The sequence below is a fragment of the Opisthocomus hoazin genome, chromosome 2 (genome assembly GCF_030867145.1).
Source record: "Opisthocomus hoazin isolate bOpiHoa1 chromosome 2, bOpiHoa1.hap1, whole genome shotgun sequence".
NCBI lineage: Eukaryota > Metazoa > Chordata > Aves > Opisthocomiformes > Opisthocomidae > Opisthocomus > Opisthocomus hoazin.
Window position 1 is genome coordinate 24,573,535 of NC_134415.1, and position 288,358 is coordinate 24,861,892.

Sequence of the window (288,358 nt, forward strand, 5' to 3'; positions counted from 1 at the left end):
TGTTTAGGTTTAGCAGTACATTTCAGTATTCTAACTCGCTATACACTCAAAGACTAGTAGGTCAAGTACCATCTTGATTTTTATGCCAAATTCTTACACTTTAATTTTATTATCCTGAGTTCTCAGGCCTTACTCTGAATTAAGATTACATTTCACTTTTCTCAACAATGACAAGGGCTAAAGTACTGTTTTGTCCCACCCCTTTGATTTCTTTAAGCAGTTAATTTCTGCTGGAATTCAGAATAACACTACCTGTTTTGAGATCTGACAGAAATAAGTATACTATAAAGTCTTTTTGAAAACCTCTCGATACTTAAGTTTTTCTATGGTAAAGTACTGAACTTGCACTATCACATCATTTTACCTTACTGTCTTCTTCAGGGATGACTGGCTGTCCCACTTTTTTCTGTGCGTTTGTTCAGCTATACTTTATATATTTTTTTCCCAGAATTAATAAACCATATAAACATAAGAATCAGAACATATGCGTCTAGAGTTCTCCCCTTCTCACATCACACTATATCAAAACAGTTCCATGGTATAATCTTGGCTGCTGAATCCACTTAGATAAATATGGGTTTGTTTCACCACAATTCAAATTTGCAACTTCCAGATATTATGTGATTTTGAAAAACCTCCACTGAGCTTCCTGAAAGTATCTTCTTTCCAATTCTTGTTAGATCTCATTAACTATTCTAAAGAATATTTAAATAGAAGCAAAGAAAACGATCCAGGTGTTTTATACTTTTAACAGATATCTTTGACTTCCCTCTCATTTGACCAGAAACAGTCCACCCTGTTTGATCTTTGGGTATTACTGATGCTATGTACGATATATGGAAATCTCTGTTTTTCCTAAAGAATCTTTTTATATCTTATTAGGCTTCTCATTACCCAGCATAGAACAGGGTACCAAAACAGTAATTTTTCTACCAAAATACATATAGTGTATAAGTCTACAACTGCTTAAATGGGTTAACAACAACTAACACTGGGTGGAGCCAATATAATTTCCTTCTAGAAACAAGGCAAAGAAAGGAGAAATATTAACTGTCATATTTTGACCCCACCAAGGCCCTGGTCACTGGTTCAAAATGGAGAGAACCAAATCAAGAAAGTATTGTCTAGGTGAAAATACTCTCAGCTGAACTTCAAGCGATATTTCAAAGTAGTTGAATACTGCAGAGAATTGTTAGCCAGTGACTGGCAAAATGGTCTTGCATTCAATGCTGTATGTCACAATAATCTGAATGATGCAATAGACAGCATATGGATTTAAAGCACATACGATCCAAACCAGGTAGAATTCTAGCATCCTAGAGGTCAGGCTTAGAATTCAAAACTTTCTTGATACATTTATAGAAAGTTCTAAAACCCATAGAGTAAAATTAAGTGGGAACAACTGAGCAACAATGAACGCACATAAGCACAAACAAATCAACTGCACGAAAACATGGGCAAAAACTTGCTATGTGAATGTTCTACTGGAAAACATTTGGAGGTTATTGTGGATCACAAGATGAAAATGGATCATCATCAGGGCATTAGAAAGGAGAGAACAGACTGTACTGAGATGCACAAACAAACTCCTGAAGGAATTCCTTCCAGTCTATGGGGGACTCACAAGGCTGCCGGTAAAGTCTTGCTTCCAGTTGTGAGTACCACATCTTGGGAGGGAGGTAGGCCATACATAGTTACACCCCACCCGCCAAACAACCTCCCTGCAAAAAAGTCAGTCTAGGTTTTTTGATTAATATGCAACACCTGAATACTTTCTCCACTAAGATGGAAGAGATACTTCTTCATGAGTCTTCGTATAAAGTTTATGTGTTAGACTTCTCAAAGCAAAGCACATTCCAAAGACGCCCACAATATCTTATCCTTTTTTTAAAACCCAGAATTTTATTTTTACAGTTTAAAAACTTGTCTATATCAGTTTTCAGGGAAAAAAAAATTAAGTGGACATGGGTTAATTCTCCACGTGAATATTGATTTTAAATAATAAAATCTCAGTAAAAGTTTTCTACTTCTGGCACTGCAGTTCAAGAGGAGCTAGTTACTGTTTCATTCCCCAGAGAGCAATTGAGCTTTCTTTTTCAAGGAATTCTAAAACCTTGTGAGCTCCAGACAAGTCTCTTTACATTTGGCCACTGCTCTGCAAATATTAAGGGTGCCTTGATTTTAAAATATTTTTAGGCATGATGATTTGACATACAATAAGATGTAAATTATCTAATTTTGGCCTCATTATTAGGCCCAACTTTTTGTTAAAGTAAATCTGAAGTAATGCCAACTAATGTTGGGGGAATTTGTATTGATTTCAACAGTAGGAAGATGTATCAGAATACATTTCCTAAACAAAGGACACATTTACAAAGGTTTTGTTGTATCTGGTACAATGTCTATTATCTCAGATGCAACCAGTTGCCTTCTGCAAAAATTTGAGAGTTTACCCCTTAACAGTCAATATTGCTACTTTCAGATACTAAAAATCCTAATCACAAAGCTGATTTAAAAATCATATTTTGTAAAAATAAAAAAGTATTTAAGATTTCTATTTTTACCCATCAAGGTTTAACCCATCTCATTTACAAATTTTACGGTGTTATCTCAAGATCTAGAAACATCTAGGAAGCAGGATATATGCTGGAATTTATCCCTTTTTCCCTCACTGTCTTGCTGCCAAGTATTATCTGACCGAAGAAGAGCTGGCAATCCTGGTTATCAGAATTAAAATGACAATTTGGGTGTCTAGAGTTCAAGACCAGAATCCAGCCAAGCTGTTGCGCCTTCCTTTCCTTGTATTTATAACAGCATCTGCTCCCTCAGTCTTCATAGTGAGTAGCAATGTTGAAGACATGAGACAACTTTCCCTTTTTTCACTCATCTGCGTGGCCTCTTGCCTGACTACCTGCCTGCCACTCAGTACATGTAGCATGTGAATCACATTTTGACAAGACATGAGATGCTACTTTGTTATTTTTGATGAGAAGAAGAGAAGGAATTTTCAAATTTCAGTGAGGGGGGGATGATTACAGCAGGTGCTCTTTGTAACTGCAGCCAGCTTTGCAGAACTTGGCTTAGCAAAAAAAGACAAATGCATGAAACATGTTTTATCACTGAGCTCTCCTGCTTTCTCCTTTTTCCTTATCAGTAATTAGCGTGAGTAGCAGAATGTGTGCACTTCCTCAATGGAAGTAATTACTGTGTAGAGGGCCAGCAGTTTTCAAACCAAAGCTTAAAAGACATCAGAATGACATAGGCCTTCTGCAGGATTTCTAGAGGGACAATTTTTTCCTCTCTCATTCAAAAAAATTCATAACCATATAATATTGCTATTGTTACCACAGTCTCTATTGTTAAAAGACAGTATAATAGTGATGAGGCATCCTTCAAGGCTGTACCAAAATTCCTGTACTGTCATGATGAACTGTCACAGAAACAACAGATGTCCAGCACTGCTGTCCAGATCTTAAAGCATTTTTGCTGTCGAATGGTGAATTAGGCTTTCCAACTTTACTCCTGTCTTTCACAAATTAGCTTTTCTAAAGCAGGAAAAGCCTGTAGTCTCTGGAAGGAAAAAAATAAGAAATTTGTAACCAGGCAAGAAATTGAAAACAACTCTAAGTTTAGGTTAAAGGCAAAACTCTTCTCCCCACTCCTTGCCTCCCACTTAAATACAGTAACTCTGCCTTCTCTCAACAGACCTGCTTCTTCAAGTCACACAAACTCTCTTCAGTCAAAGGCAGAAGAGTAGAAGAGATCACTAAGGTCAATGTGAGACAGGTCTTGCCTTTCACGGGACTACTGAAGACACTGAAGTACACTTAACAGGCCTGTGTTCATGCTTGTCATTCATTTGTGAAAGGTAACCAGAAACATTTTCAGTGGGAACAGTTCACGACACTCAAGGTTGAACAGAAGAAAAAGAATAAACACAGACTGAACACAATGTGTGAAGAAGGGAATAAAAAAAGGTAGCAGTCGTGAAGAAGCAGGGACAAAAAAAACTCCACTGAAAAGAATTACATCCCCATAAGAGTGGCTCTCAGAAGAGGCCTTTCTACTGGTTCCTACAGGGTTGAAAGGCGTAAGGCTGAAAAGAGTAATTATTATTGGTAAATATGGAAGAATATCATACTGCCATAACTATGAATAGATGTTCTCTTTCCAGTAACTTGAAAAGTGCAGCTAAATGTTTAAGAGAGATACAAGTTTCCAAGCCTTAGTCATTAGCGTGGGATGCCCTGGTGGCATCCTAGCAGGTAAGTAACAGCATTATTTTGAAAGCCACATTCAGCATGTACCCAGATTAACAGCATCATAGAGAACACATTTCCTCTACAGTGTTCTAGGGAAGTTTCAGAAACCGAGATGAAAACATGATACCAAAACGCAGCGAAATATATCTGCTGTTTTAAAATAGTCTAAGACTAAAGAGTCTCCTTAAAGACACAGAAACAATAGTTCAACACCCTTGTGCCATAGAAACTTGTTAATAAATCCAGCATTTCATCTGTGGCTCAGGATCACAGATTTGAGTGATGAAGGACTTTGGTTTCGCTAATGTGTTTTGTGTTCAGCAAGGAACAGTAAGGCAAGAGAACTCATGGTTCAGCCTGGAGGAGACTGGGTTGGGTGTGCTTTGCCCACAGAGTGTGTGCACTACACACTGAAAGAGAGCTTCAGATACGAGGTCTATCAATATTCGCATTGGGCACGACACACTGATTTCATCTTGGTGGTGGTCTCCATCATCATAACAAAACAAAACATTTTTTGAAAAGGGCCAAAAAAAGCTAGGTACTTCATTCCCATGGACGTCTGTGGGGAAAGAATCTCTGTATCATTAAGCAAAGATCAGGTTAAAACAGATAAAGGATTTTCCCGTATTTGTAAGTGGGAACAGTTTTTAGGGTAAGCTATTGTTGAATGGTCATGGCAGATAATTGAGTTTGTGGGGCAGGGTCTCTGGCTTCATAGTGCAATTAATTTATAAATAACATCTGAGACGTGGACCATTTGCAAAATTACTTATCTGCCTCCTTATGGATGACAAGGCAAGTTTGGTTTTTTTTGCACTCTGTGTAATTAAATCGGTTAACTGGAAACTAAGTGATTCATAGTTTATACAGAAAACTTTAGCACATAGTTTACCACTAATTTTTTTCCTTCCTATAGGGAAGGAATAGATCAGATCTCCTGTTCAATAATTCAGAACTTTCTATTGGTATTTCCCAGGTAATATCAACAGCTTTCTGCAACCCAGCACATTCCACAATCTCTGGAAAGGTCTCCTTAACTCCACTGGTTTTCTGGAACGGGCTTGTTCCATTAATCACACAGACAGATGGGCTCACATCTTGTACTATTGTCCTACCTGACACTGCTTTCTTTGGCTTTTATAGCAAGACATTAATTATTACTGATGTCCAGGGAATAGCGGGTATGCCAGGACTTCTGTAGTGTCCAAGTGTCTCCTTGAAAAATAGCATGATCCTGAAAGAATCCCTGTCTGCTCTACAAGTTCCTTTCTTGAGATCCTTCCAGCCTTTTTCTTCCTGCTGATGTCTGAAAAGAGATTAAATTAATGTTCTGGATAACTGGCCACATCACTTCTGAAAGTGCTCCTTCCTGAAAGCACTGTATTTTTGCAGCAGTCATTAGAGTGTGCCTGCATAAATGTGTGTGTGTATAGTCCCTACCTTATATCTTCATCACTGTATCTGACTCAAATTTTGCCATGTCAGAAGGTGATAGTTAACTCCTGTTGGAGAATCTGGGGACTCCAAGTCCATAATAACGCAGGTACAGAGAACCAATCTATATCCTGTTTCAGAAAAAAATGAAGGAGATAAGGAAAAAAAATCATTTAAATATTCATAAAGCAAGCTATCCATCTCTGGGAGAGATGAACCCCTTAAGTTGCTTGCTAACTGCCATGTTTCTAAGGAATCAAACAGTAAATAACATAACATCATGGAGAGTCTCTTGGTAGAGCCTATAGAAATGGCACACCCAGTATTAGCTTCGCTCAGAAGTGGGGTGTTGGAAAGAAACACAGACTGTTAGCTTTTAGTTGAAAGGAATATTCTTTAAGCAAAGGTAGCTTCTTAGTCAGACCTCTCAATCTTAAGTATTAATAATTTTACCATCACACTGCTTCTCCCCTCCCCCTCCCCCCAGCATCATAGACTATAAATTGTCTCAGTGTGTGGAGCTTAGTTTGTAGGTATTGAAAGTCACTGTTCTGGATTCCAAGCACACAGTAGCTGTTCCTTCAGCAAGAATTACTACCAATGGACTTTAACTTGCCATACAACATGGTACAGTGTATTTCCTATACTGTCCTGTAAAGACATTCTGTACTCCCTGAGTAAGCAAAAAGAGTTTCATCCTAAGTAAGAAAATACAGCTGAGAGGAGATAAGAGTACACCACAGGTAAGACTGCCAAACTTGCAAAAGAATGACTGCTTAAACAGCCAGATTTTGGAAAAACACAGGGACCTTGAAAATAGGACTCTAAAAATAAACCTTCGGACATACCTACAATACATGACAGTTCTACCATACCCCATAAAAGATGTCTTTCCTCTCAATGAGAAATAAAGTCTATAGGAAGAAAGCATATCTTTTATTAGAGCAACACAGATAAACTCTGCTTACTCTTCAAAGTCTCCCACTCAAGGCAGTGATTTCCCATCCTCAGACGAAATGTAGGGTCTTTCTCTCGGTTCTTTCTGTCCACACTCTTCTCCCTCCTATATCTGACTAGTGGTGTTCATAAACTACCAGGTCTGCCAGGCACACCTCTTGCCTAGGGCACTTGTCATATCCCTGTAGCCCTAGAACACCATGCTATTGGAGACAACAGTGGAGGCCATGCTGGCACATCATTACTTCTAAGAGTACATCAGGGGCAGAGCACACCATACCATAACCCCGTGCAAGATGTCATTGCAAAAAGAGATGACGATGGGTATATCTACGCTGTCATATAACACAGCTTCCTGACCTGGTTCCTGGTTTCCTGATTATACAAACTTGTGGATATGTTAGTTCACTCTCCAACTTTCTTCTGGAGGGAACTAATTAGTTCCCTTGAGCTCCATCTACATTTGCAATTCAGCACACAGGATTGGAACAGTAGATCAAAATGGGTGGTGCTGAGGAGCCTCATCTCTTTCTTATTCGTGTGCTACCAGAGTTGTGAAAGATGTAATGGGCTGCTGCCCTCCTCTGATCAGCTACCTGGGATGCTTGCTCACAAGCAAGTTTGCCTATCTCTCAATATCCACTGGTACTGTAAGGAAACAGTTGCTGGTAACACCAAGGTAACCCTGTTTGTTCAAAGAACAGATGAGGTACTACATTCTATCTCTTTCTTTCTTACATACCCCTGTTACATCAACAAAAAAGACATAAAAATTTAGTCAGATCTCCAGTTACTATGGATGGGATACAAAGACACAAGGGATATTGCAGCAAAAGAGGAGTGAGGCATTACAGGTGTGGTATTTCTTAGGGAAAAATGTTAAAAGTAACCCGTTTGACTTGGATCCTTCCATGAGAATAACATTTTAAAAATGTCAATTTTATGTTCTTAATATTGTAAATTGCAAACAAAATCCCAGTAAAAATTGTGGGTGAACCCGAGCATGGTGGGAGCTGAAGAATGAGGAACCAGTAAGAAAGTTACAGGAGTCCCCACTGTGTTGCAACTGGAAGTCTGGTGAGCAAGGCTGTCAAGAAGAAATCATTAATCTCATATGCAATTCACATTGTTTTATTTAATCTGACAATATACCAGTGTATAACCAGAACAGTTTTGTTCCTTATGTATTTTTGTTGCTTGTCCACCTGGTATACAGGTCCAAGAAGAGATATCATCTTCCCTGCAAGCTTTGTTTCTCCTGGATCTTCAGATAATCTTGTTTACAACAGCAATGCAACTATCTCTTTCTTACAACTGCTGTTACAATCAACAAGTTGTTTTCTCAGTGTTACGAAAGTTTCATTTACTACACACAGAGAAAGCTAATCTCTGGAGAGCTAACACCACTAATTTGTTCCTTGCTACTGCTAATTTATTCCTTGCTACCACTAATTTGTTCCTTACCTCTCGACAGTCTAGAGCCCATAAGAGCACATATAATGTAGAAAAACAATGTATCTCTTCTCCCCAAGTCTCATTTTATTTGGTTTACTGTCTAATAAATGTCATTATTACATTATTCTTCAAGTTGATACATTTACCACACATTCACATTTTTAAAATACTTAGCTTTTTAGAAAGAGAAGCATATAATCCACAAGCTGTAAAAGCTCGATGTATACTGAATATAAAGACTCTTGGGAGATAAACTATAATAATTCATAGCCCTCACTATAAATGCAGAGAACCCCACTAGTATGAACTGTAAATGGTATTGAAGTATGAACTGAAGTAATCATGTATAATTATTGTATATATGATAGGCAGAGACAGTCATGTCATGCATTCTTAGAAAAGAGTGATGATTTCTACTTGTTCTCAGGCCAAAGATGGAACTGGCTTCTGAATTTGAGGCTGTCCCAAGGCTAAGTAACGAAAGTCTTTTTTAGATTTAGTCCTACTTATAGATGAAACCTAATCACACAAACACAAAGGCACAAAAATAAGCTTACTGTGAGGGAAGTTAACTAAACAATTCGATAACTGGAAGCCTCTCTTTGATAGTTATATCAATGTATTTGATCATCTTGAACTGAAGTGTTTCATAAAACCTCAGAGAAGAGGTGAAGGACTCAGATTTTGTCTCCACAAAAAGTTAGGCATTCTTGTGAAATATTTACACCACATTTTCAACAAAACTAGTGGGAGTTAAAGACTCCCACCAGCTCCCAGAAAAGCTCAGCATCTTGCAGTAAACCATAAATGAGCAAGAGGATAAAATATCTTCCTTATACTGTATTTCAATGCTTTTAGATCAGAGTTAAATATAGGCATATTGGCTAGATAGAATAAGAAACGCACGTTACCTCTACCAGTGGTATGAAGACTGTCGGTTTGGCAGCTTCCAAGAGTATAATTTTGTACATGAACTTTTATCAAGAAAGTTTCCTATTCTAGATCAACAGTAGAAACAGTACACAGAAATACATGTAGTCACCAGCACCTCTGTACTTTCTTATCTGTGTGACTCATCTCTCAAAATAGAAGATATTTTATGCCTGTGATATCCTCGGACTTTCTGCTCTGAATTTTCAGCTGGGATGCCAAATACAATTAGTGTCAAACATATGATGGCTATGTCTAAGACCATGAAAGTCCGGTCAACTGATCGCTAACTTTTAGCCAATTATTTTCACTGAAGTTGTTGGGCCTTTTACTTCTTTGCTGAGCAGACAAAGCTATTATCAGTTTGCATAACACAGGAGTAGTCAGGACCCTCAGTAAGGTAGCACAATTTATAGGGTGCTTGTGTAGAAATAGATGAGAAGGCATGATCCTAGCCACCAACTGTTCCCAAATGTAATTCTACTCTCTCTGTTTGCATGAGTCATAGCTCATCCTACTCTGGAGTCGACGGTTTATTTATTTATGTAAGGTACTACATACAACACATATAAGTATATGGAAATGACAATTTGCGTAGGAAAAGAAGGGGAACAAGAAAATGCACAGATTTTCCATCCATTTCCTTACATATTTTAATTATCAGAAAGAATATTAACTGTCAGCCTTCCCCATCTGCCTCTCCACTGATTATTATCTGTCTTCAGCTCCTCAGACAAATCAGGGTTGGGGGAGGTTGGTTTTTAAGCGGTCAACGTCTTTGGGTGTTTTTGCAGAGGCGATTACCCTCAAATTAAAATTCCACTGAAAGAAGCCTACAAATATTGAGGGTTTTATTTTCCATTTCTGTTGCTTAAAGTATAAGCCCATTTTTTACTCTGCCTCTTTCATACTCTTAATAAACTCATGCCCTGTGGTACTGGTGACTTTTACAAATCAACTTCTCAACTACCCATCAATCTTTACCCATAGCATTAATGTTTTATTGTTCATGTTGTGGTAGCAATGATTTTTCACTTCCTCTGCTGATTTTTTTAATCAAAAGTAATTTACAGCACTCTTCACCAAGATGAGCCTTCGTCAATTCTAAATACATCATATGTGTTTTCTTTGCCACTTGGTCAAATCAGAAATTTGAATTACATGCTTTGCTGGCTTTAAATCAAGCCATATTAGGTAATAAATAATAAGGTTCTATAGGAATTTCCTTAACCATTTATATATAAAGAAAAAATGTCATTTAAGTCACTTAAAATTCTGCTTTTTCTGTACAGTGATATTCCAGATAATTTTATTATGCATAACTGCACAAAAGAACCTTATAAAGTAACTTACCTTACAATGCTTTTATCTGCAGTCTCATTAAAAAACCCCAGGTTTCTTAACACATCCAGATGATTTGTCACTAGTTATGAAACAATCACTTTGGAAGTAATTAAGTTGATTATGAATAACTTAAAAGATGTTCAGAATCAATATGAAGCAAGGCAAACACCTACCTGGCTTTTCATGTATGATCTATTCTATGAGAAGCAGTTCTGAAGTTCTCCAAGACCTCACTTAACAGGTGATCAGCTTTGCCAAAAATTTTCTTTACAACGTCGGCATAAACTTCACTTTCAATTATCTGCTGTGCAATAGAGATAAGACTATTTCCTTTCTAACACACTTTTTTGTGTGCTTTTAAGCTCAGAAGATCCTTGGATAGTGACAGCCTTTTACTATAGGCATTGTATAGTATTTCTTGTTACTTCCAGTAGGAATGATAGTAAACTTATAAACATAATACCTACTAGATCTTGTCAGAATTTATAACCATTTGCTAAATGCTCAGTGAATAATTTCTAAGTCTTTTTTTACATTGCTGCAACCAAAAAGTCAGGTGGTTATACCCATCTGTAAATTTTCCATCAATGTGCTTTATAACATTTTTAATGCTTAAACATCCAGTCAATATTTGTTAACTTTTCTAAACTTAATATTTAGAGTTGTGTATAGTTGATTTTTTTTGTATCTTGAAAGGTTTTGAGCTGAAAGCAAGAAATTATCTCGTCCCTTGGCAGGGACATTGCAAAAATGCCTTTTTCTGTCCATCTCTCCACTGTTTAAGAAATAGGCTGATGAGATCACAGACAGTAAGTGCTTCTTCCTTCAGACTCTGTTGCCAAAAAGCTTCAGCCTACAGAAGAGAGAGTTTCTTCTGGCAGTGTGTAATCCTTGAATTTTGAACAAGCTTGACATTTATATTATATAATTAGGAGTAGCAGTTATGTTGCTATGCTGCTTTTCCCATATGGCACAAAAATCCAACATCAGACACTGAAAGTTCATGACACCATTATACATTCAATAGCCCATTTCCACCAAAATATATTTTTCCCTTCTCATTTGTGTTAGTTATCAAATTTTATTACAGGAAATATTGCCAGATGGAGCAATGGAGGAACAGGAGTGCAAGGTGTGTGGAAGGGGAAAAGGTGCAGGAGTGAGTTATCAGCTCACAAGATGCAACATGAGGCCACAGATTAGGCACGCAACCGAAAGCTGCATTTGAAAAAGAAAAAACAAATTAATTAAACAAAAAAAAGATGAGCCTACACTATAGTTCTCTTTTGGCTGCACACTGTTTTTCTGAACCACAGGCCCCTTAAAGTGCTTGATTCAACAGAAACAGAAAGCAAAGCTGCAGCTAGGGTTGTAAGACCTACAAATCTATATGCTCAAGCAGCAGCTGAAACTGTACCATAAATCATATATTATAAGAAAAGAAAATACAGGCCCCATATCATTATAAATCATCATAAAGAAACATTTGGAAGAATCTGTATGAAACTATGAAGACTTCCCACCAGACTTCTCTACCTGCCTACTCTGTGGTACGTTAGAGTATAGACTTTCAAAACTCTGCACAGATTTGCCATCAGGATGTTATATGTAATACTAATATTCTAAAGTCTAGTATTGTATTGAACATCCAAACATGCTAAATCATATCACAGATTCCAGTGTCCCTTGGAAAGAAGGTTCTTATGAGCAAGAATATGATGTTTAGAGAGACTGGGAGAGCCCACTTCCTTTCCTGTCTTCAGTACAGACATCTTGTGACGAGCTAAACATTGCTCAGTCTTGCAGCTGCTCAAGAGCACCAGTCTCACACTATCAAGACAATGTTGAGTATCTATTAAGCAAGAGCTCCGTGAGGCATAAATCCTGGGAGAAGAGATAGGAATGCAAATTAGCTTGTTCAAAAAGAGTCAAGAGCCAAAGTTCTCAATTATTTATTAAAAAAGAATAAATTAAGTCCATGGTCAGATCTGTTAAAAATCCTGCTGTTGTCAAAGTATTACACCAAGGTCACGATTCAGGCAATCTCAGCTTTTAAATTCTCCCCAAATGTGGAAAAGGTAGTTCAGGCATAACCTTGATGTGCAGGAAATGTATTTCTAATGAGCTCTTCTGGCTGCATACAGGCCACTAAGTAAAGCCATGACCAAAAAAAAAAGATTTTATCAGAAAATAGGGAGTTTGGAGTATATTTGTAAAATTCAGATTATTTCACTCACTGCTACTCCTATAATATTCTTTTTTATAGCACTGAAGAAGCTCAGCTCCTTTAGAGTGGAATTAACTGGAATTTTGTTTGGAGGACCAAAGCTTTTTCACATATTCAGGAATTAAAGGGAAAAAAGTAATTTCAAAAGCTAAGATAGAAGGATTTTATTAACATCAGCTGGGCTTTTTCACGGCACACAAGGAAAGACAGTAGGACTATTTTTAAGATAAAATAGTTAATCTAGCTTCCTTTAATGTTCTCAAAACACTAGCAGGATCTTCAGTGATATTAAATGTTAGGGGAAATATATATTTTAGGGCTTGCCTGTGCATAGAAAAATTGCTTTATTCACATCTATTTGTATTGATGCAATCACAGCACTATTGGAGACTAATAACAATATGAGAAGCAAATTAAATTATACCAGTGCAATTTCATTTAAATAATGCTTCACCAGGAACAACTGAGTTGGAAGAGAAGATTAAAAAAAGTCATACCTGCGAAAAAACATTTGTGCCAGGAAAAAAACTATGCGTAGACCAAACCTTCAGTATATGATACTTACAAAGACTCATCAGTAGTTATTTAAATTTTTTTTAGAAAAATAAATTGAAGTAAATGCATCTGCATGAAGATCTTGGTCCTAAAAGTCACCCTCATCTTTGAGAAACCCATCTGCAGGTCTCAGTGATAAGTGAAGATACTGTTACAGGAAGATAATGATTTTCAGTAAGTGGTTATATACTGTCAAGTATCAGAAGGGACTGTTACAAGATCATGCTTTAATATTTTCCTGCTTACCATCTATCAGTATTTGGCAGCTTAAATGCTGGAGCACGTGATTTGGAGTCTGCTGGTATCTCGAGAGACAACATAGCCCAGCTAAATACATAAATACTTAGGGAAACTGAAGTAGTACCACTCAGCTTTCTGAAACTGATGTAGGGGTAAATAAAAACTAATCACCTAATAATTAATGGAAAAACAAACTCAGGGGCACCCAATAGTTTGCTACAATATATAGGGCCGAGAAGCTCACAGACAGATTCAGACCAGCTGAAGGCCTTGGAAAAATCAAGGTGAACTTCCAGAAATTCTCTGAGAGTTTCTGTGCAGAGAAACAAACACAGGAGTGCACGAGCCACAGCCCTGAGATGTGCACAGGGCTCAGTAGGGTGAAAACCCTTGGAGCTGAATGCTGGCAAGGATCTTGTGCCTTAGGGACCACTCTGTGGTCTGCGAATTCCAGGTACTTGCCCATGCCTCACTCTTGTTTCTCCCTCCCCCCAAAAAAGGGGGAAAAAATGGGAATATGGCATTCTGTCTAACTGCTTTTGTGTGATGCTCTGGTAGGAAGGAGCACTTAAAAGAAATAAGAACCTGTCAAGTCTCTCATACTAAATAGTGCTCAGAGTCTCATAGGGCAGAATAAAAGAGGCTTAAGACGTCTGTATTAGCCAAAGTCTAATTTAGAAAGGGGAGCTAGAAGAATCAATGGAATTACAAGTAGAATGAATAGCAGAAAGCAGAAAACAGACTATAACAAGCAATCAGTGAACCAGCAGTTAGAAAAGCACATTATACTACTCTCACCACAACGATCTGAGCAGGGACTCACTGAAAAAGTACTGGAATGATCAGAAGGGTGTACAATCCCTCCACAAACAAAGTCAATGAGGAAGAAAACACACAATTATTTCTCTCTTGAGCACGTATCGAAAACAAAGCAAAACAAAACTGCAGGGAACAGATAAAAACGACGCAAAATTGCCTGTGAAAGCAGTGATGACCTCAGACTGTGACTAGCCTTAGAGAACACCTGCTGTGTGAATTGCTTGGGCTTTTATTAAAAATTCAATTAACGTAAACGGTTGTAATAATGGAACAAAAACTAAACAGTGGTTATGTACAGCCAAGCCACAGTCCAATAATCCTGTTTCCTTTTGCAAGCAAAAGCCTAATATAAACAACGAAGTACTCAGAGCGTCTGCTTGGACAGGAAGGGTTCCAGGTGTAGCAGAGCGAGACAGGACATGCAAGTGCTTGGGCACTGCATTTAGAGAGCATGGGCTCCAAACCCGCAGTCCAAAGACACACATATGAACAAAAAGCCACCTTTCACTCTGAGGCAATTGTGACTGAAATGCAGTTGAACACACTTGTGTGTCCTATACTGTCACAACATCTAGCTGCCACAAGTATTAAGTGCATTTTGACAGCAGGGACGTACAGATGTCTTAGACTGCAGCAAGGACCCAAACTCTTCTGGTAGCCCCTAAAGAGGAGAGGCAGGCATTGCCTCTCTACATTCATTCACACTCCTGAATTTCTCTTCTGCTCTAGAGATGTTCAGCTGAGACAGACCTTCTTGTGACGACCTCTTCTTTTGTGGTCTCTTGCAGATAGAACTCTGAAATTGGATGTCAGGGGAGGCACAAACATCCCAGAGGAAACTGTGTCACAAGATTAAAGAACTGGGGACAAAAAAAACGCTCAGTCCCTGAAGGTCCCAGGAAAAGATGAGCTCGTCTTTGCCCTCTCTTGACAAGATACACACAAAGAAATCAACTGAAACCTAACCCAGATTTACTCTGGGCATTAGCACAGAAGGAGGAATGTATCAGACACAACCCAGCTAACCAACTCGTGATCTGTCACATTGCATGGCCTAGCAGTTAAAGGCAATCAGAACAGTGGAAGAGGTTTCTAGAAGTAAAATCTGTGAAGATTTCAAGCTATCCATAATTTTTTTTTAATTATAAATATTAGCTATTTGTTGCAAAGCATAGTTGTCTAAAAAAAAAGATGCCTTTCTCTTTCCAATTCATTGTCTAAACAAACGAATTCACGGTGGAGAAGCAATTAAAATGAAAAAATAAAACAGAGACAATCTTCTTTGTTTGTATTCACAGCCCTCAATGTGGTTTTGGAGTTAAGTTTACACAGGATTATGTTGGTATGGTTGAGGAAAAAAAGCAATCATGCCATTAAAAGAATATCAAAACGTAAAACTCACACAACTGGGAACAGCATTGCTTAATTTCTGTGCTGCCCCAAATAATGTATTCAACAGAAAATAAAGCAAGAGATCTGCCATGCCATAAAAGTGCAAGACATGAGTACTACTTTTACTTCTCATTATGGCTTCCACCCCTGTTCACTAGCTCCTTTAACTCAAAAAACTGTTACAGTATCTCCGATAGGATTAATAACTACATCAATCAAATTGGAGCTTAAACTCATTTTGCTAATTTAGAGGCCAAACAAGCTCTTGAGGCAAAGTCTCCCCTGTACCCCCACCAGAAGTTCTGCAGGCAGAATGTCCAGAACATCAGGATGAATTTCATACTGCTTAGCATTGGTGCCCTGTTCAGAGCCCCACGACATCTTATTTAGGGCTTGTGGAAGGCAGCCTTCCTGCAGCCCACAAATAGTGCTTACTGCTTCAGACAGTTCCCAGGCCAGGAAAGAAAAGATTGTCTCTCTGCCCTCCCCCACAATCAGGCACACACTAAGCAGAAGAAGAAAAAAGAGCCTAAGAAAGAGCCCAAACCCACTGAATTATCATGTGCTTTCTATGATATTTATAATTTTATAACTTAATTTCCTTTTGCATTGCAACTATGCAGCACATGTGGTGAAACTTAAATGAACAGAAGTCACTTGGGTCACTGTCACCCAATTTCTCTCTCACAGCCAAACACATTTCAATTAAGAAGACAATTTGACATTCAACAGCTTTCATTGGGATTTATGTGCACAATATTAATCTTATTGATTGGTGCCATGCAGGCCCTTCTGTAACTTCCTGTGTTAATTAGGGTCACCCTTTTACTGCCAATACTGGAAGAAGGGGAACAGAAATATGAGAAAATTAGCTGGTTTTTACACATCTTAACACTTGCTCTTCCTAACACTCCAGGGTAGTATATTTCTTCACAACTACTTCTAAGTCAGCAATATTGGGAGAAGAAAAAAGAATATTAGGAATATAGTAGGGCACCAATGTTACAGAATGTTAAGGGTGCCATCCCATAGATTTTTTTATATATTCTATAAACACAAATGTGCATGCTTCTGCAGTGACTGACCAAAACCAATCAGAATGGCATTTTGAGCCTAAACTTTTCCCAAGATTAATTTTAAATGGTTGAGCAGTAAATATAGATACATACTTAGCCTAGTTCTGAAGTTATTGTTGCATTTTCACAGCCAGGATCTTGGCTTGCCAATCACACATTTTGGTTGAATTGTAAATGTGCTTCATTTGGCCTGATGTTATCCACAGATAGCTGTGAGTAAAAGGAAAAAAATGGGGTTTTTTACATGTTTGAGAAATCTAGTGAAAGCTGTAACTTTCTTGCATGTGTGGAAGCTGCATAAAGAATTACCGTAGCACTTTTTATCTAAAATATAATGACGCAACAACAGCTCAAAGAAAGTCAAAACTGCTGCAGATGAAACAATCCTGTTAAGCTTGACAAACCTTTGCAGATTGATGCAAAATTTTCTATTAGCAAACAACTTCTGTAACAGTTCTGAAATGCGCCATGAAACACAAATGCTGCTGTACATTTTTGGCATGGGTTATGCTAAGAAACCATTATGTCTAATCTTTCTGTTGCTTTTATGTCAAATGTACTACTTGTCACGGTTTAAACCCAGTTGGCAACTAAGCACCAGACACCCGGTCAGCCTGGTGGGATGGGGGAGATAATCAGAAGGGTAAAAGTGAGAAAACTCATGGGTTGAGACAATGACATTTTAATAGGCGAAGTAAAATAGGAATTCATTCACTACTTCCCATCAGCAGGGAGGTGTTCAGCCATCTCCAGGAAAGCAGGGCTCCATCACGTGTAACGGTTCCTGGGGAAGACAAACACCGTCACTCCAAATTCCCCTCCAATTCCTTCATCTTACACCTGCTTTATGTGCTGAGCATGACATCATACGGCATGGAATATCCCTTTGGTCAGCTGAGTCAGCTGTCCTGGCTGTGTCCCTTCCCAGCTTCTTGTGCACTCCCCGTCTTCTTGTTGGTAGGCTAGCATAACAAGTTGAAAAGTCCTTGATTACTTAGCAACAACTAAAAACGTCAGTATGTTATCAACATTATTTTCATCCCAAATCCAAAACACAGCACTGCACCAGCTACCAGAAAGACAATTAACTCTCTCCCAGCCAAAACCAGGAAACTACTATTAGCTCAAATTTACTCAGCAATTTCCTTTTGCTGAATCTCAAAAATGTTTCAAGAATTAAATCCTACAGAAGCACTGAGCTCCAACTACCTTAGGGGTACAGCATGGACCCTGCATGCAGGACACTTGCATAACAAAAATAACAGAGAGAAAATTCCCACCTTCAAAGCATAGGCGAGACACTGGAAAAAGACTATAACTTACAAAGGTTCTAATGAAGGTTCCTCACAAAACCGTGCCACAATCCTTAATTAGTTGACTAGTGAAAGATGCAAAATGAAATGGACCAGAGCACAAATGAAAATGTAGCTCTAGGAAGAAAGGGCAGGCAAATTGTTGTCACCTAAATGCTGCTTTCCCACATGAAGTTTGGTCTGGAGGTGAAGAGCCAAGTGGCATGGGTGTAGCACTGTTTACATCTGGCCAATAGCCTGAATGTCACTTGCTCATCGAGTGCGCAGCTTCATGTTCTTCGCCAGCACCGGCCCTCTGGACTCCCAGAATGGGCAGCAGGGAGGGTAAAGCGTGGGGTACTTCCCATGATGAAGAAGCCTAAGAACCTCTGTCCCTGGCTTTTCACAGCTGTTAAGCTACCTAACTAACAGGCTGTGGGGGTTCCAAACATCCTAGAGAACTGTAGAAATGTTTTGTAAAGGTGAGAACATAATTTTCTTATTCTTGTCTTCAAAACTGTGGTTTTAATTCACATTATGTGACAAAAATTAACATATCAAATTTTTTTCTATTTCAAAATTATTTGTTTCTACCTAAGATTTTTTTTCTGATTTTGACAGCTGTGATAGAATCATAAAAACCATAATTCTTCACAGATGAAATGAATAAGAAGTACTATAAGTGCTTTGAAAATAAAGAATCCTTTTCTTGTTTATTTCCTCTGACAACTCAAGAACAAGGGGATATTCCAGAAGACAACATACCTAAAATTAATGCTTAAGTAAACATTATTTTACAAGGTACAGACATGCCTGTAAAACTTCTCTCTACTACAAAGCTTCAGCTATGTCTAGACTTCCTATAAACCTTAAGTCCATGCCCCAGTTCACACTTAAATTGAACTGTTTGGAGATAAAGCCATATCCAGGCAAATGGTGTCTGGTATCTAATAGGACAAAAATAATAAAGTGGATGACTTAGAAAGCTTCCCTGGGAATCTAATATTTTAATAGACAAAAGGAAAAAAAAAGGTTTAATTAGTGACAATTTAAAATTTAAAAGATGTCACAACATTAAACATTTTGTTTCAGGGAATGGTCTGGTACATCTGATGAGGGAGTGCGAGGAGTCTTCTTAGCTACAGAGTTCCTTCCTTGTGGTATAGCTGTTGATGGCACTTGTAGAAAAAAAGTTCTGAATAGACACATACAAAGACTAATGGACATTAATGTACTTCAAAAGGAAGTCAGATGCCTAAACTCTTTGACAAATTTGACTCTGATGATTATGCTGTACTTGTTCACTAATGAACACTGATCGACAGATTTATATCCCAAATAAAGGAAGCCATGTATTGGGTTGGACGAGTTACCACTGAATAAGACTGAACGAAAGCACGAACAAAACTAACAAAACTAAAAAACCTAAATCTACATGTGGTTTTGCTGGAGCCCTAAAACCAGTACAGCCAGGTTTTGCACGCTATGGCAATGCTTTACCTGAACAAGTACTTCACTAGTCAGCTCTCTCAACACTTTGAAAGAGTCCATCATACTCACTATGACTCATAATTTGCATGTAAATACACCACATCTTGAAAATTCACTCTACTTCCTCTGCAGCTCACTTCACAGACTCTTGGCTAGAAAACAGCTCAATTTACCAACAGACTGAGCGCAGTAGGCTTTGAGCAACAACAACAACGATGATGATGAAGCCAGGAAAAGCTCCAGAACTGCAGCAATGACTAAAATGACAAGTGGATGTTGTACAGTTTTGGTAATTGACCCTGTGCTTGGCAGTGGAATTGCTCTGAGCATCTTTTGAGATTTTATAGGAATAGCTGGAGACCAAGCACCATATATCTATTCAGCATAGTTATTGCTGGTTTCTTACTGATGATTAGTCTGTCATTTCATATGCCGTACTACCTGAAAAGAGAATATTGAATTTCCAGAGAACTTCTCTGCAGTTTTAATCTATTCATGTTGCCACTTAACAGGACAGGGAGTATTGTATTTCTTGCTGTCATCACATTAGATTGGTTATTTAAAGTGATTCATCTGCACCACAAGTTGAATAAAATATCAATAGTTTCTGCTATAAAAATAGCAGTTACAATTCGGATTACTGCTGTACTGCTGAACCTCTATGTCGTTGCAATAAAAGATCTCCATTATGAGAAATCTTGTAAAAATTACATACCTGACCAGTAAGATACAAGCAGCAGTTGTATGGCATAACACTTCAATTTGTTCTTGATTTCTCTTCTTCTTTTTAGGCATTTTCTTCAATATTTTCTGCATTATCTTCCAACTAAAACAGCTGGCTGAAAGGAACACAATCCAAAGAGCTATGAAGTGCTAATAGGCATTGCTCTTTGTTCTTTGTTATGTATATCGCCTGCTTCTTTACCGGTCTTCTGTTTGTTCTGATTGGCACTGTGGAAAGCATTACAAAAACTTGTAGTCACCTTATTCCTTCTTCAATTGCCTTTACATACCCAAACTATGTGCCTGAACGGGTATGTATTGCTTCTAAACTCCAGGGTTCATAAATAGATGCAAAAAAGAAAAAAAACCTACACCTATTTAGAGAGACACCTGTGGCAGATGAAAATGAGAGTTCAGCAAGAAATATAGAACAAAGACCACAGTCTCTCAAAGCATTAATGTTATGGCAGTAGAACTACTTCAGAATTGTGTTTGTATCCCTCTGTTACTTGTGATTTTTATTTACTAAATTAAAAGAGTGCTTTGGGGTTTTGGATACGATACAGCATCATGGATACATGGCCGAACATTTCGAGAAAGAGGAGCATGAGGGAATCTTTGGTTAACATTTATAGTCTTTTTCCAGCAGGTAAAACTTTTGGCAAGTCAAGTGGCCTCAGAGTTTTGAACTGCCTTCACTTAATTTTTTATGTATTCAGCTAATGCTTTGTTTGATTTTCTGAGACATTAAGGATTCAGATGAAATCCGAGTTCCCCAGACTTGGACTCTAGTCAGCACAAACACCACTGTAGTCACTAGAGAGGGACAGCAGCATATCCAGAGGGTGATACATATTGTAGAGAAGTAGACCTGTCTGCTTAGACTGCATCTCTCCACCTACTGATCACAGAGGAAATATAGCATGACTCAGTTCCTGATACGAAGACCTTAGCTAAATTGTTGATAGTAGGTAGGGTGAATAAGGGTGCAAATGTTATTACCTCTGAAGTCCCAATCTCAGAAGGACTCGGTGTTCATTTAAAAGGAGTGGAAAAATATTTTTAGAAGAGCTAAGCACTCTAAAAAAATTAAAAATCTGGCCAGTGTACCGCTGTATGAACCAGAAATCTATCCAATTGTCTCTGCCCCAAATACTTATCAATCTTTCTTTGACAAATCCAGATGCAGAAAATTAAATTTGTCTCTCAGGAAACCAATGGGAGTTTTGCAATTATCTTCAATGAAGTCAGAATTTCGTTTATGGAATAGAAGTATGAGACGAAAACCAAGGTATAAAAAATAGGTTTTGAGAAGCACTTTCAATAATATACTTTACATGCTTGACATGCAAAATGAAAGGCTGATCCAAGCACAGGACATATCTCGAAAGAGGCACTGAGGTATGAAGCAGAAGACAGAATAATAAAGTGAGACCAGAGGTGAACTGGTGGAGACTGGCAGAAAGAAGAGAAGCAGAGCTTTGAAGTCATGGGATCACTCCAGACCAACACTCAAATACTAAGGTCAGAAACTGGCTTCCCATAGTGTAAATTCTGCCTTGGTTACGAAAAAATAAAACCAATTTTCCATGACTTGGTTATCACAATCTAGAATCAAGCCAAATTTCTTAATCCAAATTTACTTCTCTTTGTAGCCAGTGCAGAATGAAAAATGCATGAACAATGTAATGAATAGCAGATTGTGAGAAGTCAGATCCAAGTCCGTTATTTACATTATTACCTAATCTCTAGAAAAGAGCTAAGTAGCAAGACCAGGTTCTCTTAGGAAGCATACATCATGGTATGAGTTATCTTCTTTGAATCATGCAGAAAACAACCCATGATGATGTTTTTATTGGTATCACTAGCTGATCCAGCTATGGTTTCACAGTATTTTCCTAAAGCAGCAGTTCAGTTCTGTTAGCACTGATTAACCTGGTATTAACTCAGTATTAACCTGGTATTAAATCAGAATTCTCATACATCTCTTTTAAAGACCACAGTGTTTAAATTTTTTATATGGCTGAACTCTTCTCGCCTTCATAGACATTAGAAATCACGTGTCATCTCCTCCTTTAGTGACAGTTGACATTGCAAAGTCAATGGAGCAATGTCAAATTATGTCAGTTATGAAGCTGGCCAAAGTTCAAAGTTAATTTAAAATTTCTAAGCTTCACAGAGACCGCAATAGTTGTGTGGCTGAAAGCATTACCAGAAAAAACACCAGCAGTAGGAGAAACACAGTTAATTTCACCTGCTTATTCCAGATCTAAATAAGTGAACTTAATGGCTAGGGATGGTAATAAGAACTTCAAACTTCTAGGTGTTCTTCTTCAAACGATCATGGAAAAACAATTTAACTCTGCTAATTTGTATTTATTTATTTGAAACGAGCATTGATACCTTAAGGGTTTGTTGTAAAATTAGTTCCTTGATAGGCTGCTAGATGGACAGCAGGAGCAGATCACCAGTAATTCTTATCAGAGAAGCTTACTGTGGATATATTCAGAATTACCATCCAGGTTCAATTTTCATTTTAAAATTCCAGGAGACAAGGCTATGCCATATTGCTACAAAAGGCTGAGCTGATCTTCTTCCAACTGAATGAAATGTACCTTATGCTGATATCACGAGATTAGAGTCAGCCCCAGTGCTTTAAAGAGAAAAGCTGTTTAAAAATCCTGATTAAAGCACATCGAGGTTTTATGGTTAATTTCATACCCCGCCCATGTTCAGAGCCACAGCTAAGTTCCTTAAGCCCTTCCTTTATGTATGGAATTAGCCCCTTCCTTTTGGGCTAAAGCAATAGTGCTGTAATATTAAATTTCATCTCATAATATTTTGGTAGCTAGACACTGAGCAGAAAGAACCAAGCACTGTTTTCATTTGCTATTATATTGTATGCTACACAGCGGCATGAAGTTAACCAAAGTACAGCTGATGGTATGGAATCTACTGATATAAATTTCAAGAAGTATTTTAAACTGTTAAGAACTCCTCCAGTATGCCATCCCTGTATTTTTGGCTGTTGGCTGGTGCAGATGAAGATGCAGTGGGTATTGTTCCAAAAAGTTTGGTAACCACTGATCGGGTTTACGGCAATTCTTGTATGCTATGAGAGTCCTCTGCCAAACACCTGCCCAGATACGTTTTCCTCACTGCATGAGTTATTATTCTTAGTGTGTTGTTTCTTCTCTGTAGTTGGGCATAATTGTGCAAAATTAAAACTCACTCTACCTATTTGGCACAAAGTAGTTTTCCTGTGCATACAAATTACTACCGTACATTCTGAGTCAGGCTATCACAACAGTCAATGACAGCTGCTTCTGTTGTACTTAAGGATATGCCTAGACTTTCTGCACTTTTTTCCCTGCAAAGGGACAAACCAGCTACGTTCATTAGTCCTGGTCAAGAAATGAGGAAATTTGCAGACATATGTTTTTGCAACATTTATTAATCTAAAACAATAATGGAAAATATTTCTGTCTAGTTGTCAGTCTGTTTTGGAAGTGTCTTACACTTGCTTTGCCTTCTTTTGAGCTAATGCTATGAATACAAGACTTAAAAGCCAGAAAGAATAAAGACTTTTATCTGCAACACAACCCTCAGAGTTATGAATTAATTATAAGCTTTTTACTTAACTGAGAAAGGAAGAAAGATTTCTGGGATGCAAGTTCAACTTCTGTGTAAATTACATCTTTTCAAGCAGTCTGCTTCTACAGCCAGGGGATGCAGATGTGTTCTCGTGTTGCATGCAAAAGCAGTTTTCCGCTAATCCACATCTGCTCATCTGCGAGCACCCTGCACCAGCCTACCCATGTTTTACAGCAGCCAAAAAGCTGCACTGGGAGCCACTGATCCGCAGAGTAAGGATGGGGAACAGGACCACTACTTGCAGCAAAGGCAAGCGTCCACAGAGAAACAGTCTCAGCATCTGAGATGCTAGATTTAGGGCCAAATAGCACTTTCCAGCTCCTGAGCCTGACTGCTTGTGAGCCAGCGACATCTGGACTCCTTCTCATCCTGGGATTGATTCAGATGTATACCGGTGTCACAGCGAAAAGGAACACCAGGCAGCGTGACACTGCTAAGCTCAACTTATTAAGAGGACCAACACATGGATAAGCTTTGCCTGTAAAAACTTTACTCTCACAAACACACACACCCCCCAAGACCCACCCCAGTTACCACTTGTGCAGGTTGGCCCAGTCATGCCTGGAGGAAGCGCAGCACCCACTGAGACCAGACCCAGTGTCAGGCTCTGTTCAGTGGCTCAGAATCAACAAGGAACAGTTTCACTTTGGGTCCTCCTTCTTTTACACGGTGTTGAAGTCTGCATAGCAACGTTTCACTTGATCTCAGTTGCTGGAGGGTTTATACCCAGGATTTGGCACAGGCTGCCAATCAAATCAGTACACAGCGATATCACTGTTTATCTTTCCAGCAGTTTCAAATAATGCACTTGTGTAACATGTTGATCCATTGCCCATGCCAAGGCTCAATACACTCAGCTCTTGTCTGCAATTTCTTGTCAGCTATTGTTCATCATACTCAACTGTGGATCAAAGCATGGTCATAAAGGTACAGCGACAACCAACCTGGCCCCTTTTTCTTCTTGATCTTCCTCTGACAGTCCCACCTTCTCACGGAGGAAGCATTCACAGAAGCAAACTTGAAAATCTGAACAAAGATGCTGCTGCAACATGCTCTGGACAGAGCTCTATTCCTCTTGTCTAGACACCTTAAACATCCAGACTCTACTCGGAGTGCCTGTGCAAACAATCAATAGCAGATGATTCACCTATTCCAAAAACAAGCTCCTGTGTGAACCTAACTGGACGATGCCCTGAGAAAGTTCTTCTAATTTGGCCCTGCTTTGAGTGGGGATTGGACCAGATGCCCTTCAGAGGTCCTTTCCAATCTACAAGGTCCTTTCCAAACTGTTTTTCTATGATCTTCTGACACGATGTCCCTTCAACACAAGCTGTTTGCTGTTGACTTTACCACTTATATCCTTTCAATAAGAAAACCGTAAGGCAACTTGCATGTACCAAGAAGAGAGACAAATCCTCAGCTGTAACAGGCATCAGGGGAGCTTTTCAACATCTCTCTCAAAGTACATGGTGGAAGCCAGCTTTTGGAGAATATGTTTTCAGGGCACCTATTCATTGTAATAATTGAAGGTGTCGTAGATAAGAAAAATGTTCGTTCTTGCTACTGGCTTAACAATCCTTTTTCTCTTCAGGGTTGCATTCAGGAACTGTAACATGTTGATTCAATGCTGCATTTTGGAAAAAAAGCTGTGTTGATGTAATGTAAAAACAATCCATTGATCATCCTGACACCCAACAAATAACTTTTCCTCTTTAATCTAAAAATGATGGCTGTTGCATGTGTTACTAAATCATGCTATTGCTATTCTACAGACAGTCTTTGTTGCTCGGCCTTAGGTTTTGGTTTTTTTTCTTTTCCACTGGCACATATTTCCAGCTTTCTCCTTACAGGTGCCATTATGACATTTCCTTTACAGGGGAATGTGGGTAGAGCCAGACGAGCTACTTAGAGTGTATAGTTCAAACATTTGTTATTATCTACAGCTCACATGATACCAGAAAGTAAGAAAAAGTCCTTTCCCCAAAGTCTAGCCAGGTTAAGAACAGCATGACCTAAAGAAACTACCAATTCAGAGCTGGGCATCCTGCTGGGATAAGAAACAAGTACTTACAGATTTCAGTTCGGTAGACTACCTTTCAGCTGACCGTGCTGGGCTTCCTCATCAAACACCAGTGAGACGTTACATTGATTGAAGTACTTATTAACAATTTTCCCTTCTTGCAAATGATCTGTGTGCATATTTTCTATTAATTAGTAATTTGTTGCTTTTTTGAGATATTAAAAAAATTACTTCCAGGAATATAAATCAGACCATAGATCCCTTGAGAAATACTTGCCATATGATTTTACTACATACTCACCATTCATGCTTATTACAGCTATACAGCTGCCATGTTATCTAATTTATACATCTTATTTGGCAAAACTCAAATATTTTCCATGGGACATTGAGCTCAGTGGCCTGACCTACAGCTCCTTTCCGTCTCTCATTACCAAGTTTCCTTCCCACAGGGAAGAAAGCACCAAGGCAAAAGTCCAGCGTGTGCATCTGAACTTGGAGTTCATGTTCACAACTCCAATTTAGACAGAGTCGTATCCTTTTTACCAGTACTAAACAGAACTTCCAAGCCAGTCGCTGCAACAACCACAGACTAGTCACCGTTTTAAAAATAAATATTTGCCAAGAGTTGCCAGTGCAACTGTGTGAGTAGCACTAACATCACTAAAGACATTTAGCTGGCTTCTAATTAGAAATGTGATTTAATGTTTTTACCACCCTTTTTTGTTTCCTTTTTAAAACATCCATATGTTTGACATTTTGTTCGTAGAAATATTCACAGAAATGAATTCTGGGTTCATGGCTGAGATACCTAAGGAGATTAAATTTTTTGTTTCAAGTGTAAGGCACTTTCACAGGTTCATTTGTTGAGTTAAAGAACTAAAACAGTAATGTACATTCATAATATAACATTTCACACAGCTTCATGAATAATCATAAATACTAAGTACCCAACTAAATGAGGTGGTAGAAAAAAGGACTTTTCTCAGAAAAATACTAAAAAAAAATGAAAAACAATGAAAAAGAGCTATGAGCATTTTTATAAGGAACTATTTCTGTGCCTCACCACCATACCCACTCCCCCCAAAGCAAACCTAACAGCAAAAATTATTTCAGAAGAAAACAAAATATTTCACTTCAGAAACATTGCCAGCTGGGAGATCCAGAGGAGATCCTGTAGTTCTGATATCTCATACTACTAGTCTCCCTCACAGATTTATCTTCTAGATTGCACTACATTTGCAATGGTGCAGCATAGTCTTTCGCATCATGACAGAAGCCAGGTATATCATGGAAGTTTGTGGTCAGAGCACTTCAAGAACAATTTAACAGATCTTGAGAGCCCAGTCTTACACACCCAGAAAAGACAACCCTGATTCCCATGAAGAACTCTAGCAGAATTTTTGAATGAAATGTCTTATTATCAGCCATGTATTGACATATCCAATCACTTGTACTTTTGAAGGAAAATAATAGACCCAAGTCAGATACTTGTGAAATCTTTTTTAGTCAAAAACCTCATTTTCTACAAAATAGCAATATTGACTATTTAGAGCAAATGGATGTAAATACAAATAGCTACATTGGTTAGGGAAATTATTTACCTATTTAACTTTGCATCCGGGGTGCTATAGTATTTCTATTCCTGTTGGCAAGGCTGGATTTCATGGAGCAGTATATTGCCCCAGCAGCACAGTGGCAGAGAAACCAGCTATACCACAGCTTCTGCTGACACTGTGCATGCAGAGCCAGTGACACACAGACCAACAGTTTCAGTAAATATTATTTAGAAGCCTTTGAAATGTAGAAGCAAGGTAAACATAAGCAGGGAATTTTATTAAATGGAACAGTTACCTACTTGAAAAGGATCTTTTTCTCTCACACTCCCACATACAATTTCATTGATTTCTATGAGATTAATTGCATGCATCTGGCTTGCAAGAGCCTCTGGCAGACAACCTCTGAGCAAACAAAATGGCTGCCTAAACGCCGGTTTTGCATTCAAAGCCAGTTATGTCTCTGCTTGCCATCTACCATGATTATTATTGTTTCTTCTCAATGTTTCCTGCATTTAAAATTTCTTTGAACAACATTGTTCTTACTAGTTCTAAAATGGTTCTTATAATGGTTACCAGATTAATGCAAAGTTTTGTCATAAGTCAGCCACAGAAAAGAACACATTCCCTAATTCTGCATTTTGCAGAGGCTTAGTAAAAAACAAAAAAAGGTAACTAGAAAGAAGGCTTTGCATTGCTTCCTTTACCTTACTTATCCACCTCTTTTGTCTTAACTATATTTATTTTCCATAGCTGATTGAAAATTACAAAACTACAATGCAGGAAAAAAATAATGATCAGACTGTCAATTCTCATATCTTCATTACTACAATGAGTAAATTGTTGATGCCCAGAGTTCAGGGATTATATGAAAAATTTAACAAACTTTTTGAAGTGAATGGAGAGAGTGGAGAGGCTTGAGAATATGGCTCATGTATTTCCTTGTGTTTCAGAGAGCCGAATGCTTTTTGGAAAAAAGTAATGATTTTTACTGAGCCTGGAGGGTTTTCTTTTGGAAGTGTAAGTCCATTCTGACTATTTTTTTCTTACAGGAGTTTCATCAGCTCTTCTTCATGGAAAAGAAGTCATCTATTTAATATGCTACAGGGTGGGTCTCTAATGCGGTAAAGAGCCCAGCTCTCATGGTGTTACACACTGGAAAGGCCACTTTTTCCATTCCAGACAGAGGAATGAAATTGTCTGCGTTACAGAACATTTTGCTGAAGCAAGAGCCCCTTCTTTACTGTTTCGTAATGGACTTTGGAGAGTGATTCAGTGTGGGCCAGGACATAAGGCAGGCATAAAGTGCTGCCCACTTCCATTAGCAGCCCGCAGGGTCTATGAGGAATACCTTGCTGCAGGAACAGCCACGCCAAAACTCTTCAAGTGACTGAAAGTGCATCAGATTTTTAAAAGCTTTGTCCTGGAGCAGGGGGCCAGGGCAGGGAGCGCTACCAGTGTTACTGAAAACCCCGTTATAAATCATGTATACCTGTAGCACACCCAGAAAATGTCTGTCACCAGCTCTCAAGGTGTTGCCACAGCGGTGATTTCTGTGCTTCTCCTCGAGCGCAGTGTTATAAACAGTGGCCAACAAGGCCCAGACCAGACATCCTGAGTGACCCATCTGAGGCACGCGCAGCCACTGGCCTCCACAGCAGCTCACCTGGAGGGCGGCCATGTCAGGGTGGCCATGGCTAGGCAGCCATGTCAGGACTCCCTTCCACCAGAGCTGTTCCCAGCTGCAAGCCGTGGGCTGACAGGGTGGTGACAGGTCCTGTTTCATGCTGCCTTCCCTTTCCATTTTGATGTACTGATGTGCCCCACAATACGTGCTGCACGGCGTGGTGGCCTGCAGCCAGGTAATCAGCTCGGAGTGCTCCTAGATGCCTCATCAGATGAAGACTCCAGCTACGCGCAGCTCTCACAGAGCCCCTGTTTCTTACAGCAACAGAATGATCTCGGTTTTTCCATGAGATTCCACACCTGTAACTGTAACTATCGTCTGGTTATTTCAGGATACAGGAGCCTATTTGCATAGAAGCCTGCAAATACAGCATATAAATTTGAAACCACCAGCATTTCAGCAATAAGGCAGCTATAACTATTTCTCAAAATAAAGTAAGCTTTGAGTGGAAGAGGCCACTTGATACTTCATTTTGCTTTTAATTAACGGTGACTTTAAATGCTTTAAAATTAAAAGATATCATGCGATAATTCAGGTTGGAAGCTGCCTCAGACAAAAATATAATGAACTGGCTGAGGATTTGAATTTTTGTTTGAAGCTGCAATTAATATTAAAGGAAAAGCTTTATTTTTCCTAGTTCATGTCTTTAAAATTCTCATTTCCTTTCAATAAGATAGGAGACAGATATATGAAAGCTTACAAAAAATAATGCAAAATTTTGGGAGCGTAGCCTGCATGGGCAACTCAGCGTTTTGCTAGGACAAACGATTCCTTGCTTGCCAGACAAAGTCTGCTGAACAAAAGCTGTCTTTAAATAAGGCTCCTGTAATTTAGTGAAGAGATAATGCCATGTTATTCAATAATAAACAGTCTCCGTCACACTGCCAACAAACACGGCAAAAACAAGACATTCATTTTCAAAGGGGGAAATACTCCTACTGCGACAGAACCATTACCACGCCTTTACTGTCAAGTGAAATAATTGACGTGGACATAATACTAACATGTGGTGTGGGGAGAGAAGATCTCCAGCACAAAAGAGAAAGAGTCTTTGCCTTAGAATAACAGCAGTTATTCATGCTTCTACCTTTCTGGTAGAAGACTGTGCCCAGTGGTTGAAACAGAAACATTTATTGATACTTACCAATAGTAAACATCATCAGTTTGGCTTCAAATACTTTACCTCCAAAGTATTTATTGAGTATTGACTTTCAGAGATATAAACTGTCTCTTAAAAATGCTTAACCATTTTAATGTAGCCAGTAATAAAGGAAATAAGGAGTTCATTATACTAATACAAAGATATTCACAAAGATTGATTATTACTTAATAAAAATTCTGCAACCTAATGTGTGGATTTGCTCTTCTTATGCATTTAATACTACCATGGGTCTTCACATTTGCCAATGCCTTTGCCCCAAGGACCTTATAGTCTTGATCAACCAACTTAATGATATTTCTTGTATATCTAAAAATGGAGATAAGATATTCAAATATCAGAATCAAACCATATGAAATTAAGTTCTTCCATCCACTTACAGGCCTCTGGTAGTTCCATGGACTAAGTTTAGGACCACAAAAGATCTCCGGATTAAAAACTTTTAGAAAATTTGATGGGATTGTTTCATTTAATATTTTTATGTTATTAGCTTTTTGTCTATTTTTATCTTTTGAGGGGGATTAGTAATAAGAGATGATGACATCCTGCATATTGTGACAACTGTATTTCTAACGACATGCTTGAGCTCAAGCTTGTAAAGTCCTGGCTAATACCATGTCCTGGAAAAACAATTTTCTATAACATAAAACTATCTAAAGTTATAATTTTACGAACAGAATCTTAGTGCTGAGTGCAAGTTACTCATATTAAATGCATTTTTTTCTTTGAATTTCAAAAAAATATTTTTACCATTTTCCTAAGTTTCAAGCAACCCCTAAATTAAATTCCTGTCTTTTTTTCCCCTACAATTTAGTTTGGTTTTGGAAGCCCATTGTTTCATATTTGTGATAACTAAGTCTTTGGATATCAAGAAGTAAATGGGGTTGGTTTCACATAGCTAGGAAAATGGCTGAATACCTCTAGGAGAACTTAGCCCGATCCCTACCCTTTCCCTCCAATTTTTCCATGCAAAGCGTAGGAAGTGGAATAGAGGAGGAGATGCCATGCAGCTTGGCAATCACTGTGTGTCTCATCCTCGAAGTCACATTGTTTGCTCTTACACATCTATGAACAAAGGACACTCTCTTGCCAAGAGTGATTTCTAGAGTACCTATTAATTAATTCCTTTCTGTACTATCTCAGATGATGACAAGGAGAGATTTTTTTTTTCCCTGATGTGGGTTGTACATAGCCTATGTGCATCTTTGTTGCTTTCTTCTTGGATTTTTGTTGTAGTATTTTCTAAAAAATAAAATAAACTCCAAATTTAATTAAAATATAGCAATCCAAATGAATTGCACTAAATTCAATGGCAGTGTCAAATGTAGCATGCAGTCTTGAGTTAAGTTATCCAACTACGCATATGTACCGTAATGTTTTTTTTGGCTACTGAATGTCATTGAAAAATGTCCCTCTAGACATCTCATTTAATATATTATATAATGGATTAATTACTGTTCTATATTTTATATGATTTATAGCCTCAAGTTTTAAACAACCGTAGAGTAAGAATACACTGAAAAAACTAGATATCAATTTGTCCAATGGCTTTTACTACACAATTTTTTAATTAGTTTGCGATCCATGTGACCTAAAAGTTAGTTCCTGGAAAATACTGAAAGAACTTTGTGAAAGTCTTTCATTTTAATTCATTGTATGCAACGGTACTTACACATCAGGATCATTATACCTGCATGGAATAGTCTGCACTATACACAACTGAACATCCTCATTTAAAAACCCATTTGAAAGCAAGTGGGAAGCAGATGCTGTTCTCCCTTATGTGACACCAGCACAGTTCCACTGGAACTCAGAATACTCTGGTGTAAAGGCACAGTCGAATTTCATGCAGAACTCCTGTGCAGCTGCCAAAGTCAGCTTTAACTGGAAGGCACAGCAGCTCTTTCCCAGAGGCAGCTCTCTCTGACTGCACAGATGTGTCACCAGCACATGGGCTATGGGATGAGCAGCTACTCCATATGCCATGAATGGGCAGTATGAAATTTCCTGACTGGACTTGCCTCTGATAGCTGAGGCAGAAGAGTTGCTCTCTACAACATATACCAGAATTGGCAGGAGTGTGGCTCCTCTCTTTTCTAGTCCTGTGAAGGTTCAAGAAAGTACAGGGACTCCAGCTGCTAGGAACTGATTGATTATTCTGAGCTAACAAGCACCACAGGTTAAACGCACAAAACACATCACTACTCCAGCCCTACTGGTCCTGAAAAATAAGACGACCTCTGTAAAAAATGAGAAATGTATTTAAATTTCCCACATACTCAAGTGCTAAAATATGATATTCTATAACCAATCTTCGGCGATTACCACATCAGGCTTCTCTGTCCGTAGCATGTCTCTGTTATGCTCTTAGTAATAGAGTAGGCGAAACAGCATGATCTGTTCTCAGTCTCTCTTTGTCTTGGTAAAATCCCTAATCATTTTTGTCATTACACAAAAAAGCCATTTCAGGTGACTGCTTTCCATTTGCTAAGAAATGCCACAAGAGCTTGCCCCATACTCTACCTGCACTGTCATTTTAAATTTGCTGTATTAACAACTATGGACCTCTTCTAGAACTCATCCAGGGGCTGTGGGTACTTTGTCCACAGATACCAACATCAGTCAGCTAGCACTGGCAGTCAGTGCAGGTTCCAGCAGAGCAAAGTACTGTGGCACATCCCACAGCAAGGAAGCCCATAGCCAAAATCTAGTATTTCATCTAATCATGATACCTTTTTTTTAATATATTGCTCTGCAAAGCAAAGAGGAGTGTGTTGCAGAAATCAGAACCCAAAGATGAAATGCCATCATTATCATGATGACGTGCAGCATTAGAGCAAATACTGCAATTACAGCAAATCCAAGACCTGGAAAAAGATTTTTCATTCTTCAGTCAGTAGATCACAGCTACGGACTGAGCATCCAGAAACTGTCTAAGACCTAATAAGGTTCCTAAAATTTGAAGCAGAATAAACAGCTGCATTGGGACTGCTTAGCCTAGAGAAGAGCAGGCTCAGGGCAGATCTTATCAGTGTACAATACCTGAAGAGAGGGTGTAAAGAAGACGTAGCCAGGCTCTTTTCAATGGTACCCAGTTGTGGGACAAGAGGCAACAGGCAAAAATTGAAACACAGGAGGTTTCCTATGAACATTAGGAAATACTTATTTACTGTGAGGGTGACTAAGCACTGGCACGAGTTGCCCAGAGAGGTTGTGGAGTCTCCCTCCTTGGAGATATTCAAAAGCAGTCTGGCCATGGTCCTGGGCAACTGGCTCTAGGTGGTCCTGCTTGAGCAGAGGGTTGGTCAAGATGACCTCCAGAGGTCCCTTCCAACCTCAACCCTTCCATGATCCTATGATAAATGCTAACATAAAATGCTAATATAAAGTGCTAATACAAACCATAGCTATTTTACTCATTGGGATACTACAACTTAATGTCAGTTCAACTTCTGTTTGCTTGTCCTAATTGACATTTCTGTCTTGTTCAGATATTAGATTACTCACGCAGTCTGGGCAGATACTACAAGATGTTTTCAGTACAGTAGAGTTATTGCCCTCTCTTCCCTAATACAGGTAATCCTGATGAACTCTTCCCTCTAGGGAAAGGAGCAGTTCATCCAAGCTGTCCCTTGGAATTACACCAGTGCATCCCATCTACTTTCTGGTTAGAAACTCCAACCACAGGCAATCTGTTAACAATGGACATGGAAGCACTTCCCAGCTCTGAAAATTCATTTATTCCCTTACCACTCTCCTGTGCCCTATCCAAGCATCAAAAAGAGGAAAAACAGAATCAATTGCAACAGGCAAGAGATGCCTTTACAGCAGCTGGCACCCCTTTCCCACAAATACAGACATAAAGCCCAAAGCTATATTTTCATGCAAGATGTATCCAACCACTGCCATTTATTCCCCGTCTTATCCAGGAAGGTCACTGGTTTCACAGAAACAAAAACCTCATTCATATTTTAGCCTCATCAAAATTGTAATTTTGAAACTTAGCAAGACCCCAGTGAGAACAAGGTTCTATTCCATCCATTGCAAATTATCCACAAACTGTCACGAGACTGTGCTACAATGGGTTCTCATATCCAGCTATTTTTCAGTCCTTGAGTACGTTTCTGCCATGCAGTCTATGCTGTGATGATGGAATTTTTAACAGCATGCTTGTGCATTCTTCAGGACTAGCATTGCTAAAGCCCAGTTTCTATCTGTACATCCAAGGAGATATATAATTTCAGGAAGCATGACTTTCACAACAGTAAATCAACTTACTTCATTTTAAATTGAAATGGATTGCTGAAAAGAATTACTTTCAAGGACCTGGAGGCCCAGTCCCCTTCCTGTTCGATGAAACCAGGGTTCCCTTGTTTTTTCATTCCATGAGCATGACAGTCAACCCATGACACTGCACGTCATACCGCACAGTGAGCACTGCATTCTGACTCAGATACTGCCAGTGGCTACTTCCCCTCTGTTACACTTTTGGGCAGGAGTTTCTCCTAAAGATAAAACAATAGAAAGCATACAGAGAGATCCTAAGGTTCCCTTCCTGATAACGTTTGCACAGCATCACAACTGTTCATGGTGGAATAGACCCTGGGAAGATGTTATACCCATCTTTCCCAAAAACTTCTCCTACCCTCTACCAGATCATTCCTATGTGTCTGTAGGAGTACCTATAATACAGTTTGGAAGGGAGCAGAGATCGCTACCTGCAGCTACGCTAGTTATTTTAAGGAACACTTGCCACTTTTTAGTGGTGAGAATATGTCTTGAATAAGCACTTGGGAAGGGAAGACAAAGCCCTTTCTAGCTGGCATCCCCACCTCTGACAGCTCTGAACAGAAGAAAGCTGTCTGAAAAACTCTGATTTCTGGATGAGGTGAGCCTCTTCAGAAGAGCTGTCTCTTCATAAGGAGGACTACAGGCACAACCACTAAAAGGGAAGAGCGCAAAGAGAACGTTCACCCTTAGTAACACATTTATAATGGTAGCTGCATAAGCAAACACTGAGATAGTGCTTTTGTAATACAAAATATATAAAAATACAAATTTGAATATGATTCAAATACAAGAAAAAAGTGTATTTGATTCATAATCTTTAGATTTTTAAAAAACTTTGTTAGGAACATAAGTTCCCGAGAAAAGACACCTGGCTCCAGATTTTCTCTACAGGAAGTGATAAACCAGAGAGTTTGAAGTTAATACATTGAAATTGTTTGCTTTTATGGAAATATTAGGACACGCTCCAGATTTTTAGCTACACCTGTGAAAAGAAACCAAAGACACAAAGTTGCACAGCTTCATGCACCAGTTTTGCATCACTGTCTGCTACAGTTTGGAAACATTGGCTGAAAAAAATCAAAATAGTCTACCTAGTCATCGACAAGTTCCTTATGGATACAAGGAAGCACAGGTCCCTGATACCCACTAATCACTGGGAGTTTTGCCTTGATCAAGGCCTACACCTTTCATACCAGCTGTGTTGGCTGGGGACAGTTTGGGGGAGACTCTTATACACACATTAGATGACCATTCAAATGCCAAATACAAGCAGACAAAAGCAGATGTCTGTTTAGGCTGCCTTACACATCTTTCTCTGGTAGCCGATTCTTTCCAACATCTCTCTCCTGTTTTGCACATCCAGACCAGAAATCACCTTTAACACTTGTAGCACAGTATTTTAGGGGTTGCACTGAGTTAATAGAAAAAATGATGACATGAGGAAAATGAGACCTTGCATAAGGACAATTTCCAGCTACCCTGCTGCCAATATTGTAACGTAAAGTTCAAGCAAAACAGTCCACCACTCCATCACCTCTGCTGCAGGGTGGCTCCTGCTGCAGGAGCAACTCAACTGTTAATGCAGCAGATAATGAATCACAGCTATTAGTCCAAAATATTTAGAAGAGCAAGCACTAAGGTCAGATTACTTTCATGTGCTGGGTTTTAAATTGTGATGTTTCAGCAGCAAGTATTCAGAACAGCAAATGCATTCTCTAAAAGGAACAACTTGGGCCATCTCAGGCTACACTTGTGTCCGCTAATGAAGAATAATCTTAAAGCATGCACTGAACATCTCTAGATGAGAATGTATCAGTCCGAAATCCCTGCTAGGTTTGCAGGCAGGGATAATACCTGAAAGGAGGTTGTAATGAGGCAGGTGTTCGTCTCTTCTCCCAGGTAACTAGCAATACGACAAGAAGCAATGGCCTCAAGTTGCATCAGGGGAGGTTTAGATGAGTTATTAGGAACAATTTCTTTACTGCAAGAGTGGCCAGACATTGGAATATGCTGCCGAGGGAGGTGGTTGAGTCACCATCCATGGAGGTGTTTAAAAAACATGTAGATGTGGCACTTCAGGATATGATATAGTAGGCATGGTGGTGTCGGGGTAATGGTTGCACTTGATGATCTTAGAGGTCTTTTCCAACCTATGATTCTATGATTCTATGATTCTATGCTATAAGGCAACAGTTCCACTATTGTGTTACAGGTCTGCTGATGGTAAAGACTCTAAACAGAACAATAAGCAACACATATATCTGAACAAGTTTTGTTTTCTATTTCTGTTTTCTGTTATCTCGCTGATAGCTAAGGTGATTACCTTCAGGAATAATGCATACAGACTGAAAACACATATTGGTCACAAGAATGGCCAGACATAATCAGGGAAGGGATTAACAAAATCGAATCCAATTACTCCTAAAAGCACAATATGCAATATACCTATATGAAAAATAGCAGTTAGAATTTTCCATAAAGGATGCTCTTCAATATAACCACAGCCAAATGTTAATCTGCTTCTTATTTGGTCTTAACTTCTCTGTTCATAGTAATTATATAAACCCTGCCTGTTAAACTAACCAATTCTCCTAAGACTGGCAGTTTCATTTTTATAAGATCAACAAGATTTTAAGTATTCTTGGGAGCTGCTCTCAGGAGTTAATTATAGAGTGAGGAAATGGGAACATGCAGGCATATGGCCTTCAGACTCTGCACAAACAAGTATTCACTTATGATTAAAAAAAAAACAATTGGAGATTTGATGCCCCTGGACTTTAAAAAAAAATAAATATATATATGAAAACTAGAAATGCAGATAACCCATTTGTTCAGTCAGGCAGCCTGTCTTCTTTCATGAGATATCAACAAATAATGAACATCTATTAAGATGGGAGTTCAGTGAGCTCAGCCTATTGCTTAACTTCACAGGTGATATACCGAGTAGCACACAGACAGATGACTAGGTCAGGGACTAGGACTGGTTGCTACTTTTTCCCACAGAATGAAATGACACAGAAATGACACCATTTTGACAGAATTATACTGTGCCTCTCAGGATACCACTCTCAAAGCTATTTCAGTTGTTCTGGTAAGAAGCTTGGCATCCTGGTTTTCAGACTTCCCCATTCACTGCCGTCAGACTGGCAGCTCTCCTCCTCATTCACTACCCTTAAGAATTTAATTGTTTCCATTTTAACATTTTGTATGGGACTGTCACAAGCAGAAACCCTTGCCCCGGCACCGAAAGGGGCTACATAGACTGTGAGCTCTATCTTGTTAACTCTGCTGGCTTCAGATCTCAATTTGTGCTGGAATGTCAGATGTCCCCTCCTCATCCTATGTGATACAATGGCCCAAGCTGCTTCACTCATCCATTAGATTTTGTCTTTTAAAGAAACTCTTGGAGGGGGTGAGGACCAATGAATGTTTGCAGCAGATTTAACAGTCCTCAAGTATTACAAAACTACTGTAGGAGAAGAAAGGAGTTAGGCCAAATCTAAGTGCTTTTAAAACCACACCCTTGAAAGAAAAGAATACATATCTCTGCTTGCAAAATAGAAATTCCATTTAACAACTCCATCAAAAATTACAACTTTGATTATTCCAGGAAGAAAAGACAGAATGGCAAATCTCTCAAACTATATTCCAAATTATAAAGCCAAATCCTCTGTGAGATACTGAAATCCTGTATTGCCAGTGAAGCACTAATGGGAAGCGGTTCTTTTCCATGCAGATAACTTTAATAGCAGCTGACTGTGAAAGGCCTATTAAAACCTAGGAATTAAATGCTGAACTTTTAGAAGTTACACAAAGAAATGGAGAACCAGTGAAGCAGAGCTTTCTGAGAGACTGCACCACCAAATTCTCTTAGCTCTGTGTGCTTCAGGTAAGCAAAACAATTCCAGTAGTGCTAGAAGCAACACGCTTAACCCTTAGGTGAGTGGCATTTTCTATGCTGCCTACCAGAAAGCAACAACTCTGCCTGAAATTTGGTAAGACTGGAATTGATATCATAACTTAGTGATGTAGAGGCCTGCAAGTATTTTGAGATGTGTGTGTTGTGGTGGTGAGTAAGGTTGAAGACTGATCATTTTACAGCCCTTATAAATCACTTCATCATTGCGCTCTTTAACATATTTCCACTTAAGGGAAAATATGCAGTTCCTGTCTGCTTTTGAGCCTCTGGTAAAGTACACATTTGTGTATGCTTTTGTAATCAATTTACCCATGAAAGTTCAGATCAGACACAATATCTGGTTTGCAGCAAGGTTTTCCTTTCCAAAAGAAAAACTAAATTAGTCTTATTATGAATCATTCAACAGTATTGATATTACAATCTGAGCTAAAACAAACATCATAAAACTACCAGACAGTAAACACAACACTAATAAGAGTAGGGGTCTAACTTTAACAATTAAAAAAAATATATTTTCATGAATGTTCAGCATTCTCAATTTTTCTGCCATCTCAGCTGAATTTACACTGAGACATCCCTTTCTTTCTAGCCCAGTGTATTTTCCATTTGGTCTCTCATTCCTAAACCATATCAAATGGCTAGAAAGGGATAACTTCCTCTGCCTAAAGCGGTGACCTCACACTGCATAGTCTTTACTTAGTGTAGTCCAAAGAAAGAGGAAATTGTTTTGGATGGAGAAGGTAATTCCCACCAGAGGATCCCCATGAAACAAGTGTTTACTAAATCTGTCCCCTGGATCATACGGTGTACAACTCTCACAAATGTGAGGTGATGAACAGTTTTCAAACCCCGGTGGGCAATGGGGTCATTCACCATAATGTAGTTTTTATCACTTATTATCTGGCCAGCATATTATGAAAATTCATTTGATCATGGCTTTGGTGAAAAGTTTGCAGTTTGTGCTGCACTGGAGACTAGATGTTTGGGTAGCAAGTCAGCAAATGATAGGTCAAGTTCAAAAGCTTCATCCAAATACATCTACTAAGCATTAAAAATTGCAGTTATTGATCTGAATTAGTTCAGATAAGAGCTAGGTCACACAGAAACACAGTATCAGAGCGAGGAACCCTTACTGCCAGAGCACATGGGCCTGTTGAGACCAGTGACGTCCACTCCCAGAACCCTCCTACCTTGCTTGAACTGAGAAAGAGAAATGCCCCCATTAAGCTTTTTTCTTTCCTTAGTCCTATAAAAAGTTGATTCTCTGGCTGTAGTTTTACCAGCTGTGGCTTTCGTTCCAGGCCGTAAAATAATACTGTCTTGTCTGCATAGGCAGCCTCAGTTTCATAAAATAATGGCAGGAAAAAATTAATAGACTCTCAAGCCCAAAATTTAAAAAAAATCTTGGTAACGTCCCTTTCTTTTGCCTTCCACTTCCCAAAATAATCATTTGCTTGAAGAACAAAACATAAGCTTTGTTTAAAAATCAAATGGTAGGTTTTGATCTCCTCTGATTTTACTCAGAAGCTAGCAGAGGGGAGCAGGAGATCTTTCCCTCATCTCAGGAACTCTTGCAGCAAAGGTAGAACCATGACTGGCGATGGATGCATTAAAAAAATGAGTAACACTCCCCAACAGCAGCTCTAAATCTTCTTATACTGAGGAATGTAAGGGGACTAGAAAGAGGGCAGAAGTCACTGCCAGAGGGACTTTGCAACAGAAGTACAAACAAAATGTATTGCAAACAGCAGTATGAAGTTATTAGCAGTGGTAATAATGGATGGGCCTCTCCCATAGCATGCCATGGAGCCCATGCTGCACGAAGCAATGCTAACAGCACACTGAGCTTCTCATAAATGCACTCCACTCTGATCCAGGCACACAGCAAAGAAATTCATCTCTGACTGTATTCCAAGTCTGGGCGAGATCTAGAGAACATCCGCCAAGATACATTTAGCTGAAAGCTAGGGGTTTGGTGGAGCAGACAGCAGCAACTTCCAGCAATGTGCAGGACTTTTGAACATTTGCGTGAATGTACAAATGTGTACTTGCATTTGGAGAAAAAACAGCTGCTGATTTTTTAGTTTTGTATTTTTAACCTCCTTATAAATAGATACACTTAGGTTTTGTGCATTTCATTTCTTGCATTTATGTTAAGGGCAAGCATTTAAATGAGGCACAAATTAAAAGAGGTAGGGTGCTCAAAAGAACATATGTCACTCGAAGCTTGTTTTACTGAAAGTTGGCAGAACTTAAGCTCTGATGTGCTTGTTTCCTTTTGACGTAGAAAACATGCCAGCACTTCCACTGCTCGGTGCCATAATGAACTGACCTTCTATTTATTTTTTAAATTATTTTTATCATGCACACTAGATGGTGCTCAAGTTAAAAAATGCGTAGCAACTGCGATAAACTTTTCATGAGATGAGCAAAATACATGTTCTTCCTTTGCAGTACTTACAACAAGAAATCAGGAAAATCTGCCTATTTACCTGAGTCTTTTCTTGACTGCTGATCATCACGCATTTTACTAAAATTATATTTCACTGGCTTTTTTCATAATCACTACTGATTTTTAGCTGCATATTTATGAAATTTTTGCAGTCACTTATAGCATCCTGCATTATTGAGAGCTGAATGAATTACGTGAGTATACGTACACAGCTACAAACAACACAGAAATACATTTCACCAGCCATCAGAAATTTAGTATCCGTGTTCATGACAGTACTGGCTTGTGAAAACGTTTGAAAATAGAATTATTCCTTCCTCAGTGATCATATTGGATTAACTTATTAGTTTATGGAAAAGTTATCATGTTACTTGACATTTCGAACAGATAAACTGTACCAAGTATGTCACTGACCTTTACCTTAGCTGGAGTCTGAGTTTTGAGCAAATCAGGCTCTTTTCAAGCAGCACAGAGAGAAAGGAATAAGCAATTCAGAGTCCGACACTGTTTAATAGGTGTCCAGTCCTCGCTGAAGACTGGTAGACCCTCCTGAATTGGCAGAGATTGAACACAAGCGGTCACAATCAGATGAGAACAAAAGATTGCTGAGGAGCAGACATTGACAGCAATGCTGGTCACAGGCAGAGATACACACAGACATCAAATTAGTCAGAAATATATATAGATACTTGAATCTGGCTGATGACATTGTGTTGATTAATTTGAATATTTTATACTTTTTCAACACCTTAATAGCTCTGCATGGAAAGTTATTTATTTCTGCAAGATTAATAATTCCTTAGGTAAACCCAGAGGCTAACGCTGTGGACAGATGTCGTCTTCCAGATCTAGCTGTGCAGCTGAAGATGCTACTGACCTGAGCTATTTATCTTCCGTGGCCATCCGACGTTCTTCTCTGCTCCCCTCCCTCCTTGTTAGTGAATTCACATGAATTCTCTTTCTTTCATTTCAGAAAATATCACACAGTTAAGCCTATTTTTCAGGCTAACTTGGCAGCAGAAAACAGCAGAGTCCATGCTATTCTTTCTGCTGAGGGAGGGCAGAACCCCCCATCAGAGGATTAGTAGTGAGTAGCTGTTCCAGGGTGACCTCTTCAGTCAGCGTGGCTGTTTGCAAAGTGAACACCAACCCCACATCCTTAGCCCAGTCCAGCTACCAGCTCCAGTTTTGGAAAAATTATGACAAATTATTCCAGAATTGCAAAGCAATGATCTAGGGAAAAGGAGGTAGGAAGCAAATCTAATTGAATTTTACAGTACTTCACAAATCCCCCTAAATATTTGCACAAAACCTGAAAGTGCTCTTGATTTTTTTTATCCAACACCTGCTGCTCTGTCACAGTTCAGCATTAAAAAACAAATGGCTCCAATCTGCCAGCAATAACAAAAGGCAAAAGAGTGTCAAGTGCTGTTTGCACAAAGAGAACCGTGCAATAAAGTTCATAAAATCATGAGCAAAGTTCACCTTTATCCTCTACAAATAATATTTCAACTTCCCTGTGTGTGTATAATGAAAAAAATGCAATGTTTCATCACATACAACCATCTTGTACCTCTCAGTGTATTATCCTATCTTTTTTGCCATGAAGTGAAAAGCATTTAAAAAGCTGTGAACGGAAATCACCATGGATTTAAACGTGGGGAGACCATTAGGAGCTAGTAACCTGCACTCACCCCTTGATTCAGAGAAGAAGAATACATCTTTTTTGTTCCTCACATCAGAAAACAGCACACCTGTTCTGTAGAAACTAGTGACATCCTCTCCTGTATCCATATACCGTGTACATATGACCCTATACCTACTACCAGCTCTTGAATCTCTTCGTTTTTTAATATCCCAGATACTGCCACAAAGCTATAAATCAAAAACACATTTTTTAATAATTACAGGAGCCCAAACTTAAAGACCATACAGCTTAGCCTACAATCCTACTTCAGGGTTCTTTGTTGCCTTCAAGAGGATTCGCACAGATGCAGGAGTTTGACCACAAGGCCATTTATAAAAGCATCATGTGACTTTACAGAGATTAATTCTACAGTTCTTCTGGTGAGCATTGGATTCATTCAGAACATCCCCAGGCAGGATAAACTGATCTGCTCAGGAAACAGTTTCTCTCTCTATGCAACTCCACGGTCTGACATACTGCCACCAGATTTGAACATCCAGAGAACTGAATGGTTAAATGGGAGGTTTTCGGACAGACTGTTTGATTCTCTCCCAGGCACAGGAGAGAATTAATTGCAGAGTAAAGCCCCCTCTTTCACTGAGGATTTTACCCATAAGAAAACAGAGGGTCGGAGTACACTGTTGCAGACAGCACTTTGCTGGGCTGTCAGGCTGAGTCTTTGACTTTGGTGATAAGCACCAATGAGTTTACACGCTGGTTTTAGAACAGTATATGTAGGCTGGCCCAGATGGGCAGAAGGCTGAAATCAAATCAGCAAAATGAAAAGAGCTAGTGAATCAGATTTTCTCAAATTAACCGCTATTTAAAAATAATAAGCAACTGCAATTGATTCTCATTAGTGCATCAAGGGAAGATGGAGAAAATCCAGGGCAAGGCAGCTACTTCATTTATATTCTACTGAAATCTTTCAAATTTAATCCACACAAGCAGTAAACAGAAAAAAGCTACTCAGCATTCAAGTAGCAGGTCTAATTACAGGCTGGCAAGGCATATGCAATAGGTACAGTCAAGCCAAACCCTAGGGTAGAACTCCTCTAAGCCTTAAGGAAGGGTGAAAAAGCCAAACATGTTGAGATTGCAAGTCTGCAGCAAGCCCCAGCCTTTGGAAGGGACAGTACAAAACCACTGGCTCCAAAGACCTGAGAAAGTGGGCAGGTTTAAAATATTAATCTAGACTTGAATTCTGACAATTTGGCCAACAAGTTATGTACTCTTATTGAGCTATAAACCCACGTCAAATGTTCACTGCCCTCACCCCAGTAGGTACAACTTTGCGATTTTGAAGACTATGTTACATTTCAAGTAAGATCTGAGCATATTAGATGAATCTTTATCAGTAAAGACCAATGGAAAGGAAGGTGAAAAGAAAAGAGTAATGGAATAAAAATGGCCTTAAATCAGAAAATGAAGTAGGGGTGAGGGAGCAAAAACTTCTAGAACCTTATAGGATCTTAACTATATCTTCCTTGACATTCTGAAAAGCAAGTTAAAATTCACAGACATCAGGGTTCAGGGAAGCAAAGTAAACATAAAATGGCAGGATTAAGGTGCCTGAGCATTGGTGAAGCAAGTTAGAAGGGAACTGGATCCAAATATGCCATTAAATGAGAGGTCTGGCAGTGGATTCCAGTTATGAGCAGTGGAATGGGAGCATCTCCAGAGGGCTCAGCCACCCTGAACCGTTTATTGCACTGCGAACTGCAGCAGGGCCACAGAGCCCGCTTCAGCCACAGAACAAGACACTGTTGTGCTATGGGGGACAGCAGCACCAGACAGACTGGCTGCCCTGTATAAGAAGTATCAGACTGATTTATAGTGTCCAGTACACAGTCTGCACAAAGGCACAGTCAGCAGTCATCCAACCGTTCCTTCTCCCAGGCATTCAGCAGCAACTGAGCCAAACCCATGCACACTGGGAAGGGGAGCACCAACAAGCTCTCCTCTCTTCGGAACACATACAAGAAGCAGGAGAGCAAGCAGAGACCATAAAAAAGGAGAAAATACTTAACCACGCCTTAACTGTGCATGTACAAATTGCAGGATGGAGTCTAGTCCACTTGAAGAGACCAGTCAATACTGCACTTACTGTTACTAATAGGGAAAATAAACAATGGGGCAGGATTAACAAACAGCTAGCATAGAGTCAGGCTCCCGCAAGCAGACTGTGCAACACAACTACCTTATGGATTATGGATTAAATGCATATCCTAAGGATCAAAGGCATTCAGTGTAACTTTTCCTAGGTTCACCGTCTGAAAATAGACTAAAATTCTGATGGAAATCTAGACTGAAGAAAAGAAAACTAATACAGAGCCATTCATCAACATTATAGTCTCTAAATTTCCATTGCATCTGCCCCAAGAACTTATCTTATTGAAAAATTAATATATGAGCAGTTCCTTTTTCCAATATGTAACTACTGGGCAGAGCAAACAGCACAAATGGAGGAGTTTGATGAATACAGCAAAAGCAAGTGCAGTGTCCAGGGAGCTGGAATGGAAAGGACTGCTTGAAAGAATTATCCTTCAGTCATGGACACTTGTACCCATGTAACAAAAGAAAATCATGTTCAGTGTCCTGTTCTGCTATATCCTGATAGTTTAAGGTTGTACACTCTACTTACTTCTCAGCTTCACCGAAATCCTTGTGAAATTCCTTTTTTTTTTTTGCTGTTATTATATAGAATGTTCTTTTATGTGCCTAAGCAGAAGAAACTAGGGAAAGAACCATTTTTAGCCTAAAGGTGATATGAACTGCTTCCTCCACATTAATGAAACTATTGATTCAGATTACTGGGGAGAAAATCTCCAAAGTAATAACATATCTAGCAAGCAGGGGAAAAAAAACCCTACAACGAAATTAGTGAGTCACCATACTCCTCCACGCTCATTGGGGCTTAGCTTTGGGGAGGAAATTCTGCAGCCATGAATTGCTAACTTGGTAGGAAGAGAATCACTATCAAAATCTGGCTCTAATCCTTTTCCTCCCATTCTATTGCCCAAAGCAGTACACACTAATATTTATTTCATGCAGAAAAATTTGTTCTTTACAAGACTTTATTAAACCACTTAAAAACAAATGTCCTCATCACTATATCAGTGACAATTCTAGTGCTCAAGGAACATCCCAGCTACACAAAGCGGACTTTGATTTGAGTGTGTATCTCAAAAAATTATTGGCCACAGACAGTAGTCTGGCCTGGCATCTAGGTTTTCCCATCATTTAAGTGAGCAATAAAGAGTTTTAACTTCCATAAAGATCCCTCTACTTACCTTATAAAGGAACACAGATTTAACGTATACACAAATAACAGATACTTGAAGAACCTATGGGTCTTGCCACAGTGGTAACAATTGGCCGTAATATAACAGGGTCCTAAAGCCCACGTAGGGCTTTCACATTATGTTGAAATGGTAACAGTCACTCATCTGCTTGTTTCCTACTGTATAAAAAAGCCACAGTGCATCTGACTTCATGGAAAATGTCATGGTGTGAAACCAGTCTCACAGAAAATATATTCTGTGTTTACAGAGTTTTATGAAAGTTCTGCATAGACAAGGACTGAAACAGAACTCAGCTCCTCGTAAAATGCCCTCGCCAATCATTTCTGCTTTGAAGTAGAGAGCACAGCCTTTTTTTTTTTTTTAATCTTTTTCTTTTTTTCTGACTGCTAGTGCAAGGGAAAGAAACATACTTTAAGTATATGTCCTTTCACTGCTGAGGCTTTGTATGTGTGATCAGTATCTTTACAGTGAACTACAGAATTAAGAGACTAAAGTGGTCCCTCAAGCACGTGTTTCAGCTACACATAGGAAAGGCTTTATAGTCATACTTCGGAAGTGAGGAATATCTTGGACCTCATTGTTTTTGGCTGAGAATCTTTGTGAGTCTGGGTAAAGAGGTGGCCATTTCCTCCGTTTCCCCAGCAAAGGACTGCTTCCAGAGATTATCCCCTCCTTGATACCAATGCAAATCACCCAGAAGGACAAATAAATGTAACTCATCTTGCCCAAAAAAAGCCAAACACCAGAGAAGAACTTGAGTTTGGCTACTTGAAATCTGCACAGGTCTCTTTAGGGAAAGGGGAAAAAAAAGAAAAAAATAATGCATTTAACACACACACTTGAAACAGCAGTTAGTGTGTGGACCAACAAGCATGGATCCACATAAATCCTGCCCTCCCCAAGACAGGTGGGGGAATTAGGAATTAGAAAGGGTTGCCTTGAAAAAATCCATGAAGTAGCAGCCATTACTTCTGTTCAGAAGCCATTTATACAATTCTCCTTCTCTGCAATAAACATCCAAATTATTTGGGGAAATTACTTCAGATGTTAGCAAGGAAGAGGATTCAGATTTATGTGCCATGTTCACATAGAAGCCACAAATTCTAGGTGCTACTAAATCAAAATGTGAAGTTTTTGACACCAATACCAACCTGCAAGGTTTAGATGGGCCAATGCACTGGAGGCTGCAATGCACTGTAACTTGCAGTATTTTTTTGTGGACTATGAGTCCTTTTGCCTAGATTTCAGTTCAATCCTAAGTTTTCTAGTGTTCCAATGCAATGACCAATACCTCATGTCTCTGTCTCCCTGACTTTTGCATGTTCTTTCTTCCTCCCTATTTCACCTACTTATGTCTAACTCTAGTGCAATTTCAACAGCTCATTAATTTTCAGTCTCTTGATTATTTAATAGCTTACTTTAAAATAGGAGGACAGTGTCATTGCAGAAATTTAGTTTCCTGCAAAAAGGAAGAGTCACAAAGTTTTTTCACAAAGACACTTTAATGCAAATCAAAGAGTACTATGTTTCATTCTAAGGTGCTCCATATCCTCAAACACTCAACATTGAGCTTCCCAGTTTTAACATTCCCTTGAGAAATTCACTTTTAGTCTAAACAACAGAATTTTAAAAAGACAGCTCTTTAATGCTTCTATTTTTTTAATTAATCAATACTGTATTTCAATACCAACTGTCAAATCTTTATGAGCAGCAGAAGGATATTCTGCAAATTTGTTGATCACTGTATAGTACAACCTCAAAACTCTTATCCAAAATCCATGTATTCCAAAATTAGGTTTCCTCCCTCAACATGCAACATTTGAATAAAAAAGTCCTGACTTACTCCAAAAAATTTCACTGTTCAGTTATATAAACTCAGATCTCTTGACACCCACTCTGGCTTATGAAGACACAGGTTTATATAAAGGACCTTCAAGAGAAAATGAAAAATGAATATTATTTTGCTGAAATTTCCAGAGGATTATAACACTTCCATTACCATAAGAGTACACATATATGAAGACATCATGTCCACTATATCATACCTTGCAATATAATATTTCTGGAGGACTATAAGTGTTCTCTGTGCAAGGCTGTGGCATGTTATGCTGGGACTATATCAGAAACTACTAGGCAGACATTCCATTTTATTTAAGCCTTCATAATTATGAAAGTACCTGTGTGAAAATTATATTTATTAAAAACAAAAAAATATCCTTAGATTAAAAAAAATGCACAATCTCTAAGTGCAGATTCTATTTGACCGTTGCTACTGCTTGCTTGTTCTTCCATTTCAGTTTCAATACCCAGTTTTTCATAACACGCTGCAAGGTTTGGACTGCAGAAATGAAGGCTACATTTGCCCTTAATCAAAACACTGGTTTAAAACATTGTTTTCTTATCACCAACACATTTCAAGCAGTCTCAAGTATTTCAAAACCTCATTTTTCCATCCTACAGAACAAAACCTTTCATTATTAAATAGTGGCCTTTAAAAATAGTCTGAAAACAACATACAAAATATTTCAAGAGAGCAGAATAGCTATATAGTTGAAATCAGCAACACACAATTTAAACGTTAAAATAATCTTTCCACTTTTTATAGGAGACCTCTGGACACAAAAAGATCGTGCATTTTGCATTTGTAAGAGGAGAGGCAGCTATTCAGATAGTTTTCTTATTTAGCTAACAGGAAAATAAATCATATTGCAAATGCAGTGCTAATGCTGCCTAGATTCTCTTGCGCACATCCATGGTAAGTACCAAACTTCTTGTCCTTGCTTCTAAGGTTTATGTTTATACTCAGTGTCATTGTTGATGACTGATATATGTTAGCTAGTTTTAAAATAACTGTCTTGGGAAGCTTGATAAAAACAGTACTGAGCTCTGATTTGCTGTGGATATACTGTTACAGTTTACACAAGAATGTGTCATCTTTGCTCACAGCCAGTGGAAAAAACTGAACAGAAAGCATGGAATTGCATGACATTGTGGTAAGGAGTGTCACGATTTCTACAAAAATTTAAATCTTTATGCCCAAACCCAGCAGGAACATGTCTTCAGCTAATCTTTCATCAACGCTTTCAGTTGAAGTTCACAGGTAAATCCCGCATCCATCTCTGGAGAACATCTTGCAGAAAAGGTACGATGGAGAGAAAGCAGGTAAAGGCAAAGGTGCGAAACATGGCGTGCAGTTTCTCTGTGTACTGTGTGCATTTTAAGGGAGGGAAAATCTGTGCAGCTGCATGCGCAACAGTTTAAAGACGGAGCAGAAGTTATTCCAGCAATTGGTCTCCGTGCCTTACCCATCCCAAGGGTCGGCTATTGCCACCAGTGAAATGACTCTGCCAGGCAGGGGCACGGCGTTATTTCCAGTGTATCCAGATGAAGCACCTCAGCTTGAAGCTGCAAAGGATTCTCCCTTACCTTGGCTATTTGATGCATAAGCTAATGGTATCAGGCAGCTGGCTGCGTAACAGATGTTACCAATCTCTCTCTCCTCAGAGGGAAAGAAGAAAAAAATGACTTCACATCAGACTATTACAGATACTAATACCTTTGTCAAAAGCAGAAACACACAGAGATTTTACAAAATACTGGCTAGACATCATAGCACACTGACTAAAAGAAATAACTTGAATACGAGCTTAATAAGGCAGGGTAAAAAAATCCACCACCTTACTGCTAATGACACTTTGAAAATGAGTCTGCTGTGTGTGATTTCACTGATGCCTGAGGGAGACAAAGCTCTTTCTGTTCATGTTTTTCATATTTTCAGTCAAACAGATTGCTGAATAATCATGTTTTCTTTATTTTAATGGGTGATGAAGCTATTACACAGAAGGTGTTTCCGTATGTCATAGTTAATAAAGGCAATTCTTACTAATAAGAATAGGTTGTTTCCGCACAGTTATCTGATGAAAAGCCCTCCTGTTGTGAGGAAAAAGCAGATCATGTGGCTAGAAGAGGCTCCTAGGGCTGCACACTTCAGTGGCTACTGGAAAGAACTGTAAGCAGATGAATCCCAGGTCTTCTCCAATTGCATCCAAATCAGTGACATTCACTAGGGTGCTCAGGGTACTAGGAGCACTTCATGTCACAATCTCTCCCTCATATTCACCCTTTTCTTGCTGGTGAAGGACAGAGGACAAGACCTGGATCCATCCCTCCAGAAAGTTATCAGCAAGTCCCTTCAGGAAGGCAAGGTGCTTTCTTTTTTGAAGAAGCATCTGGGTGACTATCTCAACAGCTCAAAATCCTACACAGAGGCTAGTTACAGGCTGAGATCACAGATGCTCTTTCAGGCTGAAACCATAAATCGCACAGTGGGGGGAAATAATATTTGGGGAATCACTCAGAGATGTGAGGCACCTCTTACATCTTTGTCTTTCTAACCACAGAGCTGAGTGCACATCCACAACTGGATGAAAACCTCACATCTATACTATACTATTAGAGCTACCTAGTAAAGTGATAGAAAAAAAAGTCTCGAAGCTACTCTCAGCTTACTATGACGTGTTCAGTGTCCGACTACCTCTTCAAAAGTCATACGGAGACCAAGCCTGTTGAAGGACACAACACGCCTTAGATAATCAACATATCCCAACCAGGTTTACACAGCAGTGCTACACACTGCTTGTCTCTTGATCTCAAAGTAGGGCAGAGAGTGTTCACCTGTAAGTACCTGAGTAGAAAAAGGACCTGCCTCTGTTGCCATTCCCACTTTCAGGGGGACTGACAGTTTCCTACAAGTAGTTTCAAAAGGCACATCATCTCTCCGTGGTAAGTATCCACCTGCAGCCTCACAATTATGAACTTCAAAGCATTCTGCAAGACATCATTTTATCCAGGTGTATCAAAATGTAGAAGTTATTTTGTGGAGAGACATATCTAACAGGAAATACTCTATTTCTTCATGTTTTCCTGGGAATGGCATTCTGCTGGTTTTCACTATTCAGAATAGGCTTCAAGAAATGCAAAAAATACCCAAAGAAATAGGTGGATGCTTGCAAATATATACACAATGGGACCAGTTCCTACACACGCAACTAGTCCAGCTGGATGTTCGCTGCCATGCATAATACTTTCCAGGATTTTAACCAAAGTTAATATGGCCAGCATTTTGAAAACTGGCCACTAATTATGGGCACTTCCTAATTTGGTCTAAGTTTCAGAACTGCTAAACAACTCCTCACCTCATTTCAGGGTCTGGATGACCAGCAGTTCAGAAAACCAAATGCAAAGTGACTCAAGCCAATACTGAAAAATATGAACACCCAAAGTTGGCAGCTGTTTTTGAAAATGCAAGCCCCTCAAGACTAAATCCCACTTAAAGACACTGCAATAGTTTTGAAAGCTGCATATTTTTGTATTAAACCACTAGAAGGCATAGACAAATGTGGTGGGTGGACTCTGCATCCATACTCCTTCAGTGTGGTCAGTGCAAACAGTCCCTCCCTGACCAGCCAACGCTGGTGACTGGGAACAGAGGGAACAGCAGGACAATCCGGGCTAGGCCTACACAGTGAACCAGAAGCAGCCCTTGCAGAGACGAGGGAAAACAAGGGCTGCTGTTGGATTCTGCCCAGAACACAGAACCCAGCCACAATCTGTCCATACAGTGTTTCTGTCTCGAAGACGTGGAAAGTCCTGTCGTATCTGCATTCACAATGAAACATGATTCTGACATGATTATGGTGCTGATCCTGTTATATCTTCAGTGCACGATGGTTCCTGGCTCTGTTCGTGCCTGCCTATTGTTCATGAAAGACTTTGTCCTTGCAATGATTGGAGAGCAAGGTGTTCTGGAAGCTCTTTTCAGCTGTGATCTGGTGAACTTCTTACGGATTTTTCTGTAAGGAGGGAAGGAGAAAAGGAGGGAAAGAAAAGAGAGACGACAGAACAGATAAATCTCAGTCTTTAACAGAAGACTGCTCAAGAGCCAATAACAAACATAACAAATACTCTTACCAGAGCAGGAAGCCTAGGTTCATGGAAAAGAGACTTGCAGTCAAAGAGAGTGAGCCCTGTCCATCAACTGATGATTCACAGTTGTCTCCAACTAGTAACTGATAATTGCTCAGTGAAAAGTGAGTTGGTGTTAGACAATATTTGGACAGTAACATTTAATTATATGAAATGTTGGGCCAGAATGCTCACATGGTGAATCCTCACATGTAATATCAATACAGGAACGAGGGACCACAGAAGAAAGAACCTCATTAGCACCCACGTGGTGTTACCTCTGTAAAAGTGATGGACTGCGAGCAATCAGTATTTGCACTGTATCAATTCTGCAGATGAAGGATATCCCAAATGTCTGGGCTTTCTGTAGTAGTGCCTTTCAGGTGAAGTAAATTCACTCTAATTTTAGACTTTCAGATGATAAATAAAACATATTAACTACAGGCGGCCATGTTGTTTGTATAGTAAGCTTATGCATCTTTTGATGTATTTGTTTGCAAAACTTTGTATTTCTTAACAGAACAAATGTGGTCATTAATCACTTGAGAAGCCCACGGTTTACAAAAATGTTAAATAATGGTTTGCCCTTTTGAATTTTTCATATGGCAACTTCATAAACTGCTAAGAAGTTCCTACTAATGAAACCAATTTGCAGCTGACACTAAGTGTATGGATAGTAAAGTATTTGTGATTACAATTTGTGATTATTGTATAAAGACAGTAAAGTCAAAAGAAGTAGTTATTCTCATTAAACACTGTTTCAAAACCAGTATGAAAAAAGGCAAAACGAAACAGGAGGAGTCATCAGCATTATATCAAGTAAACCACAAAAAGTCAACTCTTCACTCAGTATAAATGAACGTAGCTCTAGAGAGGCTGTCAGAAGAACTAATCTGGTATGCACTCTAAAAAGACAAACCAGCACTTCTATTTAAACAGGACTGTGAAACTGCTTCCAGAAATTAGCTTTCTGGGATATAGCCTTTCAGAAATAAAATTGGAAGTATGGAAATTTCCACTGATGTGATTAAACGTAATATTTAAACCACCATTTCACTGAAAGCCAAAACTGTTCTTTCTACTGCAAAAAATATAGAGTGTGGAGGGAACTGATTCTTTACACTGAAGAATTTAGCATCTAAATACAGTCAAGCTTTTTGAGAGGCACTGATCAGGTTTTATAATGCTTCAGAGGTTTTTTTTAACACTTAAAAATGCAGCTTATAACAGCAGCTGATGAAAGGCAGGAAATTCAAAGATAAGGTTGTCGGTCGCCCTTTCACTAGAAGGACTTCAACACACTCCTCCTTCCCTCAACAATACAGTGAATTAAAGGCAGAGTCACCTTTAACGTTCAATTTCCTGTCCCTTTTTCAGTTAATACCAGCCATATGTTTTAATTTCATAAAGCTTTTATTTGGTGATGGCAAGTAAACGGCTTTAATATCTGTAGCATTGATAACATCCCTTGCAGTTGTTACGAAAGAGTAATTGCCATTTTCCCCTGCTTATTCCTTTGACTTTTGTACTACTGCTTGAAGTATGATGCGTTACAGACTTCATTTGAAATGCGAATTAAAAAGTATTTAAAGTCTTTGCACTGTATTTCTAGTCCTCCTGAGACCAAAGTTATGAGAATGAATCAAATTTTTAATAGGTGATTGGTATATAAAGCCCACTGTGCTCATTTTTATGTCAAATGTGATGCAATGCTGCTAATGTAGGAATAAGACAAATTCTTTATGTCTGCATGATACATCAATTAGTAACTGCAGATAAAGGTGCGTACGACCCATGGCACCTATTCAGGAAATATGGAAATGTACATGAGCACCACACACTAATAACACCTATCTTCTCTTTGCAAGTTTCATACACAGACTGGAACCTATTGGGTAGAAATAATAGTTAGGCAGTACAAGGCATTTATGCCACGCTTAAATTTAATCAGGCAAACCATTTCAATGAACCGTCCCTTTCTCAGGATCTAAGTGAATTCCATCAACTAACCATCTGGTGAAGTTAAGCACAATCCTACATAATCTGTTATGTCCAGATTTCTCAGATTTAGGATAGCTGGTAAAAAAAATTCTTATTTTTAAAAGCCAACTCAAAGATTCCTGCTCTAATTACACCACACATTAAAACAACAGCAGTTTTTTAACTTGAATAAAATAAAAAAAGGTGACCTTCAGTTGACGTTAGCCAAGAATGTGTTTTTCAGGCCTTTCCTAATAGGAGTTCAAGGCATTATTTGCTTTTGCAAATTTGCTGTTGATACTGGGCATATCTCTCTGTTACTGCTTCTATTTATAAACTGTTGTACATCAGTCTTGCCTCCTCTGCATTAGACTCAGAGTTGTGATGCCTAGAGTGACTGTGGTCTATTCGGCTATACCAAGAGTACTTCAGAAGTAATACTAAATAAATTCAAGTTATGGCAGAAGTTTTTACTGTGAGAGAAATTACTTGCATGTAAAGACCCACTGTCATTTTAGCAGATGACAAACCTTGTTTCAAAAGCGAATGGAAAGAAAGAACTTTTTTCCTATGTAGGGGAATTGCCCCCAACAGACACACACTTTTGAGATGTCTATAACCCTTCTTAAATACCAAGGTCCAGAAGTGCTTTTGTGCCCTGTTTCACTAAAAATATATTAAGGACCTAATACAAACCTGGCTACAGAGTTTTAAGCTGAAGGGCACAGTATTATGTTTCATGCTCTACCTAAATTAATTTGATATTTTTGCCGGAGTCTTTCTTAGACTGATGCCTTTTGAGCAACATCCTTATGTAAAAAGACCTCGTGCTGTAGAAAATCATTATTACTCAGTTGTTGCTGGAGGCACAAGGAATATGCAAAGGTCAGCAGCAGTCATGAGAGAACTGATTCCTGGACAATCATAGCTGAAATTCCACCTAATCTCTAGATTGGGGTGAAGTATTCTGTTATGACTTGCCAATTGTAAACAGCAAGGTGGCAGGTGCACAAAACACAGCCAAACCCTGGGAGAAGGTGGCATGATAGACATTAACTACAGCAAGGCAGGATTTTGCATTCTGGCACAAGCTTTATGTGAAACTTGCGATCAGTCTAACCATCGAGATATGCAGAGAGAAAAACTAAAAAAAAAAAAAAAAAAAGTCTTCTAGGCAAAGATTCATGAAGTTGCAGCTGCTCCAGGGCAATGTAAATTTTGTGCAATGTAAATTTTCAGTGCAAGCTCAAGGCCAGTTAGCAAAAACAACTATTTAAAAAATAGCTGTCATTCCTTGGGGGTTATTAGACCTAATTATCACTCATTTCTCTGAGCGCTTCTTGTATCCAGAAGTACACTATAACTATTCAGTGGATTAAATGACAAGAGGGGGCACTATCTTCGGAGGCTGATAGGCTTTCTACTAATTTCAACAGGCTTTTAAATAAAGTGAAAGGGCAAAATGTGTGCAACGCTGAGTCTGCTTCAAGAGAATTTAACTGGGATGAAGCTGTAGGCACAGATCCTTAGAAACCTGACAGGTTAGAGAGAGTCTGAATGACTCAGCACTTCCTACATTTCCACCTGTGTGGAAATGAGAAGTGTTTTATTTAACTATTTGGCTTGCTGGTTTAGACATCTTTTATTTTTTTTCCTCCTCCTCAGCACTTTGAGGCTAAAGCTTACCCATGTTCCATTAAAGTTTTAATCTATCCTCAAAATGACAGAAACTAGGAGGAATATATTTGGAATGCAGAAGTGGATTGACACTGATATGCCTTTTAAAAATAAGCTCCTTTGTGAAATGTTCATTTATACAACAAATCGGAATTGTTTTAATAAGCATCGGGCTACCATAAAGCAGTTGCCATGAGCCACTTAGCTGCATTATAAAACTCACACAGATGGCAGATAGTGTGGTACAACCTTTATAAGATTAAAGACATGCCAACATCATTTAAATGTTTTAAGAGCTCGTCTTATTTTTCTCCTCCTAGCAAGGAAATGTTTTCCTTTGCTGGTGTTTATCTTCCAATTTGTCATCAATATTTACAGAGCAAAACTGTTCTCTATGAACAATAATTTATAGACACACCAGTTACAAATTACAGTGTCAGATCTTCCTAAGCAGCTTAATATAGTATATTCAAGTATTGCACCACCTTGAGGGCTTCTCTGATGTTTTGTGTTTCAGTGCAACAGCTTATAGCTACAAGGTATAGATATAAAGCAATAAATAACTTTTTTGAGCATTTTCATTACTGGGAGGAAAAAAATCTGTGTCAAGTGTTTAAAGCACAGACATCTATGACTGTGTCATGCCTGACCCGTTGCATGGCACAAGCCACCTCTCTGTCTCTTTTTACCTGCTGCTGATTTAAAAATCCACTTCGATCTAAATCTCCTTGGAGCAGAAACCATCTCTGTGTGTGCATTTTTAGAGTGCCTAGAACAACAGGAACCTTATTCATTATTGAAATGATTTGCAGCTTTGCAGTTTTACTGCAAATAACTGGTACGGCTTTTGGAAAAATCACCTTGTTCAGCAGATTTTTCCATGCTTTCATTTCCCCTGAAAATGTCATATTTTGTTAACATTTTAAAGTGGTTTAGGATGCTAGGAGAGAAGGAATTAAAGAAGTGCAAAGTCTTATTCTCAGCATTACTATTAATTTTTCAGCTGAATGCTGGAACTGAGAAAAACTATTAACCCATAAAAAATGGTATAAATAGATGCTGTCATACAGCAGTCATCACATGATGACTAAATCTTAACAATCAGCAATGAAATTATCCTCACAGTTCATCAGTAAGCCTGGTACTTACCACCAAGAGACTAAACTTACCTACTACTGCAGATGGCTAGGACAAAAACAATTGCACATCAGTCTTGGTGCAACGCTGACTTCTTGCAGAAGCCAGCAGCACGGAGGCCCTACCAGACTGATTTGTGATAGGCACAGTTTAAAAAAAAACCTCGATCTAGTTGGTAGGAATGATGGACACCTCAGAGGTCAACATGGATTAAGTAGCTCAGGACTTGCCCTGCATCCTGAGTGGAGCTTTGTTAATTCAGCAGCAACATTATCTCACTGTACATACCACACAGCACTGACGATGGCAGAGGCATGCTCAGAGCCATGTTTCTCGGGCAGGTTTTTTCCCTTGGAGCAGGGAGAAAGGCCTGTCTTTGGATTCACGGCGCTTCACCGCAGTCTCCAGCTTCGTAGAGGGGCTTAGAACCGATAAGATCTAGCAAAGGTAGCTCAATGGAATGGGTAAAAAGTAAATTATTTATACGCCTTATAACAAAACAACAGCTCAGGCTTCAACAGAGTTGTAACCCAAGCTAGGAGACAGCTGCCCTGCGCCTTATCTGAAATTCATTAGCCTTTCCTTAGTTACCACTGACTTCAGAGCTTGTAAGGCATGAAGCCTGCTCTATTCAAGGAAGAGTTGCTTAACCTCTCCTCCCCATGAATGCACACACCAAGATCACTGCAAATTTATCAATACATAGGCAGCCTGGGAATCCAAGGAGCCAGAAAGCCTTCTACAGCTCACAGGCACAAATGCCAGGAGATCTCAAAGCAACTCCCTTATTCTTCCTAACTAGATCAGCAGGGTGTGGGTGAATTCCTACACAACATAACTTTATACTCTACCGATAGGAATTTTCTTTTCCATCCAGTTATTCTGTAGAAGAATGGCCACTTTGTATATTGATTAAACATCACTCGCTATTAGATGAAAATATTACCCACATGGCAGAGTGTATTTTATTCTGAGACGGGCAAGAAATCGCAAAGGAGATGCATCAGAGTGGAGCAATGTTGCTTTCAGCTACTCCTCAAACAGTTTGCGTATTAATTCACAATTCCAATAGTATCCCAGACTTTAAGATGACAAAAAAGTTCAGAATATACTTCTGTTTCTCGCCTTGGGCTACAAGCATTAAGTGCCATTTCCCCAGCAACATTAAATGCTGTGTTAAAAATTTTCAAAGATACTGTAACTAAACATGCTTATCTAAGTCCAAGATAACAGAAAAAGTTCTACTTTTGTTGCTGTTTCCAACTTCAACACACTTCAAACACTCAATCTTAACTACTTTAGTATTTAATTTACTAGGAGAACTGGTTCAACAAAAAACTTTTTGTATGGCTTTTTATTAGTATTTTTGTTTGCTTCTTTCTTTCTTTCTTCCTTTCTTTCCTTATCTTGTTTGATTACTTCAGGTTAGGTTTCATCTGAGGTTTTTGGCCTGGACACTATGCTTACAGTATTACAGCTTATAATATTACCTGAGGCTCAGAAAAATTGACAATATTTTTCTCTTTATCAATTATGCATATACTTTTCCTGGAATAATATATGTACCAATAGAGTATATTTGGATAGGCTTCTTGGCATTCTGGGTATTTGCTTTTAAGCAAGGGCTGAACGTCAGAATTAATCATTCTTACTAGAAACAGCTGGAGTGCAAAAGTTCCCTCACATCCCCTAGGGCTCTGCCCCACACCATCAGTCTCTTGCAGAATCAGCACTTACTCTACACACAGAAGCTCCGATGCAGAATATGGATTAGAAATCTGTACTGTGGCATCAACAGAGGAAAGCTTTGCCACAGAATGATCTGATACTAATTTCTAAGGTTCAACTTCATTTTAAAGATTGGCTTTTTTTTTTTTTTTATGTTCACATTACCAAAGGTCTATTTCAATTTCACTTTCTGCCACTCATCCTGCTCTCCATTCTTACAGCCAGCACTTTTCATGTCAGTATCTCATACTACTTGCTGGACTGCTTAATTAAAAGCTGCACAGCATCCTTAAGAATAGGTATACATCAATATTCTGCAAGTCTACAGACAAAAAGGTGGAGTTACTCAGAGGTTAAAAGACTTGTCTGGTGTCTCACATCAAGCAACAGAGGCAACTTAGGAACTGTAAAGTGCGGATGTGTGCTTTTTCCACTAGAACAACACTTCTGTTGTATTTTGTCAGGTAAATATTTTAGCCTCTATCCGTACCACAGTCTGCCACAACTCCTTCGAAGTTTGACAAGAACTGATAGTTATCTCTGTGACTGGCTTTCAGAGTCATTGTATTCTCTTCAGTATTCTACATTTAAAATGCCTATGTAGCTACTTAGCCAAGCTTTTTCACAGAGACCAACTAGCATTTGTTTTTCCACAGCCTTACTTACATTAGCACCAGAGGGTCATGTATTTGAAAGATTTAAAAAAAACTACCAGAGGAAAATAATAAGAATAAATTATTAAGTACATACACTGAAATATAGACTAGCTCAGAATTAAGTCCTGTATCTGTAATTTTAAATGAAGAATCCAATACAGGACAATCTACAAATGAAAGTTAGAGGGCAGTTCTGTGTGAATTCTAAGACTGTGAGGATCATGGACATTGTATTTTCGAACATATTGACCACAGTACGGTGTTTGCATCTGCTTTGGTATTTAACTTCAACAGCATTGTGTTCACCCCAGGACTTACCTAGTTTCTGTATCTGCATTCAGATTATTGCTGTGTACTTCTCTGCCTTCAGATGAAATAATTCTTAACCTTGTGTCCAGCTTCTACTAATTACTATTGCTCACATAACATAGAAATTGTAAAGAGGGCAGAAGATCTCTTAAGAGTGATATTATGCAGTGTTTGAGGATTACAATCATCAATAGCTAAAATTTAATGCAATACACCTCTGTAGTTTAGGAATGGAGAGAGTAGACTAATTTTAGCCCTAACCTAGTGTTAATCTAGCCTTGCTGCTATATCATTAATCTTGTCTTTATCTTTTCTTTGATTCTTAAACTTGTGGATGACTATGCTGCTCTGACAAGTTAGCATTTTTATTGTTACTTTGTATGTTTCCCAAGGCTTCAAAAGAGAAATCTGCTTCCCATACAAAGATGCTTCTTTATAGAAAAATTGCTTCTTGTTCAAAACCAAATTGGTTTTAACTCCCACAATAGCAGACGACCAAATATGACAAGATGACACATTCCCACTGGGGATGTGGATTTAGGGAAAGGCTGAGCAGCAAGCTAACAAAAAGCTAAGCCCTCAGACCTTCAGGTAAAACATCCTGGAAAGAGGATTGGGTTCACAGCTACATCAAATCCTCTGGACAAACACACAAGACAGTTTCTGAAGGAACACCTTTTTGAAATGTCCAAACATACTGCAGGAAATTCAAAATTTGTCGAGAACTGTAAAAAGACAGGTTAAAAGGATTGCATGACCCCCCAGTTTAACATCTGACATATAAGGTGTATTACTGACTAGGTGATGTACTCTAGCTGACAGACTGCACTCAGTGGGAGTCAGGCATACATTTAAGGGTTTTCCTGAACTGGGTGTGGAAGGTTTAACAAAGTGAATGAGGTTTATGGAAAAGTTAAGTACTTATACAGGACCTTCTCCATGCAAAAAATCTGCATTTAAGAAAATCCTTAATGCTCTTCCTATCATCCCCACGTTTCATTTCAGTTCATTTTTTTTCCCCAAGTTTCCCCACACAATAAAATTGTGCAAAAAGTCTAATTTCAGACACTGTATTTCCCTTTCCAAATATAAAATGCTTTGGCTACTTCTACAGCTACTGTCTGAATGTGAAATCACTTCTGTCAAAGAGAGGGGAGAAGATTGCAAGTGGTTGAGCAACACTTCTAAATGTGTCACTGCTCTTTAGCTGAGTCATGTGAATTAATCACCTTCAAGCTCCTACCTAAGATACAATGCAAACTATACTTTGGTATCTAAGCCACCACAGAGAGGCAGCATATTTGAATTTCTGATCACAACAGGGTAGGATCAGACAAGATCATTTTACAAGCCCCAGTGATGTGACTCTTCAGGCAGCAGTAACTAGGTCATTTACAACCATCTGTTCTCAGCCTCAGCTTCCCTGAGGTCATCACTGAAGCTGTGCACTAATTAATTTTCACCTGCTAATCAGTGGAGACATCTCTGAAACTAACAAATCACCTAGTTTCAGTCAACAGCTTCTGAACTCCTGTGGGTGGTATTTCCGTGAGATTTTATTACCCATAAAGGTAAAAAGTTTTCCCTGAAAGCAGATCCCCTGCAAGGCTTCTGACCTGCTCTGTTTACAACAGCCCTGTGAGAGAATAAAGTAATCTTCAACTGATTCTTCCAGCAAAGAACAGAGGGCACATTGACAATTGCCTCCAAATCTTCAACAAAGTATTTCTGTACCTTGTTAATTTTGATATGAGGAGTTAGGCATCTAAATGCTTGGAGAATCAAGACTTGCTTGAGGTCTCACGGGCAGACTGTGAGGGAGCAAGGAACGGAATCACATTGTCCCAAGTCCTAGGTAAGTACTCCAACCACTGCAACATCTTCCCCTTACCATGTAAGCTTTAAACAGGGCATGTAGCTTACTATAAAGCCACTGAAACATCATCTTAAACTGTGAGATTAACACATAGCCCAAACCAGAATGATTGTTATTTCATTTGTTCTGAAAACTGATAAAGCAAAATTCTTAATACCATATGCTCTTCAAACCTAGCATCTCTAACTAATGGCACAACTCATTCTGAATTTTGGGTTTTGTTACGTACATGTTTTCTATGTATACATCTATTATTCCTTATATAAGTTAAAAAAAAGAATCACATTCTTCAAATGAGTTGATTTTAGCTTCATGGAATGATACTGCTTTTAAAAAGAAACTTCTGAGTTATCACAGTAGTATTACTTTGACTTAGTAGGTACTGTAAAAGCAGCCAGAGGAAAAACTCATGTATATAAATAGGGAAAGAAAATATCTGTAGACCCATGAAAGCTGCTCAATGAGAAACAAATGGCAAGAGATTATGATCTAATTTCTGTACTGCTGGTTGCGAGTCTGTATCACAGTACCTCACCTAGAGCTCAGAGAAGTATGATTTATAATGTGTGAACAGTACGCAGCATTCATGAATAGTCCACACTAAATAAGGTCAAAATAAAAGCTCACAGAAACTATTATTCACTCTCATGAGTATGCAACAACTTTGAGCAGTAGGTAGCCAAGTAGGACTGCTCCTGAGTTGTAGCAAGGCCAGTTCCTCCCCAGATTCTCCACACACAGGACTGCCACAGTGACTGGATACGGCTGTCATCTCACCTGCGCTCAGCAGCAGCCAATCAATAAGGTATCTGCAATCCCATCAGCGAGGATTAGACATAATTCTAAGGGATATATTCTGTAATCTCTGCTTTTGACAACTATGTAATACAGCAGAAGTAAAGGAACCAGAAAATTACATCCTTAGAGGCTGATTTTTTGGTTAGAGGGTAGTAGCCGGTGCATCACATTACCAGGCTTGCAGCTGATGCTCCAAGGGTGCAGCTACGTGCCTGCATGCAGTCGGTTATAGGGTCGGGGTCTAACGGCCAGTGCCATGCAGGTAAGAAATGTAAATGCACTACGCCCTGGATCCAAGTATGGTGAAGTTCAAAACCAGGATCCCAATTCAAATCAAATTGCCTGGTCTTTATGAAAAGCAGAGGTCATCCCTGAGTGTATATTAAAAATACTTTTTTTAGTGTCCAGATATTTTTGCATGCCTGGGGACAACTGAAAAAGAAAAAATAAACACACCTATGAATGTTTCTGTGATACGAATTGCACGTGAAGAGGAAGAACGAGCAGAGCGGTTAGCGCTGGAACTCTGACTTTGATCTAGACCTCCAGCTACGCACTGTGTATCATCAGACCCCGGGCACTGGAGCCTTACTCCTCCAGTTTTTCCTTTTCTCCCAGCAACATGCTATGAGTGGGAACTCCAACACTGTGCCTGACCTTGTCTGAGGACTGATTAAAACACACATGGGAGGGAGAAGGGTCAATGGCAGGTCATTCAAAACTCTTAATACTGGGTTCAGTTCACCCAAGTTTTCAGTTTGCTTTTGAAGGTACAGGTTAGGGTTTGCAGTGATAAAGTTCCAATGCAGAGAGTGCTGGCAGCATATACAGGAGCCCCGGGGGCTGTGAGCACTAGCACGACTTTCCCCCCCCTTCTACAAGTGAACCAGACCACTGACGGCAAGGCAAGACTCAACATTGTGCTGAAGCTGGTTGTCAGCCTCGCATTCACTTCTTTCTCAACATGCAGCTTTTGTTTTTAAGCTCTTTGTGTGTGCTATGAGACATGCATAAATAAAAATGAGTGGTGTCCGGTAATTATCACAGCAACTGTGACATCCTTAAATAGTATGTCAACAAATCAAGGGAAGCTTTTCCTTTTGGAGACAGAATATGAAGAATATGAAAATTGCCTATATAATGCTGCCACAGGGATGCCTCTCAAATCATTTTATCAGCAAAAAGGAAGCAATGTCTGCTGGTAACAGCTAAAGATCACGTTCTAATTTTAGCAGTTGCAGTTAACTCATTCCCAATGGAGTTGCACTTACCGTGAGAAGGTTTCTAACTGCTTCAGCACTGAAAGGAAACAAGCATCGAGTCATTCAACTGCAGTTCTATATGCAAATATGCTTTTTGGCCCATGAAGGGAAAGCATATGGAATCTGCTGCTATAAGCTATTCAGCCAAACATTTCCACACATTTCTTATAATGCAAATGCTGAAAAAAAATTTTCATTTTCCACACAGTGTTTTAGCTGTCCCTATACAAGTCTGATCATTAGCATGCATGTGCGTTCCATTACAGACAGAGCATGTGTATAAGAACTGTATGCACACTGCATACCTAGCATTAGTAAGAAAAGTTTTAATCAAGAGATACATTTCCCTTGATATCCAACAGCTATATTACTGATTTTATTCATAGATTATGGTTATGTCTTCTACAACTCAACAGATATTAAGCTGATATATTACATTTTTATTGAATTTCTGGAGACCATAATATGAACTCTCCCATGTTTTCAATTATTATTTATCTCCCAGAATGGTGATTCAGTATAAAGAATTTAGTTTCACACAATATAGTAATTTTCTGCATTAACCTCTAACAGAGCCTACAATAGAATCTACATGACAGCTAGTCAACAAAAGGGGAATAAAACCCAAAAAGCTTCCTTACAGTGAAGGTGATTTAGTACAATGTCCTGAATAAAATTCTTTTATAGTTATGAGACTTTTGGTTAATACTAAAGCATGCACTTAGTGCTAGGAGAATCCTAGCAGCTAATATCTAAGTATATTAAAAAGAAATAAGGAGATTCCCTTGGTGAGCAGTGATAAATGTGAGGCTCTTAAAAGAGTGATTTTTCAACAAATTGTGTAAACAGATTTGCACTTTGGAATAAAATCTTGAGCAAGTTATTTCACAGCAGGGAATGAGAATTCCTTTTTCATTCAAAGAGGGTAAGAATAAAGAAAAATATAAAAATGTTAAATCCAGCAAAGGTCAACATAAAATGATCATGTAATGTCAAGGTAAATGTTCTCGAACTGTCACCTGATTTTCTGCCCAGCTTAATCCCTGCTGTGAGCCTGTGACTGAACAGAGACGTGGAAATCCTAAGTGAGCCGGACTCACACGGGCACCAGGAAGGTTTTTGAACAGAGTGCAGCTTGTCACTAGATGAAAAAGCAAAACTGGGGACTTCTATACCTATTGGCAAAATTCACTGATCATGCCGATAGGTATTCAGGAAGGGGATCTACATATATATATAGAGAGAGATAGATCAATCAAGAAATTGGCACGGATGATTCACACATGGCCCATACATGTCGGCAGATGCAAACTCACTCTGTCCTTTCCCCACACTGGCCAGGGGCTGTAAGGACTGGGGCTCAGCACCAGGCTAATGTGCAGCCCAGCTTTGCAGAGGTCTCTGGGCTTGGAGAGATGGGAATACAAACGGGAATTATGCTGGCATTCTTCCCCAGATGAGCAGATACTGATACACAACAGGTAAGGAAACTGCATTCAAATAGCTACAACTTCAAAAAAAAGCTGAACTATTTGAGGATGCACATTACAACTGCTATAAAGTATGTTTCTGTTCTACTCTGAAGAGCAGATCAGCACCTAAAATATGCTAAATTCAGATGTTAAAACTCCAGTCTTTTTGTTTCAATGATACATATGCTCACACTAAATTTTTAGCATACCTGCAGGCACTGTGGAACTGTGGCCTGAGTGACGAGTGAAGAGCACTGCCCTGAAATCTAGGGTAACTCCAAGGGTTAGATGATATATAGTTTCCACAATTATTTTCACTGCTCTGTATATTTAGCTCCCTACTCATCTATTGCTACAAGTATCTCAAATCTGTGAGCAATACAATAGTTAACTGTACAGAAATACAGACTGCTGCTTAAATTCAGAGGGAAGAAGGATGATAAGAATGTCTTTAAAAATATCTTCTAAAATAGAGCTATAGTCATAAATACATATATTCACCTTACCTATTGATAGTAAAATTCAGAATGCTCATGTGCATCTTTGGCTTGGCTAGCATGAAATAGACTGGCACCTCATTTAGTTTAGCAGCAATAATAGTACATTTTTTTATTAGATAATATCAACCAACTATTGTATTACAAATTTTTAGCTAAATTTCTGAGAAAAATTACCTTCTAGACTTCCTACTTGATGTTTTATAGAAATATACATCTTGACCTTTAATTCACTGCACAAACAAAAATGTTTTAGGATGGAGAAATGAAAACTGTTATGGACCATTGCAAACAAAATATTATTCTGAAAAATATTATTCCTTTTGCTGCAATTAGCATGTGTCTGTCTTACACGTATTTTTAATGAACAAATACACATGATAAAACAGATCGGATCCTGATGCAGCAAGAAACAAGTGCCCTAAAGAACGAGTTGTTACTTTGATGCAAAAGGGGCGATTATTTCTGAGCTAAGTGTTCAGAACATAAACACCTAATGGCTGCAAATGGGGAACTGATTTTTCTTCTCCATTCTATGGCAGGACTGGAAAAATTGTGTGCTGCTTTTTCACAAGCATCTCCTCCCTAGATACCTCTTCCCATTGCAATTATATTGCATTCAGCCCTGTCATGGCCATGCTCAGCTACGTGAACTCCTGGCTGGCAGGGACTAGTGTCTGTTCCCTCTTCCTCCTTCTTCCCCCAAAGAGAAGAGCATTTAATTGCCGTCTTGGGCATCGGTGCATTCCTAGCAGCAGAACCAGGCAGTGCTTTCCACTTCATGCTGTAAAAGCCGGGGGCAAGTGAGAGCCAAGAGGAGAACAAGCTACACCGCCTCTTCTAAATAATTTTGGAGTAAAGGTGGAGGGAATCAAAGGATCAAAGGAAAAAGTTAGAAAGGAGAAAGCATGCCTGAGGCAGGGAAGGAATCAATGGGAATGGGATGGGGACAGGGGAAAAAAAAGAAAAAAAAAGAAAAAAAAAGAAAAAAAAGGAAAAGCCCTGTGAGAGAGAAGTAACAGATCTCATGTGAAATGGAGTTTCAAAGGATAAAAATTTTCTGTCTCCCATTAGTTATAGTTTTGGAGACTGATGTGAGTGAGGCACTAATACTCCCTTCTGTGACAACAGCACACAAGAAGATGCACGCATATGTACTGGCACCAAACCCATGGGGTTAGCTCATCAGACTGGGAACGGCTGCACTGGGGGGCTCAACCCACGCCAGTCCTCCGGCATTCCCAGCTGTGCTTCTCCAGCAGTGGCCAGAGGGACACAGCATGACAGCTTCAGGCACCTCCTTGTCTAAGGGACTGTCAGTGAGGTCTAACTGCTCTGTGTTCCCCATACCAGAAGATTTCAAATTTTACTCTTTAAACTTTTAATGATCTGGAGAAGAGCAGCAGACACAGAGTCCTGAGGAGTAAGCCCCTTCTTACCCATCACCGTGGGTGTGGAGGGGGAGACAGTGCAAGCTCTGCCTTGCTCCCTGGCCTGGGTATGGTGTTCGCAGCCATGGGAGTGGGGAGAGGGATCTCCTGGGAAAGGTACAGGCAGGGCTATCACGGATGATTGATTTGCCAAGGCAGGAGTCATCTCACCATACTTCAATCACCCAGAATTCAAATGCCTAATCTACGCCAGTTGTCTGGGCTACCTCTGAGATCAGTGGGCAGAGACAAACACTGTCAGTGTAGGACTCGTCTCATCCTCTGACAGGCACCTCTCTATAATAATTGAAGGAAAATATTGAAAATTCTGAAACTTCAAAAGTTTACTAGTCTCACTTTGAGGGTAAAATCACTAGGGATTAGTCTGATACTACTAAGCTCTTTTCATCAAACAACTCTCAAAACAGTGAATGCTATCAATCTGGGCTAGATAGCGGAAGCCCAAGAGCTCATCCTCCTCCTACCACTCACTCTGCATTCTCGCATTCCTCATACAAAAGAGAAATGAAGTGCCACTTTTAATTGATCTTGAAATAACTTCCAAATTGTTGACGACCCTAGCTGAATCTACCATAAACAGGACTAAATACGCACATTTTCCTTGGTTAGCTCTATATTTACATACATTCCTTCTCTTCCCTCATTTTGTTACTTACATTTTTTTGTTCAACTACCAGCTTTTCCAGGCTTGTGAAATCATCACAGAAGTGAGGAGCAGTCTGATGTTACTTGCCATAATATTCCCCTTGCTTAAGCAAGATTTTAAAGGTTTTTAAATAACAGGCCCAGCAACCACAGCTTACAAAAATAGACTGTAACTTCTTGTCTTAGTCTGAATTAAATCAGGGAATGGCCAGATCTTAAGAGGGGAAGAAAACAAAAAAGGAGCCTCCAGAAACTACCGACTCTTCTGTGATATCAAGCTCTACTGGGAAAAGCAAAAGCTCATTAAATATTTTACCAATTAGTCTGTAAATGAATGACTGAAAAAGATTATCATCTTAGTTACCTTTAAATGAAATCAATTTCTAGCCTGGAAAAAGATGCTGTCTCCTATATATTTCTCTATTGTGTGCTATATATTTTTCAAGTTCTGAAAATTTTAGAGTATAACCTACATTGTGGATGAATTTACATATTGCTGAATGATCAGAGGTGCCTTAAACATCATTACATATGAACTACAATTAGTAACAATTCAAAAGCTGTAATCTTTGCCACAGAGAAGTAGCCCTGACTAAGTCTTCTTAGTGAAATGCTGGTAATATTAGCATGCAAGAGATGAAAGGTTGGGCATCTGCTTTGGTGTAACATTGCTCTTCACTGTAACACAACCTCAAATGATAACATCAAAACCTGTTATTCAAATAGTGGATCAATAACATGTATGCAGTGAAGCCTCGTTTCCTGCTTAGATTTAATTTCTCTTACCTGGTCTCTTCTGTAGCTATAAAGAAACCATCATCTGAAGCATCAAGCCAATTTTGCCTCTGTCTCTTGATCACTGGAATGGTGCTTGTCTTAATGGCACTTCCACTGGCCTGCAAGGCCTTACCATTAGTCATATGAACATGGGGAGCAGCATGCTGAAATCATAACAAAAAAAAGGCGAAAGATGTTTGCCTGAGAATACGATAATTCTGTTAACTAATTCTCCTGTCAAGGGCAGCCTACACACAACACCTTTCTCAAAAAACAGCTAGTTTTCCTCAAACAGTACCAGGGGGTCAGATAACCTTACGTGCATTGACATGTTTTATCCACAGGTCTTAAAGCTCTTTAAAAACTACATTAACTATTGCTACTGCCGTTTCATACAAAGAGAAATTGAGGCATGAGTCAATACCATGACCTAAGCAGCTCCACAACAGAAATCAACTGATTTTAGGAGAGAATACACATTTTCTGAGCAAAAACCCAACATCCCAAACAATGAGACAAGAGTCTTGTTTTTTCATCAAAGTATGGCATTAATCTAATTTGAAATAATACTTACTTCTCACTCCATAGGTCTATACTCTGTCTGTCTGTCTTTTTAAGTAAAAGTCAGTGAACAAGACAAGTGGTTTGATCCCGCTGCTAATCTAAACGTAAGCAGGGTAACAAAGGTTTGTATCACGTTGCTGGTGCCGTGGTTCTTAGGTTTACTCACTGGTCATTACAGATTAGAGCTGACTGCAAGAAGTCTGTGTTCATTTTAACACAGATAACATTAAACATAAAACAATGTCTTAATATTTCACTAAACCTTTACCTGTAATAACTGTGCAGCAAGAGAGCAAGTACTCAGATCTAATGAGAGAAGCTGCCTTCTAATATATGAAAAGGAGAAAGTGAAAATAATGTTTTCTATATTGGCTATAGCTAACATTTTGGAATAATATCCCACAACAAATATACTAATTTTGGAAATTTGAATCTTGTTTCCCACATAATTGATTATCAGCAGGACTAACTAATAACACTATTTGATTAAAACAGATATGATAGAAGACATTACACAAAGGTGAAAGTTTACTTACTTTCTCTCACGTGGATTCAACATAATGTTTTCTTTGGAAGAAATACTATTTTTGTGGTGAAACAATACGAGTATTCCACATTACTGAAAGCATTTTTGTAATGTTCCTAAAATGCGCACAATGCTGCACATTCATGGGAGTACCCTCTAATTAGGGGACCAATTCCACAGTCACTGAGTAAGGAAGGGGCTGGTAGTATCCACAAGGACTAGCAGAACGGAACAGAAAGCTGATCGCTTAAATCTTGTAATAAAAACCTAACAGCCAAAAATAAGGCCTCATTTCTCTGCACAAGTCTTACACTCGTATTCAATGCATTATATTCACATTCTGCCACACCCCGATCCACACCATTGGCTCCCTCTAGCAGGACAAATTTTACACATTCAACAAAGAAATTCAGTGTTCATTGTTCAATTATTTGCACTAAAATAATCTCCTCTATGATTCCTTAGATCTGATGTAACAAAACCAAACGACATCAAATCTGATTCACAAATGACTATTTCTTAGAGCTAAGCTATTTTCCTGTCTCTTAGAAAGAAATAAGGCTTATGGTGAAATTAGCTGCTGTTGCACATACTTAGGGCTGTAAATCTATCTTTGTAGTCCCTCTAAATATTTACCTAAATTTTTCCTTTTTTTTTTTTTTTTTATTCAGTGTCTAGACTGCAGTTTAGTTTTCACTTTTTTTTTGTGTTGGCTTTGATGGGGAGGACAAGTACAGGACATGCTGCTGGAAGTAATTCAGCTGTTATTTAGAATAAATTCAGGATAAAATACATAGTTTGGATGAAATTAGAAATTCATGAAAATATTTGACTGATGATGTCTTAGCGTTCATAGTGGAAAGTGCTCAAAAAGTGAGTAGGAAATTCATATATCGAAAATGCTGCCATACATCAAATTTTATAGCACATCCAAACTAATTATTTTTATCTGGCGATAAGCAGTGCCATACATTACAGCAGAACGTTCAAGGGTTCAAAGGGCAATTTTGTGCTGTGCTTCCCCAGTCACAAATGGGTTTAAGTTATCAAATATAATAGTTTATATCTTTTCACAGGCTCCTTTCTATACACCATTGAATGTTGCCTTTATTCAGGACAGCGTGCACAGGCAAAAAATGTTCAGGAAATGTACAAGGTACAAAAAGTGCATTTCCTATGGCAAAAACTCTGAAGAACAGCTAAGCCTCATGGAAAAAGTATGTGGTTTTTCATAATGCTTTTTCCCCTGGCAGAGACAGATGTCGTTACTAGTTCTGAAATCCTTTTTCGTCCACTTTTATTAGACCCTAACTCTTGTTCCAGGCAAGAGATAACATTCCAGAAAATAGTGCAAGGGTTACAACTTAATCTGATTTCTGTTGCATCATATTGGTTAGAATTTTCTCTTTTATTTCCCTTCCCCCCAGTCCTTTCAAGCTATTTGAAGAAATTAATTACATTTCACTTAAGGACAAAAGAAAGTAAGATCATTGTTCTCCAGTCTGTATGCTAGGGACCACAGTGTCTTTAATTTCTAGTTAATCAAAACAATTGAAGTTCTCAAACAATTTAGGAGTAGAAAATCTGTTCATTAGTTCTTCTCAAAAAACATATTTACCGCTGTGTATAAAAATGAGCATTCAGTGCCACTGTCATACTAATATCAATGCCAAGAGCAAAATAAACTTTCATACAAAGTATTTGTTAAATGTTTTTTAATTTATTTTGATTTTTCCTCTCTAGCACACAGTTACGCTAGGAAGGTTGTGAAAGCCTCAAGCGTACCACCTGTACCACCACAGAAGCCCTATTCATTCAAAAACCTTGCATGCAAAAAGCTCCAATAATTTGGCCATAACACTGCGGTGTTCAATTAGCAGCTGGTCTTTTGATGTTGACTGTGTACATCACTGCTGTGCTGTGATTTTGCAACAAAACCACTGGTATTAAGAGTCTGCAAACCAGTGGCAGATCAGAGGCCAATGGAGCTCTGGTTCAGGCAATATTACTTACCTCCAACAAAGGGCACAAATATTTAAGTTAGCACAGAGCTATCTGGGAAGAGTGTCACCTGCTGAACAGGAGGTCTCTGTGCTGGAGACTGAACACCTCCTCAGAGACCCCAGAGACCAAAGGCAATCTTCTCCAGGTCTTCAACAAGGAGGAGTTTATGGGAAGACCATTTGTTAACATGTCTTCACAGCTTCACCTGCCCCCTGCTAAAATGTTTCTCTGTGGGTACCATTCTCAGACATTTCACTCACTCACAGGTTCGATTTTTGAGAGCTACAGGGGCATAAATTGTCCATTTGCATACACAAATGTTCATTTCCCAGTAAGCGACTGAGACATCTCCAACATTCAATGAAGGCAACACTCTCTTTCATGAAGAAGCTATGTAAGAATGTGTTTCTCTCTGCTACATCTTCTGGAAGCAGCAGCACTCCTTCAATCAGTTACTAATTCAATCAGTTGCTTAACTGTAAATACAGGTCTTTCAATACAAGGTGCACCAGGCATAAGGCTTTGCTGTGTCTGAGAAGCAGGAATTAGCTGTATAGCATCACTATACACATGACAGGAGTAGGGGCAGCTACCAGTCCAACAAAGCTTGGACACTATTCCAAAGATGCCTACAAAGATACTCCTCAAACACCTTACATTAAAGTGGCAATTTAAGGTTAACTGGATTATCGTAAATTCCTAAGTGGACTTCAATTTATGATTTCTTACGTTCTTCCCCATCTTTTCAGAAAGGAAAAAATTCCCACTGCCTTAAACTAGTATTTTTTAAATTTTTGTCTGGTCTTTAAACAAAAAAATCAAACCAAATCAAAGAGAGCAAGAGCAGCTTACTACATGGAGAAAAAAATAATCACTAGAAGAAATCAGGCATGCTCAGATGAATGGTAATAATCCATATTAATTGGCTCAAGATATTTTGCATTGACCTGATTACACAGGATATAGTGTAAAACAAGAGTAGAACTATGTTAAGTTTAAATCAGGTACCAATTCTGTTATGCCATACCTGGCGTGTTCTTACTTGCAAAGGCATTAGCATTATACCTCTAATAAGCATCAAGATTTGGGGCTGGTCTGGTTTACTTGGACATAGAGATTTGAGATGAATGCAAAAATTACAAAACACAGTCTCCACACAGCATGGAGCCACAAACATTGATACTAGCATGCAGGCACACATTCATTTTGGTTACAGAATTTCATCTAAGAAACCCAAAGGCTACTAAAAAAAAACATTTTCAAACAACAGATCATATACAAGAAATGAACCAAATAGTAAACACAAGTATTACTTTTGAACCTTCAGATTTGCTATCAAACCTTTCACAAAACACCTAGAATAGACATAATGCTGAAAATCCAAGTCAACGACTTTTCTGTGCAAGCGGGAAAATAGAAAGGGGAAAAAAAAGACGACAGTTGACTTTCGAAAGCACCTGGGCTATAACACTACAACGTTTATCATCTCTGTATTTCATGTAAGTTATACAAAAGGTGAATAAACCATGTCTTTAAAAAGCAGCATTTATAAGTAAATATTTATTCATAGAAATCAGTAAATCAGTGATGAAAAACTAACTCAGATGTCTAACCACAGAATAAGAGGAAATTAGTTTTATAGTTAAAACACAGAAGATCCCCTTCCCCCCTTCCCAAACCCTTAAAAATTTTCAAGGATTTTTTTTTTTTACGAACAAGAATCTGAAACAAAAAATAGGAGGCCATCACTGTATTTACATACAGATGAAGAATTCTTGTAATATTCTCAGAAAAACTGCTTTTTTTTTTCCATAGCAAAGTATGCTCTATTCCTCATTGGCTTTGATTTTAACATAAATCTGAATCTTCAGAGACAAGATGAGGTTTAATGACTTACGTAATTTCACCACCTATAAATGCAACTTAAAAGGACTGCAAGTACTTTGCCTTGCAAAGACAAAAGCTTTTTTATCTCAAAGCATCCAAGGCAGTACACAGATTTGCTGCTATACCTCTCACATTCTGATTGACTAAACATATGCTTTAAGTTTTTGTCTGTTACAATATTAACCATAATCAGTCAGAAAAGGGGGACTTTATTTCAGAGTAATTATTTATTGCAGTAGTCATTCAAAAATGGAACTGAGGAGTATTGCTTTACTGTGTCTGCACTGAATAGATAATCTCATACTGTTTCTAACACAAGGAACAGTATATTTTCCAGCTTTACTGACATATTCTACCCACTCATTGGAGAGTAAGAAATTTTCCATTACAGATTTAGTTATCCTTTAGTTGCAGAGAAGAGTGGACATACTGTTATAACCTTTTCACGCTAAAAAGAGTATTTATATTTAATTGTACTTTTATTTCAGTGCAATGGACAATTACTGCACACTGACTGCAGAACATTAGTCTGAGTGGTCGAAGTTGTCAGCAGAGAGGTCTGGAGAGGTTCACAACACAGGAACCTCGAGAACACAAGTTATTTAAAAACCTTTCTCTTATCCCTTTAAAGTTTGGCCTTGTTTTGATGTGAGGACATATAGGCAAAAACCACATTTTTTGGGGGTGAGATTTTAGAGCAGTTTTGATACATTAATGGAAAAAGGCTGACAAAATGTGTTCTCTTCAGAGTAAAATTAATAGGGAAAAAATAAGGGTAAATAAAGAATGAAGTTTTTACCTGCTTCAGCATTAACCTCTAGCTCTTTTCCTGACACCAATGTAGAATTGGAAAGAAATATTGAAAAAAAATTTTAATCCCATCCAAAGTTTTACAGCAGAGGAATACAGTTAAATAACTCTAAGCATCTTACTTTGAAATAGATCTATTTAAACCAAATTCATGACAAACAAGGATTATATCACCTGCAGCAGAAAACATCACTTTTTCCAGACACCTCTACTATTTTGAAATTATGTGATCTGCAGTCCTTACCTATTTATTATCCATTTGCACTGGATTATTAATGACTACTAATGATAAAGGCAATTAACTAAATTTACCCTTTGTGCCCTGTTGAATCAAGTTTCTGTGTGGGAATTTACATGTCCCACAAATGCTGTATGTACAGAAGAGGTAATAAACTTGAAGGTACATCCTGAAAACTGTAGGAATGAGAAAAAAACAGCTCACATCATGTTTTGTTGGGTTTTCTTCTAAAATTTCAAAATTCACCTCAAAAATTGGTCTTTTTCCACAAGCGGAAAACCCTTCCCCAAATATCTACAAGATAGGAGGAACCATTCCCAGTCAGAGAAAGATTTTATTTATGTGAATTATTGCTCAGTCCTTATCTAACGTTTATTAGGAGTTCGCAACAGAAGAGACTGATAAAATTTCTCACCCTATAAAAATCCAAGACAGACACTAAATCCACGACAATGTTCCGCATAAAAGTTTTTAAATCTCATTTTTGAAGATGTATCTGTCCGTTTAAACACTTCTCTGTTTCTGGAACCCAAAGTATCAAACTCAAGGTCAAGTCAGAAACCAGCCTCAGGAATATGATGCAAGAAATTACTCAGCTGACGTTTTGAATTTCAAATGTGCGCTGACACATGGGATGCACACAAAATGCAACAGATTTTATCAACATTAATTTCACATAATCAAAAAATCACTTACACATATAACACACAGAATTGTAACTGGATTTTTCACCTATTCAAACTGACAGCACTGCTACTTCTTAAGCTATTCAACCTCACATTTTTTCCAAGACTTCCCATGAAATACGATGGCAGACTTATTTTATCTCTAGAGTTATACTGGACTTTACAAGAAAGCATGCTTAGGATCCTACTGTACCAACTTTGTTTTCAAATGAATAATCATATCTGTAGATAGATTGATACCTATAAACTTGTTTATACTTACCAGTATTGTTCTTGTCATATGGCTGGATGATTCTGGAAAATGAAAGAACGACAGAGCATTAGAGTACTGTCTTTATCCAGAAAAGCTCTATTTTCTGATGTTCACCCTGAAGACTAAGATACTACTGTTCAGCTACAACAACAAACATATCAAAAAAGCAGAGACTGGAAACTTTTCTCATGAAACGATCATGACAATCATCACTGGTCCTGAAAATATACAGCCCACTACAGTATGCTGTTAACTGCACTCATTCTCTTTGCTTAGTTGCCCTCTTCTGCAAGAAAATATAAAAATGGAACTAACTCATGTTTCAAGAAGTGGTTTTTTTCATTTTGCTTTTAATATATGGCATCATTTAACACGGAGGATAAGCTCTGCAGAAAAAAATACAAATAGCATTAGCAGAATTCAATTACTATACCCATTTGCAAAAGCTTTATAAAACTAGACAATTCTCTTTCTGAAAATTTTGAGATGGATTCCAAGTTTGAAATTTACAAAGTGTATTGAGAAGTGTAACATCCAGAAATCTTAATTATTCTCTCCTATGTCATAAATCAGGAGTCAGTCATAGAATCATAAAATCATTAAGGTTGGAAAAGACCTGTAAGATCGTCAAATCCAACCACCCACCCAACACCACCATGCCTACTAAACCATATCCCAAAGTGCCACATCTACATGTTTTCTGAATACCTCCAGGGATGGTGACTCCACCACCTCCCTGGGCAGCATGTTCCAATGCCCGACCAATCTTGCAGTAAAGAAATTTTTTCTAATACCCAATCTAAACCTCCCCTGACGCAACTTGAGGCCATTGCCTCTCGTCCTGACGCTAGTTACCTGGGAGAAGAGACCAGCACCTGCCTCACTACAAACTCCTCTCAGGTAGTTATAAAGAGTGATAAGGTCTCCCCTCAGCCTCCTCTTCTCCAGACTAAACAACCCCAGCTCCCTCAGCCGCTCCTCACAACACTTGTTCTCTAGACCCCTCAACAGCCTCGTTGCCCTTCTCTGGACACACTCCAGCAACTCCATGTCCTTCTTGTAGTGAGGGGCCCAAAACTGAACACAGGACTCCAGGTGTGGCCTCACCAGTGCCGAGTACAGGGGGATGATCACCTCCCTGCTCCTGCTGGCCACGCTATTCCTGATAAAAGCCAGGACGCTGTTGGCCTTCTCGGCCACCTGGGCACACTGCTGGCTCATGTTCAGCCGGCTGTCGACCAACACCCCAAGGTCCTTTTCCATCAGGCAGCTCTCCAGCCACTCCTCCCCAAGCCTGCAGCGTTGCATGGGGTTGTTGTGACTGAAGTGCAGGACCCAGCATTTGGCCTTGTTGAACCTCATACAGTTGTCCTCAGCCCATCGATCCAGTCTGTCCAGACCCCTCTTCAGAGCCTTCCCACTCTCGAGCAGATCAACATTCCCACCCAACTTGGAGTCATCTGCAGACTTACTGAGGGAACACTCAATCCCCTCATCCAGATCATTTATAAAGATGTTAAATAAGACCAGACCCAAAACTGAGCCCTGGGGAACACCACTCATGACTGGCCACCAGCTGGATTTAACTCCATTCACCACCACTCTCTGTGCTTGGCCATTCAGCCAGTCCTTTATCCAATGAAGAGTATATACATGATATTTTAGTTGTGAGTTCCTCTCCCAGTCCCCTTTTCATCTCTTTTTTTTTTCTTCACCAAAAATTATCGTATATAAAAATATATTTAGGTCACCAGTCCTCCAGGCAAATTTTAAACTGAGAGTATAAAAATTAAATACTATGACAGTCTACTGTTTCCTGATACCTGAATATATTTGGCACTGTTAAAGTAAGAGAAGATCATAGTAGAGTGAAGCACTCCACAATCTGTTCCAATCTTTATCTTCACAGTAAAGTTATTTTTGTTATTACAAGTTTATTTATTATTTTGACATTGCAGTGAACATTCCAGGACCTGGATGTTCCTGCAAAAACCCAGAGACTGCATTCATGCAGGTATAACTACCCGAATAACTCTTGAGACAACGACTTCTGTTTACACGCCCAACTACCCAGAAATAAAACAAAAACAAACAACAACCCTACAATCTATTTCCAAGAGCACAACTGCATTTCCTGAGGAATCCTCAACTTAAGCAGAGTTATCAGATTAAACAAAAAGGATGGGGCGGCTTCTCTCCTGAAATATAGAGAAGATACATTACACAGCACTTTCAGTCACCTTCAAAAAGAGCAAAAAAACCAAACAAAAATCCACACTTGCGCTCAGACACTACAGTAATAAAATCTTCACTCTTAGTCAGAGGTGCTATGCTTTTGGCACAGATTTATATGCCAAATCTATAAAAATTATGCTTAGCCATGATTGTCCCAAAATACTCAGTCCCCCTCTCCCCACTCAATTCTGCAGACAACTGAGTGAAAGAGAGAATTAACTCCTGATAGAGAGCTGAGGAACAGCTGAATGTACCTGGAGGCTGTTGAACAGTGTATTTTTTGAAGAATACTTCACAGACACTCTTAATGCAATGCCAACAGCTGTTAACTCCAGGATATTACCATATCAATAACCTATTAATAAAACCAAGCAAAGAAGTGAAGAAAGGTCTGTTATATTTGTCAAGTAATATCCTCATGTTATATTATATAATAAAAACACTAATTTTTTTTTGCATACCTTTTTCTGAGCTTTTATTGCTGTAGATACTGAAATATCATCTAAGTTGCCAAACATCTTTTAGAAAAACCTGAGTATATCCATAAATAAAAAGCTAGGGAAAGAACTGTTTAACAGGTAGACATAGTCAAAAGATTCTAGGATCTAGCAAACACTACTAATTAAAGTGCCGTTGTTACAGTTTATGCTCTTACATACTCTGATACCCAAATATTCAGATTTTATCACTCCAAATATTCATATTTTAGCACCGAGGAGACTGGTTTCTTCTAGAAAATAACTACACCCTGATTTGGCAGGATTCTGACCAACGTTTATGCATGAGCACACACCAGCCAATAATCTGGAAAACTTTGCTTTCAAGTAAGGCAACTAAGGAAGAAAGCCGTTGCTTCCACTTACAAAGGCAGTCATGCAGCATTCAAAAAGGCATGTTTTACAAATGTCTGCACACCCATGCAACCTCCAGTGCGGCTTGAGGGCAACAGAGCTTATTTAAAAACCACAAATGTCTTGGTGTTCAACAGAACAGAAACCAAAACTTTGGATTTTCACTTTTATCTGCCACGTTTTAGAATGTCTTCAGGAATTTATTTAATTAGGTTGGAATTTCAGTGAAACTGGCACCAGTGGACACTTGGTTTATAAATGAGTTCTTATAGCAAATGGTTTTGTGCAAGGCAATAATCCGTACTTGCACTTCAGTAGAAAGGAAACTCCAGGACACAGAATGATTCTCCCCTTATGGCCAATGAAGTGCTCGTAGAGTACTCCACGTTAAACAGACACGGTCAGACAACATCACCAACAATGCGTTTTGGTGATCTGATGTGAGTAAATTACAGTAAATGTGACTTCAGTACTGACAGGATGTTGAGAAGTTGATCATTGTGGAGAAATTGATGCATCGATGGCAGAAACCACCTAAGACACTCATATGCTCTCTCTACAACATATTTATTCAAACTCACATAGAAATGAGTTAGTTGTAAAAAGATATTTCCTAACATTAAAAGTTGTTTTACCAACCACACTGATGAATCAAGTGTTCCTCCCTGTTTACAGGCACCAGGAGACTATAAAATTTCCCACTGTAAACCCGTTTAAGGCTAAATCAGGAAAAGTCCACTGCTAAGGGATGGTGCCAGCTACAGAACTATTTCAAGTTTATAGATTATTCCCCAGCAACATTTTTTTTTCCCCCTTAAGGGTTCTTCCAACCAGGACAGAAGCTACATCCTTTATAACACTCCAGTCCTTTTCCAGTTGTTCGTGTGCTATATGTGCTATTCTTTAGTTCTCCTGATAGGAAACTTGCTTATCTGATACTCATCTTTCTCTTTTATTTTAACAGGGTCATGAGGAATACCAGTGGGGGAAAGGTGTCCTTTTCTAAACCTTCCAGAATAAACACGCTTCAAGATAATGTCATCTAGACATGTCGAAAATAAAGGCACACATGCAGTAGCAGAGGTGCTTAATCCTAGTAACACAGCTTATAGCGCTGCATGAGACTTCAAAGAACCTTTTCACTCACAATGGACCACGTTCTGAAATAAGCTGAGGGAGGAAGACTGTTTCGTTATTTCTTCTTAACTCAGGTTATGCATATTTTAAGTATCCAAAATAATTGTTTTATTCCTACCAGTTTGTGGCAGTGGAACAAGTGACATTAAGTGTTACTTCAGAAGTATTATTAAAAAAAATATGTATATCTCTCTCTCTCTATCTTACAATCAAACTAAGAATGAGTTTGACTTAATTTGAGGAAGACCCTTAGTCTCCCAAGACAGAAATTTGAAACACCGGAGAAACAATATACAGACGAGAAAAGCAAAAAGCACAAAAAAATACAAAATCATCACAAAGCATTTTCCCCAGATGCAGGATCTTTCCAGTTACACTGTCTAAGCACTTTCTGAAGGTGCCTTCCCTATTGCATTATATATGAAAATTGTTAAGAACTATTGCTCTGCAATCATAGCTCACAAAAAATAATCAACCTGCTTGACAGTAATCATACATAGAAGCACTTGAAGTACGAACTCCAGATCCCGAATCCAGAATACGTAATTCATGCGGTAATACGCTGCTAATCCGGTTATCCAACAGACAGGATTGTCCTTCTGCAACTTTAATTCTTTAAAATAATACTAGGCGAAAGTAGCGATGCCAGGAATGAAGTTCTGGTTATCTGCGTTGCGTTTTAAATGCTAACTTAATTATAGTGGTGTTCTTACTGTTTGCTGCTTTAAGAGCTGCTTTATTCTGCCACTTAGAAAAGCCAGTGTTACTGCAATTTCATGCCTACACATTACCTGCATATAAAAAGAGAAACACTGATTCAGCAGCAAAAATGGGCCAGTTCACCGTTAAGTGCGCTTTCCTCCATCTGCAATCCCACGTAGCTTGCTCTTTCTAACCCCTGCTGTTATCAGAGTTATCAGAAGCATGCGTTACAGTGGCAAAAACAGAGATACAATGCTATAATCTTTTCATAAGCATTCGTTTCCTTAGTAGAACAAAATGTAAGTGATGTCTGGCACACTCAAAACGGTGCATCAAAGCATGAATGTGGTTCTAGTTTTGTGCTTTTTGTGAATCACACGTAGGCAAAGCAGCCTTACAAATCCAAAGACATATTTTTGACAGACAGGAAATAAAAGCAAAGAAAAAAAAAATCCCCTATTCAATTTCTAGTATACCTGTACCCTTGGAAATAACTCACATTTCACAAGATTCAGTAAGCCTGAGAACTACGGTTGAATGGAAATTGTGTTTTGACTTTGGCAAAACAAAAGCAATCACTGTCTATATCTAAAAAACCCACAACATGGTGCTATGCTATGGCAACACTTCATAAAAGTTCTTTCTCAGAGGAAATTCAAGGAAACATGGGTTTGCAGAAATGATTTTGCTCCTCCCAAGGCCTCCTGTGACCAAATTCATCATAGAGAAATCACACTGCTTACTTTTACCCACTGAAAAAATATTCTGCAGTTTGAGAGTTTGAGCAGTCTTCAGACACATAATGGAAGACTCTTCTTTTAGGGGTAATCAAGAACCTCGAATATTTGGGAAACAATTGAAATGTGAATTAAACGTAGGCAAGTGATGACTGCACATTTATCATTGCACAATAAATTGTTTTCTGAAATTTAAGATATTCTGGGGGGGGAAAGAAGATATTTGTCTTCTACTTTTTGGACAAAAATATTTTCCTCCTAGTTGATTATTTTTTGTGTTAAGTCACAATGTCATTTGCATCACTGGGGTTGGAGGAATGAAGACCAAAGTGAGGAGGGAGGAACCATCCACTCCACTGTTCCTTCAGCTGAAGGAAAAACATTGTTTTATAATACAAAAATTCAAACAGAAAAAAAAAGTGGCTGGAGACATGCAAACATGAGATGCAGTAGCTTAGTTCTGCCAATGATTGACAACATCAGCAGTAACACCCTGAGATAATCAAGGCCTGTGTCATTTTCCAGGTAGATAATTTGGACTCCGAAAGTTGTCACTAGTTCATCATCTCCACTATCATAATTTGTACCTCTGCAAAAAAAGTGAATATACTGACCATAGAAATGCAAGCTTTAGAGCATTCAAGTTTTCTAGTGAATATTTAAAAAGATTGCTTCCAATTGGACAGTGAAAATAGACAGAAATTGGCTACTCTTGTGCAAGCTGCAAAAATCAAAGGTAAAAAGGTTCTTAGGTTAATCTCTTGAGGGTCAGAGATGGCTTTAATGACTTTGTATAGAACTATGCATAACAAGGCTCTTACCATAAAGCATTGCATACCATGACATAAATAAATGCTGTGAGCAATCTATGTTGGGAAGTAACCAAGAGTCATAAACACCTTTTTAACAGCCCTCTGCTTCTCCAGGAAATGACAGTAACACAGCGTCGGTTTTTCCAGAGAGATCTACTTTCCACGCTCACATTTCCTTCATTATCAGTGCACACATTTCAGTAAGAGATCTGTAGCCAAGTATTTCAAAACATTTGCTGGCTATACCAAGGACCAAAGCTAGAATACACGCCCAAAGCAAATTTCAGAGGAAAAACTGACTGTGGAACAATATATAACTTTCATTTCTCACTTTTGGGAAAAGTGGGTATGTACAATTCAACATTAATCCCACTTTGTGTTTCAGCATGGAAGAAATGGCAAAAGTGCATTCATATAGCAGCTTGTTTATCACATCTCATTTCTGCCCTTTCAGTTGGAAGTCATTGGTAACGGCAAAATGAGGTTTATAACAATTTAGGTAGGTTTATAGTTTATTAACATGTAAGAGAAAATTTAAAGTTTTATTTTTTAAAGTAACAGATCACCAGATTTTATTTTTTTTTATATACATTCCATGCTGGTAGCCAGCCACTGCAGTAGAACATCTCCATCTCCACCAAAAAATAGTGTAACGATTGGACACCTTTGAGAAAAAACAACTCCCTCTGCTGCTAAATTCCATCCTACAGTGAAAACTTCTTCCTTCTAATATACTTTCACATAGGGTTATGTGAAGTTAATTATGATGAAGCACATAGTAGAATTGTTTTCTCTGTTTCAAGAAAATTTGGGGCAGGAAAGTCTCAAGTTTCCCTGCCTGTCAGTTAGGCTGCTTATATTTTCATGTGTTTGTCAAAGAGAGTCTCAAATTCCCCATGGAAGAATAGGAGTGAAATATGAGCCTTTCTTCCTTGCTTATGTCCTCAATAGCCAATACTATTAGTCATAAGCAGAGAGATAAGGATTGACCAAAATAGCATCTAAGAGAAAAGGTACATTTTTTTTGAGGTCTTTCTCCCTTTGCCAATTGCTCATGTCACTGTCTCATCTTGCTGTGGCAGAGACGTGCAGGTTCCTAGGAAAACGGACCCAAAATTTACTGTCTCATTCTTCAATACGGCTGCATACTTCAGTACACTCAGGAACAGAAATTTGACTGTTGAAAGAATCCTCTTGAAGGCACCAGGACATCTCAGCCTGAAACACAGCATTAAAGATCTGGCAAGAGGAAGAGAGAAGGAGGATCGGGGCTGTTGATTAAAGTCTCTTCAGCTATCAACAACTGGTTCTCTTATTTCTGCCCACAAGTCATGAAAACAGTATCAACATGCACTGACTGATTTCTGCATCTCATTAGTGACGTTAGTATCTGGGGCACCCTTTGGCTATTCTGGTTCTGATGCACGTAAAAGTAAGGAAATGCCTGCCAGTTGACAGAGATTATACTTCTGTAAAATATCTTTACCTGATCTTTCCAAATATTATATGGAAAATTACCGTTACTCACCCTGCCAAAACAATAGCCTGACGTGAAACTTGACTGCTTGGATGTACTGTTGCTCACAGTTAAGTAGCTTGTGGGTGAAAGTAATTGCATGGAATAATTTCAGACGCTGTAATTTAAAGATCAGATTCAAAATATCTACAAAGCACTTTACAGTCACACCTAAATCTTCCCATCGTCAACTCCAGTCATAAGCCTGCATACTCCTGATATTCTGCAACATCATGATCTTCTGAAGACAGAGTTTTCCCATTTGAAAGAGACTGTCTTCATTGCTAAGAACCATTTAAGTATCTTGTGTCGACTTTCTTTTCAGCAGCAATGGAAATTCTGCATCTCAGAATAGTTTAAAGCACCAGCATGCATATTACACAAAACCTCCCCAAAGCACGGTGCTTATTTTTCTAGAATGGAAAAAAGCTTTCTGGCATTTCCCACTCCATCCTACAGAATGCAAGATTTGCTGCTGTTTGAAAATAAAAGGAAAAACACTTTTCTAAGACCATTCAGAAAAAGTCTTTCTGCTACAAGCAAGGACACAGCTACAAGACCTCCTATCTAGTTAAAATTATGCAATGCTTAAGCAGTGCAGTTCCATTTAGGTCTATGCCTTATACATGGATTCATGCATACAACTACATCTCTCAACCACCAGTGACTGACACTCAGATCAGTTAACAGCAAGATATCAGGGCACAAAGCCCACCATTTATGAAGAGATAAATGTACTCCTCCATCATTCTCGATAAAGACTGAGCAATAGTAGTCAGAAATTACAGGCTCCCTCATCCCTATCAGTTGCACCAAACTCCTGTTGGAGGTGGATCTGCAGAAAAATGAAAGGAAACCCATGCCACACTGGCCAAAATCAAGACTGCAGCCAACGTCAGACTTCCCTAAGAAATGCTAATCATGTTCTTATTTATTACTCTTAAAAGCATTAAACCAGATACTAATGTTGTTTCTCATCATCTCCCCCAGCTCCCAACACAGGCATAAAGAAGTGCCATTTCCATATTACATTGCTTTATTTCTGAGACAATACTTAATATTTTGTTAATAACAAATTCTGTCAAAAGACAGAACTCAACTCACCTAGGCAGTAAGACCTACTTTAGATATGCCCATCTATATTTACACAAGCTTCATGACATTTATTTGAATGCTGTAAATTATTGTGTATCTTCAGTAAACGTATTCATATGGATTCTTTACAACAAATTTCTAATGCTGTTGGAAAAAAGCAAACCTGAACATGCAGCCACTTCTGTGTCACTAACATCAAGATTACGAAAACAGCAGGAGATAAGATATAAGCCCACTGTGCTCATTTTTGTTTGCTCATTTCATCAAAGCATGCACCAAAAGACAGAATATATCATCATCTCCAAAGCTGGCTTTCTCAATACTGTTAATTGATACAATGCAATAAACCCAGCAACAAGCGATAGTATTTTGGAACCAAAAAAGCTTTTTAGTATATTTATAGCAAAGCAAAAACTCTGGAGGCTGGAGAAACCTCTCACTGCACAGACAGTACACCGTTGTCAGTGCAATTCCACAGAAACCATCATTTCCCAAGCTGATCTAGTCACGAGTTTTTGCTGTGTACTGAAGAGAAGTTGGGTACATTACAGCCCCCAAAACATATCTGATATTTACCAATAACCAGAGAAGGGGTTAAATGGTAAATATTAAAGGTAATTGTTTTTAAGTCAAAAGGAAGAGGACCTGTGCTGTTGAGAATCATTACTACTGGTTTAACTGCTTTAGAGAGTTTTGTTTTCCTTTGCATTTTATTTACACTTTGCAGGCTTTTAATTAAAGAGAGGCTAGGATAAGAACCAAATCAGCCATTTTTACATTAACAAAATACAGTTTTCAGTTATTTAGGATATATGCTTTCCAGTTCAGTTATGTTTTCACAGAAAATAGATAAGCATAAATAACAATCTCCTAAACCAATGACTTACAGTTCTCAATACTAATTTTTCAAATTTGCTGTTATTTTGTGCAAATTGCCTTAACACAGTTAGCTGACTTTTTGATACAAACCAATCAGTGTGGCTAATGACTGGTTTTACAAACTCTTAACTTTGAAGAGAACGTCCATACAAAGTAGAAGAAAAATTTTAAAGACTTCAAAGTATGCCTCCTTATAGGGACATCATCATAGTAATATTTACCTTGAACTTTTTGCTACAGCCTTCTCTGCAGTAGAAGTGTAACATCATCTTTATTTCCAGGTGAAAGTCATTCATCACTCAAAGCTCATATGGAGAGTCCAGTCTAACGGCCAGCATGGGCAGGGGGCAAGCAGCCTTTGTTCAGAGTCCCATGCAGTAACTACCAGACCATCCCTGCAGACTCAAAAGTCGCAGCGGAAATCCAGCATTTACGGCTATGCCGATCAATGGCATCATCTTTTCTTCCAAGTACAAGACACACAGTTGGCATCTTGGTCCACTGAATAGCTTGTGTTGCCATGCTTGTTATTTGCCTACGGTGTAATGGCTGTTTGCACCCTGAGCAACATGATTCTCACTTCTCTGTATACTAAATATCCACTTTTTGTCAAAGTATGTATTGATTTCTATCTAGGTATTATTACATGTACAGTAGATATTATCACTTCAAGATACAAGTAGTGTTGGCAATGACAGAAAAGCAAAGCATGATCATTATGGGAAGATGATGGATAACGGATCAAGTTTTTCTTCCTGTATTTGGAATACTATTTCTATTAGGTTGCCTAAAAAGAGAGTCCCTTTTATTTCTATCTCGACCTATTCGGTGAAGCATGAAAACAGACAAGTCACCTCTTTTGTGCAGATCATGTTCTGAACCGTCTATTTCATAGCCTGACTTCTTCTCAGATTTCTAATCTCAACAACCTTATTCAATTAGAAAAAAAATAAGCTAATATCTTACAGTAGTTATGTCTCACAAAAAGAGAGTTCAGAAAACACATGCATTTCTTTTCAGTGCAAACAAATTATATCCTGCAGGATTCTCCTCTTATTTGGACATGAGGTAAAACTGCTCACAGTTCCAGTTGAACATCTTTCTTTTTGGTAATAATTGAAAAAAAAAAAAAAAAATCAGTAATACACAGTCACTTTTCAGAATAAAAAACAATTATTTGAGAAAAGTTAGCCTTACCCACAAATTTCCATCAGTTTTTTGCACAGCATCATATCTGATCACCATTTGCATTGTCCCGTAATGAAGTGGGGCTGGATAGACTGGGCTGAAAGATCACCTCTGATGCTGCACAGCGTACTGGAAAAGCCTCTCCCTGTGCCCCTGTGACACCCCTCTCCTTCCTCCTCTGAAAGTGCCATAAATGCAGGGACAAGTCTCTTTCTAAGCAGCACCTACCAGTCCTTCTTGCCAGGACCACTTCATTTTTATTTTAACTGACTCTGTAACATGGTCTTGGGACGCAAGATACCAAAAGCTATCTTGTCTCTATTACCAGTCACATTGTTGACAATCCAGATGAAGCTGTGTTTAGAATTCACATACTAGCAAAGAGATTGGTTGTAAACTAGCAGGTCCAGTATTTAACAATTAAGCTGTATATCAAGCAATTTAGCACAGAGTAATTCAAAATGTCTTGCAAAATATTTCTTCAAATAAAAATGCAATGCCGTGAACTGAAATAAAACATTAGTTGCATTTCTCCACCAAATATGTTTCTTTCTCATCCTTTTATATAGCAGTGAAGGGCTAGTAAGAAAAATGATAAAAATAGTTTCTTTAAAAGATGGCATTAATATACGCATGTTCAATTAATAAGCACCAGCATTCATCGCATGACGAATCAATGCTGTGAATACACTATCCATATCTTACATTTTTGTTGGTCTGTACCCCCTCATTTAATGTAATTTCTTAAAACTGTATTCTCTACAGAAAGGTCACAAAACTTAGTTATTTCAGGTCCACAGGAAGTTTTGCCATTCAGAAACTTAATATTTTTTATATTCCTTCACATACCATCAAGACCATTATGATGGCTGTAGTTTCTTTTTCCCAAAATACTCAGTGAAGAGTGATTGGAGGGTGCAAGCAGTCGTTTTGCACTTGGGCTTTGAAGGCTTGGTGTTGACCTGATTACATTGGGTTTCACTGCAGGATGAATCTCTGTTTGAGACAAGAGAGAGAGAGAGAGAGAGAGAGATCATACATACTTGATTTAAAAAAGAAATAAATAAAAATAGTCTATTCAACATGAAATTTACATTTAAATTTCCGGTGAAAGGAAGCTATTTTTTTCAGCATGACTGTGCTTACAAGACCTTGAATGACAATTCAAACACGAGTCTTCCTACCTACAGTTCTTCCAAATAAGAAAAATCTATTCTGCTTTAGATTGCCTGAGTTCAGAACTATAGTGTAGATGTGTAAGGATTTCAAAGCTTGAAGAAATAATACAAATCAATCTGAAACGGGTCTGTGTTTACATTTTCCTACCATTTTGAGGTTTGTATTGGAGGTGTACACCCACAGGTTTTTAAGTAAGCAAACAAAAGCATTTTACTACAGTGAAATCACCTCAGTACCTCAAGCTATTCAACATTTTCTGTTGCAAGATTCAAGGGATCCTCCCAAACACAAGTCCCCAGGTGCCAGAAGTCAGGGAGCCAGCCACAGCAGGCCTTTGAAGCCAGACCTATCCCAAAACTGCAGCAGACACACAAATATCACTATGACTGCACTGGGTTCCCCAGGTACTGTCAACTCCCCTACAGAGTCATTGCTGGGGAGTTTCGAACATCCTAGAGTATCTAATATGGCTCACGGAGTAGGATTATCTTGGAGAAGGAGGAAGAAAGGTGGGTAAGAGGCAGTGAAACGCATCTGGCCAGCACACTTCAGGGTGGCAGCTGCTGTGTTTTCCAAAAGCTGATACAGCTGCATGGAAATTTCTCAGTTATCTGCCAGATAAAAGCAGCAAAACGAAGCCTCAGCAGAGCCTGCTTGTTCTTCACCAGGAATATGCTGAAACAATTAACTTATTCCCATCACACTTTTGGGTTCAAAAAGCCACCACTGTGTATGTCCTCAGACAGACCCACTCTGCAAGGGAAGCCAGAGAACCCGATGGCAGGTCCCTGTCCCTCCGACATAGCCACGGGCACTGGCTGTGCCCCACACTGCCCCACGGCCAGCTGGTCACCCACTGCCCCATAGAATCACAGAATCATAGGTTGGAAAAGACTTCTAAGATCATTGAGTCCAATCATCCACCCAACACCACCATGCCTACTAAACCATATCCCAAAGTGCCACATCTACACGTTTTTTAAACACCTCCAGGGATGGTGACTCAACCACCTCCCTGGGCAGCATGTTCCAATGCCCGACCACTCTTGCAGTAAAGAAATTTTTCCTAATATCTAATCTAAACCTCCCCTGACACAACTTCAGGTCATTGTCTCTTGTCCCGTAACTAGTTACCTGGGAGAAGAGACCAACACCTGCCTCACTGCAGCCTCCTCTCAGGTAGCTGCAGAGAGCAGTAAGGTCCCCCCTCAGCCTCCTCTTCTCCAGACTAAACAGCCCCAGCTCCCTCAGCTGCTCCTCGCAAGACTTGTTCTCCAGACCCCTCACCAGCCTCATTGCCCTTCTCTGGACACACTCCAGCACCTCAGTGCCCTTCTTGTAGTGAGGGGCCCAAAACTGAACACAGTACTCACCATGCGGCCTCACCAGCACCGAGTACAGGGGCACGATCACCTCCCTACTCCTGCTGGCCACACTATTCCTGATACAAGCCTGCAAGCCATTGGCCTTCTTGGCCACCTGGGCACACTGCTGGCTCATGTTCAGCTGGCTGTCAACCAACACCCCCAGGTCCTTTTCCTCCATGCAGCTTTCTAGCCACTCCTCCCCAGGCCTGTAGTGTTGCGTGGGGTTGTTGTGACCATGGAGCAGACGAGACCTCTGGGCTGAGAATGTGAGGGTGGAGGGGCTGGGAGAGGGAGCAGGAGGATCAGCTGTCCAACAGGAGTAAGAAAAGGTGAAAAACCCCTCATTTTGCACCCCCTGAACCCCTGAAGAGAAAGTGCTCCTTTCTGCTTTTGTTTTTTTCCTAAATAAAATAAAGGGTAGAAGCTGGGAATACGCAGAATCTAAAGGGAGGCCAGGTATCCAAGAAGGCGGCCATCCAGCCTCTGCTATTCACAGCTATCACGCAGGAGAAACAGAAAGCACTGCACACAAAGTCCAACTGCGACAGCAGATTTTTCCGCTTTCACAAATGCCAAGGAGATCTGACCTCCCAGCGCCCGCCTGCCCAGCCTCCCGCCCTCGCTCCCACAGCAAGCCTTCGCCGCAGCCGGCCCACCCACCGTACCTCGCAACCACACTCTTCAACACCCTCACCCAAGATGCTTCACAAGGGTCAGATTAGCAAGAGTAGAGGAGGGTAAATGCACGGGGCAGGCATCAGAACAGCACAGAGCTTGGGCACAGGCAATTGCTTCAGGGCAGTCCTGCTGATTTGGGGGTGTGGGGGGGTGCGAAGGCCAATTCGATGTCACCAATCTTCTCACCGCTTACTTAGATGAGAGCTTTTCACTGCCATTCACTGCAATACTCATCTGCTTTTTGTGCAAGAGTTTAGGAACACCAAGCTCCCAGCAGATTTCACAGCACGGCCCCATTCTTCCTGTAGGGAAGAGGCGCCTATTTGCATTTTTACTGCAATGGGAACAGGGGTGTGCTTAATGTTATGAACACTACTGACTGCTAAAGCAAAACTTTCACCTGAAACAGAAAGGTTTGCACTGTTTGCTGAAGATGATTGGAATTTGGATTCTGAAGTGCTCATTTGGCAATCTTTTCCAATTTTCTGAAGGAAATTATATAATAACCATTTGGTCTGATTCAGATTACATCATCATTTCTGAAATAAAAATAAAAGAGGAATAAGAAACAATACTTGAACAACCTATTAGGAACCTTTATTATAAGACCAGGTTGCCGCCTCAAAAAAGTAATTAGCAATAACAACCCTAAAAACGTCTATTTCCACTAATGTCATTAGAGTAAAAAAAAATAAAAAATAATAAAACAAAACAAAAATCCAAACAAAAAAACTCCAAAGCAAACAAAAAAAAGTGGAAGTGTCCTACTGAGTCGCCCAAACAGGCATCCTGGATTCCAGAGGTGCTTAAGGAGCTGCACCTCATTCTCATCTCCCCTCCTCAACACGCATCCCAGCTGGAGACATTAGCCTGGTCTCCTCCTAACTAGGAGGTAATACAGGACATTTAATTAGCCAGGGGTTCCCCTTTGGGCGCTTGTTTAGTAAGCGCAGTGACGACTGAAGAGCTTCAGGGATTAGCCCCAACTCTCCAGAGGACAAGGCCTGCTTTTAATGCTCAGCCCACCTCACCTGAGGAACAGGCAGCCAAGAAGTAGAACAGGGATGAAGGGAAGCGATGACCCAGGATGTGCAGGGCACTGAAATCTGCTCTGCCTTACCTGTAGGGCTGGAAACAGTAGTGCCCCAAGAGACACACCTCACTGTATTCCCATAAATGTGGGAATGGCATGGAAGAAATTTCAAAAACAAAATAAAAACCTCCTGTATAAGCTATGACATGATAGTTAATGTTAAATGTTATGAGAAAAATAATGCTGGCATTACTTATTCACTGAAACATCCAAACAAACATCCCAAATAAACAAAAAACCATCACAAACTAAACTAAAAACACCTCACCAAGCTAAATGGTAAACAAAAAGCTATTTTCTAGCCCTCTTTCTACAGCTAATTCAGATGTATGTCCATAACTACACCGGGTACGTTTCATATCCCTGCAACACCTATTATTTACCTTTGACTATAGTGAGATACCTTCACTTCCCACACCATCAAATGCTAAGCAGACTCTTCAGATACCTGGTATATTTTAGCACTGTTTATCTTCTACAATACCTTCAGCTAAGTACACGTAACACTGTCTGACACTGTTCATCCATTTACTCCCATTAAAGCTACAGACTTATGCTCTCAGAGGTACCAAGACAACCCCTCACCGACCAAATAATGTGGCACTAAAAACATGCAGTAACTTCTAATATTACACATGCTGCCGTTTCTTCTTTTGACTGCCCAGACGGGATCAGCCGGATAACCATCCATCTCATCCTCAACTGCACCCCCTCGCAACCACAGCTCCACCAACTCGACCAGAACAGCCCTTTCCTCATCCACTCGAATGACAACACACGTAATGCACACAGCCGGGATGCCTGTAGGAAATCAATACAATTTTTTTTTTTCTTAAACTCCGCAGCAGGAAGAATCAAAATTCAGTGAGAGTGGGCATTAATTCTTCATTACCCAGTTTTCTGAAGTTTGGATTTTGTTAGCTTCGATGTTCTGGAAGAACAGTTATAACTACTTTAACAGTGGATTTCTATTTCAGTAAGTCAAGAGACTTATTGTTTATTCTAGTACCAAAAAACCTCCCGTTAATTGAAATTTTGAGAAAAACATTTAGACTGAGTTCTACCCTCAGCTTTACGTCTGTAGAATTGGACTAACACACTGCAGAATTATCCACTGCTGCTCTGATCAATGGATTGATTTCTATATTCAGTTGAGGATTAATATAAAGCCTGTCGGGTATCCCATTTCTCATACAATTATATAAATATTTAATAGTCAGTGGTGGTTCCTTGCAAAGAGGATTACTTTCATTTTTTAAATAAGGAACCACAACTACTAGAATTTGCCTCTCCCTGTTATCTCATGTGAGTACCTTGACCTCCTGGCTATGATCTCAGTACAGATTTCACTGCATCTTTTTATGATATCAAATTAAGAGATTGGTATCTCATCGCAGTTGAAGTCTGCTCCTTTCAAGTACATGGGAGTATTACAAGTGGATTCAAGGGACACAGTAGAGTAGCACTGGGCATACCGAGTATCTCATCTCCCCTTTGAGTGCTTCTTCATTTAGACTATCAGAATATTTTTCACATTCTACATTACATCAGGTTTCACTCTGCCATTTTAAATCAGTATCAGAAGGCCTCTGCCTACATCCTGCCAGTTCAATCATCTGGTTTTGCAACTGATAGCAGTCCAGAATTTTTATTAATTTATTAACTTTATAATTTTCTTTTTAGTACAAGCATATATCTCTCTATGCATACAGGATTTTTAAGTATCAGTAAACACTGAATGTTCATTCAACTCATTTTTCGCTCTGGAGGCAGATACCCACCTAAATACCCAATGATACATGACAGTGGTTTTCTGGTGCTTTTTATCTTCAGAGGATTTCCAGCAACTTCACAATGTCGATCTGCATCTGAGAATGTTAAAGAATGAAACTCAGTTTAAATATTCCACCATCACAAGTACAATTAGGATGCATCAACCAGTTTCTGACTTACATTTTTACCACAATTTTTTTTTTCTTTTTGGCACATATTCTTCTTTTTTTCATCAATGCTAATAATGACAGATATTTAAAGGCAAGCCATGTCCTTATTCATGCAAGTGATGTTATGATTTTAAATTTTTTTTTAAAGTTAATGTAAGTGCTAACACAAATCTGACTGCATTTTTTGCCTACAAAGTCTTTTTGGAGACAGCCAGCCAGGCAAATGAAGCACAGATGAAAACATGAGTACTAGAATTAAAGCAGCTCTGGCTATTAAAAAGAATTTGCATGGAATTCTTTGTTGTTTTCTACAAGCATGTCTGGCCCTAAACAGAGTAATACAGAGGTAAGAAGGATTTAAGGTTGTGACTACTGTTTTTGGTCACGTATTACTTGCATGGTATGGTGATTCATATCATTCTTAATATTTAAAACAGAACATGGGGGTTATCATGGCAAGACGGAAGTTTAAAAAAAAAACCCAAGACCCAAAAAACCTTTTACTGTAAACTTTTCAACAAAGTGGTCAGTAGCAACCAAGTATTACAGAGCTCAAAGATCTCAAAGATAGGAACTTCCTGCAAAGTAAATGAGAATCAGCAGTTCAGTAACTACCTTAATTTGATGCTAAAACTACGAACTCATGACTTTGAAGGCTCTGTGAATACACAAGCAGAGAATCTGTCTAAATGCCCCGAACAGAGAAGTGTTACTATGAAGAGGTTCACGTTTAGACAGCAGAGTCAATCAACCTAGGGCAAAAATTCTTCAGACATGAGGTTTCAGTAAACAGTTTCAAGACTACTGGAACTATACTGTCTTTTTATTAAACTACTCAGAATGATCGGGTCATCCATCTTCCAAAAGCCCATAAGCAATCCCCCGATAGGGCTCCCAGCGTCCCTAGAACACAGGTATTCTGTCTTGTACACAACTGCGTTCAGAAGTTGATTGTGTAGATCTAGAATTCCCTCAAATGGAATTACTTGCCACACATACATACATACGTAACGCGTGCACCTTTCTTCGTACAGGTTTCACATGTGCACATGCAGATCTGCATTTTCTAACACACTTTGCAAGAGCTAGATATTATAGATTGTAACAACTGTATATAAATAACTGTGCATAAAAACTGTATCTGTTTTACCAAAATGTTCCTGTTTGCTTCATTCCAGCACAAGATATGGAGTACAGAGGCACCCAAAGAGGACAGGCCACTATACAGAACAATATACATTTGAGAAAAACCTAAACTTACAATCTCTTTATGTATTCTGTCCAGCTACGTGCAAAAAAACTTGCAGGTCAGGAAACCACAGCAATGGCCGAAGTAAGTATGTAAGTATGGTATGCTTTTAATAAGCAGACAATGCACAGCTCAGTTCAATATACTAAGGAAACTACTTGAAATTCTTAGGTGTGCTAAGCAGAAATGATAGCTGGTATCTGGGAAGCCCAAAGGTTCCAGAGCCCTAATGCCAAGTACGTGAAGTACTTTATTATTTTACTCTAATTACTGTTCTTAGCGAAAAAAATGCACTGAACCTAGTTCCTGGAATATTTTTAATATTCCACAACACTTGAAATATTTTAAGTGACAGAGTAGAACGATGTGTCTCCACTGTCTCGCTTAGTAAAATAAGCACAGACTATACGGTGAGTATTTTATAGCTACTTCGGGAACAGCAAAGCATTGCCTAAGAAGTAATTAGCAAGAAAATTTTCCATCTACATGTCTTCACTGTAAAAAAAGACACTGAATCATGGTGAGATATTCATATGCTGAGTGCGAATACAGACTGCAAAGAGAGCACAATTTCCATGCCTGAGGCAAAGCATGTTCAGCAAAGGTACCAGGTGGGTATTCCAAAGCACACCGGTCTATTAAAACAGTTAAGTATGTTTAACAGCAGCAAACTTCAATCCACAATACAGTATTCCCATAATAAAGTTTATGATCTTTATGCATTACATACAGAAAACCACAAAAGTTAGGTTGTAAATCAAGTGTAAAACCATAGAATAAAATTTAGGTAGGAAGTTGTCAAAAACAAAATTTAAAAGAAGTCCTAAAATCCAGTATGGTCTTCCACATGAACACTAAAACTTCTTGTAAGATGACTGAAATAGTACACGCACTGAGAAATAAAAACGTACTTAAAAAAGAATTGGAGTATTACACCTGACAGCGTATTTTTTCAAACACGTCAAAAGCAGAAAGTGTATTAGTGCCTGTAGCAATAGGAGATGATCAAAGTGTGAGGAAAATACAGAAGAAAAGATAAAGGCATGGCAGAAAAGCTGAATGAATTCTTTGTAGCCATGTTCACTGCAGAATAACTTAAACAAGCTCACTACCAAACTCGTTTCATGAGGAAAGTGTGAGAACTGTGTCACATCAAAGTGTCCATAGGCAGTATTTCAAAACAAAATGGTTAATGAATAAAAAACAAGTTACTAGGACCAGATGGAATTAATCCAAACAAACTGCTGAGCACATAGACTGCTGGTGTATAACTAATGCTTAAACTCGTCTTGGTTCAAGAGAACAAAAACACGGCAAATGTGATAACATTCTTCAGTAAGCAGGTCTGCAGACCGGCAAAAGGGTTGAACTATTAATAGAGGCATACAGTTAAATACAGAAACATCAAGGGAGCCAACAAAGACCTTGTGAAGGGAAAACATGTTTAATGTGTTCACATTATTCGGCGGAGTGTCCTTGGAACAAGGACAACCGCACAGCGGGCTTTACCAGCCCAAGCGCAGCCAGTGGACGAGGGCGGTAACCCTTCCCCTCTACTCGGCCCTTCTGAAGCCACCTCCAGACCCTGTGACGAGTTCTGGCATCCCACTATACATGAGATACGGACATCCTGGAGAAAGCTGAGCTATGGAGAGCCTGGTTTGGCGTTGGAGGATAGGATGTACATGGAGAGTCTGAGGGAACTGGGTCTGGTCAGCCTTCAGATGAGAACGCCAAGTGGAGACCTCATTGCAAGCTGTAACTACCTAGTGGCAGAGCACAGCGAAGATCAAGCCAGTCCCATCTCAAAGGTATATAGGGGTAGGACAACATACTATTACTGTCTGCGGCAACAGACACAAGCTGCGAGATAGGAAATTCTCATTATAAGTGAGGCAAAAGATTATTTACTGTGAGGTTGATCAAACATTGGAACAAGTGTCCGGAGAAGCCATGGAGTCTCCATCCTTGGAGATACACAAATCTCATCTGGACAAAAGGCTCTGAGCACTTGAGCTTTGTGCAGGGGTGGGATTAGAGACTTCCAGAGGTCCCTTCCTACCTACATGCCCTGTAAAACAGTGATTTCAAGTGTCCCAGGTCTGCCAGGATCCTCCTGACGGAATCATGACGTACACTTGCAGCTGATCTGGCACCTAGCGTGGCACTTCAGTTAGCTTTTAACAAACTGTGTCACCAAAGACCGCTTGCTGTCCAGCTGTTACAGGGTGAAGAAGTTTTCTTCAGGGATTAGCACCCGATTAAAATTACTTGTCTATTTAATCCCCAAAGGATCTGTGCTGTTCGACACAAAAAAGATCACGAAAATCTGAGATGATTAGAGAGTTGAAGTTTCCTGATAATAAATTACTGAGCATAATCAAAGCTAAAACTGATTGCAAACCATATCAGCAGCATTGAGCAATAAATGTAAACTAATTCTTAAGGAGTAAAATGACTGTAACATACAGATATAACGATGAGTTCTACACCACCACTATGCAGAAGAGAATTCATGAAGTCAGTGTCAACAGCTTTCTAAAAATATCTAGACACTAGTAAAGAGCAGTCACTTAAAAAGAAATTAAAATCTTATTAGAAATTACGATAATAGGAAAATAGAAAACATGTGACACCCTAAAATCATGGGAAACCTGTATCTTGAAGGGCATGTAATTTGGGGCACCATAACCCTAAAGCGGATACAGTACAAACTCCAGGGAATAACATTATGGGCCACAGTGTGAAATGGATTCTTTACGAGATTTTTAAACCGACCAAGTACTTAACCTAAAGAAGTTAAGACTGTTGTGGGTATTACAGAGGTCAACGAAATCAGGAATGTTGTGGAGATTACATTGAATGAGGCTTGTTCTTTTAGATTTGAAAGGGGTTTTTAATTATTTCCTTTTTTAAACTAAATTTGTAGGTCTCTTCAGCATAGAGACACTCTCACTGGGGAGTTATTTCTCTTTGACAATCCATCATATCTCTGCCAAAATTCACATTACCTAATCAATGTACTGTGCTCTATGTATTTCCTAAATTGTGTTCTTCCTAGAAACTCTGACAAAAAAAGACCATGTTCTTTTAATTATTTTACTGGCTACTAAAATCCAGCACAAATTGTATTTAAAGATGACAGCAGAGAAATATTTTCGTCCTAGATGCAGACAAAAGATCTTCCGTAGCTATAAAATCAAGGATGTAAAACATTGTTTGTGAACCAATACCGATAGATGTTACTCACTTCAGATGAATGGGTAGTTTTATGTCAGTGAAACACAGGCTGTATGCTTACAAAGAAAAATCAGTAACATTTTGCATAATTTTTACTTGTCTTTTTTTTTATCAAACCAGATCATAATAAGCCAGTAGTGTACCAAACTTGTTATTAAATCTGCAGATTTAAAGCTATGTTAAGTTTTGATCATAAACAATCTACCCCTTTTCCAGATAACTATATATATACTATACAGATAATACATTACCATCCACTGAAAACATTTTGACAACCACGTCTACATAGACGGCGTGTAGTTACCCAAATCTAAATTACTATAATTAATACATACAGTTATATTGATAAAACTATATCTGAGCAGGAAAAAAAAGATCCCTCAGAAATCTTCCTGTGCTGCAGTAAAAAGGTTCACAGTGAGCCATACATATATCAACACGCGCGTAAGCTGGAAACAGATCCAGTCTTGTCAGTGACTGTCTGGAGAAGTATGCCCACTTTGCTTTCCTCTAATTAAGAGGCCTTCCATAGACAGGGTAGTTTTACTCAAATTTTCTAAAAAACATGCAATATATTCAAGCTGAAAAGAAGGTATTTTCCCTAATTTAGAGCATGGCAATCTCCTCTAACCAAAACAGTTCACCAGTTCGAATTGATCCTGAAAATCCATCAGACAAGTTTACAGTCAACAACTACACTGAGTCCGTTATCCTCAGCAGAAAAAAGTTTGAGATTCCCATGACAGGTCATGCTCCTAGAAGGAGATGCCGTGACTTCTCAGCCTCCTGGTGACCAACCCTAGATTGAACTGGGACGTAAATGCATCACCTCCACTACCTCCTGCTGGCACCTGAGTGGGGGTCAGGCTACAGGGTTCATTAATCTAGTTCTCCGCATTAACTGCAGGAATAAAGTACATAGAATAAAACCTTGTTTTCTGCCAGTGGATGTAACGGACTGAGGGAGATGATGTGGATGGAATTATAATAACAAAAAATGCTCTATCTGAAATGTGGTTTCACGTAAAAGATGGCTGGGCCTGAGGTTAGCATTCCCAGAGGCTTCCATGCTCCTAAGACAAAAGAACTATCTGCAGATGAGTTCAGGTGGAATGCAAAAAATCAATTTATTTTATGAGCAAGCTCTGACTGACTTCTTCAGACTGACTTTCTCAGAACTGGGAATTAGTTTCATTTACAACCTGGCACTTCAGCAAATTGCCTAAGACTAAGAAGACATAAAACCTGGTACGCTGCGCGGTAAGTGCCTTACCATCCTTCTGTCTCTAGATTTTATAGCTTCTAAGTGTTGGTATGGCGCCTACTGCAATACAGTTGTGAAATGCAGTTACATTTTCAAGCACTGGTTTGGCACACACAGAATCAGGTGAGTCTGACAAAGCACCATCTAAGCAGTCATTAGATTCAAGTTTCAGCACACCAACATGGAAAACAAATTCCAAATCAGTTCTTGGATGTCCTAACCATCTCATGTCACATCCCATCATGGGTGACCTGCTACTCTGGCCAGGTTATTATCTAAGCAAGATATAACTTTTGTACCACCAACACAGGCATTCATTCAATCCTGCAATTACTCAGTGGTATTCAACATATGAAATCATTACTGTTAATCAAATAACTCATTTAAAAATTTAAAAAAAACTAAAAATTACTTGCATCGAGCTATCCTTCGAAAAGGATTCAAGGTATTCTCAGGAAGAGATAGCCTATTCAGATATAACATTAACATCTATAGAGTGCACTGAAGGCAGGTCACAAGTTACAAGTACATGAACAAAACCAGAAAACAATTTTTGTTTTATTTACCTCCTTACTAGGCTTTATGAGAGTAAGATATATGACAATGACAACGCAGGTAAGAGCACTGTAAGATTCCACAGAGAGAGATATTACCAGAAATAAAATATGTGTGTGCGCATATAGGTGTGTGCGTACAGACGGAGAAACATGAGTTAAATTAATTGAAATATAATCTCATTTCCACTATTATAAAATAATTTGAATGTTGTGTTCATATAGCATTGACCACTGTGACTTTTTTGTATTTTCTCCATCTATGTTAGGTCTAATCAGGAAGCATCAGCATAAGGTCCAAATTTTGTTTAAAGCAAAAATAATTACGAAAGATAGCGATCACAGGAAAAAAAAAATCTGCTCTTGATGTTAATCTGTTGTGGTACTTTTTCAGTTAAAGGAACAAAGAGGAAGCACTCACAGCACTGCCACTCTGATACAAGAATGACTATTTCCTGCTGAAAAGCTCATCTTTTCACTCCTTTGTTTTAAAGTTGAACTGTGTATATAACAGTTGTTCTAGTGTGATTAACAGTTGAAGGAACCTTTTTTTTTCTTGTATTTTTTCTCTTCCTTAAACAAATGCTTCTTCTTCTTTCAAACTGAGTTACTGCAGTGAGTGAGAAGAAACAGGAATATGGATAAAAAGATTCAAGGTTCAAGTGAACTTCTAAATTTTCCTCCGTGATTCAGCAGAAATCAGTGCCAATGAAATAAACCAAAAGGTACAAAGCTTTCCTCTCAGAAAATAACTCTTATTTTGTATTAAGGATTAAAAATATAATCCTAGTCCAGCCTTAGATGCACTTCCTCCATAAAGTACAACTCATTTTATTCACACAGTGGAAATGCGGGTTCCCCAAATCTGAAAGCTGCTCCTGACTTGCATAGCTTTGAAATAAGAAAGAAAATGGCCAACAGGACAACTAAATAAACAAGACAAGGACAACAAACAGAAATATTCACCAAATTCTGAATGGCTGCAGAAGTAGGTGAAGAGCTTGCATGTGAAGAATGGCTTGTGTTAAAATACGTAAGGGGAAAATAATTACTCAAAACCAGATTTTCGGCCTCCATGGAGTAAATTTCTTATAATCAACACTGACATCGCCAGCATCCCAGTTAAATATGCTAGGAAAACATTTAGTGTTAATCTAGTAAACATGGTTATAAACCCAACATCTAATATTCTAAGAAGGTCTCTTCTATTCTAATACAACTGACAGTACGATGAGCCAGCACAGCTCATCTTGGAACATCAAGTGTCTGCTCCAAGAACTGCATCTATGGAAGACTGGCAAACACAGCCAGACATGGTGCACAGTAAAACAACGCACTCAGCACAGATACAAAACCTGCTGAAATATTCGGTGACTTCACAGCAGAACTTACACACTTGTGCACATAAAGAGACAGCCTGTTGCTATCTACAACAACTCATTACCTTCTGTCACGCTACTAGTGAATTTATCAATTCTGTACATTTTGCCTATAAAAAGAACAGGCATAATATAGAATGTTACTTAAAACTAAAATTTAAAACTGGAACAGACAAAAAAAAAAAAAGATGCAACTATGATGTAGTACTAAACATGGCTATCCCCACCATCTGACCACCACAGCAACAAAGGGCTGTATGACAGGCCAGACAAATTCTTACGCATCCTCAGCTCCTTATTTCTTCACCAGCACCACTGAGAAAAAGTAAAACGTGTACAGATCTATACTTTCTGCTCAATGAAAGAAGAAATGAGCAATACATAGGCAAACTTCTTTCACACTGCCTAGCAGGAAGCATGTGTTTTATCTCATGGCACCAATTTTCCCTGCCTACCCTCCATTTTTTTTTAATGACAGTTTTGGTAAGTGAATGAGGTAATAGTTATCCCCTTTTAAATTCATTTGAAATGTTTCCCCAGCCTGAAATCTGTTCAAGGCAGCCAATGTGTTGGTGATATGCTGGACAAATGAAAAAATGAAAAGCAAAAGTGTATAGACAAGAAATGTTTATTGAAAAAGAAAATAAAATTAAAAGACAAAAAATGGGTGGGAAGCACAGCACACAGAACTAAGAATTAAAAAAACATCTTACATTCTGCCTTAATGGCAGCACAGTTAATAGGGACAAAGGGACGTCTTGCTGCCTGCCGCAGCCGGAGGGTATTTTTGCAGACCTGACGGGCCAGTTTTGTCCAACATGTTGTGTGAAGAAAGAAAGCTTGTCGCGTTTTCACCGCCGACTTTGGACTTCCAGTGTTACGAACTGGAGTTCCCTGTGTGGCCTGCCGGGACATGTGAGTTCTAACATGGGATTCCTACAAAAAACAAACAACAACATCATAACACATACATCTGAATTACAGCATTAGAAAAAGCCACAATTTGGATAAATTCACAAGGCTCATCAAATGATATGTACAAGCACTATACAAAAAAACTGGGGCTGTAAAACACAGAGCAGAGAACTGCACTGTGAGTGGATATATAATGCCATTCTAGATGAGATACTGTACAGTCATATTAACATTCTATAGATAACACCATTTGATTGATGACATTTGTCCACCAAAAATGCGTGAAGTGGATGTTTGTTTATCTAAAACTTAGTCAAACAAAGACATGGCAGAACCTACACACTGTTCAGTTCTACTTAAGATAGGAAAAGGGTTAATAAATTGAGTTTTGTAATGCCAAAGTTGAACACACACATAAAATATCGTTCCATTAAATATTCAAATCACAGCAGTCTTGTGAAAGCACCACATTTTGTTTCAGGAAAGTTTATCTACATAATCCTACCTCTGTAGGCTGGCTAGAAGACAGTTTATCTTCATCTGTCTGTGTGGGCATTTTCAGGCCACCATATTTCTTCCAATAAATCCAGCAAGATGCACACAATCTACACTGCATATTAGGAGGACCCCAAGAATACCATTGGTGAGACTGTGGAGCTAAGGAGAAGAAAACACAGGTAAACTGGTGCATGCTACATTCAATACAGTAAATCCAAATGCTCTAATAGATGGCTTTATATGGCCATAATATATGGCATTATAAGAGCATTATATGGATAAATATTTAATATATTTGACAAATGTAAAAAAAAGAACTTGAATTTTTAGTTGATTTATTTTTTACAAAAGCACGCCAGAAGTCAACTCCAAATAGACATTTCAAAAATACTTCCCTATTTAATTTCAAACCAGGGACTTTGTACTGGCATGAAGAGACTGTCTTGCAGGGGACTACCAAAAAAAACCCCAAACCTAGGCCTATAAATCCTCCACTATTTCTAACCTTACCCTGGAAGACAGGCTTATTAAGTCGCTTGTTATTTATCAGAATTACTTAAGATCTGATTTTTTTGCTCAAATCATGCAAAGTGAGTATTTATAAATCAAGATCCATAGAGGAAAAGGACAAACACATCTCTTATTGACGTTAAGATGCATATGCACCTTTATCTTGTGTGTATGGAGACTCAGCAGGAAACACTAATTTAACCTTTTTTCTTTTCTTTTTGCAATCTTTCACAAGAGAACTATTCTTTAAAAATGTGACGTGAGAAACAAAGTATATAACTGGAACTTTCTATATATAAAATACAGTTTAAATTTAACTGGTGTTTAAGAGACAGCCAGCCATAGCAATAGTAAGTGAAGAACTCTCACTTCTTTCCATTTCTGGATTTTATTAGCTCTACTCTCTTACAGCCTATGTTGAAGGCTGCTATTTCAAGAAGTCCAACAAGGACCATCAGAAACACACAGAAGACTAGAGAAAAACTCAAACCCTCCCCGCCCTCCAACCAACAACAGAGACGGGAAAAACCCCAAGAAACAAAAAAAAAATAACCCTCAAAACCCCTGTAGCCTTACAGGAGAACCAAAAATAAATTTGAATCTAGTCTTCTCAAAGTAAAGGTGTAACATCTCAGTGCCATCATATTATATTACTTTATCTTTCTGTACTTTCTGAATTGTTAAAGTAATCATGAAGTGGATTTGAATATTGACATTGACTCAATATAGTGCAGGCAGCTCTAACCTCAAAGTTATTTCTGCCGCACAAGTAATTGAAAATTATCCTCTATCATATGCAAACAAAAGTACATAGGTTTGTTTTTAAACAAAGTGCCTATTAAGATTAGCCCAAACTCTTGAATTTAAAAAAAAAAAGTATACTTACTATAGCAGCTTTCACAAGCTCGACCTATTAGCGAGGCCTGTGCCTGATAAGAGGCTCCCATTGCTCCATTGACTGCAGCGGGTTTCCCATTGTTGCTGGATATTTGATTGGGATTTGGTTTATTGCTTTAAACAAAAACAAAACAAAACCAAAAGTGATTTTACTAACTGGTTAATCAACATGAAAGCAAACAATCTAATTCCAGAATTGTGACGTGTGGTGACATCATCTGTAAAATCTGCTCTAAACAGCAAGACTAATTTTTATACTCCTCTGGTATTTTCAGCACTGTAAGAGCCTTTCTATGTAAAGAGCTGCTTTGATACTCCAATCTACAGATTTTTGTAAAATGCTTTAAACTACTTGGCAAGCTAGTAGAAGACCAAGTCTCAGGGTCAAGCACTAACAAAAGCCTGACAGGGCAGAACTTAAGAAGGGGGGTTCCAGTCAACAGATGAGGCTTTACAAGCTGAGGCTACACCAGCTGCAGTAAATGTGAATGTCCTATAGCCCTGGCAAAGCTGGCCCATACAATATCAGGCTGTTCTGTCTAGGTTCTGTCCTAAACTACATTCTCTGTGAGAAGGCTGAAGAACTGGTTTTGGATGTCTTTATTATTATTATTGTGATTATTTTACCTACAAATACTTCAGTGAAGTAGGACTTTACAGGTCAAGTACAGTATTTCCAAAGCTCCAACTCTGTAGGTGTTAATTACCCCTTTGACAAGCTATACTCCCAATAGAATGCAAGGCTCGATACATCGATACCTAAGATGATTATTTGTTACTTTAGGCAGCATAAAACATATTCAAGCTTAGTTAAAAAGACTAATTGAAGAAACCTTTGCTGCATCAAGTCTCTACTCCAAATGCCAGCAAGTCTGCCTCTTGCTTTCTCCTCTTCCACTATATGCAGTGAGAGACACTTTTACATTTTCAGATAATCTTTATCAAGCACTTGGGTGTCAAGGTATAAGAGAAGGGATCGAGAGACAATTAAGTCTCCCACGTTATGATCTGTTGCTTAGTTACCCTTCCAGAGAAGCCATGAGTTGAAAGGTACTCTCTAGTGTTGAGGAAAGAACCCTGCTTTTACAGGAAATACCTTATGAACAAGTTCAAAAAGGTATTCAGCTCTGAGAATCAATTCTACTCAGATTTCAAATACAATAAACCAGTTTCGAAACAGAGCGTTAGCAATCCATTTGCCCACAAGTGCCCCAGATTGTACAGTTATCAAATACTTGAGAAGTCCTACCACCCTCTTACCATTGACTATGGATTTTGTCTTGTGTAAACACAATGGCAAAAGTCCTGAATTGTCCACATGAACAAAGGAAATTAAATTGAAAAAGCATTATGTAGACTGAGCATCTTACAGGTTTCCTAAAGCAGCCACTTCCTTGAGAAGGTTAGGGAATACTCACACTAGAGTTTTCAGCTTTTTTTAAAAGGCGTCTAATTTATTAGAGACTTGAGTTTCAAAACTCAAATTTCAGAGATGAGACTAAAAGACTGAATTTAACAGTCTGCTGTTTGTATTACTAAATCTGTTCAAGACAGAAAAGTCTGCATGAAATATGGAAATGAAGCTCTATTGTATGCCATTTATACAAGTCATCAAAAAGACAACAGTGGATTTCCAAAGTATTTCATTTGGTATTCTAGCTTTCCATTATACAAACACTCATAAAATGGGAAATTCACATATATGTAAGCTGAATATACCCACAGAAAGCTTAAAAGAATGTCATCTGTAGTCCTTTCTCTCCTCCTAATCTTGAGGAAATTACAAATATGAAAGAGACAGATTGTATCTTGTTTCTGTAAACCGCATGTTAACAAAGCAGATATAGCATCGAGTTTAAATGTAAAAAAACAGATTAAAAACCCCCCAAGAAGAAAACGGATTTCATTAATAAGACTTGTTCAAAGACAGAAGACTTGGGGCTGTGTGCTACCTTTAATTTACAGCCAGAACATCTCTTGTCTCTAGCTGAACAACAGACTGCATCAGCAAAATAAAAAATGTGATGGGAAAGTATCTGATTTTATTTTATGTAACTACTTTAACAACTGCTTCTATACTGAAATATTCCATTTACACAAATAAGAAGTGTTGTGCTACAGGGATTCGGAAGCGATTATTCTCGAAAACCAGCTTTTTAAATGATAAGGCCCTTCTTGCATGTGCACTCCACGTAGCACTTGATCACCTTTTGTAAAATTTCACACTGTTTCAGAACAGGCAGTTTGCAGTCAAAGACAACAGGCTCAGTTAAGTACGAAGGTTTCACTTATGACAAGAGTTTGTGACATCTTCTGATTATATCTCTGTATATTCTGCATGTATATAACAAATACTTAGTAGGTAACTATTAAAAAGATGACTAAGAAAATATCACTTCCGTTACTGCATGTAACTGCATATTACTGTTGCAATTTTACCTGTACGTTATTCAAAAAAATTATTTTGTTCTTATACTCACTAGGTGGGGATGTACACTTGTTTCAATTTACTTTCTGCTTCAGCCGCTTTCAGACGTTTCTAGTTGAAAAATTAACACATTAAGACATTTTATTATATTCAAGCACAGATTTCATAAAACTGCACACAATCCATCTTTAAATTATTTCTATTTTGTGATTCCACACGAGCCTCCAAAACAAGTGTAGAAATCTACAAGATCAAAAGCATGAAAAACAAGTTCTCTATTTTTATTATCAGTTTAAAATTACAGTATACTGTCCTGCCTAGTAAAACTCACAGGCCTCACATCTGACAACAGAACTGTAAAAATGACAATTACAATCTACATAAATCACATCCACATAAACACATACAATATTGTGGCTAACCCTCACTGCAGAGCAAGCAGAAAATAAATGAATGAAATTGCGTATGAGGAGCTCCTCATCAGTCACACAACTCAATACTTGCTGTGTGCTCTGTCAAGCCCGAGGCTGGTATTTTATAAGCACTATAAGGAAGGGGAATAGTAAAGTCCACTGACTGTCAGAAATAACTGCACACCTACTTCTGTTAAGTGCTGTTAAAACTGTAGCTCAGGAACACTGCACCAGCAGGACAGCTACACTACTGTCAAAACGGTCTGTGAATTTACTAAATTATTACTTTCTTCATACTTGCAACAAACTCAAAACACGCTGCACTCAAGGTAGTAATACTAACTTCTAAAATGTTGAGAAGTTTTAGTCATTGCCATATACTGTACAAGTAACTAAGACAATAATTTTTTCAGCAATGGCACAACAAATACAGAGTTCAGATGGCTACTGATTATCTGAAACGTTTGTCTCTAGGTAAAAGATGGAGGAAAAAACATGATTTCCCTTCTCTTCCTGTACTCTAGACATTACTTGTGTTCACTTGGGGGGTGAGAGTGGAAATGGAGAAAAGGAGTTGAAACAAGGTCAATTTTACCACAGAGGAGGAAAAAAAAAAAGGGGGGGACACTGATATCCAGCAATAATAAACTAACACTACCTCCCTGCCTCTCAAAAGTCCCCCTTTATCAGGTGTTTAAAATTCAGTCATCCCTTTCCCTTACAGCCAATTCTCTTCTCTACTACACTTCCATTTTCTGATATCCAGTCTCTGCGAGGTTCACAACCCAGAAAGGTACTTCCCACCTTGAGAAAAGTATCATCAAAAGACTGCTCTGAGAGTCTCCTGCCTGAGCCACGAGGTGAGTTTCAGGGTTAATCAGCTTTACTGGTCGAGTAGCCCAGGTAAGCCTCCTCACACAAGCCACTGCTTTTCTCACACACACAGAATCACACACAGAATAGTAGGGGTTGGAAGGGACCTCTGTGGGTCATCTAGTCCAAACCCCCCGCCGAAGCAGGGTCACCTACAGCAGGCTGCACAGGACCTTGTCCAGGCGGGTCTTGAATATCTCCAGAGAAGGAGACTCCACAACCTCCCTGGGCAGCCTGTTCCAGTGCTCCGTCACCCTCAGAGGGAAGAAGTTCCTCCTCATGTTCAGACGGAACTTCCTGTGCCTCAGTTTGTGCCCATTACCCCTTGTCCTGTCACTGGGCACCACTGAAAAGAGCTTGGCCCCATCCTCCTGACACCCACCCTTCAGATATTTGTAGGCATTTATAAGGTCCCCTTGCAGCCTTCTCTTCTTCAGGCTGAACAAGCCCAGTTCCCTCAACCTCTCCTCGTAGGGGAGATGCTCCAGTCCCCTCACCATCCTTGTAGCCCTCCGCTGGACTCTCTCCAGTAGCTCTTCATCCTTCTTGAACTGGGGAGCCCAGAACTGGACACAGTACTCCAGATGAGGCCTCACCAGGGCAGTGTAGAGGGGAAGGAGAACCTCCCTTGTCCTGCTGGCCACACTCTTCTTGATGCACCCCAGGATCCCATTGGCTTTCTTGGCAGCCAGGGCACACTGCTGGCTCATAGTTAACCTGTCGTCCACCAGGACACCCAGGTCCCTTTCCGCAGAGCTGCTCTCCAGCAGGTCCACCCCAAGCCTGTACTGGTGCATGAGGTTGTTCCTCCCCAGGTGCAGGACCCTGCACTTGCCCTTGTTGAACCTCATCAGGTTCCTCTCTGCCCAGCTCTCCAGCCTATCCAGGTCACGCTGAATGGCAGCACAGCCTTCTGGTGTATCTACCACACCTCCCAGTTTGGTGTCGTCAGCAAACTTGCTGAGGGTACATTCTAACTCTTCATCCAGGTCGTTGATGAAGAAGTTAAACAAGACTGGGCCCAGTACTGACCCCTGAGGGACACCACTTGTCACCAGCCTCCAACTAGACTCAGCGCCGCTGATGACAACCCTCTGAGTTCTGCCATTCAGCCAGTTCTCTATCCACTTCACCGACCACTCATCCAGCCCACACTTCCTCAGCTTCCCCAGGAGGATATCATGGGAGACTGTGTCGAAAGCCTTGCTGAAGTCAAGGTAGATAACATCCACGGCTCTCCCTTCGTCTACCCAGCCAGTCATGTCATCGTAGAAAGCTATCAGATTGGTCAGGCATGATTTCCCCTTGGTGAATCCATGCTGACTACTCCTGATAACCTTCTTTTCTTCCACTTGCTTCATGAAGGCCTCCAGGATAAGCTGCTCCATCACCTTTCCCGGGATGGAGGTGAGGCTGACCGGCCTGTAGTTCCCTGGGTCCTCCTTCTTGCCCTTTCTCCATTTCAGACAGTGGCCTCTGTGCCATCCATCACCATAACTCATTTATAAAAACTGCATTTTTGAGGAGCAAACTATGACAAACAGACTCCTAAGTAGTCCATGCCACCACAAATTCATTGCCACGCAACATGAGAGCCCTTTTCCATTTGTTTCCAAGATGGGCTTTTGCAGTTCACAGGTGCCTAGTTGTGTCTGGAGCTACAGAAGTATCGTTCATTGGTACATGTGGTGCAGCTGCAGTCTTTCCCCAGCACCAGGCTTGGCAACACCGCACTACCTTCAATAAGCCCATAGCAGAAATGCAAACACAGTATGCTCTGTCTGCTTTAAAACCAGATTTTTAGAGTCAGTTTTTAAAAGAGCAAGGAGAAAGACCAGCAGCAGCACGCTCCAAGTCCCATAAACTGATAGTTTTCAATCTGAGAACATATCATATGCCCAGCAGAAGAGCTCTCCAAAGTGAACTCTTTCTGCTCAGCAAGTTCAGGCCACAGGCTTTCCACAACTGTCTCTTTTTTCCTTTTCATATTATACCCAATAATACAGAATTTGTTTCCAAACGGAAAAAGCATGCAAGCCCGCAGATCAGCAGGTAACATGCGTTCCACAGAGGTTCGTAACAAACTGGTCCCATCCTACAAAAAGAACAAACAAATCTCACTGCACATCTAGTAAGATCATCAGAGCCAAAAACACAAAAAAAGGAAAGAAATGAGCAAAGTAGCCTTGAAGCACTGTCAAAATGTAAAGGCATTTATAGGAAGTTGCATTAAGGCCCAATGGCAGTGTCAGTGGGAAGTGACTATACATATTAATTAAATTTTAGCATACTTTTAATACTGGCATGGGGGTTGTAAGGAATGCAATTTCAGAATTGCTTTCCTCCTTTATTTACTGAAGTGAATGATACACTGCCTTCTACAAAATAATCACACAATGCCATTTCAGTATAAGCTGTATTTTTATGCACTAAAACTATGGTTAGCATTGGTCTCTAAAAGCAACAGAAAATGTCACAGCTTGAATTCATACTGACCTATCAACTTTCAAGTCCTGAGAGAGAAGAAAGGATGCAGTAACACAACTATCAACAAATAATTGCAATTTCTGAGATTAAACCTCCGCGTTTTGAAATTTAGAGGATGAAAACTGGTAAAGTGTAGAAGTTGGAATTTGAAATTCAAAACTTTTAGACAAGAAACAAAGCACCAGTTTGTAATAGTAAGGGTAATGAATCACTGGAGCAATGTAACAAAGAGACCTGATGCTTTTCCTGAAAAAAACCTTACATCTGATCTTAAACAGTAACTGTTTCAAACAAGTCTTACAGACTGCATTGTAGGGGAGGGTCAAGCTACACTAACCCAACTTTTCACCTGGGCTCTACTACTTTTTATCAATTACTCTTGAAACTGAACATTATTTCTTTTTAAGAACTGTTGTTATGAGTATCAACTAAAAAATATCCCAAGAAATTATCATTTCCCTATGTTTTCAACAGCGGAAATAAATAAATGAGAGGGAAATGTAATATATTGCTGTAGTATAGTGAATTAGTTATTCTTACATATGTTTTCCCTTTTTCTGTTGCAAAGTCTCAGCAATTTTGCCTTGAATCAGATTTTTAAGGACAACACCACAAATAATGAGAACACGTTTCATGCCAATGAATGAGCCACCTGGCCTTCCTCAAACACTATGTAATGTAGTGTCATGAAAAGTGCCACCTCACCAAGAATGATTACCCAAGGCCTGAATTAGTTTTTCTAGACAGGTTCCGCACAGACTGAGAACTTTAACATATCTATTTCCCTTTGCCTTGACTTGAAGTGAACATACTCTGAAGGCAAGGTCGCAGCAGTATCTCCGCTGCCATTAAATCACCACCTTTAACTACCACACAAGAATAACACTTCATAGCAATTATGACAAAGCAACCTTTCTTACACCTGACACAATGCAGCCAATTCACACAAAGAAATAAAGATAACTAAAAAGCAAATCTTCAAATTAAATCACACTGACCTAGAATTCAGAGACTGTATTTTATGCATAAGATTCAAGTATGTACGTGAATCTTTCTGTCTTCCCATTCCACCAAGCTGCCCTGTCCCTCAAGCATGATATTTAGAGAAGAACGACTCTGAAATTGCCACTTTCTTACTGAACATATTTTCTCCCTGAAATGCATTCAATTATCACAGCTTGCTCTGGTGATGAAAAAAATCCTACAGATATCATTTTTACTGAACTGTTAGGATTTTAACCATTTCAGAACAAACTAAGCAAGGGCAGGGTGAAGTTCTGATCTCTCATTAGGAAGGACTATAGAAATGTTAACCAGGACAGAAATGAAGTATTTGGCCTACACTGTTTTTGTAACTGATGATCACGCATGACCTTGAAAGAACATGTCTGAAGCATTAAATCCTGTGATGTATTGGCATGTTCTGATGTTTACTTAGTTACAAATAAAACACATGCATTTGTAAGCTGTAGATAACCATCAAGCCTACGTATTTTTCTTGTATGTGAGGCTAAAACCCTAATCCTGCAAAAGGATACATAAAGTCAATGCACCATCACACACCTGGATGACTGTAGCAACAGAACACGAGGCCCTACGGAACTTTAGAAAGGGAGTCTCAGCCTTTTGCCAACCACCCCAGAGCATGTATTTCAGAAAAATGTCACAGGAAACAAGATCAGTCTCTGAGCAACCTAAGAGTGTTGACAAAAGCCAACTTGCACTTCAGTTTATCCTTACTCCGTGGCTTTCAGTATCAATATTTTTTTTTATTTTTTTATTCTTCAGGATCATCCATTGCTCAATCCTTAAGAGCTGACAAAGAGCACAGCAAATCTCTGCTGGCAATACCTTTCTAGGATAAAGATTAACAGTGCAAAAAAAGTGTCAGAAGTTAACTGAATGGCAACACACCCAGAAAAACATGCCTTTACACACACCATATTGTTTTCCATTTGTATTATCCATAGAACTAAAAAGTCCCAGTGATAGTCCAAGACTATAATTAGGTGGTAAAAGTCTTCTCCCTTACTTTCCATACCCTAAAAAGATGATGTAGAAATGCTTTCAAATAAACCAGAACAATCTGAAGCAATCATCCTCCTGACACACTGTAACATCTGGAACAATTCCAAAGATCCATCTAACAATACAGCTGTAACCTTTACAGCATAAAAATTATTTTCAACATGCTGTACGTAACATCACCACTAGTCATGCAGCAAGTAAAGGAGCTAAAAACTTAAATCATAAATTAAAATGGAGTATTTTAAAATATTTTATGTTTCTAAATCAAAGAGTAAATATATAAAGACTGCAATACACAAAAAGCACCAACACTGAAATTTTGCCTAAACCTGCTTACAATATCCCAGTGTCAGTACCCAACATAATCTTACCAGGTTTTTGCTCCAGAGCAACCCAAACAATTGAACATTCAATCAGAAGGATGAACACATCCACTGTGTGCAATATGTGCTCAATTTTGTTTTTAAATCCTGGTACCACCAAAGTAATGTTTTATTGTGGAGTACCAATAAAAGGTTCGTAACACTAGCAGCCACTTTAACATAATGTCTTTTTCCGTTTCCTTCAGTCCCATGCACAGCTTTACAACCTAAAGCATTTGCTCTGCAGCCCATTTCTTTCTTATCCCATACTGCAGTAAGAACCAGGAATCATGTTGCTACAAGCCAGCACACAATATAAATGGCTTAAAGAGCCTTCACAGCTATGTGATGTACAGTAGGCATCAAAGGATTTGACAATGCACCCTGTGAACAGCACAAAACCACTGGTCTATAGCCTAAAATATTACCATAGGCCTGCCACCACATCTGTTTTCCAGAACACAAATGGATTTTTATGCTTTAACAAGTTCAGTTTCTTTAAGAATGTGGCAGACTGGTTCATGCCGAAATAGTAAATTACCTGCTGCACATATCTGTCAGTGGTTTTCCACATGTAATAATACTCAACGATGCTAGTCAGTGACTTCCAAGGGAGCTGAAAAACATTTGTTACAAATTACACCGGTTCCAAGAAACTGCAATGTCCACATCTTATTAAACACATGTTAAAATCAAGCATAGTTGATACACAAATACCAAAATGTGAATGTATTCAATACTTACATTAAAATCCACATGCAAATGCATACATATTACTACTGAGAATATACCACCTTTCCTTATAGTTAACAAGGATGCAGAATTACAACTATATTACACATCCAAATCCAAACATAATTTATTCTGTTTAAGCCATACGGTTAATCAAAATGATCAAAACAGAATCCAGATTTCCATCAGGAAATACAGAAGGTAGTACCTCTATTACAAAGTGTATCAGATGGAGAACATCATCAGGACTAAAATAAATCATCTTGACAGGGCTGTGTTCAAGTCTCATGATAATTTTACTCTTTAAAAATACAATGGTTACCGTACTTAATTCACAGGTTTTTCAAGTCCCATAACTACTCAGCCGCTCATACAACGCCATTAGTTTTGCATAAACCTTCACATACTCTCAACCATTAAACAAGAAACAAAAGGATACTAGGGGACAAATGCAACCTTGAGCAACAAGAGCGATACTGACAACACTTCACAGAAATCTCCGTGCAAACTCAGGACAACTGACAACGATGATTTTGGGTGCGCATGTTCATTGGCAAAATAAAAATGTATTAGCCTAAGTTTAGGGGAGAAAATTATGCATACAGCAGTCATTTTTAACTGCCACCAAATAATCTATTTAACTGTAAATTCTTTCCATAATTTACATTAGTAATTCTCTTACAAAATTCATGCAATTTTTCTTCATAACCTGTAAACATGCTCCTATTTTGTGCACGGTAATTTCTAGGGGCATGCATTAACGCTAATATTCTCTGTTTTCCAGAAATGAGGATGATTTTTAGGAAGTCCCAGAAAATGCAGGTGTGGAAACTTCTCTTTCCAACGTTACTCACTCCACTTTGGGGCTTTCTGCATGTTTAAGCCAAAATAATAGGTTCCTGAACCTTTAATAAAGTTCCTAAAACCACAGAGGAACACCATACCAAGCTGCCTCTCCCTGTATGCAGGAGTTTTTCCACGCTGCTTGCTCACAAACACTTAGAGCAACTGCGTCTGGCTCCCACCTCTTCCTTTCAGGAGTTGAGATTCAGGTCCAGACTCACCTGTGAATTCTTTCTCAGGCAGTGTACCACAGCGTGTAAATCCTTGACCATTTGCATTTAATTAAAAAGTAGCAGTGTAACAAATGCTTAAGCTGACATTCCAATAAATAACAACGCAATTTGGTTTACTAAAATCCTTTTACTTTCTCAGGTAAGTTATGCCTTAAGAGAAATCTGCCAAAGAGAAGACCATTGACAGGACCCTGTGTTTGGTGTGAGGTGACAGATGAGCCGCTTCTCAGTCTCTAGGTCCATATTCTTCCTGGCGTCCAGATGAAACACTGTCACCCCACCTACCTGCAATTGTCAACTAGTACATTTTAGCGTCTCCTTATTTATTTTCCTTCCTGAACACTTATTAACACAATCATGCTACAGATTACGTTTGACATTTTTCTGGAAAATGCTTTAATCTGTTTTAACTATGACTGTGACACTCAAATGACACTCAGTAGGCATCCACAATTAAAGAAAAATAATTAAGTCGCTTGGACTGGATAACCGTAATCCTTCTACACTTTGATTCACAACTTGGAAAACCTGTTTGACAGACTGAGTGTGACTATCCTGTATTCTGTTTACCTGTGCACCTAAAGGACAAAACACTGTAGAGGCACATGAATTTTCCAGAGGTTGCTCTCAATTGCCAGAGAAGCTGTGAACAGTCACGGAATAATATACTCTCACTACCCAATTTTATTAAGCACGAATTGAAAGAAGTAAAATGACCATCTGCGTGACATTTTTGTAGGAGAAAATAAGCAAATAGGTGTCAGTAGTACAAAAACTGGGATAGGGAATTCTCATTTTCTTTAGTTTCAGCAGAGTAAAAATGGACCACTCAAATCAGACGGTCACAAAAATCTTATGATTATAAAGTTATCTTAAAATGAACACGTTAACTTTAAGGCATGCTTCCACAACTTTCTGAAGCTGGAAAACAGTAGCTCCTGTTTTCTATTAATGGTTCAAGTCTGATTCCCAAGGCCTTTCCTGCCATATTTGAGACATAACAGTATACAAATTTGTGAAAACTGGTGATAATGAAAAACTAGGAATTAACAAGCGTAACAGCTGTCTCTTACCATTAGAAAAATCATTGTATTTGGAGAACATAAAATATTCAGTCTTCTCCTATTCTACTACCCTGGGACGTGAAGTAATTCAAGTAAATCAAGTAAATTCAATTAGCTTAAAAAATTTCGGATTAGGATTCACATGGGTTCAGCAGAACCTTAACAAATGAACTCCTATAACAGCTGATGAGTCAACAGCTGATGAAACTGATAATTCAAAGGCTAGACTGGTAATTCGATAACAAATGAGCTTCTGGCTATTTAAAAAAGGTAAACTCCTTTACTCCATTTAATTTAAAATAATTGTCTTGCTTACTAATATTTAATGTTTATAGCTTAATGCTTGAGCTGCACGTTGAATGTCAAATAGTGCCAGTTCTTACTAATTGCTGGAGGAGTAAATGAGCCTGCCCTTTACAGAACAATCCTGCTAAGGGCTGCAATTGCAGCTGCCATGCCTTGCAAATTCAGGACAATTCAGAGCAAGCAACTCTTTCGTCAGATGACGACTCCAGCACGTACCACATAACCCTTCTGCTTCAGCAGACTGTTACCGACCACTTTCTGCCATGAGACACGACAGTCTTGCCTGTGCTGTGGCACCACTGCGTGACTGCGCACGTTTAAGTTTAATCTCAGGCACCGTAGGATATAATTTTATCATTAGATCTTACATGGACACGCAAATAAGTCAGCACGTACACTACCAGTGCACTAGCCTCCTTGTCTGTGCTTTTACACCACACGTGAGAGTACTTACTTTTAATTGACTAGCTGCTGAAGAGAGGGATGATAATAGATAAATGTCTTCTCATGGATAACCACTGCTTAAGTACTACAGATCTACACCCACCTCACCTTGCAGAAACTTTTTATACATCCAGGATCTAAATCTTGAAGGACTATTTTAGATGATTATGTAAAACCAAATGTTTGTTTTTCAATCCCTATACCTTTAAAATGCTACACAGCCAGTGAGAACACCTAAATTTTACTCTAGAGACATTAGGATATCCCAAGATTATACAATGATTAACGTAATTTGAAAGCTTCCAAATTAGACAGATCAAGACTGTGTGCACTGTTACAAATACCATATAAATTGATACATAAAATAAATGCTCTTCTAATGACGTTTTAAAAATGACATACCACTTTTCCAAAGGTAAAAAAAAAAAAAAAACTGACAATGGTAGACAACATCCTTGTTCTAACTAAATTAGACTACAATTAGTGTCCCATATCTACTTCTGCTACACTCCGACTCATCGTTCATGTTCCCTCAGTAGGCTACGCAACCCTATCTCTAGATCTGTGTGTGTCTCTCTTTGGGAGGAGGGCAAGCGAAAATATCTGTGTTTTGGGAACGAAGATTCAATGAAAGAGGCAGAGTATCAGGAGTTTACCTGAGATAAAAATTGAACATTTTAAAGAGCTTCTCGTAGACTCACTCAAATATCTAGCATTTGAACATTACAAACTCATAAGCAATTTTGCAACACATTACTCCACTGTATCACTTTAATGTACGCACATCAACAGAATTATATGTAACATAACACAGAAATTATACAGAAAATAAACACATTACATAAATACCAGAGACGAGGCTTAGACATACCTGGTCACAAATTATGTTGGGACTCAACTTGTAAACAGTCAATAAAATCTGTAATACATGCTTTAGGCATTTTTAAAAGCTGAATACTATGTATTAGGAAACATTTAGTTAGAAGACATAGCTACTGAACTATTGTACAGTTACAGCTGAGAACCATTGGTCTGCATAAGAAATAATAAGGAACTGTAGTTCACTTGAAGATTTCAGTTCTAAAACTCCATAAAACATTCTTTTCCTCTCATTATCTTCTTGAACTTAACAGAGCTATTTCATCCATGATGCAATTTTCAACCTTATGCGATGAATGCAGTGAACATTTTCTCCCTTAGGAATCTCAAAACGAAGCATGCAGATATAATACACCTGTTAAAATGTCAGTTCTTCAGAAAAACAATAGCCTTCCCTTCCCACCTTCATTCAATTATCTGTTCCATTTCAGAATTGTGAAAGTGAAGAAAAGACAGCTTCGCTCAGTGCCAAGCCTCCTCCTGCTATCCCACACTCTATCTTGGAAGGACTTCTACATTTACCATACAGTACCATTTTCCCCTCACAAAGATTATTAATAAAACATCTGCAAAGAAAAAAAAAATCTGAGCTCTCAGAGTCAAGGAGAATGAGGAGTTGTGAAAATGTTTCAATCAACTTCAGTTTTAAATATACCTTTGGCTCATATCCTAACCTTTTCACAAAACCCAACCTGAACTTAGTACAACAGAGGAAATTTTTACCTTGAAAGAAAGAGGCTCTTCAAGAAACATGCAAAAAAATTTGCAGACAAATTACTAGCAATTACAGCTATTACACAATCAGTGTTAGAATCAATTTCTTTTAATTACTCGGCATTAGAATTGAACAAATTAAAAGCTTCGCTGCCCTATAGTCTGATACTTCAGCACCAAAACCAGCAGTAAGAACATATTGGAAAACATTTCCTTTACTTTTCAGAAGTGCCAAAATACCTAATATGTCAAAATAACTCCCTGCAGTGCACTTAAAAAGCTATCAGAATATAAATTTCTCTCTGCCAACCCTAGAAGGAAACCTCAGCTTTCCAAAAACACTCAGGGGAGTCAGCCATGTTGCTGCTAATGGATTTCACCAGAAATTGTGGAAAAGTTCTAAAAAGCTACTGGAACTTTTTCAGATGCTTGTAAAAATCCTTATCAAAACACAACAGCATGAGACATCCTACCTGGTACTAAACCATTATACAGATTATCTTCTGTCAACATCTTTCCAAAGAATGACACCGAACAAGAAAGCATATTGACTTGCATCCAGATAAAATGTATATGTATGTTAATTATGTATATCCTCTACACAGATTTTTCCTCTAGCTAATTGTCTAAACCTACAGAAAGCAGTTATGCCCACCCATGTGAAAACACAGTAACAGAAAAGCGTACTATTTTCATACTTACAAAGTCTTGTCGAATGTCATTGAAGTCCTTGCCATACTTTTCCAATGCCTCTTCAAATAAACTAGCTTCTGATGCTGACCACTCTTCCATTTCATCTCTGCACAAGACAGGCCCTCCAAGTGGCACTAGAACACTGATGGCACTGCTCAAATCATAGTTTTGTTTATGCAGTGTATCCATTGCATGAAACTAGCAAGAAGAAAGAGGGAATAAAAAAAAAACATTTCAAAAGGTCTATTTCATTTAATGCAAATTCAACATATTATTTTCTATAAGCCATGCAAGAAGCCTCAACTAATGCTAAATTTAGAATCTATCTTGATGTTATAGGTTTTTTGCTGTGGAACATGAGGAAAATAAATTGTTTATTACTTAATTTGGGAAAGGAAATGCCTTAATAAAATGTTTACTAAAAATGACATTACTTTATTAGTTCCTGCAAACTACTAGCAAACACTTCTAGAGAATCTTCAGTTGGTAGAATTGGTTCCAAGTAACCCAATGGAGACAGTGGCATATATTGACTGAGGGGCCATTTCCAATTAACATAAGTTTTAAAGAGTAGCTAAACAGCTGTCGAAACATCTATTTGCTCAATATGCTCATTGTTGGGGAAGTAAGTCACTTATTGTTTTCATCATCATCATACTGAAAAACAAGGGAGATTCTTATGCCTTGCTAAACTCTGTTGTCAGAGATGGGTAAATGAGGTTTCTTTGGTTACTTCACTTTCCTTTACAAAAACGGCAAACAGAAAATGAACAATTTACAGCATTTCACTTCAGAGGTAACACGTAGTGTTCACGTCGCTAACCAACTCTAAGGGGAATGTGAGAAGTAAGCAACTACATCACAAATCCACCTACAGAGAAAACAAGCAACATACAAGAAGCCTTTCTGACTCTGTCCCCAAAGACCCCATCACCACGATCTTAAATTGTTGTGCTGAAGGAGGTGTTAGAGGTATAAAGCACAATAATGTGTGTGACTGTGGAACATCAGTCTCCCACTTCCTTGTCCCACCACAGCAATGAGCCGTGTAGCATGCAACCTCTCACACAGCCCTATATTCATCTTACAAAAGGGAGCACCCGAAACCTTTCAACTGAGGAACACTCCCACGTTCTGTGTTAGGATAGCACTTGCAGAGCAATTCCAGTTGAGCTTCTGCATACAAATGTACCGCAAATAATAAATTCTCCTTATCTTTTGCCATTTTCTTTGAATGGCTAAAGTCCTTCTCCAGCTTTCAACATACCTCTTTCAAAGCTATTTTGAATGGCTAAAGTCCTTCTCCAGCTTTCAATATACCTCTTTCAAAGCTATCTACCACAACAATCTTGAACTGTTTCATCTGCAAGAAATAATGTCACTATTATCCTGCAATGTGTCATTTTACTTACAGTTCAAGTCAAACTTACCAGCCTTGAGAAAAAGCTACTGTTAAAATACAGTACTCTAATATGGAAATATGTAACATAATGTCTAAAATCCATAATCTTCAGATTAAAGAATGTAAAATGAAACCACTAGTTTATTGCTTATCATTCAGGCAACGAGTAAACCATGCCTGAAGACTGAACTCTTACAGTATGTGTGTTAGTGAGCTTTAAATCTTTGTTTAAATTGTAGCCCTTGTAGAAAAGCAGCACATACTGGGCATTTTCTGAGCAGCTGCTAAATCCAGATCTATTCAGTGATACCAACTTTCTTAAAAATGACAAGAGAAGTGAATAAATCTGGATCTTGCTCTTGCCTTATGTTCATTTTTCCACCTGTAATAAACATCTGATTCCATAAAGCTTTTTTTGATATTACTACAGAAAAGATTCATAATGAACTCTGCGGATAAGTACTGCCTTCACTGAGCTGTTCTGTGACAGACGACCACTAACAAGTTCCCACAATAACACTCTGCCTTCTGCAGGTTTATCAGCCCTCACCTGCAAACAAATTCCCATGCGTCAGTGAGGAAACTCTGCTAGCAAAAGCAAGAGCAGCCTGAATACATTACTAGAGCCCAAGACAAGAAGTCCTGGAGTATCTCCTTTTTATATGCTTTACCCAAGGATGAGAGGACTGCAAGAAACAACTACTGGGTAGCAGATACCTAAGGAGCAGGAGACTGGGAAGACCTGGTATTGCCTCTCTCAGATACGAGCTTGAAGAACAGAGGAAGAACAACCCTTCCCTAAGAACTCTTGCCCACAGCATACTGTCCAGCACAGACAAGGGGTCTCACCAGAGGAAAGGTATTAGCCATACAGATAGATAGAACTTCAAGTCCAAATTTAAGCTGGTGAAGGAAGAAACTATCCACCAAAAGCCAGGGAAGAGCAGCATGGAGCTGGGAAGAAAGGGCACGACAGGGCACACTGCAACAACAAGCTGTAACACAAAGTTCCCAGAACAGCAGCAAATTCAGTAGTCAGTTTAACTGTCAACTAGACTGAACTGCCTCCAACAAGGCACTCAAACTGGAAACAGAGTATTCAATCAAATTTTAAGCATGTTTATCTTAGGAGCCACATACATGGAAATCTAGTAAAACTAATTAAAAAGTTGTCATTCAAATTGCAAAGGAAAAACCAGTTCATACTTCTCATTTTGAAGAGACATCCAAAACCAGATTTACTTCCTTACAGTAAAGTAGCACAGGCTCTTCAAAACAAGCCCACCACAAGGAGCAAGTGATTCCATCAACCTGCTTCGCTTTAATGGCTCTCATTGTCAGTGTATGTACTATACATTGTTCAGGAATCTGAAAAAGGAAAATCTTCCCAGTTTCCTTCTCTTCTCAGAGATCGGTTTTCACTGTGAAATAAAACACTGTCTCTGAGAAGGCCTGAAATGCCACTTTCAGTTGGTTGGTTGTCTCACAAGTCTTTATCACTGTAAGAAAAGAGCATTTACTATCATGTAAGAAGGTAAACACAGCCTGTTTCATGTCTTTCAGTAGGATTTTCTATAAGCACTGGTAGTTTTCTGCCTTGTCTCATTACTTTCCCTTTTGTTTTCATAATAAGGAAGCCGTAAAGTAGCCTGTTGCTGTTAAGCTGCAAGACCTTCCTAACGTGTACATCTACTGTGAATTTACTCAAGTTTATAACCTACCCATTTGTTACTTTTTTTTTTTTTTTTAGTATCAGTCTGTTTACAGTCTTCTCTAATTGAAACAGCTAATTAGGATTACTGGAAAGCCACAGGTGTGGTGTACAGAAATCCCATTAATAACAATTCAGGTGCAAGGGTTATCTGCCTTGCACTAAGAATACAGCAGTATAATTTTCTTGGTGTTATGCACCTACACCTCTTCCAAAGCATAAATAAGATACACCACAAATTCTGCAAATGCCTGTACTAACTTTAACTGCTGCTCAAAATATGCTCCCAATTAACATGGGAATGTCTGAGAGAACAACTACTATAATGACAAATACATCCTTTCTTAACTTAGCAGGAAGTACATTGACAAAGAGCAAAAGAGAAGGGTTTTAAAAAGCTGAGGGAGTAGGAAAATGAGGACAGACACAATAATTAAACCTGGGGTGGCTCCTCTAGTGCCTCATTACAAGATATGCCTTTCATTAAGTGTAATGGAACTCAGTGGATCATTTGCAATGGAGAAACACTTACTTGGCACTCAAACGCTAAATGTAACTCTTTATTAGAAGCACTGCACATGTACTATCAAAAAAGATGAAATTGCTATAAGGATGAATCTATTCTCTTCATCACTGAATACAGTAAGAAGGATGTGTGATGTGTGGGACTGATTAGAAATTCTTAATCCAATGAAATCTTCAGAAAATGAAAAATGTTAAACTGAAGAACCATTTTGATTGAAAAAATAAAGCATTTTATGTGAACAGAATTCTTTTGGTAGAGTCACATCAGCAAGTGTGAAACAGAAAACTCATTTTGAGTATTACTGAAAATATTACATTTTGCCACTGCCTTTACTAGACTACCGTAGCCCCGACTTAACCAGTTTCCTGTGTACTGCCTTTGAGCACACAGCAGAAGTATAAGAACTTAATTTTCTTACAATACTAATTAATATATTTTATATGGACTATAAGGACTGTGCTACTGAATCAGACCAGTCACCCAACTAGCCAAGCATTCTGTCTCCGACAGCAGCACAAACGGATGCTACTTAGAGAAAATACGCAGGTGAGTCTAACCGTAGTCCGAGGTTAATGCCCATTTCATTCACCACCATCTACAAACTTTGGGAATTAGGAATTCTAGACGGTACACCTCTCCCTATTCTCCTCAGTACCCATTTATGGACCCTTGGTCCATAATTTTTCTGATCCCTTTTTTTAACCTGCTGCTATTGTCTGTTCGCACAAAATTTTGTGTAGCTAAATTCTAGGGGCTCTCTAGCCACTTGACAAGGCAGTAGTTTAACTATTTTGAACTGATCTGTTAGTTTCGTCAAGTGTCCTCTAGTTCAAATACTCAAGTATCTGACGAACAGCAGATCTACTGTAGCCTTAACTATCCTCTTCATGATTTTGTACACAAATACTTCAAATAATAAATAATTCCTGCTGATGTCTTTGGAAATTTAAGTCAAACTCAATTCTATGAAACAGTAAGATTTTTTGTTCTCACATAGTTTTCCTGGTACGCTTTCATTACCATAGCACATCTTGTCATCTTCGCTAATATGAATATGCAGAGACAAAACTTTGGTCTGTAACTGATGTATTTTTAACTTTCTCTAAAATATAGGGGTGCTTACATTACCATGAATACTTTAACAAACTAAGGAAACATCCTAATGATATCATAAGCAGAATGTTCTTCAAAAAGTTGCTTACAAAGTCAGATTGCTGATACGTTGTAAAATTTACTGACACACATCTATTAAGTACGAAACATTTAACAATTTCAATCACCTTTACTACCACATACTTTTAATTCCACTATTGATCAATTACACTGAATGAATCTCTATCCAATGTGTACTATCCACTCAGCTGTGCGAATTATGATATATGAAGATATTTTATTTAAATAGATTTCAGCTAAAGTCAAGTGATTTACAGTATGATTAAAAGGGAAGCACCAATATGCTTACAGCAAACACGCAGGATTATCTGCCGTATACACACGCACCTTGCATGCAGGTATCCAAAGGAAAACAGACACCCGGAGGACAAGGACTCTGGAGTAACAGATACTGTCGAATTCACAGATGCATAAGATGTTGTAGGGTTTTTAAGAAGCCACCTACCAGTGTGATGTCTCGGGAAGCAGCAGCTGCACTCATGTGTAAACTTGGTTGCCTGACAGAACTACTGCAGTCCAATGCTCGAGCAAACGTGCCAACCGCACTACAACAGAGAAACAGCAGACAGTAAATGCACAGAAAGATGTAACCTTTTTTTTTTTTTTAAAATATCAGACTATGTCCTACCTATAAAAGTCTCCTTTTAAGGGTAAGTCACATACTGTTAACTCTTTAAGATTTTGCTAACAAAGGGCAATTTGATAAGACAACTCACCAAACACTGCAGTAAAAATTGTGACCTTCTCCACCAAAAGTAACAATATACATACAAGAACAACAGCACGGAAACAAAAGATACTCAGAGAATTCTAATGTACCAGCCTTTTAATGTATCAATTTTTTATTAATTATGAAATCAAAGATCCTACTTATTTTAGTGTTTACAACTGTGACTATTATTTTTAAAATTAAAAAGCCACAACACTGTTTAACACGTTACAATACAATTAAAAAGGAGAGTTCACCATGTTCCTGTGAGGAAATTCATTTATTCGCTTCAGTAATGCATGTCTACTACTTCCACTAGTGAGGCAAAGAAAGCATGTTAGCTTAGTCCAAGGTACCTTCAAAATCGTATTTTTGTCACAGGCTTTAGAGTAATAATGAAATAAATGGATCTCTCAGCCTACTTAATAAAAGCATTCCAGACTTTCTGAAATGGACACATTTTACCTAAACTTTTACTTTCCCCCCCGCACACACACTTTTGTTGATGAAATGTACACGGCATTTATTATACTTACCGGAGCAAACAAAAATGAGGAACAGAGATGGCGAATTAGTGTGACAGTGACTGTTCTAAAAAATCAGACTTCTCTTGGAAGCACATGTATACATCATGCACAATGAAGGGAAAGGTGTGTGAAACAATTTGTTTGGGATCAGCATATCACACAGGAAACAAGCAAATATACAGCGATACATGAGAAAGATTATTAATTAACAGAAGTTGCTCCAATACCCTGAGTTGCATAACGACTCTTGAAGTGCACTGTGTCACTATAATATTGGAAAAAATTATTTGTTTCAGTTACAACTTGATATGAGTCCTTCTAAATTCAAAGACTCAATTACTCACCTAACATTTTTAATGCCAACTAAGCCTCTGGACTAAGGACTGGAGCCTCATTTAGCAATTACACTCCACACAAGCTGTAAGTGCAGAATTACACCAATAAGGAATGTCACCGACAGAGATCAACACACTGAAAGTGTCAACTTACTGTGTACTATAAAGCTGATATTCAACAATAAAATAATGTAGTGTGCATCAAGAGTTTAACTCACTAAGGTGTGTTATTGATCATGGAGAAACTGGTAATAACATGTTACTGCAATTTTATCTTGCATCTCAAAACATTTAATACTGAATACGTGTTTCAGTACTTGCTGCCAAAACCCATTAGACAGTTAAGCTTCAACAGCAGTGATTCACACACTCCAGATATTAACTGCTTAAATTTCTAAAGGCTGTGGAATAAATAAGTTCTATTCAAACACTGTTCCACAACCCTTGCTCCCTCTTTGCAGAGATGGCAAATACGCGACAAGAACACACACACATTCCACTTTCTTTTTTAATAAGTTTGGCAGTACATAGAACAGTATTTGTCCACAAATACATCCCGAGAATAAGGCTCTATTGTGAACACATTTCCTGATAGTCAGTTAAGCCTTTTAAACATGTTGGCATTGATAACGGTTGTAGCTAAACAGTCTTTCCTGTGATCCTTCTGTTGCTACTGTTCAAACCAGTAAAGCAGCACGCGGCATGACTGTATTTCCCTTCTGCTGTTACCTACTAGCTTCTTATCTTCCTTTTGCATAATTACCGCTATTTTCTTTTGACCATATGTCTAAAACCAAATCAGAGTATGCTACGAAAATTACAAAGAGTTCACAAGTCACTCCCTAGCACATCAGAGATTTTAGTCTGACTTCAAAGCCTAAGCATACATGAATTACACTGCCCACTATGTAAACTCAAAATTAAGACACAATATAAAGATAGTTTTATTTTGAATAAGTGATCAAGAGAAAGAATTGACGCACTAGTTGACATCGCTTCCAGTGCTGTACTGAGTAGGAGAGGACCACAACCGTCAGAGGAATGCTGCGTGGGAGCGTGGGGTATGTGAGTGCAAAACAAATACGAACAATCATAAAATGCAGGCAGCATGTCTTTTGGAGCGGGGGGGGACAGGGGTGTGTGTATCTGTGGCTGTATGCTGAAATCAATGGAACTTCCAGTTCACCTTTCCCTGGAAACGTTTAAAAAACAGTGAGTTTTTCAGACAATCCAAGTAAGTGCAGGAATTCTAGAGCATTTGGCTGTTAAATAGTAACTAGTCTCAAAACGTATCAGTGATATACAGTGTTCTGTATAATCTAGCTATGCAATCCAAACCCAAATTCAGTATTAATTTTAGAAATCATTAAATTACCTTATTTTTTATGTATTTCCATTTAAAACACAGATATGAGAAACATATCGGTACAAAGGTCAAACATTTCCTTTCTCATTTTTCCTTGTATGATTTTTTTTCTACTAATACCACCAAAGAATTATTCTAAAAATGTTAAAAGGAAAAAAAAAAAACCAAACCAAAAAAACACTAACCAATGCCCATTTCCAGAAGACACACTATTGTCTTCACCTATCTGCTACCAAAATAAAACTCAGTAGCCAATGCAGGCTGAACATTCAGACTCTAACCACTCCTTTTTGCTTTTAAACAGACTCTTTAATGTAATGGTCCATTAAATTGGTAGAATAAAAAGAATAACTGTAGATACTTAATTGAAAGTATATTTAATTCATTAATAACAGTAATAAACTCACGTAACCAAAAAAAAAATCTGCTCAGCAAGCTAGTCACAACGAGTAATTAAATTACTGGGACTTCAAACAAAAACCAGCATTCCCAAAACAAGCTAAAGGTGTCCAGACAATGAATTACACAGGTGGCAGAGAGACGGACAAGAACGATAAAACAACTGGTGAGATCAGCAGAGAGATCACTCTTTGCATAGGCTGTATCAGCTTTAAGGGCTAGACCAAATGATCCAGTGTTACCTTAATTAGGTTTTCCTTGTTTTAATTATCTTAAAGACCAGAACCAAGAATGTTCTCTCAAGGACTTAGAACAGAGATTGCAGCTGACAAGCATACAAACATAAAATAAATCAAGATAACCCAGTGCCAGGATCTAAGACTACGGAATAAATGCACAAATCCAGCAAAACTCAACAATATCTATGTCCAAAAAACCTGACCGTGAACTCTCTGGGGATGAAGTAGCTCATCATTATTTTATTGTGCCTATGTGTGTGCCCTATATTCAGGCCAAACTTCAGATTAGGCACTGAACACAGAAAATACATTGCTCCAAACTTCTTATACCTCAAATCTACGTCATTAAAGGAAGTAATTGTTCAAATTTTTGCATAAGATTAGTATTAGTGGTAGCCAATGAAATTATGAAACAGCAAATGCAAGAGACTGTCGTAACACATTTCTAAAAATTGAATTGCTCAACAGTAAGTAATTCTGAAAAGGGATGTTACTGACCAACGAAAACCTGGAACTACTGTTATTATACATCAGGATAAAAACAGTCACTAGTCTAACTGGTAGCAACAGCAGTCCAGCATGAAATCAGATTCAGAAAGTTCTGGATCCAGGCCAGTAACTATTTACTTCTACCTTGTACCCTCAAAAATGCAGCTGAGACAGAGATCCTTTTTAATCTGAGGATGTTTATTTTGGAATTGTTCACTTTCATACATCGTTTCTCTGTTTCACTGATACAAGATGAGTAGCGGGCATACTGTGTACAAATCTGTTAAAAGCGAACCACCTCTGTGCAGCCATGGATCTGCAAATTCACATTTTTCCTCACAAATTTGCAAACTACTGAATGAGACCTACACCTCACCTCTGAGTTATTGTTTTTGAGGAAAACAATTAAGTGGATCTTTGGTGGTTTCCCACATATCATGAAAGCTTTTTGTTTTCCTTATTACTACATCAATGCTTCCCTTCACTATGAGTTGGAAACAGGCCTAAAAGATGACCTGTTAGACTGCTATCAGTAACAGTGTTTTACAAACAGCCAATTAATATCCGATTGCTCCTTAAGAGAGTCTTGTGATACTTAAAATCTTGGAAAAAAGAAAAAAAATACTTTTTCAGTGGAGATATATGTCATCAGCACAACATTAATTAAAGTTGAAAAATACCCGTGAGATTTTTACTACTGGATAATGCAAAATTGGACATGAAGAACGTATTCGGAATAAAAAGCTGCCGTTCCAGAAGACACATTTTCCTTGCAGTTCTAAGCAACTGCCTGTACAGTGCTATACTTTGTTATTATCACTTCAGATATTTAGAGCGCAAAGGCAGTGACATGATAAAGATGAAAGTCACCTGCCACTATTCTTTCTCTGAAAGACTCTCAGCTTAGGGGCTGGCGTTACATACAACGTCCCCTACTCACCACAACTAAACTTCAGTTTCATTAGTAAATGAATAAAAATGGAACACAGGTGAAACCTTTATTATTCAACATAAATAGAATCCAACACACAGAAGTAGTTTAGTTCATAGGATATGATTTAAATGATCATCTGTACTCCACCCTGCCATTTCACAGTCACAGAGGAGATTTACAGCCCCCTGAAAGCAGGTCCATGAAAATGCTGCTGCAGATTTTTCTTTTTCTTTATAATGCAATAGACCAAAATTCACAAGAAAAGATGCAAAAAGAAATTCAGCTCCAAGTCTGAATTAGTTGTTTTCAATTAATTTGGTCAAGAAATATAGTAACACAAAATGTACAAAGGAATAAAGGTGTATTTGCCAAGCATGACAGACAGGCAGAAACACAGTATTTTTAATAGTCCTCGTAAACTTGATGTGAACGTATTTTTCCTTTTTATTGCCAAACCATCTGCCTACCATTAGATGCTGTAATTCACCTTGCTAGCAAACATTCAGTTCTGTGAGTGCAGCACCAGCATCAAGATTTTTCACCATCTTTACTGTGTAATTTTATGTTGCAATTCTGTCATTAAATTTCACTTCCTCTTTGATGAACTCCAATTCCTCTTACTTCTCACCACCCGAAGAGAATCCAGAAGCACACTAATATTGAAGCTTTCAAACCAGTGACATCTATGTATTTATTTTCATTGATGAGCCTTGGGAGTCTTGTCCACTGTCACTGACTACACTGAATTACCTTGTAAGAAGAGTATTACTATTTAAGCACATTTTTAAATGTCTTTACTTCTTATTCTCACTTGGCACATGCATTCCTTTGCTCAATATGATGAAAGACACATTGCTAGTTCAAGCTGCATTGTGCTCCCTTCCTCACTGTAAGATACATTTGTCTAAGAAATAAACCTCCCTATACCATGAGCACTTTAACTAAATCAATAGTAACCAACAAAAAAATGAATATAAGTGCTGACTTAAAGAAAATGGGAACGTGGAAACAACACAGGAAAGATCAAGCTCTAATTCAAAATTACGAACACGTAATTCTCCATTCTTCTGTAATTTTACATCAAAAAAAGCACGCATTCAAATGAAGAGAAATATGTTATATCTGTTATTTTAGCCAGAGGTATTTAATTTCAAAGTAACCAGAGAACAAAATTTTAAGGTAGACATGCAATGCTTTAAGGCTATTTTAATTGGTCTTCAAAACTCTCTTTTAGTCGGAAATAAGCTGGGACCAGAAATGTCTGGAAAATAGCTTGACTTAAAGATACATTCCTTCCAGAAGACTATGCTGATAATCTAGTTAGATGAAGCAGAATAAAAGAACCAAGTTATTAACTGTTTCACTGCTTCATAGAGTACCTCAACAGAACTAGAATTTACCAAAAACTTACTATGTAATGAGTTATAGACCAAATTAGCAGACAGAAAGAAAACAAACAAAAAAAAAACGGGGGGGGGGGGGAAGGGGGGGTCAGTCAGGTCTATGGTTCTTAGCATCTGTCCAGACTGCAGCCCACAACTCCCACCACCTTTGATTGTGGTCAGGACCATTTCTGACTCCTTGACAAACTAAAAAAAAGACAGGACTATTACGTTACACACACAACAGCAAAGTTTCTATTCCCTAATACTGTGCAACTTGGAACAGTTAAAAAGAGAACATGAGATCGCACACGGAAACAAAGTATTCCTTGTACATTAGGAATGATAGAGACTGATGACTGAAGAAAACAGGGTGCATCTGTATCAGTGTTTTAGTTCAAATTAGGAATGGAGTTTCAAAGCAACTATCCCCAGCATCTTCATCTACTGCACTTTAACCAACATCAAATGGTATCTTGTAGCATACAAACTGGATTTCTGTTAAGTCAAACAGTAGTTCCACAAACTCAATTTAGTCCACAGGACCAGATTATAGTTAGCCTAAAAATGCTCAAAATGTGCATAGTGTGGATGATAGGTCCTCAGCACCAAACATCTCAATTCCACACATCCACTTCTACTGTATGATACTATTTGGCAATGCGGACAGATCTAAACTGCTGTTGCAGCTTCTCAGAGTCCTGTTCCTTGAAGCTAGCAGACACAGAAGCACTGTTGCCAACATATAGGACAGAACAAAAGCTGGTTGGTGAAGCTGTATCTGATCTGAATGGAGTAGAAAATGGTGCTGGAATTCTCACTGCCAGAATATAAATGACAGTGCGGTACCCAAAAAACAGCTCAAAACCAGAGTACATTAGTCTGATGCCTCAAGCTTCTCCTAACAGATGCTTTTGCTTGTTCAAGCTAGAGACCCTTCCCCAAATTATGCTTGAGTAGTAGCAATAAGGTACTTTCAACATTTGTATGTCCACAGTCAGTCAAGACTCCTTAGGGAGCTCATGGTTAAGGAGCTTTCTGCTCAGGTACTCTTCTGCTTTTTTCAAAATCTGTACAGATTTTTTTCTGGCACTGCTACCTCTGATTTCTGGACAGGATAGGCATATTCTTCTACCTTTATATCCAGCAGATTATGGCATACTAGGGCCCACTCGCAGGCTCTGACTGACCAAGCATATAAACCTAGAAAAGAGGCCTCTCCTTCCTGAGATAATAAACAAACCGTGTAAGACTGGGAAAGCTACATGCCCTAGGCCAAATATAAATGTTCTTGGAAATGGTCAATACAAATATAAAAAGACAGTGTTTAAACACCTTCTAAAGAGCCAACAAAGCATGCTTGTGTGATTGAAAAAGCTGAAGCCTACAAGGACAAAAGCAACTCTTCCTTCAGCCAGAGCAGACAGAAAAAACTGAGAAGAAATACTCCATGCCTTTGATACAGCATGTAAAAACGATGACATGAAAATGCTTTTAAAATTTCAAGACAGCATACACACACTTCACCAATATCACATATAGGAAAGCATTTAGGAAAAAGTTCTTAATTGTCAGAATTTCAAATTTGCAAAACTAAGCATAAGTTTCAGGAAGCAGAGAATACCATTCTCACTGGAAACCCAGCAGGCACAGCCAAATGCCCACTGAACTGCAGGTAGGCCACAGCAGAAATATCTTCTGAGTCCATAAACACTGTTTAACAGATCATAATACCAACTCCACTCAAGCAGCTTTTAATGGTCCAGTACAACAGAAGCCTTTACACGCAAGCACACAACATACTGAATTTAAAGCTGCCATAATCATCATAGCAGAAAAATCTGTCTCAGAAGCACTTAATGCAACAGAAATGTGACCTTGAAGCCTGTGGATACAAGTAAATAGGAACTTGGAAATAGTTTCTGCCAGTTCAAAAGCAGCTTACAAAGATGAATTGAGTTCTGAGGAAGAACATAAATAAAGTGGTACCTGAGTAACATCCAATTACAGATGGTCAGCAGTGATTGCCCATCACAAGACACTGGATAGCTACAATAAGTCAGCTATGACCAAGACCCATTCTCTCCATAAGAGAAACCTTTTTTTACAGAAATTTATCAATTTCTAAACAAATGCAATCTTGGTCAGGGCACGGCATTGCACTGGTTGTCTTAAATACGGGGACAAAGAGAGAAGAATGTTTTTCTTTAAAAATTTCATTTATTCACTGTCACTTCACAGTAGACTGCTTACTGGTACCCTCCCCTCTGGGAACACTTTCAGCTTCACAGTGTACTACTTCAGGTCCCCAGAGTGGCTGCCAAATGGGGAGTGGAGGGATGTGAAGGCAATGAATGGACTCTCCAGAATGCACGTAATCTTCACACAGATAGTATTTTTAAGGCTGCCCACAACTGTCTGCCCATACATATCCAGGTATTATATACTGGTGATAGGAGTAGTTCTGTTTTTTTGGGTTCTGTTCTATGGAGCATCTACCAGGCACTGTGATCTTCAGAATAGATGCATGTTCACATCTATATCCCTCTGGCTTGTTTGGAAATTCAACAGAGGCAAGCAATTTTTACTATTGTATAGAAAGGATACATCATTACAATGTGTGGGATAAAGCAGAAACTTAGGTGGATCAGTATCTGAACTGTAAAACACTAAATCGGCAGCCCATTTCATCACACACATAAGCTGGAAAACATACAGCAACTTCTCTTTATTTCCTTCCTGAAATGCTTTGTCCAAAAGGGGGAAAGAAGAACAGAAACTGGAAACAACATAAACGGATTATTTGCCTAAGAAGATTTGAGAGTATGCTCTGCCACCAGGTCACAGAAAATACAGAAGATGGAGTGATTCAGGATAAAATCCCTACATTAGCTGTGATTAACAGCTCTCTGCCATCATTGGAACAGTATCTTTGTACTAGATTTGTAAGTATGAAATACAGGACAGGTGAAACATGCTGTTATCTTATGAGCATAGAGTTGTCCTTCAGTAAGAAGTCTACAGTTATGAAAGGTTTTTTTAAAGTAGAGAAATTATTTTTAACGGTATTTATGAATTCCAAGGGCTTTGATGTTCCTCTCATAAATCTGCATAATCATGTTAATTTATAAAATTGAACTGAACAGATTTTTTTCACTAACGAAATGCATCACTTCTAAACTTTTATTTCAACATTCATCCAAAATAATTGCAATGCATATTATTTGGCTTATATGAAAACTGGACTAGTTCTGCATCCATTTCATTTGTTAACATTTTCTTTATTTCTACTTTTAACCTTGTATTACACTACAAAATTCCAAGTATTATAATACAAGATTGAAATGTTAGCACTGAAAACCTGTTTCATCTATTATTAGGGGAAAACAGACTGATATGTACATTAAAAGTACCAAATTCTACTATAACCTGAAATACAGGCAGTGTAGTATTATTCAAAAACTCACTCTCCTTTTCTGTATTGGTAGCTTCCATAAATATGCAGAAGATTATGGTCTGATTTTCTCTTTTACCTAACTGTGGGAAACAGCAGGGCTCACAAAATGGCAAACAAGTTGAGTAACACGATATAGGGGAATAAATAGTCAGTAGAAAAAGGAAAAGGAATTGTTTTATTAGAGTATTTTAATCTTACCGTGCTACAACTAAAAACTGGTCAATCTGACGGTCAGTAAGGGGGCTATCTGGATCCCATACTTTTACTTCCAGCTTTGCCTGTTCTCTGTCATCTAATTCTCCTGTCGAAAGGTAGATGGGACAAAACACTTATTACTCACAATGTTTTTCTCTGTGTATTTCTTGTATTATGTTTAAAAGAGACATTGTACATTTTTAAACACAAATAGTAGTTAACAATCAGCAGGTATCTATTTAAATTCCATAATGCAGCATCAGTGAAATAAATATCTTCCCTTAACATCAGCATTTCAACTTAAGAAGGCATTCTTGGGAGGTGTAGTAACAAAGAACTTCAATAAAATGTGATTATAAATCATTATAAACTTGAAACCATAACCTAAGTAACCAGTAGTTTCTTTAAATTGCTTCTCAACTATAGCAAAGTTAGTTTCACATGCCACATTAAAATTAATTTTACACTTAACCAGATTTAGCAGCTAAATTCTACCTAATTTCTATTCTATGCCCCCAGACCAAAAATCATTATGAAAAAATGCTGTCTACTACATTTAATTATTTTTTTTCACATCTTGCTCTCAGCCACTACATTACCTGTGTTGTTAACACAAATCATACTATTAAAATTGCTGTGTATGTTAACTAGTTATATGCTCTTATAAATTAATATATAAGGCTACAGCACAAGATAATTGAGAAATCATGATGTACTATACACTAACTCCATTGGTCTGAACAGACCAATCTGCGTACACGCACATGGCAGAAACAATAGTGGTGGCTTCTGAAATTTAATTTGCCCCGTATTTATTATTAAAAGAGTATGGCATCTGCACTGCTTGGACAAAAACAGTGAAGTGTGAAGATGCTACAATGATTCACATTCATATGGAAGCCTAAATCTTGACTTGACTACTACACCAGTAACTTCTACTGCAAAATGAGAAACATTACTGAGGTTGATTAGGCAGGCAACACATATTCGACTAGTATGAGAAGATATACCTACAGGATGTGGCCAACACATTTGTGGCCACAACACTTGACAAGAGCAAAGTTAGAATCATTGTCTTTCCTTTTTTTTTAGAATACAGGCGTGTCCTTCCTTCAGTGAACATGCGAAAAACTCCTATGTTTAATCAGATAACAGTACTTTCATGAGCTGCTACAAGAACAAAAAACCTATTCTCTAACACAGCTGTTCCATTTTCTTTGAAAATCTAGGCTGTGTAGGTGCCTCTCCGAGCGCACAGAAGATCACTTTAGTCCATGTTATTTCTTATGATTTAGTGAAAACAGCCAGTCTAAACACGCGTAGTATCATCAAGACATGAAATAACCTGTACACTTAAGAGTCTGGAAGCAGACTGCAAACCAAGCACTGGCTTTTCTGAAATCTGATCACATTCAGCAAGTTTCTCTAGCACATTCATTCTGGAAGGAAAAGAGAAAGTGGTATGTATTTAACCCTGCCAAACACACCAGTTAAAACTGCACCATGCTGCAAGGCTCATGTTTCAGGAACAAATATCACAGTCACATTCTCAGAAAAACAAAATAAATTACTTTCTTCTGATATGCGGGCAATAAAGAATCGCCTGCCTGAAGGCACTTAAGCTTCTGTTTAAGATCACTCACATCCAGTACTGGAGACAAACTGTTAATTTCTGGCAATCTTGGGTTGGATTTTAGGTCTATAAACTTATTCAATGGACTACACAGTTGTCAATACATTCATCTTTTCCATCTGTGACAGACACATTGTGGGTGATGTTCTACATTTTATAAATAATCTCTGAGCACTTCAATCTGTTAATATATAATTTTTAAACATCTTTAATGTTAATTAACTCTTTCAGGACATCATACATTTGAGATCAGAATTGTAGAGGTATGACAAAACCCAATACTCACGCAGGGCATACTTCTCACAAAGACAAAACATCATACAAGCACAGCACAAATATTCAACCAGAACATGTCACTCTCCTGAATCAAGTTTGCAAAAAGATGAAAAAAAAGGGCAATACTACATGTCTTATTTCAATTAGAGATAAATAAACAATTGCTACTACAAAATGTTGTTGTAACTGTTGATAAAGGTAAATCTGAAATAATGTCGAACCGTATTTTGTAATAGCAGTAGACACAAATAGCATATGAGCAATGGAATATCTACACTAAAAGATTCCAAGCACATATAATACAGTATTTCAATACTACATATTATTGCAGCAATGGCAGACAGAGAGGTTTCCAGACTGTATGTGGTCTCTGCTAAACTGCACTTACAAACAATGCTTCATCCCTGATTTTCCACTTAAATGGCAGGATACTATCACTTGAACAGGAACAAAAGTAACCTAAACACATCAAATCGTAGAGGCAGTGAAGGAGTGCTGTAGAAATCTTTGAAAAGTTGATTTCGGGAATAAAAATTTTGCTTACTTTCTTTGAATACGCTGAAAAGAATCAGTATAGGAGGATCACGTAAGATAAACGGGTCTTCTTTCCACAGTCTTCTTTCAAAAGAGTAATTATAAAAAACTCTCCTGTTTTCCTTGAGCTGTCTATCTTTCGTTATACATGCCCGTACCTATACTACAGAATTTTTAATACAGCGGACCCCTTTAAAACTACAATGCATTTTCTGTTAACACCTCTACATTTACCTTTTATATTGCTGAATTTGACATAGAACTATAAGACATTCAAACTGAACTGAACCAAAGCTGACATAATATTAATTCCTTATACTGCAGACTCCAGGACACAAAGAGAATGGGGGAGTTTAACTTTGAACATTTTCAGTGTTGCATTTGAGAAGGTTCTCATGTTCTCCTTTAGAAGTGTTACCTTCCCTCACCACCACTATGCCAATTACAGCTTCTGAGAAGGGCTAGGCTATTTTTTTCACATACCAGTGTATTAATTTATTCTGAGCACTGCTTATAATTTCATTATAGCCAATCTAATCCTGAAGATTAATTTTACTGGAAAACATTAGTAGATGGACAGAGATATGCTTGGTTTTCTCCTCATCAATCATTCAATGCCTTACTTCTCATGGTTCTTTTTTAATAAAAAGCAAAATGTTGAATTTTTTCTTGTATGAAAAAAGTAAGCTCTGCATTTCAAAGAAAGACATTTTAAACAAAGGAAAGCATGATCTGCTCCCCAGAAAACAACTGCAAGAAAAATTTTACAAAAGTAAACAAAATGCAACTTTTAACTGAATGCAGTTAAGATGAACTACAGCAAATTAAAGATCTACTTAGTCAGTCTTCCAGACTTGACTTCCTGCAGATAAATACCCCCAAGGTAATTAGCACATTAGATTCAGCATGATTCTGTGTTCTTCTTATAACATATCCAACTAAAAGAAAATAACTCGCAGTATGAACATTTTCTTAGAGCGCAATTCTCTTAATTTTACAGTTATGCAACAATGCTTCAATATTGTGTCCTTTCAAGAAACTGAAATAGGAAATCTATAAAAGTTAAATTTTTAAAAAATTGTCTTCAGGGAAACAATGCCAATTTCGCTTTTAATGACAAATAGCTGATGAGGCATCTGACTGAAAAATAGCCAGGAGGACAGTTTAGAGATGTCACTTGTCAGGTACCACTTCTTATTTTTGTATTTTGCATAATTTGCACTATTTTACAGAATGCCTTTTTATTCTCATTTTCAAAAAGTACTTTAGCGGTCACTTCAATCCAAACATACAAACTAAACACCTGCAGTGCACAGCTTTCCGAATGAATCCATCTTTCATGATCTGCAAAACCAAGGTACCATGGATAAGGTGGATCCTTAATCACACGGGACAGAAAAACCTGTAGTTGCAATTTTTTGGTCATAGTAAGAAGGCAGACACATCAATGGACAGCAGTTGGCCATCAGACCAATAGTCTGTGCCACAGAATTCCTTCTACTATGGAATTCATTCATTGATACAATCTCTTGAAATCCACCAGGAGTTCTGACTCATGCATTAATTACCCAGAATCACTAGATACCTAAACACATAAACATGGAGGCATTTGTAGATGCTTATGTTCTTAAAGCTTGGCACATATCTAAGAAGTAAATTCAGTGTCTTTGTGCTTCAGTTTTATACCTGTGAAACAGGAATACGTCTTAGTTACATTGCAAGGATGCAGAAGAGAGATCCTTGTCAGGTCTTAGCCTCTTAGCCCAGTGTCAAACACAGTTAAACTTCCATTACTGAAATATGGTATCAGATATAGCAGACACAGCATTCAGCAGATTTTTGTCAGAACTATTGTGCAATATACTAGCCTCAAGTAATCCTAAATGTCTTTGTGAACTTAGCTTCATGTGCTATCTAACATTATAAAAACAGGCAACTAATTTCCGAGAATGAGGTCTGAATTCATGAACCACCTTCTCACACTGCTATTCAGACTGCCTGCCTGCAAACATTTTCTCATTCACAAATGACAAAAACAGAATCACATTTGATTTTCTCATCCTGTCTAGCTATGAACAAAGTTCCAGACATTAAGCCTGTCTGTCTAATGTAAAATCTGAGCTTTTCCCTTCAATGAAAATTTCATTAGTTTCCCTCTAAAACAATCAGCATATTCATTCTGTATAAAATGAATTATACATTCATACACAGAGGTTAATTACCACAAAACACACAGCTTTTGGCAAACAACTGATGGGGGGGACATGCACAGCTTAACTGTGAAAGCAGGTTACAAAATGTCAAAGTAATTGCCACTGGGAAAAGGCATTTTACATGAAGTATAGGAGGAAAGGCATCTTTCAGATGGATGTACAAACTTTATCTACTGACGCTTAATGAGTTCAGCTCTGCATAAACTGAATTCATGGTAAACAGCTAGCTGACTGTTGGTCATAACTACAACAAATCACAACCCTTCTCACTATAAAGGCTCTGCAGACATAGAATTCTTATTAATCATTTTTTATTTTTATGATTTCTGATTCTCACCACTCCTGATAATCAAAAATCATGCAGAAAAAAAGTTCAAAAACTTACTTAACTCTGCAAAAAATAAAACTGAATTATCTGCAAATAACTCCTCTGATTGAAGTAACATGAGAAATCTTAAAAGTGTAGGTAAAAAGGAAAACTGTTTACCTCTCAATTTCATAACAATTCCCCCCACTTAGCTTGCCTGACAGATGTATATTCAAGATTTCAATTAGTCATTCTGATAACGAGTTGCAAATTTACACAAATCTTATGATAAAACTCATTTTATGACCATAATGCATGTATAAAGACTAGAAATGAAAACAAGACTATATAAAGACTACAAGTACAGAGACTACAAATGAAAGACACCAGGCGATACAAGCCTATTATTTGTCTACAGCAATTTAAACTGCTACTGAGCATTTTCCAAACCAACAAAATAAGCGTATTCCAATCGCCTTCTATCCTCTAGAACTCTAGTCCATAAAGAAAAAAAAAAAATCAGTCCTTCACTCAAAAAATCCCTTTTGAATTAAAACTGCTTCCACCTCCAACAACTTTAGAGACCTCTAAGTGCTCAGCCTTGCAGTGCATATAAATCAACCACTGATCATCAACAGACAAGACCTCACAAAGCACTCAAAAGAGCTTTAATTCATCAAGTTCTAAAGTCCTAGAAATAAACAGAAAGAATTACAATTGTACTCAGAATAAACTAAACTGTAACCATGCAGTAATGAAAAACTTTTTGACAATGCTGCATCAAGAATGACTGGTTTATGGGAATGTTCAGTGCTGGAAGAAAGGAACAAATAAGGCTGTCTCTTTCTGAAAACTCTGCAGAACAGTGTGCAAAAAAGAACTTCAATAGATTGGAGAACATGGAGGTGTAATACTATTCCTTATTTTGTATTCCTTATATTAAATCACATTTAGATAGAAACCCCTCTGTTGCAGAAATGAAATAATAAAAAGTCTGTCCATTTTAGCTTTTTATGGCAATTCTAAAGGCAATGACCTAAATTCATATATTAGATAAAACTACAAGGTCATCTTCAGTTCACAGGTAAGGACAAGTACTCAACTAGCAAAAAGATACCTAAAATACAGCTTTATTTTGGAACTGGCTTCTTGTACTCCTTTGATATCTGTGAATAAACCTGTACAATGGGACTTGTACCAAGATTCCCCGCCCCTCACACCCATTTTACATAATTTTTTTGGTTGGTAGACACTGTGCAGTGGTCTAACACCTATTCCAATCTGAGTAGAGAAAGATTGCAATAGTTTTTCTGAATTTCTGAAATAACACCACATAAGGTAATACAGTTTTCAGGAAAGCATAGTGAAAATGATTCTGTGTGTAAACAGTAACAGTACCATACTACATATGAATATTAACAACATTGAAATTTCTTATTTTGGAAAGAGGATACCGCAATGCAGAGACATTGTATTCTTCAAAAATACCCCACCAAACTAAACCGAAATCTCTAGTCCTGCAATTTTTTTTCCTAAACTTAATGTTATTAATATGCAAATTCCCTTTGACTACAGTATTGTAAATAGGACTATTCATTTGCATAAATTTCAACAAACATAAGAGAAGAACTTTTTCTTTAGAATGTAATGTATTTTGACTTATTCAAGTGTAAAAAACACATTTCATCTGCATCTGATATTTGTTTTTCATCTTCTGCAGAACAAACTTCAAAGAAATTCAGACTTACAGTAAAACAGCAAAGCAAACAAAATTGTGAACTTACAGTAAGTCCATTTAGGCAAAGTTACTGAGGTAGAAAAGTCAATTAAACCCTAAGATGTGCTGCTTGAAAGGCTATTTGAGCACTCACTGTGACACATTATTAAGGATAATAAGTACATACACAGCATACAATAAATAACTGTATACTTCATAAGACTGACTACCTAACAGAACTTGTATTTGAACTTCAGCCAACAACAGAACTTGTATTTGAACTTCAGCCAAGGCTCTACAGCTACTATTAATAAAGAAATCTTTCTGACAGCAATAATGCACAACCTTCCACACCAACAACACAGCACAGACCGTGCCTAAGTCTCCCCAAGAAGCTGATGACAGCAGGTAATGATGGCTCTCTTGTTATGAAGACTAGAACTCCAACTGACTTCTCTTAAAGTATAAAGCAAACTTGAGAAAGGCAGACCTCCTTTCACAATTCGGGGCAGGGACAGGGCAGGGGGGTGAAAGACCATTCCAACAATCCTCAAGCAGAACAACCCAAATAACTCAAACTCTTGAACAGTTTTTATAAGATCTAATTGCTAAACAGCAAAATTTCCAGCTCTTCTAATTTATCATTTGATTGTTAACATCGAAGTTGTGAATGATCCAAGAAGTGAAGCTTAGAAATTTCCATTACTGCATTATATAAAACTTGATTGTACGTATAGTAAGTATACAACAACCAACTTAATCCATTCTTGTTCGATCAAAATACTTGATATCAATGAATTGTATTGAAAGGCAACAAATATTTCTAAACATCACTGAAAAGACTTCATAAAATGTTACATTTTACAATGCAAAGCTTCAAAATACCTAACTGAACTTCTGTAGTATATGTGGCTGCAACACTAAACTACAGATTTCCCTTGCATCTGCAAGGCTAGGCAGAAGTAAATGAAGTCTTTACTGAAAACAGGCACAAAGCGGCCATTTACATGTGCTTCGTTGTTTAATTTACAGTGAAACTGATAAAAGCCTATAAACATGCATTTAACTGTCCAACACATAAATCACTAACTCAGCTCCCTAGTAGGGAGACTGGAAAGACTGATGTAAAGGATATTATAATCCTGTTAAAATTTTACATGACCAACATTGTAAAGAGTATTTTACTGTTTTTAATGATCACGCATTTGACAGTTAATTACAAAAAATTTACTCCACTGAGCTTAATAGGAAGAAAAAAAATCTGCAAATAGGACAGGTGGCTACCATATTCGAACTCACTAACCCTCAAGAAACAGCTCCTTCTTTTAGTAGTATTACAGAAAAACTTTTCATGTCAACTCAAAGTCAAAACTGCAACCAACAGCAACTCCATCTGAGATCAAACTACATTTGAGTACATGTAAACAGAAGTTTTATTCTGGTGTATTACCTTTGTTAATATTCATCTCATCTAACCTTAAACATCCTTTGATCTATTTTAGAGATCCATCTTCAGCTGATATGAATCAAATCCAGGCAACATTCTTCCACTCTGACCATAAAGGTAAGTCTTACTGGGTTACCCTAATTACACCTTTTCTGTCTTGTGATTCTCTTTCCACAAGTAGGAGCTCCTGAATCTGCTTGTTGAATCTGCTGTTCCACGCATTCCTGCTGAAAACTTCATTACAACAAAAGGTCATCACCTTTTAGTTGAACCAATCGCCCTCAAACGTCTCTCTGCTTCTGGCATATTCTGATATTTTTAAATGATAACTTATTTTGCTGCTAAGTTACTACACGTCCCTACAACTTTGAAACTTCAATGCACTTCACACCAAACTTGGTGGAACAGATTTCTGCAAGGTTCCTAGGCATCTTCTTGAAGCAAATGCAAGTTAGGAATAAACGTTTCCTTTCATTACTTGCTCCTGAAGATAGTTCTGGTACCAGAATTTGAGCTTTGCTTTCTCCTGTCTAGATCCCAGATCCCATGTCAACTCATCCTGAATAGACAGGAATTGTGGTTTTTGACAACAGGCTATGGACACCTAAATTGCTGTATGTAGAACAACAGAGGCGTGCAAGCTACTACACAAATGAGTTCCTCTACCTCATCCACAAAAGCACTCTATAGTTCACAGTTTTTTGCATGAAAATCTCTTCCTCACATGCCAACATACTGCTCATCGAAGAGCCTAAAGCTGCTGCTGTTGTACACAGGAAAAGCAATTCTTTCTCTGCTGACCGTACCTAAGCAACTGGGTTTAAACTAAATCCACTGATTTATTCTTGTGATCGCAGTTCGGTTCACTCACAAAGGAAACATTAACTAATTCAGGACCACGTGGCCTCAAAATAATTAGCCCTCATGATTTCTTACAGCGAGTTAAAAATGAAAGGCTAGACATACACTATTTGTGAAATACTAAACTCAGGAAAAGAGAGACAGTATTTTCTGAATTTTATTTTCTAAGAGCTGCTTATTGTATTAATGTATCCAGTCGTCATATCCAGCAATTGTCATAGGACTGATCACTAAATACAAATAACAGACCATATTTTCTGAAAATTGATAGGACACTAAGACACAGTATTTGTTTACCCTGTCAGACATTTTTCATAGCCATCTATTATCTGTCTTCAGAGTCTAAAAATTGCATGGCTCTCCAATTTTTAATACTTTAAGTAGAATATAGAATATTCTAAAAATATTTCTTATTGCCTGATATTTATCTTCTCACAACACGATGAACTCATTGCAACTATATCAACACTAACAGAGATAATCCAGCACACCAACTTTTGACAAGACAATCAGTTGCACCACTCAAACGACTCCTGCATGTCTCTGGCTAGTATGAGTGATTTTCAAATTCAGCAGTGGTTCTTCCCATAAACAGGAATATTATGTAACATGAAGTAACAGAACAGATCCCTCCTCATGAGATTACAGATGGGTTCCACTCCTCTAAAACATCTTTTTCATTTATTAAAAGAAAACAAAATTTTAGTGTATATGGGAAGCATTTAAAGAACCAGAAAATACAATACACTGAGTCTAAGCATCCTGTACCTGCATAACATCAAAAAGCCAAACAGTATATGGATCAGTTTCATTTTTGTCTCTTTAGTTGTAACAATTTTTAAACTTAAATTCCTGGAATTCCAATATTCCCAAACATGAACACATCTGAACTCTCAAGGTTAACAGTTTCTAGCTGATATGTCTGAGGGGACCATTGCACAAGAAAAGCTCCATGCAGCAGTACACAGATGTCCCCCATAACAGTGACTCTAAGATCAGCCCTCCAGATGAATTAAAACAGGGATCTGCAAACAGTTTACTGTTACTGGTGGCAGCACTCAATTAGGACTACCAGCACTTAATACCAGCAGCCACTTCTCTAGATCATCCTTTAAACATATCATTCCCCACCACACTTGTCAACCTCTTGATGCTTGTCTCCTTTCATATACTTCTCCATGGAGACTAAAATTTCATTTCGCACCAACTGCAATCAATCCTACCCCTTCATGCATCCATCATCACATTTCTCACTCTGACATGCCCCTGTTTTGCCCAGTGATTTCCAGCTCCACATGACTTGCTTCACACTCAGCATCCTTACAGCAGGCACTACGAGCAGAGCCAGATGAGCTGACGGAAGCTGCTGCTACACACAGGCAATTAATTAGTAGCATATATATTCTTACCAGGCACTTTCCACTTCTCAGACAAGTGTGTACACACTGAAAGTTGTTAACAGCTACTGCTGTGATGCTGCCCAGGATAAACACAGGTTGGGAGTCACTCCAATCTTCAAAAAGGGCAAGAAGGAGGACCCAGGGAACTACAGGCCGGTCAGCCTCACCTCCATCCCGGGAAAGGTGATGGAGCAGCTTATCCTGGAGGCCATCATCAAGTAAGTAGAGGAAAAGGTTATCAGGAGTAGTCAGCATGGATTCACCAAGGGGAAATCATGCCTGACCAATCTGACAGCTTTCTACGATGGCGTGACGGGCTGGGTATATGAGGGGAGAGCCGTGGATGTTGTCTACCTAGACTTCAGCAAGGCTTTTGACACTGTCTCCCATAACATCCTCCTAGGGAAGCTCAGGCAGTGTGGGCTAGATGAATGAACAGTGAGGTGGACTGAGAACTGGCTGAATGGCAGAACTCAGAGGGTCAGAAGCAGCAGCGCTGAGTCTAGTTGGAGGTTGGTAACTAGTGGTGTCCCTCAGGGGTCAGTATTGGGCCCAGTCTTGTTCAACTTCTTCATCAATGACCTGGATGAAGAGTTAGAATGTACCCTCAGCAAGTTTGCTGATGACACCAAACCAGGAGGAGTGGTGGATACACCAGCAGGCTGTGCTGCCATTCAGTGAGACCTGGACAGGCTGGAAAGTTGGGCAGAGTAGAACTTGATGAGGTTCAACAAAGACTAGTGCAGGGTCCTGCACCTGGGGAGGAACAACCCCATTCACCAGTACAGGCCTGGGGCAGACCTGCTGCAGAGCAGCTCTGTGGAGAGGGACCTGGGAGTCCTGGTGGACAACAGGTTGACCATGAGCCAGCAGTGTGCCCTGGCTGCCAAGAAAGCTAATGGGATCCTGGGGTGCATCAACAGGAGTGTGGCCAGCAGGTCGAGGGAGGTTCTCCTTCCCCTTTACTCTGCCCTAGTGAGGCCCCATCTGGAGTACAGCGTCCAGTTCTGGGCTCCCCACTTCAAGAAAGATGAGGAATTACCAGAGAGAGTCCATAGGAGGGCTATGAGAATGATGAGGGGACTGGAGCATCTCTCCTATGAGGAAAGGCTGAGGGAGCTGTGCTTGTTCAGCCTGAAGAAGAGAAGGCTGCGAGGGGACCTTATAAATGTTTATAAATATCTCAAGGGTGGATGTCAAGAGGATGGGGCCAGACTCTTTTCAGTGGTGCCCAGCAACAGGACAAGGGGCAATGGGCACAAACTGAAGCACAGGAAGTCCCATCTGAACATGAGGAAGAACTTCTTCCCTCTGAGGGTGACGGAGCACTGGAACAGGCTGCCCAGGGAGGTGCTGGAGTCTCCTTCTCTGGAGACCCGCCTGGACGAGGTCCTGTGCAGCCTGCTGTAGGCGACCCTGCTTTGGCAGGGGGGTTGGACTAGATGACCCACAGAGGTCTCTTCCAACCTCTACCATTCTGTGAGTCTTTGTGTGCCCAAAGACACCCTTCAACCACCTGAACAACTTAAGAAGGTAAAGAAAGTTCAGAGTTTAACTCCCTCTACAACCTACTTTCTAGCTGGTGGTTTTGTGCTGAATCTCAGAAACTACTCCATGTTTTTCAAAGAGAGAAACAAAATTGTTGAAGGTTAGTAGTTGCTCTGTTAACTGAATCATACCATGCATATATTATACTTATACTGCAGTATCATAATCTAATTATACAAAGACTTTTGGGTATGTATTAATGCTGTTAGCTTAACGTTACTGTTTGCACTGTCTAATCTTTGGGTGTTCCTTCTATTTTTAGACTGGGATTTGCTAAAAGCTCAACATGTTTTCTGAAGCCTTTATAGAAAAGTCAGCTGAAACTGAGCATGCTAATGGCAATGGCTGAACACATATAAAAAAGTTATCTACTCCCAGCACCATCACTGGATGGAAGGTGACTAAGTAGCAGTTTGAGATTTCTCTTGCAGCTCCTCTTAATGAAAAACGACTGTAGGTAAGCACAGAAAAAGATGTGGCCTAAGATCATCCTTGAAGTATAGATGTTTCGATTAAATGACTGTTCACTCACGTGCTTGTTTAAAAAGAGTTAAACTTTCAGTCCATACTATTTCTCTACAGATAAATAAGCACCTCTCCAGCACAGAAGGCAGAAGACTGTGGGCTGAATCTCATCAGTAGGCTGTTAAGCTTAAGTACCTTAGTAGGACTGGTTCAAATTGCAAGGGATTTCAGGTCTCTAGCCCAATCTCCTCCTCAAAGCAGGCTCAGCTGCGAGGTCAGATCAGAGCTTTATCCACCTCTAAGGACAGAGATGACACGACCTCCCTGGGTACTTGCTCCACCACCTGACCATCCTCATGGGAAAAATAATTCTGCTCACGGCCATTCTGAACCTCTCATTTCAAGTCACATCCGTTTTATTTCATCCTCCCACTACACACCACTGTCAAGAACCTGTCTTCTCAACAGCCTCCCTCCAGTCACTGGGGGGCTGCTGTTGGTCCCTCCCATGAAGCCACCTCTTCTCCAGGTTGAACAAGCTCAAATCCCTCAGCCTGTCGTTGCAGGGCAAGTGCTCTAGCCCCAACTGAACTTACTTCATTTTATTACTAAAATTTCCCATATTGGGGGATCCAAACCTGGATGCAGTATCTACCTGTGAACTAATGAGTGCTCAGTAAAGGGGGATGATCACTTTCCTTGATCAACTGGCTACAAGGCAGGTGCACAGCTCAGAATGCTGTTGGCCACCTCCACTGCCAGGGCACACTGCTGGCTTACATTCTCTTGCTGTCTGCCAGCACCCAAGGGCCTTTCCCACAGAGCTGCTCCCCTCAGTCCCTTCATGCCCCAATAGATTTCATGTATTTATGAAATACATGAATAAGAGTACCTGCATATGCTATAATTCTCCCTTCAGCTAGAAGAAAATTAAAACCAAATCTTAAGCCACAGAGGAAGAAAACTGTCCTTGTGATTGAGACACGCTTCCAGAGGTAGGGTTAATTGCTTTGGGGGTTTTTTTTTGTAAGTTTTGGTATTCTTCTTTCATCCTCCTATTCCCTACAACATTGTCCAAATTTAAGAGGGCATACAAATGACTACAGGGCTCTCAGATAACCAATAGAGTCAAAAGGCCTATAAACTACCCAATGGTCTAAGACCTTGGCAATGTGATGTTTAAAATGGGAACGAGTAAGAGAAATTTGAGTTAACTCTTAGCAGAGAAATCAAGTTAATTTTCTGCATTTGTGATGACTGGACAAAACCGGAGAGGTTCACAGGCTCCATGAGAGACCTAAAAGAAAATCTACCTCAAAATGAAACATCTGTAGGAGAGGTTACAGAACAATTACACAATATAAACATTAACAAGTTATACAAGTTTGGACAAGCATCTTCTCAAGATTCCTACAGGATCTCAAGGACACAATAGCTACTAATAGTGACACATGAACTCAAATCCATTTCTGATACCTAAGGTATGGAGGAGGGTACATGGGCTAAAGGGAGAACGTGGGCAACTAAGCACTGTCAAGGCTCACATCTATACTAGCCAAACCAGTCGAAATTGCAATGAAGATATACAGGAGATAGGTCAGCCTGCCTTTTATAAAGAAGAATCACACCTCGAACTTACTGAAGTTCTGCGAAGAGATCATAGACACACATTAGGAAGCTCAAGGTGATAGTCTCCTAGACTTCTAATAGGCTTTAAGTAAGTTTTAAGAAAACAAAGAGGTCACAAAAGACATGATTGTCTGCATGAACAGCTGATGGTCTGATTCAGCATGGTTGATCTTGTACTGGTGGGCTAAGTTTTCTTCAAAATTATTACTTCAAGATTTATTATTTTACATTGCCTAACAAAGCACTGTTCTACCAAATCCTGGTACACAAAAAGTTCATTCGTTATTCCTTGATAAAGCAAATGTAACATCAGAAAATTTATTTCAACAAATTACACTTAAATTTTCTTTAAAATCATAAGAGATAGTTATTTCAAATTTTATTCATTTTCTTGAAAATATAATTTACTAGTTTTCTGCTCGGTTGGTGGGTTTTTTTTAGTCAGAGAATTACTCCATATGGTTTCACTAGACTTTTACATCATGACCAGAAAACAGTCACAATAAAGTTCTTTGTTAGGTTTATTTAGAAAACAACCTTTCCGTCAGAAGTTTTAATCGAGCTTTGACAGACAGGGGAACAATTATTGACCTTTGTGGGCTTTGTCCCAGTCTTTTCACCTGATTCACAACCCTATGAATAAACAGAAGTAAGCCATTACTTCAGAAATTACTGAGTTGGCCGATGAGGTTATTTTAAACACTTTGCTTCTCTATCTATAACAACACTGTGACTGTACTTGTTTAGCTAAGCTATCATGCATTTTACTGTGTGACAACTACAATTAGAAGTATGATAGCATGTATGAGGCAGAAAGACTAGTGCAGGCATATGAGAAAAACAATTTTTTTTTTTCAATGCACTAAAAGAAATCCTGTGGCGAAGAAGAAAAAAAAAATTCCCAGTTACTCCCATTCTTAAGCACTATCCTACTCCATGAACTATATCCCTAATGATACGCTGGTACTTTTCTCTCTCTCATTCTCTGCTTTCTAGCCAACCACATAATGTGACAACTTGTCACTGCATCAATTGTTCCACTGCTGAGAAATACTGCTTGAAAAACCCTAATTTAAAAACATCTGGTTTAAATAGATGAAGTTGTGAGATACTGAAGGATGAATGTTCTGTAAAATTCTACCAACTATCTAAATTGATTTGCCTTGGAGCAATTTCCTTAACCTTCCTCATACTTTATTCCCCTGCACACAAAACAGGACTAAATAAAATCTGTTAGTTAAAGTAACAGCAATTTCATCATACTCAGAACAATTTATAGAAGTATGCCTTTTAACCAAATAACGATGATAATGACTTGCCCAAAGCAAAACTGTATAGGGTTTTTTTGTTGTTTGTGGGGTTTTTTGCTTTGTTTTTTGAACTTACTAGTCACATATTTTTTAAGTTGCTGATCAAATACCGCAGGTGGATGCACCAGACAGCAGCTTCTGGTTACCACATGCAGAGAACCAGGTACCTTGCTCCTGGATTGTAGAGTAGGGATGCCTGAAACAAGATACTTTGCCCAAACACGTGCTTTGGTTCTCCAAGACAAACCTTTTCATTTGTGCTTTGTACAGAGGAGCAGAATGTTACTCCACACTGGAAACAGATTTGAAAATAAACAACTGCTATATTAACGGAACAAGCCACCGGAAAATGTGTTGTTAAAAGCAGAGAAAGGACCTTCTTTAGTATCGTACTAGCCAGAAGTCAGTCCTGTAGAATACAGTCTCCCGTTCCTCAGTGCAATTACAGCAACTAGAAAGACTCTCAGAACCTTCAAACTAGAGTCTAGAAAGACTGGAGCACTTGCCACTGGAGGTAGAAGGAAGGGTCTCACACAACCACGGTATCATCCGAATCCGACAACTTTCATCATAGTTTTACTCTCAAAGATGCTCATAACAAAAGTCCTAAGAGACTGCTAAAAGAAATCTGGTCTGGTCTTTCTCCAAAGTTATAGTCTTGACTAAACGCATAATCTAAGTGATTTATTTAGCTCAACCACTACAAACAAAAGCAGCGTAGATAAACAAGGCTTAGACATTTTCAACCAGACTTAAACTTTATTTATATTTGTTTACTGTAACTGTGTAAAGGATTTATGATTCACTGTATCTCAAAGTGGAAAAATAGTTGGATCTGTAATACTTTATTATGTATCTTGATTTTAATAAACCTTTTAGTCTTTTAAATAGAAAGCACTGTTTTAATTTCAAAAATTAAAGAGCTATATAAAGTTATCCAATTCACTCCTGAGGCAGGACTGGGGGGAGACAGTATGCTGCATTATTCAAAGTTTGGCCTAAGCACCAGGTTTTCAAGTGCGTTTTATTCAAGGATGGAAACATGGTAACATCAATGCAACTGAAAAAAATAAAATCTATTCCACAAAAAGAAAAAATGTATATAGTTCTCCAGTAAGCACTAAAAAAAAAAAAAGATACAGTAGTCCATTCAGATACAACATAAATTACTACAGTATAGAGAAAATGCAAGCAATTTGAATTTTTAATCTACTAGAATACATCAGTGTGTTTACATCAAAATAATTTAATGTTTATAAAATATGTGGAAGGGCCCTCACAGTTCAAAGAACTTTCTCACTTTTCAGCCATTTTGTGACTGGTATTCTGAAAGCTAATCTGAACTGGCATGTTTTCAATCATTTGAATTGGATTTATATGCCAGTAACTTTTAAAATAAAATAAATAATGGTGTATGAGTTTTTGATTTTTCTAATTTTTTTTTTTAAATGGCTTTGGGAATTTTCTGTAAACTTAAAACACACCTACCAACAACCTTCAAAAAGGAATACTTCCTATGCATTAAAACTGGAGCGACAAATTTTACGTGCGAATGAAGTTAGCAATGCTATTTTATTATATAATGCTATTATTAGATGGCATAAAACTTCATTTTTCTCAAATGACCCCTAACTGACTTGGAAGCTGTCTAAATTACTTCTTTTAATTTAAGGTGATTGCTCTACGCTTTTAAAGAGTCATGCATTATGGCATAATAATTGGACGTTTAGATCGTTAGCCACTTTTAAAAATACAGGCTGAAAAATCTATTTCAAGATTCAGAAATCTTCACAGAATCCCACATTTTCCAAACGTATCTATTTTAGTCTATTAAATTTAAACATTGTTTAGATTTGCTTTCATGAATTAAAAACTTGACAGTGAGCGTATTAACTTTCAGGCTGTCAATTTATATTAAGCTACAGTAACAGCCGAATAATCTTTTTCCTTGGAGGTCAGAAGGCTACACAATCATTTAGATAACAATCTGTCAAAACTACAATCTGTCAAAACTACAATAATTCAGATATTTTTATCTTCCTAAAACCAAACTCTTTTTTTCCACCAGACACTGGAAATAAGGGCAGATAAGTCCAACTAAACTGCCAAAGAAGATGTCTGTATGCCACCATAACTTTGGTTTGTGGCCAACTTGGTGTTTCTGAACCTTAATAACTGATGGACTGTTACTGCCTACTAAAGACAACAAGAAGACTGCATCACTTATTGCACTTTAGGGATTAATGGGGAGTGAGAAAAACAACACAGTAGAACTCAGTGAAATTCTGTCTTCATGACATAAGAGAAAGGTCGTCTACTCATTTAACTGTATCAAGCATTTAACTCAGAAAGTTAAGATCCAGAGGAACTTATTAACTTTCAATAAATACAGAATTTAATTTTAGAAAAAAATAAACAAGTAAAATTTCCATGGGAAAAACATTTACTTTATATGTAGTATTCACTATTCCACAATTAGGCTCTGCCTTTAGTAATTTAAGTAGCAGAAATCAGTAGGAAAAGACTTTCTGCCTGGCAGACAACCCCAGCTCATCCTGAAAACTCAATAATTCAACCAGCTACTTCAGAGGCACATCAATACTTCCTGAGTACTTGACACACACACTGAGACAGTCATTTTCTCTTAGTCCTCTGGGAAGCTTTCCTCTTGAGTGTATGAATGTCTACATAATTATTTGTTTCCACATGACAGGCACATTTTACAGCAAGAATAGCAGTGTATCATACTCTGGTCATAAACTTGTTCTGAAACAAGTCTGTACGCCTTATAAACAAATCTAGAGAAGACTTCCTACAGTTTATTTCTGGTTATTAAAAGAAGAGTCAGAATAATAATGCAGGTGAGCTACTAAACAGCATTCATCATAAAATAATCTGCCACTTGCCTGAAATCAAATCATCCTTGTTTTATACTATTTATTAAAGAAGCTTTGTAGAAATAGTACTTGTTTTGTATGAAAGAAAAAGTATAACAGAAAAAAAAAAAGCCCACGATGAACGGAAAACACACCATTTAATGTTACAAATATACATATTTGGGGCATTTGGAACTCCTCTGACTTAATGCAAATGATATTCCGGTCATATAATGTTTCCTCTTTAAGGAATAAATACCAAGATTCTTGAAAATAGTATCTATGTCTACATACGTCTCAGGAAAATATTCCTTTTGTTAGCAGTCAATGTAGAGTGCGCACTTCTATGAGAAACCCAGCTCATTTTAAAATTTACTAAGTAAATATAATGGCAAACATAGTAAGACACAGCTGCTCACGCCTCTTAAGTAACATCCAAACACTAAATAAATATTGTACTTGAAGTATAGTTTAAAAGAATAAAGTTCCTATGTAGAAAAAGATTAAGGCACAGGTAGTTGTGATAGATTATAAATAAAATTAAATTTTAAAAATATCAGTGATTTTAAAGATACACCAAGGCTTGAAACCTTTGTTTCAGTCCTGCTACAAAACAGACAAGATGCTTTGATGGAAGACAGTGTTTTCAAATAAGAAGACACACATTCTCTACGCAGAGCCTGTTTAAAAGGGAGAGAAAGAATAAATGTTTGACTTCTTTTGTTACTGTGTTATTATTCTACAAAACAGGTTGGTCCTCAACATCTTTCCATGAGGCGTATATCAAAGCACTAACTGGAAGGTACAACTAAACAAGCAAACATTGAATGCCTAAATTATGTTATGCAGAACCTTGAAACCGACAGTGTCTTTTCAACAGATACTGAAGTATCCTTTCCTTCTTCCTTCACAATATCTACTGGTATTTGACCTACTGTTTTACCTTCTCTGCCTCTATGCTGATTAGCTTAGTTCAGCAAGTCAGCGTTAAGTAATAATGCAAGATGCGGATGTTTTTTTTGACTAATCAAAGATCATATATTTACCTTCTGCAAGCATGTCTGGCACATCTGCTTGATATCTAGGCCCCACTCTGATTTCTCCCTTGTCTGCTAAAAGTGTTTTCAGTGATGGATCATATACCAACGAATAAAAAAAAGTATCCTAAAAAAGAACACACATTTGCAGCAGCATGATGATTTTTGAAATTAGGTTTGTAAATCTGTATCACCTTACACTTGGAAATTATTAAAGTACCCCCCCTCACAGACTTTTACAAAGCTCAGTTTCGGTACATTAATCCTTATTTTAAACCACACGCATGTTTCATGAGTACTTTTAAATAGCTAATTGAAGCTTCTCTCATTGCAAGGAGTTATTTCAGAACAGAGCAATAATGAAAAGATTCATACACAAAAATACACCAATGGATTTGAAAAGCACTAATGTTAACTGATTTCAGCACTGAACATGCTTCCTCTTCTAAATATCTCTACCATACTGACTTTGCATTATAAATTAAGTTTCAAAAAGCATAAAACACTGTCAGTGTCTGAAAAGGGCTTACACAAAGGGCTTACACAAAAATAGTATTGGCATATCTGGTACAGTCACATGAAGTACAGGGCAAGTCTTGTCTTCAGAAACATTTTTACCAGTTGTAAGTGGTTTTGGTGTAGAAATTTAAACATAAAGATGTGCTAATTTCAGCTACAAAAATCTGTCTGCCTGATGTTCTATTAAGACACTACAAATGAAAAACATGGTTATTTTGAAAGATATTTTGCAACACAATTATCTTTCAAATTCTCAGGCAATTTTCCTCCCCTCTGGTAAGCCTAAGCACCCTAAGCTCCTTCCACAGAAAATGAAAGGTGAGGAGACACTTCCCATACAATAATTTGGAGCCCCTAAAATTTAACTCCTATGCTAAGTTGCCCTCTAACAGGTGCCTCTCTTGCTCTCTCTGTCCATTGACTACAGAAGATTCTTCTTTCTAGAACACCACTAGGAAAAAGAAAAAATAAGCCATGTGAATTCCCCCTTAAGTATCCACTACAGGAAAAAATCTGTATATATTTCTTGTGTAAGATACCGTATGAATTACTTTGAATTAATTATTTTCTAAATATAACCATATTCATAATAAAACAATTATTTAAGAGTGTCAACTAAGTATTTATTCAATAACACTTTAAAATCAGTATTTTCAACCACATAATTTTTATAACTTATCATTCAAGAAACGATTTTCGAAGTATTGTTTGCCCTTTTATTAAAAATACAGCCATAAAAACCCATATACCCCTCCCAATATTTACCCAGAATAGAAGTCACATATTACCTCTTTCTCCAGATATGACAGCACAGACTCTGTCTCATTCAGAAGTGCAACACTGCATTTTCCCCTATACAAATATAAGGAATAATTTTTACTTTGTATAAAGTTCAGATTTTTATTAAGTCAAAAAGTTATTTGCAAGAAAATGATCTAGACGTACTTTATAAACTTCTACATTAAAAATATAGTAAAATGCACTTTGCCATACTTCTAAGATATCAAAATTAACATAAAAGCAACAAAATGAATGACTGTACTGACCCAGGCACTAAAATACACAAGAATTCTGCAGAACTAGGAAACAGTTTCAGATATAGCGAAGCAATGAAGGAACAAGAGGTACTATGGCAAACAATAAATACACATACAACTAATATAAAGGCCTGCATGAATGAAACATCACCTCTGAGTGACTCACCTCCAGTAAGGTCAGTGCCTAATTTGAAAACAAATAATCCAAACTAGAAACAATGTAAGGTTTTACCAATGGAATTATTTCTAACAATTAATCCTGGAATTCTATTCATTTCATCTATGGACACATAAAAATGCTAACTACCACATTTTTGTGCACGCTGCCAGTAGAAAGCTTCACACGATTTGGTGGTGGTACAGATCTGCCCATATGTAACACAGGTAGATAACGCAACGGGAGCTTGACCCCAGTACCGCCACCCCTTTTCTCTCCCCCTTTTCTCACCCCCTTCTCCCCCAACATTCCTTACACCTCAAATTCCCCTGCCTCAGACTTCTCTGCAAAGCATCTGCAGAGTTATTTTTAACATATGGTATTTTAAAGAAACACACATGGATGTGGATGAAAAATGTTAAGTGCGCTGAATCATCTTGCTAGCAACTGGTATTTTTAAGCTATCATTTTCAACTGAACCACCATTTTATAATAATGTATATTTATCACGCCTTAAATACATCACCTTCTATTTCATGCACCTAAGTTTTATTCAAATTCTTTCAGTTTAATCTGTATTTACCAGGCGGTTACAGTGGCCTTATACATATGGCTACAGGACCCCTGCCCAGAACACCCTTCTCCCACAGAGAACAGATTCCAGACAGCCAGCATGGCTTCCCCAAGGGCAAGTCCTGCCTGACCAACCTGATGGCTTTCTATGATGAAGCGACTGCATCAGTGGACAAGGGAAGAGCTACGGGTATCATCTGTCTGGACTTCTGTAAGGCCTCTGACACAGTCCCTCACAACATCCTTCTCCCTACATTGGAGAGATATGGATTCGATGGGTGGACTGTTCGGTGGATGAGGATTTGGTTGGTCGGTTGCATCCAGAGGGCAGTGGTCAACGGCTCAATGTTCAGATGGACACTGGTGACAGGTGGTGTCCCTCAGGGGTCAGTACTGGGACCAGTGCTGTTTAATACCTTCATCAATGACATAGCAGGATTGAGTGCACCCTCAAGTTTGAGTGCATCTGCAAGTTTGCAGATGACATGCCAGAAGGACAGGATGCCAACCAGAGGGACGTGGACAAGCTGGAGAGGTGGGCCTGTGTGTGTCATGAGGTTCAACAAGGCCAAGTGCAAGGTCCTGCACATGGGTCGGGGCAACCTCCAATATCAGTACGGGCTGGAGGATGAAGGAATTGAGAGCAGCCCTGCCGAGAAGGACTTCGGGGTACTGGTGGGTGAAAAGCTGGACATGAGCCAACAATGTGCACTCACAGCCCAGAAAGCCAACCGTATCCTGGGCAGCATCAAAAGCAGCGTGGCCAGCAGGGCAAGGGAGGGGATTCTGTCCCTCTGCTCTGCTCTGGTGAGACCCCGACTGGAGTCCTGCATCCAGCTCTGGAGCCCTCAGCACAGGGAAGTCATGGACCTGTTGGAGCAGGTTCAGAGCAGGGCCACAAAAATGATCCGAGGGCTGGAGCACCTCTCCTACAAGGAAAGGCTGAGACAGTTGGGGTTGTTCAGCCTGGAGAAGAGAAGGCTGCGGGAACACCTTATTGTGGTCTTTCAGTACTTACAGGGGGCCTATAGTAAGGATGGGGACAAGACTTCTTAGCAAGGCCTGTTGCGATAGGGACAAGGGGTAATGGTTTTAAACCAAAAGAGGGTACATTTAGACTAGGTATAAGGGAGAAATTTTTTTACAATGTGGGTGGTAAAACACTGAAAACTGGAAACAGATTGCTCAGAGAGGTGGTGGGGGCCCCGTCCCTGGAAACATTCAAGGCCGGGTTGGACAGAGCTCTGAGCAACCTGGTGTAGTTGAAGAGGTCTCTGCTCAATGCAGGGGTGTTGGACTAGACGACCTTTAAAGCTCCCTTCCAACCCAAACTATTCTATGATTCTATGGAACAGACCAGCACACAAATACAGAAAAAATAACTGTCTGCAGAGTCCTTCTTGATTTTAAGACAACACCTAAGAAGTTATTGTAAAAAGTGCTGTTCATTTTGGCGAATGTTGACTGTTAAGCTCAACCATAAGCATAAGATGCCAGTTGTTAACAGCTGATTATTAAGCGAACATACCCAACTAATGTCTTATTCATTACCACTGTACATCACAGGAAATAGGATTAAACCATCCATTACGTCTGCAGCATAAAACCTCCTGAATTTCTCTTCATGGTGGGAAGATGGGCGAGAAAAATCTGAGCACAATACACAACAGCAGAGGAAAAGACTCCTGCAGTAGAGAAGTAGGAAACGTTCTCTATACCTCTACATTCTCTATACCCGACCACATCCTTGAATGTTTTTTTGAAGCTTTTAGTCTTGATAATTCCAGAACATTCACTTCTAAAAATTAATTATATGTTGTACCATGAAGTCAGTTGGTCAACTCTCTTTTAATGGATTTTATTTGTTTTTTTTAGTGTTTAAGGCTGAACAGGAGTTTACCTTTCCAGTTCATTTCTATTCCATGTATTTCTAGTATGCTCCCTCTCCACTAGAGCCTGCCCTTATTTAATTCCAATTATTCCAGGTGTATTCCTTCACTGTCACTGTGACTGCTAGAGTGTTTTATTGACTGACCTTATACCTTATTGCTGGTAATTTAAAAAAATTCATTTTATTTCATTAAGAGACAAGATCAATCCCCCCAGCACGTCTGGGAAATTCTAGTGAACTTCTATTTGATATTATGCCACGAGCTGGCGGGGCTCATTGAGAGGGCTTTAAACTACGTTCGAAGGGGGAAGGGGATATTGCCCAGCTCACTAGGGATGAGCCTAGGCTTGGAGTGTCAAGGCCAGGGGTGAGATTGACAGCCCAGCTCAAGTGTGTTTACACCAATGCACGTAGCATGGGCAATAAACAGGAGGAGTTGGAAGCCATTGCACAGCAGGACGGCTACGATGTGGTCGCCATCACAGAAACGTGGTGGGACAACTCGCATGACTGGCATGCTGTCATAGATGGCTACAGACTCTTTAGGAAAGACAGGCCAACAAGGAGAGGTGGGGGAGTTGCTCTGTATGTGAGGGAGCAACTGGAATGTATTGAGCTTGGCCTGGGGGCAAATGAGGAACAAGTTGAAAGCTTGTGGGTTAGAATTAAGGGACAGGCTCATAAGGGTGACATTACGGTGGGTGTATACTACAGGCCACCTGACCAGGAGGAGGAGGTTGATGAGGCCTTCTACAGGCAGCTGCAAGCAGCCTCACAGTCACAGGCCCTGGTTCTCCTGGGGGACTTCAACCACCCTGACATCAGCTGGGAAGACCACACAGCTAGGCAGGCGCAATCCAGGAGGCTCCTACAGAGCATCGATGATAACTTTCTGATGCAAGTGGTGGAGGAACCAACAAGGAAAGGCGCGCTGCTGGACCTTGTGTTAACAAACAAGGAGGGACTGGTGGAGGATGTGAAGGTTGGAGGTAGACTCGGCTGCAGTGACCATGAAATGGTCGAGTTCAGGATCCTGCGTGGAGGAAGCAGGGCGATAAGCAGGATCAAAACCCTGGACCTCAGGAGGGCTGACTTTGCCCTCTTCAAGGAGCTACTGGGAAGAATCCCGTGGGCCAGGGCTCTCGAAGGCAGGGGGGTCCATGAGTGCTGGTCGCTCTTTAAACAACACTTCTCCCATGCACAGGAGCAATGCATCCCCCTGAGAAAGAAACCTAGCAAAGGAGGCAGGAGACCTGCATGGTTAAACAAGGAGCTTCTAGCGGAGATCAGGCAGAAGAGAAAGGTCCATGGAATGTGGAAAGAGGGGCAGGCCACTTGGGAAGAGTACAGGAATGTGGTGAGAGCATGCAGGGATGCGACGAGGAAGGCCAAGGCTCACCTGGAATTGAAGCTGGCAAGGGATGTCAAAAACAACAAGAAGAGCTTCTTCAACTACATCAGCAGCAAAAGAAGGCTAGGGACAACATGGGGCCGCTGCTGAATTAGGCGGGTGTCCTGGTGACGGAGGATGCGGAGAAGGCAGAGCTACTGAATGCCTTCTTTGCTTCAGTCTTCAGTGCTAAGACTGGCCCTCGGGAATCCCAGGCCCCGGAGGTAAGAGAAGAAGCCTACAAAGAGGACGACTTTCCCTTGGTCGAGGAGGACTGTGTGAGGGATCGCTTAAGTGATCTGGACGTCCACAAATCCATGGGCCCCGATGGAATGCACCCACGAGTGCTGAGGGAGCTGGCGGATGTCATTGCTGAGCCACTCTCCATCATCTTTGAGAGGTCCTGGAGGACAGGAGAGGTGCCCGAGGACTGGAGAAAGGCCAATGTCATTCCAATCTTCAAAAAGGGCAAGAAGGAGGACCCAGGGAACTACAGGCCGGTCAGCCTCACCTCCATCCCGGGAAAGGTGATGGAGCAGCTTATCCTGGAGGCCTTCATGAAGCAAGTGGAAGAAAAGAAGGTTATCAGGAGTAGTCAGCATGGATTCACCAAGGGGAAATCATGCCTGACCAATCTGATAGCTTTCTACAATGACATGACTGGCTGGGTAGACGAAGGGAGAGCCGTGGATGTTGTCTACCTTGACTTCAGCAAGGCTTTCGACACAGTCTCCCATGATATCCTCCTAGGGAAGCTGAGGAAGTGTGGGCTGGATGAGTCGTCGGTGAAGTGGATAGAGAACTGGCTGAATGGCAGAACTCAGAGGGTTGTCATCAGCGGCGCTGAGTCTAGTTGGAGGCTGGTAACAAGTGGTGTCCCCCAGGGGTCAGTACTGGGCCCAGTCTTGTTTAACTTCTTCATCAACGACCTGGATGAAGAGTTAGAATGTACCCTCAGCAAGTTTGCTGACGACACCAAACTGGGAGGTGTGGTAGATACACCAGAAGGCTGTGCTGCCATTCAGCGTGACCTGGATAGGCTGGAAAGTTGGGCAGAGAGGAACCTGATGAGGTTCAACAAAGCCAAATGCAGGGTCCTGCACCTGGGGAGGAACAACCCCATTCACCAGTACAGGCTTGGGGTGGACCTGCTGGAGAGCAGCTCTGCGGAAAGGGACCTGGGCGTCCTGGTGGACGACAGGTTGACCATGAGCCAGCAGTGTGCCCTGGCTGCCAAGAAAGCCAATGGGATCCTGGGGTGCATCAAGAAGAGTGTGGCCAGCAGGACAAGGGAGGTTCTCCTTCCCCTCTACACTGCCCTAGTGAGGCCCCATCTGGAGTACTGTGTCCAGTTCTGGGCTCCCCAGTTCAAGAAAGATGAGGAACTACTGGAGAGAGTCCAGTGGAGGGCTACGAGGATGATGAGGGGACTGGAACATCTCCACTACGAGGAGAGGTTGAGGGAACTGGGCTTGTTCAGCCTGAAGAAGAGAAGGCTGCAAGGGGACCTTATAAATGCCTACAAATATCTGAAGGGTGGGGGTCAGGAGGATGGGGCCAAGCTCTTTTCAGTGGTGCCCAGTGACAGGACAAGGGGCAATGGGCACAAACTGAGGCACAGGAAGTTCCATCTGAACATGAGGAAGAACTTCTTCCCTCTGAGGGTGACGGAGCACTGGAACAGGCTGCCCAGGGAGGTTGTGGAGTCTCCTTCTCTGGAGATATTCAAGACCCGCCTGGACAAGGTCCTGTGCAGCTTTGCTGTAGGTGACCCTGCTTCGGCAGGAGGGCTGGACTAGATGACCCACAGAGGTCCCTTCCAGCCCCTACTATTCTGTGATTCTGTGATTGCATTTATTTGTACAGCTGCAGTCAAACACACAGGTAACTTTTATATTCATATATGGTATCTCACACGATATAACATTTTATATATGATATAACATTTTATATGCATATATGGTATCTCACATTCATGGACTAGAGTCTCAAAAAAGACTATACCAGACATACAGTAGCTGATACCACACTAAAATGAAAAAAAAAATTGAAAACAGGTAAATTACAGAGTCAAAATTAGAAAAAATTATCAGTATTAACAGTTACCAGTCTCTACAATCTAGAAACCTGGGTACTTACTACAAATTATTGAATATCTTTACGAAATGCATACAAGCCTACCATTTATATATCTCCTTTTTCTCTTTTTTTCCATCAGAGGAAAATCCTCTCAGCCTGCTGTAATTGGTCTACTGGGTTGAACCAAGCATCTAGCTCATTATATTGTCTCTGGCATCTCTCAGTCATGGATGCCTAGGAAATAACTTAAGTGGAACACAGATTTGCAGCGATATGTCTCTAAATATTCTCCAACCACCACTGCACTTTTCACCCTTTCTTCCAATACTAATAATCAAAATGCCCTGCAGAGGAAGTTAGTGTGGTTTAAAAGACATTACAACTAGACTTGGAGTTCTACTCTAAGGCATGTAACTAAAAATCCAGAGCTTCTCCAGATTTAAATACAACATTCTCCTCCTCACAGTGTTCCAGAACTTCATTAATGTTATTAAACAACTTCAGACAATTGGGACAGATGGAGCTGTATCAAACAAAGAATCAATGTAATGGGATAAAATGTGACTATTCTAACCCAGACAGAGGGAAAAAAACGGGGAGCTAGCTACCTACAGAGACAAGTAAAGTGAAAGAGAGTATACACTGTATTTACCAGATTGTAAAATCAGTTACACACCAAAATAAAATTATAATCTCTTTGCAAAGACACTAGGATTTAGACTGTTAAGAGTATAATGCCACAGTTTCACTGTTCTATTGGTGGAGTCTCCTGTCCAAAATGTGTCACAAAACCTAACCAAACTAAGGTAAAAATTACAAAGAATTACTCAGCTATTGTGAAATTTAAAAAAAATAAATAAAAAATTGGAGAGCTGTCTAATATTTATTCAGGTATCAAACTTTCTTCCTCTTATCTGACTCTGATTCTCTGATTTAAGCTGTATTCCTTCACCAAACAGCATTCTTGACTTAACTGGTATGAACAAGGTGAATTACTAGTAAGCAGCATTAAAAGGTCTTAATGATGTTAAGTTTACACATAAGGATTTGACCTTTTTCTCAAATTAAAAATGTTCAGAAAAACTTTTACTTCCTACAGAATTAGGCAAAAATTATCTTCCATGAACGTTGAGAGAAAGTTTCAGATACCTCAGCAATATACAAATAATCGCAAACAAAAAAGTAAGTTGGCTTTTACTAATTCTGATGAGACTAAATCATCCCTTCAGAATCCCTTCTCCTCTTAAATGTATTTTGTATTTAAACTGGTCATAAATAAGAAGTTCTTCCATTGATCTGACAACAGTACCAACAAAACTTGCTATATTATTATATCAGTCAGCAATAAAACGTAATTTGTAGGTCCTGCAGTAAAAGGAGACAACAGACGCTGCCTATATATACGCTCATGGTACTACCAGCCTCTATCACATAAACCACTCAGGATTCAATTGCTTCCCCTGTCCTAGGAACCAGAGCTACAACTCATAACTTTTTTCTCTCTTTAAAGAATTAACCATCTGAAATCTGTTTTCATGTTACACACCTTCCTTCACTCTCAGTTGTTAGAAGATCTTGTCTGGTTGTAAATGTTTTCATATGTTTCAGGTGACTCCACAAGTAGGCTGACAATTTCTGATCATTTACACCCATCAGCTAAAGGATGTCTAACAGCCTGTTTCTCCGCACCTGCAATCTACTTCCATACTTCAGTGGAGCCCTTCTGTTACAATACAGAAATGAGACTTAAAACACTTTCCACAAAAATTCTTTAAAAATACTACTTTGGAAAAAATGCCTTAGTGATTTTGTAGAAAAGGATTTCTGTAACAGCCATAGCAGAAAGCCAGGACCGTATAGTCCCAGAACCAAAATGCTAACCATCTACAACTGAAACAGCAAAGCACAGAGACACTAACACGGATTATAAGGAAATGGCAAGACACACTAGTCATTACGGTAGGTAGAATTCTCACTGCAGTGAGCAAGAGGATTTTTTTTTTCCACCCCTGTTTTAGGGAGCTGATTTTCAGATTGGGGGTTTTTCATTTATTTGGTTTGGTTTTTTTACTCTGAAACAAAGAAAAGGAGAATAAAAAGAAAGAACTAGAAAATAAATGGCAACTCTGTGAGACACTCATAGATAAGACTGTCTTGGACAATTCAGTAAGGAGCTAATGAAAATTAACACTCTATATAAGATGTCAGTTAGTATGTGAGTCCTGAAGGAGAGTTTTCAAGGAGCGTAAGCAGAGATAAGACCTAACAGGCCTTGAAACCTAAAGACAAAGTGCCATGTTTGAGTGAGACTTGATGGAGCAATGAAAACATGTGGGAACATAATTCAGACAAGACGGTGACAACGATCAATATTCAGAACACAGAACTACAACAAGACTGCCCTTACTAACCTGTTCCAGTGAAGACACAAGACAATGATAAATATCTCCAGAATTTAAGCTGTACGAGAGAAGTCATATCAAGACTATTACACAAGACAATGTTACAAAAAGATTTCAATATAGCCTGGTTAAACAACCTAGAGCAAAACACCAAATACTCCAGAAGGCACACTTCATGTCATCTGGGGGGGAGGGGAAGGGAGGGAATCAGACTTCTATTTTGCCCTGTCTGGGTAATTGTCCTTTAATCAGTTTTTTTTTATAGCAATCAAAAATATTAGTTTCAAGTCTTTACCAAAATTTTAAAAACCAATGCAAACACTGATCTTTTAAAACTACTAAAGTGAATCAAACTCAACAGCAATTTAAAGTCCTTGTTTGTTTCTGCACAGCCCCTACTTTTAAATCAGTACAAAGCTCTACAATTCCTGTTCCACTATTCTTGTGGGCTATTTTTTCACATTTTCACCAGATGAGTAAGACAGCTCACGAGATACAAATCTTATTTTAGTAAGGATTTCTTGGGACAGAAGGTATGCAAACAAAAATTACAGAGCAAAATTATAAAAGAAAGCACGTAGTGCTTTTAAGCAGGATGAACCATAGGAGTGGAAAAGGCAATCTCATGGGTACTGTATCACGCCATCTAATTTTCCTGTTGTAAGGCAGATGCAGTCTGGATGAGACTGATGCAGTGTAAGAACTCCCAGAATTAATTGCGCTGGGTTCCCACCAAGTCAATGAAACTTGATACGCATTGGTCATTCAGATACAAGTTGAAGACAGAAAATAATATAAGCAGGCATGACCCCATACACTTTGAAATTCTGCTATTAACAATTATTAATTGCTCTGCTGAATAGAACAGAATGATAGTGGGTAATTCTGTACCGATATACCAATCGTGTCTTGCTGATCTTCACGAACACATGTTGGTCTCTCAGTGGAGATGTGGAACACAGAAGTATGAGAAGTATGAGTCACTAGCTAGACAATCCGAGAATAAAATAACAGGAAAGAATATTCGGAAATTTTACATTTGTGAAGAAAATCTGATTTGATTTTAACATATGCTGTTATTTCAATGACAACCAGAGACTAAACTAAACAGAAGGTGCACAATGGAGAGGGGTAGAAAGGTTTTGTGCAGGAACAGAACTCAAGAGTAACCTTTCCCATAACTGGCATAAAGGGAAAGAAGAGGGGGGGAAAAAAAAGGCACAGATACTGAGTAGAAGAGGAGGGAGCTACGTTGAAAAAAAAAAAAAAAAAAAAAGGTTTTTCCTGAACTGTCTTAAACAGGGAAGTGTTTTGAAGATTTCCAGTCAAACAACCATTTTGAGCCAAGTCATGATCCCTTACATGCAGTCTAAATTACAGTGATGATCACCAAACCACAGACTAGGAATCGTGGAGTCCAAAGAGCTTCTGCTAATTATACGAAATTGATTCCCCACTTATGGGAAGCCAATACTAAGAGTACTTGTATATTTCACTTTTAAGCATAGTTTAAGGGACACAGAATGATGCTGACAAACAGGTACCAAGGTCTTTATAACAAATTTCAATTTCTCCAGATTGCAAAGACATTTATAACCAGAGAGCAAGCTATTGCACAACACTAAAAAGAAGAAAATAAAAGCATCACCATAGTGATTTAAATCTGCAACACACCCCAAACTAGAGTTTGACTTTTAAAATATTCAATCAATATCTAGAATTGACAGAAGAAAGACCTGCATTGTATTGATTCATGCTTTATTGGCTCAAGTTTGGCTCTGCTCTTTTATAAAGCCATTTCAAGCACAAAAAAAACCCCAACAAAGACATTTGATAGATTAATATTACTGGTATCTCTGTCTCCAACAAAATTATAACAATCTCCCAAACAGTCCAAGATTGTGTATCTGTGGCCAAAAGATCGATCAATAAACTTGGTATTGCCCGATTAACACACTCTTGATCAAATAACATTAAAACCAGAATGTGCATCAAATCGATTTATGTACATCTAAATAAATCAGTAAATGCCTAGCGTTTAAACATATGCATAGATCATATGGCTGGTCCAGGCTTTTTATGCTGCATGTGGCTTTTAGTAAAAAAATCCTGAGTTTTAGTCTTAATTAGAACTGGAGCGCTGATTTTGAACACTCTAAATTGGTAGGATTTAACAGCAGTCTCCTGGAGCAATCATGCACAACTTACACAGATTTAAAAGTAATTTGCAGATAATGATCAAATTTCTTTGCATATTCTTAAGGTTCCAACTTTTATATAGTTCTCACCACTGTTGTCTAGTCACAATCTAAACAGGGAAAAGCATTCTCAAAGTGAAACAAATTTACAAAAGACAAAATTAAAGGAGACTTTGCATTCAGCAGCACTTTACATAGTTTATATGTTTAAACTACTACACTGTTAGCTGAAGAGCCAAAGCGTTCAGCAACTGTAACTGAAAGATCTTACCTTAATAGTTGTAGAAAATGTTAAGAGGTAAACGAATGGATCTATGAACATACACACATTTTAAACAAGCTTTAACACATTATCACTTAAAACTGTATTTACCCTAATATTGTACAGTCTACATTACTTACTGAATCTTTTGGTCTGTAGCTGAGCAGGGTCTGCAAGAAAACACTGAGCAGAAAGAACAATGCACCGAGTGCCACAAAGAGAGATAAATGTTTTCTTGGTCTGTGCACAGTAAAGCTACATGTTTTGGTATCCTCCAAATAAGCATAACTGTATATACACTTTGTATAAACTATTGCAGGAAACTCAAGTCATTGGTACTTTTCCTCTAGGGATTAGTTAATGCTAAAAAGTAAAAAAAAATTGTTAGCTTTTAGCACAGCAGCAGCAATGCACGTGTATTGAATAAAAATGCAGGATGCTGGTTAGGAACGATTTTTCAGTGTGACACTACAAGGTCGCCCTGCTCAGAAGCAACGCACATCACTCCATGCAACTGAACTCACAAGTTTTGCACCATCTGAAAGACTCCTACTTTGTAATTATGTCACTACAGGGAAATATGCACCGATTTTTAGATATTTAATTTACAGTCTTCCCCTGATAAATACAATTTTTCTCACACTGTTACTAGTACTGGCTATTGAAGAAATCTGAAAACAACATTCTGGCCTAGGCTGAATTTTCGTCTTAATTAATGTAAGAATTCTCTGAATTCTATTAGAAAAGAAAAAAAGAAAATGAAAAAACAAAGTCAGACATGCTGCGAAAGTCCCTTTGCTCTAAATAAACTCAGTCCAGAACGGAAGAATTCCTTTCTTAACAACCCAAATCATCAGATAAGCACATGCCTATGCAAAGCAGATTCACTCCTTATCCAACCTGATTTATGCCATAAAATAAATCATGCTTCTAAGGCTCAAAGTAAGCTTTTAAAAATTAGCTAAAATTTGCACCTCATATATATATATATGCACACATACACACGAAGTACATAAATGCATACACACACCCCCCGTATAGCAGAAACTTCTGGTTTGTCAGGAATGCCATAACTAGAAATCCTTAGGTAGTACCACTAAATCCTAAAGGTGTCGTGCCTTAAAAAAATCGCAACATTTCTCCTCTAAAATGATCCGCCCTATCTGTATTGAGCTTCAGACAATTCAGTGTGTTTTAAGTGAAGGAATCCCACACTGAGAAAAAAATTACTTCTCTGCACCTTAGTTTTTTGAAGTAGCAATATTAGTGAGTCCTGATGAGATCATGCAGAAGAAAGCACAGTGTAAAGAAAGCCGTATGATAAAACTGAGTGATTTATTATGCATCTAAAAAATCTCACACTCTTATAGGCAATCTGCCAGCACTACATGTTTTTATAAACTGCACATACCCATGCAACTTTTTCTGATATGTCTACAAAGTGGTACCCACCAAACTTACTTTGGTCTACCCAGGAGCTAAAAACAACCCAACAAACCCAAACCCCACCAAACTCTACCAAAAAAAGAAAAAAAAAAAAAAAAACAAAAAAAAACCCACTGTGTTCCATGTTGCATTACTGATCAGAATGATGTAAACAGATACAGGAATAAAAAAGAGAGTAAAAATGTATTAAACTAATAAAAGGAATAATTTCAGAGCTGAGGGAAACCAAGGTTCTTGCAGCTTGATACTTTAGAAGTACATTTTTTTGTATGCTTACATGTAAAAATATGCAGAGGCTCCAAATTTCCTGATAAAAATTAAAGAACTCTTCTCATGATCAGACTGCTTGGAAGCCCTTTAATGTCAGACATGCACAGGCACTCTGCAAAAATATTCACCTTCCCCCCACTTATACTAACCAGTTTTTAATAAAATGACCTTAAGCAATCACATTTAAAAGGCTCATGAAATCCCTTCTGTGTGAGAACAGAAGTAATAAACTAAGCCAAGAGCACCTTAAGATAGTTTGGGGTTTGTCTGGTTTTTCTTGTTTGGGGGGCTTTTTTGTTTGTTTGTTTGTTTGTTTTTTTAATAAAGAGTATGTATGAGAAGGCTTCGTAAGTCACAAAGAACCAAAGATTGCAGAACCAGCAGAAATTTTTTCTGAATTAAGGCTACAGGTATACAGAAAGCTTCAATTTGCTGCTTCTGCCAAGCAACAAATATAATCCTCTAAGAAATACAAGAAATACTTAGTTCGTCCAATGACAGATTAAATAAATAGTCCCCATTAAAGATAAGGGTGTAGATTCATTACAGTTATTTGAATGATATCCACAATGACAAACACGCACATAATACACAGGTATCATACAGAATCATGATGAGTCCAGAAATCAAACTCGGCAAGAATTTCAGCATCTTGAAATCAGGTGCAAGAAAAGCAAAAAGTACGCGATGAAAACACAATCTCCAGGAGGAAAAAAAAAAAAAAAAATTAAAAAAATATGACGTACTACATGACCAGAATCAGTGCACTTCTAGAGTGGTACAAACACACGGAATTAGCAATCAATAAAACTATAAAGAATATGGTAAATGATCCACCACTTACAAATTTTCCAACCAAGCATGGATGTCTCACTGAAATATACAATTTAATTCAAGCACAAACAGTTGGGTTCACCTCAACAGTCACCGCACAAAATTGTGTGGCCTGAATCGGGTAGAAGAGCAACTAAAGAGGTCACGACAGCCACATACTGCTCTTCCTCAGACCCAGGGAAGGGCTCTTAAAAACTTGTATTCAAACTCTAACTTACCAGAAAGATTATTGAACAGAAGTAATTTAGCAGCTTTCATTTTTATTTACTCAAGGTAAGTATTTGTCACCCTGCTGTAACTAAGAAAGAATTTTGACAAAGTAGCAGTTTATTCTTTAACCCTAACAAAAAGCCACACAACTGTATCAACCAACATGGTAACAACCAAGTGTAATTATATATTGGAAAGCCTCTTTCCCCTTCACAAATGGCCACCACTCTTTGAAACTTTCCTCCATTCTCAAGCTGCTGTGACTTTAATGCAATAGTCCATACACAAACCTCTTTTTACTTTGTATAAATGAGGGTTGGTTTTTTTTCTTTTAAAGGGGGACTATTATTGCAGTATAGAGGAGCCCAAAAGATTCACACCTGATTTTGTTACGACCTCTGAGAATGCTTGGCTTATGTATGCTTTCCAAACACTTAAAATCATAACAATAATAAACAAACACAAAAAACCACAACCCAAGACTGAAGCATAGTTATTAGCAAACAAGAACTAAGGTAATGAAATGGCAAGATGAATCCTGATGGATAAATAACTTCTTCTACACAGCACATATGAAGTATTAAATTTAAAAGCAATTACAAATTATCTTAGAAGTTAATGTAATCTTTTACAGCAGTCTAACCATGTTTATCACCTATTAATTCTTGAGACTTGAGAATGAAAAATTAATTTAAAGCCCAAGTCAGATAACCCAGTGCACCTCTCCAACAAGATAACCATTTGCAGATTTTTATACAAGGGACCCATTTCAACACATGCTAAGTTTTACGGTGAATTTTACAAGACTGGCAAATACTTTCACCTTAATGACAATTTCAACTTCCCCCCCCCGCCTTGTGCCTTCTCACACCTTTCCAAAATGCTGTATTTGTTAATGCTCAAATCTCTGAAAACCCAAGTTGAAGTACACAGCACTTGGGCTCAACTCAGCCCCTCTGGGACTAGCATTGCTTACAGGAGCCATCTGCATGAATTCTGGGTGCCTTCACCGTGCAATGTTAATGGCGAGTGTTCAGTGAGTCTGGCTGGCAGTACAACTGTTACAAGGACATCTGGGGATTACAGCCCCTGGCAAAACAAAACTGCATTGGTAACATGCAGGGATTAGGAAGGAAGGAGGGGTGCTACTAACCTTAGACGTTTGAGGAGGTAGGAGAGGGAGTAGTTTCACTTGTAACCTGACAAGTAGGCACTAAGGTAACAAGCCTTGTCTCTGAGACCCAAACTACTACATCAGCTTGTACTGCGCCACATGCCATCAACTCCAGCAAGGTGCTGCACTGAGCTAAGCAATTACAACTTCCTAAATACATCCCACTGCAGGAACACTGTGTCCGCAAGGAAGCCATGTTTAATTACTACTACACTACTCGCTTCTAATTCTTCCCTGTATCTGGCTTTTTTTTTGGTGCCAAAACTTGTATCACTTCCTAAACCTACTAAAATGGCAGTGACATCTCACATAAAGGGGAAACAAGATGAAGCCTAAAAAAATCCCAATACTTCTAACAAAACAAATTGTATCTCAAGAGAGTTACATCTAACGTATACAGCAAAACAAAAAGTATGAGAATAAGGAATGAAACTGTACCTTAGTAATCCAAAAGCAAACAAATTGCATCAGAATTATTCAGAATTCAACATTACAGAGAGCTTCAGAATTAGACTTGCATATCAAAGAAATCTAACCTGCTAAAATCACTGCAAGACATCTCAACTATAAAGTAGCGGCACCAGGTGTATACATGAGACACTACTGTATTTGTAATTGTGAATTAGAATAAAAGTAATCTCAGTCATAGCGTTTTTCACGGGGAGGGGGCCTTGTAATTTTCTCTGCCATTCAGTTTAAAAAATGTAAAAGAAGTAAAGTTTAGGAATAAAGAAAGACGAAACAAAAGCAGTAAAAGTATATAAGCAAAAATTAAGTAAAAACATAAAATATCAGGTAAAGTTATTTTATTCCCTTAAATTATAAGCAGAAAGGCAATTAAATTCAGTTTCTTTTCTTGGCTGAAGATGTCAGTAAAAGTTCAAGATCTACAGCTGCCAAAAAACAACTACAGACTGTTCAGCCTCTTCCATTCTCTTAAAATCACTTTTAGCTTTCTCCTCTTCCTTCCAAAGTGACTGAGCTTTTGTATTCTTACTCGAGAGAACTGATCTCCATTCTCCACTGTAGTCCATTGTACCATTTATTTTCTCCCGTAAATCCAGTTGTTCCTATCTAGGGGCTAAAACTGCAGATGGCAAGAGAAAAGGCCTGCAGAATGGAGCTACTCAGACTTCCACTGCGTGAGTATCTGCTAGCTTTCTAACAGAGAGGTGACTGGCTCAGTAGACCAGTGACAGCAGTAAATGTTGACTACCCTGACTTCAGCAAGGCCTGCAGTGTGTTCCATGGTGTCCTTTAATCAGATTGGCAACATATGGACCAGGTAAGCAAAAAATAAGGTTGGAAAAAAAAAAAAACAAAAACAAACACTATCTGGACCACCAGGCTGAGATGGCTGTAGTCAGTGCTACAACGCCCAGTTGGCAGCTGGTTACTGGGGTAATTCCCCAAGCGCAGATACTGGGATGAGCAGTTTAACACCTTTATTAACAATCTGAATGAGTTAACTGAATACACTTTCAGCAAGTCTAGATTTGTTTTGTAAGGCCAAGTCAAGATAGATTTGTTCACTCTTAAGGTATGACAAATAAAGGGAGAAATCCTGCTAGTGTTTTCAATTACCTAATGAAAGGATATCTAAGTAAGATGGAGGCAGGCTCCTTTTAGAGAAGCACAGTGATAGGAAAACAGGCAGTGGACATTTAAGTCTCAACAAGTGAAATCCCAATTAGATGATGGGGAAAAAAATTTTCACCACAATGGTGGTGAAACGCTGGAACAGACACCCAGAGAGGCTGTGGAATCTCCATCCTCAGATATTCTGGAGTACTGATGGGATAAAGCTGGAGGAGTACCACCTTCACAACATTTCTATCCTCTTGTACAGGACAAGCTACTTAACGTAAGTTATGAGAACTACTAAGAATGATGGAATCTGACCATTGTTAAAAAGCTAAAAAAAAAAAAAAAGAGTATTTTGCAGTGTATTTTCCTTCTTGTTTCTTTTTAAAATAGAGTTAAGATTGTTAAAGTGTCATTAGACCACATAAAGCTTGTTCCAGAATTCATCTGGTAAAGGTCTTAGTAACACGTGACAGCACAGCTCTATGGCACTTATCCGTTCTGAAAAGCAGACGCAAGTCATCACTTTGCATTTGCCTGCTGTGCAGTGCTGCATGTACTATGAATTCACGTGTTTTTCTGGCTTCTTTGTGAAGCATGTACCGGAGAACCTCTATTGTATCTGCTCCCTGTGTTGTGAGGTGAGAAGACATTTACAAAACTTTTTCTGTGTAATCTTCTCTCTACGAAGAGAATACCTTATTTCGATATCTAAATGTCAAAGTAAGTAAAAGAAACTGTGGAGGATTATTATCTCTAAGCTATAGTTGGAGCAGGAGAGATTTGACAGTTAAATGACTTTCTCAAAGTCAAAGAACAAGTAGCTGAATCAAGCATGGGAAATTAATACAAAAATTTCCAACTTCCAGTTTTTGTGTTGCCAGTGAGAAAGATAAGCCACACATCTGCTGACAAGAGAGAAAATATATATGCACATACAAAGTGTTTTTCCTGTTGGAGCATATACACTTTTTTTTGGTAGCTTCTAGTCATCTATGGTCTGAAATAGCTGAGGGGAGCTAGATGTAATGAGAAAACGAAAATTCCTTCAGAATGCAATATCAGAGCCCTTGTTCCATACTTACTACACTCCTTCCTGTCACTGTGCTCTTTCTTTTCTATTTCCAGGTACATCATACCCCCCAACACAAACAGAATTTCCTTGACTGCTAGGCAGGAGATGACATGAGTGCTTACATCGTTTACGGAAAGAAATAACAAACCCCTTTTGAGCTTTAGCAAGCCTCTTCCTACATTAGCATTAGGGCAATTTAAAACAATACTTGATATGCTTTTGCAACATTTAGCCAAACTCAATCATGACTTCTTCATATTCACTGAAGTAAGTTGGGGTAATTTTATTTTTAAACGTATGCAGCCCTAAATCGCAGATCTGACCACTGAGTCACTGTCTCCTTTCCAAACCCATCTGTGGTTTCCCCGAGCAGACAAAACGGTCAAAGCTCCTCTGGCGAACAGAAGAATAATTAAAAAAACAACTCTTCCAAAGTAGGAACAGACTGACTTTATATCACGTTATCAACTGATGCCCTAACTGGCAAGCCAGAGCTCTGAGACTCTTGTCCCTTCCAAGGCTCAAACAGAAGGAAAAACCAAAGGCAGTTCCAAAGCAGTTCATGGGACAACCTGGCACTACTCAGCTGTGATCAATCACATCCTCTTGCAAGACAAAGGCTGAAGTGTTCAAGCAGGTGGGCTACTGGCAGGCAATCCACCTCAACAGAAGACACAGATAAATTATATTTACTTTTTCTTACCTGATATGCGTTGCCGGAAGGGACTCGTACTGGCGAGAAAGGAAGAGCTCTCTGTGCTTCAACTGATGTTTCTGTTTATCAGTCAAATCAACCTCAATTGTAGTTTCAGACTCTTCTTCAACTTCTTCTGCAGAGAAGCAGAGCGTAGGTTGAAATTAACTCCATTGCGTAACACCTCTGCAGCCATTTCACTTGACATCCCCCCACCCCTTAGCAACCTCCCTTAGCATTTCAAAGAACAGGTAAGTTTAACAAGACTACAGTTTATGTAACTTGACAGAATATTAGGTATTTGGAATTCTATACCTTCTACTTAAAACCCTTTAAAAAATTATGCTCCTCTCCTACTGTAATACGCATTGCTGTCTTTCACACAGCTGTAAGAACAATCCTGACAACATTACTCACTCTTTTTTCACCTTCTTTCATCTGTTTTTTCTCTGGGGGTGCCTCCTGCTTGCTGACCTGTTCTGGTTTAGATTTTCTATTGCTGATATTGGTATTACTAAAACTTTTACAGAAGTCCTGGGGAAAAGTATATTTTCCATGAACAGAAATCTACTAAAACACAATTCAGTTTAAGACTGCGAAATCAAAGTAGAAGAAAACTGAAAAAGCTTACTGCCTTCCATTATGTTAACCTTACTAGATACTAACAATAGTTTATTTTCATATTTAAATAATATTTCATATTTAAATGCGAATTAAAACTATTTCTATTTTAAGCAAGACTATCGATAGTATAGTAGAAACTAGAGTTGAAAACAACTACAGTTGAAAACTATCTTTTATAGTTACTGTAATCTGAAATACTCTAGTATTACCTCGCATATGATAAAACCAAAGAAATCATTCCCTTTTAAAGATTTAAACAAACTGTAGACCGGGAACATAGGCAGAAATAAAAGCAGATACTAGAAAGTGTCACAAAGAGAGTTAAAGAGCAATGTTCACAGTGGTTGCTAACATGTCATAAGATGACAGGCTCTCCAAAATGGCTACCCTGGGATCTTTATGGCTGAAATATGCCTTCCTAGTGGATTCTTGGGACATGGGGAACTTGAATCTATACTTCCTCTAGCTTCCCAGAAAGGACAAAAAGTCTCTGTGAATACTGTATGTAAAAATACAGGCACTTAAATAACCTCTCTGAGATTTGGCAATTTTCTACCTGCTAAATGATCCAATAGCTGCAAAACCAAATGTATTTTCTAAAATACATCTCAGAAATTAAACAACAAAATCTCAGCATTAGATAGTATTTCCCATAAGTACCTGCAACAGATCACCTCATCTGCTCTTCCACCAATAATCATTTTTACAAATAACCCACAGACACTACCTCAAAATGAAGACTGCCTGCACCCTCATGACAACCACAGTTCTCTTCAAATGCAACACTATTGTTTTTTTAAATCATGCCTTTGCGTAGCTCATTCCACTTCTAATAGTTCTTTCCACAGAAGTGATAAAACAATACACTGTTATAACCACCCTCTTCAAACCAAATTCCATTCACTTAAGTCTATCTTGCTGTAGACACACACCACACATAACCCCCCCTTCCCCCCATCACCTTCCTAATTTGGCACATTTTGTGAGGAGCTCGAATACAAAAAACAAATATGGAAACAAGACTCCCCCCAGTCTCACCTGACACGTGTACAGGTTCAAGTCAGACCACAACTCAGTTCAGAATTATTCTGGCATCTACAATACTAACAATAAAACTTAAAAAAATCTGTGCAACAGCAACGCATTTTTTAATTTAAGCAAGTAATTAAAGAAAAAATAGAAGTTAATATTAAAAGGTTTATGTTTCAGGCAATTAATAGCTACAACTGTTTACTGCAGTAAATGACCATTACAAGCTACATTTATATTTCAAAGTTCAAGCATTAACATTTCCTCTTAAAATACCAAGACATGCCGGTGGTTGCTTTACTGGTTTGGGTTTTGTTGGGTTTTTTTTAAATAAATGTACTGCTTCTAGTATTCTAAAGGTCCAAAGTTCTCAGCTGGCTATTTATTTCCTCTCTCCTTCCTGAAAAATATCAAAGCAAGGTAATCTTGTGTTATAACCACCTGGAAACAGCTGACAAAAACCAGTCTGTTAGAAAGCAATTTAGGCATCCAAACACAGGTGTCTGGGGCCATTTTAGACTGACATACCCAAAACATCTGACTGCTGATATGGCACAAAGTACAGCACTATGTGTGCCATTTTAAAGTGGCTGCAGGGACCCAGAGATGATACTCCAGAGAGTTTACAATGGCTTCAGACACCTACGCTCAAGTATCTCACTAGCTCCCTCAGAGTAAGAATTTAAATTAAAAAATAATTTAAAAAAAACCCAGAAACTTTAATCACATTGTACAAGAGCCAAGAAAGTGTTGATCCAAAAGCCTGAACCTGAAATTAAACATTGCTTACACACTCCAAACATAAACATGAAACAATGTAACATTTTCTGTTGCATTTTTAGAAATAAAACACCTATGTTTTACTTCTGATGATTTGACAATCTCAGGAAGTAAAACAAACCATGGCCAGACACAGAACAGTTCCACTCAACACAATATAATTTATCACCAGGATAATTTTACCATTTTCTTCTTCAGCATTATTTTATATATATATATATATATATATATATATATATATAAGCTAACAGTAGGATTACCATTTAGTAAAACAAGTAATAGCTTGCCCCACCAGAGAAGGAAACACTGGATAGCATGAAGAAACAAGAAAACTAAAACTGCTTGATGGCAAATACAAACACAAAACCAGTTTGCTTGATGGCAGTACAAGGAATTCTGTATCTGAACAAACCTTTAGACAGCTGCTTTTGAACCCATTTTTTGCACATATCAGGCCTTAACACCTATTAGAAGCAAAGTGGTGCAGAACTCCCAGTACTTTTAGAGATCTCTTCACCTTTTTCACTCAGATTTGCAGCACACATGAAATTTTATTTGTCATCAAAGGAGAGATTACTCCTGTCAAAAGGAGTTAAATGGGAAGTACCTACAGGAAATCTCAAAGTAGCACTAAGCTAAGCACATTTGCTGCACTCGGGAAGAGAAATAAAGTAATGGTAAATATCTGATGGAGCAACATGGTGATGACATACACAGGCCTCATTGTTCCAAGCTTAGAGTGAAAAATTCAATTTAGAATTGTTCAGCTTAAAAATATTTTGAAAGTCTTAGGTATAACTACAAAGATGAATATGATCAATTTTTGAAAATGACACAACCCACTTTAGGCCTTGGGCAAAGTCCAAGCTCATGCTTTTTTTTGTAGTACTTTATCTAGTTTACAAGAAACATTTCATTATTCAAAGGAAAAATCCTGGAGAGCAAAAGCAGGCATCTCCAGTGAGCTTTTAAAGCTTTAGGTCTATTTATTACACATGGACTTTCTAACCAACAATTGTAAATACTTACTTTGATCCCGAAAATCAGAGTGATCCGCTGGTACTTTCAGTGGCACTGCTGGAGACTTACCCTTTCCCTTTTTCGCTCTAATGGAAATAACACTTAACTGACTCAATCAAGCAATGGATACTGGGAAGAAGCTGTAATCCTCACTCATTTTAAGCATGCACCATCACTTTTAAAAGAAGTAATGAAGTCTTTTTTTTCTCCTTTCCTCTTCCATTTCATTTGTGGGATTCATTGTTAGAAAACTTTTGTTAGTGAGCATGAGAAGAGACAACTGTCCATGCCACCTCAATTCTGTATACAGTGTCTTTGTTTACAGTTATGTGATGACTCAAGCTTGCCACTATGGAGAACTGCTTGTTTTTAAAACTAAAATCAAAATAAACCAAGAGCAAGTCTCTAGAAACACAACATATCCATTTAACATAAAATGGTTTAAAAACAACTAAAAAAAGAAAAAACCCTAAAAGACACTTAAAGGTTTAACATGAGACTCAAACCACTCTATAGTTATCCATCAGCTAGCAAACAAGTTAAAGTCTTCTAAGATATTGCTCTTCCTTAACTAAGTCAAAATAATGCACCATGTGCTCCCCTTGTGTACTGCAACGGAAAGTTAAGTGTTTAGTTCAAACACTGAAGGCTATCTTCAGAGAGGAGTAAATCTTCAGTTTTAAAAGGATGAAGAAAGGTCTCCCTCTATTGACACTAAACTGCTGACAGCATTCTTTTCAGCCAGAGGTTGGCTGGACCACAGAATCATAGAAACACACAGTAATTCAGGCTGGAAGGGGCCTCAGGAGGTCTCTAGTACAAATCCCTCCTCAAAGCAGGCTCCGCTGTGAGGTCAGCCCGGGTTACCTAACATTTCATCCAGCTGGGTCTTGAAAATCTCCAAGGACAGACACCACATAACCTCTCCAGCAGCCCAACCATGGTGAAGAAGCTTTTCCTTGTATCTAATCTGAATCACTCCTGTTTCAATTTAGTCTCTGCAAAGAGTCCGACTCCATCTTCTCCATAACCTCCCCACAGGCATTGGGCGTCCACCTCTTCTCCAAGCTGAACAGGCTCAATTCCCACAGCCTCTCCTAGCAGAGCAAGTGCCCATGATGACGGCCTCTGCTGAACTTGCTCCAACTTTCCTGTATCAGGGGCCTAAAACTATCTGCGGTACCTAGATGTGATGCAATGAGTACTGAATAATCAGGCGGGATAAACACTTGCCTCCATCTCCTGGCTATTCGCCTGGTGATACAATCCAGGATGCCATTGGCCAACTTTGTTGCCAGGGTGCTGCTGTCTGCCAGCACCCCCAGGGCCTTTACCACAGAGCTGTTTCCCCAAGCCCCTCTGTCCTCAGCCTGTATCCCTGCCAGAGGCTCCTCCTTCCCAGGTGCAAGACTTGGCATTTTTCCCTGCTGAGTATATTCAAGTTCTCCATAGCTCATTTCTCCTGCTTTCTAGCAATTGCTGACTACCAGCCCTTAAGCATATCACCTGGCCATTCTCTCCAGCATTGTGTCACTTGTGAACGTGCTAAGAGTGCATCACATTGCCTGCTCCAGTCACTGGTAAGACAGGTCCTCACACAGATCCCTGGGACTCCACGCACAGTACAAACCCTTAACCACCACCCTCTGACTCTGACCACGCAACTAGTTTTTTTATTCACCTAGTTGTCCCCTAATCCAGATCAATTCCAACTCCTTGGCCTGGCATGGCTACCAAAAATGCTAGCGCTGGTACAAAAGAAAAAAGCAGAAATAAGAGACGTAAACTGGGAAGACATCGGAAAAAACAAGACCACTCCTTCCAACAGCAGCACGGGCTGACACTGAATTAAACCAGCAGTGTAACCAAAAACCGAGGTGCATTAACTTCCTACCTCTTAAACTTAATTGTTTCCAACTTTGAAAACATATCTCAGCTTAGCTGCATCCGGCTTACGCAAGCTTAGATGGAGAGATTTAAATCACTACCACAATTTGTGGAGTTACAGCAGTTTCACCAAGTTTGTTAAAAAAACCTCTAAAATTGTATTGGATCAGTGTAAATTTACGTTCAAAGAATGCCACTAAGACTTGGTTTCAGAACAGTTTCTAAACTTTTTTCCTTTCCCATACACCTTTTTCTTCTACACTGAGCCCAAAACCCATATACATCACAGGCATGTTCAACATATTTTAAAATCTACAGATACAAAGCTGAGAATACTGAACAGCAGCAAGTTTACCACACACATCAAAGGAAATATGGCTGTGTGTAAGTCTCTCAAACTCAGCTGGTTGTGGCAAAAACATCAAGTGCGCATTTGGCAGTTAGATGCTACAGCAGTAAGAATTATAAATATAGTTGGGGGGGGGGAGTAAATCTGTTTACTGCCAAAATGAGTACAAAAGATAAACATTAAGTCTAACCATCTGAACAACTCTATTCAGACTGTGAATGAAGAGCTCTCTTAGGTGAGCAGCTGGCCAAACTGCTCATCTGTGTGAGGCTTCTTGCCACATCTTGTCTTGTACGTACTTAGCTGTGATATTTAATCCCCTAGTGCTGTATCAAAGCAGTTTAATCAACACTGTAAGCTAGACTATGCCTGGTTATACTGTCAATTTGACTAAGAAAGTGTTTACCAAAGCTGAATTAATTAGCTTTACTTACACCACGTCTGTTAGTACAATGTTCAGATGGCTATTAGAATATATAACACAAATTTGATATTTGCTGTTGCTGTCAGATGGGATTAGAAATCTAAAGCACAATTTGTGTGGATTATGAGTCATTTAGATCGCATATTACTATTTAAAGTGTGAATCTGAGCAATTCTTCAGGTAGCAAAAAAAAAAAAACCACCAGACTGACTGGTTGTGTTTACAGGTAACAGGTACACTTACAATTCACAGAATCATAGAATGCTTTGGGTTGGAAGGGACCTTTAGAGGTCATCTAGCCCAACACACCTGCAGTGAGCAGGGACATCTTTACCTGGATCAGGTTGCTCAGAGCCCCATCCAACCTGGCCTTGAACGTTTCCAGGAATGGGGCCCCCACCACCTCTCTGGGCCACCCATTTCAGTGTCTCACCACCCTCATTGTAAAAATCTCTCCCTTCTATCTAGTCTAAATCCACCCTCCCTTAGTTTAAAACCATTACTCCTTGTTCTGTCACAACAGGCCTTGCTAAAAAGATTGTCCCACTCTTTTTCATAAGCCCCCTGTAAGTACTGAAAGACCACAATAAGGTGTTCCCACAGCCTTCTCTTCTCCAGGTTGAACAACCCCAACTCCCTCAGCCTTTCCTTGTAGGAGAGGTGCTCCAGCCCTCGGATCATTTTTGTGGCCCTGCTCTGAACCTGCTCCAACAGGTCCATGACTTCCCTGTGCTGAGGGCTCCAGAGCTGGATGCAGGACTCCAGTCGGGGTCTCACCAGAGCAGAGCAGAGGGACAGAATCCCCTCCCTTGCCCTGCTGGCCACGCTGCTTTTGATGCTGCCCAGGATACGGTTGGCTTTCTGGGCTGTGAGTGCACATTGTTGGCTCATGTCCAGCTTTTCACCCACCAGTACCCCGAAGTCCTTCTCGGCAGGGCTGCTCTCAATTCCTTCATCCTCCAGCCCGTACTGATATTGGAGGTTGCCCCGACCCATGTGCAGGACCTTGCACTTGGCCTTGTTGAACCTCATGACACACACAGGCCCACCTCTCCAGCTTGTCCACGTCCCTCTGGTTGGCATCCTGTCCTTCTGGCATGTCATCTGCAAACTTGCAGATGCACTCAAACTTGAGGGTGCACTCAATCCTGCTATGTCATTGATGAAGGTATTAAACAGCACTGGTCCCAGTACTGACCCCTGAGGGACACCACCTGTCACCAGTGTCCATCTGAACATTGAGCCGTTGACCACTGCCCTCTGGATGCGACTGACCAACCAAATCCTCATCCACCGAACAGTCCACCCATCGAATCCATATCTCTCCAATGTAGGGAGAAGGATGTTGTGAGGGACTGTGTCAAAGGCCTTACAAAAGTCCAGATAGATGACATCCATAGCTCCTCCCTTGTCCACTGATGCAGTCACTCCATCACAGAAAGCCATCAGGTTGGTCAGGCAGGACTTGCCCTTGGTGAAGAAGCGCTGGCTGTCTCGAATCACCTCCCTGTCCTCCATGTGCCTTAGTAGAGCTTCTAGGAGGATCTGTTCCATGATCTTCCCAAGCACAGAGTTGAGGCTGACAGGTCGGTAGTTTCCAGGGTCCTCCTTTCTACCCTTTTTGAAAATGGGCACAATGTTTCCCTTTTTCCAGTCACCAGGGTCTTCACCTGACTGCCATGACCTTTCAAATTTCATGGAGAGTAGCTTGACAACTACATCAGCCAGTTCCCTCAGGACTCTGGGATGCATCTCATCAGGTCCCATTGACTTGTGTTTGTTCAGGTTCCTCAAGTGGTCCTGAACCTGATCTTCCGTTTCAGTGGGAGGGGCTTTACCCCTCTGGTCCCTGTCTTGTGGTCCATTGACTCAGGAGGGGTGAGGAGAGAGATTACCAGTGAAGAATGAGGCAAAAAAAAGTTGCTGAGTACCTCAGCCTTCTCCTCATCTGTTGATACTAGGTCATCATTCTTATTCATCAGGGGACGTACACTTTCTTTAACCTTTCTTTTCTGGCTGACATACCTGTAGAAGCCCTTACTGTTATTCTTTGCATCCCTTTCCAAGTTCAGCTTCAGCCACGCCTTGGCCCTCCTGACCCCATCCCTACACAACCAGACAGCGTCCCTATGCTCCTCCCAGGATACCTGTCCCTGCTGCCACTGCCTGTGCATTTCCTTCATCCTTTAGTTTGACCAGGAGGTCTCGACTCAGCCATGCCAGTCTCTTCCCTTCCTTGCTGATTATCCAGATTCCTACTGGATAGCACAGATATACACATGACCTCTAAGGGGTTATCCAGTTTTCTGACACAATTATCCAGGTGATCCTCCCACACTACTTCATCATTATTTTTCTAAAGGAGGTCATAAAACAAAGAAATAATTAAACTGTACAGCCATTAAAAACTAATACACCACATCTACCCTTCAGTAATAAAAATTATTCTAAAACCATGTAAAAAGTTTTTCTGAGTACTTACAAGTAGTATGTTACAATAACAATTCCCAGGATGACAAGTCAGTTACCCAGTTGCTTATGTTTATCATAGGCCTGTAGCAAAAACATTTAATGAAAACCACCACAGTTTTCATTACCAGAAAACTCCACCTTCCAAAACTTGATGGATGGGTTTTTTGGATAACTGGTTTTGGAGTTTTGAGAGCAAGGAGCTCGTGGGTGGAAGGCAGGGAAGGATTACCTTCGTAAGTAGCATGAATCATGATGTGCTACATTTATTAATGTATCCTAATAAATTAAATGTGACACAAATAAATGCAAGAGTAAGCATAATAGTTTTTGAATTCTATTATTCAGCATTGCAAACTAGTTTATGACAACACTACAGAACAGAAGGGTCCCAAAGAAGCATGAAAACAATGACATGCAGACGATGGTGAAAGAGCTGGCAATTCTAATTTTTTACAATAAGGGTGGTGAAACACTGGCACAGGCTGCCCAGAGAAGTAGTGGAGGCCCCATCCATAGAAACATTCAAGGCCAGGTTGGACGGGGCTCTGAGCAACCTGATCTAGTTGAAGATGTCCCTGCTCACTGCAGGGGGGTTGGGCTAGATGACCTCTAAAGGTCCCTTCCAACCCAAAGCATTCTACGAGTCTACGATTCTATGACTGATTCCGTATCATAAATCTAAGCCAAATTTCTCCCGTCTCCCCCCTTACCTGGTTTCTGTCTCCCCTACTCAAATGCAAACTCTTCCAAATGAGAAAACATCCTGTTACAGGGCTCAAAATGTGTTTGGCCATGTGTACACCTGTGTGAAGTGCAGCAACCTGTTGCAGGATGTGTGAAGCAAGTCCTGCACAGTGTTTCTTTAAGCAGCTCGTTAGTAGCAGCAAGCAGCAGAATCAAATTTGTGCCACAGACACAGTTATTTGCAATATGATGAATATTTTCAATATCCAATTACTGGTACCCAGTCATCAGCTGAATTAGAAGCCAATTAGTAATTTTTGCAAAGTATAAATGCATTTAGAGCTGTGTTTGGAAAAAAAAGTGGAAAGTTTCAGTTCTACTCTCAAATCCAGGCTGGCAGACCACCCACAAACCAAAAGTAAACATGGGGAATCTGACATAGCCCTTGTATTTCTTGACCCAGATGACAGATTTAAAAAATTGTTTCTTGGGCAATCTGCAACAACACCCTGTAACCTGCACAAATAATTATTGGATCTGATTTTATGAAAAAGATCTGTATCTTCCATTTTGATGAGACTGATCATATTAAAAACTTTTCCCATCCCTTTCAACATTTTCATGCAGACCTCCTGCTCACAATGTCTTGTTAAAACAAGACGGTCTTTCCTTCAGAATAGGCAACAGTATGCCTGATCTAGTTAGGTAACAAGTTGTATAGTTGCCTCTCCTTAACAAAAGGCAGCGTAAATATTTAAAAAATAATTCATGTATCATGTAGAGAACTAAGAACACCAAAAATCTCTTAAGTTTTCTGTAAGAACCCAGAGTCCGCATTTAAGATCTACACTGGCATTTTCTTTCACTGCATGACAATGATAACCACAGAGCCTGAAAGATCTAAACTCGTTTTCTAACACACAATTCACATCCTCAATAGCAGGTAAACAGCTTTTCAAAATTTGTTGGCAGAGATGAAAAGGCACAGATTGTAAAAGCACTTTCCTACCCCTACTCAGAACAGCATATGATTCTGCTTATACAACACATATTATTTATCTTCTACAGTATCTCCTTCCAGAAGGGCTGTTTGTTTGATTTTTTGCTGGAAGGAACAAGTACGAAAAATAGAAGAAAGAAAAGGACCTGTATATCCTGTTCTTGAGTAAACTGAACCAAGACACATTAAAGCTCTATGTGCAGGATTTTAAAATGAAAATAATGTTATCCAAGATAATGTCTGCTTAACGCCAGTGCAGTAAGAAAGCTTTTCTGTTTATAGACCTGACAAGACAAGCAGGAAGAGGAGTTCATTCACTCTGACTGTCCGTGTAAGACTTAGAAGATAATTTTTTTTCCCCATCTTCAGCTATGCAAGAGATTTATCTCCCAGGGTATATTATTTCCTTGATGCATGCACAGAGATCTTAAGATTCTAATTAATCGGAACTTTACATATGAACTGAGAGAAGTATAGAGACAGGAATATATGTATCACTTTAAATCATTAAAACCTTTTCATTTATTAATTTTGATGCTGGTGGGAAAAACAAAGAAACAAAACCGCGTAAGAATAAACATCACATTGTATTAACTAATCAAATCTTTAATACATATGTCATTTTCATATTTTTTTATATAAATGGAAATAAAGGTCAGAAAACCAATAAAGTTTTTCTTCTACTCTCAGTATTTTGTTTTGTAGACAACACATTCACCTACCGTGTTTGTTATAGTATCAGGTAAAATATCAAAATTCACCATTTATGCACTTCACACATGCTGAACGTTCAGTATTCTGATTTCTTATTAAGAAAAAATTAAAAACAGAAAACTAGGGAAGAGCATATGAAAGTATATGAACCTAGTCACCACGTGAAGGTAAATCTAAATACAAAAGCTGTTGATATATGAAAGCCCTTTTTCTTGTATGGCACTTGGCAACTGAGTCCTTTGTCCCTTGAGGCCCTGCTGAGAACAACAGCACCAGGATTTCACTCCTGACAGCGGCATCAGCCAAAGGATCTGGCCTAAAGGAACTGTCACATAGCAAAGGGTCACAGTATCATGCAGGACTAGGTGACAGGTCACTGACCCTGCCAACACTAACAGTTTCTGCACTGGTTTAAGCCGAAACAAGGCAGCACTTTTAATACAGGAATCTGAAACATGACTCTCTTCAGCATTGTGTACCACTGTCACAATCTTTCACAGAAACAAGAACAGACAAATAAAAATTTAAGCCTATCACTTGGCATATCAAAAATGGGAAGACTGCTAATTTGTGCTGGTTTTTGATAGATGCTTAACCTGTTACACAAGCAGAAAACACACACGTACTCACATAACCTCTGGATGCATAACCCAGCAACTACACGATCCGCACAGAGAAGAAATCTTATGTACTGTGATAAATCTGCAAACGAGTTTTTGATTCAGACAGTGGGTGACAGTCAAAATGAACCACTTAGCTCCCCAAAGTATTTTAGGAATTTGATAATATAGAACAGGCTTTTATCAAAAAAAAATTTGCACTTTTTACCATGCAAACTTGTTTTGCTCATGGGAGTGATGCATTATACGTTGGTACAAAACATCTCTCTGCAGGGATCTTTGCAAAAGCATTTGTGTAGCACATCAAATTCAGAATCAAAGCAGGTTCACACTACAGATCTGCCCTTGCTCAGACAGGGTCACAAACAGTAGCAGAGGTGAAAAACAAAGTACTCAAACAGAGAAATCACATTGCCAAATAGGACAGCCATTCCAGCCATCCACTCTGATACTCCACGTGGTTCTGGGCAAGTCAAACTCAGCAAATACAGTAACTTGAAGCCTACAGCCTGTTATTTGCACAGGCTACATTTAACAGAAAGAGGGTTTACAGACAAACCACTGAAGTACTTTACAGATTAATCTTATCTCCTACTTCTACCTCTTCCATAATACCTCATGCCACATATATATATATATACTCAGCAGTACATTCATTCTCACACAGTCCTTTGCCCAAGCTAATAAGCTCCATCTCTGTCATCATGTGTGAAGTTACAAGCATGCATGAGTATTAACGAGGACAACTACTGCAGACATCATTCCACTGCATGATACAGACACTCAAGATACTGCTGGCAAGCTTTTAAACCACCAGGCCTGATCCACAATTCATACATTTAACTGCCACTGCATGATGGGAAAAAAGTCTTTCTATATTAATAGCGAGTTTACATAGTTCAGATTTGTAAATACTATAAACCACTGATTCAATTAGACTATCAGAGAACTCTCTGAAGATGTAAAATGCATCTCTAATTGGAGCTCTACAGATAAGAGATAACCTAGCAATGTTTCTGTAGTCTAGAATGTATGCCTCAGGTGCTTTGGTACAGTGTGGGTGCACTGGGGAGAAAGTGGGAAGAGTCACTTACAATTACAAGCCAAAAAAATAAAATATTAGAACCATCTGAGATTATGGAAATCTAGAAGGTGTGAAACATCTTGCTTATCTTCATGAGACAAAAATTTATGATCAATAATATCACTTTAAATGTTACCAGTATTTTGGAGGTCATCAAGAAAACAGTGTAGGATCACTGGCCTGCACAATTAAGAAACATTAAGAGGCAAGAAAGTTAGCATCTGAGAGACGAGAGTTACATATTTTCCACAAATCAGAAGAAATCCAGAAGAAGAAGTATGGTAATACTGATTCACGTATTTAAATTTGACCATGGGGAAATGAATCCTAAGGAGCACAGGAAAACAGAGAATGCACGATGCTTTGGGAGTTTTATGAATGCTGTCTCCTTACAAAAACTCAAGCGTGAAGAATTTATTTTGTGAGTAGAGCTCAGAAAAGTGGCACCTTTTGTACCCGAGTCCCTCCTTACTAAGGAAACACACTAAATAAATAATTTCAATAATCAATAAAAATAAAAGCTGAATTGCAGATATCTATTAAACAGGTTTAAGCATACATATGAACTGGAATTTTGCAGCTTTCCACTCTCCGCAGCAAACTCACAGAGTTAATTCAGATTTTGGTTTTAAGTTTGTTTTTGCATTCACAGAGATTGGCAGCAATGCATTCCAGCCTTTTAAAATACGCGTTCAGAAAATAAGATTTTTGAATTAAAAAAAAATACCTAGGTATGGCTGCCCAAAACTATAAACCTATTTTTAAGAGGTCAAAAAACAAAGCTAGCAGTTACTAGCTAGTTCATGCAAAAATTCAGATGCAGTTATACAAACCAACTGCATAAAGCAGACAGTATTTTTATATGTGCAAAACCCTGTATACCCAAACGCAGATGACATACACTTGGGTGAAAAAAAATGCATTTATGCAAGTTTTCCATCTGAGCTATGAACTCCTAAAACTATGAACTTAGTTGGAAATCCATTCATTCCATTAAGAGAAGATCATTAACATTCAAAATCTAACAAGACATTCTGCACTAAGGAAGAGTCTGAACGGCCACAGCAGTTAATAATTCCACAAGACACTCTGAGCTGACAATAAACTTGTTAAGGAGACAATATGCATTACAGTTAACTACTAATTCTAAATGTCATTCACAAAAATAAGACTCAGATATTGTCAGAAGCAAAACACTCCTCATTAATGCTGCTTTATTGCTTTTACCGTTGAGGGAAATGAAAATTCACAAGTACCCAGTTCTTGCACAAAAATCAGATGAACAAAACACGTAATTTATGAGACTACCAAAAGCACCCTTGAAAATAATTGGGAGCCTTGAGACAAGTTTCTCCTCGGCGAAAGGGATGTAATTTTGGACAACACTTGCTCTATTTCAGCAAATTCTGAATTTTTTCTACCTCTCCAAATAAATTACAAATGAAGGCATTATCTTTGGTGAACAAAGGAAAACTTCATGTTCTCTTGTCTCAGGAGACCAAAAAGGTCATGTCTTCCTCACAACCCCCTCCCATCTATTCCTAAAGCTCATTTTCAGTGAAAGTGATAGTTACATGAACATAAATATAGCTCAGCATAAGAGCTACTCTGCCGCTGATTAAAAATTTTGTTATCTGTATCATCCTTAAATGGTCCTCCTAGGGCGTGTCTCACCCACATCACAGACTCCAGGATCCCCAGAAGCAACACAACATACTTGAATTTGCTAGTGCTTAGTTTACATGTCTCTATTCGTTGACTGTAAATAAGCATACCATGTAAAATTCCAGTCTCGAGCAAAAGAGCCACTGGAACTCATTCTCCTAAAGTTTCCTGGCTTACTGTACTTGGTTTTGTCTCTGTTTACCACCCCATCTTCAAAGCAAATCCAAGCATCTTCTAATGATACGGACTTCTAAAAGACTTGTCTTTTCCTCAAAGAACAGAGGGCAAATACGCGAGGTCAAAAATAATTTTCTCCTAATTCCTGGGTACTCATCGTGGGGTGGACACAGATGACTGAGCCACAGACACTAAACTGCAAACAAACACTAGTTTATATTTACAGAAGCCTTGAGATTAACAAGGTAGTATCTCACTGAACCAGTTGTACAAGTCTGCTTACCCACTCCTCGGGCATATCTCGCAGCCAAGCTGCCTTCTTCCTTACAAATGCTCCAAGAGATTCTCCGGTCTTTGATTCCCAACCCTGCCTTTCCACTCCTTACCTACTTTCCCTCCTATTTAACATCCAGAAAAATGGTATCCTTCATCACAGGACAGTATCAATGGATCTGTTTTCTTAACAGCAAGAAGGAAAGAGACCTTCTCATCAAGTGCAACTAAAAACAAACTATAACCTGACAGGAAACCTTCCGAAAGCCACTAAATTTCATGGAAGAGCCACTTACACACTACTGCGTAAGAGATGCAAATCAACTGACTCTTGAGCTCTAAAGACATTTTTTTTGCAGCCCCCTGACCATAAATAAGACCCAAAAGGTTTTGTTTCTGTTTTATTTGCATGAAGACCAATGTAATACAATGATCTTTTCATTCACAGGATCACCTGCTAAACAGGCAGCTCTTTAAACTTCAATTCCCTTGAAAGAGCAATTAAGAACTCTCTATGCCTCCGAGCATCTACTTCTGTAGGAGGGACCTCAATCTCTACTAGCACTACCAACGAAGCACATAAACTGTCTTAATTCCCTGGAAATTGTACATAGGATACAACAACATGCTTTTTAAAAAAAGAAAAAAAAGTATGAATTATTTCAACATTTAAAATTGTTAAGGTGGAGAAAATGGCTCATATGCAATGCAAGAATTAACATTTGTCTCACATTCATTTGACCAAAGGTGCTTCTAACTAAACATAGGCTGTGGAGACCACAGGTACTCAAGGGAACTAATGGGACCCAAAGAAGAGCCAATTTAAGGTTTCAAATAAAATCTTCAGTCAAAAGATACTTTTTATGCTAAGAAATTATATGATTTAAGTAACAGGAAAAGTCTCTCATCTTAAAGTGATTTTTCAGACAAGGAATTGTGATTAAAGAAACCTTACATCCTCTATGAGTAACAGCTTTTTAGTTTGATGTACAAGAACTACTATGATGAAAAAGAACCATGACAAAAAAAACAAACACAACAAGTTTTTGGTTGTGTTATCATCTGACTGGACAAAAATAACCCAGTAATACTAGGTTATAAATGTTTTGAATTATACAGAGTCAAATATGTGACTATGAGAAAAGTACAATGAACAACACAAAGCGTTTTAGGCATTTTACTCTGGAGTTCTTCACTGAACTCTCAGGGTCTCCATACACACACACTTTTTCTTACAGACTGAATATCTGAATTGCCCTATTCCTGTTAAAGTTCTAAGTACACTTGAGAAAAGTACTGAAAAATCAAACTTTTTAAGTTATATTTCTTTGATTCTTGAAGAGGGCAGGAAACACTCATGGTTTTCCTGGAATTGGGCATTAAGAATATCACTATGCAACAGCAACCACATATTAAAAAAAAAAATGATGACATAAGAAAGGAATTCATATTTCAGATTTGTATATAGCTAGGAATAGCAACAAGTAATCTGCATTACTATTAAATATATTAAACAATATTTCTCAAGTTAAACTCATTTTCTTATGCCTCCCCTGCCAGCCTGCTGCTCTACTGAAATAAAATGCTTCCCAAAAATGAGATGGAGTATTAAAAGCTTCATTCTTTTGGATGCATCTGGAGTGCTTGCCAATTATTATGCTAACATAGACTGACAATATGCAAAATAACTGGTTTGTTCTTTTGTGGGTTTTTTTTTTCCACAAATACAAAGTATCTTTACCTAAGAGAGCTGAAAAGTAGCAAAACTGCTGCATAAAATCAAACCATTTCCAGGACTACTGGAACATTCTTTATGTTAATATACAAAATAGGCTCTCAGGTTTTATTTGTAAAGCACTTCGAGATCTTTTAATGGGAACTATAAAAATGTATTGGTATATTAAATATTTTTCACCAACCTTAATAAGAACTTTTAATAAGAGCATTACTTTACAGATAAAGAAACTAAAGTACAGAGAGAATACTTGATTTATTTCCGATCACAACAGATCAGTATCATACCAAGGTCAGAAATGAGTACAGACTCCAACTGTTCAGCAGAAATCACTAGACCACTAGCAGGACTTTTCCCTTCTTCCTAGAAATCTATCACGTACAAAAATTCTGTAGCAGAAACACCATTTTGCAAAGCAATGTGACATGTAATGTGACTGTTACAAGAGCCAAAGGTTAAGAAAAGTCCTAAAAAAAGTGCAATAATGAGAGGTAAAGCTAGTTAGTGACCTCTACAAAGAACAACTGAAATTGAAAAAAGGAGATTTTTGACTACAGCTTCTGTAATCTGGAAAAGTCTCAGCTTTACCTTTGATCTCTCAGTCCCTGAAACCAATATGGCTCAGCGTTTTTTTTAAATTGGCTCCTGTCTCATTCACAAGAGCATCAATTTTGTTCATGAGAAGAAAAACACATAGTGCACAGGCTTTACCATAGGCCAAGAAAAATTCTGGGTATTTAGGAGCTCAGCACATCTAAGTCAAAGCAAACTCTCTAAATATATTAGAAGACAAAGGCCTCTGACAACAGGAATTTTTTTTATATCCTTCTCAGTTGGTTGACTAGGCAAAAGCTGTTTGAGGAGTTGCAGTAAGAGAATGACTTCAGACTTAGTATTACATGATAGCACATGAGCAGACAAAGAATTTAAAATGTAAAGAACTGTAAAAAATGGCATCATGCACTCAGGTACCCTACTCAGCTTCAAGAAAGTAATAGTGCATACATTTAATACAACAGAAGAAAATACAAAGACGAGCCCTTCACTGTAACCCAAACCCAATGCTGGCACAGAGCTCGTATAGTCCCCACTCACCAGCTATTAAAACCTTGCCCTAAAATACATCAACTCCACTTTATTAGATAAAGCATCATCTCAATTTTATAGATCCAGCTACAGTTGGCAATCTCTCATTCAATCACACCTTTTGGTTAGAAAATATCTCTGAGCCACCCCTTTATGTTTGCTTCACCCATTTTAATGAGCTGGGTGTTTTTGTTCCATCTCTCTAAGGTCATTTGCTTACGTACTTCAGTCATCTGTTGCAACAGCTCTTGTACTGCTTGCCGTCTTCTATTCATCTCTTTTCCTTCTTTTCCCCATAAAGTAAGCCTTGCTCTGTTGCACGAAGAAACAAACGACCCCCTCACAGTGACCCTATGGTAATCGCTACAACCCAAGAGCTGGTGGGTGTTAACACTCCAGCAGAACTCCCCTACTCAGTTCCAGAGGCTGCACAGAATCAAGAAGCTAATCTTGGCCAGTATTTTGTTTTGGCTTTCAAGTTGGCTTTATCACAAACTCTATTTTACAGCAACAGAAATCAAAGGGAAGAAAAAATGTAATGTCTTCAAGGGCCCATAAAACATTCCTAACCCCTGGATTTCAGTAGCTACAGTCAGCTTACAGAACTATTCCCAGATCTGGACTGACTTTATACACGAAGCTGGGGGACAGATAAAAATGCTCATTAATTAACTTCGATGAGAAACACTAGAGAAAAAATGGAGGAAATGCAATTTCCTTACAGATTAGTGTCAGATGCTTTGGAATCAAGGGAACTTCTCTGTACCTGAGTATTTTTAGAATGCCCTAAGGAAAACTCTATTTCCTTCTCCCCCCCCCACCTTTCTTTTCATATCCTGAAACTTTTTTGAAGACAACTTAAAATACAAACAAAACCCAAAAAAACAGTATATTGACTCTTTACCAGTGATAGTGTCACAGACTTATTTCATTCAATTTTTCCCAAATGGTCTTTAAAATTGTTTTGAAACTTTTTAAGAACAAATTTTCAGTAACATGAAAGTTCAAAAATATTTTCAAACGAAGGTATTTTCTTCTCTTATTAAATGGGACCATACCTCTATCACAAAATGCAACCTTCAGAAATTGAAGTGTCACACAAAAAAACTCAATCTCTACCTGACAAAATCTTCAAAATCGCATTACTCAGGACAGTTTTGTGTCTCAAAGAAAAAAAATAATTGCTAGCAATATAAAATGTCATTAGAAAAGATCAAGCAAATCTTTTTCTCTAGACATGTACACTGGAGTAACCAGAGACTGAACTGGAATTTCCAGTCCATAAGAAACTTCCAGCATTTATTTTATAACAAATCAGGTAGAACATGTTAAACATCAACATGTTTAGCTATATAAAACACTCCCAAAACATTTAATTCATAAATATACAAATATTTTGTTTACATATATCATATTTTTAAACAGAACACTGTGGTATTTCAGAATCAAAACATTTAAATTGATTTGACATTTAACTACATCTGCTGTATGAGCTGTATGAAGATCCAAGCGAACAATCCCTCACTATGTGCCGTCCCCTGTAACCGTAATATATATTTCATAAGATAACTTAGCTGTACAAATTCCACAGATCGGTCAGAAAGACACCATTACGTACAGAGAAAACGTCCACAGAGAAACCTAATCCGTAACAATGCTGCGTTAAAAGACTTCTGACCTGTGAGACAGAGGCATTCTAAAGATGCTTGTTGAATCAGCTAGAAATTACATTTCTGTTTTCTCACTAGAAAACAGCAAGAGAATCTCAACAGAGAAAACGTGATGGAAGATTCCACGGTACTTCTACTGACACTAGCAAATCCCTACTATGCTATAGTGGAAGAGCAACAGACCGTCAACAAGTCCTTTATATCAAAGTGCTGACAACATGGCAACCTGAAACTCACAGAGGAAACAGAAAAATCTTATTCACTTCTCCAGATCAAATGATGCCCACAGAACTAACACACCCTCTTCTAAAAAATAAATCAGCCCAAAAAATTTACAAGATCCATGCTTTCAAAATCAAATAAAAAAAAAATTTTCCAGTAAAATTGTTCTCCTTTTCATCCTTCTCTGCCCCCTCCACTACAAAAGGAAAACAAAAATATGTGGCGAAAAGCTTAGTGAAGTTCACTGAAAAGTTCTGTATTTCTATACATTTCATATGGAAGAGCTCAAAAACATGTAATGATTGTGCAGGCAGACTACCATAAAATAGGTCACCAACAATTAGAAAGCATACCCAAATATTTTAGAAAAACATTTAAATAAATCGTTCCCTTAGAACATAAGCAAGATGTACCTTCTTTCTTTAAAACCCAAGCCAGTACTTCACACTACATACTCAAATCTCCTCTACTTCTCTAGGGCCAATGAAAGCACAAAATAAAAGCCAAAACCTGGCTGTTCCTCTTCACTAACGGTACTTGTATGAGTAAAATTATCAGAATTTGACGTTAAACAAACTGTAAGAGGTTTTTTTTTAAGTGCCTAACTACTTCACCATGTAGCTGCACACAAAATATGGCATGAGGTAATGTCTTTAAAGAGATTAATCCCAATAAATCACAGAACAGAGATTCATAATCCCTATGTCACTTATTCACATCTTAATTTTGAAAACTCAAGTATCAGTTACAATCAAAACATTATTTAGCAGTATATGGCAAGAAATTTACCAGATGTTGACGTATTTAACACTTCAGTTACTTACAAACATGAGTGCAATATTTTGCAAATAACTATTTTCTCAAACATCTCAGTTTTTCAGGTTCTGTTTTTGTCTTCAGAACTATATTTTTAAAGTTATGGGAAACTATCATATTGCAGTTGTAGAGATCAAATGGCAACTACCAAAAAAAGTTAAGTTCATGATGCAAATGGGTCTTTTTTCCCCTATTACCACTTGTTGTTTTTCTGAAAAAGCAACGAGAAGACACTACTGTTTTACTGCTTAATAGCTACATTTAGCATAAATGCACATAACAGCTATTTTTAAATCTCCAGTGATTTTCAGTCTTCAATGATACATTCTGTTCTTTACTGTATGCAATACACATTTATGTCTCACTCAAAAAAGTCAAATCAAATCCTCAGGAACACTCTTAAGCTTAAATCGACTTACACCCAAGATTTACTTCTGACATAAAACCAGAAATATAACTGTATTTTCGAGATGAAAAAAATATATATATATTATTTTTTTTTTTCAAATGCAGACTTTCAATCACTCTAATACAACTTAAGTCCCAGAAGCAACTACTAGGAACAGGGCCAGTACCATATAATGATAAGCAACTAACTGAATATTAATTCATGCCCAATATAAATATATATTCTACGTGCCAAAGAAATGCAGTTTTAAGTAGCTGCAGAAACGGAACAGGCTGTGATAGAACGCAAAAACACCCTATACAATCTACTTACTAGCATGCTTATCTGCAAGCATTATAAGGCTGTTTGAAATATCTCTTCGCCTGTAAAAACACACCACTTTTGCTTCCACGTTTCCATTGGCAGTCTACAAAAGAAAGATAAATCAAGTCAGAATGCATCCTTCCTCAGCTGAGTAATACAAATTAAATGCCCTCTGCTTCCAATTTTCTCTCCTATTAGTTATTCTCACATGATCAGTCAAGGCTGAAACCAACAGGACTACTTAAGTAACTAAAAACTGCCTGACACAGGCCAATATCAATTTCAGATAACAGTATTGATTATAAATATTTAGCCCTAAGAATTTATGTATTACACATCTGTTTAGAGATGTAACGTCAGTATCATGTTAGCATAAGAATCCTTAAGAAATATTAGAAGCTTGTGAACATTTCTTTGCAACCCAGCTTTAGACAGAAATATATATTTCAAAGTACTCAGGCATTTTTTCCTGAATCATATTTAATATAACATGGTTTACTTCCTAAGATATTAGATTATTAGATATGAGATCTATTTAGTTCACAGTTGTTTTCATGACTTACCACAGCGATCACGCTCTTTAGCCTGATAATGTAAAGAATCGACTAATATTTGAAGAACTGTACACTCTCTCTTGTTATGAAAAGTACATAATTAGTTCATTACCTTGAGTTACTTATTTAAAACTCACGATGTGGCACGAAAAAATATTGTTTTAATTAAGTTTCTTACAAAAAAAGAAAGCATCTTATCTCCAGTAAAATGATAACCATAGCATTTCATTACGTATTTGCACAAGATCTGCATGTTTGCTCAATGCCTTTAACACATGATAGCACATAATTCATAATTAAGGTACCCACACTATATCTTCTAAACTCTCTTTATAAAAAAAACAAAAACAAAACAACACAAAAATCAATACATGACTCTGCTCTACCATCCACAAGTGAGATTAAATTATAGCAATCCAGTTTAAAGATAATAAACATTACATTCAGAACATAATTGGAATCACTTCAATTACTGTAAATAAAAAATATTATTCTCCAATAAAAGTCCAAAATTATTTCCCATGCACAAGTTCAGTGGATGTTGTGCTGGACAGCACTAACAGGTAATGTGGTTGATGTCTGCTATGGAGTAGTGTTATATTCCATTAATAAGCAGAAAATCATTTGCAGGTCACCAATTTTTAATTTACTTTCTAACCACAGGAAAAAAAAAAAATCTTTATTATTATTTACATCACAATAGGCATTTTGATCATTAACTTCTGACATAATGTATCAATAAGTTCTAATATTGCTTGACTGATAGTAAAAATATGCCATACTAAAAAAAAAAAACCAAAACAAACAAACAAATAAAAAAACCCCCACACCACTCTTAGTACAAGAATGAAGAAAAATAATCATGTTTTCCCCAAAGTGACATTCTGAAAAGCCTCCATTCTTTATAAAAACGCACTCAGGATAAAGACGGAGAACACAGTCTCTATTTCTATTCAAAAGCCAATCCTCCATTCACAGCTCCCAATAAGCAAAGCAATAAACAGCCACAGAAGTCACATATTCTGTTATCTGATCACTGCAAAGCCTCACTGATACCTACTAGGTCTTTACACACACATCCAAAAGCAGACATGTTACATGACTGCTATCATTCCAGATGGATTCACAGTGTCATCATCACACAGAGAATTAAACACATTCATTTCCTCCAGCGTTCGTATGATTAGTTTGAAAATTTTTACAGCAGAGTACTCCTGTTCACCAGAAACGATAAACTGGGTGTTTCCTTAGATAATGGGGCAAAATTACACGTTATCACATAGCAAGATTTCAGTAACTGAAACATACACAAAATACACAGAAAATCTCAAGAAAGAATCAAAAAAAAAAAAAAACACCCACAAAAAAACCCCTACACCCACACAGAAAATTCTACAATAGAAATGTTATGGGATGGAAATCATTCTCAGTTTTCGAAAAGTGCACCAACTGTTATCAAAGGTTAAGCAAGAATCTTAGATACTTGTGTACCTTGTTAAGTTCTTCAATTCTCCTAATGAGATATGGATTGCTGGAAGAATTTTCAAAATAAACATAATCTGCAATGAAAAAAAAGGAAAGACATCAAAACATCAAAAAATAATATGGAAAAGCGTATCATTATTAGTGCAAATATTTTCTTCTAAACCTAGAAGCTGTTAAAAAAATTGAGATTTCTCAGTAAATATTAAGACAGTAAAGTATTTCTATACTGAGATTTAATATAATTTGTTCCTAAATTCTGGTTGTAACTGCACTGCATGTGCTTTAACAATTACGCTGAAATAAAGTTAAATGTCTTGTGTTGGAGCTTACATTGTAATTCAGTAATCCACACACCTCATAAATCTTGATATAAAACCAGCAGTTTCTCACAATCGATTAGGGAAGATTTAAGAATCGAGTGCTTTAGTGAGTTTCTATATCATGAAGATAAATATTTCTATAAGACCTGCTACCTCACATTTATTATCGGTGCTGTGGTGGTAAAGTTGTCCGAATGAGCAATGTACCTTTTATGACACTTGCTTTTGTTGTCATCTTTGTCCAGTAACATGCAAACTATGTTAAGCAGTAACAGTCACGAGGTTCACAAGGTTCTTTCAGGACAAAGCCTCTTCTAGCATCATTAATATAAAAATATTTTCATAGAGTATACGGACGTTTACTCATATCCTTAAAACTGCTCTCATGCAACATACAAAGAACTGACACGCAGCGCATCTCCTTCAGTAGTTTTCTCAAAACTTGTTTTTGTCAAAAGTGCCCATCAAATGCTAACCACGTTTTACATTTGACTCCTGCACCACGCACCTTGCCAACTTGGAAAAATTGGGTTGAGGGACTGTAACGATGTACAAAACTCTTCTGCAATGCTTTGACCCTACTTTACAGTGAAACTGAGCCTTAAGTAGCTCATCAGGCTCTAAAGAAAGAATACCACCCCTGGATACTACTGTTAATTGCTCATTAAGATTACAACGAAAAAATTGAGAACTGATGACCTAAGAAGCAAACCCTACGCAGACTCCAACAGCGCTGCTCAGAGGATTACTTTCATGAGCAAAGGCCGACGGGATTACCATCTAAACGCCGTAATGAAGGAGTACACGGACAGACCATTTGTGGCTGTATCAGCATATCCCAAAGCAGAGGTGGAAAGAGATCTGAACTGCCACCCCTCCTTTCCTCGCACCTTCCCCCTCACCTTAGGAGGGAGCAAGGCAGCAACAAGCCACTTTCGAGCATCAAGTACCAAAAACCGAAGGCGAGGGGTGCACCTGAGCCAGGGCGCCAGGAACCTGCCTCGCTGACTCCGGGAGGGAGGGAGGGCAGCAAAAAGTTACCGGTGCCTCTTTCCACGGACCGGGGGTGGGAAGAGCCACGCTCGCTGTGCTTTTACCCCCCAGGTACCCCCACCCGCCTTCGCCCAGCGCGAAGCAGCCGGGCATCGGCGCGCCCCTCGGGGGTCACGTCGGTAAGCGGGAAAGCTGACAGGAATCCCCCGGCCGCGCAGCCGGATTTATTAGCCGCCCCGGGGAGACGAAGGAACGCGTGGACAAACTCCGCCGTTAACGGGAGGGAGCGGGGGCAGCGTAGCGCGGCGGAGGCACGCGCCGCCGGGCCCACCTCGGGGCGGCCGCCAGCTGCCCGCGCCGCGCCACGCCGCCCGGGCCCGCCAGGCCGCAGCGACGGCAGGGCCGGCCCGGGCCGAGGCGGGCCCCCGGGCCGGGGGCGCACGGCCCCGGTAGGCCGCCGCCGGCTCGCCTCGCAGGAGGGCCAGCCTGCTGCGGTGTGCTGCCTCGGCGGGTGGCGGGGCCGGGCGGCCCCTTCGCCGCTCGCCGAGGGAAGGCGCGAAGGGAGGCCGTGCCCGGCCCGCGCCGCGCCGAGGGGGCAGGAAGCCGGCGCCGCTCCCCCCTTCCCCGCGGAGGGCGGCGCTGCCCTTCTCCTCGGCGGCGGGGGCCGGCCTCCCACCCTGCGCACGGGGCTGGCGGGGGAGGAACCTGCGTCCTCCCCCTCCGCCCCGCGGAAGGCCCGGCGGCCCCTTTGCCGGGACCGGCTGCCGCCTCCCGCCCGGGCCTGGCCGCCCCGCTCGGGGCCACGGGCTGGCCGCGACAGGCGGAAGGGGCCAGCGCGTCTCTCTTCACCCCGGCGCGGTGCGCACAGCCCGCGGCTCGGCGCGGCCCCCCCGGCCGAGCCCCGACCCCGCTGCCGGGCGCGGGGCCCCCCGGCGCCGGGCGGGCGCCGCCGCGTCCCCACATACCTCCCACTCGGTACATGTTGGCCGCCATGTCTGCGCTCTGCGCCCTCCTCCTCCTCCCGCCGCCTCCGCCGGGCCGGGCTGGGCGAGGAGGGAGCGGCTCCCGCGGCCCCCCCGCCCCGCGCTCGCCCCCACCCTGCGCCACCCCTCCCCGCCCGGGCGCAGGACACAGCGCCGCGCCTCGCGGGGCCGTTGCCGCCGCGGCCGATTCCGGAGCTGCCCGGTGGGGAAGGGGTTAAACAGCCGCCCCCCGCTGCCTCCCTCCCTCCGCGCACCGGCCCCGGGGCGGGCCGCAGGCAGGGGCCGCCGGGCCGGCCGCAGGTGGGGCCGCCCGAGCGGGGCCTGGGGCCGCGGCGAGGCGTTGGCGTGGGGGAGGTGCGGGGCCGCGGCTCCCCGCGCCCGGGAGGTGCCTCACCGCGCAGCGAGCGCTGCCCGCCATGCCCCGCAGCCCCCTCCCGCCCCCCGACATTCTGCGGGCTCCGAAACTCGGGAGCCCCGCGCTGCCGGGAAGAAGCGGGTGACGGGGTCTCCCACCGCCTCGCCAGGCCCCTCGGGGCCGGGGGCAGGTCTGGTGGCTGCCGCTGCACCGGCGCCGCTTCGCCTCCGAGGAGTCTCTCCCAGTCACAGCCCCGAGGAAGCTCCCTGCGCTGGGGTGCTCGCAACAGCTGTTGGCGGCCGGTCCGGCGGCTCCCTCGGGGGGGGGGGGGGGGGAATGTCACGGCGGGTCCCCGGGCCGCCCGGAGCAGGCAGCGTGCTGGCGGCAGGCGGGGGAACGCGACTACGGCAGAACAAAAATCAATCTAACTCTCGTCCCGGCGTCGGGAAGTGTCGAAGGGGATGCTCGCAAATCATCTGGGGAGAGGGATGCTTCAAAAACACCGATGCTGGTGTCACGCAAAGCCGCATCTAGGCAAAGTTCACACCACCACGAGCAATCCGTACGCTTTGCGAACAAATTGACCCTGCTCTCGGATGCTTCCTTGGGAGGGAGGTGGTTTTTGTCATTTTCTTGCAAGGAAGGTGATGATTTATTGGTTTCACGTCCTGGATTTTTGTGCGTGTAGCTTGAGCATTACCAATCTAACATTTCGCTTCATTCTGAGCTGCAGGAATACGCGTTGATTAGAAGGAGGATGAACTTCCCTGGTGCTTCAAGTGATCATACGCTGTCTTCCCTTTCGCCCTTCAATTGAATCTGGGACTATTAGGTTAAGATTTCTTCTTCTTTTAGGGCATTTTAATTTCCCAGGTGGCTACTTTGTGTCAAACAGGCAACCAAGTACCAAATGTGTGAAGTAGGCAGATGATACAGTGATTTAGGCGTCTTGAAGAAACAGCATCACATTCATGCATTGGAAGGAAGAATCAGAAGTCTCCCTCTGTTCTGTCTCCTGACAAGAACATCTGTGGGAGCTGAAAAGAAAGTCTGCAGAAACTCATTGGGAAGTAGCACCTCTATCCAGCTGGTTATTTCTAGAGGCACAATAACACTACCTTAGCAGAGACCTAAATATAAATAGCTAAAAGTTAAATTAGGTGTTATTCTTTCTCTTGTGGTTTACTGCTTGATAAATGAAACAGGTTAAACTTTCAAGGCAAGAGAACAGTTAATTCAAATAGTTGGCTTGTCACAGTCATTATCAATTAAACAACATGCCTCCAAGCTCTTTTCCTCAGCTGAAGACCGCACTGCGACATGAGAGGAATTTCCCATGCTTTGTAGTTTACAGTTTACCCTCATCCAGCAAGGAGCGGATTTCGACAGAAACAGACTCTCACTTCCATCATCTGAAAGCATGGCCTATGGAAAAGGAAGGCAGCTCCTGAAGATACAGAATTCACCTCTCGAAAACATGAGAGAGCAGCCTAGGAAAGCCCGTGGTCCCAGCCTGCCCCTTCAGATTGAGAGCCTGAAAATATTAATGAAAAAACCCTTTATTTACAGTTGCCCAACTAAGGCATGTATCACAGACCAGATAAATAATGACGTTTATATACTTTAGTACTGAATCACCCAGCCTTATTATTCACATTAAACCAGTTCATATAGCCAAGACAGGACAACCTGTATGGTGTCATGCTGCTGTATTTGCATAGTTTGAAGTCACTGCTGCAAGCTGAGGGAGGTCGCAGGCACAGCTATCGGTGGCTGGGTGCTGAGTTGCAGGACTGGCAGTACGGTTTACTTTGATGTAATGTATACAAAAGCTTGGATACAGTTTATTTTCTGTCCTTAGTGCATGGAATGAGAAAAATTAAAGTTATATAAACATCTTCATTTTTCTAGATTAATTATCATGGAAAACTCTTGTCTCAATCACAACTTTGTTGATAAAAATAATTCAGATAGAGCTTTGTCTTAACCTGGTAAATGAACTGTATTCAGCTACAGACTGACAAGACTTGTGTTGTTCAAAAGAAAACACATTACTGTGGCAAATTAAAGTTGCAAAATAGATTACTCCTGTTAAAGACACAGATTACCCGAGAACTTCATTTCACAACTTTTTTTTTGTTGTGCCATCCTGAGAAGCCCGTCATTCTTCCTCATACTCCTCCAAAAATAGCCAAGAAAAGAATAGAGTGTAAAGGATCATTTTAAAACATAGACCAGTTCCCTGGTCCAGGCTCACCAGCTGCCCCCACAACGAGCTAGATCAGCAGTACTGCAGGAGATGGAGATGAGGCATGCCAAGAGCAGGGCTGTCTGAGGACCTTTCACGGTATTACCAACAGAGTGCCTATCGACTTGTCCAGTCCGCGCTCTCTTTATTGGCTTTTTCACTTTAGCATTATCAGCTGGATCTGAATCATGTTTATTACATACCTATTAAGCTGACTGGAGCTATAGAATTTTCTTACTATATTTAAAAAAATGCAATGATGAGATACATTTTTTTTCATTAGGAATAATAAAAAAAGTTTCACTTTTTCATCATAGTCAGTTTAAGGTTTCTCATGTGTGGAGCTGATTGGACAAAGGGAATGGGAATGTGCTATCGGAGAATTCTATTCCTGAATTTTCCTTTTTAATTCCCTATAGCTTTTCAGAGACCAAAAGTTGTGTTCAGCCAGTGGCAGAACTCTGGCTTTTCACGTTAGTTCAGAGGTTTTAAGATAAATCCTTAAGGGCTCGCATCAGACACGAAAACTCCTCAAGGACTCTTGCATCAGACACAAAAACTCTTCACCACCGATGCTCTTTTCCCACTACTGCTGAGCCAAGATGAAAGTTTCAAACAGCTCTGACAACCTTATCACCCCAGAAAGTGGCAGAATAAGGGAACTTCCCTTGCAGCTGTTGTGCGACATCCAGTTTTGTGTCCAGAGAACTTAGTTTCAAAGGTTCCAGCCCAGCATCTTCTCTAGGTACTTAAAAGCCTGAAACTAACAAAAAAAAAAAAAAAAAAAAACCACCAAAAACCCCCAAAACTCCACAAACTTGCTCACAGAAGACACCAGTACTGAAGACAAGTCTTCCTAAATTATTTGCTTAAGTATTAAACTGACAGTTCAGAGGTCTAAAGTAAAATACATTGATAGAGGTGTGTTTTAGAACAGAATACTTTGGGATCTTACAGGTAGAAACATCTTCTTAAAATCAACAGAAGCACTGGAGAAGAGAGTTGCTTGAACCTTAATAAAAGGTGCCCAGCTGCTTGTAGAGCTTTCATAGAGACTCACCCTCATGCTGGTGCAACAGAAAGGTGAAGGCATTCAGATATCCCCATCCTTAGGCCATTCTTAGCCTAACTCAAAGTGGCTGAGCCTAGAGTTTCTTTTTGGCATGGGAAATCTGGAAACACAGGAAACATTCAGCAGTTCAAGTTCATGAGTTCACGCCAAAGCAACGAGGCTTCCTTGCTAGTAAAACTTTGCTGCAACAAATAAACAGGCTGCATGCATGTAAGTCATGCAGAGTTAAAAAAAATACAGAAGACTTTACAAATGATCATTTCTTACCAGCCTGAAGTCCTGCTTACACTAATTCACCACACAGAGGACTTTGGTGGTTCACAGACTTGTCCTGAGGCTCAGAAATAGTATGTTGTTCGTACAAAGTCACTTTCCTCTAGTGTGAACAAACATGCCAGCTAATACAGCTGCACATCGATCAGACTGGCTCACGGGCAGCAGAAAGTACACATGCTTTTTTTTTTTTTTTTTTTTTACACAATGCAAAGATACACCATAGCTTGCAAAACCTCATTAATGAATTTGTAGCAGAGACAACATTCATATTGCTGTCACTTAGTCGCCAAAGCAAAACATTTTTCCATGTCAATACTCATGATTATATTTATAAAAACCTTAGATAACTTCCATTTTGTAACAGACATTATATAATTTATTTAATTTATAGGAATATGAAATTCAATGTTTATTATTGTAAGCAACAGAAAATTTTAGCTGCCTCTACTGAAACAAAAGCTAGGTGCAATCTGTGATAGATGCTTCCATATCAACTTCTTCATGAATCTGAAAAAAAATCCCAACCTTCTCACAACAGAAAATCATCTTCTCTTGGCATCAGAAATAACGCTGGCTTTTTTATTGACTCTATGAGTCAGATCTCTCTAAATATGTCACTATTTTCATTAAATATGATTTAAACAATAGCTTAAAGTTAATTGCTGAATTATCAGTAGTCTGTAGATTTAGATGTTCAGTCCAAATCTTAAAGTTGTAAGAATACCACAATGTGCAGAAAAAAATTGTGCTTTTGGCTGGCAACAAGTTATTATTTGAGTGGGTAGAGAAAAAGAGATATTTGATAATGGTTTTTCAATAAGTATCATACTATTATATAGAAAGATGCCATAGCCTGCCATATGGCACTGCTGTGACACCACACATGTATGATTTATGGGAAATTGTATTAAGTGAATTAAGGACTTTTTTTGCAAAGTAAGTCAGATATGGACCTGTATGTACCTGTCGTCTTGTCTGACTGAATTTGCTTGAGTGCAAACCATTCTATTGCAATGGAAATAATAGAATAGGTTTGATGGAGAGAGGGAAGGATGGGTGGTAAAGTAGGGTTTTATTATTAATCTACTACTAATGATCCCTTTTTAGTGGAAGAAATGCATTATAACTCACTTTTTTATAATAATCTCAATAAGAGTAAAGATCTTATTTTCTAATCAGATTTAAAAAACAAAAAGAAAATTTGCCCATCTACAGCCTTTGTTACAGCTACCCATTTATTTTGCAGTTCACATCATAACAGAGAAAAAGCCTGTGGCCCTAGGATTCAGTTTTATACCCTATTCTGTTTGCCAGTTTTAGAGAAAACTTAGGTTGACCTCTTGCTTCTGTCAAGGTGGGTTTTGGGGTTGACTCCAGCAGGACTGAGATGAGATCATCGTATACATTTGTTACCTTTGACATAAGTGAGGTTGCAAATCAGAGCGGCTGGAAGCACGCTGGAGCGTTGCATACGTCTGCAGCGCTCCTAAATGAAGCTGTTTGGGCTTGAACACCGTGACACTAGACAGACATTAAACCACACTGGTTTTAATCTTTATCTCTCCCTTTCTCTCAACTGATCTATTTTTTGTGCCAAACACCTGCTAAAAAGCTGTCAAAGGTGCTTAATGACACATATTTAAGTAGAGTACAGTACATTCATCTGAGCAGAATTAATTTAAGTCAAGGACTCAGCATCTGTTCAGTTCAATTTTTCTGGGGATTGAAAGCTAACAGGAAGGCAACACCAAAGCACAACTTATTGATCACATGTACCCTCAGTCCCTTACCGTGCCTCTAAACAGTGCCTTGCGTTTCCGTTACACATTTGACTTGAAATTCTCAAGTATTGCTTTTACTTTTAGCTTAGAAAATCCAACAAGTTCTTTATGCAGGTAGTGAGCCTCCAGGTCAGTGCAGTGACAATGGCTCGTTATTCTGTGGGTAGAAGGAACTTCACTTCTGAAGTGGCTGTGTGAATTTCAGGGACACACTTATCAGTGGTATGATATGCATCTTCCTCTTAAATCAGGGGACTCATGCCTGCTAACACACGGTGGATTTCACTTTGCGTTCAAGCGACCTTTCTTTCTAACAACAGGCAGTATCACAAAGGAGGTCAGTTTGCCTGCCTGATTAACAGGCTTCTGACTAGGTGACTCGTCTCTAAAAATCAATCCGCGTGCCGGCGAGGAAGAACAGCAGCACCCTGCAGAACAGTAGTAATACTGCTATTTTGCAAAGTACTGGCGGTCGCTTTTAAGGAAGTCTTTTATTACATAGAGACCATCACATACCTGGCTGAAGTCAGTGAAGCACATGAAGTGTTTTCTCAGGATGAGTGGAAAGAACAAGTAACATACCTTTAGGGAGCCAGATTACTTCAGGTAGTTAGAGTTACCATACCAGGCAACAGGTGATGACAAAAAAAATATTGTAGGAATGCTTTGTTGTTGTTTGGATTTTTGTTTGTTTGTTTAAAATCAGCTATGTGTTATGCCTGGCAACAAGAAAAACAGTTTGAAACCCCTCTTCCTCACAATGCACAATGGACTGACGGAGAACATTCGTGCACTCAGAACACCCTGAGAATTCCCCCTGTATGCAAGTGGGGGTTGGAATTTGTATATTTCCAAAACAGGACTACAGCAAGGAGCCTAACTCTGGATGTCATGCAAACTGATACATCTCGTAAGTTCTTTCATAATGGTTGTTTGTGCTGAAATAGACACAAGAATAGTAAAATTTGTTGCAAATTTGACTGTTGGTAGCAAACAGGCACAAACCTGCCTCTGAAACATCCATATTCAGCAAAAATCTCCCCACAGTTAAGTCTCTCTTCTTTGCAGGGAAGGCAGATGGCAATTCTACCAACAGGTCTGTCTTTACTCTTCTCCCTGGCAGACTGAAGATTTTTAGCTCTACAGAATTCAGGCCCATTTATCAGATGAGCCTCTCACTAGTCTGTAACCGCTGCCACTAGACCCCTTTGCAACTTGAGTCTTGGTTACAGCTGGGGATGGAAAGCAGTAAAATCTAGATACCCGAGATTAAAACTCAGATAACTTGCAGACTATTAATATTCTACAATATTGCCTAGAATACCAAGGAATATTTTATGTGCTTACAAACAAGTTCTTATCATTTATATTTCAATATAAACAAAAAAAGCAGGGTGCATCAGCCCTTTTCTGCTTATGAAGCTCCACTGGGAAGCAAGAGTACAGCATAAAGCTGAGACTAACAAAACGCAAAGCCAGAATTGAACGTTTCCATTCCCCTGCTATCCAACCAACTGCTCTGAACTAGGGAATTGGCAATGAGGACAACTGCCAGGGGAAATCATAAATTCTTGCTTTTCAGGAAGAATATGACTAAAGAAGTGTCTTTTACAATATGCTCTTTGAAATAGCCTAAATTCCTTGATCCAGTAGCTCTGCCATAGAACTCAGAAAATATCTAATGGTCCATAGAAAGAAAGAATGAGTCTTGGGCTCACATGCATACAGTGTGCTTGTTTTCCTGTTCTTGTAAACACAAGAATAAGCTATACTGGAATAACCCCCTTTCATACTGTTACAGCTACATTCCCTTTAGGGACTTGTAAAAGTTTTTAAACTAATGCATATCAACAGCAACGTAGGGAGGAGAAAGAAAAAAAAAAAAAGGCAAAGCCCACACACACAACCAAAAAAAAAACCCCAAGAACTAGGCAGCAAGTTATTCCAGACTATTTTCACTGAAGCCAGTTCCTGAATTTCACCAGAATAACAACCAGCAGCCAGGTCAAAGTACAAACATCTGTGTACGTAAAACACCCAGAAGACATCAGAGAAAAAACAAACACAGCTCCTGCTGCTAAATCACATATACTCCAAGACAGAAGAGGCCTGCTCATGCATGTTTCTCAGATCTGCTTCCAGAAGTTCTGGTGGTCTTCCCAAATGAAGACACATATCCCTGTGAGGACTGGCTGGGTTCGTGAATAAGCAGTGCTCAACATCTCGACCCACCACTGTAGGGCTCAGTTCTAACAGGTGCTGAATGCCATCTGCTTTCATGAACATCAGCTGGAATTACCATACAGGTAGAAGACCCTCCAACTTTGCAGTGCTGGAGACTAGTGTATAAGTTCTTGTAATAATTATTCCTAACTTTGGTTCCCTACAGACTGCTCCATTAAAACAGTCGAAAACAGTACACTGTGACAGGGAAGGGGAAACTGCAATAAAAATATCCTAGCCATAGTGACTGTCAAGCCTTTCAGAATATGACATTTTTAATGAATATTTTAAGAAGATTTCATGGTTTTATTGGGTTCCTCTTTGGTACTTGCCCAACATTTTGAGATGAGGAAGGTTATTTACGATTGTTTGATGCATAGTTTCTTCTGAACATGAATCATTGTGTATTTGGCTATCAACCTTTTTGTTCAGAAAAAAAAATAACAAATGATTGAATATAGAATAGTGATCTGTTGTGATGGGAAAGCAGGAGGACAAGGTGTTTGGGAAGGGGCACAGTGTTACCTTCTGTAAGGTGGAATCTGAACACTGCAGTTTACACTACTGAATCTGACATTTTACTTTAGCTCTTTAGCAAGCTTAATACAAATCTATAAAGCACAGAATATGTTAAGTTTATGTTAGTTCTACCTTTAAAAGTTAAGAAGGTACACTGTTTAAGAGCAATCATGACTTAAAGGTGACCAGTCATTTTGAAAGACCTCATACATCAGAAATGTAAAAATGAAAGTATCAATTTGTAGTTTAAGCTTCTCTTTTTTTTTTTACGGGACAAACTGTGCCGCTGAGCAGCTTTCTTATTCACCTACAGATTTCTATGATGGAAGTGTCACAAGGACTGAAAACAGTATTTGCTGCTGTACTAGTTCTTAACAAATTCAAATACATTTCTGAATGCAGTGCACAGTTCAAGAACTTCATCGTTCAGCGATGAGCTGTTCCCTGTAAACACCGGAAAACCCCATTACACTTTCATGAATATTATTTCCCTATCAGAGAGGACAAAAGTAACTACAGTTCTTCACGATATTTCTGGAACAGCGTATTAAATCAAAGTACGCACTTTCTGTTGGGAGTCTGCTGTTCTGAGCAGCAAAAGGTAATGCTGCTATTTCAGACACTCTAGTCTTGCAATCCCCTCAGAATGCAAAACTTGGAGGCACAGAGAATCTATCATGTCACCATTCATAACTCTAAAGTTTTCTCCATCACTATTTCCATTACCAGCTTCTGTTCCAAGGTTCATAACTTGAAGTAGTAGTTCATGCTAGACTGAAATCTATCCTGTGAGGTTTAAGGAACCCAAGAGCTATTTTCTTTTTTACTATGGAATTACTTCTCCAGTTGTAGGAGGCAGAGGATTGCTTTTACCTCAACAAAAATAAGCAAAGAATCTAATGCCCACAGTTGTACCAAGCAATTTGTCTTGAGCCAGCTGACTTAAATGGTCACAATTTCTGCAATGCAGATTCCTTTCAATAGAATTTATTATTTACATGGTAAAAATTCCTTAAATACGGGGAGTATGGGAATACTAGGCAGATCATCATTATTAGCAATCAAAATGTATTATTTTATTTGACTACAGAGACTCAGAAATACTGGGCCATAATTAACTCCCAATCACACCACTAAATTCAGAACAACTCTATTGATACCATTGAGTTAATCCACAGGAATCACAGTTTTGGGGAAAGCAAGAGAACTTGGTTACGCGATTACAAAATTCAACGTTAGACTGAATCTTTAAGGCCCAATCCCATGGAAGGTAGACTGCGCATCTATCTGCTCCATTCCCAGCACGGGGTGGGAAACCACAGGCTCCAGGTCAGTAACAGGTCTGCTAGACCTCCCCAGCATGCTGGGAGAAGGAATCAACAGTGCATCTCAACAAGCTTCCTCCCACAAAGCTGCCAAGAAGTGGGGGGTTAGGAATCACAGCTCTACAAGCTTGTCGTTTTCTCTGCTTTCAAGGACTGCTCCTCTGGGGACAGCGGAAATGTAAGAGACTGTAAAAATCAGCTGTATGAGTAGACAACCTGATTATGTATTTTACAGTGGATGAGTATTTTTCACATTCTGTCAAGTCACAGAAACGTTGCACTTCAGAGACAAGGAGATTGTAAGGACTATTTTCCAAACAGTCTCTGGAAATAGTAAAAGAGAGTGCACCGGGCTCTGGCACTGCTAGGACCCAGGACACAGCAGCTATATGGCTCTTTGAATGGGTGACTACAGCCCTCCAAAATACTCTCCACGCTTAGCGGGGAACTCCTTACCCTCCTCTTTTTAGAAAGAGGCACAAGATGCTTGGGGCTGAGAAGATGAACCTATGACTTATCGAGTAGGACACTCAAAAGTAGGGCTCCCAATACAGCTCCGGGAGAACAGAAGTACATGATTTCAATCTTCTGTTTTAATTAGGACTTGGGATTTGGAGGAGTTTTTTCAGTTTGGTTTTTGGGCTTTTTTGGTTTTGTTTTCTGGGGGCAGTTGTTAGTTTGTTTTTTAAAGCTTCCTTTGCCTAATCTTCTCTCTTGAAGAAATAATAATTTTTAATATATGAATTACAGAAAGTGTTAAGTAGAAGACACAGAAAACCAGTGGTATAAATTGGGGAATTAAAGATAGATCTCAGAATTAAAGATGTAACTATGGGAGGAAAGAAATCAAACAAGGCACTACAAACATGAGATGTCTGTTCCCAGTTTGAAATCTGTTTGGCAGCACAAATGTTTAAACAGATGAAATATCTAAAAAAGAGAGAAGAAAGAGTGACATTTAAACCTGCTGGGGGAAAAATGTGTTGATGATCTGATAACAATACTCTTCAGAAAATTAAGGAAGCTACACAATCTTAAGGTCATGTTTTGCGGTCTTCAGCATAAGACCATAACAGAAAACAGAACTATGTATTAGTAATAATAAAGTCCAAACCCCCAAAGAGAAAGAAGTTTCTCCAGCCCCTGTGGCATACCAGAACGCTGCAGTCTATGGGCAGAGCCTTTCTGCTAAAGGTAGAAGCTTTCTGAAACAAGCTTCTGTGGTTGCTACTGTAATTTCCCCACCTCTGAGAACCAGGGCAATATCATAGAATCATAGAGTGGTTTGGGTTGGAAGAGACTTCAGAGATCATCTAGTTCCAACCCCCCTGCCATGGGCAGGGACACCTTCCACTAGACCGGATTGCTCAAAGCCACATCCAACCTGGCCTTGAACACTTCCAGGGTGGGGGTATCCACAACTTCTCTGGGCAACCTGTTCCAGTGCCTCACCATCCTCATAGTAAAGAATTTCTTCCTTATATCTAATCTAAACCTCCTCTCTTCCAGTTTAAAGCCTTGACCTTCTGGCCATGCTTCTTTTGATGCAGCCCAGGATACAGCTGGCCTTCTGGGCTGCAAGCAGATGCTGACAGGTCACGTTGAGCTTCTTATCAACCAGTACCCCCAAGTCCTCCTCCTCAGGGCTGCTCTCAATTCATTCTCTGCCCAGCCTTTATTTGGGCTTGGTATTACCCCAACCCACATGGAGGACCTTGCATTTGGCCTTGTTGAACTTCATGAGGTTCGCACAGGCTCACCTCTCAAGCTGTCAAGGTCCCTCTAGATGGCATCCCGTCCCTCCAGTATGTGGACAACACCACACAGCTTGGTGTCATCAGCAAACTGGCTGAGTGTGCACTCAATCCCACTGTCCCTGTCGCCGACAAAGATGTTAAACAGCACCGGTCCCAGTACTGACCCCTGAGGAACACCACTACTCACGGCACAAGTGAATATGAATATCACACTCACTGAAGTGCAACACAACGCAGCGTGTCTCATTAAAGGATGTTAAGCTTTTCTAAAAAGACATGTACAAATTCCTTACCACTTCAATTTCAGGATTACCAATCTCTCCTGCCTTGTTTGTGCAACAGTTAAAAAAAAAAAAAGACTCCCATGGATCAAAGGAAAACATGATTTAGAACCCGAAATGAGCAATCTATTTTATTCTGTCTCTTGCAATTGAAAGGCACATCTATAAACCTACCTGGGTAGCTGAACATGCAAAAACCCAGTCGTACTGAAAATTTACCGAAGATCTTTATCAGAATAAATTTGCATAGCTCTGCAGACAGCATTAATAATTTGTTTCTTAGCCATAATTTTCAGGAAAGATGTGGTTTGTCACGAAGGTTGTGACATTTTGCTTTTCTGCTATATCCAGGCTACAATCAGTCCTAGCTTGATGGCAAATTCATGCCAAACTGACTTGAGCCTGAGCAGTTTGGTTCCACAGTTTATCGCAATGGGAAGCAGGGAAATTAGGGGATGTCTAAATTGCTGATGTCGGTTGATTAGCTTTACATCCTGCTGGTATATCAGTGGCTGAGTCAGAGAGGTAGTGGCCGTTACTGCAACGCAGGTGGCCCTCTTGCTGGCTGCATTTCAGCATGATGCAACTGCTTGAGCTCTGCAAGTCCACCTGCAGTACGTCCTGACAAACCCCATGATGATGGCAAAGGAATGCATCTTTTTCAACTGCAATTTCATCACGGATTTGGCACACATTATAGGGGAATACCACTGGTGAACACTTCTCTGAATCCCCCACCTCCCTCCCAAGGGGAGTGTGGGGAGTCCACCTTCCCCTCCCATAATTAGCAGGAAAAGAACAATTAGTGAACATGTTGCAGCTTTCCAAGAAGTGACTCAGGAACTGTGACTTTAGTGACACTTGACTTAAAATGTGGGGGCAGGTCTGCATGTAGGTAGGATCTGCAGTTGCCAGCAGAGAAACAAAAGTGTGTTGAAACAGAAAAAAGTGTTAAAAAAATACGAAGTCAGTAATTACACAAAAAGAAGCTATATTAACTCATATCGGAGAGCAACACAGCACAAAAACTGTACACAAATGTGTATTTTTTTACAGTGTGAAAGAAAAAAATATTTTCTCATGCAGTTGCCTTATCTCAAGAACCAGATTCTCAGATATTTTGCCAGAAGGTGATCAATCTACTGGATCATTCTGGCAGATTTTGTTGCAAGAATTTGGACCTGATCCAGACCATCAGTGGTTACATCTTGAAGTCACCGCTGAAAAATACCATCATGAGGAATATTACACCTTTGTAAAATGAAGGCAAAGACAGACAGACTCATTCTGGCTATAAAAGACACTTCCAGCTCTGTAATGGAGATAATGGTATGATCACTTTAACTTCCAGTTTCAGAACACTAGCCGGTCTCTTGTGTGATTTAGGAAGGAATCATTTGATGTAAGGGGTGAGAAGTTACCACTCCTGGGAGCAGATACAACCTTGCACCAGTGGTACAGCAGTGAACTCAGGGAACATCTATGTAATTTGTTTAGATGTTGACAGTGATTATGTAGGCACCTGGGGAGACCTGTATACAATTGCTTACATGCAACCCCATTTAATATAACCTATTTTGCTAGAAGCCAGAGTCCTTTCCAATATATTGCAGAGAAGTTACAGAAAGTGCTGAGGGATCTTTCACTTATTTCCGCACAGCCATGGAAGGCAAGCTGCCATTTAACATCCCTACGTGGTAGACTCAGGCTGAAGCAGCTTTCTTGGCTTCCCTGTAACTGTAATGGAGCTATGCTTCAGTTGTTCCTGAAGCTCCAGTAACGCAAAGGTTTTAACACCTCATTGCACTGCAGAACCAGGTCTGCTTATGTCCTGGGGTAGGATGCGAGCACACTACACTCTCCAGGGCTGCGAGAGGCTCAAGAAAAGAGGATTTTTATAAAGAGGTCTGATCTCATTCTCACAGAGTCAAAGGATTTCTTTGTGAACAGAACACAAGACACTACTGGTTTATTAATATTAACTGGATGAGTATTTGACTTCAGATTTAGTATTTTAAGAACCTGAGTACGATCTTCGCTTTTAAAATAGTTATGCAAACATTTATGTAATTTAGCAAGCTCAATCATTTTTATAAACCAGTATGGTCAACATGAAGAGTTTTTGGGACTTCTGGAAGAACACATAGGATTAGACTAAAAAGATGAATAATTCTTTCTAGAAATAAATATATGTATGTAATGGGTCAAAGTTACTGAATTTTGTATGCTCGAGTGTTATATAAGACCTGATTCTGCATCATTTATTGTAGTTTAGTACAATCGAGTGGTCAGTAGTTAACAATGCAGCATTTGAAAAGAGCAGTATTTAAGATGGAAGTAATTCCCTATTCATCAGGAAACAAGTGAAAGGGTTTTCAAAAATGCCTTATTTAAACTTCATTTCCTCTGAAGTGTGAAGCTTAGAGCCGTGCAATAGCAAGACAGAGTTTCTAACTCGCCTCTCCTTCCCCTGAGAGCTTAGATAAATAAAATGGTTAAGTATACTATTTCTCACTAAGGAATAAGAGAAATGAACTGGTATTTCCAGAAATTTCTTTTTATTTTTTCCACAAATCCATTAAAACCCTACTTGTGGGACACTAACTCACTGCAGTTAAGTCTCACCTAATTAGACCTCCAGGCTTATCACCTCTTCTGAATGAGCAGGCAGGGCTGTGTGTGCTGCCTTCAATGGCCCTGTAGAAGTCCCCAGCAATGTGAATTCAGAGTCACAGCTGCCTGAATTCCCTTCCCAAAGACCGTGGGTGACTCACCAGGGCATCTGCCCAAGTCCCAACCAACGCAACTTCCAAGTTTCCAGTCCTGCTCTTCAACGCGGCAGATGCCTAAGGCTCAATTCAGTTACCTGGCATGAAGTGTCACCTGTATGGCATCCAGGACATCCATGGGAGCTGGCGGACAGGACACAGAAGGCTCATGCACTACTGGAACAGCAGGTAGAGAACAGGGAAAACGGAGGGCATCTCAAGAGGCATTAACTCACATATGTTTAGGCAAGTGAACTGAGCTCATAGCCTCTGCTGAGGATGCAATCGGGAGGGGGAAAAAAAACCCACCACCCTACGAAGAGTTACTGTTGTGCTTTTTTTATGTTAGCTAATGCAAAAAATGTAAGACTGACAAAATAATGTTTCTATGCATTCATCTGGCCCAGTTTTCTTCCTCTTCTGAGAGCATACTTTGGATTCACCCACACATGGCTTCTCCAAATCCCAGTATTTCTCTCCATTTTGTTTGCAGACAGTTTCCCTTCTTCTTGGTGAGCATTTAGAAAATGATCTCACTGGTGTGAAAACACCTTCCCGTGTTTTACTCTCCTGTGAGAATACGTTCAATGCCTTTGAATTCCCCATTAGCATGTCTCCTTCTAATCACCTTCCTCAGGCAAGCAACGTCCTTCTCTATGTGCTTTGCATCTGTCTGCCTGGAGTTGAGATGGAACCAGCTGGTTTACCCCAGCTCATAGCCATCTCCGTCTGAGAGGGTTTAATTTCATGAAATGATGATTGAAATTTAATAGCCCTCAGCAATTTGCCCAGCATCAGGTACAAGAAGTTTTGCTGGGATTTTCTCAATGTGGAGGTGAAGGACAACAGAGAAGGCAGTTGTCTTTCACATTAAAAAAAGCTCACAGTCTGACCTACAAATACATTGAGTCTCCAGTATCAAGTCTTAATTGTTCACAGCCAAATTTCCCAAACTGTTAGCATGTTTCATGAAATAAGCTAGTCTAATTATAAATGTCAACTGCAGATTGTATTCTGTGCACATGTACATATATGTGAATACCCAGCTCTTTACTAAATGTCATTCATCCCCTTTTAGAAACATTCATATTCAAAATTATTCAGATTTTTATAAGTGCCTCAGTGACAAGGGAACCTGTACTCTTATGTCAGGTGCCACCGACAATCCAAACTGCATTTCTCATTAGACTGTTTGGTAATTATATGTGGTAACAGGCTCATCTCCTGAAAGGTTGTCTACATAGCCCACAGATCACATTGACATAGAAGGGCTTTGGTGCAGGGAAGCTCGACTGAAGAAAAAACATCTAATTGAAACCATTTTTCCCCGAGACCTAAACTAAAGATCAATGCAACCCATAGTCCATCTGTGCACACAGAATCTTTTGAAGAATTTGTACTAATCTTTATGTATTGCCTCTTCAAGTAATTAAGACAGATATTACCAAACACAGTATGTTTAATACCAGAAAGCACTGTGTTTTCCCACCCACAGTTTTACATGTTACCTACTGTATACTCCCTGGCCAGGAATATCTTTTTGTTCTGTGTGTATGAGTCTATCATCATGGCAATCTGCTCCACAGCTAGAGTTCCTATGTGTTGTGGTCGTAAAAATAACTGAGGTTCCTGACAAAGGACACCCCACCAAAAGCCAATTTTGCTTACACTGAAGTCAATAGTACTCAGTAGCTACCTCAAGTAGGAACAGAATCTCATCCTGAGTTAAGAAAAATGCCTGCATCAAAATATACCTCTTTGTTCACATACTAAATGTAAATAAAGAATCTCTTTTCTAAAAGCAAACATAGAGCTGCACTCAAAACACAGAGCAATGGTCTCAGCACAGGGCCAGAGAGATCTGGAAACCGTAGAAAATATTTCAAGTTCATTAAAAACTCCTAGGATTGAACAGCACAGTGTAAGCCATGAAAATATATGTTGACACAAAGAAAACTATTTTTACATAATGACTATTAATTGTGAAGTTCTTCCTGGGCAGCAAACGGTAACAACTGTAACACCAGGAAAAGAGTAATTGCTTCAATTCAACAACCCAGCGTGTATCTCCAGATCATAAAAACCCAAACCAAACCCAAACCAACCCCCCAACCACCTGAACTCAACTACTTGAAAGAGGTCTTTATTATATTTTAGATTATTAGTCAGTTCTGTCTTTCTAAAGATTCACTTTACACCTCGTATTTTACCATTTAACATATAGGTTCAATGGTAAACCTTTTGAATTTACTATTGGTTAATGGTAAATTGACCATTCTATGGTAAATTTCTATGCTGACATATTTAAATGGATTTATTGGCTCTTTCAAGTCAGGACAGCTGGAACTTCCAAACACACTTTTTTCCCCACAGTAGCCTTTAAAAAGGTCTTTTTCTTAATATACTACTAAGTGTTTTGCTTACAGTCACACAGTCTGAAGTGTTTTGTCTTTTTCAGGCTCTCCATCCTATTTTTTCAAATTTCTTAAGACTTTCAGTCACAAAATTCAACACCAACAAAAAAAGGTTACACTCACTGAAGTTTCCTGGGAAATATAATGTATATACCACAGTAACCACTGAACTGACACTTGTAAATGCTGAGTAATTCCCATGAAACAATGTGAATTACCTCAAATTTACTATAAACCAGCTATTTCACAACTGCAATAGGGTGACCAATCTCAAAATGCCAAAAGTCAGAACATTTACTGGAAAATTACAAATCCTGCCTAAAATCCAAGGTTTTGTTCCCAGTAAATCACTGCTCCTGGTGCAAGAAAGTGGTGCTTACAGCTATTGACATCAGCTTGCTAGAACAAGTCTCCTCAATCGAAAGTCAGTAATTATAACTAAAATAACTGAACTTGAACATGCCAGACTACAGAGGAAAAGAAAACATTGCTGTTATCAGGTTAGCTCTGCTTACATTGAACAGTTGACAACGTTATTCTGAAGGAGGAAACCATTGTACAATCATCCTACACTTAAAAGAAACTGAAAACCAGAAATAGGTATAAAAAAATCAACCTACAACACTTCCTCAAGTGACACACATTAAAGATACTGTCTTTACCACTTTACCTGTTTTACCACACAGCTCCACAACACAGCACATAAAGCTTTGTTCAGCTTGAAATGATTTCTAGAACACACACTCCAACCCATAGCTGTATACCGTTAGTACATACCTGTCTTCAGGCCATGTTATTTGCATTCTCCTTTGCATTCTCCTCTCTCCCTCTGCAAGCTCCCTGTGAGGGATGGGGGGAGTTAAAAGTTCTGGAGCAGGAGGCATGACAAATTGCAAAGCCAGAAGCACCTGGATAACTCGTTACCACTGTCAGAGTTCTAGGCAGGTTTTGCTACTTTTTTTTTTTTTTTCAAACAGATGTTCTAGTAATTGTTCCTGAAAGAATGAAATACAGAAGCATACACATCAAAGAAAGGTGAAGAGGTTTACAATAGCTGTTGTTGCTTATAAAACTAACAGGCAGCCAAGACACATTAACCGAACGCAGCTGCTGGGAGGAAAAACCTTCCCGGCTATGTGAAAACTGACACCAGCACGACCAAACGGAGATCAGAAACGACCTTACTGTGGAGCAACACGCTGGCGTGCATCCTTCACTACGTTTTGTAACTGGAGTTTGGGTGGGTTTCTTGCCATCTCGGTAAGCGAAGAGCGAAGAACGACTAACCGTGACCTCTAGTGGATATTCCACACAACAACCGCGGCCGAGCGCGCAGAGCTCGCTTGCTGGTAACGGGGACGCTTCTTCGAATCCCTCCCGAACTGTTTTTCAGACGATGACAAACAGGGTTAAAAGCAGCAGCAGCAGCGCTTAATGGCATTCTCCTTTAAAACAACAAGTTCTACTACACAGTTAGATGACTACCCGTTTATTTTGGTACCCCTGAGTGCACCTTACGAATCTCGGCTGAGAATGTAACATGGCAGCAACAAGAGCAACAACAACAAAAAAAACCCCAACGACCCAAGGCGTAAAGACGAGTGCACGTCCCTAAGGCGACAGAGAACAGCGATGACAAAACGCTGGTTTATCCTGCACGTCCTTTCACAGGCACAGCGCCTGAGCGAGAAACCTTTGGCCTGAGTTTTGAAAAGATGCCCTCACCCGCCCCTCCTCCCGAGTACCGGAGGCCCTGGAAGCACCTCACGGAAAGGGAAATCACCTTGGGTGATTTGACCCCATGACGCTCCAGATGTAAATAAGCCGAGACAACACCTCACCTGGAGAACTGTCATATTAGGGTAAATAAAAAAAAAAAAAAAGAAGAGTTAAAAAGCCAGTGGTGGCAATGAGGAGGAACCCCGTGTAGACAACGCAACCAAGCGAACTGCAGGGCCGTGCCGGCGGCTGCCTGCTCCGACGCTGGAGCTGAGTGCGGGGCGCCGGGCCGCAGGGAGCGGCAGGAGCCCGGGGGGGGGAGCCGGGAGGAAGGCTCTGCCTCGGGCACCCGACTCCTCCCGGCGTCCGTGCACATCTGGGTGCGGGGGACAAAGAGCGGCCTCTCCTCACCCAGATGTGCGCGGCGGGGCGCGGCGGTTCAGAAGAAACCCGCGTTCTGCGGGAAAGCCGCGGCCCCGCCGCCCCGGGGGCCGCCCGCCGCCCCGGCAGGGAGGGCCGCGGAGGACGAACGCGACGGGAGTGAGTGGTGCGGTCCCCAAACGCTTCACTGCCAGCTCTCCGGGAGGGGGGGGGGCGACACGCACCGCCCCCGGAGCGGTCCCCGGGTCTGGTGGGCAACTTCGCCCGCGTGCTGGTCCGCGGGGCGGGCGGCGGGGCCGGCGGGGCCGGGGTCTCCCCCGCTGCAGCCGCAGCCCTGTGCCTGCAGGGGTCCCGGAAGGGACGGGCCGGAGCCCCGCGGCAGACCCCGCGCCGCGCTCCGCCGTCTGCGCGGGCGGGGGAGGAGGCGTGTCCCCACCCGCCGCCGCGCCGCCTCCCGCCCGCCCGTCCCCCGCCCGGCAGCCGGCACCGGCGGAGCGGAGCGGAGCGGCGGGCGCGGAGCTCCCCGGCCGCGCCATGCCCGCGGCCGCGCCCCCGCCCCGGCGGGGCCCCGCGGCCGCTCCCTCCCGCCGGCGCTGAGGCCGCGGCCGCACCTGCGAGCGGCGTCGCCGAGGGGACGCGCGGCCTCCGCCGCGCCCCGTCCCCTGCGCGGCCCCCGGCGCGCCTCTCCCGCCGCCCCTCGCCGCCTCCCCGCCCGCCCCGTCGCCGAGCGGGAGCCGCCAGCGCTGCGAGCGGAGCCGGAGCCCTGCCGCCCTGCCCTGCGCCGCCCGCCCTTCCCCTCCGCCGTCCCGCCCAAGCCATGAACTTTGGCCGCGGCCCCGCGGTGGTGTTGAACGTCGGGGGCACCCGGTACTCCTTCTCCCGGGAGGTGCTGAAGGATTTCCCGCTGCGGCGGGTGAGCCGCCTGCACGGCTGCCTCTCGGAGCAGGACGTGCTGGAGGTGTGCGACGACTACGACCGGGAGCGGAACGAGTACTTCTTCGACCGGCACTCGGAGGCCTTCGGCTTCATCATGCTGTACGTGCGGCACGGCCACCTGCGCTTCGTGCCGCACATGTGCGAGCTCTCCTTCTACAACGAGATGATCTACTGGGGGCTGGAGGGCTCCCACCTCGACTACTGCTGCCAGCGCCGCCTCGACGACCGCATGTCCGAGACGTGCACCTACTACGCGGCGGAGGAGCCGCCGGGGGAGGCGGGCGGCGGCCCCCAGGGCAAGGGCCGGCGGCCCCCAGGAGCCGAGGGCGGGAAGTGGCTGGAGAGGATGAGGAGGACTTTCGAGGAGCCCACGTCTTCCCTGGCCGCCCAGGTCCTGGCCACCGTCTCCATCCTCTTCGTCATCGTGTCCATGGTGGTGCTGTGCGCCAGCACCCTGCCCGAGTGGCGGGCGCCGGAGAACCGCAGCGTGGAGGAGCAGAGCAGGTACACAGCAGAGTCAGTCAGGGAGCCCTCAGGGTAGGAGGATCCTTTATTTTCCCGCTGTCCGGTCCCCGTGTGTCCCGTCCAGTGTGTCCTGCCCCTCGTCCTGACGGTCCCCAGCCGACGGCGGAGATGGCCCGGGCGCCACAAAACCCCGGCTCAGAACTGGGGAGCCGGGGGGGGGCGGGCGCTGCCCCGGAGCTGCGGCTCCCGCCGGTCGCTGCCCGGTGGCTCCGCGGGCCCGGCCGGGGGGGGGGGGGGGGTCTGGCAGCGGAGCGGGTGCCGTCGGAGTACAGCTCCCCTGATCGGTAAGGGTGCCTCCGCCTGTGCGGGGCCTGGGAGCTCTCATTCCCCCCCTTGTAGGAGCCGCGGGACTCCGTACCCGCTTGGAAAAGTTCATGCACTCGGGAAATCATATCAGGCCTCAGGATTGGGGGGGGAAAGGGAAGAAAAACCCCGAAAGAACACAACTCTCTTCTCTTTTCCGTTGGGGAAAGCACAACGCTGTATGTGCGATGCGTGTATTCGTACAGGTCCTTCTGCTGGAGCAGATCCAGCGCCTGTTACCGTTCTGCTCTTGTAAAATCTTGTATGCGGGAACAGCCTTGCCCCGGTTCCTCTCTCCGTCTCAGATCCTCTGCGTGGGGAACACAGGAGAGGATCAAACTGCGCATTAAGCTCTTGCAAATGCATCACGTAAGCACCCCAGTGTATGAATGTAACAGATGTTTACATTTCCTTTAGCTAAAACATGTGTCAGCACGTTGCAAAACAGTTGCAGAAACCAGGGCATGGGGTATAAGGCTCCATCCCGAGCCTTACTACTAAGTACAAACCCTTTTTCATCTTCTTTGTGACCTCAGCTTAGGGTTACATCGATGCAACTCTGCTGACTTAAGTATCCTTGCTTGCTCTCTCTCTCTTCTGTTCCCTGGAGAACAGAATCAAGACCACTCTGACAGGATTTCTCCCATAAATTGAGACTGACATAGAAAGAAAGAAGTACACGTTTCTTGTATTTGCTGGCTTCTCCCTCCAGAAAGGGACAGACAGGGTATTCAACGATACAACAGACAAATTCAACAAAAAGTTTTCAGCCTCTGCTCCGCTAACAGCGCCCTACAGTGAAATCGCAGCCTTGTCATTATGAAATCATCATCTTTTACCACAGAGTTAAGTGGAATGTGATATATTATATCATAGTAGCCAAATTAATTCCTTGGAAAGTATTTTCATAGTTTCCATTAGCTTAATGGAAAACTGCACCTGTATTTCTGGTTGTAGCTGAGCCAAAGGAGTAATTGTATGAACAAAAAGAAGGCAGGTACAGATTGAGAAGCTGTTGATTCCTGCTTAGATTCGGATACATCAAAAGTTGCTCTTGCAGGTTCTTCCAGTTAAAAAGCCTTCCTTAAGCTTTGCAAGGTTATTTCAAAGGGTGGATGCTCTGGGTGATCTTTTTGTAAGGCAGCAAATTGCTTAGATACCCTCCACAGAAAGGGGAAAATAGATGCAACACCACCATAGCATTAACAACATTGGCTGTATCTTTATTCACATCTTCATGGTGTGGGAGTCAACAATTTTTCTCTTACTGAAAGAGTTCAACTTGCAGAGAAGCAAGGCATATGACGTGTAATTTTTCTTTTATAGTGCCTTTGTCTTCAAGAACATGTGTGTATTATAGACACACATAATTCTACTCTTCTGAACGATTTCATGTCGTATACCGAGTGTTTGAAGGATAATGTCCTACATACTTGGTAAGGTACAGTGCAGCCAAGCACTTCACCAGGGCAGCGAAGGCTGCTTTTAAAACCAGAAGGACCACTATCGATGGTAGGATGAGTTTCTTCAGTACCACTTGTAGTACTCCATGGAATTACAACAAAAAAGAGAGATCACTGTAAAAGTTGCAGCTGACCAGTTTCTAACCATCTTCTTGCAAAAGCATGTAAACACCGATACAGGCTGGCTCATTTCACGTGTGAATTCACCCGTGTGCTCTCCCTGCACGGGAACTGATAGCAATTTAATGGTGAACACATGGAGAACAGATACCAGGACGTTCCTTTCTGTCCACAGCCAGTTGAGGTGGCCTTGTTCTCTCACGGGAGCCGCTCCTTTCTTTGTTGTACGTGCTGCATCATGACTGAAAAGCCTGTTTTATCTGGAAAAAAAAAGGTGTGAGCTACAGTTGCTTTTAAATGAGTGATCCAGTAAAGTCACAACCACTGACACTTGCCATAGGATTTGACCTAAGGTGCCCAGTTGTCGCCTGACTTTATTTCCCTTTATTTGTTTATATTGTCTTTTGTTTGTAGTTATTTCATTTTCAGATGAGTTGGGTTTTCAAAAACTAAGTAGCTAAGTGGCATATTTGAAAGTTTGACCAGACAAATCACACAGGAGCATCTGGGATTGCGTACTCGAGCAATACTGTCTGTCTTAGGTGAGACGGCTTTTAAGAATCTGGCCACTAGTTTCTGATGCATTTAAAAATTTGAAGCCAAATTCCATCTTTTGTTCACTAACCAAGGTTACTCACTGGAATAAAGAAATTCTAACTAACATGATAATACAATAATTTAATCTTCTTTGTAAAGAGAAATTGTGACATTAATGCTGTGTACAAGTGAGTTTCGACTCACAGCGCACTGTAATTACTAGTATGAAGACTTCACATTATTCTAAAAACATTTTGAGAAGTTTCAGAAATAAAAATTGAATAGGCTTCTCTGGAAGTCCTTAGACTGTAGACTTTGGATGTAACCGACTATTCAGATCAGCACAAGCCACAGCTTGGAAGAGGTGAGAACTACCTCATGAAATTCAGCGACTTTGATTATTTTTGGTCTCTCACATGCTTACTAATAAACCCCCCTGTCCTTCCCTCAGTGTTATGCTACAGTTCAGAAAGGTGCCACATGGATAATTTCTGTGGCTGAACTGTGGTAACCGTCCCCAGAACCGCTCTGGGCAGCTGTAGTGGACACAGCTCTAGCGGTGCGTCTCCAGCTTACCTGGACATCATCTCTAGAAGTGGGGGGGTTGCTAATTCTGCAATTTACAAAATCAGCCTCTTTAATGAGTTTTTTTTTAGTGAGGGTTCCTGTGGCTGCCAGCCAATACCAGGTGTGTTTATTTTTCTTGTATGAACACCTTTTCACCAGAAGAGTGACTGAGTGCACCAAACTCTTCTCAGAAACCATTAGGTTGTTACAGCTTTTCGTGGTGACCACACTCTCAAAGGGTGAACAGCCTACGGCTGTTTCTGATCCTTTGGAGTAACCCCCTTTAGAGAGCAACAGAGAACTCCACGAGTAAGCTGCCTTAGGGGGAGCGGGATGGGGAATCCGGCCTCTGAATTTGACAGATCTTACAGACACTGACAGTCTAATTCTCTGATTTGCAGAGGGATAGCCTTCACCAGGTCCGTTCTCAGGATGAATTATTACATTTCTTGCCTTTCAAGATTTTTGCTCTCTTCCCTGCCTTGGCACGTTTCACTTACCAGAGCTGAAGATTTGCATCAGATATGCAGAGTTTAGGAGCAGGCAGCAGGGACACCTGTCTCCCCTTCTGTTGCTTCTGGCAATTTCAAGTCATCTTTGCTCTCCTCTGAACTGTGCCAGCAGATGCATACTGTGAGTCTCTGATCAGGGACCCGTCCATAAACTGATCGTAAGCATAATCTTCTGGGGAGAGCTTCTCAAGCCTGTAATAGGAACTCATTTGAAGCTGCTTGACTTACTGCCAGCACAGTTCTAGCTACCTGCCTGTAACATATTTTTCGAACACTAAATACAAGTAGCTTGTTAGCACAAGGGAGAGACTGCTGCCCCTTTTCCACTTACTAATCATGATTAAATTTGTATTGAAAGAATCACTGGGTCATCAAGCCTATATGATTGCTGTGTTCTGTAGCAAAAGCAAATAAACACAGTGACTTCTCCAAACAGCATCCCTCAACAGATGCCAGTGGGCTTTTTTTCATCTCTGCAAAACATCAGCTTAAAAACTTGCATTTGAATTTTAGACACACAAAAATAATTATTCCTTTATGGTGGTGGCATTTGAGAACACCCAAATGCTCATGTCCAACATCTGTTAAAAAAAAATAAGAACAACTTTCCTGGGTAAGCTCTAACCTGAACACCACATTTTTGCCATGTTAAAACAGTAGATTGAAGGTAAAAAAGGGAACTACAGACCTAAGTTAAAAACATGGATGTGGATACTTCTAATGAATTTATGAGCTTTTTGAAAAATAGAGATAACACAAAGAACAGACATGTATCACTGCCTGGCCACAGGAGAACCTTAACGAACTCACCAGGGCTAGGTTCCACTTGTGTTCAAAGTATATGGAAAAAATGCGGAGGACCCCAGGGCTTGAGATGTTCGTATCCAGGTGTCCTCCGAGAGCTGTGAAACACATTTGCGCCTTCCCTGGGGAGCGCTGGGTCATTACAGCCTCCCACATAAGTCACAGGAGTTTAATGCATCGAGACATGTTACTGCTACCAAAGCAGGGACAGAATGGAAAAAGGGCAGCAAGGTTTTTAATGCAGGGAAACTAGCTGTTCTGTGGCCCTTACTCTACAGTTTGTAGTGAGACGGAAACCCTGTTGATTTCAAAAGGATTGAAAAAAAAAGGCATTTGCTGAAATGACTAGGAGTCTTCCTGAGCAGGAATTTGATCATTCTGGCTACTGCTTGGACGTTTTTCAGGTTTAATGCGCTTTACATGGAAATAGGCTTTAGCAACAATTCAACAAATCAGTGCTGCCAGACTTTAATCTTAAATCTGTCATATACTGTCTTTAATCATATCATCTGTTTTCCTCATGTGTCCCGTTGATGTGTATGTTTTATTTACAAGCTTAATAGATAATAGTGCCACTAACGAGTATTTTGGCTAGATGTCAACCAACTCACCAGGGGATATTGAATGTATACAAATTGGCACGCTGGAGCAAGGAATAATGCTAAGTTGAAATATGCTAAGACATTCACAATGTGATTTTTTATTAATAACAAACTAGTCTTTTTAGTAATTTAAAAAATAATTTCTGAAGTGATTTAACTCATACATAAAATAGCTTATTCTGAAAGGAAGTTATCAGATGGAACAGAAAATTGAACAGCGATGGGATTACAGTAGACACCAGGCTCACAAAGGCTTGATTTTCCATTTGTGGACAAAAGACTCATTAGAGCAATCTTGAAAGCCTGTTAAGTACCAAGAGGCTTAATATTTTAGGAGAAAAACCCTTTTTCATGTGCTTAGGTGTGGGACAATGAACAGTAAGTTTGAGCAGAACTAACCTGTAACTGAGTAAAAATTAGGATTTAGTATTTGCTCTGATTATTCATAAATTTTGTGGGGAATCTTCAAGGAAACACTTAATGAGTTTGTTTTTTCTTTAATTTCTCCTCTCCTTTTTGAATACCAGCTATTCTAATACTGACCTGATGAGGGAAAAAAAACCCAACCAAAAACTGTGATGGCTGTTTATAAGATAGTTATTACGTTTTACCAAATAAAGCTCATTATTTAATTATATAGTTATAGATTTTAATACAGAATTAATCCAGGAATAGGCAATAAAAGGCAGTCTGTCCCATGAATATGCAGCAATTAAGAATTACAGAAGGTAAAATAACTTTAGTCTTCCAAGTGCATGCATTTTATTTGGCTTAACTTCATACTCTTGAGGACTAACTGTTAAATTTGCTTTCCTTATTAGATGTTATTTATCCATTAACAAGGTTAGCCATAAAGATAAGTCACTACAAGGAGAGGGAGAGAGAGACTTGATCTGAAAGTGGAAACGTAGTATGTAGCACTCCAGAATTCCAAACAGGCCAGAGGTTTCTAGTTCCTCTCACCAAAGCACACACTTTTACATGATTCACCAGGACTGCCAAAATCCATCTACACAGGCAAAAAGAAGTAACAAGAGAGGAAAAATAAAAAATGTTTCACTGGTGGCTGAGAAGTAAGGAGAGGAAAGAAAAAAAAATGGGACGCCCTTCTTCATTATCTTCTCCCTAGCCAGGCTGCGTATAATTGATAAGAAAGAAGGGTAGATGTAAAATGGACAAACGGAAGTGCAGTATACAATGGAGTGGCAGTAATGCATCTCCCACTGTCTTGATCTTGCTTTGTCATTTTTGCATCAGTGATGTTCCTTAGCTCTCTTCAAGTCCATTCTACAATAAAAGGCTTCTTCAGCACTTCCTACTGAAGTAGAAGTGATTTATACTATCTCTTGTGGTAGGAACTGCTGGAGTAAAGCAACGGATCAATCACATTTCATGGATTTTTGCTTGCACAACTATTCCCCAAAGCTAGACCGGGCCACTGAATCAATGTTGATTCATAAAGACAACTTCTACCGAATCACAACAGTCGGGACCTAACTTCCTTAAGGCTCGACTCAGAGATAATAACATGCCTAATTTGTGACAGAATGGAGGAATCACATTTCCAATATTATCAGGGCATCAGGAGGAAATACTGAGTAAAAAAGCTTTAAATTGTATAATTACAAATTGCTTTTTCATTTAAAGGCTCCATGTCATAGGATACAGGCAGCACTACCAGACAAATCTCATAAAATGTAATGAAATCGAGTCTGTTGGAATTACTGAATATTCCTGGCTGAAACTTCCTATCCAGATACAATTTTTCTTTCAGTCGTTACATCAGATCTCAACCAGCCAACATATAAGTACATTCAGACTTCATCAGTGTGTCCATTACCATGATGTTGCTGTTTGACTGATTTTACTAGGGAAAGTCTTAGGTATTTCCTCATCATGTGTAAAAGGAATTTAAGAGAACTTACCCATTAACATTTTTTTCTTAATCTTTTTCAACATAAAGGAACGATAATCCACATTCATAGAATAACTTCTATATATTCTGTACATGACTTTTGTTTAGAAGACATTATGAGCTGAGCATTTTTTAAAATAAATGAAAACTGTATCTGAGGTAGTTATCACTCACTGTCATTATTAAAAGAAGCACTAGTATTTTCAAAAGCTTAATTTTTAAGAGAACACATAATTCTCAAGAGCAGGCTATTTTTGAAATTCACAGGTCTTTCCATTACCAGGTGTTAACATGAACAAGTGTTTTATAAGCCCTTTATGAAGAAAGGCCACTTGCTTACAAAACTTTCGTTGTTATTCATGAAGCAAGAAAAACAAGGTCTGATTTAATGTGAATAACGATTTCATTAAGTAATTAATTTATGTTTATTTAAATTTGCTGTGGCTGGAATTACAATGTACCTTACGACTTTATATCAACTGACCGTTACTGTTTTCTCCATTTTTTAGCATAAAACTAAAGTGAATGAATGAATGAAATGAAATTAATAAGAAATAAACAAAACTTTAGTGTATGAAACTTCTATACAGCAGTTACAGAAGAATATTGTGTAACAGACCTTTGTCTTAATAATAACAGTAGATTTCAGAACTGGTAAAAAATGGTGCAGATGTGTTAGGGAAGCAAAATTTTACATTTGAAATGACAGTAGGATTATTACTTGCAAATCATTATGTTTCTACAGACACTGCCTTGTTAGGATCTCTGCAGCAGCAGCAGAACTCTGGTTGTATGTAGTATTGTCAAATCCCCAGTCTCGTATCAGTTTGGTTTCAGACCTTTTGGTATGAGAAGGCATTGGTGATTGGCTTTTTCTTTGCTCAAACTGTTGGTGAAAAAAGATAAATAAAGGAAGAAGGGAAAGATTAGATCCCATTCCCTCCAGTATTAAGCAAGTGAGCACAGTCTGAATTCTTAAGAAGAGGGTTATTTTCATATAGGAGACATAAGACTACATGCTCAACAGTTACTAAATAATCTTAGAGCAACATTTTCATCTTCTGTTTCTACCTTCCACTGGTTTCAAGTTGAGATATTTTGAAGTGTCATTCACTGCACTGCGACTTGAAAATACTTAAGAACATACTGAAATCACCTTCCAGGATTTCTTTTCTTAAGTATATTATTTGTATTTGGCAAGAAGATGATCTTCCCTGTTGCTTTGGTGGCCTTGATGTTTTTGCTGCAAAACAGTTTAGGTGGAGTTACATGTAAAACAGAATAAAAAGTTCAGTAATGCAGAGTATAGTGGTAAATTGGGGGACACAAGCTTATTACTTTGTGTACCCAATGATGAAAAATAAAATACCATCTGTATTTAGTGGCAATACCTATAAAGTTCTGAATATAGTTCCAGGTAAGCTCCTCTTTGGAATGCAAATCAGACAGACTGGTTTAGGTTGGTTCCTGAAGAGCCAATCTACATGGATTATGCAGTGCAAAAGCTGATTTCTGCCTGCTCCATCTTCATTTCCATTTTAGTTTAGCAATCTGGTTCTATACATTGCTGTTCATAACCAGCCAGTTCACTGATCCACAGTCCTTGGCATTCGCAAGTGGATCAGGCCTCACAGATTTAAAACAAACAAAAAACCGAACAAAATCCCCCAAAGCCCAAGCAACCAAAAAAAAAAAAAAAAAAGGTGTTCTAGGTAATGTTACACATTGGCATTGGTAGCATACCATTTCCTGTAGGGTTCTAGTTTTTGTAGGCTTGTTTGCCCAGTATTAGGACCAGCAGCAATCTATAACTCAAAGAAAATGATCAGCAAGTGAGTTCTTAGCAATGATCAGTTTAAACTCCTCACTAGATCCTCAGGTTAATTGCTGAAATCTGGTGCTACATGCATAGGAGAAGAATAGCGTGGTTTTCTGTTTGTCGTTTGTGAAGGTCTGACTGTCAATTTGGTAATGTCTGTGAACAATCCAAACATCTACTAAAGCTTTTCCACAGAACGTAAATACTGTATTTGTTTCTTTTGACAGGATAATTGAAGCTATCTGCATAGGCTGGTTCACTGCAGAGTGCATTGTGAGGTTCATCGTCTCCAAAAACAAGTGTGAGTTTGTCAGAAGACCTCTCAACATCATTGATTTACTGGCAATTACTCCTTACTACATCTCTGTTCTAATGACAGTTTTCACAGGTGAAAATTCACAGCTTCAGAGGGCTGGAGTCACCTTGAGGGTCTTAAGAATGATGAGGATTTTTTGGGTGATTAAACTGGCTCGTCATTTCATTGGCCTTCAAACACTTGGTCTGACTCTGAAGCGTTGTTACAGAGAGATGGTGATGCTACTTGTCTTTGTCTGTGTTGCTATGGCAATTTTCAGTGCACTTTCCCAGCTTCTTGAAAATGGGCTGGACTTGGGAACAAAGAATAAGGATTATGCCAGCATTCCTGCTGCTTGTTGGTGGGTGATCATCTCGATGACCACGGTTGGTTATGGTGACATGTGTCCCATCACTGTACCAGGAAGGATTCTTGGAGGAATTTGTGTGGTTAGTGGCATCGTTTTATTAGCCTTGCCGATCACTTTCATTTATCACAGCTTTGTGCAATGTTACCATGAGCTCAAGTTCCGATCCGCTAGGTACAGTAGAAGCCTCTCTGCTGAATTCTTAAATTGACCAAACTTGCATTCTGGTGTAGTCACTTGCTAAGCTTTGTCTTAGAAGAGAACGGTGGAAGGTCCCTTCGCGTGTCCTCCTTGACTGGATGGTCCTATGGAACGACATTCTCGCCAGCCTGGAGAAAGCCCATCACCATTCAGGCAGGAAGGATGGCCATCTGCCTTGGGCACCTTGCAGGGAGAGGGAGTGACTTTTCAAATTTGAGAGAACAAAATTAACAAAAGAGGATTCAGAAGTCCTCAACCAGACCAGTTTGGTCTTCAGTTTGCTTTTCCACACAAAAGCAGAACAAAAAGTGAGCTTAACACTGAGATCTGTCATTCCTGTAATTAGATCCTATACCATTCTAAGCAACGTGTAGCAGAAGTTTTTCAAAGGTTTCAATATCTAAATGCTCCATAGAGGCATTGATAATTTCTTGCCTGAAGTATCTCCACTTTATTCACATTTCAGATGACCAAATTAGGTACTGAAGGAGAATCGCTGCTACTTTTGAGCTTCACAAGAGTAGAGCTGGTTCTGTAACTCAGGAAAGATGAAGAATATAGGTCTGTAGGGCAAAAAATCATAAGGCCTCATTCTGATCTTTGATGAAGCACACAAATCTTCCGTAAAACCAGTGAACTCAGTGGCATTGCTCTGAATTTGAAAATTCAAAAAAGCTTCAAGAAGTGCACCTCTGAATGTTGCAGCAAAGACTTCCTTAGCCACAATTAATTTCTTCTCTGAAACCAAATCATAAGCAAGTGTTGTACTTTATAAAGATCAGCATAAAAAAATCAAGCATTGCTAAAAATACTTTCTGGTAGCTTAGTGGGGGAGCTATTCAAATTTTATGTACATTCAGCTCAACTCCATACACCTGAAGTTACATACTCATAAGCACAGATGCCCCCTCCTCCATTTAATTAACCACGTATGTCATAGTGAAAGTTCTCCAAGACAAATTATAAGATTCTATCACTTGAAACAGTCTGGAGAAAGCACTAGAAAACAAGAGTAGCTGCTCCCTCTCAGATGAGACTCTTCATCATCTTTAAATTCTGCAATCCTTACTTGAAGGATAGACTTTAATGGAAGTTCTAAAAACAACTGTAAAAAGCCCAGAGCATACCAAAGAAAGTAAAATATGGAAGTGTGAGTTGCACTTGGCAAAATGGTATATTCTCCAATGTAACTAGAAAATTAAAATGAATCAAGTTAGGTTCTGAAATATTGTTCACTACATTTCTTGTGTAGTACTGCTTAATAGCATTGTTCAGTATAATTCTGAAAGGCTGCTACATAGAAATTTGCATTTAGATACTAAAACACATTAAGGTACAGCTTTACAAATTTGGGTACCAATAAACATCAACAGGGAGCTTTCTTATTAACATGGAAGTTCAGAGTTATCAGCATAGATGAATTTGGTGTGCTTGCCTGAAAATACCGCATTTACTATTACTGTGCTGTAGAAGCATCTTTTATATACATATTTGTTAAAAGCTTTAGAAGTAAAACAAGTGCCACCTAGAAAACACATCTCTGGAATTGCTCACTGGAATAAAAGTACCACTTTGGTCAGCAACCAGTACATTGAATACCCTAAGACCTGAAAAATTCCTTAGCATTTTAGGTGGTCTTAGTCTTAAGTAGTCTTAAAGAATTAACATCGCAAACACAATTTTTCTGAAGACCTGAAGAGAATTTTAGTTGCTTTCTCAGACAAGCTTGACTTCTCCTTCAGTAGTTTTTCAAGACTACATTATTAAGTATTGTTCCAGCCATACCTCTGTTTCTTGCCACTGATGTGTTCTGGTGTTCAGAAGGTTGGCTCTGTAGTTCCCTGTACTACGACATTTATACCTTTTGTATCAGAATCACGTTGTTCAGAAACCGGCTCCAGCATTCCACAGAGAGGTGAATATGAGATAAGCAAAAATTTTTTCTTAGGTGAGAATCACATCTGATGTTAGTTAGGCAAGTCATGACTTCAGAGACACATAGATGTTTTACACCAGCGGAGATGCTGGCTCTGTATTCCTGCATGTGTACCTATATATATCCTGCATATATTATATATTATAGTCAGTCAAAATGGGATTTTTTTCTCCTCACAAAAAATTTCTTCCTTGACAAAACTGAAATTTCAGACTTTAATCTAAACACAGCTGTTGAAGAAAATGACATTTTCATCTTCTAATGAAAAGTTTACTTTGACAGTATCAAAACCATTTTCAAGGAGAAAATCGCTATTTAGCCCGACAGATTTTCCTATGCTATTTTAAATGGTTGGGAAAAATACTGTTTTTCATACAACTCCTTAAAACTTACTTTGTCTTTTGTCCATGTATTGTATTTAACCAAACCAGTACTCTGAGATAAACCCTCCTCCCACAAGACGCCCAAACCATCATCACAGTGACAATAGTTTGAAATCCATACAGAGTGTGAATATACTTTAAAGTATCTTGATTTCAAGACAAAATAAAATGCATTTCATCACTACCTGTAAATCTAATCTTTAGGTGCCCGTACAAAGGAAAATACATAAATTAATGCACATAATAACTTGTGAATACCAATTTGCACCATGAATCATTTTGTATAAGCAACTAAGGACAGGAAGTTTTCAAAGACCCAGGGTATTTGTGGTATAGAAACAAAATCTTTGATCCTTTATAAAGTGTTTTTCAGCTAAAGAATCCTTTCCCAGTGTAAAAAGATTACCTAATGAAAATAATCATATAAAGGAATAAGTGCTTTTTTTTTTTTTTAACAGCTTATGCTCACTTTTTATATGGCAAAATCTGGACAGAAGGACCTAATGTATTTTTTTATTTTTAATTAGAGTTGTAATAAAATATTATTTTGAAACTTCTCTCTATATAAGCCCACTAAGGAGAGACACTGGGGTGATTTTTTTTTCTTTTTTACTGTTGTATGGGTATCAGTGTGTAGACTTTAGTTTCCTTAGAAACCAAGTTAAGTAACGTGATCTCAACAGTAGCCTTAAACCAGAATTTTACAGTAAATAAATAGGGTTCTGGACTTCTAGTAATATATATCATCTTACTTTCAATGGACCAGTGTTTTTTTAGTGAAACTTTAAAAAAAATGAATTATATGTGTAATCAAAAATAAGCAGACTTTTAAACAGATGAAACTGTTCTACTAAAAGTTTACTTGAGACCATGTTTTATGCAGACATGGGGTGCAGCATTCTAGTTTGAAATACCGCATTTCAAAGCCAAGTGAAGACAAAGCTGGCTCATTTCTAATCATTGCCAGTTTGAACCCTATACAATAAAATACTTCGTGGGCAGTACCTCTTTCAATATCTGAAACATTCACAGTTGGAACAGATTAGATGAAATACAAATATAATAAAGCTGGGGATAAATGAAGACAGCTTATATAATTGTGATCCAGCCTTTCTGTTCATCTAAAACTAAAACCAAACCAATGAGTTTTTAACTGCCATTGTATGTTTTGATGACAACAAAGGTTAATCATACATTATATGGTGTATAATCATATAATAATCCTTAGGACTGACCTGTTGGCAACTATACATTGGCTGCAATCCTTCAAGGTACTGCGTGCCACTTAAAAGCATTTGATCATTAATGAGATCACTGGAATGGAAAGCTGTCTAGGGTACATTTTCCTTTTACAGTTCTACATGAAGCACCATCCCAAAAATCATAAAGAATGAAGGATTATCATTTCCCTTGATGCAAGACTTAGAAACGATATTGTCTTGATGAATACACACCAAAACAAACAAACAACATAGATTAATTTGATTGACTGATGATTTTAAACAGTTTTATCAGCATAGGGATCAGCCATTTAAGTATGTGGTATTCATTCTTACTGTACAATGGCTTATGCTGGTGCACATAGCAGCAAGTTTGAGGAAGATTAAAAATCCTGTTAATGTAAGATTTGTTTCCTGATACCCATGCATTTGAAGGAAAAGGTCCTGGGGTTTCATATCGTGCATGCAGTTTGTGCCTGTAAAGGAATCGGTCTTCAGCATTTGTGGCGTTCAAGCCTGACATTTCCAAAATAAAACTGAAGTCTTTATGGGTTCAAAACACTTGTCTCTTCCACTCTGGGTAACAACTACAAAAATCTTACCAGATCTGAACGTCTGCCAGGAAGCGGTCACCAGCCAGCTAAATTCAGCAGCCAAACCAGCCAGTTTCCTGGGAACCAGCACAACGAACAAGGTCTGTTGTGCTCTGAATTTTCTCCCACCTAAGAGGTTCAGGATAAAACTACTGATGAAAGTTTGATCATTTGAAGTACCTTGAAAATTTTAGAATTATCCTTTCAGATGACCTTCTAAGGAGACATTTGCTGGAACATTAAATAAGCTACGCATAGCAAAAAAGATTATATGGCTTTATAAAAAAAATTCACTATGATTTTAAGAAAAAAGATTGACTCTCATTTTCTGTTATTTGTTTGTAAAAGCAAACGTGCAGGCCAGTATACGTGATGCTAGTTAAACTTGCTACGTAAAACAGATCCCCGTTTAAAATAGGTAGACTTAGTGAGAAAGGTCTTCCAGCTTTGCTACAGCTGTAACAGTTTTCACTAGCTGGAGAGCTGCCCCAGCCCACATGGAAGAAACAACAAAACTCTGGTTTCATAGTGAAAAACTAATATGATGTATAGCCTGTGAAGTGCAACACAGGGGAGTGTCTTTTGCAGATGACAGGATAGGATAAGCATCAAGAAGGCTGCACAGTGAGCAACCAGGACTGACAATCTGCTTGAGAAGAAATTTAAAAGAGCCGCAGAAGTAGGAGAATATAAATCTTTGGTTAGATTAATAAAATGTGAATGTTTGCAACTACACATTTTAGACTCCTTTATTCTTTACAAATGCAAAGGATTATAATTTTATAGAACATTAATTTTATATATTGTTTGCTTATCTGTAAAGAAAAATGTATACCATAATTTGAAAAGGTAATAAATGTGTTTTTTTGATGTGAATACAGAATTAGATGCATAAAACAACGTAATAAAATTTGCTTGTCTTGTTGCTATATTTCATGAACTAGTGGTCAAAACACAAATGTTTATAAAATGTGTTATTTTTAACAAATTAATTCTGTGGCTATTCATATTGGTATTGTACCTCAGCAAAAACTTTTTTCCTTTAACAATGTTTGGCTACTGAGAAGTCTGCCATTTAGAACCTAGGAGTTTCACTCAATAGAAGATTTGAATATTTGATCCAGAAGTTAGTCTGAGGCAAAAAATCAAGTTAAACCTACACAGAGTTATTCTTCAGCAACTGAATATCTATTACAACTATGGACAACTGTCAGAACAGAATGAAAAAGCCAAGTAACACATACAGTATTCCTCAGGGATTATTTATAGGAACAAATCTGGAAAAATGGATTAAATTTAGCTTCAAGTTTGCTGAAATGTATTTGTATTAAAAAAAACCCCACCATCAACATGCTGTTCATTCTGGAATTTCAAAACAACCAGAAGTTTCACCAGTGCAATGTTTGCACTATTGTTTACAGATCTGAGACACTCTGGTGATTCTTTAAATGCAGCCATTTGAAAAGTACTTCAAAAAATAATCACAACTAATGTTCTTTTACCAAAAAAGTTTGAATATTTTAAGAGATCACTGAATTATGAACTATTCTGGCACTAGCCTACTGTATTATTATGAAAATTAATTACTTTTTGTTTAGAACTCATGAGCGTTTTTACTTATTTATTAGTTTTAAAAGTTTTACAAAAAATCAGTCAGTGAAGAAATGAAGCAGCTGTCCACACGTTCATATATTTTAGAAGTGTTTAGTGTTTTTCTGGAAGAACTTCTAAAATATTCTGGAAGCAGAAGGGTTTTTTAATGTTTCAACACTTACTATTTTACAGGTATTCTCAGCACTTGCACCTCCTAGCAATCTGAGATGCAGCTGTAAATACACAGAACCCCCCAAATACGATCGATTCTTGCTGTGTTGGAGAAGATTTTATATACTTGTTTGCCATAAGAATTTTAAAAAGAAAACAGTAAAGAGGTTCATGAAAATCTAGGATATCCAGGAGTTTAAAATTTGTATTCTTTCCCTTGTACCTCAGAAATCCTCCACTTCCGTTTTTATATTTCTTTTTGCTGCTCTTTTACCAATATTGAAGTAGCACCTAGGAACTACAGTGAGGACCAGGCTTCTGTTGTACTAAGTGCTTTACAGCCACAGAACAAAATTACAACGCTGCTCCCAAAAAACACATAATCCAAGACTGAAACACAAATCAAAAGCTGTACACAGGCAACAGTGCAAGCATACAACATGGCATTTCTCTGTAGCACGAATGTATCTTATCTATTGAGTCTGATATAATTTTAAGTATTAAGTGTTCAAATACAACTTTTTTTACTCTTCAGTTTAGAGAGGCTCATAGAGAATGCAGCACTTAGAAGATAGTCTTTTCTACATTGCTAAAGGCTTTGTTAGCTGTACTGGCTGCGCCAAGACAGCACTGCCTCTAACCATGACTTTTGTTGTTAGGGTTTAATATTTGAACTTGATGTCATTTGATGGGATGCTATGAATGAGTAAAATTGGGGCCATTTATTAGAATAGCATCTTGAATCCTTGATGCTATATAAGGATGCTATTATACAGATGCCATATAAAAGAGAAAAACAATCCCAGGAGTGTATTCACTAAATATAGTCATGCGGAAGGTCACTGAGAAGGAAAGCATCAGTAACAAAATTACTCCAATTAAAAAAAAAAAATCTAAAAGTGTGGATTCCTGCCAGAGATCCTTGCTTATTGCCTTCAAATTTATATGGATTTCTTGAGTATCCCTGCCTTTGGGTGCAGTGTCCTTAGGCTGTATCTGTTGGGTCCTTTGATACAAACCAAGACCATAGGTCACAGCAGCTTTTTGGTCTCCATTGACTCACGAGGCTTAAAAAACTGGTATGTCTGGAGAGAAAAATCTTCTTCAAGGGAGTCAGGCAACCACCAGTGAATAAAAGCTAGCTAAGATGAATTTTGCTTTGGTTTAGAAAACTTACTTGTTAGCTGGATTATAGAAGACAAAGTCTTGGATGTAAATTCCAGGTTACCCTCAACACAAGACCAGGGACCATGAAGCTCATCTGCTTCACTCTTTATAACAGACTTGATCTTCAACATCTCTGTCTTGTTTTCTCAGACCTTTATCTTTCTTCTTTCACCTGATCCTCACTAAGGAGCATTAACGTTAAACATTAGCATCCAGGGACTGAGGCTGCTGTTACCTTTGCCTTCTCTTCATACAAGCTGTCCCATTCACATTTGAAATACTGTTCAACTCCAGATTAGATAACTGAGAAGAAATATCCATACATTTCTCTGTCTCACTGTAGGATAAGAAGCTCTCTCCTCCCCCACAACAAATGTCATGTATAATGGGAAGAAACAGTCATGCAAAGCAAAGTTTTTACAAAGCCACACAGAACAGCCTAAATCATCCACATCCCACCCTTCACCTACAGTTTAGTCTTACGGCACCTTGTGTCCCTCAGCCCATTCAAATCCACTCACAACTGTGCAGTAAAGTTCACCTCTCTGCCGTTGGCCACCTACTCCTGCCAACAGGGGTAGACCTGACAGCTGAATTGCCAATGGGATGTTGGAGTTACAGATTGGTACCTGTTTACTTTTTGGTTGATTACTCTCAATTGCTCTTTCTACCAAGAAACTGTAAAGCAAACTGGCCAGGCTTGGACAATGCCTTTCCACTGGCTGGTCCGCTTCCACCAGCATATAATAGAGTCATGCTAGAAGCAACTAACAGCCTCAGACACTGGTAGGCTTTCACTCTAGTATTAAAGATCCCAGTTTAAGATCCATAAGAGGAATTACTACTTTTACATTCCCTGCTTTGGGGATTTATCCCTACTTAAGAGTCCAGGATTGTCATGTACACTGAAAGAAGATTGCAGAGAGCAGGTGGAAGACTAATGAAAAAAGGAAATGGGGCAGAGGGACAGGGACAGGTTAAAAATACTAAACACAACAATGCAAAAGACACTGAGTCAGTAACTAAGTCCTTTCTAAGTGACTCACCAAAAACTAAGAACATGCAATGCAGATAACTCTCAGACACTAAACACAACAGGACTTTGCTGTGCTTTTCAGCCCTGCTCCCCATCACTGCTGCTGTCCTGCCGTTACCCTCCCTGAAGACACATCTCCGCTTTCTCCCTTTGCCAGACTTTTTTCACCCAACTCCTTTTCTCTTTGTTTTTTACACTTTTCCTAGCTGCCTCATTTTATTTCTGCCACTAGCTACACTGGGAGGCTTCTGTGCTGGCACCAAATATTTCTGAAATTGCAGTGCCAGCCCACTGTCTACCATCTCATCCTGCCCATTCTTTTCTGTCCTACTGTCAGTTCTGTAGGTACATGCTTATATGAATTGAGCATCCTGCTCCTTGAGGAACTGTGCTAAAAAGCAGTTCCCCAGTCCACTCGTAAGTGCAACCCAACTGCTACCTACCTACTTTGCTAAAGCTTTCACCCATTTCTTTGTGTTACACACTGTGACAATAACTTGCATTGCCAACATTTATGATTTACTGTTTCCCTCTAAATGTTTTCTGAATGTGTCTGCTCGCAAACGCAGTCTTTCAGATCAGGAGAATAAAAGAGCATCTGGCACCAGCTCATCCCATTCAGCAGTTGCTTCCCTTTCTGTTGAGCGCTAATGACTACCAAAAAGCATAAGGCATCCACAGTAAGAGGATCCAGGGACTGCAGGCTACCACTCAAAATACACACAAGAGCAAACAGAGGGCTTTGACTTAAAACCTCCCCAAAAGTCGCATCATTTCCTTTCAGATAGGACCACTGGAAACTTCCATGAAAATGTATCATCTCAGCACGGAGGGTCTCTAACCTAGCCTCTGATCATGAGAGCTGGTACACTAAATACAGGCTTTTGCCACTTACACAGGCTAAAGTTGTGGTCAACACGTCAGCCAACTCCTCGCGCTCTAAGGCTCATGATAACATATGCAGCAAATGCAAATATTCAGCTGTATAACTTGGGCTCCCAAGCCACATCTTTATCCATGTTCTCCTACTATTTTAAAGCAGGATATACTACAAACAATACTTTTACTACTTTGCTTTTAAAAAGACTATGAAACAAAAGCTCAGCTAAAGCACCATAAATTGTCTTGGAGACTAGAACAATAAGATAAGCACTACAATACTTGATTAGGCATTTTCCCTGCTCAAAGGAGAGAGAGAGATCTCCTGAATCAAAGGACGTTTAGCTTGGATGTTACAGTTCAGAGTGAAAATTGGGTAAGTCCATTGCAGAAGCCTGCAGTTATTTACCAGTAGTCTTAAAGAATTCATAAACTCTCTACTAGGTCTTTTATTTCCTCCTCATCTATCAAATGTGCAAATCATGTTTTACAGTTTCTTTTTTTTTTGTAACCGGCTTTAAGGCAGTTTTTTAAGCTTTAACGCTGCAAGCACCCAAAAAGGAACAAAAGGGAATACACAGAGGTATTGTTCCAAAGTTCAAGTTGGTTTCTGCGTGAATAAAAATCAGCTCTTAGATTACATTGAAAATATATGGGACCTTAAGTAAAATCTATTTAATAGCATTTGGAGAATGTTTCCCTTGTCTCTACCCATAAAACTTTCCTGTAAGGAAAGCGTGTAGATCTCGCTCCTAATTCATTTATCCCTGAAGCACTACAAATATGATGCTATAATTCAATAACCAAGCGAAAGCAAAGAAAGAACTTGGAGTAATTTGGTTCACATTATTTTAGTGTAATCTCTACACTGTACAGCAAGTGTTTAGCCAGTGCTAAGAAGCTTGAGTTTGTAGGTTCAAATTATATTAATCTGGTACCATCTGTCTGGTGGCAACTGGATCTCAGACAAGCAATTTAATGGGGCTAAAGCGGTGCCTCCAGCAATTCTGAGGATGCACAGAAGCAAGTTTCCATTCTGCCTTTGAACACTGAGCAACAAATTGTGTAGCCTAAAGCAGATGGGGAATCCTTCAGGAAACCATAATCACATCAGCTCCACGCTGCAAAATCTAAAAAGAGAACAATATTGGGGAGGGGAAACAATCAAGAGTACACAAAATAAAAAGCAAGTAAAATCATGGTGCCCAATCTCTTTTTCCACACATCCTCACCATCCCTTTTCAGTTCCCTCAGACTGCAGAATAGGATACAGCACCCTTAAATGAACATGCCTGCACCACCAATGGTACTGCAAGCTCTGATACTCCCTGGGAAAACAGAATTCAGATTTTACCACTAAAAAAGCCCAAGCTCCTGTATATCGAGCCAAATCAAACTCTCCATTAGCAACTGGCATCACAGAACCTACGCAAGACAAGGGAGCCAGATACAGTTCAGCAAAATATACTGTGAAAAATCTTGAGGAGGGAGGATGTTGTCACAAGACACAAAATCAGATGTTAAGTATGGTCAGCAACTGAATCACACTGCTTCCATCCACGTGCACACACCTGCACGCACATAGGTCATCTCTTGCTTGGGAGAAAGCTGTAAATAGAAATGCAAAGCGCACTATGAAGAGCCCTAATCTAACTATAAGCTCTGTAAGGCTGCATATGCTCTGCCAAAGGAACGTTCCTGCACAATGCAGAGGCAGATGTTGCAGGCAGCATTTACTTGGAGGGCTCCCTATTTCTGCAACTATCCAACCCTTTAATGCGTGCAAGGACTTGGCTCAGGAACAATTCCTTTCAGCTTTCCATGCTGTTAGTCTACTCACTCCAGCACACGTCAGTCCTCTGCTCTGCAGAGCTGCTACTAAGCTTCCCTCTTGCCCTCAGTCCGGACTTTGTCAGTGTTCTCCCACACTGCTACCTAATCTTCTGAACTTCTTTCTCCTGTGCAGGGAAACACTGTGATAAGGAGGTAGATAGTTCTTTAGTTCTTTCATCTGCTTGTGCTCCCAGTTTTACAGTGTCCTTATTCTGATGGCAGTAAGAAAGCACATATAGGTATGCAACAGCTGACAGAGTATTTTACAAGGAAAAAAAATCATTCATAATGTGGCAACACAGAAGGGAAATGCATCAAAAAACCTGAAAGACATCCTGAAACAGATCTGAGTTACACTACCATATGAAGAGACTAAACCATAATAGTTACATGCTTACAGAATGTCAGTGAGACCACAGGATGCTGCAGGAAAAATAATTAGGAGACTGTCAGTCCTAAAGGTATCACAGGGTAATGGTTCCTGCTGCTGGCAGAGTACAATCCTCAAAATAAATGTAGTCAAAACTATGCATTATTTTCAATGCAGGAAACGCTGATCTCGTGGCAGCAATCTATTTTTATAATGTTACCTCTGATGTGCTAAATGATTCATAAAACAAGAATATTTTCTATGAGAAACATTTCTCTAGTAACCAGACAGTTGACATTAGTATTACTAGATGTAAGTATGGCTTCTTTTTTTTTTTTTTTTTTTTGTTTGTAAATTAGTCAAATAGAAATCCCTTAGCATACAGCCTGTTGACAAATTATCTGGGCAAAGCTGGACCTTCTGTCTGAGTATGGTGATAGTTCAGCCAACTCTGAATAGCTTTATCCCATGGAAGTACTTGGAAGGAGGGCTTAGAGGCAGTAGCTGTGACTGGGATTCCAGGCAGGCATTGGGATCTAGAAAATCCATCCTTACATCTCATCTTCCACAATTTACCAGGTTGTGCCTACTGTAGGAAGCAACGGAGACAGCTGATGCTGAGGACCTGACACCCACACCACATGCACATTTCAGGAGGTGGTCACTTCAGACTAGTTCTAGTCTGGTCCTATTGTCTGAATGCACGTTAGCAACGGGAGCACATTAGGTGCGTTTCTTAAGTGCACGTTACAGTCAACCAGGAAGTCCAGCTTCATCCAGAAAGATCTCCCATCTGTGAGCTCCAAGCCTGCTCAGTGATACAAACCAAAGCACAGGTATAATTTGGAGGTTCACTTCAAAAGCTTATTTCTGATTAAAAGCTTCCTAGTTGAGTACATCTGGAGGAAATCTCTCTTTTTGCTCCTTATATTTCAGTTTGTCCTCTGTAACATACTGGAGATCTCTTGTTTTCAACCTTTGTGCATCCACAGAACTGCAGACATTTCACTGGAGTTGCAGATCCAGACTTTTCTTGAACTACATCTTGGCTGAGTGGCCATGGCGCACTGCCTGGTCCTGCTTTCCTATTCACTCAGTCTAGAGACTCAGCCAAAGGCTGCAGTAGTTTCCTTCCCATGGAAACCTGCCTCCAGGAGCAAACTGGGAGATGACTGGCTTTGTATCCTAGACACATCCTTAGCTAAAACACAGCCAAAAGATTTTACAAGACATGTTTAGTGGTCTCACAAGGATGCTTAGATATAAAGTACTGCTACTTGATGGCACGACCTTAAGAATTATTAGCAAACAGTGATCCTCTGGTGGAAGAATTGCTGTTACTCATGTTTCTTTGTCCTGAACAGCACGGGTTCAATGCACTCTTATCAAACAGGATTGCCTCAGCATGTACCTATAGGTCACCTAGCACTATGTTGAGGGCAGAGCTCTAACGAACAATTTATATCTTATTCAGGAAATTACAAGCCAGAAGTTGCCAACTTCTGAAATTTATTACCTATGATAGTTGTTACAAAAACTCACCATGTGTAACAAGGCTTTCATCTATTCATTTTCCTTACATCCTGAGGCGTGAGAGAGAAGTCGTAAAACATGATCACGTGCTGAAACATGAATAAACTGACAAATTTTTAAACCCAAGCTCATGAGTGTTGAACCACTGGTGTTAACAATCCTGCATGTTCATTTATCATTGCCTTCTCAAAGGAACTATTAGAGTAGATACAGGGCAGTGTCACTGTTGGGAAAGGGTAAATTAAGCTGAAATTTAAAGGGTAAATTAAGCTCAAACATAGATGTATAGAAGATGAATAATATGAAATGTGATGGATAATAACTAAAATTAAGTAACAGTGACTAACAAGTGGGCACTGGACCAAGAAAGCAAAAGACTTAGGTATTCAAGTTAAGCCACCTGGCATAAATTGCCCCATCCACTTCCAAGACAATTGTATTTTAGTTGTTAACACTGAGAAACATGAGTGCATGGGATCTCTGCTCAGCACATCCCAATACCCTACTATCTATCTGCTTCATACTATACAAATGTACAGAACATTTCCTCTAACACATGTGGAGAGGAGCATTTTTTGTCCATAAATCTTGCCTTATTCAGGGAAGTTTGTTACAACACTGCACTAAGGATGTGGTTGTCTCTGGACTCCAGTCTATGGAGTTGCATATGAAAAAGATGACAAGAAATGAAATACAAGGACAATGCATCATCCTCCCAGTACCTACAATATATCTGAGAAAAACAAACTTTTGCTGTGGACTGTTTACTGTTTGAGAGAGAAACACTTACAGCCTAGGGAGGGAGAAGGAAGAGATGAAGGAAGACTTTGGCAGCAGTGTGAAAACAAAACCTTGCAGGTACATTTTACCTCTCCATGTCCAGAGATACTGCTCACTTTATGCGGGAACCCATTTCACTATACCTGTATAATGTTTAAAGGAAAAGTCGAGGAAGAATAAAGTACTGCCACACTGAGATTTCCCTTCTGGTTGTAAAGCAAAAAACAAGTCACAGCAGAAAGCACGTAGGCAGAAACTTTGAGCTATGGTTGTCCCTATTCACATCAACCGCAAGAGGCAAAGCATCCAACCTTCCAGTACAGCATTTCAAAAGTGGGAAGTGTTATAAGCCATAAAGATAGGGCCTGGGGATTTCAACATTACTTTCTCAAAAGTAGAACAAATAGGGCTTTTGGGTAATTATTATTTTACTGACAGCCAACACTGATGTCTCAATCAGATGAAAAATTTACCTTCGCTTCTGCAATTCTGAAAATAAAGGTGATAAAAAAGCAAAGACAACAAAGCTGAAAAGTAGAGAAAGCGATATTTACTGTAGGTTTCTATAATGCTTTTCACATCTGGAGTCTGGAGGATAACAGGATACTTCCTTACTAACCTGGAATAAATCATTGCTTTCACAATTTCCATTCTGCCTTTGTAAAGGTAACACGTAACTGCAGATAAACAGTCTATAAAAAGCATAACTTATTGCCCCAGAAGCATTATTCAATGATCAGACTTTACAATAATTGTATCATCAAGTTTTCAATTCCTTAATTTACTTTTTCAGACAAATTCTGCCCGAGAACCTGGAAAGAATACTATACATGTGTAACAAGATGTAGATACCTCTTTAAAAAGATTCCTAATCCTCATCGCAATACAGTCAACACAATGCCCTTACTGCCAAAATTGCTATTGTTATTAAGTAACTATTGTTATCAAGTGTTTCACATGTAGAAGCTGTATGTCAAGATGAAGATGTGCCCATGAAACAGAAGTGAAATATGGAATTATTTCTGAATTCATAAAGAAGATATAAATGGCTGCCTCTTTAATCCCATTTCCCTCAGAAAAAAAGCAAGAATTTCATTACGAGAAAGATACATAGCAAAAACTTTGGTTAAATTATATTAATATTGTAACTGTATGAACAGTTTTAAAATTAAAAACTATTTGTATTACTTTTCAGTATTGTTAAGCCTATGAAAGAGAAATCTCTTAGTTGACAATAGCAGTCTATTTCCAAGAGTCATATGGGCAATAAAGCACCAATAAATTCAGGTACAGGTATTAGAAGTATCTACTGCCTTATTCTGTGCATAGACTTAATTTATTTCTCTCAGTTGGTAACATGATTCAAATGGAGCACGTTTACAACGTCACAGTCTCTTGCATTAATAGAGCTTATGCTTGGTGATCATCTTCTAGTTTGGGGGTTTGTATATATCATGCATACACACACACACAAAGCAAATATTAAGCAACTCCAATCTAATACTGTTAAAAATGAGTACTGCATAAACAAAACATAAGCGCACACAGCAATTTCATGTTCTAAATCCACCCACACGGTTGTTCTCAGTAATTGAAGAACAGAGCTGCATGGGCAGATTCACAGAATTTGAGTTACAGACATCTGTGCTGAAATAGTGATCAGCATATGAAGGTTTTGTTCATTAAGGAACAGAATAAGGTCTTGTTTTTTTATTTATTTTATCCTCAAAAACAAAATAAATACAGAAAAATTGCAACAACAAAAAAGCAGAATAAGCTCAAGGTACTCTGCTTCTTTCATTCACTCCCAGAAATCTACTCATCTTGAAGCATAATCTTAGTGCTATTCCAGGAATGAGCCATGATAAACAAACTTGCACGTATGAAATCAGTTACCTTAAAAATCTGGAAAAAATGGAATAGATTAAACTACAGTGTAGCCTGTAGAATAGTATTGTCTCTAGCTGCTGCAAATACCACACTGCAGATTAAGATATAAAATCCCTAACAGACCAGATACAGAATTGCCAGTCCCCATGAATTATTTGTCTCAGTGTCTAAAAGTCAGAGCTCAGCTGAAAGTCCAATGCAGGTAGCCTTTTCCATCCGGGACACTCTGTTTATATTAACTGTAGATAGTTTTATGGTCCACAAAGATGTCCAGTCCTTCTTTGAATACTGCTAGGGCGAGTGGCCTCATTTTGCCCCAATGACTTCCTATGGCAGTAAGTTTTACAGTCGAATTACCCGTTAAGTCAGGAAGTCTGATAAGCAAAGCAGTCTTGGCAAAAGTCTAGAGACTAAAGCAAAAGATGGACCAAGAGCCTAAAGCAAAAACAAGTTTCTTCCTTTAAAGGGAAGACTTTATGCTATTCTGATTTTACTTTCCCTTTCACAGAACGTCCCCGCACTCCTGTGTTACAAGAACAGCAGCAGAAGCTTCACTTGTAACTGTAATTTTATTTCATGTCATCCTCCCATGCATCTCTCTTGCAAGGTAAACAATTCCCCATCTTCAATTTTCTGAGCTAAAACAACAGAGAGACAGCACCTAGATTTTATTTCAGCAGCTTAGAGCAGCAATGTTTCACAGCTTACTTTTAAGCATCATGACTTAAATTGATTAACTGAAAAAGGGGATACATTTGGACGTTTTTCACAGCCTCTCTGGAGCTCCAGGGCACAAACCTTTCCTTTCTTCAGCTTTCAGTCAATACTGAATGACTTTTCAAGAACTTGATCCAAGAGTGTCAACGAAGCAAAGAACTAGTTATACAACAATGTTATCTCCATGCGTGACCTGCCACAAAATCTGTGCTCCTCTGGGATTACAACATGTATTAAGATTGGAAAAAAACGTAGAAGAGCAAGATATAAAACAACCTTAGTAAGCGAGCTCACCAAGTACACCTATTTCTTCTGGCAAGTGCTGAAATAGATGGACAGAAGGAGCTATAGTGCATCTGCAGACAGATGTGCCCAGGGAAGGTTCCAGGATAGTTCTAATAAAAGCCAAATCCCACAGACTTCAGTAGGTCAAGGCAGTTACCACACAAATCTAGCCATGATTCACAGCATTCCACTCTAAAAGAACATGTATACCCCATCTTCAGGGTGTTTTGCTCTATTACAGGCAGATTTGTATTCGAACATAACTTCTAGTTTAGTTTTCTCAGAAATAAATAGAATCCTGATCAGCAAATTCTTGTCTGCCATAAATTACACAGCACATGTTCCAGTTCATTAATGATGCTTAGTCTTGAAAGCTACAGGGATTTCACAATTCTTCCTGTAACATTTACAAAATATTTCCATAAATTTCCTACTGACTGAGCAAATAACATATCCTCCCCAGTTAATGTTCCTAACAGAGAGTCAGAACATCAACTCAGGGTATCACGTATGGAGCATCCAGCTGGTTCTCTCGATGAGAGCACAGCAGAGACAGAGTTTGTGGAATTGAAGTCTCACCAAGAAGAAAACCTGCCTCCAGGGCAACAGGAACAGGTAAGAACTGGTGCAGCAAGGACCTATGCTTCTCCTTCACAGCACTGCTCTCCCAAGTAAATGGATGCATAGGGCTCACGGGGCTTTCCTCACCACTGAGCAGCAATTACCCTGTACAGATGTCTGTTCAGAAGGGGATAAATCCAAGAAGACTCAAGGCTCCATTTTGCTGCTACCAAACTCAAATTGTAAAAACGAAGTAGAAGGCGTTACATGGGTGGGTAAAGAAATCAAATGATACATATTTTAATATGGGTATCTTACTTTCTAAAACATCTCCTATGAATAGATCTTCCCCCAGTTTATAAGCAAAGTATATTTTAATGGTTTTCACTCAGTGCATGACCAGAGTTATTTTTATAGCAAGCATATGTGCAAAACTGTATGTGGGACTCCTAACAGTCAATACCCTAACTGGTGTGGGTCACTAATGATTAAACATTACCAACAAACGATCCTTTTTCAATATGGCTTCAGTATGCTTAATCTTAATCAACAGCAGGCAATTCACAGGGTGAACTCAAATTATGAATTTGTGCTGTCAGAGCCAGGGAAAGGCGGGATGCTCTGGATTACTTACAAGATCTCGGTTGGCAACCACCTATGGCCCACAGTGTGCTCAGAAGCCTAACGACCATGCAACACCCGCAGCCCCTCCAGCTGCATGTGTGGCAAAACCCCACCGTGTCCTCCCCTCAGCCTCGGGGCTGCTGGGCTTCCCAGGAAGATCAGAGTCACTACAGCAGCAGCAGCATGGCACATCCCCCCAGTTCACAAGGCTGGTTTCGTTTAACGAAAACCTGGTTTTCTGAAACAAATTCTAGACTTCATCTGTTTCTGAAAGATGGTGGGAAAGAAGGGCATCACTTGATAGACCGGAGACAGAGTTCATAGAATCATCATTAAGGTTGGGAAAGACCTGTTAGACCGTCAAGTCCAACCATCACCCCAACACCACTATGCCTGCTAAACCATGTGCCGAAGTGCCACATCTACGCGTTTTTTGAATACCTCCAGGGATGGTGACGCAACCACCTCCCTAGGAAGCCTGTTCCAGTGTCTGACCACTCCTTCCGTAGAAAAATTTTTCCTAATATCCAATCTAAACCTCCCCTGACACAACTTGAGGCCATTGCCTCTTGTCCTGACGCTAGTTACCTGGAAGAAGAGACCAGCACCTGCCTCACTACAACCTCCTTTCAGGTAGTTATGAAGAGTGATGAAGTCTCCCCCCAGCCTCCTCTTCTCCAGGCTAAACAGCCCCAGCTCCCTCAGCGGCTCCTCACAACGCTTGTTCTCCAGACCCCTCACCAGCCTCGTTGCCCTTCTCTGGACACACTCCAGCAACTCCACGTCCTTCTTGTAGTGAGGGGCAAAAAAACTGAACACAGTACTCCAGGTGTGGCCTCACCAGTGCCGAGTACAGGGCACGATCACCTCCCTGCTCCTGCTGGCCACGCTATTCCTGATACCAGCCAGGATGCCGTTGGCCTTCTTGGCCACCTGGGCACACTGCTGGCTCATGTTCAGCCGGCTGTCAACCAGCACCCCCATGTCCTTTTCCGCTGGGCAGCTCTCCAGCCGCTCCTCCCCAAGCCTGCAGCGTTGCGTGGGGTTGCTGCGACCGAAGGGCAGGACCCGTCACTCGGCCCTGCGGAGCCCCTCACCGCTGGCCTCGCCCCGCGACCCTGCCCGACCAGACCTCTCGGCAGCACCCCCGCCCCTCCCTCTGGCGCTGATTGGCTGGCGGCAGCCCCGCCCCTCCGCCCCGCCTGCCGCGAGCCTGCATCCCGCCGCCGTTGCCCTTCGGCGGGCGGTGGTGCGCGCGCGCACTACACAGCGCGGCCTGTCAGGGGTGCGGTGCGTTGCCTGACTGAAAATTGCCGCCACCCTCGCTCTGAGAGCGGCAGGAACCCAAGGGAGAGCGAGCTCCCGCTTCTTTAGTAACGGCTCGTGTATTTCTCCGGATTTATTTTTTTTTGTTGCCCTTGTTTGGCGGCTTCCCGCGCTCACGGCTCGCAGGCGTTCGCGGCGGGCGTCAGCGAGCCGGCGGGCCCTTGCACGCACAGGCGTCGCAAAGAGCCGGCCGGGGTCCTTCCGCGCGAGGCGCCGCAGCCGCTGGGTCGTTGGGAGCGCGCGTGCCGGTGCTCCCCCCCCCCCCAGCCCCCGCCATGTATTACAAGTTCAACGGCTTCACGCAGCGGCTGGTCGGGGCAGCGGCGTCCGCCGCCTACAACCCCCAGGTAACGGGGCCGTCGCCCCGGGCGCCGTCGCGGCGGTGACCTTCGCCGTCCTCTCCCTCAGAGCCCGGGGGATCGGCTGGGGCCGCCCGCGGAGATACCCCCATCCGTCGCCCATGGCTGCCGGGCGGAGGACGCTCGGCTGCTGTTCTGGCGGCTGCCTCGCCTGCTGGCCCGGGCCTCCCCGGCAGCGGCTCCGGGGCCTGGTGGCCTTTGTTTGGCGCGGGAGGGATCCGCCGCGCACCCGGCCCTGCGGTGCGGCCGTGGGCGCTCTGCGGTGCGCCTCGCGGGTCGGCTGCGGGGTCCTAGCGAGGAATTGACACGCTTTCGTCGTGCGGGACCGCCCCCGGGCTGGAGCGGTGGCTGGTGGTGTTTTAATACCACAGCTGGCAAACCCGGCCGGCCCTGCAGCTAGTACCCCGTTCCTCTCTGTGCATGCAGAAAAACCAATTACTGAAAGCATTAAAACCCTGATTAGAGAGGATACGCACCTACAGAAGTTTGTTTGAAACAGAACGAAAACCAGTCTTTCCTCTGTATGATGCTGCCATATTTACCATGCGTATACAGGTTAAAATCTGCTCAGTGCTTACTGGGTCACCTCTAGGTACTGCATCCAGTTTTGTGCCCTGCCCCTCCCTGCCATGGGATCGTTCTTGATCAACTGGAGAGGTCACCAAGATGGTCAGGGTGGTTGAAGCACTTGCTCTGTGAGGAGAGGGTGAGGAAATGGGGCTTCTTCCATCCAAGAGACAGTGCAGCAGGAACAGGGACGGGTGCAGACCTGAGACCATCTGGCTGGCACCGACAGGGAGATTATCAAGACAATGGAGCCAGGCTCTGCACAGTGGTGCATGGTGGGAGGGCAGAAGACAACAGGCATAAGCTGCAACACGAGAGTTTCAAACTGGATGAAAGGAAAGACATTTTCATGCTGAGAAGAGTCAGGCAGCTGAGCAGGTGCCCAGGGAAGTTAATGCAGTCTCCATCCTTGAAAGCTTTCAAGGCCAGACCAGACAAAAACCCCATCAACCTGGTCTCGCCTCAGTTTGGACTGAAGAGCGCTAGAGGGCCTTTTCATCCTGAATTACCCTATGATCATAAGTAAATGCTGAGGTACTGGTGACTTTCTGATATGCCAGTTTCTGTCCCAAGAAGATTTTTATCCTCCCCTTTCCCAGTCACTCTTTGAAAGGCTTCCTGGGCAGCTACTGGGGAGCAGGGGTGCACGGCACAGGGAAGACAGTGGAATAAATATTATGTTCTAGTCTAAAAGTGTGTCTGTTCATTAAGAGTAAGTCCAGCAGGCACCTGTGCTAGAAAAAACTCTTGCCCCTGTTGCAGTGTTTGGGGGGTTTCTTACCTCTTCTAGACAGAATGATATTCAAAGAATAAACATTGAATGACAATTCATTTGTGTCAAGGAAAGCAAAGGCTAGGATTACCACTGTGGGGGGCAGAAAGGGCTTCAAGCCCAAGCAGTGTATTACCTCTATACTCTTCCAGGAAAGTGTAGAACACTATGTGTTAGTCTCTAGGTCATTGTGACTCTTTTTCTACAAATAATACATCATTTTTAGAATCCTAAGCGAAAAGCCCCAGCACAGAAGTACAGAAAGCTCTAGATAGCCATGTGGAGTAAAGCTGTCGTAAAGATAACACTCTTAGCTTCTGGAGGCTAGGTTGTGTAGCATTGCTTACCTTTCTGTTCAGCAGGCTGCCTCCATCATATTATAACAATCATCCCATTTTAAGTACATCTTTATATTTTTAAGGGATTAAAAAGGCAGACACAAGATAGGAGGGGAATACAGAATTCTCTGTTATCCCACATTCTGTTCTGTTAATGAATATTTGGTATGTATGGATATAATTGCAATAGTTACAGAAACACTATAAATCTGAATTCTTGGCATCTTCTAGATTGAAATGATGTAGTGTCATATGTCATAACTGGTTTGTAAAGGGTCTGTGCAAAACTAACTTCATGCATAGGTATCATTGCAGATGTGGGGGGGGGGGGGGGGGAAAGTCTAGATCTCACTGCTCTGCAAGGAAGGAAGCAGAATGTCCAAGGAATAGAAATACTTTTCTTCTAGAACACTGTAGTCATTTCTTTTTAGGTCATCATAGGGCATTGTATTTCATTTCAGTGTCATCACTGAAATGTTAAAATGTAATTTTTGAGAGGATATAGTTGAGAAGATGAGTTTATATCCCAGCAGGACCATTTTGCATAAGTCTTCTTAGTATTGTCTCCCTTTATCCCTGAAAAACCCCTGTGGGTTTTCTCAGATTGATGAAAGAAACACTGTCTTGCATATTTGGCTCACCATTCACACAGCTTAGTCCTCAACTGTGGCATGCAAAGGTGCTATGCAATAGAATAGCTACATTTTAAAAAGTTATCTTCAGTCCCTTTTTACAATGTTCTCAGGCTAGCTTTTTGGTATAATTTTTTTTTTTTTGTAGTTTGATTCTACTCCCAGGTGACACATTCAGATGCATCATTCTGACAAAATTGTTTGCAATAGATAGAGATTAAAATATGAAAGGAATCGTGTGAGTAGATGTTAAGGCCAAAAAGAAGTAAGTTTTTTCCTATTGATTTCATTACTATATTTAATAAAACCATAGCTCAGCATGTAAAATGGTTTGCTTTTTATGCTTCTGTTTATCTTGATGTTTCTGGAAAAAGGAAGACATCCTGTGATTCAAATTCTGCTGGTTCAAATATATATAATATATATTAATTATGAAGTATAATATTTCACTCTATTCTGTACTGTTACGTTGTGATGTTTCCCAATGGTGTATTGTTCTAATACAGGTTTAAGCTTATTGTGGGCTTGCAAAATACCAGTCAAAATATGTTTCAGAAATTCTTTTGCTGTCAGTAACATAACTAACAGCTTGTACTAACAGAAAAGAAATCTCTTTGTTTGAAACCTGTATCGTTCTTTGTATCTCAGTCTTAGCATTTTTAAAAGACTTAATTTTGCATTTAACAAAGTTATGTAAAGTAGCATGAACAATTTAGTCTGAGTAAACGGGAACTTTCTTGGCTAGTGCAGGTGAGGAGTCAAATAGGTTAAAAACTATTACTCATATTTAGGAGGGTAATGACTGCCGTAACCATTACAAATACAATAAAAACTATTAATTCGAAGAGTTGGCTTATGTTTAAAGTACAAGTAGTGGGACCAGTTTCAGATTGCTTCAGGTGAAGATGACAGTATGTACTTTTATCTAGTTCTTCAAGACTGACCATGATCCTAGTAGAAATTTAGTCATGCTACCATACCTTCACATGATACAACTTATTTTGCTTGTAGCTATTTAAAACCCCCACAAACCACAGAGCTTGTGATTTTAGCTGTTACGAATTGCTTGGAGTTCGTTAGGAAACTATAATGGTTAACCTTGTATGCTGTAGATGATACTCAAAATGTACAAAAAAAAAAAAAAATCATTTTTACCTAAGTGTGTCGTCCCAATACAAACAAAGCCTGAAGTGATCCTACCTAAAAGCTGAAGCCCTTGGAGTGGGGCCAGAGGAGGGCCACAAAGATGATCTGAGGGCTGGAACACCTCTCCTATGAGGACAGGCTGAGAGAGTTGGGGCTGTTCACAGCCTGGAGAAGAGAAGGCTGCGGGGAGAACTTATAGCAGTGTTTCAGTACCTGAAGGGAGCCTATAGGAAAGGTGGGGAAGATATTTTCCGCAGGGCCTGTTGTGCTAGGACAATGGGCAGTGGCTTTAAACTAAGGGAGGGTAGATTCAGACTGGAGATAAGTAAGAAATTTTTTACCATGAAGGTGGTGAAGCACTGAAACAGATTGCCTAGAGGGGTGGTGGAGGCCCCATCCCTGGAAACATTCAAAGCCAGGTTGGACGGGGCTCTGAGCAACCTGGTGTAGTTGAAGATGTCCGAGCTCACTACAGGGGGGCTGGGCTAGATGACCTCTAAAGGCCCCTTCAAGCCCAAAGCACGGTATGATTCTATGAAAATCATCCTTGTGTTAGTGGTTACAAATATATTTAACCTCATACGATGAGATATGTCCTGCTATGAAAAGCCTGCTATCTAGGTTAGAAGTGTCTAGGTTTAGCAAGTTCATTAAAGTTTCTTCAATGCATGTTCTGAAATAATAATTCTCAGCTTAACTTTCTTTCCTGTTTCCCCTCTTTATTTTGGTCCTTACCTCACTTTTCTCTACTTTCTCATTCTCAGATCTGTTTGAGCAATTCCCCTAACAGTTAAAAGCTTAAGCGTTGTGCTGTCTCCATTACATTGTGCTCCAAATCCTTAACTGTTTTGCACAGTTAAGAATATGTAAATCTAACTTGGAAATTGATGCCAGCAAGGCATAAGTTTGTTTGAACATGTTGGCCAACCAACAGATAGGTTGGGTCCTAAGACCTTCAGACCTCTGACAGGAGCACAAACACACTTTTTCAGAAGGGTAGGCAGAGAATTTTGTTTGTTGTGTTGGATTAGCTACATGTCCTGACCTTTCACTGGGGACTTCAGCATTTGACAAAGTAATTGCTGTAGCCTGCTGATAAAATCAGCTGATGTTGACTCTTTTGCACTAAGTAGATCTGCTGTACTTTTTCCAAGCATTGGAACAAATTCCTGTTAATGTGGTTAGGAATAAAAGATTAACACCTTAATATCAAAAGAGGAATTATCAGCGTGAAACATTTTTTATGAAGCTTGGGTCAGATGTGTAGAGGCATTCATTCCTCAGCCCTATTTTGAGTGTAGCAAGACACTGATATTATTAAATAAATATTATTAAATAAACCTGCAGTTTTAGTCATGTTAAATACAAGTGACATATAAGGTGTCTTAATGACTTGCGTAAAAAATGGTCTGTACTGAAATTCTTCTGTGTAATACTGAGGATTTCTCTTCAGCCATGCTAAGCTTAGCAAGCAGGTGGGTGTGAGATAAAGCACTTGCCACCTTCTGCCAATAAACACAAACAAGTACCCTGTTGGAACAGCCATGCGGTTACACTAGCTTAGCTGAGCTTGGCTGGAGTGGACCACAAGATTCACAAGTCATGGATGGAATTCAAGTGGAATTTATGTTGAGGTGAGGGACCTCAATTAGTGCAATGTCTGCATTAGGCAAACTGAACCATCTCTCCTCTGCAGCATATGTTTTGTTGTCCTCTTTGCTGAAGCCGATGAACAATATCAGTGATTTTTATTGAAATTGCTACGTGATGTTCTTAACTGCTGCCATGCTGCTTTCAGCGTCATTTACAACAGTACGCTGATGATACGAGTTTTCTGAAGTGGTTTAATTTGATTTCATGGTGAAGTTAGTCACGTGAGTCAGGTTTGAACCTCCTGTTACTCCAAAAGAAGGGGTTCTTATAACTATCTGAATAGGAATGTATTTCTAAAGCCTGAAAAAGTATGCAATAACTTACAGTTATTAACACAACTGATTTCACTATTATAATAATAAACCGTAGGGTGTGTCTTGCAACAAGGTGGTATCCTGTAGAGGCAGGAGTTTTAGCGCCAATAAAAAATGGTAAGGGTTGCTAATCACGTTTTTAAGCCCCCGTCTGTGAGTTTAGGGATGATGAAAGAAGTATCTTTATCATGGAACTGTTTGAAGTAGTTTGCAACTTACTCCAGTTCTCAGCATTTACAGGTTTTATACACTACAGGTAGCTCATGAAATAAAATATGCATGATCACAACAAGCAGGAATTGCAATGACCTAGTAACTGTTGAAGTGATCTCAATGATGGCTCCTGAAAACGTTTGGCCCTCAGGAAGGCATAAGTGAGATTCAGAAGTGGAAACTTAGAGGAAGATGAAAGATGCACATTGCTGCAGTACTAACAATCAAGAAGGCAAGGAAAGTTTTGGAGAAAAAAAATCACCTGCACATTTGGTATAAACGTGTTCTATAGTTCCTTCTATCACATCACCAGACAAAAACGCTGGTCCAAAATTGCTTTCTTCAAGTATTTTGAAGTAGCTGTTACTTAGTCTTCAATATATAACCAGTAACTTCCCCTGGCTGTTAACAGTTTCTTAGATGCATCCTTCCTACTGGTGTGACCAGAACTGCTTAGTCTTAAATAACTTTGTAATTACCTTCCATGCAAGCCTGTTCAGTAGGAAGGCACTAGTTACTGAATGTGTCAGAGAATCCAGTTTTGGCTTCTGTCTTTCAAAACATAACCAAGAAGGTCCCAAAGTGAGTCTAGTATTCATTCAGGCACTAGAAAAGTGGGAAGGTGGACCCACATTTTCAGTATGGAGCACTGATGACCATTCCATAGGCTATTTCGGGACGTTGAGAAATCTGGTCTGTCTGTTGAAGATGCCTGTTGTAGCAGAGAATTTATGTATGGAAAAAAACATGTCTGGTCTGTGGCAGGCTTAAGAGAAAAAAAGAGTGACAGTCTGCTTCCAGCTTCAAATACCGTTCAGGTAGTTCTCTTAAATACAAAATGCATTAACCAGTCCTTTGAACAGAAACTAGAATTTCCATGCAGCTTAAACTTGACCCATGGAGAGCAATTGCTGGTTCTGTTTATAATGAGAACCTCTTCCATTAACCTACTTGTACAATGCTTTTAATTATTGTGGCAAGTTAGGGAGAAAAAAAAAAAGTTACAGCTGTTTCAGGATTCATAATGTAAAACATCACTGCCACGTGTCCCGGCATAACTGTTAAATCTAACTATAGTCATAAAGGCAAGGAGGCCACTTCATGATGGCTGTAACTTTGTGCACTTAATCTTACCCATAGAACTGGATTATGTAGTTTTTAATTACAGCAAGTGTAGTGTACAACCATCTGAACTGAAAGGAAATTAAGTTATGCTGTTCATGGGGAGTACAACGAGGGGTGGAAAGTTGCAGCAGCATGTGAATTATAGGGTGTAGTTAAACTTGCATAAAATATCCACCATGTCAGGGCTTCCAGAGCGTCCTCGAGCACCACTTGCTACTGTTGTATGAAACAAGCGGTCTTAACTTTTTTTTTTTTCTCTTCAAAGTATACATCCAAATTATTTAAAGCCCAGTTATATATGGCTGCTGCTTGCAGCATTCAGGAGGAAGAGTTCATTGAAGTCTCTGCACTCTGTTTGACGCAAGCATGAGGGATTCCCTGTTTCTAATCCTGCTACTCAGATAGAGCCCTAGATAGTCTGACTATGTGTGAAAAACAAGCAGCAATTTGGAACAAGTACCAGTGCAGAGAAAAAAGAAAAAAACCCACAAACTTATGATAGCTATAAATTTATGTCATGAAGAAATCAGAAAGAAGGCTACTGTTCTCCTTGCTAAGCCCTGACCCAAAGTTGTAGCTGAGAAATGAGTGGGTAAACAATGTGTCTTTAGCTCATGGTCTTAATACCAGATAAATATTAGTAATATTGTTCTTGTAATGACTGTCAGTGTGCCTGCCTAACATGACAATTGGTACATTTGGAAGTGTTATATACCTTCATATTTTAATCTTTATTTATGCAGGGACTCAAACCAATAGTTTCCACTGAATCCCCAGCTCTGATTTTTGGGACAACAACTAAACTTGCTTCAGATTTACCAGCAACTGATTCTTTCTTGGGTAAAAACAAGGTTCCAGACCTACAGAAACTTTTTCAGGTAATGACAACTTTGAGAGTAATTTAAAGTGGAGAGTAGGACATATCTTTCCTTAATTTAATGCAGCTAACTACTTCTGTCATTCCACAATCTCAAAATTTTGTGAAGTCTAGTTAAGAAAGTGTGAAATACAGTATAACCTGTATACTTGTACTATACTACGAGGTATATATGTCTTGTATGGGAGATAAATACAGAAAGTGGAAGATCTAGTAACATTGTTTGTCTCTTTGCTGGCTTCAGAAGATGCTTATTATATTATTGGTTATTGGAAGCACTTTCTGTCTGGGAGTCGAAGCATATGCCTTAAAGCAGATCTAGAGGAGCAAAGCAGATCATTACTGTTTTTTTTTATCATAATTTGAGTATTACTGAAGCTGTTTGTAATGCAGTATAAGAAGAGCACAGTAAAGTTTTCAAAGCCAGTTTGTTAGCTATGCAACTTCTAAGCGTACTAGGGCTTTTTATAAAACAAATCAGTTAAGCATTTTTTTTAAAAACATCAAGAATGTGCTTTATATAATGTTCCCTTTTCTCTCTTACATGCCACTTGCATTTGGAATGTGTCAGTCTGACTTGGTGAATAATTTTTTATACATATCTTTTCACGCTCTTTTGTTAGTGACACTTCATCCAGGTCCTCTTTAGAAATATTTAAAGATACATTCTTTCTGTGTGCACTTAACAGCTTTGGCTAATAAAATTAACTTGCCTTTGCATTTGCCTTGCTAAACGAAAAACATGTAATACACTTGATCGTAGATAGCCTATTTGTCAGGAGGTTTCCCTCATGGAAGTCTCTTAATTTACCTGAGGTAGGTTGTTGCTTGTGGCCTTGGTATGGAAGTTCATTTCTGTTTTTTTTTTTAAACTCTTCCCACAGAAAGCAGATGGACTGCCAGTACACCTGAAACGAGGAGTTCCAGATAAGCTGCTTTATCGGACCACTATGGCTCTAACAATAGGCGGGACTATCTACTGTCTAGTAGCACTGTACATGGCCTCACAACCAAGAAACCAAAAGTAAATGAACCACAACTCATGGGACTTGTGAGACTTCTCTGAAGGACCTCCTGCGTGTATCTCTTTGCCCTTGCTTAAATTCTGTGATTGTATAGCGTTCATTAATCAGATCAATTTTTTTTGGAGAAAATGCTTTTAAATTGGTTGGCTTATGTGTTCTAGAAATCAATATAAACAGACTTAAAGACATTATCTTAACATATGGTTGTAGCTTTGCATTTGTTGTCTTGCAGGAGCATATGAACAATTGGAGAAAGTCAAGCTTTTCCTTCCTTCCCTCCCCCAACTTAAACATTGTTAGTGATAGGACAGGACAAATACTTTGTGGACTATACTCCACATTCCTTAGTGGGAGGATGCTGCTGGTTTCCAAAACAGTAAAAGCAAATAATTTAATTATTATAACATACCTGGGAACCTGCTTCTGTCATACACAGCTCATTTTACATAAGCAGGTGGCAGTGGATCTTTTCCAAATGCTGGTATATTATTAAATATTTGTACCTCTGGTGGTAGGACAAAGGGCTTATCTCTTTGGAGCATTTAGAGTGGATTTATTTCATAATGTTAGTGTCACTTTATGCATCAGAGTGCACCGGTATTGTACCATCAGTTATACTAGTTTTTGGACTTTCATTTGTCAAACTATCTTATTGTACAATAAAGATAACTACATGAATAACAAAACAGGCAAGTCTCAAAAGAACACTTCAGCTGGCCTAGTAGTAAAAAAAACTTATTGGTACACTTTTATTTAAGTTCAACTTGTAGACCTCAACCCAGACAATTTATTCAGCTACTGTACTGTAATCTTTTTGAGATGGTAATCCTCTTAAAACCCTGTCTCAGAACTCATTGGGTATTTAACTATAATTTTCCTTGAAACAGGTCACTGTCGTAGCTCAGCTGCCTATTATTTTCAGTGCGTACACATATCTATTTATGTACACACATACACACACATTTCCTTTGCTGTGTGGGTGGAAGAGAGACAAGGCAGTAAAACCCTTTATTCATTCTCTTTCCCTTGTAATATAGCCTTGAACTGCAAGTTTCACGTAAGTCTTCACAAAAAACATCGTCTAGTTTGATAGATCCTCCTCTGTCTGTGAGCATCAGTTATTCACTCCTGGTCTCCCAGGCTCTAGATAGGCATGGATTCACTGACCTCTGTAAAGACCCATCTATCCCAGAACTGTGCAGAAATCACTTTCCAAGTAAATAAGGAAAACAGTTGATAAAGGAACCTAAAATTCCCATTTCTTCAATCTTTTACTAAAAACATTCCGATTTATTTTCCAGTCAAGTTATATCAAAGCCTTATTACTGTTTCATATGAAAGAAGATAGCTGCTTGTACTGTGATCTCAGGTTTCAGTCAATGTTGGTATTCCAGAATGGGAGAGATTAAGTTACTGAATAAAAAATTTGTAAGGACAGCAAGACTCAAAGACTAATGAAGTTATAATAATGAAGTTCTCCAGTAATTCACAGCTGTGTTGCCTCTACTGATAAAATATTTTATCCTCAGTAGCCTGTGCTTCCATGGCACTAAGAATCTTGTGTTGTAGGCTGTTAAGTCCTATTTAAAAAAGAAAAAAGAAAAAAAAAAAAAAGGGGGAAAGCAGCATGGTAGCTTATTGTCTGTCTTCCCTGGGTATCATATATTAAGCACAGTGCCTACAATAATCTTCTAATAAAGGACAGGTACATTGTCACGAGGATGGGTTTTGCTCAGAGAATTTCTGTTGGTATTTTTTTTTTATTTTTTTTTTTTTTTAGAAAAACAACAATTTTTAGAGTTCACAGAGATAACAACTTTCTGCTTGTTGCTAAGGCAGGTGTGGATAAAGTAACTGAACTGTTATCCCATAGCTCATTAACCAGTGAAAATAATCTTCCAAGTACTTGTTGAAAGAACGACAATAGAGACTTTTCACTCAGGTTCTGCTTTCCTAAATGGAGCTCAATGAGGAGATTGGGTTTGTGTAATGCCACAGAGGTCATGGTTGGAGCTATGTATATCAGAACTGTCTTCCTATTGCCCAGGATCTAGCTTTTTCCAGCTCTTTGTCAGCCACTAAAAACATGTGTGCTAAAGGGAAAAGAAAACACCATCAAATTTTGCAAATAACCAGATATACTAGATAATCCATTGGTTTTTTTGGTTTTGCAGTGTCTGGATTTTGAAAAAATGATTTTCACTTTGCCCTTCTTCAAAAAGTTGAACCAGTTGAAGCAGAATGAGAATGCTGCTTCAGCTGGTCAGATTTGCATCCCTGGGGCAGCTGGAGCTTAAAGAACAAAGAGGCATTGCTTGCCTGCAGCCATTGGGCAGTGCTCCAGTCATGAGAGAAATGGGAGACTTCATTTCTATATTCCTACAGCAAAGTGCTCAGAAAACAGGAAAGCTTGCAAGCTGTAGCCAGAAGGTTAGGCTGTGGCAGCAAAATCTTCCCTTTTTCTGAATTAGTTTTGAGATCATCACAAAGAAATTACACCGTGGTAAATCCTTTTTCTTCCTGGAAAAAAAGCTCTGTTAGATAGCTGTTTAAAAATATTTCTAATGCCAGACTTCATGAGGATTCAAGAGGGTTTAAGTGTTTTGAATTACTGTTTGTGATAGAGAGACCTAATCTTCTTATTCCTAAGTCCTCAAGAACACCCTTACCTTTAAAAGAAATAGTCTGTCCCTGGCCTGATGCTAAATAAGATCTTAAGTATGGAGAACTAGGAGTGAATTGCAGCGTTGAGAAGGCTACACTTCAATATTCTGAGTTGTCATTGCCAGAAGTAGGAATCTGGCTTGGAAGCTACTACTTCGTTCTAAGTGTGTTATGTTCTGGTTTGTTTTTTTTAAAGAGCCTCTCAGTTTTGTCTTGGAAATGATGCAACCTACTAGCACCGAGAACTGAGGAAAACAAGATGCATTTTGAAGTGATAGCTTATACTCTAGTGTTTTGGCTTGAATGCACAGTAGAGAATATATTATAATAAGCTCTCGTACCCCAGGGTGCTGGGTTTGGAAGGAAAAGCAGCTGAGATTTACAATACTTGGGAACAAAATTACCTCATGGATAATCATCCTTTCTCCATGGTGTTATCTTACTATAGAGAGACAGTGGTTTTGCTTCTCAAATGATCTCTCTGGCAACCTGAATTCAATAGTTATATCTTTGTAATGGTTTTAAAATAAGATCTCCCTCCCTACTTTTGATGTGGGAGTAGTAGAATAAATGCGCTTGAGAAGACGTTGATAGTATCCCATGGCTGAGGAGGACTGCGTGAGGGATCACTTAAGCGATCTGGACGCCCACAAATCACAGAATCACAGAATCACAGAATCACAGAATAGTAGGGGTTGGAAGGGACCTCTGTGGGTCATCTAGTCCAACCCCCCTGCCGAAGCAGGGTCACCTACAGCAGGCTGCACAGGATCTTGTCCAGGCGGGTCTTGAATATCTCCAGAGAAGGAGACTCCAGCACCTCCCTGGGCAGCCTGTTCCAGGGCTCTGTCACCCTCAGAGGGAAGAAGTTCTTCCTCATGTTCAGACGGAACTTCCTGTGCCTCAGTTTGTGCCCATTGCCCCTTGTCCTGTCACTGGGCACCACTGAAAAGAGCTTGGCCCCATCCTCCTGACACCCACCCTTCAGATATTTGTAGGCATTTATAAGGTCCCCTCGCAGCCTTCTCTTCTTCAGGCTGAACAAGCCCAGTTCCCTCAACCTCTCCTCGTAGGGGAGATGCTCCAGTCCCCTCACCATCCTCGTAGCCCTCCGCTGGACTCTTTCCAGTAGCTCTTCATCTTTCTTGAATTGGGGAGCCCAGAACTGGACACAGTACTCCAGATGAGGCCTCACTAGGGCAGTGTAGAGGGGAAGGAGAACCTCCCTCGTCCTGCTGGCCACACTCTTCTTGATGCACCCCAGGATCCCATTGGCTTTCTTGGCAGCCAGGGCACACTGCTGGCTCATGGTTAACCTGTCGTCCACTAGGACACCCAGGTCCCTCTCCGCAGAGCTGCTCTGCAGCAGGTCCACCCGAAGCCTGTACTGGTGCATGAGGTTGTTCCTCCCCAGGTGCAGGACCCTGCACTTGCCCTTGTTGAACCTCATCAGGTTCCTCTCTGCCCAGCTTTCCAGCCTATCCAGGTCACGCTGAATGGCAGCACAGCCTTCTGGTGTATCTACCACACCTCCCAGTTTGGTGTTGTCAGCAAACTTGCTGAGGGTACATTCTAACTCTTCATCCAGGTCGTTGATGAAGAAGTTAAACAAGACTGGGCCCAGTACTGACCCCTGAGGGACATCACTTGTCACCAGCCTCCAACTAGACTCAGCGCCGCTGATGACAACCCTCTGAGTTCTGCCATTCAGCCAGTTCTCTATCCACTTCACTGACCACTCATCCAGCCCACACTTCCTCAGCTTCCCTAGGAGGACATCATGGGAGACTGTGTCGAAAGCCTTGCTGAAGTCAAGGTAGACAACATCCACGGCTCTCCCTTCGTCTACCCAGCCAGTCATGTCATCGTAGAAAGCTATCAGATTGGTCAGGCATGATTTCCCCTTGGTGAATCCATGCTGACTACTCCCGATAACCTTCTTTTCTTCCACTTGCTTCATGATGGCCTCCAGGATAAGCTGCTCCATCACCTTTCCCGGGATGGAGGTGATGCACCCACGAGTGCTGAAGGAGCTGGCGGATGTCGTTGCTGAGCCACTCTCCATCATTTTTGAAAGGTCCTAGAGGACAGGAGAGGTACCCGAGGACTGGAGAAAAGCCAATGTCACTCTAATCTTCAAAAAGGGCAAGAAGGAGGACCCAGGGAATTACAGGCTGGTCAGCCTCACCTCCATCCCCGGAAAGTTGATGGAGCAGCTCATTCTAGAGGTCTTCATCAAGCAAGTGGAGGACAAGAAGGTTATCAGGAGTAGTCAACATGGATTCACCAAGGGGAAATCACGCTTGACCAATCTGATAGCTTTCTACGACAGCGTGACTGGCTGGGTAGATGAGGGGAGAGCCGTGGATGTTGTCTACCTCGACTTCAGCAAGGCTTTTGACACTGTCTCCCATAACATCCTCCTAGGGAAGCTCGGGAAGTGTGGGCTAGATGAATGAACAGTGAGGTGGATTGAGAACTGGCTGAATGGCAGAACTCAGAGGGTCAGAAGCAGCAGCGCTGAGTCTAGTTGGAGGTTGGTAACTAGTGGTGTCCCCCAGGGGCCAGTACTGAGCCCAGTGTTGTTCAACTTCTTCATCAACGACCTGGATGCAGAGAGAGTGCACCCTCAGCAAGTTTGCTGATGACACCAAACTGGGAGGTGTGGTAGATACACCAGAAGGCTGTGCTGCCATTCAGCGAGACCTGGACAGGCTGGAAAGTTGGGCAGAGAGGAACCTGGTGAGGTTCAACAAGGGCAAGTGCAGGGTCCTGCACCTGGGGAGGAACAACCCCATGCACCGGTACAGGCTTGGGGCGAACCTGCTGCAGAGCAGCTCTGTGGAGAGGGACCTGGGAGTGCTGGTGGACAACAGGTTGACCATGAGCCAGCAGTGTGCCCTGGCTGCCAAGAAAGCTAATGGAATCCTGGGGTGCATCAAGAGGAGTGTGGCCAGCAGGTCGAGGGAGGTTCTCCTTCCCCTCTACTCTGCCCTAGTAAGACCCCATCTGGAGTACTGTGTCCAGTTCTGGGCTCCCCACTTCAAGAAAGATGAGGAGCTACTGGAGAGAGTCCAGCGGAGGGCTATGAGGATGGTGAGGGGACTGGAACATCTCTCCTACGAGGAGAGGCTGAGGGAGCTGGGCTTGTTCAGCCTGAAGAAGAGAAGGCTGCGAGGGGACCTTATAAATGCCTATAAATATCTGAAGGGTGGGTGTCAGGAGGATGGGGCCAAACTCTTTTCAGTGGTGCCCAGCGACAGGACAAGGGGCAATGGGCACAAACTGAAGTATATGAAGTTCCATCTTAACATGAGGAAGAACTTCTTCCCTCTGAGGGTGACAGAGCACTGGAACAGGCTGCCCAGGGAGGTGCTGGAGTCTCCTTCTCTGGAGATATTCAAGACCCACCTGGACAAGGTCCTGTGCAGCCTGCTGTAGGTGACCCTGCTTTGGCAGGAGGGTTGGACTAGATGACTCACAGAGGTCCCTTCCAACCCCTTACATTCTGTGATTCTGTGAGTATGCATGTACGTCTTTCAGCTGCTTTAAAAATAAAAAGTATAAAGAGAGGATTGCTCTATAATATTTCAGTATGACCGTATCGTCTCAACAGGCCTTTGCCTTAACATTTGAGATTGTCAACAGACTGATTATTTCAACACTAAGACATTAATTGATCCATCTTGCCTTAAAGTAATTCTTGTAAAATTAAAAGGCACTGTAGGCAATAAAAGCAAGAGAAACTAGGAAATGGGAATCTGATCCTACAGACATCAAAAAGCTGAAGAGTGTTTAAGAGCTGTTTCCTCACACATATGTACATAGTACTTACTCCCATTTTACTCTCCTTCCTCAAAATTCAAGCATTCCAAGAGGCTTCAGAAGAGTCACAGATCAGTTTTTTCCATTCCTGTCACAAACTATTACCCCTGCAGGTCTTAAAATTTTAAAAATCCAAATGCTTTTAACGTAAAGAGAATAAAGTGCATGTATTGGGTAAGTTACATGTAAAATCCTGCTAAATTGTTTAAAAAAAAAAAGTTACAAGCTACCTGCATTTTATGACATAGTGTACTAACTTTTTTTCTCTCTGCAGCCCTTAACCTCAGTCAAAAGTTTTACAGGAAGCCGAAGTTTTATCTCTGTTTAAAGTGGAAAGTGGGAGGAACTTTCCTGCAATCTAAACATTAATTTTAGCAATAGGTATTTTTTGTATTCAGTACTAATTGCACCTCAGTTTATTAAAGATTATTAATTTGAATCAAATCCAGTTAGCTGCAGTGGAAGTGATGCACAGATTGCCAAGACGTAGAAGCATATTTGCTGTGAAAGGGACTGCAGGCGTGCCTGTGGGTCAGGAAATCGGGTATACACGATCCAGTATCAGTATGGCATCTCACTAGTACCAGATCTTATCTCCTGGTTGTCTGGATATGATCCCAGACTGCTTTTGGTTATGGCTCTAGACAGAAGGAACCATTCTATTTGTACATTAATTATCTCAAAATACAAGGACGTTAAATTCATGGGTCTGTTTTCACCCCCCAGTCTGCCGCAGGCAGCCTGTATCTGGCCTACAAGAAGGCGTTTATCATCCTCTGGCTCCAGAGATATGATACTCCATGCTAAAACGTTTTCTAAATGACTTAGCCCAGTGGATCCAGTGCTGCAAAACTAGGGGGATGGGAGGTAGGAGGGAGAGAGAAATACGTTGCCTCATTTCCTGTCAGCTGCATACTACCATTTTTCTCCCTTCCGTATTTTTTTTTCTTAAAGACCATGAAAGGTTTTCTAGATTACTTCATTTTTTTCCCCCAGCATTTTTTTAAATATTCTGTGCCACAAAAGAAATGAAATCGTTTCTAAATGCCTCAAGAGAACTTCCGAAATATTCATATCAGAAGGTATAGATTGGTCACATATATTTTTATCTCTGCAAGTTCGAACAAGCCCTGGAAGTCCTTTGTGAAGGACGTGATCCTGTCAACCCAGCAACTCACATCAGGGTACGCAGGTAAACCCCTTACGACAGTGGCAAGTATCTACAGGTGTGCAAATGTAGGGGCATCAAATGACTTGCTGCTTCCAAGCACCCAACTGCATTTCAAAGAAATACTGCAAATACTTCGTCCCTGCAACCTTCTTACACTTCGAGCCATGTTACCTCAAATGCATATTGTACCCAGTTTTATATCTTGCAATTCAATCATACACATTAATCCTTCTATTAATTGCTTTATCTGTTTATGGTGTGGTGCTACCTCAAATGTCTTGGATTCCACCTCCGATTTAATCAATGAGCCCTGATTTTGAGCACCCAAAATTAGAAATTTAGACATGAATTATAACGTGTGTCCGTTACAAAACTTCCATTTGAGGCATAGAGCAGACACAGCTAACAGCATCCAGAGCAGAGTTCAGTGCGGCCTGCCACCATAAACCAGAGGTTCTTCCAACCACACAAAGCCATCCTTAGCATTTTGCATAGTTCTGCTACGTGTAAGGAAGATCATCTATGTAATCTTTTGTCGCTTACCTACTCGCAAGAGAAGATTAATCATTGTCTAATCCAAGAAGAGCAAGTTGGGTCTTCCCTTAAACTGAAACCGTAACAGCACTTCTTTGGAAGGAGGCAAGGAGAACTTGTTTGGAGGAGTGGAGAGGTTCTAAGTGTCAATTCAAACAACTTGATCTTGACTTGTAGCCAGGAGAGCAAAACTAATAAAATGCAGCTTTTCTGGCATAAAGAACAAATGCTACTTGTTAAAGGTTATTCTTGCGTGAGCCTAAGAAAAATGTATTAGTCTTCTAATTGGAACTGATTAAGCAACTCTGCTCATATGCAAAACAAAAAACACGCTTCAGCACTGCTAGCAGCATAACCCTGCAAAATTAACAGGAGTCAAGACTTCAGGCTCTCCTAAAACAGCAGCAGCAAAAAACCCTACGTGTCAATAAAGCCGGCTGGAGTCCACACAGGTTCACGAACATGTGGAGAAACCAGTCAGACAGCTTGTAGCGCTGTGCCCTTCTTGTACTCTCTTTTCAGAAAGCCATACTTTAAAAAAATGACTGAAAGAATGATTTCTGGCAATTTCAGAGACTTGCTTGTTTCCCAGAAGTTCACCTAGAGGCCTTTATAAAGCTCTGTAACAGCTTTCCACAGCCACCGAAGGATGGCTTGCTAGACAAAGGTCTGAACTTTCGCTTAGGTATGTTCCCAGGTATGCAGAGCTTGACGGATAATGCCTACCAGGTCTGCCTGCAGAGAAGCTGTGTATTTGATCCCTCTGTACAGCAACATGTAGAAAATGTAATCATAACACAATATCCAAGTGTTACAATATTAAAATGTTTGAAAAACTCAGAGAGGCATGTGCCCTTCAAGAAATTTCTTGTCTCTGTGTGGCATATTTTTTACTTTCACTGACCAACAGGTTGCGAGAAAAACCCATGTAATACGGATTTCCTGGATTACAGACTAAAATCCCATGTTCCTTATTTAAATTGTATGGGATAAACTGAATGGAAAAAAATCTGTCAATAGCAGTATTAACTAGAGTCATCCCTTCTCCCTGGTTTGCTGCCCCTTCTGCCCAGGGGCAGTCCTGTATTTTTCCTGCTGTTTGCTGTGGAGCAGGAAGCAGCAAGCAATCATGCGCCTATTCGCAGAATGATTTTTCTTGCTTCTGGAACAGGGGAGATTGGGTCTCCGTAGAGTGACCAACTGGTTTCCATGACAGGGGAGATGGGGTCTCCGTAGAGTGACCAACCTGTTTCCATGACACCCATTTTTTTCTCCATTGGTGCAACCAGACTGCTAGACTCTGCAGTTGTCTCCGAAACCATAGCACCTTCCATGCCTGACTGGGAAGATCTCCGTGAGTACTCTGGCTGGCCAGCAGCAGGCCCAGCTGCCACTGCTGGCAATTAGGTACAAGCAGCGAGGTAAAAGGGAAAGTAATACTCGCTGTCTCTGGAAGCAAAGCCATCAGGACTACGTGAAGAGATCACTTATAAAAACCATGATCGAATGCCAGCAGGTCTACTAGGAGCACCACTTGTGACCATGTGTCAGATGGTTATTCCATATGTATGTGCATGTACACTATTTCTACTACAAGTTTTGGGTTCCATGTTTTCAAAATTCAGCAACTTTCACCAGTTAGATGACAATATATTGTGTGCACATGTGTATATGCCCTTTAGTTTTTACATACTGTAAACTCAAATGACCATATGATACACACATTTCATCATGATCACTGATAGTTGTTTATCTTTTTATCTCTGTAAATTTTAACTGGCTGCATAAGAGTCTTGAAGTGCTAGATCAAGCCTGAACTGCTCTTATAACTTCCATTGCTTTCACTGGGTATTCCTACTAAGTGTTTGCTGGACAGAGTATAGTGTCTTGCTTTGTACAAACAGTTCTGCTCTTAACAACTCAGCCTGAAAGTTGCTGAACTCGGTGTGTGGATGAGCAATTATGTGCTTTATTTCTCAGGACTAACACCCAGATGTGCATACATGAAGACTGCGGGGTTAATTCTGTCTTTCAGTTGCACTTCAGGAAAAATATATTTTCAGGAGCAGCAGTAAATAAACAATCTAGTACCTGTAACAAACATTTTGCCTGGTTTGCACCACTGGCTTGAAGAAATTAAACTATGCAAGACCCAGTGAAACGTGTCTTCACAAGGCAAAGGAGAAGTTTAAAAAGAATATGTTTTTATCTAACCTGTTGAAATCCACTCTAGACAACTTAGAGTTTAACTGCACTATCTACCTTTGGATTTTGATGTACATTAGGCAAAAAGGCACAACTATCCCTTTTTTTCATGAAATAATCATTTCAGTTTTATACTGAGGAGGTGCATGACTGCTCTCCTACAGCTGCGAATGCTGGAGACGTGATGGTCTCCAACTCGACAGCTTGCAGAAGGTTTCAAACAAGCGTTTTTCTATTCATGCATTTTTGTGTGAAAAGTTGCAAAGACCCTATATGCTATCATTTTTAGAGTCAGCTTTGCTAATACAGAGTGTTAAGCCAGAACTAGAAGAGCCCTGCCAGGTTGCTGTATATCAGATGGATCCTCTCTCCTGGGGCTGAATCAGAATAAGTTTTGTTTCTGGCAAGGCGTAAACTCATTTTTAGGTTGTATTTCCATACTCTTCATCATTTTATCAGCAGAACTTGTGTTGGTTCAAGTTTGCATAGCAACCTCCCCAAGTTTAAGTCCTACTGGCAAAATCCAGGCCAAAGTGGAAATGGTACACATGAAAGAAGAAAGTCCTTTATATTTCTGTTACAATGATCTATTACACAAACATTCAAGGTTAGGGTGAAGACCATTAAGAAAAAAGCACCACAAACCCAAAAAACAAAAGCTAAAAGGCCTGGCAGAGCTTCTGTCCATTTTTACAGATTATGACAGGAAATCCCTACAGATTTTTCACCTCTCAGCACTCCTTTCACATTTCATCTCTCCCAATCAGAAAAAAATCAAGTGGTAGAGAGAAATTTCTTCCTTATGAAGCAGTTTGTAATAGGCCACATCTCTGCAGCTGCAGACACGGGACTTGTGCTGACGTCAATGGAAGTGCTTGTGACAGTATACATGACCCTGTATGATGCGCTTTCGGGACCAAAAAGTTGATGGGACACAGAGTACAGATGAAACCATACAGCAATTCTACTAAAATGGTTCTTTTGCCACCTGAGGTATCCCACAGAAATCTGTGCTGTCATACCTGCCTGGTGAAACAAATACAGTACTGATTGTCCCGTCTGCAAAGACAGTATTACCCAGACGCAGCAAGACGGGTAACATTGCTAGTTTTTACATATCCCCCTAGTTTTCTGTGGTGAGACCAGAGCATTTAATAAAAGCACTGTTTGCATATGGTAGACTCATAGTCTACCATTTACCAAACACTGTAACAGCAATCACCAAAGGTGGCTGGGTTGGTGTTTTTTTGATGTATAAAAGTTACAGGGTTTTTCACTGAGTACCAAATAATTTATAAACCTAGAATTCTGATTTGACTCCCCCTACAAGGACAAACATGCTTTGGCTGATCCTGGTGCTACCATCTTGTTCTAATTTGTTTTTTCACACTTGATTTTTCCCTGTTTGAGTAAAAATAGAGTGCAAGAGTGGTATGAAAAATCATATCTTAAGTGTGCAGAAGGAGCAAGAACTAGTCTTGTACAATTAAGACTGAAAGTTCCTCACAGTTATTTCATAATGTATTTTTATAGATACAAAGCTTCTTGAAGCTTTGCGTCATATTTTGTGTGTAATACCATTTACAGTTTTTGATTTTGACCAAAGTCCTTTTGATTTACCGACAGCACTCATTGCAATGCACCCAACTGTATCACTGAAGCTGGGTATTACAGTCCACGTGAATTTGGCTGGGGTTTCACTTGAGTGATACCTGAAAGAGGGTTGCAGAATCTCATATAGAAGTAACTGCATATAATTTTTGCAACAAAGAACAATTTATGATTGGACACAGTGGAACAAATCTGAAGTGTATTAACTTTCTTAGGTTTACTCCGAAACCAGCCTTATCTCATACAAAGTTAGTTATCTGTTGCAAGATACAGCAGCATTTTTGAATAGCGATGCACTAACAATTATGAGCAACTTCTCAGTTGTGTTTGTGGTGAGCAGCTGGGTTCTGCAAGCCAGAAGAGACCATCTGATCTGGCAACCTGAATGACCATGCAGCATTGTCTTGTCACTGTGAATTTTATTTTGGTAGAATTTAGGACAAGCTCTAGTACGAATTGTAATAGCTCCATTTTTAGAGTAGACAAATGCAAAATGGTCCTCTGTTTCTAGCTATTCGTATCATTTTGATTGCAAATCAAATGTGATTTACTCTATTAATCCTTCATTAATAGCATTTTTAAGGAATTAATTATGCAGGATATTAATTTCAATACAGTAATAAAAGGCTTGAAATGTGTTTTATGGCTTGCACAAAAGGATTTGGGGGGGGGAAGAGGCCTGGTTCTCACTTATCTGCTGCAATTGCTGTATCTGTTCAAAGTAAATTTAGGGTAATGACATTTTAATTCAGTGGCCAGCTAGGGGTAAGAAAAATTCTGGGACATATCTATTTCAAGTTGATCTTAAAGCAATCCATTCAATTTGAAAAAAAAGTACTGATCTCAGGTTATCTAACCTTCAGAAGTTGTTAACTTTAAAATAAAAGAAAATGCGTACTATTTCTGAAGCTTTAAATGACAGCACCCCCCACCCACTAGGATTTCTGGAATAAAAGCATCACACCATAACACATACACAATTTCTTACTCGGTTTCTCCTCCTTGTGGAGATGGAACTACTCACTGAATTTAACCCAAGCCTGAGTATCATTTAGCTTCCACAGAAACCGACTCCCTAAACAGAAGGATTTTAAGAAAACAATAAAATTCGTCTGGCTCTAGTTTAAATGGCTTGATGGTTTTCTAACAACTGCATTTACCCTTCATAGGGCTAAATTACTAGACTGCACGCATTAGAGTAGAGTGCACAAAGCAGAAGAAAATAGAGAATGAAGACAGAGACTAATTTCAAGGCTAATTTAGTATAACAAAGACGGGAAGAAATAAAGTATGGAGGAAAAAATTGAGTGAGGTTTTATAGTGAACTGTTAACAGATTTTCATAAAACTAGTGTACATGAGCTGAAACCCAGACTCTGCTTCATAAATGCAAAACTGAAAGCAGCATCCAAAGTACAGAAATCATATAAATTATGACACTGAATTTTCTTGCCGTGTTTCCCTAGAACATTCAAACTATTATGCAAAGTCATCATCCAAATAGTTGTACTTATTACTGCTCTATTAGGGCTAACACAAATAATTACATTTACAATGGAGACACTGGTCTAGGAGTGGGTGGCAAAAGGCAGACCTTCCATTACAGACCATTAAGAGTTCTGCACGAGCAGAAGCTTATTTCTCTCAGAAGGCAACGAGGGTGTTCAGACATCTCGGTGAAGAAGGTTATTTGTTTACAAGTGTTTCTCAGATGAACATATGCCGAGACCACAGACCTTAAGATGAAGACGTCTGTGGATGAACACTTTAAAATGATGTGATTTCTATGATTTAGTGGAACTTTGATGATGCAGAATACTCAGGAGTTTAATAACACTACATAAAGCAGTGTTTTTTGTCTGGTGCTTAAAACTCAATGTGCCTATACTGCTGCTTCTATCTAAAATGATCTGAAAATAATTTCCGATTCATTGACCTCTGTGTTTTACCCTAGCTGTTGAATTTTGAAGTTGCAATGTTTCATGTAAATGTTTTTCTTTTCCTTGCTGATGACCTGTCCTTCTCCATTCCAAAATTATGGAAAACTTAAGATAATCATATCTTTGAAACATTTTCATTTTAATTTGATAAATACACAATATTAATGCAATGCAAGATTAAGCCAAGACTAACCACCACTTCGAAAGGAACATATTGCTTGAGAAAAACATTTCTGAGAACCTACAGGAGACATCAGGCATTGAGAATTAACAGAAACAAAAATATGTTTTATGCAGGGCTGTATGAAAGGGAACCAAAGAGTCTGAAGAGATGGAATATTGTCGTTGGCTTTCTTCCATTCAAACTTTTTCATTGTTGTAATAGGAGCTTTGCTGAAAGTCTGCAATATTTAATTTTACTAGGAGTCCTATCAATGTCTCTAACCAACTCTTAGTCATTTGTGCCAGTGAAGGACCATGGCCCCTGTTAGATTACTGAGCACTTGGATTTCAGCTTCGCAAAGGGAACAGTCAGCATTCAGCACTTGACAAGATTACAGCATGGTGGCCATCGTGATTACTTTGCCCGAGACTGACCTTGGGAATTTATGTTGCTTGTAAAATGTGAGGGGAGGGGAAAGGGGGAGGAAGTAAGCTTAGTACATGTTTTAAACAGGCAGAATGGAAAAGTTAGGGGCCATCTGTGGGAGACAGAGACTTGTGAACAACAAAGCTTTAACCTGCAAACTATAAGAACTGATTTGTTTCAACACGCAGTTGTACAGAAGGCGCCTGTCTGCTGTATGATCTCACTGTGCCCAGTGTTTTGTTTTCCCAGGGTGGTCCTTGTGTCAGAACCAAACCCATGTGACGTATTTGAATAAGTCTGTAACAAATAACTACTTAGGAGAGGATATTTCCAGCCAAAACTGAAAGGGCACGCCACATTCACAGGGCAGTGAGGAAGGATGCAGGTAAGACTGAAGACAAGCTGCTTTATGTGCAGCAGAACTATTAACGCCTGCTCTTCTGTGGTAGTCATGCTTTGTCTATCAAACTTGCTCCCTTCCCTTCAAGGTAACACTTAACCTAGGTCCCCTTTAATATTTTAATCAGGTAATCGACAACATACAGATAATCTGGAGCTACCGACAGTCTGACAGACAAGATTACATCTGGCAAATTAGCCCCAACAAATCACAAGCAGCAGCTGGATTCTGCTGCTTTTCCTGACACTGGGAGCACAAATCTTTCAGCTTTCTACTCTGTGAAGGCATCAATTTTAAAAAGTTTTCAGGAATTTAATTTTCTATAATTTGAAGGAGATCAACAGACAGGTTTGAATAATTATCAGTGGGGGGCTGATAGATGGACAGTAGCTTAAATCACATATTGCATAACTGACTATGTTTCAATAAACCTTATTCCTTGGTAGAGTAAGACAGAGCTGCAAATGAGCCCTTTGGTCAAAGCATAGAGGAGAAATGGCAGTACATCAAGACACTAATACTCTATAGGAGAGCGCTAGCTAGTATAACTTGTGATGGCCCATAGGACCAAAAACCGCAGCCAAGTTGTTTTGTGAACATGACTGTCCTCTTTGGGGTGCCCCGACTGCATTATGTCAGAGGTGATGTATCCCTGTCCTCATCTGCCCGAGTACTGTAATTCAGCTGTGTCTTCTGCCAGGCACAGTAGTACTACAAGGTCTACTTTTTTTTTTTAAATAATGAGGTATTGTAGTCAATCTGCAGTTCTATACTGCAGAGGAAATGTGAATTTCTGATAACAATATCAATTAAGTATCTGGAAGAAAAAACACAAAGCTGAAAATTAGTGTTTGCCCCAGGTAAATATGGGAATCCCAGATACAAAGCAGTATAAAAAGGGAGCAAGAAATCATCTTTGCCCCAAAATACTTGCTGGTGAGCCTCATCTTTGTGGACAAAGGCACAAGGAGGTACAATTTGCTGAGGCATGTAGCAGTTTAGTGGCAGACAACAGCCAGAGTGTTGGAGAACCCTACTCGCTGCATGCTACTACATCTAGAGTACTGTCATCAGCAACCAATATTGAAAATACCCGTGCTGTAGTAAAATGCTGTTTAACTAATCACTTAATCAGGAGAAGCGACATTAACAAACACTGTAAGCCGCATCCAACTTTGTAGGTAGTGAAACAGTATTTGTATTCAATAAATTAACAAAAAAAAATTAGCAAGTTGCTGGCATTCTTTAGGCATATCCTCTCCAGTCAGCATTCACCATGTATCATGCAGCACCATTCCCTAGCAACAGAAAGCGTTATTATTAGCAACTTAAGTCCCAAGGTTATTAGTGAGCTATGAACTCGCAATACTCGGAAGATAAAAACCTCTAATACTTTTATTGCTTTCATTTACCAGCTGGTGTTTTGATCATAATATGTGGTCTCATTAAAAATCATTACATTAATTCTGCATATGATTAGAATCCACACAGCCTGTTGCACATTGCCCTTAAAAAAAAAAAAAAAAAGGCCAGCCTCCTATAGTCTGTCAGAGTGCTTTCAGGTTTACGTTAAAGCCTTTTCTGAGTAAAGGGTAAAAAGGAATAGCCGTACACACGAGGGCAGAAACAAAACCTGTGAAAACAGCGGTCTAAGGATTTAAAACGGGCTGTGTACTGAAAGCAGCTTTGTGCAGTCGCAGGTGGAAGGCAGGCAGACTGCCGAAGCTCGAGCTTTAACCACCAGGCTCTGAGCTCACAGCACAGTGAAGCATTTCTCCGCCTCGATTTCCCCCAGCATGGTGGTGCCTCAGCCTTATTCTCACAAATGCTTGTTGCTGGACTGGTATTTGCTACATAGGACCCCCACATCCACTAGGAAGTTTTTAGAAGTTCATGAATTGTATTAAAAAAAAGTAAAAGCATTGCTGTAGAATAAAATCCTCCAGTCCCTGGAAACACAGCTGAGGACTGCACCCCGCTGCTCCACAAGTAAATTAGGGTAAGGGCAGACCTTCAGCATTGTTGTGCTCTGCATTTTGCTGGGTCAGCTACAAGCCAGGTCCCTCCTCCTAGATGAAACTTCTGTTTCATCTTGTTTTGTTCTTCACCCTCCATATTAGCCTGGTCCTGCTTTTATGTGAAGTACCTGGGAATCAGTTCACAGGGGCTCAGGTTTGGGAAGCACTAGCTTTGCTGAGAAGGGCCTTTCCTGCGCTTCGAGACTTGCTCTCAGACCGCTGCTCCTGAGGGATATGGCTGCCGCAAGCAGCACGGGATGAAGCAAGGAGGCCTTGTTCGTTCGAGTTGCAGATTCAGACACACAGGATGTCCAAAATTCCTCCTTTTGAGCTGTTGACTGCTACAGCTCTGCTTGTGCAGCATTGCTCTCAGCCATGGTGCTGGCAAGATGGGCTTTCCCCACCACAGGACTGCTGACTCACATATCAACAGGGAGTACTGGATCCCTTTCTAAACAAAAAGTAATGAAACGAGTCAGGACAAGGGAGGTTTCCTAACAGCGAGGGTGCTGATGTTCAAAAGCCATGCAATTAGCACTTCTCTTCAATACACGAGAAAACTGCTACTGAATAGCATCTGGACTGTTTTGAAGTGGACACTCGCCACAAAGGTGAAGGCAAGCCTGCAATCTGACTTTCTCCTAATTCCAGTTATAGACGACATACACAATTCCCAGTTCATTCCATCTAATGGCAAGGTTTTGAGTCCTACTGAATATTTCTCTTTTTCAGCAAATGTGGAAAGAATGGGAATTGAGGCTGCAAAGGCCTCGTGTCAGTCCCCTGCCTGTTGGACAGCCTTCGAAAGGAAGTACCACGGCTTCCTCCCAAAACTCTGAATGGTACCATGAGGCAAATAAGGGTGCCTCCAAGTCTCGGGTCAGGCAGGCAGAGGAGGTCATCTTGACTCACCCCATTTGGGAACCGTTTTGCCTTGAGAGATCAGTGAGTGCACGATGAGCCTCAGTCCCACCATCCCACTCCCTGGACACGGTCCTGTTCCAGTGGCAAGGTGGGACAATAGCTGGCAGACTGGTTTATGGCCAGGCTGGTAAATTCACACAAACTCCCACTCTTTGGCATAGATCATGTAGCTGAAATATCACGTCATAGTACTGCCAGATCCCTCCCTGCTAACACAACCTCACCAAAGGGTACCGATGGTATTTGTTTGCATATCGAGACATTCTGAATCTTATTAGCCCAAATCACAGCATTTCTCACTACCAAGCCTTCTTCTCCACTCCTGACATTTAAAGGCATTTTGTCTTCTCGAGGTAGCAGAAGTGTTCACTGAGCAGAGATGTCTTTGGTTTTGCAGCTTGCTTTCAGAGGCTCGAATTGACAGACTGTGGTTCATTGTCAATCCCTCAACACAAACTGCAGGATTATAGATTCCCCTGCAAACAGAGGGTGGTTGTCCACTGGGGCCAGGGGAGTTCTTAGGGCCGGGACAAGGAGGTGGTCTCAGTGCAATTCAGGCTAGCCCTGTGTTTGCACGGCATCTGAAAAAGAAGGTTCTGGCTCTTCCTCATGTCCCTTCCTTTCTGTTGTTGAGCCTGAAGCAGAAGTCTTCTGGGGATATTTCTAAATTGGCTCGCCAGTCATCCTCCTATTCAGCATGCAGCAGCAACTTTCTAATTAGCAGCTATTCTTTTACTGTAGTCTACACTCTAAGACCCATTATTCTAAATTTATCCACAAATTGAACAGCCCTCTTCCCATCTGTAATCAGGCCAGGTACTAGCATGTTCTATATCCTTCCTCATCTGACTACATTACTGCTCATTAATTTTTTTTCCATAGTAGCATTATTGCAGCTTCACAGTACTGGGTTGTTGCTGACTATTGGCACAAACAGCTTCAGCTAAAAACTTAGCCCCTATATTTTGAGTCTTTAATATCTGTAAAATAAGCACATTTATGTTCACATCTGTTTGTAAATCAGAGTCCTGTTCATAAAAGTATTTTGTACCACTATGTAAGAACATCTGTAGAGAAGATAGTACAAACATTTCCAGTCTAATTTCAGTTTTTAATTACTTTTTCAACCTTATTTTTCTATCTGAGGCTGCATTTAAGAAACATGAGCACTAGATGGTTAAGAACTAGAAGACAAAGGAAGAAAATACACTTTCTCCTAACAGGAGAATATTGAAACAACAAAAAAAACAAAGTCCAAAAATATTCCAATATGAAATATGATATATGGTTTGAAGTCTGAAGAGACAGAGAGAGACACCCACTGTAGTAAATCTGTTCACTATGTGATGAAAGTGAGTTCTAATTTGTGAAATTTAAAGAATCTCTACCCCAAAACAGAAGAAACACATTCATATCGGAGATCTATGGAATCCAGGCCTGCAGTCAACCTGGCTTCCACTTGCTTTGTTCACTTTTCCTTCTATTTTGACACACCTTACATGTCCCCTTCATGAACCATTTACGACTCCCCTCCTGGCCCCTCTGCTTCTTGTGTTTCTGCGCCAGAGCCCTATGCGAGCAGGGGCACATGGGCATAGCCAGACCTTTCATGCCCAGCAACTGCATTGTTTTCAGACACATCTTTCACTTGTGGCGTCTCCATACTACTCTTGCTATGTAACAGAAAGGGTGTACAAAAATCCACATGCAGTGATGAAATGCAGCACGAGCCGCATGGCTACTCCAGCGACTCTTCCAGGTGACACCAGACTGTGGTTTCATCTTTACCTCGCCAAGTATTTTTCTCCCCATCCTACCCAGTTTAAATCCAAATTTTGTATCCATATCTAGTGTTCAGCAAAACCCTATCACCTGCAGTTTTCTCGGAATGTCACTCCATGAAACAGAGGATGGGTCCCTGCTCGGTTCCTTGCCCAGCTGCCCCCGGGGCTAGAGCATCTGGCCGCCTGCAAAAGGAAATCAAACTGACCCCTTTCAGGCTGCGACAGTTTAATCTCCTTTTCCCAGAAGATGAGAGCAAGCAGGAAAACACCCTTTGTCCACGTAACTTTCTCAAATGCACCAAAACCCCTTTATGAAGGTGTATGTTTTCTTTCTGAAAGCTACGTAACACTCTGAGTTTTCTTCAGGCTGACAATTTTAAACACTGTTTCCTTCAGTCTTCATAGAGTTTGAAATGAACACTTGTTTATGCTTCCAGTGAAATACCACTATTTTAACTGCCTTAAAATGCTCCTTCCAGTTTTCATACTAATATTTTCTGGCTTTTATACTCTGAAACATACAGTCTATTATAGCTTTTATCTTCACACTAACCAATTCAGGAGCAATCTGTGGATATCCTAATCCTTCCCTTTTAAACATGATAATCTCCCAATCTTTAATCAAAAAAAGAAAAAAAGATTTGCAAAGCTGTTCTGTGCCTCCTGTTCCATGTTAGCAGTTGATATGTCACTTTGCAAAATTATTAAGCAGCCGAGCTTTTCCGCTCTATTTAATGTTTTCTTATAGTTGTGCTCCCTCTGTTAACCTTCCTCTGTTGTTTCATTATACATCATTTGTTTCTTCAGTTCCTAGATTAGTTTCATAGTCCTTTATCTCTCCTTGGCATAGCTTGCAACACCTTCCCTCAGTGCCACATTTACAACTGGCTTATGATATTTTGTTGAGCTAGGCCAATATAACATGAATGCAGAAGATGATTTTTCCAAGACTTCTCAAGATTTTGTTTTGTTCTGTAAATGAGAGCAGATTAGGGGGAGTCCAGTTATACCAGGTGGGACACGAACATGAAGCAACCTTATCTAGCATCAAGGTGAGCTCTGCTCAGAGAACCAAGTTAGACTACATGATTTCCAGAGGTCCCTTCCAACCTACAGTTTTCTGTGACTTTAATCCCAATCTTCCCCTTTGGCTCAGTTCTGTCCAACTTACTTTTTCCTTGGATCCTTCTCCTGCCTTGCCACCGAGTCTTTCTTTCACCACAGGTGAGATCAAGTCCTTCTCAATAAGAGCATGTGCCCACATATTGATGAAGGGCTACACTCACAGTACAGCAATTCAGGTTGAAATCTTCCCTGCCAGCAGGCTCCACCTATTCTGTCACATTCCAGAGAAATGCTTTAAATCTCTGCCATAGGCTACCTGGTGACTTGCTCTCGATTTCTTGACATTCACTTTGCACAGACGGGAGTTGAGGCTGAGGTCTACTTTCTTCGCAGTGAGTGCTCTCACTACCAAATTGTGCATCATGTTCTCACCCTCTGGTTTGCCCTTCATCCTCCTCTAGGTGAATACTCAACTACTTCACTGTGGTAGATAATAGATTGGAGGGGAAGAGATTCTGCTGTCACCTTTCCTTTGTTTTTAATGATGAGTTACCATAGTTATTGTGTTTGAATGGCGCACATGCACACTACAGTCTCTGTTCAAGGTGAAAAAAGAAGTCAAGAACAAGTCGTCCCTCCCTTCCTTGTCTTCTTCCTAGTTCTTCAGATGAAGCCAAAACTTACTTTCACAGCCCCAGCAGAATACAAACTGATCATTTCTCTTGTGTGATTCTAAGCCAGTGAAACAACACTGGTAACTACTTTAAACTTCATTAATGGCACAAAGAATAACACTTAGATTATTTGTGACTTAGAAACTAGTTACAAATATTAACTCACTTCTTTGTCCAGTCAAACAGGAAAAGCTGTGACTAATACAGAGAGGCCGCTATGTTACATCTATGAGACAATGCCACATAGGAATAGCACTTGCTTATGCCTAAATGCTTCCTCGGGGCCACTTCTAAGGAAAGACAGAAGGTCACAGACTTATGTAGTTTTGTCCTTCTTATTAGGCCAAGTACAAACAGCAGTATGTGTGGGGTAATGAAGGAGATCCTGCAAGCACGTGGCTTCTGCTGCATCATGTAATTCAAAGATTTCACATGTCCAAGAGGAGCTCATAAGAAGGCAAGAATCACCTGCCTCCACCTCTGCAGATCCTGCCCAACACTTATTCCACATTCTTCTGAAGAAGGGCCGTCTCATACATGCAGGTATAAGGGTAAAGGACAGCAGTCTCTCTTATGGCCTTAGGACACTACTGCCAAAGAAATAGCTGACAACTGAGGACATGGTGCGAAACATAGCTATGGCCCGAAAGCTTCATAGAAATATCTGAAATAGTATTAAACACTTCTTTTTTTGGTGGAAGAATTTCTTCAGTACAAACAACCAGATGAGGACTTTCAAGGAGTGTGAGAGAACATAAGTGGGAAGCTAGTCAGTGAGCAGGTTGGTATTACCATACCCCAAAGTGAACGTTATCTCTGTACTATGAAAAAAGCTAAAAATGATACCTGCCAGCTATGGAACTTTTGCTGTTTGAAGGAATAAGAGATTAAATAGCTTCATGAAATGCCAGAAGAGATGAGTAATTAGTCAGTGAGGCACCTAGACCAGATTAATTACAGCTTGGAAAGAGAAGTCTTGATAGGGATGTTTCTGTAAGTTGGCAGTACTGAAGGAAAAGCCTTCACGTTCTGGGTAACCAACATAATAATAATAAAATAAATAAATCAGAAAACCCATCACCACCACAACAACAAAGAACAAGCAAGCAAACAAACCCACCCGCCTCAAACCTCATACTGCAAGAACCATTACTTTATGAAGAGGATCCAAGAACTATTTATCAGTGTCCACACTTTCTCCTCTAAGCCAGGAAATCCAGCTTATATATTATGGGGTACTTTTGAGGTACCCCAAAGTATTTTTAGTAGAATACTGAGTTTTATTCTTGCTCTTAAAATAGCACAACAAAATAAGTCAACAACTATGCAAAGTCTGTTACAGAAAATTTAAATCCATAAACTATAAAGGGAAGAACCTTGTGTGATGTCAAGGAGATATGAAGGGCACAATTCCTTTTTGATTTTAGAAGAAAAGTATTTTCATTCCTTAGCCTCCCCTGCTTCCTTTCCATAAGGTATAAAGAGATGTTAAAGAATCGGGATTCTCTTTTGCCAGAGAGAAAAACACTACACCGTAGTGTCTCTCTGTCCAGAGATATAAAGATTGGAGGGAGACAATTACACTAACCTTAATTGCACTGACAATTGCAGTAAGAGAAGCCCTTCATCAACATTATTTTATTAAAGAAAGTACCATACACTTCAAGAGCACATGATTACCAGGCTCCTGCCCTATCAAAATTAAGCATCCAAAGCTTTCATGAGCTTCTTGGTCTTATACAAGCAATACCAAAGTACATCATGATACTTTCTTTCAGAATGAGATCAGCAGCCTTTTGCTTCTAATGAAAACATATACAAAATTCAAGAAGCACCCCAAGTTACTGTTATTTTAATTAACTCACACACTCTGAACAACAGTCAGCAATGAACTCTTTTCCATCAGCCGTACATCGCACAGTATGATTATCTTAAAGCTAATAGAATTTTAATACCCTTACTCATAGAGATATAAAATTCACTTTGGCTCATCCAAAAATCCCTCCCTATGCTCAGTCTCCAGAAAAAAATTCAGCTTTTCAGTTCTCCAAGTGTAGTTTCAGGTGACTAACAAAAACATATCTTCCACTGTGATGCTTTCAGAATTGTTTAGATCTGATCCTACAGACATATCATGCCCTACCTTAACAGGACTACATTTAGTTTTAAACTCCTTTATGAGTGAGCACTGGCAGGCCCAGGTCCTGGGATCCCACACTGCAGTCATATTCACATGAGGGCTGCCTCTTGTGCTTTCAGGCTCTGAGATGTAGCTGGTCACCACTGTCACACCATGGAAAGTGCCAAACTCAACATAGAAGGTCCTCGCTTACCTCAAAGGACAGTCAAGTTCCTCCAGCACTGCCATTCCTGGACTGAGGAAGGACTTCCAGCAAGGAACCAAACCAGGGAAAATTTCCTGCAGCAGCAAGGAGAGGAACAGCAGCATCAGAAACACCTTCAAGCAACTAGTGAGGGCAACATCCAGCTGATTGGGTATTTATTGCCTTGCTATCTGGTTCCTTCTGGTGTGATCCTCTCATCCCAGTACTGCTTTACCTGCCCTTCTACTCATCTTTCTCTCTAGTAGAAAATTCTCAAAATCTTACCCTAAGAATTAGGAAAAAAGCTCTGAAAGCTCAGTGAAATCCTTCTTTTTCAAGGGAAGTGAAAAGATAAGTGGTTGTCAGAAGAACAAACTTATCACTGCTGCAGTCCCGCTGACTGCTTTACCTACACCTTGTGTATGATTTTCTACCCTTCCCATTTCAAGAGTTCACTCTTTGGAAGAAGAAGAATTTCTAGCTGCTCTGTATTTGCAAAATTTTTAGCATATATGGGCTTTATTCCTGTCTGGTCCCTAATTCCATCATTATCATAATAAAAGATGAGCATTCAGAAATACTAGAAAAATAACAGTTAGACAGAAGTGTGAATATTAGGAAAAAAAAAATTGGTTTAAGGTATAAGCTGTTTTAGAGACTGATTTACTTCCCCAGCAGACAAGATGTGAAAAGCTAGACTTTGCGGTTCAGTTTTGGGTATGAGAATCGCCAATATTGCAGAGAGCCGTCTGGAAGATAACTTGGGATGCAACACACCTGTGTTTGCAAGGACAAGTTAAGTAAACCTAGTTTTCCATCCAAGGGCTGACAATCATTTGTGCTCACTCAATGATCTTCCCTTATAAAAGAAAACTATTAAAATGTTTTGTTATGAAAAAGGAAAGAAGGCATGTTAAAGGGCATACTGTCAAGTCTCATTAATAGATGAAAGAGAATTAATAGATCTTTGCCTTTCCAAGTGAGTAAAAAAAATCCAAAGAAAAATCAGAGTTAATTTTTATGTAAAGCTAAAAACAAAAGAGCAGCCAGGTCTGCAACTGGCCCACACACATTCCATAGTTTGAGTTTTAGGTTCATTTCAAACAGTTTTTTCTTCCTTTTCTCTCAGAAGAAGATTTTTTCTCTGCTTAGAGATCTGTAGAGAAAATCAGCTATTATAGTTCAACATTTTCCATTTTTTTTTCCTAGTTAAAAAGCTATTAGTCCAAATGAAGACTTTTGCAGAAAATTTTTGACCTCCTTAGATGTTCTCATAATTCTCTTAGGGAGAGAAATTGTTAATGATTTAAAAAAACCTCAGACTCCAACCCCATTTCCAAGCAGCTCTCTTTTTATAACATTAAAAATCGCTATATTCATAGTCCATCTCTGTCTTCAAGGATTCTCGTATTCCAGAGTCTTTTGTATTTGTTTGCCATTTCAAAATCATATTTATGGAAATGCAGCACATTTTGAAGTCCTCATTCAAAGACAATTCACAAAGAAGGTCTCCTTACGGTTGGACACCCAGTTTCAGCTGTTTCTCTGCCTTTCTGTGCCTATACTGGGAGGTGGATTTTTGCCTTCAGCCACTTCTGCCTAGTGACAGCAATTAGTTGGTCCATTAGCTGTAGGCATACTCACAGTTTTGTCAGTTAAATTGACATTGAAAAAGTGATAGTACCAGGTCAAAGGTTTGTTCACCTGTCACACTAATATTTTCAATAGATTAAAAGAAATGTCTTACTTTTCTTGTTTAAAGGGATCATTAGGGCAATTTTAGGAAGAAATGAAAGATCTTCAGAGCTATTGTTCTGTGGGATGAGAAGTATCTTCAGGCACAAGCTAAAAACTTTGGAGAATAGTATAGACAGTTTAATTGCTGGTCCTAGGATCTGAATTTGTCTGGTACTCTCCAATAACCACTTTCAGCTGAGAAGTGCAACAGGGATTTGCCCGAGTGCTAACCAGTCAGCATGTATTTCATGTGAACCTTTGAGTAACACACTGAACTGTTCCAGATAGCTCAGGCTGTATCCTCTTTGAGGTGCTATACTCCACATCTTCCATTTCTCAGCCAAAAATAGTAACAAAAATTAACAAGCAATAATAACGCCTTACAACATTTCAGATACAAGTAATGACTGAGTGACTCAGCTAGCAAGATCTGTTTGTCTCTGTTGTCCTGCGCAGCTACCTGGCCACATTGCTCTCCTGAAGTGTTGATGCTGTGTAGGCAGGTGCTAACAAACACGAATCTTGCAATTTCCTTTGAATAAACTGAAAGTGATTAAATGAATACAATGAAAATGAAAAATGTGAGTACTACAGGAACAGCTATATTTGGCAATAAATCTACCCTTGATTATATGTTTTTTGCTAGTGCTCATTGACTGAAGACAGTGAACTGGCTCTACTTCATATTTCTAAGAAGTTTCAGCCCTGGTGAGGCTTTTCAATGGTACAAGACTGTTATATTAAGGCATCTGCTTAATCAGTTTTATTTCAGGCATTAAGTACAATTCAGAGATCTACCACACCCAAGCAGTCTGGTAAACATCTGGTTCGTTCAGTCCTATACGAGTAGTTTTCTGTGAAGAAAACCTCTTCACAACACACCTGGTGCCACAGACTCCATCAAAAAGCCCTTTCAAATGCAAGAGTATCCTGGTTGTGTAAGCGTGTACTCCAAAGCCACGCTTGAATTACTAGACCTACACTGAGGCTGTGCTGCTTCTGTTGCCAGAACCTCTAGAGAAATATCTCACTGTGATTAGCACTGCGCTAAGCCACTTTGAGATCATTTTGTTGAAAAGACAAAAGTTCAAATCCCCCTTTGGGAGACTGTGGCCACAATCTTCTTCGTTGTCATGTTTTTCAGCACTCCGTGAGGGAGAAAGCAATCAATTTTTTAAAACTCTTTTTAGGTTACTTTTTTTTCCTGATGATTTTCTGAATGGTAAAATGCCATCATCTCCTTGAAGAAATATCATCGATGTTCTCTTTGCAACATTAATCTGGTCCTTTTTGGTCATTCTATTTCCTTTTTTTACAAATTAAATTGATTTGCAGAGACAGAACTCTTCAAAGATATTCCCATAAGATCTCTGTTTAGATTAAACCAGTACTTCAAACGATAATGAATCTGTTTCTGAAAAACAAATGTTTGTCTCTTCCAAATTGTGTCTGAATTTCCCTCGAGTTTTACAATTCAGTGAGCATTAATGTTACATAGCACAAATGATGGGACTTCTCTGAGAAGAGAGGATGCAGCTGCTTACGCTTAATTAAAACTTATAAGATTTGGTGTGCTGCTTTGATCTCTTGCTTTTTTGTTTCTCCACCTTTTGAACAAAGCATCTATCAAAGTCTAAATGTACGCTGCATGTTTGTCTCAGTGAAAGTCATGCATAGGACCTGTCTCTGAAGCTTTCAGAAGAAAAGGGCAATTCCTATCAAGGTGAAAACAATGACAAGTTTAACTGTGTTTGTATTAAATTTTTAGGTCCACATTAACAATATACACGGCTTATATATTCAGATGATCACAAGCAGGTGACAGTGACATAGTTTGCACACAGCAACAAATATATGTGCCAAAAGCCATAGAACAAGTGTATATATCTCACTTTAGTGAACATCATTTATGCAAGAAGCCTGTACCACATAATATACAGTATGCATCACCCTCAAGAACACTGATATAGACATTGGAGTAGGACAAGAATTAGTCAGAGGCAGCATAAGATGCTGCTGGAATGAAGGAGAGTCCATATTGCTGCATGAGCTATAGCAACAAGGATCTCATTGCGTTCATATCTGCCCAGGGAGCAGCACAGCTCCTAACAGGAACTGAGCATCATTTGAGGAAAAGAAGCTGTGCTGTACCAAGCCAAATCAGAACAAAACCAAAGAAACCTGCAGTTCTCCCCCTCCTTTCTGTATTTTGCAAAAGCCATAGCTAGGCTGTGCGCTGGAGCGTGGGGCAGAGCATCTGAGCTAGCAAAGGCGAGGGGGAGGGTGAGGTGTATGAACTCGGGCACAGGCAGACATAGCAAAGCCTCTTTACACCCTGAACTGTCTATCTGTCCGGTGGTGCATTGTATTGCACAGATGCAGCCGTCTGGAAATAGCTTGGGAATCTGTGCACTCCCCGTATGCACACTGGATAAGCCCTTACTTTAACCCCTGCAAGTACTGGGGCTTGGCCATAGCCTAGGAAGCAAGGAAACCTGAATGATGTCTCCCCAGTCTCTGCATAGAATGTACTACTCACTAAATTTAAATTTGCCAGAGCTTATCTCTTATCAGCTACCGGGATTAATTTTCCTCATCTTCTCAGCTGGGTCCTGGGAACCTCTCTAGTAAAAGCAAAACTAACACTCACTTTTTCAACTCTGTGGTTAGATTGCCATGTTGCTGTTTCAGGCAAATACAGTCCAAAAATAGCTGTGTTTTGAACATGACTGTGCAGAATACAGTGTGGAGTGTGTTGCCTTGATCAAGCCACCTGGGATGAAGAAAGAAATCCTTGTAATTGTAGCAGGATTTGTCTAACAACTGTCTTTAAAAGATCAAATGTTAATTTACCATAATCTTCAGCCACTGTTGTTGCCATGAAATATTTAATGAAAAGAAAACCCAGCTCAGTAACTTTTTATCTTTAAGAGTTTTTAAATAAGCAACTATAACACAGAATAAAACTTCACTTTCTGTTGATTTTGATCATTAGTGACTTTCTAAGTCATTGCAAACCTAACACAGCCGCAGAAAAATTATCTGAAGAAGGGAGATAATCACCTCTGAAAGAATAACTGGAAACATATGACCATTTTAAAGATCTTGATTTATTGATCGAAACATTGTAACAAAAGTTAATGTGTGTGATTCGTAACCCTTTGAAGCCAGTGGAAAAATGCATACTTACTCTAAAATTTTGATTGGACTCTATTATACACAGAAATATCTTTAGGGTTACATTTTCAAATGTGCCCACATGATAAAGGAAGTTAATCTCCACCGTGCTTTGCAAGCATTCCTCTTGGCAATGGATTTTGACTTGAAATCTCTCTGTGTAAAAGCAGTTGCCTGACTTGCGAGCTTGATCTCAGGTTTGTAGGAGAGAACCACCACGCAGCGTGAGACAAACCCAGCCTTCCTGCCCCTTGTCCCCAGCGGTCCCTGCTCTCCACAGCCTCCACAGCTGCTGGCAGGCCCTGCCTCCCTCTCCGTCCTCTTCCTCCTCCGGCCCAGCCGTCACTGCAGCGGCAGCACAGCCAGTGGAGGCTGTTAAGAGTCCTTCTTGTCCTGCCCTTTTGTTGGCTTTGTCATCCCCTGCGACAATTCTCCCCACACCTGCCCACGGCCCAGGACCTCTTGTGTCAGCCCCTGCCCCAGCAGTGCTGCAGCAGGGCCAGTCTCCAGCTGCCCACAGCCCTGCCCTGGGCGGCCATAGGGTCCGACGAGCTGGGTACTCGCAGTGCTACTGGCCCCTGGGCCCCAAGGAGCTGCTGGTCCCTGCTGTACCCTGACATGGAGATTTTGGGGCGTGAACCCTGATGAGCAAGGGTGCTTCCCTAAAGACCGGGCTTCAGCACCTGAGTCTCTCTCTGCAAGTGGCAGGAGGCACTCGAAAGCTTTTCCTAGGCAGAGGCTGATGGCCCTCTTTGGCCAGAGGTAGTCTGTGTGTGGGAGCTTCAGGGCCAAACCTGCAGCTGCACACCCCATTAAGACTTGAAATACCAGGCATAAAGAGATGCACAGCCCTGCTAGTGAACAAAGTCTTTAGCCCATCACTGTAGCCCTTCAGAAAATTGGGGTATGAGAAAACTGACTGACGGAAGCACAGAGGGAAAATCAGTTTAGGGTGAAAATACCGTTGCATGGAGTCTGCAGGAATTTGCTCTGGCATTCCCCACAGCCAGGATTTCATCCTTACTGTTGTTCTTGGAAAACAAAAACTATCTTGTAACTACTACTGCTACTAATTTTGTATTAATAATCTTTACGATGCAACCTCACTGCACCCCATGTGTTTCCATCCCATGGCGCTTGCCTGTACCTCAGTGGAGGTGCGGTCGGTCCATACCATCAGTCATAGCCATTCAGAAATAACTTTACACAGTCTCTGTACCTTACTGAAAACTTTTATGTAAGAGTTTGTCTTTCAAGATTTATATGGCTTAATTTTGAACGTTTGCCACTTAATTTAAATACCAAACAGATTACTTTTCTCTCTGTCACATCAAAAATATTTAGGGTCACAACCTAAGAAAGGGATTGAAGAATAATAGAGAAAGCTTAATGATACATACAGTGGTATTAGTGATATGTACAGCTTAAAGCTCTTAGGATAAAAGACAAAAGTCACTCATCATCTGCCGTCATGCCATCGAAGGTAGCATCCAGGTATTGGATGAGTGCCACTTGTATTTCTTCACTAGACATAACAAGACTTTTGTTGTTGAAGTCTCAGCTCGCTATTATGGATTTTTAAAGGGAGTCCTTTTGTTCTGCTGAAAGCAAAATACGACATATACAAACAGAATTTGTGCTTCTTTTGTTGCTATCCAGAAAAAATGCAACAGCATGCCCTAGGGAGCGGCACGGCCATGCTGCCTTTGCCAGCACCTGGAAAGTCAGGCTGGCTGCTGCTGCAGTGCAAAGAAATGGCTGGTTATGCGAGGTGGTGGCTATGGCTAGAGTAAGTAAGTGGTACAAATGTAAAGGACTTTCCAGGATTCAACTGTCCCTGACCTACTCTCAGCCATCTCCTCCCTGGGGTGGCAAAATTCAGCATTACCTGTAGTGCTGGCAAACCTCGAGCCAACAGCTATGAAATCAGGGCAGAAATGAATTGTACCCTTTGCTCCATCTAAGCAGCTACAAGCTTCTGAAAGTTGGAAGGTCATTAGTTGTCTTGGCAATAAATAATGCAGGAGGTAGAATTTTTAAAGAGGATACAATTTGCCTGAGAGCTGCTACCAGACGCATTACTGATTTCTGCCAAAATTTAAGGTGCGTCTTCATGGACAGATGTAGCAAACCCCAAATCTTGAGCTCTTGATTTGAGCAAGCATGATTTTAGATGGTATTTCCAGTCAGAAAATGGCACAGGTGTTAAAATCAGGTGCTTATGACTGTCAGGTTGCAACAAGAGCAGAGGAGATCATCTACTCATCTCTCCCTTTGGATTTATCTTACCCTGCTATGGAATCTGACTCTCCTTTTCTGGATCACTTGCCATAGAACATTAGATTTGATTTAACCTCCATTTCAGATAATCCTCAGAAAGGTTTGAGAAATAGAAATTTACCGAACCTTTCTATAAGTAGGACATCATCCTATAAATTACTATTATTATTAATTATTCAAGACCAGGTTGGATGGGGCTTTGAGTAACCTGATCTAGTGGAAGTTGTTCCTGCCCATGGCAGAGGGGTTGGAACTAGGTGATCTATAATGTCCCTTCCAACCCAATTCATTCTATGATTACATTCCCCATCCTTCTCTGTCCTCAAATCCTGCTCAGACATCAACTCTTTTGACTTAATATGCACAGTCCCTTCTGCTGTGCAACCTGTGCCACAGTAAGAGCTCCTTGTTTTACACTGAACCATTTTTAATTACAAATTGCAAACATTGTGTTTAAGGGCATGTCCTCAGCCTGCCACACTGTAGCTCCTTGTTTTAAATTCTCTTCTTCTCTGGCACACCAATTCTCAGGAGATTTCTAACATTGCATTTTTAAATGAAAGTTTTTGTTTTTAAAATTAGTTTTGTGTTTTGGCACAAACTTGATGAGGGGAAGAGTGGCTGTGCAGAGAAGACAGCTGAACTAGCGTATTATGAAAGATACTAACATGTATGTAAAAAGATTAATCATTTTGCAGGTCAAGGCTATAGTTAAGATGCTAATTTGCTAAGCGAGGTAACAGCATTTTAGTAAATGAAATAATTAAAATGTTCCTCTGGCACAGAAAGCTAGACGTCCACTTGCAAGGTGTGTGTAACACAATATAATAGGCTGGGCTTTTGATAGGTGGAAGTCTACACAATTCAAACACCATCTCATGTTCCCCTTGCAGCCTGAGCTGCGATGCCATTTTTCCAAGTTACAGACAAAAAAAAAATAAAAGCCCTTGGACACTATGATTTTGTTGAAGCACAGCATGGAGAGAGTTTAAGAATGTAAAAAAAAGATATTCAAGGGGTTATGTTATTCAAGAAAAATCTGTCTTCTCTGCTGAGTGAAGCAGACGTGCTATCTAACAAACCATTTAAAAGTATTGGTTAGGGACTTCTTGTGCTAGATGAAAGCTGTTCAACTTTCACTTTCTGCCAAAACGACTTCATTTTGATATTTTCACAGCCTTGGTACTTGTTGTTTAGATTTGTTTCATACTACAAACCTCCTTCAAAACAAGGTGGTTACCTTTCAGACACCTGAAGAGACACCTTCATGTTTTGAGTTTCACTTTATTTCCTGTGAACTGGGAAAAACATACCAAAGCAAGTGAGCAGAACTGCTTTTTTTCTATTTAAAAGAACAGAAAGAGACAAGCTCCTTTATGAAACAACTCCACCTATCACATCAAAACTCAGTCTCATGTCACAATTAAATAGAAATGTGTGTGCCAGGCCACTCAGAAATTTGCGTGGCATTGTGTACTACTTGGGTAGGTATGCAAATGTGTGGATAGGTGTTGGCATTCTCTACTTTTGCAAATTTCAGACAGAAGCCAGAAAACCACAGGAACAAACCAGACGAGCACTCTGAAAGATTCAAGATGAGCTTACATAGAGCTTGTGGACTGAGTGCACAATCAGAGAGGCTGCAAGCTGTGGTCAAAGAGACAGAACTGCTGCTGGGTTATTCAACTGCATGCAGGGAAACACAACCTTGCACATTCTTTTCAAAGAAATATGATTTTATCAAGGAAACCTCTGCTTTTATCAGGTTTGCCTCCTAAAAAGAACAAAAGCAGTGCTTGCTTCATCCTTCCTGCTTAATGGTGGGAAGTGCAACATCATTCAACCCTTTGCTAACTCTATTCCTGTTTTAGCCCTCTTTAGTAAGCTCTTTATCAGACTGAGAGTCATTTGTTGCACAAAAGAGCAAACAAGACATGTAGTAGGTAGAAAAATACTCAATACTATTGATACAATATTCAAATTTACGATTCATGTCTTTGAATTCACTTACAAGCATCCTTAAAACTGTATGCTTTGAAATTTGCTTCATGAATGAGGAATGCATTGTTCTGCTTGTGTCATGACTCTTGGACCTGAAGCGTATGGAGGATGCTGAAAACATCAGATTTGCACTAAAAGTCTAAGAGCTGGCATCAGTAAATCACATCATTCCGTTTCACAAATAAGGAGCTGAACCAGAACTTTCGCAGACAAGATTTTTAAGTTTTGAGGGCTGTATATTCAGATGGCCAACGCTGCAATGAGGGTTAAGTTTTCCTGACTGTCTTAAGTTACTAGGTAAGACCCAGATTTCTAACAGCACTCATCCACCACTACTCACAAATCATACCTTCAGATGATTTTAACATTCCATATGCTGAGGCTTTTTGAAAATGTACCTTCTATATTGGTGCTGAAGTGGGAGATGGCAGCAGGTGTGTGTATATTAATATTTGGATGACACCAGTAGAGTGCTTTTACAGTAAATCTCCAGTCCCTGCCCAGTTCTTATTCTACGGCTCACCTTGTGAAGCTGTCTCAGAGCACACAAATGCGGCTCCTTCCAGATCCACGCTCAGCTGACAGACATGTCTAGGGAGCACCTCTGCTGTGATTCAACC

General features: G+C 39.7%; 3 protein-coding genes across 9 annotated transcripts; 2 read left to right on the forward strand and 1 right to left on the reverse strand.

Annotated features, from left to right (window-relative positions):
- Positions 1-47,461: 47,461 nt before the first annotated feature.
- Positions 47,462-196,895, reverse strand: MTA3 (metastasis associated 1 family member 3). 4 transcript variants are annotated; one of them, XM_075412899.1, is made up of 20 exons: positions 196,796-196,895; positions 194,524-194,591; positions 192,488-192,581; positions 171,445-171,571; positions 152,948-153,011; positions 151,650-151,767; positions 132,391-132,493; positions 122,801-122,900; positions 117,553-117,741; positions 112,177-112,251; positions 105,525-105,583; positions 103,034-103,158; positions 101,645-101,796; positions 100,938-101,160; positions 92,377-92,463; positions 87,128-87,274; positions 75,136-75,167; positions 68,168-68,322; positions 63,326-63,353; positions 51,688-51,781 (listed from the first exon to the last, which is right to left on the reverse strand). In XM_075412899.1, exons 1-20 carry the CDS (start codon positions 196,821-196,823, stop codon positions 51,770-51,772), a joined length of 1,986 nt encoding a protein of 661 aa, XP_075269014.1. In that variant the 5' UTR covers positions 196,824-196,895; the 3' UTR covers positions 51,688-51,769. The 4 variants fall into 4 exon arrangements, with proteins under 4 accessions (XP_075269012.1, XP_075269015.1, XP_075269013.1 ...); XM_075412897.1 differs by lacking the exon at positions 63,326-63,353 and having other exon boundaries at positions 47,462-51,781; XM_075412900.1 differs by lacking the exons at positions 63,326-63,353; positions 196,796-196,895 and adding an exon at positions 195,740-195,788 and having other exon boundaries at positions 47,462-51,781.
- A 19,727-nt stretch (positions 196,896-216,622) lies between these two features.
- Positions 216,623-231,912, forward strand: KCNG3 (potassium voltage-gated channel modifier subfamily G member 3). 3 transcript variants are annotated; one of them, XM_075412902.1, is made up of 3 exons: positions 216,666-217,405; positions 226,263-226,336; positions 226,415-231,912. In XM_075412902.1, exons 1-3 carry the CDS (start codon positions 216,750-216,752, stop codon positions 226,906-226,908), a joined length of 1,224 nt encoding a protein of 407 aa, XP_075269017.1. In that variant the 5' UTR covers positions 216,666-216,749; the 3' UTR covers positions 226,909-231,912. The 3 variants fall into 3 exon arrangements, with proteins under 3 accessions (XP_075269018.1, XP_075269017.1, XP_075269016.1); XM_075412903.1 differs by having other exon boundaries at positions 216,623-217,405; positions 226,263-231,912; XM_075412901.1 differs by having other exon boundaries at positions 216,666-217,372; positions 226,263-231,912.
- Positions 231,913-245,969: 14,057 nt separating this feature from the next.
- On the forward strand, positions 245,970-255,502 carry COX7A2L (cytochrome c oxidase subunit 7A2 like). Of its 2 annotated transcripts, XM_075412904.1 has the most exons (3): positions 245,971-246,142; positions 253,658-253,792; positions 254,676-255,502. In XM_075412904.1, the coding sequence occupies exons 1-3, from the start codon at positions 246,071-246,073 to the stop codon at positions 254,817-254,819; spliced, it is 351 nt and encodes a 116-aa protein (XP_075269019.1). In that variant the 5' UTR covers positions 245,971-246,070; the 3' UTR covers positions 254,820-255,502. The 2 variants fall into 2 exon arrangements, with proteins under 2 accessions (XP_075269020.1, XP_075269019.1); XM_075412905.1 differs by lacking the exon at positions 253,658-253,792 and having other exon boundaries at positions 245,970-246,142.
- The last annotated feature ends 32,856 nt before the right edge of the window (positions 255,503-288,358 follow it).

What these genes read in the sequence shown, in the direction of transcription:
- MTA3 (XM_075412897.1), bottom strand. Translation starts at nt 196,823, where the DNA reads ATGGCGGCCAACATGTACCGAGTGGGAG. An exon ending in GAATTGAAGAACTTAACAAG is followed by an intron (nt 192,582 to 194,523) that starts GTACACAAGTAT and finishes TTTCTTTTGTAG; the next exon opens with ACTGCCAATGGAAACGTGGA. An exon ending in ATATGACAAGAACAATACTG is followed by an intron (nt 68,323 to 75,135) that starts GTAAGTATAAAC and finishes TTATGATTTCAG; the next exon opens with CATGCTGCTCCCCATGTTCA.
- KCNG3 (XM_075412903.1), top strand. Translation starts at nt 216,750, where the DNA reads ATGAACTTTGGCCGCGGCCCCGCGGTGGTGTTGAACGTCGGGGGCACC. An exon ending in TCAGTCAGGGAGCCCTCAGG is followed by an intron (nt 217,406 to 226,262) that starts GTAGGAGGATCC and finishes TTCTTTTGACAG; the next exon opens with GATAATTGAAGCTATCTGCA.
- COX7A2L (XM_075412904.1), top strand. Translation starts at nt 246,071, where the DNA reads ATGTATTACAAGTTCAACGGCTTCACGCAGCGGCTGGTCGGGGCAGCG. An exon ending in CCGCCGCCTACAACCCCCAG is followed by an intron (nt 246,143 to 253,657) that starts GTAACGGGGCCG and finishes TTATTTATGCAG; the next exon opens with GGACTCAAACCAATAGTTTC. An exon ending in ACCTACAGAAACTTTTTCAG is followed by an intron (nt 253,793 to 254,675) that starts GTAATGACAACT and finishes CTCTTCCCACAG; the next exon opens with AAAGCAGATGGACTGCCAGT.